This window comes from Nipponia nippon, unplaced genomic scaffold, assembly GCF_047370975.1.
Source record: "Nipponia nippon isolate SJK-2023a ecotype South Korea unplaced genomic scaffold, ASM4737097v1 scaffold_2, whole genome shotgun sequence".
In the NCBI taxonomy this organism is placed as follows: Eukaryota; Metazoa; Chordata; class Aves; order Pelecaniformes; family Threskiornithidae; genus Nipponia; species Nipponia nippon.
The window spans coordinates 32,770,527-33,058,884 of NW_028262336.1; the positions used below are offsets into that span (position 1 = coordinate 32,770,527).

Below are 288,358 nucleotides of genomic sequence, written 5' to 3' on the forward strand. Positions count from 1 at the left end.
ATTGGACTAGCTTGCAGAGATATGTAACTCTTGGAAGCAGTATCCCTGGGAATATGGACACAGAAGAATGATATCCAAGGGCTATCATATTAGCCTTTCTAGTGCTGCAGTGGCTAGGATCAGTTCTGGGAATCTCATCAGATACTAGAGTGGTACCAATGGCAGAGTACAGGCTTTACAGAGGGCAAACATTCACACCTCTTCCTTGCTGTGTTCAGGGTACACGACTTTCCCCAATTCAAATCAGCACTATCTGTGTTTTCTGCATCTAGGAAATCAGAGCAGAAAGGCACTGAAGCAAACCCAGAATAAGTCATCAAAGGGAAAGAGTGTTGTGGCTAAACAGATTGGAAACTTTGGTGGTCAGGGATTTCAGCTGCATCCGTGGCTGCTACAGCTCAGTGTTTTACAACCAGTGTATGAATTTATTTCAGATGAGTTTCAGCCTCCCTCTTGCCAACAGCAAAGGGGTAATCAATAATGTTGACTTTTTATTCTTCTTACTCTTTTCTTAGTGTTATACAACCATTTGTAACCTTATTTATTTAGGCAATAAGGCCTTTAAGGGACTTTGATCAGCCTGGCTAAAGTTTCTTCAAAGATTAACTGACGTTCTTTAAAAGTACATGAGTTTCCTCTTAAGCAGGTATTTACTTAACACCTAACTGGGTGTCGAGTGTTCTGTAGTTATAAAGTTTGCTGGGCTCAGTTGTAGATTCCCTTAAGACATACTGCTGACATCACTGAGTCTCCTCTCAGACTATTTTTTTTCCTCTCTCTCTCTTTCCCCCTCCCTCCCTCTCCTCCCTCTCTCTCTCCAGTTTCTTTATTCAGGTAATTCCAACTCAGACTTATTCCAACTTGTTTTTGACTGACAGTGAGGGAAGGGAGACTCTCTGAGGGTTGTGGGGTTTTTTTGTTTTGTTTTTTTTTAACCGTGCACACATGCTTTATTGAAAAGACATCCAACCTTTTATAAAAAAAGATTGTTTGACTTGTCATGACGATAACATCTAGTAAGGAATCTGAACATTGGTCTTTTACAGGTAAGAGGTATTTGTCAAAAATGCATACATGCTTAACAGTGCTTTGAAAACTGCGCGGAACTGAAAGCTAATGAGTAGGTTCTTTTCCTATTTTTCTCTTATTTTAGTAATTTAAGGATTTAGAAACTGTCTGTAAAAGAAAAATGTTTATAAGATTATGCTTTCTTGTGAACTTTGAGATACAGGTAGTTTAGCGATGATAAAGCAAAAGTTGTCATATTTGGTCTTTCCACTGATGCAAGCTACTGACTGTGAAGTTTGTAATGTATGTGGCTGATATTTTTATATGTTGGGGAGGGGGGCAGATACTGGACCTAGCTTTGTAAATATTTGCCTGCCAGAGACTTTTTCTTATGGAAATACATAGTGCTTTTTAAGCTCTTAGAAGCATATCTTTCAGTCAGCTCTTGCTCTTTTTTCAATGCAGAAATCAGTTTTAGTTGACATAGTGGGAAAACTTGCCTGGAACTTTATACAGTCCCTGTTACCTATCTGTATAAGAAAAGATTATGTAAGTTTTCTGTGGTAGGTATAAAGAATGTAAACATGTCTGAGCTGAAGAACATTATGCATTTTCTTCCAACTTTTGCATGTGTCTCCATATTACTTGTTTACAACAGGTTTGGCTTATCCTCGGTAATCAGAGCCCAAGCCTGTGGTGCAAATTCCCTTCTACTTCAGTGTAGCTCATTTTTGCCTCCCTTTTCATTTTCACATAGTGATCATGGTGTAAAGAGATTTACAGATAAGTTCCTTTTTTCTCCATGACGTGGTGGTTGCAAAAAGAGACAAAGCTGGCTTTCCTTTGTGAACCAGAAGTATCTGCTTTACTTTTTAACTAACCTTGTTTCCTTACTTGCTTTTGGCTGTATTGTATTTAGAGGCATTTTAGGGTCTTTCTGATCATAGTGCCTGTGTACCTATCTGCCAAGCCCATTATCTGTGCTCCCCTGTGATAGTATTACCTGTGATTTCTTCTTTTAAAATTGAAGGGAAAAGGGGGCCATTTGCTATTATAGAAATGTCATCTTTATTTCCTTGGTTGTAAAATGTCACTGTGCTCTCTGCACTCACTAATAATCAGCTTATAGGAGGGGGAAACAAGCCTGGAATGTAACGTAGTGCTGGTTGTACAGTACAAACTGGCATCGCTTCTGTAAAGCAGAGTGTAGACGAGACCAAAAACTTCCCCAAGAATTTCATCCCAGTAAATGAGGCATGGCCTAGAGACAAAAACAGCAGCAGATGACTTGGGCTTTAGTCTTCCAACATACATACAATACTTCTGTCCTGTTACTTTTTATAGAATTTCAAATGAAAACAAATAGTTCTTTTTTATCCTGGCTCCTCATGCAATGAAACAAACAAGCCATCAGCCCACAGCCCTGATTGGAGCTGAAATTTTTGTTTGTCCAGATTTCATTAAAGCAGTCTGGAATATTATTGCCTCCTCCTCTCCTGTTTCTCTCTCCTAAGACACGCAGTTCACATGGACAGGCTGTATTCTTTGGGAACAGGTAGAGACCAAAGCTGTGAAGTACCAGGCAGTACTCTTGCAAGGGGCCAAGAAAAACACAAACTTAACTGTTTTGCATGCTGAACCTCAGAACATTTTGAAATAAATTTTGATTCACTTTGCTTCCAGGAAAAACAAAGCAGATTATGAGATGACTTTTTTTTTTTTTTTTAATGGAGAGAAAAGTCTTTACCTTGTTGGCTATACTGTGCATATGAAAATTAGAAAAAAACATTGGCTGGAGTATCAAACAGTTAAACTTTTCAATCCAAACGAATTCACTAAATATTAAATATTTGAAAGCTACCTTCCTGCTGAGCTGTCCCTCACCCGCTGGAATGAGACAACATTCATGATTTACTTGAATGAGTTACTACAGGCTTGAAGACCGTTTTAGTACTCAGTGTGTTTGTATCATTAATATGGTAAATAGCTTGGCGTTAAGCATGTGCATGCTCTTGGAGTAAACAGGGCACAGCTGAAAAAAGCAGCTCCCTCGTATTGGCTGTGCATTAATTGAAAAGCCTGCTCATTCTATACCAGTCTAGCCTCAATGGTGTGAAATGCACATGGAAAGCAGCCAAAAACAGTAGATACATTACTAATTGGGCTGAAGGAAGGAAGAAAAATGGCAAGTAAGAACCATAGCATCTTTTCCTCCTCCTAAGCGTATGAAATTGTCTTTGTATGACTAGCATACTCTGAGGTTCACAGAAAGTTAGAGGTCATGGTCAGGCAGAAAGGGAGCAAGCAACAACGCAAATGCTCTAAGTATTACCATCCTTTACTGGACAAAATAAATGCTTAGACATAGAGAGGGTAGGCATATGTTTTGGGATAACACATCTGCAGTCATTTTTACCTGCTGGGGAGAAAGGTGTTTGGCAAATTTCACCTTCCAGCAGAGCCCTTTGCAAACCGTGGGCTGCCTTTGGTGAAAGGTTGAAACTGAACTGCTCGGACATAGGTTGGACCCAGCATGGATTTCAGGGAAGTACCGTGGTGTTATGCAGCTTTCCTATGTCTGCAGGACACCCTTGGGGATACTGGGAAGCCTTGCAAGCTTTTAGTCACCAAGGCTTGAGAATCCCTTTGGCCTCCTTGCTGAGGAGGTCTGTCTCGCTTTGCAGGTGTTGGTGGTGAGCATTTGATCTTTGATCATTTTGACCCAGACATTTCATTACTTGCAAAGCCCCTTCCCTCCCTGCACTGTGTCAGCTGGGGTATGAGAGCCAGCTGCCTTTCTGTTGCCTCCCAGGAGGGCTGCTTGATTAAGAAATGTCTGTCTTCCACTTGGTTCAAAGTAGCCCCTGCAATTTGACCTTCAGGGCATGCTGCATTTTAGCTGGCTTTTAAGGTAGAGGGGAAGTCTAAAGCTTGGGAACTGAAGCTTGGTACCATTTAAAATCACACTTGACTTCTTTCTGGTTTGTTTTTCTCATGGAGATTGTCAGCTAGATTTGTCCATGCTTAGAGAGCCTAGGTAAGCCACCTTCCCTTTGTAAATCAAAAGTGATAAAGTAAAATGAGTTTTGACTGGAACAATAGTATGGCCTGATTAGATTAATTTAATCTCCATTGCTTTAACTGAGGTGATTTTAGATTGTAGCTTGCAGGCTATCCCTCTAGTTTTACATTTTGAACTTTTCCTTATCTACAATTAGCACTTTTGAATTGAGGCTATATGATAAAAATGTTTATATCTGTTGCATAAATTACTGTAATCGGTAATGAAGCAATATATGAAACAGTACACCTACTTAGATGACTTAAAAGTTATATTCTTAGCATGAACTGATGAAAAGGGAAAAACACATTATGATCAAAATTTCCCTTTTTACTCGCTAGAATTATACAACCTGACAAAAACATATAATAAATAGATGTTTGCAACATTTTGACCAATAAAAAAAATTGTCCTGCTTAAATGATTTTTATTCAGTTAACATTTTCTAAGGAAAGTGTCAACCAAAAAAATGTTTCTGAATTTTTCTGATCTTGTCTGCAAAGATCCCCCTAAGTGCCCCCTTGTTTTCTGCTCAGCGATGATCCCACTCAAAGCTTCCTACCCTTACTCCTGGTAACTTCCATGCCAGCTGTCCTCTTCTGAACCCCCTCCAGCCTCTCACCCAAGCAAAGAGGCTTCAGTTTCCTGCTGCCTTATCCAGAAATAATGTTTCCTGAATGTTTCCTTCCTCAAACACTTCAACACCAAACCTATCAACAGTCCCCTCTCTCCACAATAAACAGACAAACCACAAGTCTGTGTACTGCAGCAATGGAAAAAAGGACAGAGGGAAGACAAGCAAATATGTGCTTTCTGTGACTTTCACAGCATTTCAGCAAGGCTGGGCTTTATTCACACACCAAAGGTATATCAGGATATGGGAGGAGGTGTCTGAGTGATACAGAGCACTTGCAATTCTGATTTGTTTTCTTAGGCAAATGACAAAACATTCTCACAACAATGCAAAAGCTTAGGATGAAAAAAAGAAAAAAAAAGAAAAACTTTTAAGGCAACATTTTGTTTTATTACCATATTGAGTTTCACTAAGTGGCACACTTGGTGGCTTCTATGATACATGGTATTTGGTCGCTTGACTGTTCCCTTACTGGTTTTAGATCACAACTCCTCTTTCCCTAAGATTAGGCAGATAGTCAATTGTTACAAGGGATTCCGTTTATGAGTTATAAATTAACATAGTGAACGTCAGCTCATGGGTGCTGGCCTTCAATATGTCCGTTACCTGTTGCGAAATGTGCTACGTAAAAGGTGCTGAAAGCTCTTGTCAAGGCACAAAAAAAGAGTCAAACACTGAAATGGCCTGCAGCGTAAAATGCTTCCACAAGACTAGAGGTGAATGAACACAATTCAGGCAGGTGTGGGAAAGCTAACAGTGCCGTTTTTATCTACGTATAATGGACAAATAAAAGGCTTCAGGTCTGGTTCTTGTTCACACTGTGGCACTTTTACACTGCTATGGGAAATGTAGAGGCCAGAAGGGGTTCTTCAGCTGGTGGCATCATACCATGAGCTCCAAGTTGAGGTCTGCCTGGTTTCATTTGTGAGAACAGATTTCAACAAGCAAAATTCAGAAAATCATGCTGTACATCAACTAGCTTTGCAGAGGTCTAAAGGTGTGTCATACTGCCAGGAATTATAATAAGGTATCTTCTTTTTCCTCATACCCTTGTTCTTCTTGAGCTAATTATGCCAAGACACTTAAGGCTACAAGCCTCACGCCCTGTCCTCAGTACAGGTAACAACTTTATTGGTGCTTCGGCCCAAGCCTTGAGGAGCGTGTGGTCCTTGAAGTTCATTCCTACTTTGTTCTATTGTTGCAGTTTAAAAAAAAACCCAACAACTCAAAAAAACAAACCAACAAAAAAAGCCCCCAAAACTATATACGGAACCTTAAATATATATTTTTGGAAGAAACATGTCTAAAATTTAGTGTTGATTTCTTTTCCTGTCAGTGTAAAATGACCAAAGCTGTGACTCAATCACGACCCAGAATAATATTTATTGGTAGTAAATCTCCCTCCCCTATGTAAGGTCTCAGGTGACAGGGGCCATAAAATCTTATTTTAAGACAATTTCTTATTGTTTATGTGCTGAAATCCAAGAAAACATTTCAGTGGAGCAATCGCAGTGGTGTGAGGTTCTGCCTTTGCAGATGTATTTCTGGTTTGTAAGCAGTGAAAATGTAAGAGGGTGGCACCATCCCTTTAAATGCTATATTACTTCTTTAGATCTTATAAATAATGATTACATAATCAAGGAAAAGCTTTTGCTTCTGATTGCTTTATATGATCTTAAGAAATTTGGTAACCACCCAAGCTGTCACATAAAGACTGACAGTGTCACAGAAGTCAATAACCTTTGTGTTCTCACTAGAAACTCTGATTTAAGCATGTTGCTAATAATACATACTATATGAGCTCAAACATTAACACTGAAATCTGCAAAGAAGCTGGGAGAAGGACCAGATCCTCATTCCCCAGCCTCAGAAGAAAACAATGGTCGAAGTTTCAGAATTTACCAAGTTCCTAAAACTTCAGGTTCTATTAACAGAAATTAGTTCTGATCTTCAGCTTTGCTCCACTTAAGACAACACATGCCACTGATAGGCTCTGGTTTAGTCATTTTCTCTTTTGCAACTGATTACTAGTTCCATCTCGCTGAATGGGAGGTTAGGCACGCTGAAAAGCAGGAGTAGATTTGAGCCACATAGTGTAAAACAGATCCTTTGAAAGATGCAGTGGTGAAAAAAATGTAGGATGTAGGTTGTTCGCAGGCAGGCCCAGACGTCATTTTTTGGAGGTGCATAGGTAAAACCATCATGGATGAGGAAGCCCTGCACAGCACAAGCATGATGAATTCATACTTTGGTAATAGATGTGGTAGAGGTGTATATGTTGATAACATAGACAAGCAAGCTGACTTGTGGTAGGGAATATCACAGGCAAGAACCTGTAAAACAGAACAGATATATCCTGTATCTTGTTTTAGATTCCTAGACAGCTTGCTTTTACATGAGAACTTTGTTCATCGGCTTCAGTGTGTAATTTACATTCTTTTACAATAACTAAACTATATGTGTGATGGAAACAGTACATCATGTTGTGTAACCTTCCGTTGGATTCCACACTGCACAGCATCTTCTATGGGATTTAACCTGAAAGGCTTCATCAGTACGAGTCAGACTGACATGTATTTATTTAGGATATTTCAACTTAAAATACCCACATGTACTATGTAATTTACTTGTGTAAGCCTCATGATTTCAGGAAGTGTGGGGGTACCTTCACATGCACTGGAACAGTTGATTTCCATATGAGTAATAAACTTGCCACCTCTCAGAAGCACTGGCCTTGCTATAGAGGTGCAAGTATAAGAAAAATCTCAGCTGTCTAAAAGTTAAAGATCTGGTCTGAGCTCATCAGGCACTGCAAGGAGATGGGCACCTCCAGGCATTAGAGGAAGAAGAGGCAGATTCACTGTTTGGAGGTGTCCAGCTCTCTTCATTGACTGGTGCCTTAGCGGACTAGCTCAGACTAGACAGAAACCTTTTAGAGAATTAGAGTGAACAGAGAGGAATTTCAACCTACAGAATCCAACAATTGGCCTTGCAGTACATGTACCTTTAGAAATGGCTCTGCCTGGTGGATGCTTGGCAGCCAAGTCAGAACTACTGTCTCACAGTGAGGTTTCCAGATGTCTGGTATTCCCAGGAAAATTTTAAGAAAAGCATGTCTCCAAATTTCTTTCAGACAAAACTCACTGTTAGATAAAGAAGCATCATTCAAGGTATCCCAGGTGTGTAGAAGGCAGAGCCGTCCTGGAAAAGAAGTGCACCGAAGAAAAGAAATTACTTGTTATCGGTGCTGATGCTGAACATAGCCTATAATCAGAACACATTATTTCTCACTGTGCTGTAGGTCCTCAACATGCTTTGCAGTCAGATGAACAAAGATAAGGAAAACTTTACATCTGTTCTAAATGATTTCAGATCTAACAGCAAGTGAGGCATGATGCAACCTAAAGGAAGAACTTGCTAGGTGAACAAAATGACTAGCAGATGTTTTTTTAGGTTGCAATGTGTCTCAAAACAGGTGTATTTTCAAGACTTGGTTGGAAGCTGGTGAAGAGGGGAATTTCATGTATGTCAAATGGGAAGTTATTGTGGAATGGCATAAGTGAAGTCTAAAACATGAAGGGAGCAAAAAATCACAAGGAATAGGCATTGATGAGGAAGAAGAATGAGATAGCAACAAAGAGCAAAAGAAGGCAGAGCTATGGGGGCCAGGGCAGTAGCTGTGGAAAGGTTAGGCTGTGAGCTTTATGGGTATGAAGCAATGAAAGAGGTGTTTGCATTAATGAAGAGGAAAATTATGGTCAAACTAGTAGAAAGGAAATAAGATTTTTACCCTAGAAGTCTGAGTGATTTGGCCATGGGACAGAGGAGAAGGACTGTGGACAAGAGGCGCATTGGGAAATGGTTAATTAATGAACTGAAATTCTGGACTTGAAGAAAAGATGGATTTTGGAGATGCTGTGGCATCAAGCTGCCCACAGACAAGATGTCTGAACCACACAGCAAGTGGAGCAGAGGAAGTGCTTTCAGACAGGACATGTCCTTTTGGGAAAGACTGGGTTTGACAGCGTGTCACCAGAGCAGTGAATGAAGGGGTTCTCTGCATTGCCATTAAGCTGTTATCTGCCTGCTGGAGTCACAGTCTCTGGGACTTTCCAGCAATGGCACTATCTTAACCCCATTTGAAATAATGCTGCTGCAATTTGATATATTCATAGTGCTGCTTAGCTATTTTTTGCAGTGACTTATCTTTAGCAATTGTCTACAAAATATGAGTTCTGTTTGATAGCACTCAAATAACATATAAACAGCACTAAAATAACATATAAAGGTCTACTAGGTCTAGTTACACATTTCCCATGAAGTGTGTTTTTCAATGAAAATGGAGGCTTTATTAAATTAAATATTACAGGAAAAGTACAGAGGGTTAGAGATCAAAAAGGTTAATTTTTCCACTGAAAGAATGATCTCTTGTGGGAGATGTAGTTGATTTCCTCATACCCCAGTTACTCTTTATGCCTGGACTCCTCAGCCAGACTACATTTCCATTGATATATCAAGCCTTATAACAAGGCGACAGAAAGTAATTGGGGAATGGTGGTATTTTTTGTTCTCGTAAATCAGGCTGCTTGGAAAACATCAAAGTGACTTCTGAAATTCACAGCATCTGGAAAACTTACAAAAAACAAGGTAGAAGTTGCTGAATATTGTAGAATTTTAAAAATAAGTTTACAGTATTCTGAATGTAGTCGGAAACTATTCTCAGCAGAACATGAACAATGTTCTATTCAGTCTAATTACTTCAGTGATCAAAGCTAGACCTTCCCAAGTTCCCAACTGTAAAAGATCACGGAGCTTTTGAGCTTTTGACATGGGATCATAAAGGAACAGTCATAAAGATAAGGTATGAGTAAATAAACAAGCAAAATAACCTCCTTTGAGTATAAGGAAATGTAGTAACTTTGAAAAACAGCATGAGCTTTTTTTCTTCTTTGGACACGATTGCTGCTTTTTTCAGCAGGTTGCAGTGTAGCACCACAAAGCTTTTATGGAGGTTCCCAAGAAACTATAGGACAAAGAAAAATGACTGGTGAATTACATGGTTATGTCCCCAGATCCCAACAATGGGGACAGGCATTGCTTCTTCTGTGTTCTCTTAAGAAGAACAGTAGTTCATTGCACAAGCTTCACTTGTCACCGAACCAGTCAGGAAACTCATGTGGTCTTTACAGTTACAGAAGGCTGGGATTTTTCAGCCAAAAGTCTTATGAGCTGAAAATGCAGATTTAGGTCAGATGAAAGATATAATGAATTCATGTGAGCAAGATAGAGAAGCTTAGATTGAAAAGGCCTGAAAACAATTTTGCAAAGTCAAAAACTTCATTTTGACTTTGTGGAAGCAAGATGTTGTGATGTGTCACTTCAAGCAATGTTTTGTTCCTCACCTGATTTAAGTTAGACTATACAAACGTTAAAGCAAAATGAAAGGTTTAGTTTTGGTTTGAACAAACAGCATCTTCAGTCCAGAATAACTTGGGTTTTTTTTTTTTATTTTGCCAGAAAAGTTGAACTTTTTTTTTCATTTTTTTGTTTGTTTTGATATTTTTGGTTTGGCGAGAAAATCAAAAAACACTGATGTGCACCAGTACGTTCATGCTATTTCCTCCCTTTCAGAAGCCACAGTCTCTGCAGACTGAGGGGTCTGTGTCATGGAAATTGGCAGGGATCAAGTAATTTGGGAAAGCAATGAGGAAAACAAATATTCTTTTCCCTCTGATTCCTTGGGAGTTTATCTGGAAGACATACAATCCTGGGCTGTGTAACCTCTCAGTCAAGAAACTCAGGAAACAGCTTTTTCTTTACAAAAATCTATATTTTTTTTTATTCCAATTTTTGCAATATAAGAGTGACAATAAGGTGCTGTACAATGATAACATTTTGTTGATGGAAAGGATAAATAATTAACTTAGCATATTTTCATTTCCATCCCCTCACAACGAAGGGATACAAAACAGCCCACGTATTTAAAGCCACAGGCTAATTTCAACTTAACTTGGCAGGTGAACAGAGGCTTCAGAAATTACATTTCAACAAGCTTCATGAAACTAGGTGGCTCTGTAAGTCAGAGACACTTTATTAATACCTTCACTGAGAAGAGGAAATCAAGGGGGACCAGCCTTAACCAGACATCAGAGAATCCCCATGAAGGCAAGTGCAATGGAAAAGGCTTTGCGTGGAGCTTGCATGTTGTTAGAGCCCTGGGGTAAACCCTGGAGATGTAACAGCAGGAGGGAACAGGGCTTTGCTGGCTCTTTCGCCATGGCCTGGTGGCTCCTGCCACCCCGTGAGCTACAGTGGCAGCCCTTGTAGGAGGGAAGGTGTGGGCAGGGGTGGAAAGGTGGTAGTCCTGCAGCCTTCCCTCTGCCAGGCTCCTGCAGGTGAGGAGCCCTTTACTCTCAGTCCACCACTTTTCATGAAGATGCTCGTGGCCTGAAATACCCTATTAAAGGGAGCATAGAATGACACAGCTGAAAACTGCCATTTCCATATAAAACTCTCTAACGTTTCTCACCATTAAGCTTTGATTTTTTTTTCATCCTTCTCATCAAATATCAATGCACTCAAGAGTGTCACTAAAGTACTTCTCATAAACAGAATGGAAACACGTATCACATATATTTTACTTTATAATTATTAATTTTTAAATCTCCTTAGCACTCCACAAATACAGCTGAGAGTCCCAAGCAAGCAGTGGGGCTTGGACCCCATGCACCTCCACCCATGGGCAGAAAGTATTCCCATAGACGACGCTGGGACTCTCTCTGGTTTCTGCTCTGAAATAACAGGTATAGCTAAATTTCTCTGGAGACCTTTCCTCCCTCTCCTCTACATGCTCTCCCCCTCCTTCCCCCAAAATGTGCAGAAGTGGAAAAAAGGGCATTTTTCCATTCAATGCATAGAGAATATGAAAGCTTGGCACACAAGTGAGCTATGTACTGGAATTTGGGTGGGTCTAGGAAAAAGCACAGACTTCAGTGGAAAACGTATATGGGCGTGTGTGTATGTGTGAGAAAAAGCCTTTTAAAGCTTAAATTAACCACATCCATGGATTGATCAGGGGAAAAAAAAGTGAAAGCTGCCCTGAAATAAAACTCCTGGGAAGTACTGAAAATAAGCAACCCTACACCGATATGAAAGTGTCATTGATACTTCTAATTTGACCCTGACCGTTTCAAAAAGGCAGGTGAAAGGCCCCAGTTTATACACCAATGCAGCTTTTTAATGGTTTATAGGACCCCTGTAACCATTTCTGTCCCCTCTGGGAGCTGTGGCCACCCTCCGTGAGGCCAGTGAGGAAGCAATGCTTGGCTGGGTGCAGCAGCAGGACCGGGATGCGAATGGGGCCAAGGATGGGTCTGGGGATGGGGGCAGGGTGCGTGAGCCCCAGAGTAACACCAGTGGCCTCCTGGGGATTGTGTTGTGACCATTTGGGCAGTGCTTTGGCAAAGCTCAAGGGGAGATTTGACTGGGTGAGGACTTTGCTCCAAGGTTGTGGTTACTGGTCATTGTAGATGTGTCTGAGACTTGTCATTTGAGAAATTTTTTTGTGTCAAGATCTAGAGACTTTATTAAGGGAAATAATGGCACAAAGGGAAACAGATGTAAAAGAAGATGCATTCACAACTGACTCTAGATACACCAAAATCTCCCACATCAATACTCTATATTTGCAACTGCTTGTTCTTTACAGAATAGGCAACGTATCATTTATGAAAACACACATACCATGAAGTATTATTTTAAATAGCAGAAATGAACCTATGATTTCTATGTAAGTGCATATATATGTTTGCCTGTGAAATATCATGTGTCCTGATTTTATTGGACACTATTGAATTTTCTTTCCAGCATTTAAAAGTTTTAACGTTTTGTTTTTGTTAAGTAGCTACCAAATATTTGTCTCAGATCAAGTAGAACTTGTTCGCTGTTTATCAGACCTAGACAATCAAGGGAAATGGGTGCTTGGTGCAAGTTAAAATCTTTGTAGTGCAGAGAAAATGGAGTAGGAATGAACATTTTTGAAGTTGTGTCCCTCAAAGACAATACCGGCCACACTTGCTCTGTAACTCACAATAAAGTAACTAATCATCAAAAAATAGGTAAGTAATCTATGTATGCCTCTGTTCTGCCAGTATCATCATCTGTGCTTTGCCTAAGAGAGAAAGACATCCAATTTAAAAATCATTAGGTCTGGGTGAGGGAAGTGGACACTTTGTCTCACAGGCTGCATTTTGCTAGCATGAAAGAAGAGTCACTTTTTGAAAACATTTTCTACAGTATGAACTTGTTCATACAGGTAGGGCAATTCTTCATAACCAAATAACTTCCTGAGAAAATCAGCTTGTAACAAGTTTTAAGATGAAACCATGACAAACCCATCCTTCTTTCTTGGAAATGTGCTTTGTAGTATTGCAGAAATCACAAGGCCAAATTCACTGGTATCTCCTGGCCATGCAAAGAAGCCATAAATCTGGTTTAATTGGCAGGTTACTCTGCATTTATTATTACTCTGTCTAGATGAAGCAGCACAAAGCAGCTACACCATACAGGTAAGAGAGACCCAGAAACTGTCACAGAGGAAAAGCTTTACTACTATAACAGGGTCCATCTTCCTGCTGGGTCAAAGTGTGCTGTTTCCCCAGTTAGATTTGATTCTGTCCACGTTAGACACTAGATGAACAAAAGGTTACCAATATACAGACCTTTAAATAAAATACTTCTCTCTTGCCAGTTTCCTTGCCTTTTGTAGCCCTACCATGATTTTCAATACTGTTGAGGTTTTTACATATTTATAAGACACAGAAATTTTTTTGGTGAAAAATGCTTTTCATAGACTGGTATTTCAGTTTTGAGATTTAGTGACTGTACAGAGATAGAAAATTACAAACATGTTTATTTCGGCAGTGTTTGCAAAAGTGTACATACAGTGGCATGTTTGTGGGGTACTAAGGTCATTCCTCCATCAGTGTAATGTCTCGTGGTATGGGCTAAAGGAGTGCTGTGATTTATGGGAAATGTAGCTTTCATACGGAGAGAGCACATTGAAAAATCTGCCACAACAGAAGCCTGACACCCTGCAGGGAGCCTCACCTCACTGCCACACCTACACTGAGCTATGAGAGCCCCAGTGTGCAATGACTAATTGGAAAAACAAAACCCAACTTGACTGGGATACAGTGCATGCATCATGCAATGAATTGGCATTACAAATGTAATTAAAAAGAGAGCTGCTCAGCCACTGGATGTATTCATACTGTATGGTTGACATACAGGTAGGAGCCGATGCCCCTGCTCATCAGAGTGAGACAAAGCTGGTGCTGGGACCTGATGTCCAATGTTGGGTTTGAGGCTCAGGGTACCCATAGTCCAAGAAAGGAAAGAGAGGCACAAACCACTCTAAATGATTCAAAGTATACCACTGCTGCCTGATAATCAATCTTTCACGTACCAGCCATGGTAGCTGAGAAACAGGGAGAAGTGGCCCTGGGAAAGGCAGACTGCAGATGCTTTAGCCAGCTTTAGTGAATTATCAGCAAAGTGCTAAATTTTCTCCCTGCCTCTCGCATAACCATGACTAGGCACATTACTACTCATTTTCAGCCACCCACTGACAATTTAAATTAAAAATCTACACTAAGTGTTTGGTTTTGGTTTTGTTTGTTTGTTTGTTTTTAAATGAAACCAGATTTTTATTAGACCAAGAAATGAATTTGGAGGAAAAAAAGCAAACACACAAGAAACAAGACAAGCTTTCTGTCCCACTAGCCCTTCTTCAGGTTTGAAACAAAAGCAGCAAATTTCAAACCAACTGCAGATTGGCAAGTCGGTTGCTCTGAGTTTAACTTTATTGTTATTACTATTATTCGGTGGCTGAGAAGAGATCTGCCAGCTTGTGAAGTGATGGGTGAGTACTGAGGAGGTTAAAAACAAGGTGCTGTCCTTTACCTGCTGTGAAAGAAGGGAAAACAAGGACACAACCAACCTACTGTGAGCAGGGAACGACAGTCCCAGCAAACTCCCAGCCCAGTCCGGTATGTTTGCGCTCCACACTGACCTGGAAGGGGACTCCCTTCCCTACGAACTTTGTTGGACTTAACAACCTGAGCAGTAGATGGCTTCAAACTCATTATTTTCTATATCATTATAAAAGCCGCCATCGTGTGACTAAAATACTAGAACGAAACACAGTCATCCCTCGGTTGTGTACAGAAACATAAAACTGTCTTGGCACATGAGCTGGTGCAGTCAGATTATAGCCAGGTGATTTATACCAGGCAGTATATAAATAAGCATAAAGAGAGGTAAAATATGCCTCTGGGCAAACAACTCAACCATCTTGAGCCCCAGCCTTGAAATCTGAGAAAAGAGCAGCGCAGCCTCTCTGGGTGCCTTTTCTTGGCCGGTGCTGCCCTGGGAGCTGTGCTCCAGCTAGGTGGCCTGTCCTTGTGCCGGGACAGGGAAGGCAGCAGGAGCTGCATGAAAGCATGCGTTCACAGCAGCCAGAGCAGCTGGCTGGCGAAGGGCCCATTCTGCAAAAAGGAATTAAGTACTTAAGTAGGACTTAGGTAGGCTTTAGTTGACTAAGTGAAAAACTATTTTGCAGAAAATCCCTGCCCAGCTTCTGGTTTGTGCTGGAAGTGCTCACCGTGTACAGGTGTCTCTATTTCCAGCCCTCATTTTGCTGGGCGCCCAACAGCTCTGCGTTTGGGCATGCCGCAGAGCACCCTGTAAGACACTAAATGGATTAGTTTGTCTCATGTCTAAGTGAGAAGAACCAGAAATGAGGCATTCCTTGGCTTGTCTTCAACCTTCTCCCATCGTACCCCCTTCTCTGCTCTTCCACCTCCTTTCTGCATAGCAAGGCTCCCCAAACTGCATGGCTGCTGCCACTTGTGTTCCCAAATCTGACTATCAAAGGAGGTGGAGGTGAGACTCCTCCATGTGTCTGAGGCAATTTGTTCCCACGTTTCTACCCCAGTGGGGGAGTTCACTGACAAGGAACTAGGGAGGTGGGGAGGGATGACTGCACTTCCTAATGAAGCTGCATCACTGTACGGATGAGGATTTATAAGGCCAGAAAGCAAGAAGGCATCGACATTACTCTATGGCTAAGCTGTTAGGGTGCTCAGGTGGCCATGGAGAGTGTGAGCTTCAGTCTCTGCACCAAGAATTGCTTATGTGTTTACACTCTAACTTCCTGAAGGAAAAGACACTAAAACTGTCTTAACGTGGATGCAGAAACGTCCCAAAACATATTTTCTTGGCTTCGATTTTCAAAATGGCTATTTTGTTTTGACTGACACATTAAGTAAACAAATGAATAAAAAAATGTGATTGCTTGTGGCCAGTCTTAAGGAAAACCTCAGCCCAAAAGTCTGAAGCCTTGCAAAATTTGAAACCATTGAAAACAGAGTCATATAATGGAGAAGTCAGGAATAGGTGCTGTGAACCTATGGTAAGATATTTGCAGAACACAAACCAGCATGCAGTCTTGTGAGAAACAACTCAGCTGCCACAGCTACATGCTTCTCTGGTGGTGGTGTAAGCACAAGTTTGGATCTTTTGATTCATAGAGAGTGGAAAAGAGGAGAGGAATGCGGTATTAAGCAAAATGGGGGGAAACAGGATAATGAGAGATACCCTCGTGGAAAAGAGAAATACCTCAGGGAGAAAGAAGGACAGGATGTGGCTACTGAAAGCCCCCAAAGGCATCCTAGAGGGGAAGAGTGAAGAAATAGCATCAGTGACTGCAAAACAGGACAACAGTAGGCATAAGGCTCTTCGAGGGTCTAGTCTGGGCCTTAGTATTGACTGCTAACGTTGACTGGGATAGGACATCACTCCCGTCCTCTCTTAGCTCAGTTCCTCCTCTGTGGTGTTGCTGATGTGCTTGCCTGTGCCAGAGGCCTACTGTGAGGGGTCACTAACTTTCCTACAGCAGGTTGAAGATGGAAATGAAAGTGGAAGTACAGGGTGTGAGCTTGATAGGCATAATGCAACAATAATGTTCCTTTTAGCTTTGCAGAGTAGTTCTGGCACCCAGCTCCCCAGAAACAGAAAGGACAGGCTCTGGAGAGTCTGTTTAGACTTGCCTGTGTAGAAAGAGCCAGGTAAGGTTTGCACAGCAAGAACGAGGAAAGGGTTAGTGGGTGGGAAAAGCATCACGGCAGAGGCAGGTTTTAAATGTTTAACTGTGCTAATGAAGTGTTTGAAACTGAAAAGAGGTTGAAGCAACAATATGCCAGCAAGGGCAACATTCAAAAGTATTGAATGTTCGACTACAGAAGAAAAGCCATTTGTAAAAATAAAAAAGCAGAACAGGTTTCTGGGGAACCTTTCTTTTTTTTCCAGTAGCATTGTATAAACCATATTACTGAACACAAAAAGGAAGAGTTTCAGAAACTGATCAGTTTACTTCTTTCTGAAAGAAGACTTTGGTGTACGTGAGGGTTCTCAGATGAAGGCTCTGCATGGCGAAGTCCCCTGTTCATCCGCAGAGCCCAGGGCAGAACCTGGAGGGCAGGTTTTTGGAAGGACAGACAGCTCACTTGCAGTGTGTTAGCTGTTCAGATGCTAGCGGTATGTGCTTTTTCTCCACTTGGAGGCCTGATCCAGAGACCTGTGAAATCACTGGGAGCTTCTCCATTAACCTCAATAAACTTTGAGTCATCTTTTGCCTTCTCTCTGCCTGCTTGGTTGTTTTCCTATTTGCTTGCATCAGTGTAGTTTCCAAGGCTCAGCTACGTAAATCAATAGTTACTGCAAAGTCTTACATCCTGCCCTTGGAAAGAACAAGATTCCTGTACAAATCTCCCTCAGAAACAATGCACCATGAGACTTCTCCAGCTTTAATTCATCTTCCATGGCCTGATGTCAGGCAGGCAGCCTAGGAGAGACAAAGATGGATTTGTGTTTTCACTTTCTTCATACTGGTCTGCAAATGGTTGTCCTGGCCCTGCCAGGAGCATTGAAAAACATGCTGCTAGCTCCCCCACCGCACTGCTTCCCCCACCTCCAGCACAGTCAGCTCTGCAGCCCCTGGGCACTACCCTGCCCGCAGGCTTGGCCATGCCTCTGCTTTCACCTGCTCCTGGGTGCCCAAGCCCCGGGAGAGTCACCATTGACAGGGCTGCCCTGCACTGATGGGTTGCTGTGAGGAAGGACGGGGAGATAAAGGCACAGCTTTGGGAACTGACTTTGATTTGAAGGGATATTTACAGTTCTCTTGGCTCAGTCCTTTTGTGAAAGAAAATAAAAAGGTGTTAATTTAGTTTTTAAAGGCAGCATCTTTCACAGTGTGACTGACTGCCAGCCTGCCTATCACCACCCTCAACACTGATCAGTCCTAGCGCTGAAGGACTCTTTTATGAAGTCCAGGGTAGCAGTGTTCAGCTGCATGACTGCATGCTGCAGCTGGTGGCAGAGGTGAAGCATCCTTTTGCAACCACTGCTTCCCTCTGTCTACCTCTGCTCTCTCCTTCTGTACTCCGTAGCTCAGCTACAGAGGAGGATTTTGCTGGTTGACAGTTGTGCAGCATAACCTGGTGCATAGCCCAAAGGGAGGAGGTTGTTCATGCTAGGCAGAGCACTGAGAATTCAGGAGGGACTTTTATAACCTACTGAACCACATCAGACCTAGGAAAGATCTAAAGATTATGTAGTTCTTTTCAATGTTTTCTTTCCTCACCCCTGCTTTTTTTTAATGAAGGCCTGCTAATGGTTTATGGTGGTTGAAAAAACAGTTCAAGTTTTGCCCCTGTATCAGAGTGGCAGTGAAGCGTGTGCGAGGGTTTGCTCAAGTGGCAAAGCATATCTGATTTGAAAAAAAGCAAACAGCTGAGGCCATTCGAACAAGTCATGCTCCTGTACACTTTTAATCAGTTGTGTCTGACAAAAGAGATGTTGCACAAGCAAATCTGGCTTCATGCAACAGGAACATTTTTGTGTGTATGCAAGCTGGCTTCGACTTCTTGATAATGTGGTCTCTGGAAGCAGTGTTACTGTGTTTGTTATATCCCTGGCTGATGGAAGTACCTTAATATCAAGGTATTCATGGTTGGTGGTTTGGTATGTAGCTCTACGTTTTATTGACTTTGTCTGCACTAACCTTCCTTACCAGCATGTGCTCTGATGGGGAGTCTCCTTTGGCTATTCCAAAGGGCTGGTGAAGAAAGGAGATAATTCATAGGGCATTAGAGTGCTAGACAAGTCTGAGAGGATTTCATTTTTTTCCCTCTTGAAGTATCTGTTTCCTTAACTGTACTTCATTTTTATTTGCAGCTACAGTTTGAGTAGGGTTCTTTTACAGTAATAAAAAATACTTTATCAGTGTAAAATCAGTTAGCTAATGGACAGTAGATGCTCTTTTAATTTAAAAATGTATACTACTATTATTATTCAGGCTTGTTTGCTGATATTAACTTACTGTGGTAGCCGTGCTTTCTGATTTAGAGGGAAAGAAATAGAAACCAAACACATCAAAATCTTTCAGCTGAGGTGCTGGGGATGGTTGTCAGGGTGTAGAGTATCTGTGGTGCCTATATAAGGTATAAGATGGGAAATAGTAATGCAGGTGTTATAACATGGGTTTTATACATATGGACATCCATGAATCATTTATTGTGGGATATTGTACTGATCACTTCACTCAGGAAGCAGTGGGGAAGTGGAGGGTAGCGGAAAACCCTCCTCTGAAGCCTGGTTTTGTTCCACTGTTTGTTTCATCAGAGTTTCTTCCCCTAGATGACTGCTGCTGGCTGCTGTCAGTGATAAGGGAGGGGAGCAGAGGCAGTGCTGCTCTGACGCTGCGTGACAGATCCTCTCTTCCCGTATCAGTGTGGCAGAGAAGAAGGGAAGTATTTCTGCAGGGAAAGGAAACTGAGATGAATTTCCCTGGAGACGAAAACAGCACTAGAGGAATTCAGGATTGTACAGGAAAAAGTGATGTAAGAGAAAAAAAAAATAGGAAGCAAATCAACACAAAAAATACCCTACCACCAAAAAAAGCACCAGAAATTGGCTGGGATCCATTTCAGGAAATCACTGTAAAGCTGAGTAACTTTGTCACATACAGAAATACAAATCAAGGGAGGATACAAAAGATGACAGGAGGGCTCTGATGCAGCCTCTTTCATCTATGGCAGACTCCAAAACTAACAGCTCTGCCATACTGACCTCACATGTGGAGATCAACTTTACACATGGGGACAGTAGAGAGACACACTGAGGAACAGCTTTGGTTGTGAGTTGAAATACAGTCTGGAGTGTGCCAGACATTGCCTAGGGCTGCAGCAAAACTTTACTTCTCAGGTTCAGCCTGAAATGGCAAATTTTGCAGCTGTCCCTCTCTCGGCATAGCACAGGGAAGACATTGTGCCTTGCAACTACCTTCCTACCCCCCATCTTGTGGGGGGAACTCTTCTGCTATGGCATTTTGGTACGTCTGTGATGTTAGGTGTTCTCCACCAGGTCTGGAAATGTGGCAGGCTGCAGTGTCAGGATTTTCTCGGTTCAGGGCTTCCAGACAGGGAACAACGTATTTCAGGGCAGAGCAGAGGCAGGGGCAAGAACTCTTACCAGGCCCTTGTGCAGGTTGAAGCCGTCACCTAGCTGGTGCTGCAGGCGAATGGTGCAGTGTATGTGTACCAAGTCTGGCATATGAAGGAAGTATCAGAGCCACGGTGTATGTGGGGCAGAGCTGCTCTGCACAGCATGCCCAGTGCATTCCAAACATGCCAGATTTACTACACATATTGCTGACCACTTGTGCAGAAACCAGTGTTTCTTGGGCATGGTAGAACCATGGTGAGTGTGGTGTGTCGAGTGTCCATGTGCCCCTTGCCTTGGGCCACCCATGACCCTGACCAGGTAAGCCTGCTCTTCGCTGAGCCCACGAGTCCTGTCCCTGCCCCACCAGCTCAAGCCCACCAGCTGGAGCACCGAGGAGGGAAGGTGGAGCTTTGACCGTCTCCATCCTCGTGGCCTCCAGAGGAGGAGGAGCCGGCAGCCCTGGGGAGCTGCTCCCAGGAGCAGGCGTCCAGGTAGGCTGAGCAGGGGGATGGGATGGGGATGTGTCCCTGGCACTGGATTGGAGAGGCCAGCTGTCTCCTGGCCTAGCAATTTGTGGCAGAGAAATTTGTTCTAACAACATAATGTTTGTGCCTGGAAGTAATGGCTAAGGGGAAGTGTGCTTGAGAGGAAGAAGTGTACTTATTTTGGGACAGATTTTTGCACACTTTTTATAACCATGGCTTATCTAGGGTGAGGCCTGGTGTGAGGAATGGAGCCTCTTCACTAAGCGGTATGCATTTTCCTAAAAGGTTTCCCATTAGAGGTTGCATGTATTTACTGCGCACTGACAGTAGCGCTTGATTTTGAGTTTGCCTAAAGAACAGTTGCATGTACGCTCCTTCCCACCCCTACCCCTCCCACCCCCCCCCATTTCCTCCCGTTGTTCTTTTTCAGATCACTTGAAGGTTTTTTCCTGTTTATTATCCGGACATGCTGCGCACTGTGTGTTGATTTGACTGTCACATAAGGAATCTCCTACTGGGATCATTGATGCATTCCTTTCTTTTATATATATATATATATATATATATATATATATATATATGGCAATGGCTCCTACGCTACGGAAGAGAAATGTTGGTGATTAAACCAAAATTGGAATGAGCTACAGGTGTTAACGGGAGTTAAGTTTAATTACCCTTTCCCAGAAAACCTGCAACAGTGTGATGGGTATAGTCATAAACAAAAATTCTCCTTAATTGACATAACAGGAAAGGTACTTCAGTGAGCAATTATGCTGATGTCCTGCACTGGCACATGTGCGTACCACAAATATATCTTGTACTTCCTGCAAAATTCTTTTAAGTAGCTATAAGGAAGACGTTCTTTTTTTTTTTTTTTTTTTCAGTGGTTCACGAAAACGAATCACTTACTTAAGGCTCTTTTTGAGGAAAACAATGGAACAAAACAATGCTTTTTGTATGACCTGCCAAAGCACAAAGGATGCATGGGATGTTTTCTTTCTTTGTTGTTTTTGTCAGCAGGAAGTTTTGTTGTTGGAAACGACTATAACATGCACTGTCCTTGCTCTACGTAATCACTGTCTGGTCCTGCAAGCTGAGTTTTGTTACTTGTCTCATCAAACTGGCACCGTCACCGTTATGCTTCACTCTGTGGGCTTTGTTCAGTCCTGAGTGTTTGCACACTTACTCTCTATCCGGACTGATGCACAGTAAACAAACTTCAGGAGTCGGGTGGTCCAATGATTGCTGGGCTCGCGCAGGTCGGGGCCCACGGCTAGAATGCTGACTTTGTGAATTGCCTCCTTTTTTCCTTAGACAGCTTAAAATCGGAGTGCAAACAGCTTCGAAGTGTTTTCAGGTGTAAATATTCCTTTCCAAGACTCGACTTTGATGTTTTCGGGTCTGCTTTGTTTCCCTCTAGGTTAGTTGTAGGTTTGTGACAAAGAGCCAGATCCGACTGAGTAAATCACTTGTGGAAGTTAATTGTTCACAGTGAAAGCTGGTCTGGCTCATTTTGCCTCCGTCGCAGGAAGAGACAGAGGTGGTGTGCTGGATCTGCGTTCTAAACCAAGCATTGATGCAACTTTAATTTTGATCAGATGTCTCTCTTCAGGGCATTGAAGAAAACCTGCTCAGTAATCAAAAAGAGCCTCTTCTCTAGAGAAACGTAAGAAAAAAAAAATTAATGCATTTTACAGAAATAAAGTACTAATATAAAATTTCAGCTTGGTCAAATTTCTTTTGCAGGCTATCATAAAAGAAACCTACTTCTCCATATTTGGCAGCCACCAGAATCAAAGAATGATTTTTTTTTTTCTTTCCTGGAAAAAAGAATATGAAATTATTTGTAATGTCAGATACTGTATGATGGCAACTTTATATTCCAACTGTTTTTATTCACTGCTGCTCTGTTTAGGTTATGTTTGTTCCTTCTCTCCATCAACATTTTCTAATGCTTTTCAGAATCAGTTATGTTCTTTGATTTCATTAAGTAACAGCCTTCTTTTATTCTCTCCTTAGGACTGAAGCAGTGAGAATGGAAACCACAAAGATCAATATGTCCCGTGTCCCGCTGGTTAATGGAGGCATCGACACTGCCATGCTCAAGGCACACAAACCTCGTGTGATGTCCAAAAGCGGTCACAGCAATGTACGGATAGACAAAGTCGATGGCATTTACCTACTCTACCTTCAAGATTTGTGGACTACAGTTATAGACATGAAGTGGAGGTACAAACTCACCTTATTTGCTGCTACTTTTGTTATGACCTGGTTCCTCTTTGGAGTTATCTACTATGCCATTGCATTCCTTCATGGTGATTTAGAAATAAACACGTTCACCCCAAAGCACGAGCCATGTGTCAAGAATGTAGACTCTCTAACTGGGGCATTCCTCTTCTCCCTGGAGTCACAGACAACCATTGGCTATGGATTTCGTTTCATTACAGAGGAGTGTCCTCATGCCATTTTCTTACTTGTGGCCCAACTGGTCATCACCACCTTGATTGAAATCTTCATCACAGGTACCTTTCTGGCCAAAATTGCAAGACCTAAAAAAAGGGCAGAGACTATTAAATTCAGCCACTGTGCTGTCATTACTAAACACAATGGAGAACTTTGCCTGGTGATCAGAGTAGCAAATATGAGGAAGAGCCTTCTGATACAGTGTCAGCTGTCTGGGAAGCTTCTTCAGACATATGAAACTAAAGAAGGGGAGCGGATCCTGCTGAATCAAGCCAGTGTCAAGTTCAATGTTGACTCCTCTTCAGAAAGTCCATTTCTCATTTTGCCTTTAACCTTCTACCATATTTTGGATGAAAGCAGCCCTTTGAGAGATCTCACACCTCAAAATCTCAAGGAGAAGGACTTCGAGCTTGTGGTGCTCCTGAACGCCACAGTGGAGTCCACCAGTGCTGTCTGCCAAAGCAGGACTTCTTACATCCCCGAGGAGATCCACTGGGGCTACGAGTTCGTGCCTGTGGTTTCTCTCTCTCCAAATGGAAAGTACGTCGCGGATTTCAGTCAGTTTGAGAAGATTAGAAGAAGCACAGATTCCACTTTTTATAGTATGGACTCTGAAAAACAAAAACTAGAGGAGAAATACAGGCAGGAGGATCAAAGAGAGAGGGAACTGAGAACGATGTTGTTACAGCAGAGCAATGTTTGATTGAATGGACAAACTATTCTGATTAATCCTTTTTGCAAACTGAAAAAACATACTCTCTATGCTGTATGTCTGCTATGAAACCAGCAGTGAAGTCCTTTTCAGCAAATAGTTCTGGTGTATAGTAAACCTATCCCTTTGTTTGGCTGAGTTGTTAATCAAAGTATTTTGTAATTAGGCAGGATTTCTTTGTTCATGATCGTGACTTAGCAAAGTTGGATTTGTATTAAGTCTCTGCCTTATACCACCACTAAAAGCAGACACATCACTTTCCGTTTGGAAAGTGAAACTGGACACACTGTGCTGATTCCTTCAAATATTTATTTGACATGGTTTTACTGTGAGCATGCATTCACAGAGACAGCACACAGTACTGCTAGAAGAAAATATGCTCCTTTAAAATATGAATATTTAAAATGTATATTCTCATACCAGGTATTGCCTTCGCGGGGATTCCTGGCACTGAAAGTAACTTGATTGGCGAGACAAATGGTTGGATGTGGGAAGAGCCTGCAGGGAGCTGATAAACTCCTTCTTAAATCTTGAAGGAGGGTGACAGAGTAGTCGTGCTGGGTGGTGAGGAAGGGAGCTCGTTCTCTGTTTCCACTACTCAGAGCTTGTTTTGTAATTGCTTTGTGATCACTCACTTTTTAAACCTTGTTAACGCCTGATTTATATATAAAAGCAAAAAGGGGAGATTAGGGCAAGATACACAGAATCATAACAGTAGTCAACTAAGGTTAAAGCTGGCTTTGAGGCACCTGTTTTTTATCCAATGTAAATAGTTTGCAATAGCAGCATAACAATACATTTCTACAGATTGCTTGCTTTGCTATGGACCGTATTTAATTTTGGTTAAAAGAAATCTGTATAATGTCTGTAGACAATATTTACTTTTTCTGGCAACCATAAAGGACAAGCGTTCCTTTCATCCATTTCATTTTTGGTCTATTAAAACCATTCCATTAATAAAGGAATTTAATTTGAGCAGCTCCTGATCTCTTTGTGGGATGGGGAGAGGGTGTGGTACCTCAGAGATGTTGAAAGAGCCGAGTGCTTGGCATAGGCAGTTGCATCCAGCATACAACCCGGGAACTCAGCAGATCACTAAAGCGGTCAGATTATGGGTAGCAAACCAGGTAGCAGTGGTGTCCACGTAGCATGCCTGTTATATGTAGGTCAGCTTTTTTAATGGGACTTAGAAATTATTTCTGACTCATATCACTTTGGCAGCTTTCTGAGTTCTAGAGATTTCGCTCCTCTAAAGTTTTGGCAAGGAAAAGCTGTATTAAGTATGATTTTTGGGTCTGTGGGCCAGACCTTGGCCTGAGAGCCATCAAGGCCTGCAGTGATGGAAGGACTTTTGGCATCATTACACTTACTGTTACTGTGCTTAGCCTCCTGGCACCGTGTGGCCTGGTGGAATGCAGTCCTGCAGTCTGCCATACAATATTCTACACAATAAATGAATCTAACTTGGTGCCTAAAGAGGCACACAGCAAGTTGAGCACAGAGATGACCATGGCACCAAGAACGGATGTCAAGAAGAAGGGAGCACATACTGGGGGGGCGGTGGGGGGAGGTGGTGGTAAGGGAGGGCATTAGAGGCTTAAAACGGCTCGTTTATGTAAATGGTTAGCTCTCCCGTGAGAGAAGTCAGAGATCCAAGTACTTGTCTGAAGAGAGAGACAACTTAATCCAAGAAGGTTCCCTACCCACTACAATGTGAGCAAGGTTTCTCAAAACATTGTAATTGCAGGGCCCGCCTAGCATTTTTGGAAAGAATTTCCAGGTGGTATTACACTGTGTTGCCATACAGGTTTTCATTTGCAACCACATATAGAGGATGTTAATGTTTAAATTATTGGTTGTCAATTTTCAATTTTCCTTCACTTTGATTGCTTGTTTTATTGCAAGGAAGCACGTGTGCTCCATGAATTCTTGCAGTCACTTTGTAGACTTTGTTCATGTGCTACAACTCAAAGAACACTGCTTTGGGATGCTGAGGTGAAAGTGCGCAGGTGTCTTAACGCTTCTTCTGCCAAACCTTAGCCTCCATGTTTTGATAATCAAATATACACTCCAATTCTTTCTTATCTGGGTAAGTACTCAGATCATTCCTAAAGTCATTGTCTCAGCTGTGTATTGACTGTAAAACAGCTTCGCCAACAGCAAGTGAGCTGGTTCTTCTCCAGAAATACCTGATGATGAACTGGCCCCCTTACTCCTATCCTCTTTCCATCCCTAGAAATAAAGAGAGACATGTCAATTTGTATCTTTCAGGTGAACACTCCACCGATTTCAATAAACTTGTTTGTTACTGCACTTTCTTGCTTGTATCTTAAGAAATCCTAGTGCATTGAGCCCTGTAGGGTACACACGTCCCAAGTCCCAGTGGGCCTACATATTTTTTGAGTGTGAGATCTAGGAAGTCTTGTGGGTACCCAGCTGCAGCAATGTACTTGTGTGGGGACTTTTGTGGCAGCCATTTAGGAGCCTAGAGATCAGACTGCTCCAGGCTATGACAGCTGCTGAGCAGTAATTTTTTAGGATCTTCACTTTCGGAGCTAAGGAAGCACATAGATACTCAAGAAGTCTCTATGTATACCAGTCCCAAGGTTCACTCACTGTGTTCACTAGGCCATTCCAGTCATTAAATTATCCTGAAGAAAAAACATTATAAGCAAAAGCCTTGGAAAGAAAAAAAGCATCACAGAAATTATTTTCTCTGAATTTTCAATCCTATAAATCTTAAAGAAAAGAAAAGAAAAGAAAAGAAAAGAAAAGAAAAGAAAAGAAAAGAAAAGAAAAGAAAAGAAAAGAAAAGAAAAGAAAAGAAAAGAAAAGAAAAGAAAAGAAAAGAAAAGAAAAGAGGAAAGGAAAGGAAAGGAAAGGAAAGGAAAGGAAAGGAAAGGAAAGGAAAGGAAAGGAAAGGAAAGGAAAGGAAAGGAAAGGAAAGGAAAGGAAAGGAAAGGAAAGGAAAGGAAAGGAAAGGAAAGGAAAGGAAAGGAAAGGAAAGGAAAGGAAAGGAAAGGAAAGGAAAGGAAAGGAAAGGAAAGGAAAGGAAAGGAAAGGAAAGGAAAGGAAAGGAAAGGAAAGGAAAGGAAAGGAAAGGAAAGGAAAGGAAAAGGAAAGGAAAGGAAAGGAAAGGAAAGGAAAGGAAAAGGAAAAGGAAAGGAAAGGAAAGGAAAGGAAAGGAAAGGAAAGGAAAGGAAAGGAAAGGAAAGGAAAGGAAAGGAAAGGAAAGGAAAGGAAAGGAAAGGAAAGGAAAGGAAAGGAAAGGAAAGGAAAGGAAAGGAAAGGAAAGGAAAGGAAAGGAAAGGAAAGGAAAGGAAAGGAAAGGAAAGGAAAGGAAAGGAAAGGAAAGGAAAGGAAAGGAAAGGAAAGGAAAGGAAAGGAAAGGAAAGGAAAGGAAAGGAAAGGAAAGGAAAGGAAAGGAAAGGAAAGGAAAGGAAAGGAAAGGAAAGGAAAGGAAAGGAAAGGAAAGGAAAGGAAAGGAAAGGAAAACACTAAAAATCTTTGGCAAAGTCAAAGCAAACCTTCATCAGGTAGTGACAGACTGTACAGTAGTATTATATACATACATTAGTATAATATATAATACACTGCTACTCATTCATTCCAGCTCCAGAACACAGTCTTACTCTCCAACAAGCTGTACTTTTCCTTCCTGCTATCATGCAAGCATAACTTGCATTGCTCTACCTGCAAGTTAAGAAGTGCAGAAGTAGCCTTGGAGCAGCATGCTTAGCTACAGAATACTGAACTGCAGTGGAAAAATGTCATGACATGTGGATCTGTTATGAATCACCAGCAAACCAAAACCTCTCACTGCTTGTGGTAAGCTCTTCTGGTTGTGTAAACACACCTATGGTGATTTACCTCGGCTGAGGACTGACAGGATGGAGAACCAGTAAGCAAAACTTCCATGGCCATCCGAAAGCTGCCTTACCCATGAATAAGGACTGTCCAGTACACATGGTGATTGACGGTGTGAGAGCCTTCTTGTCTGCTGACTGCTTGTCCCAAGGGTGTCAGGGCAGAGCATCCACAGCTCCAGCAGGTCAGCTTGCTACACAGCAGGCAGCAGCCACACCTTCTCACTCCTTTCCCTGCCGCACAAATGGAAGATAATGCTTTGGGAACCACCAAGTTGGATGATCATACTAGTCTCTAAAATGTACTAACTTTATGAATAAATTTAAATTTAATCTGAATCTAAAATTTCAGGGACTAAAGAAAGCGGTGGAGCCCCATGTCCCTTTGTGCAATAAGTGCCTGAGTATATCCGTCAAGTAAATCCTCCATTCTAGTCACTAGATCATTCAGAAGAAAATAGTCATGGTAAATTAAAATTTACTTTTTTAAATTTACTGAGGAATATGGCATATTTATCTTTCTTTTATTCATGAGTTATCAGTGAGCAGAACATTTTTAGAGTAATTTTAATTATTTGGACTTGTACAGCACACAGCTGAGTGGGAGCTTATTTCAGTTCATGGACTGTTTCTGAACTATTTGCTTTGGCTTCGGCTTCAATACTTCATCGTTCTTTTTTTTTTTTTTTTTTTTTCCTTCTCTGTGGAGGTAGATGATTGAAGAAGTATAATTTCACTTCTGTTGCTTCCTTGCAATGACTTAGGATGGGAAGAAATGAACCCCCAGAGACTGCAGGCTGACTGTGCCAGAGTCAGATCCACCATCCTTCACAAATGTTTCACTTCATCTTCCAAACTGATGACAATGTTTGTGGAAAGCCAAGAATTTGACAGAGGAGCATAGTGGTCTCCAGAACAATGTGGTTCTCTAATTTTCTGAGTAGAGGTAGGAGGGCAAATAGCCATTAGGTCTAAAAGATACTGAGGGAAGGGATGCAGAATGGAAAAACAGAGAGAAAAAAAAAAAAGAAAAAACCAACAATCATGCATACTTACACTCATCCATATGACTGAACATTTGCCATTTCCATAGGATGCCAGGTTAAAAAAAAAAAAACTCTCTCAGATTTGGTGAGATGACTCAAAGGACTGGGAAAAGTGAATACAAGTTCTGTATTTGAACAAATGTTCCTGATGATTTCTGAATGTGTTTGCTCAGTGTTAGCCTGATGACAGCCTGATATTGAAAGAGAACAGGTAAGACTCTGTGATGACTTTATCAAATCCATGATGGAGAGAAACTTAAAAAAGCATAGCGTATGCTCTAGCTCTTGCTTATTCATTGCTAATATACCATTTGGCTGCAAAACAGTCATATCCTGGTCACCCTCATGTTGATGGGATTACATGAATAAAGGAATGTTACCCTGACTTGCCTGCTCAGCCTTCAGCAGATACTCTCTGCAAATATTAGATTACCAGAACAGAGCCCTTTTAATGCAATAGGTACTGGTTGAACATCCTGTACCTAAATGGCTTGAAAAAGCTTTTGGAGCATTTCCAGGATGTCATATATTCCCTCAGCAGAGACTGTTCAGAGCTGCCCTGTCCTGTGTTAGCACATAGTACACACAGCAAAACAACATAATTCCACAAGTAACACAACATACATATGCTCTTTGTGTCTCCTCTGAACAATAAATTCCACAATGGTCACTGTTCACCTCACCGTATCGCATGACTGTTAAATTCATTCCTTCTTTACTATCCCCTGTAAATGTTTATCCAGACAAAATATGACATGATGACATTAGTGATACTGAGAGGAGGAAAGTGTTTAAGGACATAGGATTTATGACTCTGACAGACACATTGCCATGAATCTTTCAGAGTGGACAAAGACTGTACTGCTCTACCTGCCTGCTCCTCTCCTTTGCCCAAGATCAGCATCCTCAGGACCAACAGAAGAATAGAGCATTGCCTGGCACTGCTGAGGCTCCAGCTGAGATTCAAATGTGTGGCAGGCTCTGATGAAACCAAAACCAGCTCATGGAGGTAAGTTGGTGCTAAGATCCTGCACTGTGGAGGAGCAAGGTGTGTGTACTGTTCTTGCTGACTTTCATGCAGAGCAAAAGCGTCCGATGGGGGCAGCAACATAAAGCTGTCTTCAGCCATCCTCACTGTATATCTACTCTCTCTTGGGAACATGCTGGCCTCAAACTAAAATGCAGTGAGTCTGAGTTGCTATACATTAAAAAGGGCTGAGGAAAAGACTTAACAGAGGTCAGATGGCTCCAGTACTCATTAATGGCTTTTGCAGCACAAATTGTTCACCTTCCATAGACCTATTTCAACGTCTTTTCCCTTCTACTGCTCATATTAAGCATCTAATTATCTAATGCTTGTTAGGATCATAATTTATTTATTTTTCCTTTGCAGGAAAGATATATACTTGAGTCATAAGCAGAGTAAGATTTCACTTAACAGCTGCGGTTAAACAACAATTTTCAAGTTAGGGAATTGTAATTCATTCTTTACCCAATGCAATTGGTAAAATGGTCTGTGAAATGTAGCCTTTGCTGTGCTCCAAAATAAGAAATATCTCAAAATAAACATCAAAGTCCAAGATCTGGAATGAATTAGGTGATTCATGCTAAATGGCCAATCTTGTTAGTTATCGGAAAAAAACAGATTGTTATTTTCAGAAAAAAGTATTGTAAATGCCACCCTGATGGTAGACAAAGTTTGGAAAGAATAGTATATACCATAGTAACCTATGAAAGATGCTTGTTGTAAGTCAGGATAGTTTTTCATTGTAAAGCTGCAGACATACAACTGCTTTCCTGTGAGAAACAAAGGTCTCGCAATGTTCATTTCCCAAAGCATGTCCAACTGATATTCGTGTGACAGAATCACTCACTTCAGTCTCAGTGCAGTACCATCAGGCATCTGAGGAAGGTCAGAATGGAGGTTAAGAGTAATTCCCAATGAGATCCCCATGTTTCTTCCTCCCTCTCTCCTCTGCTCTCTTCCATGAATTCATTTTGAGAGGATCTGTTCTGTACACCAAGTGCCCTGAAACAGCAGTGAATAAAAAATGCCATCTCTACAAGTTCTGCATGAACATGAAGCATCTCTAAAACTGCAGACTTGGGTGCGTATTATGACAGTTTATGGCTGGGAAAAGATAGGGAAAATGCTTACCAAAAGACACGCAAGAAAAAGAGGAACAGATAAATACCTTCTCTAAGTGTGTAGCACCTCAGAACTGAGACTTGCTTTCCTCTTCAAATAAGTTGCACCTAAGTATAAGGCAAGTTGGGTTTTTTTCATAGAAAATTGCCCTAAAACCATATTTTGACTTATATCTGGGTGAATATGAGAGCTGATCTTTTCTCCTTCAACCAAAGTGCGTGAAAGCTAGAACAGACACTCAAAACCTATGTTTTGAAAACCAGAAATGGTTGAGACTTCCAGCTGATATGTTGAAAAAAGTTTACTCAGCTGTGAAATATCTATTAATGAAACACTGATTGCTTTATCCTGGCAATTTTATTTATACTAACCTCACAAACCTGAGCAAATCTTTAGTTCTGAGAGGAAATAAGCAAGCTGAATTTATTCCCTGATAGACTTCTGCAGTTCCCCAGTTCTACAGAAAAATGAGAGCTTGTCTGCACATGGAGTTTCCAGCACAACCATTTAACAACTCCAAGTAACTCAGTTCGGTGTGATAGTACACGTGGACGCTGTGAGACTGGAATGCGGGTGTCTTTCCCTGCATCAACTTCACTGACTTTCATGACTAATTCCATCAGAAATAAAAAAGAAATAATCACATTGCCACATGACTTACTCCATTTTACCACTCTCCCACTTAAAATTTACAGCTTCTCTTATTCCAGATGCATTTATTCACATGTGCAGACAAGCCCCAGACTGAGAGGAATGGCTCCAGTTTTGCTCATGGAAGTGGTCCTTCCCAGGAATTCTTTCTGGGTGTTAATGTCACTGAAATCCAGAGGCCAAATTCTTGGCTCCGCAGTTCCCCTTTCTGCAGCAGCCTGGCGTTGCAAAGAGGCTGTAAAGCTGATCCAAGAAGCCAGCTGAACCTTTTCTCTGGCGCAGAGAGCAGCATCGTCAAGACCAGGCTATTTCCACTGGAAAAATGAGCCTCATTTTGTTCAAGAAATGAATGTGCTGTAATGAAATTTTACAACCCCCATAATAAGCCCATTATCGAGATTGTGACAAAACATGAAAAAGCTTTAAACTTCCAGTAGTTTCATGCTAACCCAGAAGAATTGTAGCCAGCTCTAATTCTGTTTCGTGATGATCAGTTGATGTCAGATACAGGTTTGTTTAAACATTATATTTTACAACCATAAATTTGGCTTTTTAGCTGGAATTTGCACTTAGACTTCAGTGATAATCCATGGTCAGTGACTGAACTGGTATTTCACAAGTTCGTCTGTGGACTTTCATATTCTGAACGTGTCTATTTTAAACCTGCAATCTGATATCACCATCCCATTACCTGAATACAGCTGCTAACTAATAGTCACCCTGCCTATTTTGCTTTTGCTTCTCTTTAGAGTAGGAGGTTCTTTATTAAAGCAGTCAACATTATTTACTGTCATTCCTCTTCATAGCTGGGAAACTGGCACAGAATAGCAAAACAGCAAGGGTAACCCACCAGGTCAAAGCTGGTGGTGTCAATACCAGGTGTCAAAGCTGGAGACCTGAGTTTTACTTCAGTGAGGTTGCAATTAGGTCACATTAGGCATGTAAACATTTTTAATACATTTGATGCCGCCTGAGAAGTGATATATGTCAGATTTTCTATCTCATCCTCCTATCATCCAGAAAATAGTTAAAATTCACACTGACGTTTGTCCATAGAGATAAACATCACTGTTACTGGCACAATTTTTGTTCTCCTCCTCAGTTCTCTTGGTCAGCCCATGCTGCCATTCCAGCCCGTTAGAACAGCCTCTCTGGTTATTTTTCTATATGTCTGCTCAGTCTCCCTCTCTCCTTGGCCTCCTTCTCTCACAAACATTTCTTGTGCTGATATGGACAAGTAAAAATCCATTTACTCCCTCAGCCTGTCAAAAAGAAAGGTGGATCGCCGCTGCTGAGACCTGTGGCTTGATCTCCAGGCCCAGGATGGACAGGACACAGGTCTGACTGAGAGCGACACAGGTGATGCATCCTGAACCTGTCCAGAGATGCCATCTGAGGCACCCCATCAAGTCATTGGGAAGAAGAGCCTATGAAGAGCTTCGTGTTTCATTGGACTTTCTCCGCATTTCTTTAGTCATGTGATGACTGGAGTCACTGCATTGCTCACATGTACCTTTTCTACCCAGCTTGGACAGTATTTGACAAGAGCAAGCTCTGCAACTAAATGCTACTAGCTGGTGGTTAAAATGCATGATCTTGCTCTCTGTCATCCTTCTCCTACCTAACTTCTGCCAGAGAACTTTCTTGGGAAAATTATGTTCACAGTTAGGTTTAGAGAACAGACAGCTGGTGCAGGGCAAGAATATGTTAGCTTATAACCACATCTTTTCCAAAGAAGCTTCATCTAAAATAGCTTCAATTTTCAGGCAGTTACTGAGCGATTTGAGGGGGTGATGGAATAACACGTTAGAAGGAATTAAACTGCAAACAAACTGAGGGGCTGGGCACTACGTGGAAATATTCTAAATGTGAAGGGATCAGCTCCAAATGCGGGCTTGGGTTACAGAAATAGAGTATTTGCTGCTAGGGATGCATTTCCTGTCCCACTCCCAGGTCAGTACGTGTCATGCCACCGAATATGTATGTACATGGTGATCTGCAGTATCACTAATTCAGTTGCTGGTAAAACACATGGTACACCAGACACGATCCGAAGTCTCTTGAAGTAATGGGCCCTTTCCATTGACTTCAAAGGACTCTGGATCTGCGCTGCAGGGATGGCGAGCCAAGCTCACCGCTGGAACAAATGATGACAATTCCATGGAAGCCAATGTAACGCTGTTTGCTTGTGCCAACAGTGAATCTGGCCTATAAACTTTGTTCTGCAGCGATCAGAGGCTGCATAATTCATACTGTGGCTTGGAAGGTAATTAAATTTTCACGGCCATCAGCATATCGGCCATGTTATGCACCCAGTTACATTTTGACTCTATGAAATAGTTCTTTTCCGCAATCATTTATTTAAATGCTCCCTCTTTGTAGTTGTTGTTGTTGTTGAAGCAGTCACGGTTTGCTCACTCTCCTTATCTAAAATGCTGGTTAATCTTTGAAACCTTCCTTTTCACACAGTGGCAATGTAATAAAATTGATTGTATGATTATGAGTCTGGTTTTCATTTACTAGAGTGTTGATAGAGGAGAAATGAAATCACATGACTTGTAAAAGAGCAGAGCAGAAATAAGTCTGGACGTTACTAGCTCTAGTAAATGTAGCAGTAATTCTGAGCTGGCTCAATACTGGCCATTTTCAGTTCAGGTGTTTGAATTCAGAGGAGACCTTCAAAGCATTGCATTTTGTCTTCTCTTTACTAGAAGGTCTTGGTGATAAATCCCTTGATCAGTGATTCATGCAAGAAAGTAATGTAGACTGTAATGGCAACATTTATGATCACAAGACCACACAGACAAAAATAATAAATAGGAGAGCATTATGGAGGAGGGCCTGGTATTTCTTCCCCTTTCTGTTGTTTTATTTAAGTCCATAGGCTGACTGCTTGTTTTATTGGATTTGTTCATATTAGCAACCTGACAAATGACCATCATCTGTGGATTGTGGCAAATGAAATGCTCCACAGATTTCCATCCCTGTTTGGCTGGCTGAATGAATAGCCTTAATCCAGATAACAGATGTCAAGAGAGGTATAGCTTTTTATGAACACATAAAACATATGAAAAAAATATACATTACATGTTGGCAAGGGGAGGCAGTGAATGTAATCAGGGCCCCAAGAGCACTTACAAGCCTTATGTTAATATCAGTCTGGGCAGGAGGAATTTTGTGGTAGTGCAGAAAAATGGCACTTACTGGAAAGCAAAGGAATATTGCACCATTTCATGCTTGTCTGTTCATTTGTCCTTATAAGCACCACCAGTGACCAAGGAGGAGGAAAAACCCTATTAAAAATGCTTATTGCACCTGCCTCTTCTTCAGGTTTGGAGATTTCTTCCCCTTCAGGCAGACAGCAGCCCCATAAATAGTTAATCTGGCATTTGGCACACCTAAAGGATCTGTGGTGGAGGAAGGAACAACTCAGTGATGGGTGGAAATCTCTGATAACGTCAATAAAAAGGTAGCCCTATTACTTTTCGTAAACATGATCATCAGTAAGCTGGTAACAATTTAAGAGCCATATAAGGAGCTATGCTAGAGTGATTAGGTTTAATTAATACAGAGTCGTTTATCAGAAAGAAATGATTCAGCCTGGCAATTTCTCAGTCATGTCTTCATGAAGGGGAAGGTGCACGCTCCAGCATGGCTTTGCATCGTTTCCTCTGCTTCCCGTTGTTTGCACAGGAGCAAGGCCTCGACTGTATCCTGAGTATTGTACTGCCTGGAACTGAGCTCGCTGGAATGTCAGTGATAAATGCTTATCTTTCAAAAATGAAAATGCTTTCAGCCTATTGCATTTGCAGTAATATCAGTCTATCCTGGAAAGGTTTTAGATCTGAGGGTTTCATAATTCAGGATAAAACCTGTCTCACTTTTCACCTATGCGGTGAACTGTGCTGTCAACATTTCTGTCACCCGTGAGGTAGGCACCTATGTGGACAACGCACCATGAGGTAGGTTTTGTGTGACGGTTGCTTCTTCAGGAGCGCAAAGCACAGGAACAAGTGGGTGGGGATGGTTTGGATATTGTACTGAATGTCAAATGTAATTTAAAGCATGCTACTGAAGGTGGACACCTAGTCTCCCTGAATATAGGTTGGGATAGGAGTAGTGAAATATTCCTGCCTGCAGTCTTCTGCTGGCTGATGTCGCATGGGTGATGTAAGGCCTACAAGCACATTTTGGCCTGTGTGACCTGGTGGCTAGGTGCACATGTGGGCTCTTGCTACTAGCCCCTCCATTTCACCACCCAGTGATAGCATTAAAGAGCCAGCTCGAGCCTTTGCCTCTTCAACCACAACCAGTTCTCCAGTAGTCTTATTATGTTGCTCCAAGGGCAAACATTACATCACACTGGCTTTGACAACAGCACTAATCAGTTTTCAGGCTGAATGTAGCTCTCACAAGCCTTTCTAACAGCAGTTTGATGAGACTAGTGAAGTCTCATCTGCTTAAGAAAAGCCCCTCAAGCACAGAGCAGCATTGGGAAATATTTTTCGTGCCTGTGACAAGTCAGTTGGAATTTCTAATCTGCAGCTTCCCCACAGCTGCAGGCACCCCTCCAAAATGGGTCTGTCTTGAGGTATTTATAACGTGTCTGTCACCAGGGTAGCCAAGCACCACATGGAAACGCAGCACCCAGGTTTGCAGCTGATGCAGCTCGTCATCGTTTTGTCTCTCTCCCAGGTTCCCCACCCTGGCATGCTTCCCACGGAGTTTGCTCCAAAAGAGCTTGTTACAAACATTCACTCCTCCGAAAGCTCCCTCATGGGAACGGTGGGCAAGCCTGGCACCTGCTACCCTGCAGTGCAGCATGCCCTCCACAGAGAAAAGGCTTTTAGACAGGGCTTTAATTTTTCTATTCAAGAGTTTGGTCTAGCATGCAACAGACTTCGGATGCTACAGTGAACAGCCACATTTAGCTGAATAGTATTTATACCTGCTCTTCAGACTCTTTCTGAATTACCTCTCAGTATCTAAATCTACGGAGCTTGCCAGATGAATACATTGCAAGGATCACAAGCCAATGTAGAGTGTTGCACTTGGTCTTACAAAGCCATGAACTATTTTCCCCTCTAATCTCCTTTCTGGCCAATTCTGAAGGTACTTCAACCTGAACTAACTATCTAATAGCCTGATCAGCCATTTCCTTTTCATTTTGTCTGCAGTTTTCATCCCTTCCTTGTGTTCTGCCCAATATTTACTCGTAGGAGAGTAATCTTATCTGAAAGATGAAGTTTCTGCTCTTCAAAGTAAATATGCAGCTTGGACTGCTAGTAAATTATCTGTAAAGTAGCTGATAAAGGAAAATCACTCCCAGGCAGTTCTGGTCTGATCCAGATCTGAAGCCAAGGTAAAGACCTGGGACTCCAGAAAGCAGCCAAGGAATTCGAACATTAGTGCTGTCTAACTGGAATATATGTCTGAAACAGTTGCTAGGCAAACTCACCCAGTGCTTCCCGAACCAACTCCACCACTGAGTTTCGTACACACTTGCATGTGTGAAGTTTGACAGTTTTGCAAAATATGTTTGGGAAAAAACACTCTAAGTGGCATTTAGGTTACAAACAGCTGAGAATTCATGGGGTAACAGGCATTCCTGGCCAGTGAGGCAGCCTTGTGCCCACCCAACCAGTCACTCAGCACACCTAGTAGGGCTCAAGTATGGGGACTTGCTGAGCTTCAGTGGCTGGGTAAGACTTTTGTGTAAGCCCTCTGAACAGGACAGAGTTTTTATCCACTTTGAATAGTTTGCTTCACTTTGGCAGATATTCACACAGCAAATTCTCCTAGAGGCGGACAATCCAAAGGATGGGAATCTCAGACAGAAATTGCTAACTCTCTCTTTCTTTTTTCCTCCCTAAGGTTTCAAACCTGGAGAAAACAGGTCTGCAGTGGGCTACCAGCAGCCCCCCTAGTGCTCTCTGCCTCTCGCACATTTGCTGAACCCTGTAGTTACAGAAGGTTACAGACGCAGAGCCAGATTCTGCCATTGATTTCCCATATTTTCCCTAGAGAGCAGCCTCATTGGCTTCCAAGGTATTACCCACAAAGCAAACAACTGCTTCCACTCATCTGGCCCTCAACAGCCATGTTACGTGCTTGCTTTGCCCACACGCTGCTCCACAGAGACTATCACAAACCATGGAAAATTCCAAAATTTGCCTTTGGAATTCCTGCATGTTTTGAACAGAGGAAGGGGCTGGGGCTGCATCCAGATTAAGTTTAGATTTGGTTTGTGGCTCAAAGCTGACCCAGGACTAGAGTTCATGTTCATAATTGAGGAGTGGAAAACTTGTAGATTCATCTGATGAGGATTCTTACCAAAACAGCTGCTATTGTTGGATTTGAGGCACACATGAAGCAGAGCAGGACACAGAGTATCCCCTCAGCATCCACTGATTGCCATGGTATTACCAGAAGAGCTTGCAGTCAAGTCCTAAAACCAGGCTATGCAAGCCTTATGATTTTCTAATTCTTATGCTGAACAGTATCCACTGAAGCAGGTTTGCCTGTGGGGATCAAAGCCCTGGATATTCAAAAGATATTGTGACTTCTAGCCTCCATGAGATACCTAGACTGTGCCTAGGACTGGACTTTGTCCTAATCTAGCTGGGGGGGAGTGCACTTCCACTGCTATGGCTTATGGAGGTGAGCAGGCTTGCTGCACTGGCCAGGGCACTGGGATTGGGCTAAGGGACTTGTGACAGCTGGAAGATTTGTACCATAAATATGCATTGCTGCTTACTCTTTGAACTTGATTCTGCAGTAGTAGGACTTAATAGAGGATGCTTATCATTAGAGTTTTTAATTCACTTCTGGGAGACCTCCTTCCGCAACATCTTATAACGCTACATCCAACAACACTCTCAAAAAGAATATGAGGTCTTCAAAACAACGGAGGTGGCATCTCTCTTATAGAAGAAACACACCTTTTGGCAGGAACAAGACAACCTGTCTACAGACCAGCAGAGTCAGTGAAATATGCATCAGGTCCTCCTAGCTGATATGCTCCAGCATCAGTAGAAGCAAATCTGTTTGCTCTTTTATCAGTGCAGCACACAGCACCAGTTTTCCATTCATTCCATTGCTGATCCAAAAGGAAAAGAAGCCAAACCTTTCACTTTTCCACTGTTGTTAAAGCACAAGCATTTTATTTGGAGACTCTGAGAACATAATTGTTTAAAGTCTTAAATGAGATTCCTGTGCTGCCAAAGATATCCATTCAGAAACCATGAATCAGGCCACTAGAGATCTTAAGACTGGCATAAACATCATGAGACCTTAAAAAACAAGAAAATATGGGTTCTTTCTTTCCTTCTTTCCTTCATTCTTTCTTTCTTTCTTTTTCTTTCTTTATTTCTTTTTTCTTTCCTTCTTTCTTTCTTTTTCTCTTTTTCTTTTTTCTTTCTTTTTCTTTCTTCCTCTTTCTTTCTTTCTTTCTTTCTTTCCTTCTTTCCTTCTTTCCTTCTTTCCTTCTTTCCTTCTTTCCTTCTTTCTTTCCATTTATCTCTTTCCCTCTTTCTTTCTCTCTTCCTCTCTGTCTCTCTCTCCTTTTCCCCACCTCCTATTTCTCTCTCATTCTCCACCTCTCTCTTTCCTCCAGGATTAATATTTGAAAGCTTTTCTCTGGACCATTAGAAGTAGAGAAACTTGTTTTTCAGTGAAAGCTGAGACTCAACTGTAACCACCTGACTCTAGGACATGAAGTTTTCAGAAAAACTCAATATTGGAAGACTTCTAGTGCCATTACAAGAACCTGCCACATTGACTTGCCATAGGAGCTCCACATAACTGAGAGAACTAGCGAAGTTTGCACTGGCATGGAACCTCAGCTGCATGCCATTTATTTAACTTCTTTTTGGTTCATATCTGGGGACAGCAATTTCATGGCTACTTTTATTAATATCTGTTGTCTATATTAGAGTAACACCTACAGGCGCTGGCCAAACTCGGGATACTCATACATGCTATGAAAAACAGCCATTAACCTCAGAAGCTACAGTCTTAAATGACAAGGTGAACAAAGGGAGGAAGAAATGAGAGATTATCTCTCCCTTCCCCCTTCACAGACAGACACTGTGCGGCACGGCGAGATGGAGTGACTTTCCCACGCTATCTCAGGAAGTCCGTGGCAGAGCTCAAAACTGAACCTAGACGCTGATTTCCAGGCGACTGCCGTATTTGCAAAGCCTTCCTTTCAACCAAAAGCCAAAGAAATGAAAGCAGTAACACTCAAGACAGCAACCCGAGGCGACCCGCCACCAGATGAACTGTCATCAGGCTCTGCTCTGCCTCCCCCCAGCCACTGCCTGTGCGGGGGAGGCACCCAGGGCAGTTGGGGTCCCTGTAGGGGCAAGGGGGGGGGGGGGGAGGGACCCTCATTCGGGTGTCCCCAGGCACCAAAGGGCTTGTTTCTGCAGCACAAACCCTGGCAGGTGAGCTGTGACCTGAGGGTGACTTCAGGACTTGTCCTGACACACAGCACAGGGAGGCACCACTGGTTGCCGATGTGCAGTGTGAACTGCAATGCTTGGTCACCCCCATCCTCCCAAGGGCTCCCTGCACTCTCCAAGGCGATGGCTGGCTGCTGGCTCTCAGGCGGCTCGTTTCGATCCAAAAGGAAAGAAAAACATGAACAGCTTCGCTTACTGTAGCATAACGGGAACAAAGGAACAAAGTACACTATTCTTGAAAGTCAACACATTACGGAGAAATATCTCAGAGCTGACAGGAATATTACTTTGATTAAAAAAAAGTGGGTTTCTGGTAAACTTCCTGTATGTTAAGGAATCCATCTGACCTTATCAGAACACAGGCTGGGGGTGTGGAATCACCTTCCACATACCTGGAAAACTATCTAATGTAAATAATATTTATGACTCTCATCTAGACATTATTAGGTAATAAACTTAATGACTTTATGAAGGTTATTAAGAGAAACCATATAAACTGTATCAGGGTCCAGGAATAGGTATTGTATGTTTTAATTTAAAGGAGTCTGTGGAAAACATAAACAGGGAAGTAATCAGTTTTCTGGAGAAGATGATTTAAGGTTATATCAAAAGATAGTAAGCAGTGCCGTTAGGTTCACAGGTCTTGTCTCCAGTGCATTGAAAATTATATATCAGTGGAGCTTGAGATCAAGAGGTGATTACGGAACTAAAAACCCTTTCTGGTGGAAGGTAAGAAGATGGGTAAGCACAAGCAAGCAACAGGTTTGCTTTTGCAAAGGAAGACGATGGGATGGGCCTCCCCAGGAGCAGGGAACGGTCAAGCTTTAGGAAGGGGCTAGAATCAGGTTTTCTGTTTTTTCTTTTCTGTGAAGTGGATTTGGTTTAAGTAAAAGTCATTTGCTCTGCAGGCTGTGCCTGCTACTGAAGAGCACTATCACTGCCCTGATGGGAGTGAAGTCAGAGCAGCTGACATAAACAAGCCCAGCTGGTCAGAGTGATGTGGGCAACACAGAAAGTGCCTTGAACTGCAGCTGGCAGTGCCTGGGGAACTGGGGGACCTGGGGGGACCTGGGGGATGCCTCCCCCGCCCAGAGAGGGCTTGGGGTCAGGGCATGGGAGAGGGTTTCAGAAAGCGTGTGGATCTCTCTGGGTCAGAGAGGTTGGTTGTTTGCTAACTCTGGCAGCAACGGAGCTGTACTGAAAAATATTCCTCTTTCGGGTGCATCTCATGGGCCAAAGCATGCTCCCTGTTGCCCTGTCCCCTGACACAGACCTGCCCATGCCATGGCAGCTCTGGGGCAGCTCCCTGTCAACAAGGCGGCTACAGCTGGGCCTTGGCAGCCGCATGGCTTCACCCACTGCCCCTCTCCTCACCATCATCCCAGGCATAAGCTGCTGCCATCACTGGTCACACAGCTCTGTGTCTTGAAAGAAGAGAGAAGGTTTGCTGTTTACTTTGGAAGGCATTTACACCCCCTTTTGTTATTGCAGATCACACACAAAGGACAATCTTTGTCATTTTTTCTCTGATCCCTACTCAGATATTTTTCCAAGGCTGATACCAATCTTGCTGGCTGCAAATGTAGGTACCCTTTCCTTCCTGCTTTGCTCTCTCCTTTTCCATGGTTACCCAAGTAAAATAAATTTTTCACAACAGACTTTGTCTTTGCAGCATTGTTCAATTTAGTAAGAGGGCTCCTGTTTAAAGGCCAAATCATGCTGCTCTGTGGACATACTCCCTGGACTTTGATGGGAGGTACAATAATGTAATCTAGTTTTACTGTGGAAATGGGCAGATACTTTAAAAGCCTGTTTTGATTCTCCTAGAAAGGCTCTGTAGGAGTGTGCATAGGCCAGCTGATGGAGGGCAACACGTCTTGCATGCACACATGAAGAAAAAGGTCTCTGATCCAGGGCACCCTGAGACTTGTCTGAAATGCACACAGCTCACAGGTGAGCTGCCCACTGACTGCACCGGGCAGTGGTTCAGCCCCATGCAAGGGTGTAAACACAAAAGTAGTCTGCTTTTGTGGGCTTTTTTTCCTGTGCTGAAGGTGGCACTGCTCAGCTGGGCAAGCCTGGCAGGAATCGCCTGGAGGACCTGGTGCAGATCACACACGATCCCAGACTGAGCTCTGTGGGCATCATTTCTGTGTTGTTTCACGGGTTTCAAAGACTGGGATGGCCCAGGAAAAAAATGAAAAACAAGTGCATCTGCAGCAATTTAATAATGTGTCCTAGGCTTCCAGTATCACAGAGGCTTTGTTATTCTAGTTCCCCATTCAACAGGAGGGTAATTACACCCCATATACTCATCCCCTCCCTTTCTGTCCTCACAGAGCACTGATATTTCCCAGAGGGGCGTTAGGCCAATGAAAGATGCCAGATCACTGTCTGTTTTTTCTTGAACATTTACATTTTATTTAACAGATCTTTGAGTTGTCCCAGTGATGGATAAGCATTGTTGTCCTTCAGACCACATGGACAGGTATAACCATGGAAAAGCACAATTTCTGGGCCAATGCCAAAGTGGAGGGTGAAGGTGGTGCTGTTTGGCCAAGGGCAGCAGCTGGAAGAGTTTGCAGCTCTACTGCAGCTGCTTGGGGCTCAATCTGCAGAACAGCAGCACATTCATTTAGCTCGCATCTTTGGGGAGCTCCCAGGTCCTCCATGTGTGCTAAGTAACGCACGATGGTAACCAATAAACAACATTTTTATTCAACTCCCATTGTCTAAGAACTGCCATTCTTTTCTGACATGGGCATTTGCACTCTCTTGGCTTCCTCACTTATCATGTAGACCATAGCAAAAACACAAAGCCACCAGCCCACGAGAACACTAACTGCAAGAGAAAGCTGTGGCAGCTCTGCTTTGCAATACCAGCTGCCACAGACATGCCACAGGCCTGAGCCCAGCATTTCTGAAAAACTTCCTCAAGCTTTGAGGTGGAGAGTGACTTCACTGCTGCCAATAACTTGTCCCCATAAATTAAATATTCTTCTGTTCAGGAGAAAAGGTTACTTTGGAAGCTGGTCCTGGAGCATGAAATCATCTGCCCATAGAAACTGTGGGCTATCTCAGCCCTTGCCACCCTCTAATACACACACACAGAGGAATAAGGATATTAAAAAAATAGTGCATCCTAAAAACCCTGAAAGCACTATATCAAAACACAACATTGCACAAGTAATTTTTCCTCTGGGAAAGGAAAACCAAACCACATGCACCATATACTAATCATATGATTTAATGTACTCCTGGAATCACATACAGTTCCTGGGAAGATAAAAGCAGTATAATAAAAAAGCCCTCAAACTATGGATAGTAGAACAGCCTGAACAGCACTGTTCACTAAATTCACAGAGCCATTTCCATTAAGCTGAAGTAGAGGATGGGTGAGATGCACAGAGAGACATTTCTGGTGGTTTTTTTCCTCCAGAGTGGAATCAAACCTTCGGTCAACAGGAAAAGATAAGTAAGAGTGCTGCGGAGGGCATGGATGAGAAGCAAGTCTCACACATACACACAGAAAAACACGTGATCTTTGAAGCAGAGGTTAAAATAAAAAATCCTATGGAGCCTGTGACCCCCCCCCCGAGGCTCAGTGTAGCATGGGCACTGGCAGGACAGAGGACTTGGGGATGATAGCTTCCTGCTCCACCAAGGCAACAGGATGAGAGTCCCAGCATGGCCCCCGTGCATGCCCCATGCTCGGATAATGTCACTGCTGCAGCCGCTGAGCCCTCCCATTTCCTTCGGTGAATAAACACCTCTGCTTCCTCTTAATTCTCCCAACAGACATTTGGCGACCGAGCTTCTCAGTTTCCTCATGACAGATGAAGAAAAGTCTAGGTTTTTCCCAGTTGCGCAAATCCCCCCAATTATAACCTTGGCATGCATCAAGAAATTATTTCCTCTTTCATCAGCGAAACCTTTGCACAAGCCTTCCCTGACTCCTGAGCTGGCAGGAAAGACACTGTTGGTTTTACCTTGGCTCAAGAGAGGGCACAGCATGCTACGGGCCAGTGCAGCCTCATCAGCGACTAAATATAAGCAGCAGGAGGACACTTCTTGCTATTTACCCCAGTCATACTCTTGATGGCTCAATGGCAAGTCATTGTGGCCCACCTTCACTCACCTCTGCTCCCTTCTCCAAAATGGTTGGACAGCAGAGACATTGCCAAGGCCTTTGCCATACCAAACGTAGAGCGCTGTAAAGCCATCTGTAGAGCATCAGTAAAGCCACTTGCACAGTGAAGGACAAGTGTGATATTTTTTTCCCCAAAGTTAGACGAGGTATTGGTGGCAATCTGCTCGTAGAAATCACTATAACTCATCAGCAACCTCTCTTCCCTTCAGCTTAGGAGATCTTGCAGTCCTTGTGCAAGGAACTAGTTCAGTGTCTCATTTCCCTCTCTTTCCAGGTGGTGATGGGCGGGTCAGCTCTCTAACCATTGCTCTGTTTTCAGTGTGCTCACCTTTGGTCAATCAGCCTTCAGGAATGTGACTCTGCTACGACAACGGCGTTACTGGGTTAGGCACCTGTGGTTTTCTTTTTGGCCTCTCACCATGTCGCAGAGTGAGAGAAGGACTCCACTTTATGAATAGCAAGGACAGGATGCTGTGCAGTTTTTAGCCTTTTGTGTATTGAATCCATGCTCTGCACAATGACATGTTTCAGAGCTAACAGTCCCTCAGGAGGAAAACACACCGGAGGAAGCATTTCCTGCTGTGGGCAGTTGACAGCTGGTGCTGAAAATGGGCTTCTCGAGTGATGGAGAGGAAGCTATTTTGGGGAAGCTTTGGTAACATTATTTTACTCTTCTTGTCAACAGCATCAATGGTTACCATAACACAAGTACAGTGACAGATCAAAGGGAAAAGATGATGGTAGTTAAGGGCCTCAGGTCAGTATGTGTGTCCCACCATGCAAACACAGGTATCTCCACTCAACTCTTCTTGTCCTTGGATAGGGCCAGCTCTCCCTCACCTGACAATCATGCTTTCTAAGCAAGGATGGAGATGATGAGCACAGGGATACCACAAATCCTCATGTATATAATACCATGCATGGACTATGCCTCTAGAGAGCTGTGATAGCTGGGGGGTGGGTGGGTGGGTGGGGGGGGGTTGCAGTGACAGTGCAGAAGAAAAAGTACAGAGTGAAATCAGGCTATTTCAGTGGCTCAGTCTGGTCTTAACAGAGCAGGGATTTCATGGGCCATATTTTCTGCAGTGAGACAAGGACAAGTGGGAATAAAAGGGTCAAGATTAGGATGATTCTGGTAAAGTTCTGAAAAGACAGGACCATTTCAGCAGGTAGTGGGGGTCTGAGAGGAAGAGACAAAGGAGGGGATTCAAAGAAACTTGTCTGCTGAGCTCTGAGGCCAGCAGAATTGCAACAGCCAGGGTTGCGGGAGCCAGTCAGCTGGGAAATCTGAGAGATGTAAAAATAAATACTAATTTCTGCTAACTGGTAGCAAAACGTTTTATTACACTGAGCAAACCAAAATGGAATGCATCTAGTGCAATTACATATTTCTAGCCAGTCACTACCTCCACGAAACCCATGGCACAGCTTAGCCTTGCTAACATCACTTGTTTTTGGGAGAAGAAATTTGAAATAAAGATGATATAAATATGCAAAAAAAACCAGTTTGGATAACCATGCAGTTTCCATAAATGGAACTGGACAAAACCATTTTTAACAAAAGGGCTTAAATCAGAAAAATATATATTTTAATTGACCAAATATTTCGGTGAATTCCCATCAAATCACAAAGGGGCTGAGAAGACAATGGTTAACCACCCAAATATTTAACTTCAAGATTCTCAAACAGAAATATTTAGTTTTCCGCTTCAAAACTGAGTGTAGCTTTCCAAAATATATCACTGTATAAATATATCTTTAAGATTAAGGCGGGTGGGCAAGTAATTTATTTGCAGTTTGGGGCAGCTTTACTGGAGATGCAGAGCTCCTGCTCAAACTGCCTGGCATGTCACGCACTGCATATTACCGGACAGCTGCACAGTCTTCTTTTGTCTGTCCATCCCCTGGCATCGTGACTGTCATCACTTCTCATAGCTTCAGCTGACACAATGAACTTGACAACACAGATGAGCTTGTCCTTTGTGTTGCTGCTTGGTCCATGACTACTCCAGCATGTTAGACTACTGTTCCCATGTATACCATTTCCCTGTAGCGCTATTGCTGAGGCAAGGTTGGTTGCCTTTTCTCTCTTTCTTTGTAACACTTCCTTTATTATAAAAGGGCTATGCAGCCTTGGGGAAAAAAAAAATCAGCAAGCTGAATGTTTACTTAATTGTTGGTCAAGAGTTGGCTCCTGTGGAAATGTTGGCTGAAGGCAATGCTGTAAAGCGTACTCCCTTCTACGAGAGTGCCAGAAAACCAAGGGGCAGGTGGCAGTTGTTGAACAATAGTCAATTACACTTTTTAGGCAAATATTTGCTCATGTGTCCAGACAATAATGTCTTGTGGAAATGTGTTTGCACAATGTCCTTGACAAAGGCTCGTCTATTAACCTGGACACAATTGGGTACAGCTCTGGAACAGTGTTTAACACATGAGCTTCTCAGTTCAAGCAACAACAAAACATCATGCATCCAACTCTGAACAAAATAATCACCTCAAATTACCTTCATATGGGGAAAAAAAAAAGACCTCTTGAAGAGGATTTACTTTTAACCTATAAAAGCATCCACCGCGAATGCGCGTGCTGGGATCCGTGACTCAGTTCCTACAATTTCAGTGTGCTTCCAGTATAGCCTTGGCCAGGTCACTCAAGAATGAAGTTTCAAAAGCCCCTGTGGGGTGCCTACGTTGTGCCGTGCCATGCTGCCGCAAGCGAGCTTTGTCCGTGCTTCGTGCTGCTGGGGGCCCAGTGGTTGTCTCAACATGACGCTGCCTGCAAACTCACATGCCGAGACCCTGGTAAGTAGCTGGCTTTGCTTGGTACCATGCTGATCATGCACACACGGCTTCCCGCTGCCCCATACCCAGGCATGGGATGAGTCTGCCTGAGAGCTATTGAGGATCATCCTTGTTCCTCCTCCTCCTCAACCTGGATGTGGGTGGAAACTCTGAAGCAGGATCTCCCATCACAACTCAGCAGCATCTTCCCATGGGGAGCCAGTGCCATTGATGTCAGCCCTCTCTTGGAACAGCAGGGACAGCAGAGCCTCATTTTCAGGGCACAAAGGGAGTTTTGTGTGGTATATGGTGTATGACAGTGTACTGTTGTATTGCTAGCACTCATAGTACTAAACAAATAATAGTTTACCCCAATAGTGCCCAAACTTGGAGGGGGGCCTGCTGAGGAGGGGTTGTGGACTAGAGCTAGACAAAGTTCAGCTGAATTTTCTATACTTCTCTCTGGTTTTGGGGTCACACAAAACGAATGGTCTGCCATGGGGATTCCAGCCAGAGGAACTTGGGAATTGTTAGTTTAGTCCTTTGAGTTGTAAATAATCATTCATAAGCTGCTTCTCTTCCCTCCTGTGAGTTCCTTAATGCGCACCAGTATTTTCTGAATGTTTTGGCTGAAAACCTTCCAGCCTCCGCTTTACATACCACATGTTCACCTCATCTTAATGGTGATTCAGTATCCACGAGGTGTGTGAGTCACCTCAGGGATGTGGGATTGTTTCTTACTCCCTGACTGATGGGTGGGCATTTATACAGGGGAGAACATAATATTTGCTATAGACAGTAAACAAATAAAGGAACTAAAGAGCAACAAACAAAGCAGTGCCTGAAAGTTTGGCAGAAATACACGTTTGTGCTAAAACTGATGAAAGTGACAGAATTCTTGTAGTTCTTCCTGGATATTAATGAAAAAATAAGAACCTATTTCCCTGGTGTCAAGTTCATTACAGGGTTAGCTGGATGAAATCATGTGGCTTCTGCTAATGAAGGAGGTCAGGCAAGATAAGCAACTGGTCCCTGCTGACCTCAAAACTGAATCTACGAGTCACAGCAAATTAAACTTACCTTGTTTGTTCATAAAAAATATTCCTGAGATAATTGTTTAGGTTTTGCCCCTTTTGGTGAATGATAAAAAAATCTCAAATTCCTGCTGCAGCATTCCTGACAGTGAAATCATGCTCATAACAATTTCATTGCGATCATTATCTTGTACATCTTTCCCTCCCCAACCTTATTTTTTTCCTGCATCATTTTCATGTCTATTTTTCTATAGGCTTTAAAAGCTTAAACTTTTAGAATTTCTTTCACCTGCTAGAAGAAACTTTACTCTTCTGGGAAGTTAAACTCAGGTTTACATAGTGAGGACCACAGAAAGAGACATTTAAGGAACAACAGTTATGATGGATTGTGCTGAAAGCCTTACTCAGTTATTATAATGCTTCCTATTTCCTTTCTTTTCAGTTCTTCATGAGCTATAAAGCAATGCCGCAACTGGCAGCACCTTTTGCTCTCTCGTGATGCCCCTGTTTTGACCACTAATGCATATAACAGAAGAAGGGTCTAATAAGTAGGTAAGTATCAAACACCAGGCCAGGTTTAAACTGCACTCAGAATATTTCTTGGGGTAGTGGGAGAGTGACCAAAACTGCTGAAGTGGCTCAAGACCACAGAGTTTAGCACAGGTCGGTAGGACTTCATGTGCTTAATCCACAGCGTCACGAAGAAAATCCTCCCAGAAGTTGTCATTCTGACCTCCAGTATGCTGTCGGTACATGTCTTGATGAAAAAAAATCATCTATTCAGAAGAGGAAAAGATCATGCCTTGAACAACCATACTCAATGGCTTCTGACGGAGTAACTAAAAAATATGCTCTCTTAATTATTGCTCTCCAGAAGACATATTTAACAGCATGATTACAAAAATAAGGGCATATACAAAGGCAAAAAATATTCATTCCCCCAGGCCAAAAGCTACTTTCAGTTACACCCAAGAAACCACATTAAAGCCTCCTGCCTGTGAGGTGCCAAGCCATCCTCAAAGCACTGAATCCTATTTGCTGCCATTGACATCAGCGAGCGCGGCAGGCGCCCATGGCTCCCCGTGGCAGCTCAGCACTTGCCAGATGAAGTGCCAGTGCCCTGGTACAGCAAGACACACGCACACGTGCCGACTTCTGCACCCATGGCCGGCCCCACCAGTGTCGGTAAGAGCTGGACTCATGCTTACAGGCTGTGGGGAAACAGTTCGTGCAGCAGAGCTAGACTCAATCCAGTGCCTATTTTGGCACTACAGGTTAGTCCCTGTCCTCTTGGGGATGATTAATTTGGTAATTAGTTTTGCTTTTTCTGTAATTTCTGGGCAACGATGCTGTTAATGAAAGCAAGCGAAGGAGAAGCGGGGCTGGAGCCAGAGCAGACTGGCACAGCTGCAAACAGCTGAGCACCTCTCTGCGTCCTGGCCTAAAACCACACGGCTCCTTCAGATCCTGGTGCCTCTTGAGCGGAGGCTGACAAACATGCATGGTCCTGCCAAACCCCAGGATGGGCCTGAAATGTGCTCTGAACAGGGTCTCCGGCAAAGAGGGGATTGCTCTAACCCACCGCTCCATCTAGTGTCAGGACATTTTAAAACACTCACTTCCCCTATGCCAACGTGTTTTGTTCCAAAGCATCCTAAATATATACTTTTCACACAATACATTTCTACAATCAGGGTCTGCTTTGTAAAGTCTTTGTTGTTGTTGTTGTTGTTTGTTGCTGTTTGGGGTTTTTTTTGTTTGGTTGGTTGGTTTTTGTCCCAGGGTTCTCCTGAGTTTACAAACGGCAGCAAACTGCTGCCCTCCAGAAGGGCTATAGGTGAATCCAGCCCAGAGCAGTCCTCTCCTCTGAGACTGTGTTTCCACTTTACTATTTCATTAGTAGTTGTGCTGTAACGGTGCATGGGAATTTGTAGACCACTGAACAGTTCAGCTTCCTACCCAAAGACATGAGTAGCAAAAGTGTATTGCTAAGCACAACAAATGGAGTGGGCAATGAAATAAGTGGGACATAGAGATCATAGTTCGCGCTGTTAAAGAAGGGTAATGCTCAGGGACAGTCACGTGCTCAGCTGACACCTCCAAGCTCATGTACTTAGAAGAACATTTGCATTGCAAGGACCTCACCTTCTCCAGGTCTATCATGTGGGAAGTACATGGGTAAGTTCAGGAATAAATACAGTCTTCAGACTGCCTTTCACCCTTGTGTTTTCAATCATGCTTTAGTAGCAGTAGCATGCAGAGGAAAAAAGCATCTTTCTGGCTGCTAGCAGTAGGAATGACTGTATGCTAACCTCTCGTCCAAAAAGTTGGAAGCACTTGTGAATCAGATGTCTATCTTTCAGGAGACACCAGCATTTGGAAAACAAAAGATCTTCTCGCAAAAAATGTCCCTGCTGAACTTGTTAATGAATAATATTTTCTTGGGCAATTGTGGGACCCAATAGTCCTTGGAGGCTGCTGAGCCGCCCAGGAAGGAGAGCCGCTTTGACAAAGCGCTCCCTTCATTTTTAAATGTACTGAGACAGCACTTTCAGCCTTGGAGTTTTGCTGTCTTTAGAAACCCTTCATCTGCACGCTTGAACTTCTTTTCATTTATAGAGCTATGATCCTATCATTTTCTTTAATGAAAAGAAAAATCCCAGCTATTCAGGTGATAGCTCTATTAGAAACATTAATGAATACAAAAAGTCCATTATCTTGGAATGAGGATTGTTTTTCAGGCTAAAAACTATTCCTTCACTGACAGATAAAATGCTTTCTTCAATATGTTATAAAAATTGCAAGGAAAAATAATCTCACTAAAAGTTACTTTCATTAGTTTTATTCTTTTAATCATGAAAATATTCCTATAATTGTCATTATGTAGAAACATTTGCATTCAAAAAAACCTTAAAACATGGCCTAAATTACCAGGCAGACTCTATTCATAGGTTTATGGGCTGTGTTGCTCAAATGAAAAAATAATTAACTTCTCAGTAAAAATCCTAATGATGTCAATTTTACTACAGCAGATAATGTCAGCATACAAGAAGATTAATTCCAATATAGTATATTTGTTTTTCTCATTGCCTTAGAAATAAAACACAGGATGTATGTGGGGGGGTATTTTCATCCTACCAAAAGACATCCCCTCCTGCTATGTACTCTCAGCAGGTGGCAAATCGTTTTTCACTCTGTTTTTGTTGCCCGTAACCTAGGGCCCCATCAGGGTCTGCCCTGGGGAGGTGATGGCTGCACGTTACGGAGGGGCCATCCCTCAATTATGGGAGGGCGAGATGTGGGGACCACAGTGGAGGGCCCTGGTGGCATTTTTCACAGACGTAAAAATATTCAGGGTGCCGAGTGGTTCACTTTTGATGAATCCTAGTGCCATCTTTTGGGGGAAATAGGAATATGCCTCAACTGGCAAATATTCCCTGACACATTTGAGGAGAGCTGCTCCGCTTATTCTGCTGCCCACTCCTGGCTCCCAGGGGAGCGGGACATCGATGTGTGTGCAGGGCAAGGTTGGAGGTGCAGGGTCTCCTGGGTCCCTCGGTATTACACCAGCTTGAAGAGACAAACCAGGGCTGGCTTTTGTGAGCAGGACCGCATCCCAGGCCAAGTAGGACAGTGTGGCATTCAGCAATGGCTACGGGGGGCCCCGGCCACCCCCGCAGCAGGGGGTGAGCTCTGGGCTAGGGGCCACTTGTCCCTGGGGCACTCTCACCCACGCCACAGGGACCTGCTGAGGGGATGGGAAACGTGCAGGATCTTGCCAGAAGTAGCAGCAGGATTGCCCCTGTGGTGCGGTACAGCCGCAGTGTAAAATCAGGCGGGGGGAGCAGAGCAGGGACAGCATGGTCTGCAGTACCTTCCCAGTCCATGCTGCCTTCATCTCCCACTCTCACACACCTCCATCTCTCCTTTGGCTGCCCTGGGGCTCAGCAGTGCAGCCTGCTCCAGACTGGGGCGAGGGGCATAGCCCAGACCTTCAAGCAGAAACTTCAGGGAGCATCTGAAATACAGAGGGCATCCAAAAATGTCCTGTGCCTTCAGCTCTCCTTGGCCACCCAGCCCAGAAGGAAACCAATGAGGGGAGAGGGCAAAGAGACTGAACATGACCTGTGTCACAAAATACAGCCCTCAAAAAGCCGGTTATAAACCATTTGGCAAAACCCTGCAAATCACTCAGTACTACAGAGCGCTGGTGTGGGAATGACGAGACCATGAGGAGACTTTACCAGGCAGCATTAGGGGCATGGAAACTACACACACATGTGCGCACATGGACGCACGCGCACACTCATCTGCTGGCATCTCTGACCTGTGCCTGAGGGTGCCCAGCCCTGACCTGTGCCTGAGGGTGCCCAGCCCTCCCTCTGCAGCTGTGGGGAGAAGGGGCACAGGGGCAGGCGGGGGGCACACAGGGCTGCTTGGCAGATCGCTGCCTGCAAAACCCCACAGGTTCATGCCCCAAGACGAACCCTACCATAGAAGGAGCGCAATGACCATGCAGAATGAGAAAGCAGGGGGTTTTGACTTGGCAACCCTCTGCCTCAGAGCCCCTTGGTATAGGTTGTGCTGGCAGCATATGAAGCTTTCCACAGCCCAGAGATGCTGAACGCTAGGGCTACCAGCATGGCCGGTGGGTTTCATCCCAGCCTGCCAGCCCACCTTGTCCACTGCTCTGCAGGAGCACAGGCAGAGGACCCCTGCCCCTGCAGTCCAGCCTGGGCACGCTGCCACCAGTAATGTGGGTTTCAAATTCCCTTACCAGTTCCTGTATTTTTTAAAACAGATTTTTTCTTTTTCTTGCTGAAGAGAAAAATGGCCAGTGCCTTGCACACCCACAGCTCTGTGAGCAGCCTTGCCTCTAGGGACTGATCAGTTGGGGTGTCCAGCTGCCACCGGAGCCATGGTTTCTGGATCTCAAAACCTGAGCTAAGTGACAGGAGGAGTTGCGGGAGCTGACTCAGTCAGTCACTGTGTAACACAAGGGAGGGTCAAAGTGGAGGCATGAAGTATTTGCAGACTAAGCCCAGCACGCACTCCTGTACTTACTTCAACAGTCAAGCAAACCATACCACTCCTAGAAAATGTTCAGGTCACCTTTTTCTATAGGAGGTGCAGGGGACTAAGCCTGAAAGTCTCCAGGAGCCTAATTGTAAGGCTAATTGCATAAACCATGCAAGGCCCAGCAGGTGTGTGGGAGCATTGCTGCTTTCCTGGAGGCCCGCCAATTCTCCAGATGGTTCACCATGAACCACAACCCTGCCCAGATCACCAGATCACAATGCCACAAGCACGCAGACCTTCCTTAGTGTCTCACATTATTGTTCAGGAGACTCGTTAGCACCTTCACAGTCTGTGAGAGTGCTTTTCCCTACAGATGCTTGGTAGCCTTGAAATAGGTGACCGCCCAGACACTTGTTGGCTGTTACTACCCTGAAGGCCCTAGGATGTCCCAGCAGCCCCACAGAATGGGTTAGAGAATGCATGGGCATTTTTTGTTGAGGTCCGAGTGCCATAAGGCTTGTATTTCCATCTGTGTGGGAGAGCTTGCTTGGGGACAGAAGGTCACAATTGCACATCAACATGCAGATGTCAGACCAAGACTGTAGACTTCATAGTCAAGGGTAATCAAACACAATCCCAACTCTACATCGCTGTCCAGCTCTTCTTCTTTTCAAGACCACCCCAAGCTCCACCATGGGGACATAAAGCTATTGATCACAGTTTTGAAAAGTGCTTTGGTGAACTATTTTTTCTTTAACAGTGAACATTCTATATGGTGGCGTTTTACCGCCTGATGGCTGCCTTTGCTGGAGGGTGGGTCACCCCCAGCTTCAAGTGCATTCAGCTTCAAGTTCTTCTGAACTAACATGACTTTGTTAAATGACAAAGCACCAGGAAGGACTTCTGGAACATCTGAGGGACAAAAATCCCATCGCAAGTCTATCAGATTTGAGAGCCTAAGCTACTTTGGGTCTTTTGGAAACCTTATTATCAGTCAACTAACTACATTTTGTCAGGTATTCTGACTAAATAAAGCTGGTCTACCTCTTCCAATTTCTCTACTTTTACATTGTATTGTGCCAAAGTTGAAGAAAAAAGGCATGTTAGACCCCAATGACTCTCTATAACATAATTATGATTACAGTAAAGCCCACCAGACATTTTTGAGAAATAGATGACTGAGCCACAAACCAAACGTCTCAGCTTTTAGCCAAAGTAGGGAAAGGGAAATGCAACAGTAACTAAGAGCTCCTACCATGTCTCAGCTCAAGAGCTGTTCCAGTAGTTACAGTGGAACATCAAAAATGTTGAAGTAGTGAGTGGTTTCCCACCTCATAGACTGCTATGCTAAAACCTGTGATCTGCATCAAGTAGGAAAAGGACAGTGTATTGGGTCTGGCACATAGTGGGAGACACACACTGTATGCATAAAACTCTAGTGTTTTTTGGTATACAATTAAAATAACAAAAGTGAACAAAGCCACTTACAGAGTGCTAAGCCAGCATTTTATACAGCTCATGACAAAACAATAGAGATGTATCATCTGATGCTTTTATACAGTCTGGGATGATTTATTACATACTATACATTTAGCATTGCAATACATTTAATTGTTGAGGTAAGTGGTTAAAGAAATGAAAAATGCTGGTTAGCTCATTTTGCATAACACTCGTCAGTGATTGGAGCTGGATATTACATTCCCAGTGTAAATTACCAGCATTGGCAAGGCTATTTTACAGCTGTTCAGTGTGCAGTACATTGTAATGAAGTCGTGACATGAAATGTTTGTGGAAATTATAATGAAATGTTAGCTGAAAATATACTAAAGTGGTAAGTGTAGAAAGAGAAATGAAGTATAACATTTACAAACTCTGTTGTCCCCTCAGCTCAGGCAGCTTCAGCTCCTATATTAGCCCAGCTGTGCTAACCTGCCTTTTACCGAATCACACGTCACAGTTCCTCTCCAGCATCTCCTTTGGGCTCAGCACTTTGAATTAAACCTGACCTTATCTTCTCTTTAAGCCTTTTTTGGTTCTCTTGAACCTCTAAATTCACTAGGGTCTATGGTCTCCTTTTCTTCCACTTTCACTTCTCTTTCTGTTAACCTTTCGATATCCAGTTTCTGTTTCCTTCTCCACATACCTTAGATCCATCTTTCACTTTCCATACCTAGATAGGAAAATAACCTCTTTGGGTTTCGCCAGGTATTGAGGCCTCCCTGGCATCGCCTGACCACATGCAATTCCTCTTTCCCTAAGGGGGAGGGGAGGTTGAGCTAAGTCAACCTCCTTTATTGCTGCCTTCACATTGTCAGCCCACGTTTTGATCCACTGGTTGACTCTGTTTACTGACGACTCAGATCTATCATGTCAACATCATCACATCAGGTCTAACACTTAGCGCTGAGTAATCCTTGCAAGAATGTCTTACAGGTCCACTTTTACCCCCTTCCATAAATTGCTAATAAAGGGGGCAGTGTCATGACACTTTACTACACCCTCTCACAGCACTTCATATCTCTTTTTCTTCTTCTTTCCCTCTTGATTTTGGCCTCCTTGTCCTATTTTTTCCTTCCCCTTTCCAAGCCCAACTGATAATAGGTCCGTCTGCCATTTCCATGCATCCTTGGTTGTATGCTGCCTTTCCTGCCGCTTCCTTCACTTTAATCTTCCAGGAATAGCCAAGGTTGTTACCTTTATGTTCACACCTGTTTTGAGAATCAAGCCCTGCTATGCCCCAAAGGCTGTGTGCCACTTGCTTTAGTCCTTAGTTTTTCTTGGAAACTTATGGTGGGATGTTTACAACTTGCGTACAACCATACAGAACCACTTCCAACTTTTCCATAGTCATAACCAGCAGTCATTCAGGGAAACAACAGTCACTTCAGTCCCTTGGGGAGCCAGGCTGTGAGCTGTCTATCTGTGTTAGGATACGAGCCCATTGCAATGTCCAAGCACCTTCTACATGTTTCCTGGATTTATCCTCAGAGCATGTTAGGAGAAAAAAAACAATCCCACCCTCCATCCTTGAAGAAAGAGCTGAAATGGAAAATGTTCAGCTAGTCTTGGTAAAAAATACTGCCTCTTCCAGCATTTATTAGTCTTGTGTATTTAAAGATATGAGCACTTCAAAGCAACATCTGTTAGTCATGATCTGTATTTACCATATCCAGCACAATAGGATCCGACTCATGGCTGGGTCATCTGAATGCCATTCTCATCCCAGGAAACTGAAATATATTGATGTACCAGACCAGTGTTTCTGGGAACTAGACAGCATGGGGTGATTTTTCAACCATAAAACAAATTAGTATTTTAACTTTCCCCTTTTTTTTTCTTCCCCTTGTATTTGTCTACAGTAATGCAGGTGAACATACCCCTCCCCAACCCACAAGGGAAAAGGGACATTATTTTAAAAATTCACTGTTTCTGTGGTCAGTGCTGCTGCAGGTGTACTGGAGAGCTTCACAAGCCCTCCAGCTCTTCTCCAGGAGGGTGCAGGAAGGTGGTCTTTGAAGCCCTATATCATTCCTGGCAGTCCTGCGCTCATGTCTCAGGTGGCCAAGGGGTCTACAAGGCTGGTTGCTGATACAAACTGGTAATTAGTTTTGCAAAAATATATGAAAGAATTGAGTGAAAGACATGTCTAAAACTTAAAACTGGTCTTTCATATCCTCTTAGGGCTGCTTTGAAGCCTAAAAGGACCATGTCAATCATTTAGCCCAAGTGCCTGTGCCTGTTTTAAGAACCCTGTATCCATTTTCCACAGAGCAGCTTTCAAGTTTCCAGTGGAGTAGAATGACATCTTCATTATGAAGAAAACTGGAAATGTATAGGCACTTTTTTTTGGCAATGTTACTCGTGATTATCTAGTACTAAGCAGCAACACACTGCTGGGTGCTCTGTGGATGTGCATTTTCTGCCTGAAGCAGCTTTTAGCCTGGTCGGGACACAGACAGAACAGGGCCAAAATAAACACTGCACAGCTGGGCAAGATGAGCTGGTGGAATTAGTGCAGCAAGGTCACAACAACCGTTTGGAAAAACCTTCCTAGTGGTCTGCTGATGGAGAGATTTGAGAAAGGGAGTTTTTTCAGTTCATGAGAAAGAAACTGCTCCAAACAAAGAACATGGAAGTCCATTCATAGCTGAAGGGGTGAAAGGTCTTTTAGCTGCTCAAGGAAGACTTTTCAGCCAGGTGACGCTACAAGCACATTAACTGCTTGACTGGGAAGAGAGGCATAGACTCCAGTAGGAAGGAGGTGGCAGTCAGAGAAGTCATAGATGGAAATGGTTTAGGCAGCAGGAGACATCAGGCCTGCTCATGTGCAGAGACGGGAAAAAAAAAAAAGGGGGCCATTAACAATTATCAGAGAAGAAGAGGGATAGGTTTGCGAAGTGGAATACATCTAAGCTTGGCTAACATCCAGTCAAAGGGAGCGTGATAAACTACAAGTATTTGGAAAGCTGTAAACATTGAGGCAGGCTAGGAACTCTGGAGTGTGATGCATGGGGAGCGTAATCAGAAGAAACTGCAAAATACAAAAACCAAAAAAACCCTCTTTGATAATGAGATGTATTAGCCTCTGCGTTAAGTGAATGAGTGGAAATACCCTGGAGTTGGGACCTTTTCAAATGAGAAGAGGGTTAAGGAAACATCAGTAAGTATACAACAGAAAATAGTTCTGTAATAGTGAGGAGGATGGATGGGGTTTCCCAAGTAGGCTTTCTCACTACTTCTTCTAGGATTGTGCACAGAAAATTATTCTGCCCCTTGTTCTTTTATGAAATATACATGGCCCAAGATTCTGGTACACAACCCAAGAAATTTTCTGAGCCTGTTTTTGAGAAGTCCTCACTCCAGTGATTTCAAAGTACATCTCAGGGCAATTCCTAGCCTAAGCAGCCTGGCTGTTTTATTTAGTGTTCTTGAAAATATGTGCCTTTTTAAACAATGATGGCCATTACATTTTGAAACAGTTTTCTACATTCCAGTTGGCCTAATATTCTCAGCTCATCAAGCGGTCCCCCTTCTTCAAGCAAGGCTCTCACTGGGTCATGCATCTGATGTAGTCTCAGCTGCCAGTGCTCCGAAGGGGCAGTCACAGCGCCCAAGGGGCAGTGGTGGAGCCAAGCCACTTTGGAGGTTGCAGCTGAAGCCCGAAAACAAGCAGGGAGCCAGGACAGCCTTCTGAGCAACCTCATGTGCTTCCTGAAAATGGTGTGGCTTACCCAGACTTCATTTTCCTGTTTTCTCTTGCTGAAATCCTGGTGTGACCCACTCATGTGGTCTGCACAGAGGTGAAGACATAACCAGATGGTCAGAGGCATGAGGGACTGTATAGTTGAGAGCTTCCTGCGTCAACCAGGTGTGTGTGTATGCAGTGCTCATTATGGAGGGAGGGGTATAGTGCTAATCGACCAAGGGGGAGGCTTCATGGATTCCTTAGCCCTTGCCTCCCTCAGTGTAATGCCAAGTGCTGGACAGTGGCCTCCTCTGAACCCTAAGGGCTGTGAGCTCTTAGCCAAGTTCTGATGAGGAAGTGCTCTCTGAACAACCCAACACAGAGAGCGATGTGACAACTCAAGTGAGGGGAAAAAAAGAAGAAATTTCTTTACCAAGAAAGCACAAGGGAGCTCTGTTTTTTTCCACCAGACTTTGCTGTCACATAACTGGGTTACTTGTCACTCATGAAAGGGCTTGTCCTGCTGATGGTCAACAAGGTCCCAGCCAAGCCCAAGGCCTCCATGGTAGCACCTAATCTCCTCAACATAGGTCCCAAAGGCAGGCAGGATCTGCTGTGAAGATACCCGAGGGCTCCCTCCATTGGCTAGATAAGGAACTAAGGACTTGTGTTGCATCAGGATCACTTCAGGAGGCAGTTAAAATTCGGGCATGAGATAACTGAATCCTTTGGATAGATGAGGTACCAGTGATTTAGGTAAGCAGAGAATATCCTCAGGGCCATTCCCCTGATGTGACCAAAACTTGAAAAGATGGCACAGAAAAAGATCATGGAATCATTAAGCATATAATATAAGGGTTTTTTACCTTTCTTCAATGCATCTGTAATTAAAAATTTATTTTAAAATTAGATCTTAGCTGGTGTAAGAAAGAGTCTGAGCAAGAAGAGTTTTCAGAACAAAGTCTAAATCACTGATGATCTCCGTGTTTCTGTGGGCAGTTTAAAAAGCATGTGGTGTTTGAGGTACCCAATGTGGACTCTTCTGAATGTGGAAAGTGTGGGGAATGAAGAAGTTCATTACAGTTGGTGCTGTGCTGTCCTAACCTCTGTCAATCTTTCCTTATGACTCACAGTACAAGTGTTGTAAAGTACATCCTTCAAAGGCATTTTTTATATACTCCCTAAAACCAATTTAATATCAGGGGAAATCTCTTGATCGAGAATGATGAGATGAGAGCTTCCTAGTTTTACTTTTAAAACTTTTCTCACCGTCACTTCCCATGTTACAGTGTAGCTTCTCAGGCAGATGTGTATTACTTGGTGAAAGATAAGCACACATGTATATCTCTAAATTTCAGGAAAAATAAAGCTTCTACTTTCAGAGAAGTCCTCAGAGTGCTGTAATAAGGTATGAATGAGACTTGACTGATAACTGACTTTAAAAGAAGTTCTAATTTAAACAAAGGGCCAAAGTTATCAACATGACCAACTTGTACAAATGTGGACTCATCAGGGCCATATTGTCCATGTATCCAGGTGCTTAAATGGCAAATAGATGACACGTTCAGCCCAGGTCTTGGGGCCTGGCTGAGCCTTGCGTGAATGTCTTTCATGGTATGGACGCAGAGCTGTGCAGCCTCCCTGAGCATTTCAGCTGTACTGGGCCCATCCCTTGTCATGGTCTGAACTGGGAACCAGCCCCTAAAACTCTGGCCTCACTCTGGTCTTGCTGGCTCCCAGCAGCAGGGACAGATTGGGTAGCAGGCAGGGAGCAGCAGAGACACTAGCATGAGTCCCCTGCCTGTTTTGCCTCTGCCAGTGCCCTGGGACACTGGGCTGGTCCTCGCCCTCCAGCAGGAAGACCCCGTGGGGTGGCTGCTGCCCCTGGGGTAGGGAGGCCCTGCAAGCAGCAGAGCCACCCGTCCCAATGCAGCAGCAGTAGGGTCTCTCCATCCTTCACTCTCCTCTTCATCCTCAGGGCTGCAAAATCCAGGTTTTCCAAGGCTCCTTGAAAGCTGTGAGCTGGTCCTGGGGAAAGCTGTAGCTCTGAGATGGGTGTCCTGGACTGGTTCACCAGTGAGCTTACCCATGGCCTACTGTAGGATTTTGTTCTTCATCATAGGGGTCTCCCATCATGCCATCTGCTGTGACTCCATCCCTGTCCCAGGATTTGGACCCTTTCTTTTAATGTCAGGATATTGTTCCCATTGCACATGATAGCAGCCAGGCAACACAATCTGGAAATCCTGCAGGCAGCTCTGTGAGTGCTAGGGATCCTTTGGAGGCCTCCAGGCATGACCTTGCCAATCTAAACAAAGATGGTTGTTTTATCTGGATTTTTAAATGTTTAATTAAAAGGTGGTTCAACAATACACTACTGTTTTTTGAGTTGGAAGTACACATGAAGTAGATAGCAAGCATCTGTAGATGTATTTCCACTGAAAGGCAAACTATTATTCTTATAGTCAGCATGTAGGTGTGCCTGCCATAGCTTTCTAAAACAGTGAATGACTAACCTTTTCCAGGAGTTCAGTTTTTCTAACCTTTCCGTGAGTTTTTATTTTTTAAGAGATAGAGACTTACAGTGCTTATTTCCCAAACGATCACAAGGCTTATGATACCACTGCTCAAGTCTCAAACATTACTAATATAATCCTGTGCTTATAAACTGCCACCAAGACACCCATAACATGGGAGTCTGGCAAGTAGGCTCCCATTGCACAACACTGATTAATGCTCCACAAAATGGATATGCGGAACATTTGCTATAAAACCTAAAACCACACCCATTCTGTCTGAAAAAGAGACAAAAGAACAGCAAAAAAGAAGGATACAGTTGGAGGTCTGAGCTGTCTGGGGTCTCTGCAGTAAACACTGCCTGCTGCAGAGAGCCACTCATAAATGTCAGTGCTGATTTTCCAGACCAGTTCTTCAGCTGGTGTTGCAAAAAAATGGAGTCACGCCATTAGGCACCAGATGTAGTTTTGGGGCCCAGGGTACAGTGTGGGAAGCCTCTAAATCTAGAACAGAAAGAAAACATTCTGCCCTTTGTAAACAGCCAGGACAGACTGCAATGACAAATTAACAAGCTACCATACACTCCATTCTAAAGTGAGGAATAATGGAAGTTATTCATTATTCACTTTATTTACTAATAATGATACAGTATGTATTAATAGCAAGGGAGCATGGTAATTCAACATATGATTCAGTATGAAAATACATCTCAGGCTGAGATTATGCCGCATAATCTGACGGCAACAAAAGATAATTTCTGGGTGTCAGTATTCTTCCTTAGAGGCCTCCTTTAGACTTCATTTTCAATCTTGGCCATGAAGCTGTCAAAGAATGGGGCATGGTTTCAATCTCTGGGCAAAAGAAGCTCAGGACTAGAATGGCAAGGCACTGTTAAAGAAGGGCTGCAGGTATTTTAGCAGAACTGTCTGGAAAAGAAGATACAAAGCACCTGTCCGCTTTGAACTTAGGCTAAACATTGCTATTTGGTTCTACATTTTCATGATTGCCAGATTTCACAAAACAAAATTTTAAAACAAAATGCCTATTATATTTTAACATGGTGAGTAGGAGATCCAATAGGTGTGTCAAGCACTAAAAATGCAAATGCAAATGCAAACTACAGTGTCAATCTGAATTGCCATGCTAGGCCAAGCTTATTTTATTGCATACATTCTGCATTCTAAGTACTAATATGTTCATAATGTAAACATTAAGCATACAGAGTTAAAATTCAAGGCCACAATATTTTTGATTGTCCCTTTTTTGTGTCTTTGGTTGGCCGAGATCAACTCGTAGTGTATAAATGCATAAGTTATATAATAATTATATAAAAAGGAAAAAATAACATTGACTTGTATACTTCATTCTGACAAACGCACAGCGTTCGCGACTCGATAAAGAAAAACTGGCGCCCGCCTAACAAAAATACTTAGATGATTTCTGATTTTGGCAGTCAGGAGTTGTCTCTTGATTTAACCAATAGAAAACAAACTCCCTTAATAATGATGAGGTTCTAACGGGTAACTTTTAAATATCAAACACAATTCCAGTTTTACTTTTTTTTTTTTTTAAAAGAGATGCATATTCTGATTTCTGAATTCTTCTGCTTTTCCCTTTTTCCACTTTTTTTTATTACTATAAAATCAAGTCTGTTCCTCCTGTAATACTGGGAATGGTATGATACTGAGCAATATGGTTCACAAGTCCAAACAAGTGTTTCTTCATAGTCCCAATGCTACTAAGTTTTCAGTCTTTTCAGTCTCTACTGGTAAAGAAGTTTCTTTTCTCCCATTCTCACCACATTTGTCCTCCTCTTTCTCCTTTCTGCTTCCTCTGTCAGGTGCAGGCCTCTGATCTACAATCATACACTTGCCCTTCAGCACATTCTCATTTCCAATGTTTGGCTCAGGGTTCCTGTAATACTGTCAAGGAATCTTAAAGTTTGGGTTGTCTTCACAGTTTGAGTAGCTGATAACACTCTGATGAATGGAATGCATTTGATTTTAACCAAAACAATGCTGTTATATTCCAAATCAGCTTCCACACTAAACCAGTCTCTTTTGTTGATATGTTTTGATTTTTTAAATACAGGTAGGTGTTTGGTTTTTTTTTTTTCTTTCCCTTCTTCCCCCCTCTTTTGTAATGATTCATATATTGTATGTTAGGTCACTATAGACTTATCCTTATATTGCTGTAGTATAGTCCCGGTTTTGCACTAGCAAGACATCAAACTTTACACGTAAGCTTATCAACTTTTTAAGACCACTAGCTTTCATAGGCTTTCCTTATCATTTCATGCTTTTACCTACAATAGTCTATTGTTGTTTGGTCCACAGAGTCGATGCCCATATACATTACACTTTAGTATCTTAATACTTCTTGAATATCTCCTTTAAATCCCTACTACAAAGAGTCTTTTTGACATCTATTTTTAATGTGTTTTTTCCCAGCCAAACCTTCACTTGTCTCTTTAGGCACTTTTAATTTGTGTACTCCAATAGAGTTCATTGCAATTCATCAGGGACTGTATCCCAGCGAGAAGTGTCTGTCTTTGCTTTTTCTGGTGTTTCTTTTTTTCCCCACTTAGTAGTAGGTGCCAAGATGAGAAGGCATATGAGCAGCTGGCAGCCTGGTATTGGGGTAGATACCTCCAGTTGGTGAATTCCAGTATGGATTAGGGGCAGCGAAAAAGCTGGACGATGTTACAGGCAAAGCAGGGGGGTGGGGAGCTACAAAGTTCATCTTCTGAGGGTGCGCATGATAGGAGCTCATGTAGGGGAGGTCTGACGGGTATTTGTACATGGACGACTCTGGGGGGTGAGGCTGAAGAGCCTGAGCGATTCCGTGGAAGTCAAATTTGTAGGCATAGCGCTTGCCATGAACCTTAGTCATAATATTTTTATCATAGTAGTAGCGAAGCGCACGGCTGAGTTTGTCATAGTTCATGTTAGGTTTGCTTTTCCGCTCCCCCCAGCGTCGAGCCACTTCGTCGGGGTCGGTCATCTTGAACTCCCCGTTGGTGCCCTCCCAGGTGATGCAGTTGGAGTTGGAGCTGTCTGAGAGGAGCTCCAGCAGGAACTGCCATAGCTGTATCTGCCCACTCCCTGTGGGGGGAAACGAAATAGAAATGTCAGGACTAGTGACTAATAATGTTAAGACATCAATTCTTCCAGGCACTCGCATAGGACACTATTAGGAAATGTTGCAATGTCGGTTCCTACTTCTTACTCTTAACTAGTCCCCTTTCTCCCAGCCCCGTCTCATGAAATCCTAAAGAGCAGAGATAATTGTAATGTGTCATGTTTTCCCTCATCGAAGTGGCAGAATGCCATTACGTGGAGATTTCATAGTTACCTAATGTCATTCAGTGCAGACAATTGATGGGGAAATAATACAGCGCTCATTTAGGAAACTAATCTCTAAAGTTCAGGACAAACAGCTTTCACTTGCGTAACGTTTTGCTTGTTCTCACAGCATTATGTTGCAACTAAATGTTCTCTGCTATGGAATAAGCCTACACAAAATGGAGAAGTTTAGAGAAAGCTGGGCTCATGCCAAACCATATCATCCATTTGCAGCATTTGGGGAAATGCAGAACGGAAACTTATTAGCTTGCTGTTGCACTGCATACAACCATAGGGCAAAACATTTGCAAGAACGGTGAAAAGGTCCATAAAATACAGTCTTGTCATTGTTCTGTGTCAAATGAGTTTAAATGATTATTGAAGTTAAGACTTAAAATGTTGTTGGTTTTTTCTCCCTCCTCTGCCAATTTCATCTTAAAAAGAAAATAATTAGTCTGCTGTCAGCTTTGCAGAAGTGTGTTGCCCAGAGTTATAGGAACAAAATTTGACCATGTTAGGCAATTGAAAATAGATTTCAAAGGGCCTTGCCACTGATATTCATGTTAAAAGCTTAGCATTTCTTAAGAAAGCAGCACTGAAATGATGCAAAATACAGCTGAAGCAGCTTGCGAGGCAATCTGTTTCACAAGCACAATGTCAGCAGAATTTGCCAACCAGCTTGTATGTGCTAACTTCTAAGTACATCTCTGACCAGGAATCGGTTGGGTTTCTTTTTTTTTTCCAAACCAGATATGGGGGTATAATAAACAAGCTTTTCTTTAGAAAGCTTATAGTAGTGAATTAAAATATCAAGCTAGAGTAGCATCTGAAATCCATTAACAGTTTATACTTCAGTGCAACTGAAACCCATATTCATTTAAATTATATTTATCCAAACTGTCCTTAATGAATTTCTTCTGTTCCATTAACATGCATTAAGCAAACAAACAAACAAAAGAATCCATGGTATGAGCAAGGCATGCAAGTTTTAATACACGAAACATAACAAGAGGATTAGCCTTTGAAAATCAATAAACAGTTCAGCACTGGACAAAACACAAATTTTTGAATAAGCAATCCAACATATGTTCTAACATAAACACTTGCCTTCCAAATGTAATATATAATCCTATGAAAATAAATGGTTGCTGTCAATTTCCTTTTAATGAGAGAGTAATTCCACCAATTTATAAACACACAAAACATGTTAAAGCACAGGAATGATGGTGTGTAGGAATTCCATATCCAAATGTTAAAAAAGTATCCCAATCCAGACCATGTTAGTGTCTTCCACAGTAATGAAGGCTACCAAATGGACACTTGACAAATTGTAAAAGCCGGGGTTTACGAACAAATTAAAGGGAGGTAGGCCTCCACTTCTAGACAAGATCAGTGTCATCTGGAAACCCACCGCCTTAGGCCATTTGGAAAATCCTATTCTTAATACTTAATTGCTTTCCTATGCCATGCAAAACTCTTTAGAAAGTAAGATAATCTAGAACTGTGCTTGATGTCGCTTGGGATAAAGTGGAAGGAAATGGATCAGTATTTTGGCAATTTCATGCCTTGAAAAGCCATACAATGGTTGTAAGAAGAAACATTGTTACTGGGGGTTGAGGAGACCTCAATATGGAACAAGGAACACTGTGCCCTGTGGCTGTTAAAGCAGGGGAAATAGTAAGTGGCACATAAAATGTCTATCCATTGTGGCAGATTATGATGTTGATTATGGCGATGTATGGCCACAGTGTGTCCTGAGGACTCAGAGCAGCAACAGTGAAATCTGCACAGTTCACAATCAGTGTTATTAACTCACCGAGAAGGTTCCTCATCTTTAGCTGAAATATGCTACAAGCCCCTGTCACAATGCGCCTCCAATGAGTATCATGGGAAATAAGACACCTAGCTCATATGTAGACACCTACATTAAGATACATGAGTTTATGTGTCTTAATCTGTGACCTCAGTCCCACCCTTGTGTAATTTAGAAACCTAATCCTGCAACACATTGGGTATCATCAGCTCCCACTGAGTCATACTGAAGAGCGGTAAAATTGGTCACATCACCTTCCAGGTCTGGCCTTAAAGCTGAAGTGGGGACACTAGCAGTGAAGAGAAATCCTCCTAAATCAGCAAAATCCCTTCTCACCTGGATTTGCAAGTCGGCTGCTGGTTGGTCCAAGAATCTGATATGGATCTACAAAATTGTGAAAGAAAGATTTTAAATCATGTAACAATGATGTCAAATATTTCAGGTGTTATTTTTTAACCTTGTAAGGGGCAGTGTATACCACCTGACGGGACAGCAGGTCCAACACTGGGGAAAGCAGTTCCTTTCTCTGCATCACAATATTTGCGTGTTTTCCCTTAAAATTGGGTGTGCAAGTGAACAATTGCAAGGATACACATTTGCCTTTTGTACTGTATTAGTGTGCACAAGCATATGTTCAGGCACACTGTAAATTTTGCTCAGAAGTATTCTGATTCCTACTTAAATGAAGTACACATACATGTGGGCACCCTTTGGTACTATTGACCCTTGCAGCGTGCCAGGGCCCACAGGCACAGACAGGTAATGGGGTGAGAGTCGCCGCCGGCAAAGGACAGTGGCCTCTCTTCTTGTGAGGCCACATTTGTTTTCCCCGTGCCACTGCTAACTTCTTCTGTGCCAAAAGAGCCTCCAGAAGAGGGCTGAGAGTGCATGGCTGAACCCAGGCAATGTGGCTGGGTCTATTCTTCTTTGTCACTGGAGTCCAGTGAGGGATCCTCTGTATTAACCTTGCAACTCGGGTTTTCAGAAGAGCCTGCATCAGCCACACAATGCCTGTAGCATCTCAATGTTTTCCTCAAGGGATTCCCTCTGGACATGAAAACTTATTTAGGCCTGATTGAAGTACAACAGGAAAAAGGGAAGGCTGTGACAGAAGTACAAACGCAAAAGCGATGGGCTGCAAGCACAGTCCCTCGCCCCTTGCTGAATGACCCTGTTGCTGGGCTGCCTCATCTCCAGACAGCTGCTCTCAAATGGACGCCAGCTTTACAGCCAAGAAGATAATCAGGTTACATTTCTTATACATTTAAATAATCTGTGCAGCTCACACACAGCCCTTAAATGGTCCTAAGGACTTATATAAATCATTAGTATATTTCTTGAAAGATTCTCATCGTTGGAAGGCCAGATTAGATAAAATGCTATTTGGGAAAAAAACAGTATAATACTTCCCAGGCAGCATGCATATGAGTTAATGAGATATAGTCACGTGCACAGTCTTATTTAGCTATAACAAAAACCAGAATAATGATTTGAAATCCATGTGATAAAAACAGGCTCAGAGTCTTCTGAGCTAACAATATCCTCCAAATCTCTTTTATTTCCTATTTCTACCCTTTTGCTGTTAACAAAAGCCATAACGGATTCAGAATCTCCGCAGTGCTTTCTAGATACCTGTCCAAAGCACAGTCTAATTCACAATAAGGGATTAGGTCCTACCCCATGGATTAGCTGCTTTGAAAACACAAAATGCACCCATTTTGCAAAACCAGTAGTCTACAGACTCATAAACTTCTGCTTTCTCCTCAGTTTCCCAATAGACTAAGAACCCTCCTAATTTTCCTGTTTAATTTCAGGAGCCCAATTCAAATAGGTTTCTGTATGCTGTAATCCGTTTTCTTTTCTTTGCTCATGCACATTTCAACTGCTGTGGAGTATATGGTCTTTTGACATCCTTACCTTCCACCTTTGTACCTAAACTGTACATAGGTACTTTGTTTAACAGCTTTTTCACTCTGCAAGGTCATCACTGCCATTAAACATTACTAAAAATAATTTTCAATGGCCATGGGAGCCTTCATCTCAGATCCAGATATCGAGCCAACTCATACACATCTGGGGATTTTGTGGTCACCAGCTGGAGGTCTCATTAGTGGTTTGAATCAGATATTGCAATTTGCTTCTGGTTGGTAGGTGAGAGCTGTCCTTCTTATCATATTCAACAAACTCCATCACACCCAGGCATAATTCAAACAAAATGACACCCACCTAACTGAGGACGCTGGTCTTCTGTTTTGGGAACTGTTGAGGATGATGGCTGAGTAGCTGAAAATGAAAAAACCCATGTAGTTATTTTTCCAGTTTGGAAGATGGTCACCAAATCTGTGATAGATCACAGGCCTGGGACTCCTGCTGCTCACCACTCAATGATGGTCACAATAGGATTTAGCTTTATAAGACTACATGGTCATGGACCTGATGAAGCTTGAGTTCAAGGAAGGATGCGGCTGCCCCAATGACTCCACCCAGTATTGCCTATACACAGCTAACAGGCTTTCCAGCCAAGGCACAGGTAAAAGTCTTCCAGAGCTGAATGCTGAGGTAGCTCATATCAGTTCACTTCAGAGTCTACCCAGGTTGCACCAGATGTGCATTAGGCCCACAGGCTAGACATATGCAGATGTTTTTTACCTTTTGACTGAGGACTGGGGTGGGTGTGACTCGTCCATGCTGATCTCCTGGCTTGCTCATAAGGCAAATCTGGAAAGGAAAAATACACGGATTCATGCAGATATGGCATAAAGTGTTTATGTCCATAAGGGGCACATTTCTAGGGGACCCATTGGATTGGAAAAATTACTGAAATAGGAAGGATACTCCTTGTTGAAACCTTTATCGTCTTTATTGTCTTTAAAAATAACAGTATCACATTGCCCTCTGCATTGCTCTTTAGAGGTGCCTGTTCTTGTTAGATGTCTGAACTGCACTGAAATAGGTGGTACAAGCAGGCTACACAGTCCATCATTTCCAAAGGCTCAGAGTACTCCCTTTGGTCTCCTTCCTCAGCCCAGGACACTAAGGAATGAAACGTGCTGCACATCATGGACGATCTATGCTAGAGTCTGGCAGGAAAAGTCCCCAAAGAGGTCAGAGCTCAGATTAAGCATAAACTGTGTACCATTCCCTCCCAATCTCAGCATGTAACAGTATTTTAAGAAGATAGACTTTAGTTGATTTAATGTGCTATTCTTTGTTAGTCTGTTGCTGTCATCCCTTGAGATTGATCAAGCCTTGTAGGTTGAGTTTGAGAGTTCCCTTTTCTGCCACCTGGTCATAGGCAGAGATATGTGAGACAACAAAGTCTTGGTATTGTCTGTTGGAGATTCCTCTAAATCACTGTTGTATGTTTGTGTTTGCACCGGCTCTCATTGCCATCATGCACTTCATTGTGCTCTCCCTGTGATATTACTCCTCATGCTTGCAAGTGCTCTCTTCCTCAGATGCACCATCTGGTCTCACTCTCATCATTCAGAATCCATCCTTTTGGGATAATTGGTGGCTGTACTTTGCCAATCTCACTTGTTTCTCTTCTACTAGTCATTTCAAATTATTATTAATTCTTTTTCCTTCACTTTCCCTTCCACACTCCAGTATCCTCACAGATCTTTAGAAACATAACATGTGGAAACAGTACATAACACGTGGAAACAGTGAACATGCTTAAATATTAAACATATATATGTACACATATTATATTTCTTCCAAAAAGTGGATAGCTTTTTTCCTGCTTCATCTATTTAAATATTCCTTTCTGCTTCTTGGGAAAAGCTCTTTAACTTTATGTATCCAAATTTTCTTTCATTTACTCAGTACTTCTATTTCATTTAAATGCTTTAGCATATAAAAATGAAGAAACTAAAACGTAAAAGCTTTCTTCATAAAGTACATGTAATAAATTAAAATGTTTGGTTTACCCTTTGAAATTTTTTGCAGTTGCCAGTGCTTTTCTACAGCTGGCTTTAAAACATTAGCTAAAATTGCTGCCAAAATCAGAGACTTATGTAGCCTGCCCAGGATCTCAGGAGGGTAGCAGTACCCACCTGGTAGAACTAAGCTGGTGCAGATGATTTGATTCTTAACAGTGCTTATGCTTTATTTTAGAAATGATGTTTGGAAATTAAACCAGTTAGGAAGTAAAGAAACAGTCATAGACTGGCTCTGTGCAAAACAGATGTATCTCTGCCCATTTCCAAGCACTATGATCAGAAGTATCGAATGGAAATAAAGTGTAGTATGAAATTCACAACCAAATTGCCTTTAATTTATTTAGTCTGTTTGGCTTGAGGAGCAGACTGGCACTACCAGCACTGTTGTCTCCCAGAATCTTACACTTCAAAAACTTTGCTTTTGCTGAGATATGCAATTTATCTTTGTATTACATTTTAATAACTAGTGCCTTTTTATCCCTGGTTTCTTGAGAACTATTCCACAGCCTTGTCCTTCAGAAACTCAGAGAAAATAACCTGAATTGCACATGTGCTCATCTCTGAGCAGAATACTGGTGTGCAGGTGAATCATTGTAACATGCAGATGTCCTGACCAGGTTGAGATCAACACTGCAATTAATTGTAGTTAGAGACACCTCATGGCCTGAGGACTTTGTCATCTGGCAAAAAATTCAGAAGGACTCTGGTCATGTTTCCAGGGATTTCCAAGTTCTGTCTGTACAGAGGGGGAAAGGGCCCAGCCTGGGCTGCTTGCCTGTATCTTGTCCAGTCCTGCCTTGCCTGGCCAGATCTCTATGTCCATGGCAGCCTTGCCAGGGAGATTCTGGTGACATAGGAACCTATTTTTTCCCCCAGTTCTTCCATTCCCTGCCTAGAAAGACTACAGACAAATAGGGGAAAAGGTATGTGCTTGTCATTAGGCTGTGCAACTCCTCTCCTCTCCTCTCCTCTCCTCTCCTCTCCTCTCCTCTCCTCTCCTCTCCTCTCCTCTCCTCTCCTCTCCTCTCCTCTCCTCTCCTCTCCTCTCCTCTCCTCTCCTCTCCTCTCCTCTCCTCTCCTCTCCTCTCCTCTCCTCTCCTCTCCTCTCCTCTCCTCTCCTCTCCTCTCCTCTCCTCTCCTCTCCTCTCCTCTCCTCTCCTCTCCTCTCCTCTCCTCTCCCTTTATCTATTTATGGGTCTCCAAATTATTAGGCACCTGTACACTGAGAGGGCTGTGTGATGTTGTGTGCTTGTACTCAGTGGCACTTGCAGCCTTAAAATATATTTGCCACAAATTTAGTACTCTGAGAAAACTGTTTTGCCTTTTAACTCAACACATCATAAGATGGTTTTCTGACTACGCCCTCTCCATTAAAAGAAAAATCCAGTTATCAGCCTTTCTTGAAATAGTGCAAAATTCCAACTTCATTCTTAGTTCAGTATTGTGCCTTGATAAACATGTTGCTATCCTAGATAAGCAGATCTGTTCTTATTCGTGAGATATTAGTACAACATGTCCTTATCTTGGACAGATCTTTGATGGGAATGCTCCTGTTTGATGAGACATGTAGACAAACCCATATTAGGTCTTCCTGAGCTCCTGACAGCTTCATTGTATTACTTTCAGCTTCCTTAAACCTCTGTTTCTGTTTTAAAGGTGACTGAAGAAATACGCCTTTGTCATTGCAGTTCATTACAAGCTCTGCTCATTTCCTATTTTCTATTGTAGTGCCTTAACAATGGCAATGCTTAATTATTTTCTCCAGAATTGCATCCTAGGATTTGGCTAATTCCCATTTAACATTATTTACTCCCCCCCTCCTCATTTTTGACCTTTTTCATGTCATCAAGTGATTGTCCCCAGGGTCTGCTATTGCTCTCACATGAAGGGTGCTTTGTTATGGAAAAGCTGCTTTGCAGTCTAGTTGAAGTGTGACATTTAACTAAAAGGAAAGCTATGGAATAAGCCAATAAAATAGTTTATTGAGAGAAAACTGAATTTCTGCAAAAAAAATCTTTTATTCTTTCTGAATAAAAATTCTGACTTTAAAGATGTTTGTCAACTTTCAACTGTAAAAGATAAAATAAAATAATACTTTCAAAATCACATGATAGTTTGTTGTAGGAAATGTTTAGTTAGGGTACACCAGTTTACACAGAAGAATAGAGACACCCCATATTCAAACTACAACTCCCACAAGGAATTGTGTCAACACAGGAAGATGCTTTTAATGTTGACATAAAGCATTTTGTTTTGTAAGTGTCATTGTAAATGTGATTTGGATAGAAATGCTGAAATGAAGGACTTCACCATGTCTGATATGTGTATTTTAGAACTTTTTACTTCTGAGAAAACTAGTATTTTATTTTTCCATCACAAGTCAGGATGAAACAAATATTGAAATCATAGAATTTCTCATGAGATAAAAAAATATCCAGTTTTTTGTTCAAGTCCAGTGGAAACATACCCATAAAATAGTAGTCTTTCACAGCAGAATCATTCTAGCCTTTGCCTGAAATCCTCTCAATTGGCATGGTTATTTCCTGCAGGACACCCAGGCCCCTGTGGTCTTATGTTACATGTTCATTTTCATTGGAAACTACTGTGAGCTTCAGGCATCCAGTTTTACATTGCATAGTTGGTACCTGTTTCTATAGCTATGCTTTGTCTTCTCATCCATATTCATGTCCAGATTCCTCTGTGCCATTCAAAGCTCCTGGGTGCTACTATAACCCGTGACCATGAGGGCCACAGTCTGCTTTAATGTTTCATGACAATGTCTAACTTTTTTTTGAATATCCTTTCTTCTAATAGTGAGATTAAGCAGGTACTCTGTGACACTCTTTATTTTGATAATTATATCATGTTTCCTCATCCCCATTCCCTGTGTTCAACAATTTCAAACCTTTATATCTTTCAACATGCCCGAAAGATTTTCCATATTCCCATGGCTTACTCTAAGCTCTTTCTAATTCTGCAAATAGCCTTTTTGATAAGGGATGATTCACACAGCTTTCTGTACAAGGCCACACTGCTGATGTATTTAATGGCACAGTCAGATTTCCCATATGATCTTCCACTGTGTTTCTTCATTTGTTTACTTTTTCTTCACTTTGGCCAACAACTAGAGCAGTGGCTTTCATTGTGCCATAAATAAAGATGCCTATGTTAAATTCTTCTTTTATGAGTGAAGAGGGTTAATTTGAAATCGGTAAGATATGCAAATAACTTGTGTCTTATACTGCATTTACCAGCTTGTATTTTCAGCTGTTAAGGTATTGCCAGTTCGTTGATCTCTAATAAAGCTCTGGGCGCCTTTTGAGGAATCTCTGGTTTTAAGTAATAATAAAATCATATGCCATCGCTAAGTTTTATACCAAATTTTATTGTGTCCTTTTTCCAATTATTATTAACTATAGATCATGGCAGAGAATGTTAAAGCACCCATTACTTCAGCAGTCCATTATTTAGTCTTTGTAACGGATTAATTAGCTAGTTCTTCATCTGTTAAAATATTTTGTTTCTTATGATATGCTGATTTAACTTTCATTGTAAATAGTTGTGGGGCACTTTGGTAAATGTCTTATGAAAGCCAAATGCCAAATGTATGCATTGGATCAGTGTTTTCCTTTCTTTTCACTACAGTATTATTATAGACAAACAAATCTTGCTGAAGCGTTTGTTTTCCTAGAAGCTGAGCAGGGTGGATTTGATCATGTAATGGTATGGCAGCTGTTTCCCTATCTATCTTTTTTGATTATTAATTAACAAATCTGCAGACCTGCATAGATACATGTATACAAGTGTATATAAAATAGATACTTGTAGATACTCTCCTGGATTATACCCTAGAGCACTGATAAAAGATAGATAAAATATTTGCTATCCAAAAACCCCTCTGTTTTTAATGAGAGAAGGTATCTTTTCACAAGAGCTCCGTCAATTCAAGCGTACGTCCCTTCAGAACACTTGGATGTATGCCTCTGGCTCAGTAATGGATTTCCTTTAAATTTAGTCTTTTGCTGCAACTCCTCCTGATGTCTCACAGTACTTTGTGCTTATTACTGGAAAAGCAAGTGTCCTGATTAGGAATTTTTCCAGCATCTTTAGCGGTGAAGGGTGATGTAAAGAAAATTTTTAGCTTCATAGTAATGTCCTCATCTTCTTTAATTGTTCCCTTTAGCCTTTTTCAAACCAGCACACCCACAATATTTTCATGGGTTTCAAACTTCTGAGCAGTAAGAACTTTCTTATGTTTTGATTTTACTTATTTAGTTTCTTAAACTCACAATCAGATGTTGTGGGGTTTATTTGCCTCAAACATAAATAAAAAGTAGATATCAGGAGAAACATGTATCCTGCATTTTTAGAGTACTTTTTTCCCAATATACTTCAAATAGCATTATGAAAGAGGATATTCTTGCCTTATTTTACAGACAGAGAGCTGAAGTACATTGAAAAGTGAGTGTGCTGGGACAATGCAACAGAACCAGGGAATACAGCTCTGGTCTTCCGATTCTCTGGTGCTTTAAACACTAGATAGCATTGCTTCAAAGGCAGAGATATGTGGAAGAAACAGACATTAAACTGCTCTATTTAATCATCTCACTCTACACAGTGATATATGCACACACATATATATAAAATATATGTCTATAATATGTGTGTGTATTCAAAATATAGCCTAATATTTATGAAAAGAGAGTTGAAGGAGAAAAAGAACAAGATATTTCAAGAGATGAAATGAGTAAGATCATAGCATACAAAAGGTGGTCATTGTTCATACCTGGCCTGGTTGTAATTCTTTGTGTTGCTTCTGGATAAACTGATGTATTTGGAAAAATAAAAGTGGCACCTCCTAAAGAGAAAGAAGAAGACATAACACCTCAAGATTCATTTTCACAGTCCCTAGGTCCACTGATATTTTCCCTCTTGTAGTGTGTCTGAGTGAAGACTATGAATAACTATTTTCTATCTTAGGACTGTTATATATAAAAGTTAATTCCGATAGCCTTTGCATCTGTGTAAATCCATTCAAATTACTGGATAAAAGCCTGTGCAAAATCTGTGTTAAGAGAGGAGAGAGTCAAGTTCAGGAAATCCCTTCTACCTTCCCCACCATCACCTCCACCTGGGCAGGTGGTTTCATATCTTCTGAAATAAAACTTCTTTGCCTTCTCTTCATTACTGCATGCATTTCCCAAACAGGTTCATATCTTCAACAGAGACTATAGACCTTGGCTGAAGACTATTGTTGTCTGTGGGAATCTTCTCACAGACTTTGGTCAGCTTTGGGTCAGACCCTCAGAAATCTCATTCTCTTCACAGAGTAAAAAAATTAAAAATATTGAGCTTGATATAGAAAATGGTATCTCACTTATCTCAGGCATTGAAATTGCTCTAACTACATCAAGAGACTTATAATGACCATCTCTAGGAACATGAAAGGGGTCATAAGGATTTGTGCAATTACTGCTGACTTCAAGAAGAACTTGTTTCTGACTCTTTTGGGGTCCTTTGAAAATCCCACTCCAAAGTTCTTATGCCACCAGAACAACTAATTTTCCTTATGCTCATGATCAACATATTATTCACAGTCCCAATGACAGAAATGCAGACAATCTCATTTTGGTGAAATGAATTTCAAAATATCATTCTCAGTGCAAATATATAGAAAAAGATAACACATAGAACTACTGAACAACACTTGGATAACTGTATGTGGAAATTGCTTGGCAAATTAGAATCTGGAAAGCCAGAGATGGAAAAGACCATCAAGTCCGTCTATTTTTAAAAAGGGCTTAAGGCTTATTCCAAACTCCATCAAACTCAATGAAAAATTTTTTGTTGCTTTTGGTGGGGTTTGCAGCATGCCTACAGCCCACAGTAGGACTTTATGTCAACTGGCAAACATCTAATCTCAGGGAGAGATCTTCTAATCTAGTTAATTTTGCTAGGAAACTCGCTGCTATTTACCACAGTGAAAAATTAAATGAAATATGAAAAAGGTATCACAATCCAAGGTTTTCTTTTTTTTTTTTCTTTTGCATTATCCTTTGTATTATCTTTTTCATTTCTCATAAAGAATTGTTATTTCTGGTCACCGTAGATAACTAACACCCTCAGGCATGATCATGCAATATTCCAAACATCTTTAATCAGTATGTATACCATACTATATGTACAATTCCATGCCATCCTCTGTTGCACAACTGCTAGAGCAAGATAAAATTTATTCTGAATTATTTTCATAAATATTTTAAGTCACATCCTGAAAGACAGATGCTTTTGAGGCATGTAGTGTATCATTCTCCTACCTACACTCAATACTTTTCTGGGCCAAATTAACAAAGGGGTGAATATTAACTAAAATCGTTTTACATTCAGATCAGACTTAGTGGAAATTACAACATCAAACCTAGTGGAGTTTCCAGCTCAAGTCCCATATAGCTAAAAATGAGATGAGCTAACTGCCTAAATAGTAATTTTATTGAATTATACGATATATATACTGCGTGGGAGGGGAAACAGTTCCCATTCACCAGAGCTCATGGCACTTAGGCAAGCGCTGAAGCACTTTTGAGCTCCACCAACCTTCTAGGGGTCCATGGAATAGATCTGACAGTACAACGAGACAGAATGAGAAAAAAAGTCCTCAGAGACAAAGGCCCCAAGCCTGCAGTTTATCATGTGACAGGGACCCCATTCTCTTGTAGGACACAAGAAGTTACCAGTAAGGAGACCATTTTTGCACCATCTGGCCCTACATTATCTCACCTTTTTTCTGTGTGTCTGTGCATAAAACTCACACACACAGCAAGGAGAACATACACTTCTCTCCCTCCTGATTTACCGTTTCCATTTTTAGCAAGCAACCCGTAAAAAGGAATCCTGTACTTTTAGAAGATGACCTATAGCAATGGGAGCAGTGCCAGCATTACCTGTGTTTCTAGCATGCATTAACCGTGGAGAGTTTTGTAAGGCCTTATCAACATCATCTGAAGTCAAATGTGGAAGAGGAGCTACAAAACAAAACAAAAAGCAACACCAAAATGAAAAAAAAATGTGAATTATCTTTTTAAACCATATTTTCCCCTGACAGGATTGTGTGAATGCGAGTCTACCGACAGTCAGTTTCAGTCTGCAGTTTGGAGAGAGGCATGTGTGCTACAGCTTAAACTAGGGCATTAATTTATTGAACATTATGAATGCATAGTATTTCTGACTGATCATTGACAGTGTGCGTGTGGAGAAGACTGCACCGCACTGGTGTTGCAACGCTTGTTGGTTTTTCTTTAAAAACCATGTTCACTTTAACTTCTTTAAACTGAGGCAAACCTGCAAAATTTCCTCAAGCTTAGATGAAAGCCCTCAAGCCAGGAATACACTAGTCCCTTCTTTCCCTTTGAAATGCTAGCCATGCACTACAAGTAATTTGCATTTGGACTTCAGGGACTGTTCATTTTTTCCAAGAATTTACAGAACTTTTATTCAATTTAGTGAAATTTTCCTGATCATATTCAGAGTAGAGCAAACTGCTGTCAGTCCTTAGAATCATGCCTGGAATTCGCTTTAGGAATCAATATTTGCACTCTCGTTTAGCGTTCTCATCGTTAAAATGGAAAGAAATGAGTATGTGACCAGAAAAAACATTAGCACTGAATCCCACATGATTTTCTTCCTACAGTATGCTGATGAATATGCTGGGTTTCAATTTGATTTTTCTCTGAGATAGACATGTAGAAATATTCCCTAACCCTTTTCTTCAATGAACATGAGTGAAAGCCAACTGAAATTAATGGGAATCTTTCCATCAAACTCAAGAGGCTTTGGATCAGGCTCTTTACTATGTTCTTAGGAACAGCAACATTTGCAACAGACATTTGAAAACCCAGCTGAGTGTATCCACACCATTAAATCTAAGACTGGTATCAACCACAGATTGATTGTAACCACTACCACAATGACAGAAAACTAGCTTACTCTCTCTGAGGTAGTGTAGGTGTGACAGGAGGATATCTGCATTATAGCTTGGGGTGAGTCTCTGGAAGTCATCTTTGGTCATTTTACACAGCTCCTTCCCATCGATGTTCTGGAACAACAAGATGTCCACATCCGGGAGACCGTACTCCTTCACCGCCCATTCCAGCCACTGGCGTACATGGTCTGTGCTCCATAATGTAGGATCTAGTGGTATCACAAAGCATAAAATTAGGCAGAGAGGGGAGAGTGATGATGTGCTGGACCAGTACAAAATAAATGTAGACCACAGTCAAACTGGACAGACCTTAATCCCCTGTTTACCGACTGCTAGAAGTACATGAGGAATTAATTTGGCCTGTTGAGTGCAAAGGAGAATAACTGTCTCTTGAAAACTATTAGGGAAGAGCTGTGAGCTCTGATTATTAACAACAAACCCTCTGCTGTTGAGCTCCTTCTCCCATTTAGTTCCTTTGCCTTGTTATTTTTATGCATTATTATGCACAGATTAACTTAGGCTACTGTCCTCATGCAGAGAATACTCTTCAGAAAAGTATTTAAGAGAGCCCACTAACAGCACTGCGACTTGTATCTGAACAATTTTCAAAGCTCTCTGTTGAATTTGTATCTTTATTCAAGTGAAACTTCCACTCAAGTCAGAAGTACTGTTTCTTGGGCATAGGCTAAGCAAGCACTCACAGATTTGGCTAGTTATTTCATACACTGGAGTGGGTCATATTAAAATATTCTGCACTTCCTTTCCTACACTGCTGTGTTGTACTGGTGTACATTGCTACACCTGCATGGATTTTTACTTACTACCTGAAGTACTGGCAAAACCATCTGGGGAAAAAAACAAGAACTAGTCCAGATCTGTAGCAAAACATAAGGCCAAATACCTTGTATTTTTGAATAAATCCTTGATTTTAACTTAAACTTCTTTTTTGTTTCTAAACTCCTCCTTGTCTATTTCTCTTCCATTCTCTTTTTTCCTATTCTTGAGTTACAGTAAGCACCCATCAACATGAAGGACCCTAACAACCTGCAGTGTACATCCCCATGATGGAAGACAGCTCCTACCATGAAGAATTTATACTTTTTGAAGAGAAAAGAATAAAGCTAAGGGGAAACAAACTCAACAGTTTGTGCCTTCCAACCTAAACAATTCTATGACTCTATGATATCCTGAAGGCTGAGAATGGAGCACGCAGAGGTCAAATGGCTGTACTCTGCCACATAAAATTCTGTGGAAGGACTGGGACTTGAGTGACAGCCTAAATAGCTATTCTGTGGCTTAATTCAGTGCCATCCCCTCTCTTTTCACTTGTTCAGGGTGGTCTGAAAGAGGTGGAGATCTCTTGCCATGGGCTAGGAACTATTCAGAGTCTGTCATGCTGTTGCTCACTCCCAATCCTTCACCCACTAGTGCGTCCCCTTTTCTGATGCTTCTTTTGGCATTTTAAGCCCTTGCAAGTCAGAATTTTTAATCCTCTGGAGCTTCAGAGAGTCCCTCTGTTCTCTGAAGTGCACCAAAAAACAGTTAGAAGAACCCCTCCATCTGGTACGAAATATGTAGCAATCTAGAGAGATGCAAGTCTGGCTGGTAAACCCAGGGTCTGGATGCGATTGCCCACATCTACAGCAGAGAACTCGAACAACTACATTCAGTTTGGTTTGAAGTAAACAACCAAACACCAGGAAGTTTACCAGAACAGTTTGATTATGCCTATAATTTTTAAATGCTTCTTATTTATGATAACTAGAAAGTTACCACACCTGGAAATGTGAATTTTGCTTTTTTTATTCCTAAACATTGCTACATGAGCTGCACACTGCCTATGTGGTAGTCAAACAAAACCAGCTGATTTCTAACCATACATTTCTTCTAGGGACCTCAAAATAGCAAGGCTGTGGCTGTGACCATCTTGTTCTTTGAATGTCACTCAAATCCACCTCAAAACACACCTCCGGGAATACACTGAGAAAAAAAGATCTTGCTGAACTAACCATGCTAAGGGTTACTAAAAGACTGAAAAGAGTGCCAACCACAAAGAAGACAAATGTTTTAGAAGAACATTCAAATGTCATGAATTTCAGTGTGGTCTGCTTCTAGTTAGGCAGGACACTTCATTTATTCAGTGCATCACTCTTCCGTGCTTCAGAATAGAACTGTCAATACCATTGCAGAGGATACTGCAACATTATTTGTCCACATGTATCTTGACAAATAACTGAAATAATCACAGCTTGCAAAATTGGCCACAGTTAGTACTCTTGCATATCTTAGCAACTGAAAAACTGTAACAATATTAAGCAACATAGCAGTAGCAGAAATGTTTCAGATAGGCACATCTCTGCTGGAGGGGAACTAGCAGCAAAACATTCCCTTCTCTTCGCAGGTTGCAGGTGTTGTGTCTATGCTGTGTATATCCAGTGGTTTACGAACACCCACATATGTCATGATGGTCTAATGCTTTGACTTTGGAAATAGGCATGCTAATTATTTTGGAAACTGAGGCAACAAACCTTCCAGAAGAGGTTTGTTTGGAGGACAAGGCACACAGGAGTGAATGCCTTCTTGTTCAATTAACTGTTGAATCCCACAACGAAGCTTGCCAAGACTAACCAAGAATTTCTCAATTGTGCTCTTATATTGCAGTAGAATTGTCAGTTTGCTTACTAAAATGTTTTACACCGCCCAAAGTCAGGGGATAACCTAGATAAATGCTTTTCATGAACTGTTCGATTTCACAGAAGCTATTGTGTTTTAGCATGCTGAGGGCTGGACTGCATTGGGTATTTGCAAGGACATCATGTGGTACAGTGATCCTTTCTCCCTCCCACACACTCTGCACCCAGCTAGTCCATGGTGTTAGGAAATGGAAGTGGCTCTTCATTTTGCCCACTTTAGGGTGAAATACTCCAAAAGGAGCTAAGAACTCAGATAAGATCTGAGTGCCTGTATCAGCAAGTTCTGCTGCTGAAATGGGAAGGCCAGGTTGAGGATGTGGCTTCACTGATATTTCTCAGCCCGTTCTCTTAATAACCCTGGGAAATTACTGCTCTTTTCTTCCTGATCACCTGTATCACATTGCCACTTTTCTCCAAATCTTAAATAATGTTAGTAGACTTATGGGTAATGCATTTTTATGGTTGAAATTTTCATGTAGAGGGTCTAACCTGCTGGCACAATGACTCTCCGTTCATTGGTAGTCATATTTGGGGGTGGAATGTGCTTCTCTTCCATGTAGTTTCCATAGTTCATCCCAACATTGTCTGAGCCGCTAACCATTTTCCCTCCTTTTGCCACGCTGCAGTCATCAGGAGAATTCCTAGACAGAGAAGAGAGGTGTGCTTCTATTATTATTCCAGTCCCTACTAATATCCTCAGCAAAGAATCACGCTGAATGAAATGAAAAAAAATGGGACTCGAGCACCAGGGTAGGGCTGTCACTGGAAAACTTAGTACCTACCACCCAATGACTCTGCTGATTCCTTCAGTTGCCTCAGAAAAAATGACCAGCCTCAATGGACCATACATTTGTTTTTATTTTCAAAGGATCAGACTCTTATATGTCTCCAAACATATAAGCACTAACGATTTATTTCCAGAGACCGGGCTAGAATGGAGGCTTGTTCATGAGCTTGCTGAGCCCGATGGCTCCAAATAGCTGCACTTCTCTCTCCAAACTTCTCACAGATGACTCGGCAAACATAGAGGTGCACTTAATGTAAATTTTCTGAGGGAAAACTATTATTAGTTGTCATTGTCCAAGCCTTGGACAAGGCTTGTCCAAGGCCTGGACAGCTTCCCATCTCCACTGCTGCCATTGTTTCATGTGGGCCATGCTCAGTTGCACTTTATGTCATGCAATGTAGAGACACTTCTACGTATGGCTTACAGAAAAGGAACATTTGCCAAAGTCATGATTCAAAATACCACACGCATGACTGGAAAAACCTTTCAGTTCCTGACTAGCACAGTCTCCATGGTACTGTAGTCAAGAAATGGAAATCTGCAGAGGATCTGCAACCAGACACCTCTTTAATTTTGGCTTTGCTTTCTGAATAGAGTCTTTAGGTTTAACATCCCACAGGGGTTCCCTAATGGCATTTTAATTGCATCACAGTTTTCTTTCTGGCAGACACAGACATATTTGTCCCTTAATTTAATGTCTACAACGTGTTTCATCAGAGAGAGAAAAATTGTTACAAAAATCAAAATAAAGAACAGAGCCACAGGGAATAACTTTAAATGTAAAGAGGCTGTTTGGCAAGGGAAGGAGGGTGTTAGTTGGGTTTTGCTTTCTTTAGTGATACTACATTACTAACAAGCTTTCTTTTAGTCCTGCCATTTAACTGCTGAAACTGTACTATGGTCTTACTAAACAAGCAGCAAGTCAGGTTGCGATGTTTCATTTTGGTTCCTTGCAAACCAACTAATTTGCAGTCCAGAGAACCGAGAGACCCTCCAAGACCCAGACTCCTGGAAGCATGTTTCAGGACCTGCCCCCCAAAATGTGTTTCACCCAGAGCCTCTTGCTCTCCCCAGCTCGAAAATCCCAGCTCTTGCTGCAAGTGTTGGGCAGCAATGTCACTGTAAGCCCACCAGTGGTCAGAATACAGGTGCTTTCCCAGACGAGTTTTGCTATTGTTTGAGGTCAAAAGAGGAAAAATAATACTCAGTTTGGACAACTGTCTGCTCAACATACATCAAAAGGATGTGGCAGATATTTTATCCAATGCCCGAGTGACTCAGTTGAGTTGACTGCTCAGCACTACCATGGGTCAGGAACTAATGCAGTTATAATTCTCATGTGTGTTTTAAAAAATAACTAGCACTTGGAAAGCTGAAAAGATTTAGTATACATCTTAAATACTAAAAGTACATTTTAAGTATAGCAGTTTTTTTCTATGCAGTGTTACTTCTGATTTTACCACGTTGTGTTAATATATATATTAAAAAAAAAAATTAACTGCTGATGGCTTTCAGTTTAAAAATAAAATATATCACAGAAACAATTCAATGGGTACTGTCATCTTCTTTAGGAGAAGGAACAGGGCCTTGAATGTTGCCTGGGAAATGTTGGCTTCACATACCTTTTTCAGGTATAAAGTATCTTGGGTGATGCATAGCATACTATATACTAAATCTGCCTTGTGTAAAGGTCCTACAACTGCTTTGTCAGCCACAGGACTGAATAATAACCACAAGGGAAGATACAGTCAGCACATGGTCTTGCCTGTCATTGAGTGGTGGTGAATTTAGCCTTTCCTCTCAGAACCAGAATACTTGGGCATTATTCTTTCGGGTTTAACTTTTATATCCCACTACATAGCTCTAAATATAATTCTGGGATGCAGCTTATTTCTGTCTAAAGAGAACTAAGCAAAACAAAGTAACTTTTTCTTTCAGGTGTAAACATGTTGAAAAAGAGCTTTTGTGATGATTGCTTGTGACTAAAATGTTGGCTTTTTCTGTTTAACAAATACAAATAGCATATATGCGTAAGTGAGTCTGCATACTAAATCATGTATATTTGGAAACACCACTCAACTCCTGCCCTTATACCTGCGCAGACGCCCACCCTGACTCCCAAGGTTAGTTATGGTCCAAAGACAAAAGAAAGAACCATTTGGCCCATTCAGTGATTTTTTAGGGATGTTTTTGGGAAACAGCCAGCAGCACCCTTTGGCCTAACTGGCACAGTTACTTTATTTTGTTTTTCTGTGAAAAGGAACTTGGAATATAGGGACATCAAAGTCTTGCTGCTGACGTGAAATATCACATCAGTATTAGCCTACACCACTTCTATGGGCAATCATGCATTAAAAACACTCTCGTAAACACTGAACAGTAAATGATGTGAAAGATCCAGTAGTAGCACACAGCTTTTGGCAATCTGACAGGGCTTCTGAGCTGGTTTTCTGATCTGAATATAAACAGACAGGGGTGGGGAAGAAGAGCATAAATAAGTCATAACTTTTCATTAAAATCCAGAAGCAGATGGTCAAGGGTTTCGTCCCATTAGCTTACTGGGTGGACAAGCAAATCCCCAGTTCAGCAAATCTTCTAAGACTATGCCTAACTTCAAGCATGCAAGCAGCTCCATGGGAGCTAACAGGACTACTCAGGTACTTCAAATTGAGCGTGTGCTTATGCATACCACTGAACCAAGGTTTAATTCAAATAGCTGGAATGGACTTCTACAGTATAGAAAGCAAAACTGAAAATGCAAGCAGACACTAGAAAATAGCATTTTTAGTGCTCAGAACAACAAGAGAGTGATTGTCTGCAAAAGCTTTTTTTAGGACTTTCTGTGAGTCTGCTTTATTTCTGAACCACCAGGGGAGCAGAGGCAGTGGAAAAGCAGCTTTCAGAAAGTGTGCCCAGTGTAAAGGGTGCAGCTTTGCAGTGATTCATCCTAAGCTCCAGGTCTGAAATGAAACGCGAGATGTTTTTCTTCACAGCTGCATGTTATTTTTAGCCTTTGTAAATATACTGCGTTACACCTGGAATTTACAAAAAAAAAAAAAAAAAAAAAAAAAGTGAACAACTACAATCATGCTACCCAAGAGCACTTTGTCCAGTCCTGAGCTGATTCAGCTCCAACTGCTCATAACTGTCTATTGAAGAAAGCATTTCTCCATGAGTCCTTGGAACTGGAAGCCTCGTCTTTATTCAGGGTTACTTAGAATCAAGCTGATTTGATGGTTAAATTTAGCACCCACTCCTACTGAAGCCGATTGGAGCTTTGCCAACCATTCACTTTGATGAAAGCAGATGTAAGTTCATAAATAAGTGTATGAAACACAATTTTTCCTCTTCAATATGCTACTGTTTTCCCCATGTGACATAAAACACCTGTGTTGTGTTAAAATGCAAGGTGTCAGAGAAACACAGATTAGGAAACAGCAAAATTTTACATGATCTTTGTGACATTCCCATAATATAAACCCCTCTATTTAAAATTTCTGAATTTCAGAGGGAAATAAATGAGAAAAATTGTATTCTCCAAATATCTATATATCTTTATAAGTTTATTTAATAACCACAGCTTGAATAACTTCCTTACAGAGCCTACTTATAGAAAAGGGGTCTCAGGAGAGTAGAGTGGTGCAAGTACATCTTTGAAGAGTTTTCCATGCATGGTCACCGTCCAGCCTGTCTCTGGTCAGGTCAGAGGACACACTGAGCTACCAGGAATTTTTCTTCTGTGAGGCTCTGGCGAACAAACCATGCCACTGTCCTACAGGATACAGATTCCTCTCCTCACCTCTCCTATCCCATTTCGTAATGCCAGTGATCTGAGAAAGAGGGGAATGGTCCCAGAAGGACTGCAATGACCCCACCCTGTCCTTACGTACAAGAGGGAGCTCCACAAAGCCAGCTCCCTCAGATAATTCAGGCCAACATATGTAAATTTATATTTAGCCAAAATTACATCATTTAAAGGTCAGCTCATACTGAGTGTATTGCAAAGCATGCTCAAGCTTGTCTCCATTCACTGCAACTACTCAAGTTGTAGCGAATTTGATGAGTGCCTACCCTCCCCCAAAACGGTTTGTCATTGAAAAAGTGGCCCATGAAGAAAAAAACAAAACTTCCCTGAGATTTCTTACTTTGAGGTACACTGCTGTTTCTTAAAGCACACCTGACATACTTTATTCCACAATATCAATTCAAAGGGTTACACAGCTGCAGCCCTAAACTCTCTTCCCTGCCCCTCTCTACACCCTCTTCCTCTTCATGAATCAGTGGGATTCACATCTGCTGAGACCTGCCACAGGGGTGACATGCAAAGAGGGGTCCTGTGGATCCCCCTTTGGGTTCCCCTTTGGCAGCCATCACTGGGGACAGCCCGACCCTCCCTGGAGAGAAGAAGCCCGCGCTCCCCAGCCGCCGCAGCAGGAGTGTGGCTGCACCAGCAGCTTTGCAGAGCCCCAGGGGCTGCTTCCCTGGCACCAACGGTGATTACCATGGGTGCTAAGCGAGACTCTGAAAAGCGCCTTCAGTGCTGATATCAAAGGCCTCAGCACTTGCTTTGATAGAGCTCAGTTTCCACCACGCACGCTTATCGCCCAGCACCGCAGCTGGATGCAGCTGCGCGGCTTCTCTGCGCATACAGGAGGCCAAGCCCTGCAAGCGCACCAAGCGCTCTGCTCCTGTGCAGGCACCCGCCCTTAAATCTGATGCATGAACACCACCATGCTTAACCTGCTGAAAGGAAAACAGAGGTTTTATTTTCCCTTCCAAGGCTTCTTGAGAAAGCAGTGCAAAATTCTCTGCAGAGGACTCCAGCATAACAGAGGCATTAGAATGCCAGAAAATGCACGTAGGTCGAAATATTCCTGGGGTGCTCACACAGGCTCTCGCACAACTGCTTAGCGAACTGGGCTGGGGAGCTGCTTCCCCAGCAAGTATGCAAACAAGTAAATAAATGGGTGGGTGGGTAAGTAACTCAGTGCTTAGCTATAACCTGAGTCACTCCCCCACCCACATGGGGCAGCTGTGTGAAGGCGATGCTTGCCCACAGGAAAGGGGACAGCCAGGGTGGGAGCGAGCTGCTGAGGTCTGTGGAAGGGAGGGAAGCCCCTCGGGACACATGCCGCCAGCTAAAGCTGGCTTAAGCTGACGCTGAAGCCATGGTGACAGTCTGTTTATTTTTGCTATAAGGTGACTGTCAAAAGCAGTCCTAAGAAGACAAAAGAAAAGGAAAAAAAGGAAAACTGAAGTCCTCACTGGGCCATGCAGTCATGGAGGTGCACTGCTCCATGCTGGGATATGCAGGGGCAACCAAACCGGTCTTCAACAGCCCCAACAGCCCAGGGCTGCAGTGTGGCTGAGCTTGGGGCAGCCCCACGCTAACATACTCCCTCAGCGTCCAAAACGGGGGCAGCCACCACTGTGTGGGGTGCCCCAAGCTTGGCAGGTGCTCAGGGTTGCATGGGGCCAGCCCAGGCGTCACTCAGAGATGTTGCAGCGTGGCACGTAGAGGTGCCTTCGGCTCCCTCCGCCAGTGAAAGCAAAAAGCAAACATCACATGCCAACGCATGCAACATTGTTGGCTTTCTGTAAGCAAAGCAAAAGATGCTTGTTTATTGAGTTGTATATGCAGCAGCCATTCACTTTCAATCAAACAATAACTTTTGCTAATTGAAACAATCTTTTCTTTTTTTATTTTTTGATTAACTTTCCCCAGCTATCTTGCAGTCCACAGCTGCTTCAAGCCTTAAGGCCATCATGGCAAATGAAGGCAGTCAGCGTCTGGCTCACTAGAGGCCAGTCAAGCAATAAATATTACCGGCCCGGCTCTTTGTGTTCACAGTGTGGGGAAACAGCTGGTTTAAGTTTGACTGCACGTTGTCATTTCTCCATTAGTGCAAACACTTCAATATTTCTTATGTGTGAGGTTGGAGTGAAGAAAGGGAAAGAAGGGAATGGGGTCACTAAAAGCCAAAGCTAAGAAATGATGTTCTGTATATACATAATTTACAATTAGATTGCTGCCTGGGAGAAGGCTGAAGTCTGACGTGGTGATAGCTAGGCCAAAGCCACAATGTCTTCCCAGTTGGCCTATAACTTTCAGGACCTATTTTCTCTTGTTTTCCTTTTATTATTTTTATAGAAATTCTATTATAATGGTAATGGATTACATTTCTCAAATTGTATTTCATTTCAAGAGCTTGTAAGCCTGTTGTATTTGTGGTTTCATAAAATATGAAATACCGGGAGACAGGGCCCTTCCCAAACCACATATGCCTTCTTTTGTGGGCAGGGATTGTATAGAAAGTTAGCAAAGTAGAGCATGCCAGGCATAAACAGAAATGACATCTTGTATGGAAACCATAATCCCCCATGTCTGTGGAATGTCTCCTGATTTTCATGATTAGCACTATCGGGCTGTGAGGCTGACGGGTGTGAAACAGTAAAGTCAATGATTAGCCACTTTTCTTTCTCTTATTCACCTTCTGCTTTGTCTTAAAATGCTATTCCCAAACTTTAAATACTGAACACCCCTACTGACACTACCCTGATCAAAATAAAACACCTACTAAGGAAGGGGGAGAGGAGCAGACTCATCTCCAAATGTGCTGGGTCAGAGAGACCCTGCCTACTGACAGTGCCTGTGCCATGCCAGCCCGGGGGAACACCACAACCACCAGCTCTAAACGCCCTAGACACAGTAAATACTCTACTGGAAATAAAGCAGTAATGATAGCAATAGTCATAAATAATGACAGTGATCATAACTCTTCTGGGGTCCTATGTCATTATTTGAAGACTAATTTTATATTTCACTGCCCATATGAGAGCTTTTGTTTGCTTAGCACTTTGGAAATTCTGGCTATCCTCATCTCCCTCTTAAACTCCTGAAGGTAAGCACACAATTTAAGCATCAGTGGTCAATCCAAAATGTAACCATGCCAATTATGAATGAACACATTATCCCAGAGTAGAAAGCTTCTTAGCTAGCACCTGCCAGCCCAGCACCCCCCAGAAAGCCGCAAAAAAAACAGCTATAGTAGTGGTGAGCTGCGTTTGTTTTTCTCCTTGGCAACACGTTTGCCTCAAGAACAGAGCCAAACCATGCGCGCACACACACATATGCACGCACTAATGTTAAGCTGGTGGATTTTCAGAGCAAAGAGGAACTTCTTCAAGTAGTCACACATAAAGCCCTACATGGAGAAGATCCTGAATTTGCAGTTTTTCCAGTTTGGTAGGAAGCCACTCCACCACAACCACCCCGTCAGTGGGAAAAAAAGATTATCAGTCTGAGATAACTAACACCACATCTTTTTACCCAGGATTGATGTTACTTTATATAGGCAGCTCCATTAAGTGCATTACGAAAGTCATCCTCTTAAGACAGATCTCCCAGCTTTGCTGTGGACTGACATAGGGGCTGACTCAAGCCCTGTTAGAGACAGAGGAGAGAGTCCCATTGACTGCAGTGAGGTTTGGGCCATGCTTGTTGTTTACCCTGAGATGAGGTTTACCAAGAATACCAGGGCTGCATGCCGGTGGTAAGCCACCAGACGTACAAGGGATGGAACTGAGCCTCAGCCACAGGGTTGTGCTCAAGGGATGGAAAAAGCCATGCCCTTGAAAAACAAGTGATGTCAGGGTGATTACTGCAGATCAGCCCTATTTCTCCACGTGTTGGACACACGTAAGGTGTGCAAATGCTCTAACTAGATCCACCAGTATCATACCACAGACTGGAGCATAATGCAGAGGTGCCTCATCTAGCTTAAAGCACGTCAGCCTGGATCCTGGGAGCAGGATGGTTCTGTCATGGTGGCAACACAGAGGTGCATGGATGAATGCACCCTCCTTAGTGGCTGGGCACATCAGCTGGCACACAGCTAGCCTGCGCAAGATACCTCAAGTGCTACCCATTCAAATTTGCTCGTTTGTATAGCACAAAACAGCTACCACTTAGGAGACTTTACATCAAGGGGAAATGAAAAAAAAAAACCAAACAAACACTTGAGGTCACTTTGGACTCTGAAAAGTCCTCCTGTGTGTCAGATGCACTCAACCCAGCTAGTACAGAGGCTCTTTGATGAAAATTTAGAACAGTAACATGCAAAGAAAAATGGTATTTCCCAAAAGAGCCAGCACAAAAGATATATTAAGTGATAATTTCGTTCTCAAATGGTTTTCGAGCAACAATTGGTAGCATTTAAAACAACATTATGCATATGATTAAATCTTAATGATAAATAATTATTTCTGGCATTTCTTTAAAACTTCTGTATCAGCCAAGCTGATGTTGGAAAACTCCTATGCTTTCACTGCTGCTAACTCTCAAAATGCTTTTTCAATGAAATCATCACACTACTCATGGCAAGTGAAATTTATCTGTGGCCTGAATAAGACTCTGTGGCCTCAATAAGACTCTATGTTCCACTTCAGCCTCCCTTAAAAAGACTGATTACCTACCAGTAAATGTAGTTCTTCCCAGCTACCTTTCTGTAGTCCCACCCATGGGCATAGATTTAAATGTTGTTTAAGCAGTACCCAGGGCCTCATGAAAGCATTTCCACAGGAGTGAATTTCACCCTAAATGCATAACATGAATTGCATTCATTCATTGTAATAGAATTGCTCATACTTAATTTGACAAAATATGTAAAGAACAATAAACAGAAAAGTAAGTAACAGTGTGACATAAGCAATCTCCAGATTTATATTATAGTGCTTCACTACAACAGGGTGAATCTTTTAGTCTGACTCAAGAGCACTAAATAGCAGGAAACAATATTATTACATTCAGGTGAAAGAGTGACTATATGGTGGCACAAAAGGTCTCAATAGATTTATGTACCTGGAAGAAATATAACGGCTGTACCAACATAATGGATTTGAAGAAACTCAATTTGATACCACCTGTGACAATCTGCATTATATATGCAACAACTGCAAGGTAAATGCCAGCTTTAATTTAAACTTTCCTTGCTTTATTTAATTTAAGGTAGGCCCTTAGGCTATATTTTCTGGTGCTGTGCAGCAGGGTTTAGCTTTAAAAATACTGTTATTGTTCAAGAAAACTGTCTAGCTAATCCCTCTGCAGCACACTGAAAATAACCCTTTAATTTCATTCTAATGTTATTTCTTCGGTATTCACAGGAATGCCAGTTTTGAGACTGTTATGTTTTGAGATTTAATGTAGGGCAATTACAGCCAAAGTATATCTGGGGAGAGTCCTAGCAGAGTGAGTACATTTCTGCTTTGAGTGGGTACTTAATTGTTGATGTGTAAGAGGTTTAGTACGCTCCTAAAATTTGATACCCCCTTCCAGACGACAGAATATATGGCCAGGAAGCAGCCTAACACAGTGAGAAGGGAGAGTCGGACAGCAAAAAATCAAAAAGCTAACAATTCTCTAGTTACCACTTTGTGGGGTCTGGTATCCTGTTTTGCATCCCCTTTACACTGTATTATTCAGACCCAGGCTCCCCCATAGGAAGACGATTACAGAGGATATTGTGGAGATACTAGAGGTAGCATTTCTGCAGCTCTGCAGTGTGGCTGTGGTATTTAGACTCCTTTGGGATAACCTGGATTTTAAAATGGGTGTAAAGAGAGAAGGTACACTTTTACTAAAATTGAAAAGCAGCTCCAAGCTCTATAGCTACTCCCTGTGTTAATTTTTAACATATAAAGCATTGTTAAGAATGGAGCATTTCATTCAAGGAAAGAAATCTATGGACTGGAAATGAGGAGGGTGGGGAAGGCTTCTGCAGAAAAGAAAATGCAAAGAAGCCTACCGAATGGCAGGGTACCACTAATCTGCATATATAAATTGCAGCCAATATTATGTATGTGACGAACAGCAGATAATCTGTCAGGAAACCAGTGAAACACCAACATACAAATGGCAAAGGCCTAGCAGGACTTCAGGAAAGAAAAAATGTTTTTCAGATTTGTAAGAGATGCAGCCTTCCAGTACCTGAAGGGGGCCTACAAGGAAGCTGATGATGGACTTTTTAGAAGGGCACATAGTGATAGGACAAGGGGTAATGGCTTTAAACTGAAAGAGGGTAGATTTAGATTAGATATAAGGAAGAAATTCTTCACTATGAGGGTGGTGAGGCACTGGAACAGGTTGCCCAGAGAAGCTGTGGATGCCCCATCCCTGGAAGTGTTCACGGCCAGGATGGATGGGGCTTTGAGCAACCTGGTCTAGTGGAAGGTGTCCCTGCCCATGGCAGGGGGGTTGGAACCAGATGATCTTTAAGGTCCCTTCCAACCCAAACCATTCTATGATTCTATGATATATCACACTGACCTGTAGTGACTTCCATACGGACAGTACTAATCAATAGATCAGAATATTTGTTATGACTATTTAGCAATAATATATTACTGATAAGTAATTTTATGCAAGGCTTGAGTGATACACACTTTTTCTACAATTGGCAGGAATATCACAAACTAGGAAGCGTTACAATTCCCAAAGTATTAACACTATATATATAACATGCACACTTGCATATGAGTTTTAGAAATGCCATGACATACTTATATTTGTTACTTGGCAATATTAGTTCTCCATTAAAACTATAATATTAAGATTTATTTTTTCAGGCATGTGTTAGGCCTTATAAAATAATAGCTTTCTGATGAAATAAAAAGTGTATGTTAATTACAATAATATTTTTTTATTTTTGTGTTAAGTATAAGCATACAATATATGCATGAAATTTTTTTTGTACTGTTAATCTATTCTTAGCTTTGGTAGTCTATAAGTGATTTTTCTTTGTTATTTTTCAGCATAATGTCATGTCTTAGGAATTGCAGTGAAGTATGAATTTTCCTCGTTTTCTCCAGTTAGCAACTCTGCATTGCTCTGTCAATAGGGGAGGCTGTCAAATCCAAGATTAATAAATGAAACCCTGCATCCAATGCTGCAGGTTATTTTTAATTCAATATAGAAAGAATTACATTTCTTCCCATTACATTTTCAGCCAGAATGTGCCCTTTAGAAAACCAGTGTTCTGATCAAAAATGTTTTGCAGTTCAAAGCAGTAATTTGTACAGCCTCTTCTGGCAGTGTAGCCTGTGTGCCAGTTCACATGCTGGTTCATACTGGAAAAGAATGGCCACCGCTGAGCTGTTCACTTTCTAATGATGGCCACATTAAGCACCTCTGAGTGATGCTGTCCAGAGAAAAATGAAGAACTATTAGTCTTCATGTGCTGCTCAGCTGATTTGCACTAAACTCCAAGTCCTAATGACGGAGTAGGTAGACCTAATGTTATTTTTTAGAGAGGAGGTACACAAAATTTCTTTCATCTTTTTACTTCTGTAATGGTGGTAAAGGTGGTTAGGATGGTGCAGCAGTGTGTCATGGGGTTCCAGAGGCCTTGGCAACTCCTGGGTGCCACCTCTTTATAACAATTAACAGATCTGTTGGAAAAGTATGAATAAAAATTATGCCTCGTGACTAACCAAAAAAGATTGATTTAAAGACAATTCCCCTGAAGCTCAAATTACATCTCCTTGCAAAAGTAGATGCCTGTTCTGATAGTAACAGTGCAGACCATATGCACAAACATTTTATGCAGCTAGTGCGGAGACCAGGATACCTCTGAAAGACAGACAGATACCTCTCTTTGCAAAGAACAACTTGGGCAGCCTAAATCCTAAATTCCAGTGGCCAGTTCCTGTCTATTGACTGTGCAAGTAGCCTAAGTATCACCCTATGTGATTCAATGCACGCACACACTGACAGAAAATAGCATAAAGGAAGGAGAAATTATAAGCGTTATGAAGATATGTCCAAACAGCGTGTTTAATTCAGGGCTTCTGAATGCTTATCCATCCCTGGAAAGTATTCCGAGTTCACATATACAAGGTGAACAGATCTTAGATTTGGGAGATATAGACAGCGAGCCCCCCCCAACCTGAGTGCATGCCCCCATCCACCCGGCTGTAAAATATGCTGAACACAAGCCTGCTCTGTCCTGCCTGCTGAAGTCGGGCTGCCAGGCAGGCAGCAACACACAAACTGCGCGTTCAGGCAAGAGATGGGGAGCCTAACTCCAGCTCTGCAGCTGGGACGCTCTGCTCTGGTGGCTGTGCTGCGATTCCCCACTCCCTGGGTTACTTCTGTTTTTATCCAACGACAGCACAGCCCCCAGGAGAGAAGCAAAGGCACTGAGCACTGGATCTCTCCCAGCTGCGTTCCCAAACACACATCCATCCACAACGACACTTTCCAGCCTCTCTGGATAGCAAGGCACGGTTCGGCTGCCTCCCCAGGCACCCAGCAATACCAGGGGGGCCTCAGGGTGCCCAGTTCCCTCTGGACCAAGGCAGCCCCTGCAGGAGCCAAGCACTTTAGTGCCTGTAGCTGTCTGTGTTCCCAAATCAGGGATCTTACCAGTCTCTGCTGGTTTGGGGCATGTTGGTGTGTGACAGCACATTTTCTACACTGCGCTCTCACCCACAGGCTATATGGGTTTGCCTGGAGACCCAATTTCGCTGATCTGACTATGGGCACACATTTTGGTTTTGGTTAAGGTACTGACCTCCTAAATTGGAGTGTAATCCTTATGAGGGTTGCTAATAAGGATTTGACAGGACAAGGTTTCAGCTAATAAAAGATGGTATTACTGCCTACAGTTTTGTCCTTAAACCAACACAGCAACAGCCAAATACCTGTGATTCACAAACTGAGCTCTAATATTCAGGCTAATTATGTATTTCAGGAATCCAAGACAGCAACTTCAGGATTCTGGCTTGATTATTTTAAAAATGTGATTGATCATCAATTTCAAATGGATCTGTATCATCTAGACTCTTCCTTAAGATCTGGGAGTATGTCAAAGTAGGAGTCTGTGTATGACTGACTTTAGTTATGTATAACATTACAAATTATTACCACTAATCTCAGTAAAAATTAGCACTAATTATCTACTCTAATGAACTTTATGGAATTTACACTGAGAAAAACTGTGATTAGTTCTCTTACAGAAATGCCAGCACAAATACTTAGGGTAATTTTAGGAAGCAGGTGAAACTGGTTTTGAATCAATACCCCATTTGTGATTGTATCTGTACATTTGCTAAGCACACAAAAAAAAAGAAAAAAAACCCTCACTGAAACTGATTGTGAATAAGTTCTGAATAAGTAGGCTTACAAGAAGACTTACCCTAATTCTTTGTAACTTCAGTTCACCGTTTATTTCTCCATACCTCAAATCTTTGACTATTCACTGGAAATTCTAATTTGACTTCAGCACAATTTCCATCCTTACCAGTGAAAAGCGTAGGTGTGAAAAGCTGTCAAACCACTTTGCCCTGCTTGTGGTGCTCCTCACGTTAGCACAGCAAGTGTGAACAGTAACCACAGTGCCCATAGCTGAGGTTTTTCTAAACAAGTGATGCTGGGAGATGAAATTAGTAGGCAGGTGTTCGCGACAGAAAGATGTGAAGCACGTCTTCACTGGTACATCACCAACAATTGTGAGCAACCGACTCTCTGGACCTCTGCCCTTCAGCAACACCAAAGGAAAACTGTTTTGACAGTCAGGTATTTTAAACAGGAAAGCACTTGTTTGGATAGTTTCCTTGAAAAAAAAAAAAAAAAACCCACAAACTTCATTGTGCTTTTTCACATGGAAGAAATCCCAGAGTGCTCCTACGCTTGGGAGAGCTACCAGCCAATATCTACAAATCCACTGCATTACTCTTTCAGCTTAATCAATACAATTCTACTTCATAGTGATATTCATAAAAAAAGTACTGAGACAACAATTAATGCACTGACAGGCTGTGGCTACTGCCCATTGAGCTGAGTAATTTCTTTTCCTCTTCCTTTCTACTCCCCTGCTTGCCTCCATACACGTGCTGTTTCTTCAGCATGAGCTCTTAAATCCAACTCCACAGTTATGCTTTTTGGCACTATGTTTATGGTAAATATAAAAGCAAAGATCAATAGTTCATTCCCTTTGCCATTACAAGAATTTACTACCTATGCTTCTCTGTTTGGTTATACTTAGAGCAAAGGCAACTGCCCAGATTACTGTATTTTGAGAACTTCCATTGAGCATTAGATCACATATGCCACACCCTTAGATGGATCAGTGATGCTGCCCCAGACTACAGCAAACTCAGATTTTGCTAATATATGCTCTTTCACCTACCATGCAATGCAAGTCCACATCCAAAATTATCCACAGTCAGAGGAAACAGAAGAAGGTATTGCACAAGCTCATGAGAAGACTGTGCCTGTAGCATCATTTGAGACCCTCTATAACACCTGAACAGTGCTGGCAGGTGTGACCCACAATGTACGGGAGACCTGTAGGCTTCTGGGACAGCAGCTGGTGACCAGGTGGGATATCTTGGGGCATCTAAAATGGTGCTAGATTCACAGATTTAGACAACTGAGCTATACCCATCACAAGAAAAAGTGTACTTGAGCCACGGTAACACTGGCCTTATTACCTTGACCCGTTAACCTGGTTTGGGTTACACTCCATCTTGATGGTGACTCTGGCTGGGGGCTGCGATAACCAGTCTTGCTGGGGAACACGTGGACTCATCTTTGACGTCTGCCCATATTCACTGGAGGAGGACGCCGTCATCTCTGTCTTCGCAAGGTGGGGCGATCCGTAGGCACACTCGAACAAGGACTGGTCTTCACTCACCACTGATAACGCTTCCTGCAAACCGGAGAAGAGAAGTCAGCATGACCATGTTTCAGAGCAGACATTACAATATACCCCATGGAAAAAAGGGCTTGTGCATCTCACGAGAAGACAAACAGCCAGTCACTTGCTTAAATGCTCATTTCTTTATAGGCATGCCACTGCTGTCAGTGGAGGTGAGGACTCATGGTGCCAGACAGCATCAGCATTTGGCAGGAGGACAACCTCTCCCCTGGGGAGACACCTCCCACCAGCAGCTGAGAAGATGCACAAACACACGCTACCAAACACTTAGGAATAGTGGCCAAGAGCTGGGAGGGAGGAGAAGGCAGGACAGGCAGTGAAGCTCAGGCCTCTTGTGTCCCAGGTAGGGATGCGGAGGGACAGATCTGCCGGGAGCGTAAGCAAGCTGCCATTGCTGCTTTAAGTGCAAGGAGCGACCGAAAGCCAGGCCTTGCTGACTCACGGGAGCTCCTTTTCCTTCCTCTGGGACTGAGGCCAAGCTCCTTCTGGACAGGGAGTCGAGACAGCTGGGAGCAACCTCCAGTCCAGGGACCCTGCTCTTTCTGCCAGCATCTACTGCCAGCTTTGGTGCAGGTGCCCACCACCAGCCCCAAGAGGACACCATGCCCACCAGTCGCCTCTCTCTCATGGCAACCCTTGCTGGCGGGCCATCTGGCCAGGCATCCTGCTCCAGCACTGTGGGAAGGGCTTCCCTGGCCACCTTCCCTCGCTGTGGCAGCACTGTGGTTATGGCCCTCAAGGGCAGCAGGGTCCACCAGGCCCCTCGGTGGTGGGGTGGCTGCCACTGCAGCTGGCTGGAGACCGGACAGACACCAGAGGGAGTGAAGGCCACCCGCTCTCCCCACTGCCACGCTTTCCTATTGGCACCAGCTCCTTCCCCACGTTATCTGGAGCCCAGTCATGGGAGCGAGGCAGTGCCCGGGCCCGTCTCAGCAGGCAGCATGCCACTGGGCCCATCGGGAAGCTGCAGAAAGGGCTGATGCTGCCGGAGGGACCCGTCCTGCCTGATTTGAGGCTCCCTGGCCACAGGAACTGGTCTGGGCTCCCCACACAGGCTCGGGGTCCACCCCCCTCCAAAAGCAGCCTTTCAAGGAAAGCCCCCCTCTCCAGGGGCTACTTAGGGTGAACACAGGGCGTAAGAGCGTAAATGGACAGTAACTCAAAGCGTGACTCGCTCCCCCCACCCTGGCACCATGGCTCTGCCCTGAGATGACCAAAACAGGGCAGGGGGGCAGCCCAGCACCTCCCTCCCTCCTGCACGGCCCCATCAGTGGCCGGGGAGCAAGCCCCAGCACCGGGCCGGCAGAGCAGGCTTGGCGTGCAGCGCACCAGATGACAGCAGCCGTGGAGGCGGCCAGCTGGCGATGGCGGGAGGCGCGGAGGCCAAGGATGGGGGCGCGGGGCAGGGAGCCCGAGCCAGATTCGGGGCAGGGTGCTCTGCGCGCAACCGCACCCTCGTGAGGCATCGTGTGTGGGCCCTGCTGCCCCGCTGCTGACAGCCGACGGGAGGACAATAAAACCGCATGGCCCTGTCAGCAGAGGAGGACGCGGTGGAGCAGGGAGAGAGAAAAGAGCCAGAGCGATGGGAGTCCTCTGGCTGCGGAAAGCCGGGCAGCTGCCTGCAGGCTCTTCCCCTCCCCAGCTGCTGGAAGAGGGCTTTGCACAAGCTCCAGCAGTCGCATGCTGCCCTAAAAATCAGCAGTTGTATTAGTTCGTTTTAAGGGGGTATATATTTATCATTTTTTTTATTTGCCTGGTTTGTGAGCCCTCGAGGTACACTCTGTTAATATTCATAGCTTTCTCTGCAACCGCAAGGGCTGGAATATCACTTTCTTCTTATTACTTGTCATGGAAATTGAGATCACTCCTTAATCTCTGGACTTGGGGAACAGGTTCTCAAACAGCCCTCCAAATGCCATGAGACTCATGACTGAATCTCTAACACTAACGCTTCCCGCCACAGGCCAGGACGCAAAATTCAGACAGCGATCTGCACCATTTCATTACTGCTATTCAGATGTCATTTGAGTGCAGGCTATCACCATTAATACTAACTCCCTATTTAGCACCCCTGCTTTGCACACTCTTCCCCCAACCAGCGCCCAGCTACCAAACTGCTGCCTCTTGTGTCTCTGGGGGTGCGAAGGCGGTTCTGCGAGACAGAAGGGATGCCAGAATAACACCTTGCCTTTTTGCCATGCCTCTCAGACTCCTGTGGGTCTCTGGCCTGCTAAAAACTGCTGCTGGTGGTGGTCTGAAGTTTTTCTGATGAGCCATTTCTGGGAAAGGCTGCAGACAGCTCCTGCTTTTCAAGCAGGTGTCGGGGGAGATGGCTGCTGGTCCCTTGTTCCCCAAAGATTTCTCCCTGGGTACACTGCACTGACAGACAGCAGTGGGACTTGATATGCTTGGATAGTAAAGTAGCAGGGATCATATCACAAGAACTAAAGAAAGAAAATGTTACACTGGAAGGAAAATAAAAAGTTCTTTCTCAGCAGTCCATAACATTTTTTCATGGAAAAAAAAAAAAAATATATATACACACACACACACACAGCCTGGCCAGACAATCACAATGCATCCCACGCCTGAGACTATTTACTGCACCGTTCCCTCTTTTCTGCCCCAGTGTAGAGCTAATACATGAGCCAAAAAACATGTAATGAAATGTTAATTTTGGAAGAGCTAGCTCCAGTAAATACACGAAATTGTGAATTATACAGGAGAAAGCAGATACAAGATTGCAAACACAATAGGCAGAATATTATTTTACTCTGTAAACCATTTACTAATAGACCTTTTCAAAATATGCATCAAACACTATATAATGGATATATTTCTCATCCTCCCCCACATAAGTGAAACAAAACAAATTTATTCTGATTGCTGTTAAACTTGACTCCACCTAATGTAAGCTAATTTATGACTACTTAGGGTAAGTATAAATGTAAACAAAAAAAACTATGGGTTTTCTATTTCTGCATTACTAATAACAGTAAATATGGCTTGTGCTATGGATGCCTATTATGTTGCACAAAGAGGGAAAGTACATACATTTTAACTTCCTGAAGAGGACAGCAAATGCTGGAAATGTCAGGCCAATTAATAATGGTTGTATGAATATCTAAAAGACTATGGCAAAACCAAGACAAACATAAGTGAACCCAAGAGACAGTCTCAGACTTCACATTTCAGGAAAAAATGTCTAGTTATTCATGGACAAATAAAAGCTCAATTTGCTAGCTAGAGTTTTGTTCTGATTTAATAGCAAACACTCATCTGTACTCCATCCTGCTAGTTATCAGTTAGTGCATGCTGACAGGTCTGTAAAGGCTCTGTAGGAATAACTGAGTTTCTGCCAACTTTGCATGCTGTTGGGTCGGTCCTTATGTGGAAGGCTTATTAATGTGTACTCTATGATAGCAAGTATTTCTGACATTTTACTCCAAGTCCTCAGTGGTCTTTGCAGGCCTGTCCTGAAAGACAGTAGGACATGTATCACGCCTCCCTTGAGCATATTACAAAAGCTGAGCTGGCTATCTAAGCTTTTGCATAATTTTGAGGAGTCAGCATAACTAGGGAACATGGTCTAAACTAGAATTAGCCTTACTTCCTCTTTAACCATCTTTCCTCTCTTCTCGCACATAAGTGATATTGAGGTTTCAGTGTGGGAAACATGGAAACTATGTTTAGCATCTGTTCTGCTACTCCTCCTGTCAGCCAGGACTCAGGCAGTCATACAGACTGTGCTCTCCTTCAAATCCAGTCAGGACCATTGATGTCAATTTACCAGCAACCGCTACAGGTGATGTATGTGGTCCTTGCATATCCTCCCGCACAGGGAAAAGTTTTCTCTAACACATGGATGGGAGTTGTGTGTTGAGGGTTGGCAACTGCTGCCTTTCATCCTCTCGGTGATCTTAAGAAGTGAAGAATTTCTGAATCCACTGACCTTGCGAGACACAGTGATGCTGAACAATCAGAGCTAATAAAACCTGATGTAATCTCATGTGAAACTGATATGGTAGGAAAGCATAGAAATAGATGAAGAAATATGAAGCATTTCTCAGCTATACAAGAATGTCTGATGACTGACATAATGTGGTATCTCCAAAAAGAGACAGAAAACGTCCTTCAGCTGCTCCTTGCATGCATCATTTCATCTTGTCTTTCCTTGATTTCTCTTTACTAATTAAAGCCTTCAAGCCTTAACCCCACGTAAGCTGTGAAAGGAAGGCTCTAACAGCAAACTACTGTACTGAACAGCTGACAGAAAGCAGTACGGGTATTTCTTTCTTAAATACAGGGACTTAAAAATGTGCTTTCTGCTATACTTCTAAATGCAAGCTCCTGGACCAAATGTAATATAAAAATTGTCAGCATTCACCATCATGAAGAATAGCTGCATGGTCTGGCCACATATAAACGTAGACAAAACTATTAATACTGACAATTCTTGGCAAGGGTTTTTTACATATAGGTGCCAGTTCTATTTCTAGTAAATACTTTTCATTACTCATTTACATGTTAGTCTTTTTTCTCATCCATATTAATGCTGTTTCTGGAGCAGTTTGGCAACATCAAACAGTAAGTTGGATAAAGTAAAGCAATATTAATAAATAATATAAAATAGATTCATTATAAGGCTCCTTTCAATCTTGCCAAGTTTTGTACCTTTATGGTAATAATTTTAGTAGTGGATGGGTCATCTTCCTGGATTACACATGACAAGAACATACTCTCATGACACCTCACAAATAAGCCTTTCATTTCTAGTAACCAGTGTCTGGGGTAATGTAATATGAAGAAAGCAACACATACTGCTTACAGTGGCAGGTGGGAAAGGTCTTTCATGCAAGTCTGTGAAGTAGAGCTGTTGGTAATATTATCTGAGGTCAATACTGAACATGGGTTTCCTTTATTTCATATTCCTTTCTCCACATACTTCCTCTCATGGCATCACCAGCAAAACATAAAAATCTGTTCCTTCATTAAGATTTTTTTTTAGTTTCTTTTCGCTTGCACTATGCAAAACCTGGCTTCTCACTTGAACTTTCCGTGCTAATGATAAAAGAACAAAATGTCTTCTCTATTTGGTTTTGACTTACAGTTCACTGATAAGTTAAAAAAAAAAAAACGAATAATAACAGACTGACAAATCTGTAGAACAATAGGTACAGCAACGCCTTTAAAGTAGGCATAAAGTCATTAGGACAAAGGTGTTTACTTAATCAAATGCATGATTACTTGGACTAGAAACATGAAGTTACAGGAAATGTGATTGAAGTAGTTCCCATCGTGAGAAGTATATGCAAGCTGACCTGTCCTTTATATGCAATGTCAGGAACTGAGGACAAAGACTTTTTTCCCTAAAGCTTGATCAAACTTAAGAAATAATTAAAGAAGACAATGAGGTGTGCAGTTGTCTAGCATAATTTGCTTGTGCTGAGGGTTATTGGGGAAAAAATACTGTAGCAGGATTTGAAAAGACTTTGGAGGCCATTCTAACCTGGCCATGCTTTTTCTCAAGTTAATTCTGATGAGGGAACATGCCGGCTTATGCATGGAATACATTGGTGCACTGTCCCTCCATGTCATCCACCCAGCTTCCACTTTAGACATGACACCATGTCCATTCATTTGTACGGCAATCAAATTGAATCATGTCCCCAGGTACATACTCATTGTATGTGTGTGTATATGTGTATATCTCAAAATATTCAGCTCTGTTTCTTTCATTTCTTCAAGTATTTCCATGGTTTATTGCTTAATCCCTGTAACAGAAAAGGTTTAGTAGATCTTTTTTATCTCCATTGGCTATCCAAAAACTATCAAGTGATTTGCTGCCCAAAAAAATGCTTCAAGAACTTTGAAAGTCAAGAACTTACTGGCCAGCACTGTCAAAATCCTAGCAGGCAATAACACACTGGTATGATGAAGAACATTGGCCACAAACCAGTAGGACACTGGGCAAGACCTACATGTAAAGAGGAGGATGCATGAGGAGACACAAATACACCAACAACCCTCTTTGTACATTGAGAGATGCTGCAGACAGTGAAATGCATTTATTGCTTGTGGAGTCATCTTGTGGAGTCAGTGCTCCCACCCTCCAAAATGGACCTGTTACCCTTAACTATGAGGGACCTGCAGTAACACTGCAATCAAGAACTTGTAATTAGCTTTGCCATATGTCATTGCATTTATATAATCTATTTTTTGACACCGGTTTTATGATATTTCTCCTCATCAATGCAAACAACTTTTACTTCTTCTCTAATCTGATTTCATGATAATACATATGCAAGCACAAGCTTAGAGCTCCACACAGCCACAATCCATTCAGACATAGGCTGTTTCCTATCACTTGTTGGATGTCTACAGTTGGTCAGAAACATTAATTCTCCGTTCTATGAAGAATTCTGACACACTGGGACTTATTTTCATTTTAAATTAGACAAAAAGCTGTTATATGAAAACTTTCACCAAAATGTTTATTAAAGGGATGAATTGTAACTCCCTGGCGTGTGTTTTGCAGATGTTAAAACACTCTAATAAACAGTTACATTTGGAGAGGACCTGCATTTTTTGAGGGAAGATTGTTCTGATTAAGACCATGCAATTAGGTCTTTTAAATGTTTCCATGCTTTTTTGCACTCAGTATCCCTTGTGTACTCGGTAACATTTGTTATTGAAATTGTGTGCAATCAAATTACATACAATTGTAACTGAAAGAAAGAACAGGTGAAAGTGTGCAAGAGAGCACACACTATGCACCTTGGTACAGCTGCTCCAGACTTCATCAAATCACTCCTCTTGCTTGCTACTCTTTTATTCTTCCTCAGACTACATCTTCTGATGCTCTAGGAAGCTGTTTATCTGGAGTGAAAGCCTAATTTCAAACAGGCCAGGAACGTCATTTCCACGCTGGAACAGAGAGCACACGCAAGGCTGGACACCAGAACCTTGCAGAGCACTGGGCAGTCTTCCAGTCTGAAACTCCGCTCCACTCACGTCTGCAACAGGCATCACTGCATGATAAAGCAAGCTGTGGTTGAACTGCTTAAAAAGCTTCTAGGCTAAATTTGCAGTCCTCCTTTAAAGCCAAGTCTTTGAGCCTTGGATTCATTGCATCCAGCAATAATCAGTGAAACAAAAGACAAATGATTGATGTTTTAGCCTTGCTATAGCTTATTAATCATGATGCTCTTACAACTCTCTTCTGACCATTTGCAAAAGAGGTGGTTTCGCAAGATATTCTATATAGTGTGTGGAACATACTGGAAAGGTTACTACTTAAAATGCAGTCACCTGAGTCAGGAATTACAGCACACATCTGGAATACGTTTTCCTTCTAAATCTCTGAGTCTTGGATTCGTTAGATCAGACAAAAATCCACATATTATATTCATGAGAGAGTTCAGGAACAACAAAAAGCCTTGGCAAGTACAAGATAGGAAAGACAGATGTTGTCCTCACCTCCACCCATGAGGATCTTATTGCCAGCTCAGCTAACATCCTCCACCTATTTGCAAAGAGCACTTGGACAGTCCGTGTTAATCCAAACACAGGCCCGGTGCTGCCACTTATTTGATATCTTCACCTTTTGCTGAGAAAAATGCAAAGGATGTTTGGAAGCAAAGGAGAGCCACTGCCGCCGTTCCACTTGAAAAAAGGAATTATCAAGCATCCATCAAAATGATGTTATGAAATTTCATTTCTGGGAAACAAGAGCAGATGTTTAAGGACTGATCCTGCAGCCCTCTTTGTGCAAGTCATTCTCTTGGCTTCACTAGGACTTGTAATGTGAACAGAGGCCTCATGGCTAAGCCCTAAGGTTTAACATTTTGTGTCTTAATGAACAAATTCTGAGATGTTATAAATTCAAATGTAGGCTGTGGTGCTTTATCATCATTTCTAATATATAGACTGTCATTCCTGAAATGTCAGCAAACCCTATTTTTGCCAAAGCTATTTTTATCACCTCCTTTCATCATAGGGTAATATTTGTAGCACGAGGCATTCAACTTCTTAAAATAAAAAATCACTGTTCCACTATTGCAGATGGGGAAATTTTGGTAAGAATGACTAAAAATGGGTCACGGCTTAGAAAACATTTCTCTCTCATGCCAAGCCCTGTGCCATATTTGGGACTACCCTGCATCTCACACACTAAAGTTAGCACATCGAGTAGAGCTGATGAACCACTAACTTTCAGAGATCAGGAAGTGTCCATGAGCATCTGATTTAAAGAGCTGCCATTTCACAATCAATTATTTCACCTGCAGTCTTTATCTGACAGTAAAGTGCAAATGAATAATTTAACCTCAAACCAAGAATTAATAAATGGAAATAGGAAACTCTTTCATACATGTCATATGCCCTGACCACCATCAAAGCAACACAGCGGGCTTGTTCAAATGCAATGATGAAAGCCTCTGTCCTGCATCTGTTTCAATGCACATTCAGTGCCCAAATGACTGCAAGAGGGGTATGCCTGGAAGCAGCTCTGCCCATGCACAACCACCAAAAAACTGCACCAGGCTTCTGTATGAAAGCAGACCTCAAAATTCACAAGACACTATCAAAAAGCCTAGGGAACAAAGCAGACAATCTGGTGCTATACAGTGATGAGTACAGTTCCGTTTTTCCTTCTGCATGAGTAGAGTGCTGGTAAACTACTTAAAGGCTGAGGCAACACCAGGTTTTATTTACTGCACCAGTAGCTGAACGAACGGAGTTAGGTGGCTGCTGGGCTGGAGAAGCACAATGGTCGGTTGGGCTCAGACAACGGATTCCTGAATGATTATGTCAACCTGAATTCACCAATGCTAAAAACAATACAATTATATCCTGCAGATTGTATATTGTACATGCATTTTTAAAGAAACTGTAGCTTTGTATGCTTATTTTAGCACTTCCATCCATATAAAGAGGTGTAACACTGAAGTTTGAATAACTATTTTTTCAGTCAATACAATAGACTTTTCTTCCTTTTCATCTTGATACTATTGTCCATTATGAACTTTGAAAGCTTGAAATTTTTTGCTCCTTCATGCTTGGCTGTTAACTTCTAGGGCTTCAATATGCCTAGAAAACTGGGAAAACTTGGATATAAAACTCCTTTTCATTTCTGCCTCAGCCCAGGGCTAGCCTGTTTTTTCTACCCTGCTTTTCTAGTACAGGACTTTATTAATCTGAAGGAGCAGCCAACCTTCTACTTCGTTAAAAAATATAAACATCCGGGGTTTTTTTCAGCAATCTTTCAAGCAAAGATTTGTTTGGCAAAACAGGTGGCAGGTTTGTAAAGTGGCCCGCAGCCCAATCGGAAGTGAACTGAGGCTGCATACCCCACCTGCTATGGAACTTCAGCTAAAATATCAAAATGATATTGAGAAAAGAGTCTTGGGGCCAAAACAGTTGCCCAAAACCTGACACCAATCCCTTTCCAGGCATGCAATCCCATCCTTTCCGTGTTTCCTCTTAACATCTTTGGCATCATGCGTAGCCCCAGCAGTTTGAATGGGATGTCTTCAAGAATTACTGCTTTGCTTGAACATGGTAACTGGCCTGGTACTTTGGGTTTGGTAACTTTATTGAGAAAATTCTTAACATAGAGATACCACATGATTTTTTTTTCTGCCATATTCAAAAGACTTGTCCAGTGTTATCACAAGATGGTAACATTTGCAGCTTTTTCCTACCGTTTAGCCAAAACTACAAGATTATACATTACATTTATACAAAGTTTAATATTTTTTAACTGTGGTTAACTGTTGTTAACACCACATATATATTTGTATATATGGTCTCTACCTGTTCCCGAAAAATATAGCCTGTCCACGTGAACTGCGTGTCTTAGGAGAGAGAAACAGGAGAGGAGGAGGCAATAATATTCCAGATTGCTTTAATGAAATGTGGACAAACAAAAATATATGCCCATTATATATATATATATATATATATATATATACACACATAACTAGACATACACACACACATTTTTAGATAATACCATCCTCAATATCTGAACAAATTTTAAAGTAAAAATAATTCAGGCTTTAAAATACTTTTCTCTAAGGCATACTATGTACCAAAGACAAACTCATCCACAAAGTGATGAGAAATGTATAGGAAGGAATGAAGAGACCTTTACAGCCATTGCACTGATGAAACAATTAAATATTAGGGGTAAAACTGAAAAGAACATCTAAATTAGTTTCCTTTCCAGTGAACCTTTGGTTTTTATGAATGCCTAACAGCATTAGGGAAATAACACTTGGATGATGGCCATGAACTGAACTTCTGGGTGACCCATCACTTCCCTGTAGTGCCTCTCTGTATGGTGTCTGTGCACGTGCACACATGCGTGTGCCATGAACAGGTCACTCACTTTCTGGTTGGAAAGACTGCAGTTATGGGGGATCTTAGCTCCAAATGTAATATTAGCTACCCCAAAGAAATCGTGGGTAAAAAAAAGGGTGTCCACTGGGCGTGTTACCCATTAAATCCAGCTGGTCCCCTCAAACCAGCAGCAAGGTACAGCAATCAGCCAGGAGAGGAGGGGAAACCGTTCTTGGGCATCTGCAGAGCTGCTTCCCTGCAGCTCAGCTTCCTCCTCAGGGACCCCCTGGAGCTGGAGATCCTCTTCCCTGCTGCATCAGGCTGGCAAGGTCTCAGATGCTCCCCTATGTTCACCTTCATGCACATTTAAAACTCTCACCTTCCTATTTAGAGAACACTGATCACATCCAACATTTATTAAAGTAATTTCCTTGCTTGATAGCTTTTGCAAACACTGCTTAAGCCATCTTTATTTGTATGTTACTTCCAAATGTATTTCTCTTGATATCTTTGACTGACTTCTCTACATTAGATAACTGGAAATGCAAATTGCTATTGCTTTTTAAAAATTCACTGCATTAAGAGTGCTCTCCATTTTCGCACAACATTGTAACAGAAAGTCCTTTGTTTACATTAGTTTCCCTTCCTTTTCCTCAGCCACCTTTTATTCTGGATCTTCCATGTAGACGTTGAATATATACATATATAGCATGATATGCTTCTCATGGTACTTCTCATTTTACGAGCATATGGAATATTGCTCAGATGGGTAATCTTTCTAAATTCAGAATGAACTTTCCAAGTATGCCCACTGTGTATGTAAAATATGACTTCCTGTCACGATAACCTTTACAGTGTATAGCCTAACATACTTTCCTATAATTGTTCATAATGAATATCTTGATTCGAACTTCAGCATACGTTATTTTAGTCATTTGCCACAAAACATGACTAATGAAATTAATACGGCGTTGAATGTCACAGTATTAAGTAATTTCTGTGTGTGCAGATTAACACAGGAGAGTGCTTAGCAAAATAGCAACAGTGCGTGCTCATGTTTAAGCATATTTAACCTGCTCTGCTGAACCCGTATAAAGTAAGGATATTGTTTTAGCTCAAACATTAACTATGAGATCAGTCAGAGACTGGTATGGTTTTAGATATATTGCAGTTGGAGAGGTAGCTAAACCAATGGATCAGAAGAAAAATGTTGTTTCATACCTATGACAGACAAAGGTTGGAGGGAATGTTCTTTGTTTGTCCCCAAACAAAACAAAACAGAACAACCACGACAAGAAACCCTCACATACACAAAAAAAATTTGCTTTATGACACTCCAAAAAAACTTAATCCCAGTTACACCTGTGGTTTTACTTTTAAATTGAGTTCTTATTACTTTATTTAAGCAATGTCTTTCTAAACAAAATCACCAATCCAAAATTACAGAATTTAAATTATTATTTTAGAAAATTTTCAACTTTTTTCATTCTTTTTCCCTGTTTTAGGAAAACTGTCTCACAAATTCAACTTTACCTTTACTGTGCAACTTGTGGCTCTGCGACCATGTCTTCTGCTGAATCTAGTATGCAGCAGAAACAGGTTGTGGCCCATTTTTAATTGTAGGTGTGAAGAAGAAAAGGAAAATGGATGTGGAGATCTTTGATGGGGCTACAAGAAAAATCCTGCAGTTCTTCCCTGTAGCAATATCTCTTCTGAACTAGTGATTACCAACATTATCACTCTTACTAAATCCATGCCCTGCAGCTCTGATATTGACTGTATTTTTTAATGACCCCCGAAATGTCTTTACATACTGTATGTTATGCCTTCAAACATACAGGAGAGGTATGCGGGCTCTTTCACTTTTATTGTTTCCCCAAACAAACCCATTTCCTACAAGCTGTTCCCATATCTTTTGTGCCATGTCCAGCTTCCCAGAAAAAGAGCAGGAAAACAAAGTGTGAACTCAAAACAATCCATTTCCACAGAACAATGTGCCAAGGAGAGAGAGAGCTAGAGGGGGGAGGGCTGGGGAGAGGGGAAAGACTGAGACGGAGAGAAGCTGTTTTGATGCTGCCAAGGGACTTAAAGAAAAAAGGAAGGAGGAACTTTTAAAAGTCACAGAGAGGAAGGGTTGTGTAACTGTAAATATGCAACAGGCAAGTTGCCAACTATTTCAAAGGATTTGAGGTTTCAAAATCGTCGAGAAGGCTAACTGATTTGCACTCTGGGTTTTGAGCTTCCAGGAACACCTTTATATGTCTGAGAGCCAGAAACTACCATATCTTTTTATAGACTACTCAAGCCATACTTGGTCATAATTTCAAGTTGAATCAGTAAGGAATGTAAACAGACACCATTTATGCTTCTCTGCAATCTAATAAAATGAAAGCATGGACTAAATAAAGCAAAATGATACATGTTGTTCTGTAAGAAGGGAAAACCAGAAGATCATGTTGATTTAGTTCCTGGCTGACCTGAGCGATCTCCAAAGTTCCCGGTATTCAGTACACCAAGAAACCCCATACACTAAACTCCCATAGGTATAATGCATATCACTCATTGAGACACATAGGATACAAGTCAATGATAAATGTCACCGTGCCATTTTTAAATCCTGTTTCCACATTTGGCTTGTCAAAGATACAAGAACAGAAAGAAGGAATAAAAGTAAATAAGGAACAAATTATTTTAGCCTTGCTGTCAATGACAATTATTCAAGTAAGAAAGAAACGTTAGTAAAATCAACACAACTGGAATGCTTTTCCCCAAATCAAGAATCTGACCAGCTTTGAAATCTTTAGGTAGGGAGACGCTACTTTTGCACTGTAAAAATGTGGTTCCTTTCTTTTTTCTGTTGATAAAAGATGCAAAAACACAGACTTTGCAATCACTTTCAATTAAAACCCACAGTCCAAAACACTACCATGTGTCAGCAAGACCTGGCATTACCATCTCTACCGAGAAGGAGATACGGGGCAACATTCATGGCACGATGTGCTGGCTTCCTACTGTGGACTTCAAAATTGCCATGGTGCTGCAGCAAAAAGGACCTTTCAAAGGCCTCAACCAACAGTATTTACTAACCATGAATCTTATGCAAGGCTAGATGCAAGAAAGAAATGGACTGCTATCTTGGGCATGGAACTAAGGCAAAGCAGTAGACAGACCTTGTCACAAAATGCTTGCAGCTAACACAGAAGGGACACAAGCAGAGGGAAATAGATATAAAGCACAAGTTAAGCGCATAGTGCGACCAGTGTGACTGTCACAGTTGTGCCAGAGGTTATTATTCAATTCAAATGAACTATGCAGAAGATAATAAGAAATGAAAGGCTACTATGCAAGGCAGGCAAGAATTGGAGTGGAGGTGAAGAAAAAAGACTGAGGAAGCAGGAAGGAAGAGCAAAGAGCTATTCAGCACAGTCTGGAGCAAGCCCAGCTAAAACCATACAAACAACTCATCCCTGTCCAGGCTCCTTCTGCAGCTGCTTTCTCTAGCTGTGCTCTAGCTGATCTCCCTCTCTGTGTCAACATCTTGGTGGCAAGGGGGAAACTGGAGGGATCTCTCCACTTTTGGATGCCCTTTGACTGCCCAGGACCATCCCTGGACCTCACAGTAGGGAGAACATGCAGGAGCAAATGCAATGTGTGATACAGACAGTGCCCCATTGCACTCCACCATCAGCCCCGAACCCTCCCTGCTATAGATACCTGTGCAGCGTGGGAGGGAATATGCCTGCAGGTTCCTGCTGGGGCAAATTCCCTAACACAGCATGTCCCAACAAAGGGAAGATATCTCTCACCCCTCGTGTGCAGAATCCTCCTGCCCTATTGCAACGTTGGGGCTTGGCTTTTGATAATGTCAGGAGCTGCCAACAGCTGAGGTAAGCCAAAGGCAACAGTAAGTTGATAAGAGCAATTGACATGAGAGAAGGAAGGTGGGCTTTTTATGTTTTATTTTCCCTCTGAGAGCCTGACAGACTGAAGACTGGAATTCGACCAAGGGAAGTCATAGAGTTTTCTTAATATATCATCCAATTCACCTGGAACACATCCAGTTAATGAGGCTTTTGTAATTGTGGGTGTTCAATACATTTGCAAGTCAAGCAAATAATTACGATGCACACATACATGTAGGTGCCCAGCCTCAGGTATCCATGTTTGAACCAGGCATCTGTTCAAAGCATGAATTTCTCAAGACTGTAATTCTGCAGCCAGACAAATACAAACTGATTGCTGAGGATTTCAAACACTATTTTTACCAAAACAAAATTATTTTAAATTGTTCAATGCAAAGTAATTTCGCTCCATCAGAGTTAACAGAAACACATACTTGGTTTTACTAAGAGAACACTGACTCTTCTGAACGTCTTTTAAATATATAAAAGGTTTCTGAACTCTTTTCTTATAAGATACTTCTAGTAACACTGAAATCGAAAACAGATATTTAGAAACCAGCTCTTTTGTAAGAATATGGAAAACAGATCTAAGGCTTCAGGAAGATTTTTGCTTCCTCATGTTGAGTATTTCATCACTGACCAGGCATGTTTTAAAGCTGTTTAATACCCTCTGAAGCTTCAGACTTCAGTCATGACTGTGGAGAAAACGTTTGCTAGAAACAATTAAAATTCCTGCCCCATCTTCTTGTATTCTACTTTTTCTACAAATAGGCTTTGTATGTTGAGCACACTAAATATTACCTTTGTCACATGCACAAATACTTTTTTAATCAGTTATTTGAATATTCGGTTCCTATTTATGCAGTTTTCAAAGTCCAGAGTTCCTGACTCTGTATTTCTAGTACAATCCCCGAGGATATTTTTCTAACTCTCACAATATTTTTCAGGTGTCAGTGAAATCATCAACTCTTGCAAAGAAAACCACACTACTCATTTTAAAACTTGGTGGCTAAAAATTTTGCATTCCACACTGATCTTTTATATGAGCACTTCTATTGACATAAATAGAACTATTTGTAAATAAGAGCTAACAGCCTTTAATTTATAGATGTTTCTCAAAGCACCAGAAAAACTTCAGCATTAACTGGGCTTTGTGGCAGCCTATGAAATTTTAGCAGCTGAGTGGTATAACGTCCCACTTAATTCCAGATTAAAAGTGCAGAGAGGTTAGTAAAGACACCAATTCTGTGGGAAACAGAAAAGCTCTGAAAATCACAATGAAAGTGTCTCAGGATGAGAACCTGAAAAAAGCAGCTGTTTTTGAAAATACATAGTGCTTTTTTCAAGTCACACTGTGGATTTGTGGATGTAACTGAAAAGCCTCCCATCTAGTCCTCTGCCCGAGTCATTAGCCATCAGATCATGCATGTACAGAACCTGCTCTGACTCACTGGTGCTACATAACTCTCTGTTCCCACCGGGCTTACAACATGGGAATTAAAAAAGGCAAAATGTCCTGTACTTAGCCAGCAACAACAGGAGTAATTAGCAGGCTACTGATTATACAAATAGGAGGGTTTTGGACTTTTTTTTCCTCCTGTATTTTCATTACTTAGAGGGAAATATTTTCCCATACAAGCAAGGTACTGAAATTTGCAGTCAAGTGAACTGTGTTTCTGGTGGAAATGGGTGTAAGATGTTTGTGTGAAGATGCAGGACACAGTGTGAAACCAGCTCTGTCCTTCAGAAACATGTGTTTAGAAGTTGAGGGCAACTGAGGATTAAATAAAGCAGAGAAAAGGCAATCTGGGTGAAAAAGAAAACAGAGGAAGAGATGAAGCAGTCCTAAAGGAGATCAAAGAAATCTAGAGAAGGAAAGAATATGGATGATTAAAAAACAGGCTGAAGTCTTTGAGACTGGAGGATCCTGCTGGTGGCTGGAGCACTGGGAAGGCACTGAGTACAACAAAGTCAACCAGAGAAACTGAGAAAATCAGTGTCAACTGAGGTAATGTTCATGAGGCCTTTGGTGTGCTGAAGATACCCGCAGTGGTTACAATTTATACCAGAGACTATCCACGGCTTAGTGTTGTAAGACTTCAATATAAGGAGACAAATGAGGTGGGTTTTTTGGATCAGTGTACAAAACTAACTTTAAAAAATATTCATTTTAATTTAGAGATATGTTTTGACATTTGATCAGCAAACCCACAGGCTCTATGAAGCTTAGAAAGGAAATCAGAAAGGAATACTAAAAGAGAAAGGGGAAAAAAAAGATATTGAAGGTCAGGGAATTGAACACTTCTATTGCAAGCTTCTGCATTAAACTTCCTGTCACCTAAAAGAAGACGGAAGCAGCATTTGGTATTTAGTGGACATGTTGGGTAACAGGCTGGAATAGAACAGATAGATATTAACACATTCATACTACAGCAAATACAGAAGATGTAGCTTAGAGAAACACAGTGGCTGGTTGAATGCATTTTTTTTGTGCCAGCTCTGATGGGGCTTTTTAGCAGTAGGACAAACTAGGAAATCCCAGTGCAGTTTCTTTCTGAGTCAGCTGGGTTTACAAATAGTCTTACATGAATCTCTGACATGTTATGCTAAGCCTTTTGCTAAATGACCTGCCCCACAAATGATATGTGTGATAAGAAGAATGCATTCACAGGTATGAACTGAGGACTTCTCCTTGTGTATTATTTCCAGAGTTGTGCTGGGACCACCACAGGCATCACATCCCCTAGGACACAGAGATGACTCGCTCTGCCATTTGCTAAGTACAAGGCAGGTAGGGAAGTGCTTGTCTTTGCCCTGACACAACTTGCCTGGAAAGGAAGGCATTTCTTCATTGCAGAGAGCAGCACATCGACTCCTCTAGCAGTGGTGACATCCCAGAGGATGGCAGTGGCCTTTGCACAGCACCTCTGCCAGGCTGTCTGAAAGGCACAGTGGAGCTCACTGCTTGAGCCCAGTCATATTTAATACAAGAAGCTCAGGGTCTTTGCACAAAAAAGAGTCTTCTACAACTGCCCACTGTTCTATAAAAGCAAAGACAAATTTTTAGCCTATACTTTGGGCTTTGGATTCTCTGTGCATTTGCCTAATTCACGGGATAAATCCAGAAACTTTGGTGGTGTTTTGCATAGGACTTCTTTGCTTGCAAAGCTAGACTATTTTGGAAGTTTGGGCCTCTGTTCTCCTTTGCTTGGCCACATTCTCGTTTATTTATAAAAGTCTGGTGATTGTAAATGGTCTCTGAAGTACTGGAGATTACAGTTTATACTCACTGTCATGAAAATTCAGAGTATAATGACTTTCTTTTCTCCTAGTGTCCTCTGTATACTAAGTTGACAGTTTCAAAAAGTCTGTAACTTTGTCCTCCTTAGGATACTTCATGACTCAAAGTACTTCCTTGGCAGATTTTGTTTTCCCACCTTTCACTTTGTTTTTTTCAGCACTGACTGGCACTGATTATTATTGCTTCAGTTGCTTATGCAGTAGTTTGTAAATTATTTTGAAGCAAATTGCATTGTTCCTGCTTCTTCTCAGCATCTCGTTTTAGTGTCATTATCAAACTTAGAAGTTTCATTTTCAGCATCATCCCAATCCTATTTGCTTTATCTTATTTAAGATTCTAAAAGAGTTAATTCTGAGTGTTTATCAAGCTTCCTTTTTAACAACTGCAGTTGCCAGCTTTCATGATCTTATTGAACCTTAGGTTCCTTTGAACCTAAATTCTAGAGTCAGCTGAAAACCTAAGACTATTCATTTTCATTTCAGCTAAAAAATTGTGAACTTCAAGGTTTAAAAGGCAGATAAGAAGAAGAACAATATAACATATTATTTCCTGAAATGCCATGATTTTTAAGCTCATGTCATCATCTCGGGATTTCTATATATTTTTTACTGACAAAAATTATAACATTCCTTATTGTCACCTTAATTTCAATATTGCATCCCACTGCTCTCTACCTCCACCTTGAAACTTTAATATAGAACCTTTTGCAACATTTTCCCTTGTCTTCTTATTCAACCTTCTGAATTTCTCTGAGTCCTTCTCTTTTTGCTAAGAAAAGGAACAGAAGAGAAGCTACGGGGAAAAAAAAAGGAAAACAGTGCCTTGGGGCTCCCAGATACCCCACTTAATGCTGACCTTTCTCAAGCAACCTACCAGCCCCCTTAATTGATCCCCTCCAGTGTCATAAAAGCCTTCAAGCTCCTTAAATTGCAATATTTGGAGAGAAAATTGCTTCTAAAATATATAGAGGTGCATTATCTTTACTTGTGATGTTACAAACCTTGGATATTTTCAGATTTTAAAAAATGAGCTGAAGTTATTGTCAGTTACTATGCAGGAAAATATATTTCTCCAATAGGTTACACTGACAGCTTTATTTCTTTACAGCTTCAGGATTAAGACTTAATATTGGACATATGATGGCAAGAATCCATCTGAATCCCAGCTTAAAAACTAGAAACTTGACCAGAAATGTGTTTGACTCGTTATTTTTATTAATTAAAAAGCGCACCTTAAAATTCCAGATTACTGACTGTTCATCTGCATCAGACCCTTAGACAAGGTATTTGTTTTGTGTGAGGCACATTGTGTGTCCTGCACATAGGATGAGGTCAAGACCTAAGCAGTACTAACATCACATGCAGCCCCTTAAGAAGCAGGTAAGCAATGTCCAGGCAGTGTGCGTAATTCTTCTGCAGGGTCTCTGTCCTGTGATGAGTTCAGCCCTGTTACATGAAGTGTTCAAAGTTTTTAAGTCAGGCCTCAGAAATACAGACTACTTAAAAGCAATGCACTTTGGGTCTGCCTCCTGGCTTTTAAGCCTTTAGGGTAGATTCTTTAGTCCTAGAGAGTCTTTCGACAACGAAAACTGAAAACTTTAAGTGTCGATATAATTTAAGAAACTGTCCTTTAAGAAAACCGCAAAATATCACAAGACTCCTGATAAAAACTGTGAGAGCTGGCAAGAATTGCATCCTCCAAGAAGTAGCTGAGACTGACAGAGATTGAGGCCAAACAAAATCTCTATGAAAGAGGAAAACAGCATTATGAAGGCCCAAACTCAGAAGACAAACATACTTGGAATTGAATTTGGTCTGGTCTGGGTTCTAAAAGGTTAGATTAAGTATGTGATGAAGATGTGGGGAAAAAAATGTGAATCTGAAGACTGCTAAGATTTAACATTCATGCTAATTGGAAAGGATCTGGGCACCATTATGGAGAAAGAATTCATGCAGAATGAGTTAGAAGTCAATAATTTACACATACATTTTATAGATTGTGCTTTACTTCAAAATATTTTTAACATCTATTTAAATGCATTTTTTAAAAAAGGTGTTGTAGTTGGCAAATCTGCAACACACTTGCCCGCCAAGCAGTTTTGCAATTCGTAGTTCATTGTTATCCCAATTTGAATGTTTGGAGCTAAAGCTTCCCATCCTAAGTGAGAAAACAAAATGCAAAAGCATTGCATGAGTAGCAATAGTTGGCAGCAATTTTTTGTCTGAAAGCATGTCATTGATACCCATGCAAACAAAAACCTAACACACCACAGTTTAAATGGGAATGGTTACTACTTTGCAAAACAAACCCAGCCTCTGTTTCTGTATATTAAAGGTGGGAGGGAAAATACAGGAGAAGTTTTGCAAAACTACACTTTCCTAGCATTTCAGCTGGTTAAAACTACAGGTTGGGAGGAAGGTACAAGAAAGAAGAGTACAGCAAAGCCACTTTGCCCAAATTCGTCTCCTGTGTTACTGTCTTTCTTCAATTTTCAATTACATTATTTTACTAAACAAAGACTTTTCCTAGGAAAAAAGATCTAACCACTTTCAGTTTTCCTTACTTTTTCTAGAAAGGTAGTATTGACTAAGTAGGGTTTTCTTCACATCAGTGAAAGCAGGTAAGTGTCATAACAACACTTTCCAATTGTGAGTAAGCACTCCATCTTCAAAAATCCAAAAGTCTCACTGAGCAGAAACAGTGGAAACTCTCAAGTTGATCTGCACCTTGGAAAATCAAGATCCTTATTCAGTGCTCTAAGCGGAGATTTAAGAACCCGAGGGACCCTTTTTTTTTGAAAATTTCAACCTGGTCCATTTCAAGACTTTTTACTAAACTTGCCTCCTTTGGCATAAAGCACCAATGATTTAGTTGGGATTGTAAAGATTTACTATGCACTTTTCCTATCTTATTAGAACCAGTAATGGAATCCACTTACTTGAATTTCTTTGGCTCTGAATGCTGAAGAGTATGACATCCAGAGGTTAAATTCCTGTCTACCTTTCATTTCAGGTTTATAACTGTAGTGAGTACATTTCCTTAAAACCTGTGGATTCTAAATCAAAGGAAATTTATTTTTAATCTCACCAGTATTTAAAAAAACCCTAAGAATTCAGCAGTAATGTTATTAGACTACTCTGATGATTAAGAAAACTATTTTTCAGATAATTTGTTAGTTTTGCTAAATGTTTATAAAACATATATTAAAAATAAACAGTTTCATAAAGACCTTCACTGAAACATTTTTAGGAGAGTAACTGTTTCTTGACCAATATTACTAACAACGCATACAAATTTATTCTTCTCACTATGTAGGACCCCATGCATGGCAACAAGGACACCTTTTTTGCTGTGTATCTATCAGACAATGACAATGATCTGTCTCTCTGTACCCTTTTCCTATATTTTCATTCCAAATCAGAAGAAATAATATTATTTTCTGATGTCTTCCTGGACAGCATGCATCTGTACAGTTTGATGGATCACATCTACACCGATCATTGAATGAATACCATGCTGCCTGCGACCCTCCACAGAGCTTGCTTTTTTGGCTGGGGCAACCCAGCCTGATTCCAAATTCACTGAAGTCAATGGAGAGACTCAGCACCATTGACAGGATTGCGCTGATCCAAAGCCAGGACAGGAAACTCTGAGGAAACATAAGAGCTACACTGTTTGTTGCCTTGAATATTTGTTTAGTGTTTTGGAATTTACTGACTAAAGCTGCATGGAAGAAACTTGGCAGTCAGAGACTTTTGCCAAGTTGTGTTATTTTGGCTGTATCAGAACTCCTGAAATAAACCCAGAACTCCAGTGAGACACTTGTGTTCATGCTGTAACCTCCCTGAACTCACTCCATCCAACCGTTCAGGATCACCCTGGACTGGCAGATCTGCTGCAGTCCCTGCTAGCAAGGTAGTATTATGCTGAGAACATGATGTGCCCAGTTGTCCTCTCACTTTACATCCACCTTACACCTCTGTAGCCCATTGGATATAGTGGATCCAGTTCTGATTTACTCCAGCTTAGAGAAAGAGGAAAAATCAACAGGTTTACTGTAGAGCCCAAGACAAAGCTCCCAAAGTTTGAATTTCTTCAAGTAGCCACCATGCTATATTTCCTCTCGCTGAAACAAACATTAACTGAAGTGGCCATGTCCATCAGTTAATTGACTCGACAGAAGCATTGTCCCGGGTTCCACATCTCACGAGTGGCTATTTTGTTGAATAAAATTTTCAACAAAAATACACCTTTGGAACTAAAAAAATACCACATTTAGAAGAGAACAGACATGAAAAAGGAGCCTACGGATGATTCGGCTGGAGTTTGTATTCATTAAGAGGGTTAATACAAATGTTCCTGATTGTTTCTGTTATTTATGAATCTCGACCTTCAGAACAGCACTGAAATGTGCTGTCTCCTAAAGATGTTCCCTACCGATATGACACACACTTTGTATTGTTTCACTGCACACAAGCATTAATATCCCAGAGGTAACCCACCCTTCTTTTAACGGCTGGTGACAGGTCCAATGGCTGAGCAAAAATCAGTTGAAGGAAAGGGAAGTCTTGTCGGAAACGAGATTAATCTTGTAACGAGTGTTCAGCCCTGATAACCCATCTGTGCAGAGAACTGCTTTAACTGGAGAGCAATTAACCTTCACCTGACAAGCTCTGTCCAACCGTTATAAACAACATTAAAGGCACAGGATCCCCTTTTTTTTTACCCCTTTACGTAGACTAAACAATCAGATTCTGAATTCCATGAAAATGATACATGTAACAGTGCCTTGATGACAAATTGCAGGAAAAATTTTTAAAAGGTAGTGGCTGTATGGAAATAATGTGAAAAATGTCTCTGGCCACCACTTTAGTGAGTTGATCTGATTAGTAAAAAGCAACAATTTTGAGCATTTCCAAGGGAATACCTTACGCATGAGGGAAGCTGATGTGAATATGCCAAAGACTAACAATAATAAAAATGTATGCAAGTAGATAAGAGCTGGCTAACCACGTCCCAGGAACATTGCTTTCAGGATGGGGCATCTATTTCCCCAACACCACTGTGAACCCAAAGCCAAGGGGCAACTTCCTAGAGCTTCTTCACTGGTGGCCTTGTGGAAATTACTTGTCAAAACTAACTTCGACTTGCAGAACCCATCTGTAGTAACTGGGCTTTTGGGTCAGGCCCCCCCAGGACCGGCTCTCCCATCGGACAGCTCCAAGCGATGCAGTTTCTGGAAGGGTCTGTAAATCCAACCTCAGATTCCCAGCCTGTTAGACCACAACGTGAACTTAAACAACTGCCTTTCCCGCAGTAGTCTGAGGAGATAACTGAATGTGGGTGTATTCTTCAAAGATGAAAAGTCATGATATATATGAAGCCACAGTAGCAAAGGACTACTCAACTCTATGGGGACAGGCCAAGATACCAATCTCAGTCACAGTGGCAGAAACCTGGAATGACTCCAGGGGAATCATTGGCAAAACAATGCACAAAATTTGGGCTGAGCTCCTGAATAACTTGGGTGAAAGCCTGGCCCTAGTCAAGCCATTGGCCAAATACTTTTGACTTCATTTTGGCCAATTTCACTTCAGGTTTTGTAAATCCTCATTCATTCTATTCATGTGCCTGAAAGCAATTATCCTGAAGTTACAATTAGCAATGGAGGTTTTCTGTCTTTGTTTGCTTTTCTTTTGCTCTAGGTTTCTCTTTTTCTTAGCAGAAGTTCAAACATGCAGGTTAGTCATGGTTTTATTTCTCTGTACAGTGAGGCAAAATTTCCATTTCAGTCATTTCAGTTGAATATATATGTCACTGTGATTGCAAGAACATGCTATGAACTATTTGTTGGAGAAGTCCACCTCAAGGGCTAGTGAAATGTGTATTTTATTTGGTGATGCATACAAAAAGGATGCAGGCAACAAGGTGCTGGAGGGAGGTTGCTTGCTCTTCATGTGACAGAATGACAATGTATTTTGAAGCATCCTGATTTGCAGTATTGTAAAATGCAGGGCCACTTTTCCTACCACTGCAGAGAAAACTCCTGATATTTCATAGTCCAACGTAACAGCATTGGTCTTAATTTTTTACACAAACAGATGTATTGTACTGTGGCTTAAATGTTGAAATAGTAACAGGCAGAACATTACCTTTATATCAAACAAGAAGGCCTTAGATCTTTTCAGTGAATTAGATATTAACAGATAGGAAGTTCCTATTGAAAGCATTTCCTGTATTGGTAGTCCCTGATTTTGGCGACTTATCTGGGTAGGAAATGAACGCAGGAAATATCTGTCTACAGTCTCTTTATCATCAAGGTAATTGCTGTGGCAGCATTTTACTGTTTATCAGGGTAATAAACATATCGTCTAAAAAAAGATGTTTTTCAACTCTAAAGAATGAGGCTTAAAAAAAATCTTACAGGCTAGCATTGCAGTTATGCAAAATCTTCCATGTAGAATTAATATGCTGCTACTTGTTTCTCTCAGCACAACTGTTTGTCAAACAAAACATTTCCAGTCTCCTGTGGCTTTTTTCCCAGTTATAGCACTGTTTCTCTGTATCTCGCTCTCTCATCTCTCTTAAGTCAGGTAGGTCATTTTAAAGAGTTCTGCCACTTCCCATAAATAGTTACTCACCACCCCTTCCTGCAGGTATTTGCATATACCCAGTCCCTGTAATTTGTTGTTGTATTTCCTTCCCAACTATCAGGCACTGCTTAACCTGGCAACCCATACATTTAACTAAGCAAGTCAGATCTTTTCCTAGTGTGAAAAGATTACGCCAGCCTAGTGACACCATTTCCCATCCATCAGTTGAGATATACACTCAGTACAAATAAATATACATTGCAAATGAAGGGAGACATCATGCTATATGCATTCCTTCCACTCATTATTTTCTAAAGTCCGCCATTCCAAAAGACCATTTGCCTGGTCTACTGCATATGGATGATCAGTTGCGGTGTCTTTCAGCCTAGCCTTAAAAAATTGCTATTACCCATGATTCTTTTTTACCTTTTAATGTTCAATGACATTTTTATGGCAATAATTGTAATTTTATTCATTTTACTTTGAAGTAAATTAGATTTATGACATGATAATTACCAGAAGTGGTAATCACTGGTTTCTACACAGTAGTTATTAAAAAACATTACTAATATTACTTGCTTATTACCAACTAATATCCCTTTCCTGAAAGCAATGTTTAATGTTTTTAGTAGGATGACTGTGCATAGTAAAAATCAGCAACCTGGTGCCTAAGGATGCATGCCAAAGACAGAGTTAACTTCCTTGTGATACAGGTTTGCAACCTGACTCTCACCAGATTTCCTGAAACTTCTCCCTCTGTTCACTGTGATGAGTTGTTTACAGGATTATACAGCCCTTCTTTTATGGGAAGTTGGAGGTGGGGAATAAATTGAGGGACACAGCACTATCCAACCTCAGGCAGGCTTGGTTACAACATTTAAAATAACCCCTTCAACCATAAAGACACATTCATCCTTTAAGGAAAGGATTGATACTTTTTTCATATAAGCGCTTCAAAGCTTCTGTATCGTTGTCAGTGTTTTGAACACAGTCAACATTTCTTCTATAATACACAAATATATATTAAGGACAGCAGGATGACTAGCAGAACACATGCCATTTTGTGAGACCATTGGCTTTTCATTACTGACAATGTAAAAAACTGCTAGTATTTCTTTACTGTATAATTATCTATCAAAAGAAATTAATTTTTAAACAGTTAATGATGAATCTGATTGATAGAAACCACATTGCAGTCAATGAAAAGATTTTTTTTAACTTGACAAGGTTTGGCACTGCATGTGGTATTTTATACTGTATCACTTTTACTTTGTTAAATTTGATAATACAAGTGATACAAACCCAATTTTTCTTTTACTTTTCTCCACTTTGCTGATTTTCAAAATAATTCTGTTGGCTTGATTTAGAGACTTGCATTATGAAGCCTAATTCTTTTTGAGTGAACAGCATTATATATTTTTACTGGATTATAAACTGTCACTTGGAAAACAAATGTCTTCTTTTGGCATTCACATTTCTCAAAACTACTTCTGTATTTATCTTTCAGCAAGTCATTCTCCAAGGGCACTTGATTCTTTTAACATTATTTCTGAAAGGCCTTTTGTAACTCATGGAACTTGCTGAAAAACATTTTGTTAAGAGATAATATAGTTCTTGTTAAGAAAAAACAAACAAACAAACTAACTCAGACAGTCAAACACACACATTTTCCAGCTGTTGTTCCTTGCCTGGGGACTTAATTTGGAAAAGCAAAATCCTTATATTTGACTTCGTTTTGGCATATGTAGCCACAAACCAGATTGAGTTAAATGACTGCTGATTAAAAGAAACATAAAACAACACAAAAATGCCCAAAATATCTTCTGTTCTTACATGACTATTTCTTCCTTGAAATTGTCATTTGTATTTGAGTCAGAAATACAATTTTACCTGGAAATAATTATAGGTCTGATTCTACTGCCTTTAATGGAACAAAATCTTCATGACATTGGTGAAAACTTTGAATTAAGGAGTGCAAGATCAGGCTAAGTGGTTTAAGGCACTCTTTATGTTCTTGCTTCTGATTCAGCAGAGCACTCAGGTGTGTGCTTAGGTTTAAGAGGGTTGTGTCATATCACCAAAGCCAATGGAAGTATTTAGAGGCTTTAAGTTAATATACCATTGGATCATTTGCTGAGATGAGAACAAAAAGAGAATAAACTTCATAATTTTTTTAATGCAAGGAACAGAAGTACAAATTACTGTATTAATTCTGTTGGATTCAGTGCAGATGCAGTCCTCTAAACAAAGACTTAAACATTTCCATATGCCAAGAACATTTTTTAACTGTCTCCAGATTTCCTAGGATTTAGAAATATTTGAGTGAGTACTTATATTTTCTAAAAGTGAGAGAAAAGTAATACTATAGAGAGGAGAAGCACAGACTAAGATTCCTCATTAAAAAAAAAAATCTTGCCAGTATATACTGTTTTGATCAGTATATCCATACTCTTTCAAGCCTTAGAAACCACAAAGATTCTCCTACCCTTTATCAAATACACAGACTTTTTTCTCCCAGAAATCATAGCTTCCATGTGACCAGCACATTAGAAACCAATAATAAAAAGTAGACATGTGCATATTTAGGAGTAAATTAGAGTAAAAGAAATACCCACAAGTGCAATCAATAAGTCATTGTAAAGTCAAGATAACTTACTGAATAGCTTTTCTAAGAATAAGTATAATTGCATTGGCAGGCAGGGACAGAGAGAAATACAACAAGGCTTGCTACATGGCAAGGAAGTAGAATTCTAGTTGTATTTTTCTATTTAATATTCTTTCCTCCATTATGGAATAATGGGAAAAAAAACCAAAATGACCTTCGGGATAAATATTTTTACTTCATCCCAAGGTAACACTTTTAGATAATTTTTGCTCCATTCTATTAAAAAAAAAAAACAGCAAAAAGGACAGATGCCTAACTCAGAAGCCTTTGATATTTTCTAAAATTGTATTTACAGTAACTAGTGGGATGCTTATAATTAGCAGCGATGTGTTGATTTGATAGCCTTCAGCTTCAGCACCCTGCACCGTTGTGCTACTGCACATATCTGTCAGGTACTACTTGTGCCAGAAAGAAACGTGTTACCTTATTGCTGAAATCCTGACTGTTGAAAAAAACTTGAAAAACTTGAAAAAAACCATTTTATTCTTCAAATGCCAAAAAACATAACAGCGAGATTAGCCGTGTGCACACCAGGTATAGGGAAGTGAAGGCATTAGAAATATCAACCCCCTGACTGTGTAGTGAAACCAAAATCCTGGCTGTGGATGCACACACCTTCTCTCACCACTCTCCTCTCTGCAGTTTCTTACGCCGCCCTCCACGGGAGCCGGCACCGCTCCCGGTCAGAGGGAGAGGTCCCTGGCCTGAGCAAGGGCAGCCACTCTTACAGCGTAAAGGTCAGAATTAAAGTAAGCCACCCATGTCATAGCCTAGGAAAAAGGCACTGCTGCATCCTCCTTCTTAAGAGAAATCTTCCATCATGACTTTCTCTGTCACAGGGAGAAGGGGAAGGGGACAGCAGGAGGGCAGGGGACGAGATGAGACGTATCCCCCAGTAAAGCCACTCTCGTGATGTCAACCCCAGTGCCAGAAAACGTACACAAATGCTTGCCTTCATAGATACTGACTAGCCCCAGTTAAGCAAGCCTGATTTCTCATGAGCCCCAAGTGTCCCATGGGTCTGTCTGCAAGTTTGTGACAGGAAAAGGATGAATCGAAGTTTTACTGGAAGGCCACCTTTGCATGTGTGTACATTTAGAGCAATTTCTACCCAGTTATGAACAAATACATAGCCATTCGCAACCCAATTTTGACATGTAATGACTCCACAGCTTCCCTAAAGAAGAGAGTGAATTCCTGGCACAGAGGTACCAAGCTTTCCACCTTCCTTGGCCACAGCCTCTTGTTGCCTACACTGGGATAGCTGGGCTATCCATTTCCAGCAGACAACACAGGCCATTATATTGAAATTGCAAAAAACATTTGCTAAACATAATTGTTTAGCAAAAGCACAAACACCATTTGGCCTTCACATGGAATTTCTTTATTTCAGAAACCTCTCAGTTAAATGACTTCTTTATGGACTCAGTATAGAAGAGGAATTGAATCTCTTTGGACTGGCTTAGCTTCATGTCAGAGTACATTTCCTGCATCTAGAGTACAAAGCACCTGTCATTTCTTTCCAGTCATTTTACATTTTGCACTTATATAAATAAAATCCTTGCTTCAGAATATAAGGCCTTCCCAGACCCTAGCACCAAAATCCTCAATGTTTTGGGGTGCCTATTTCCCCCTGCAAATTTCACATTCCCAGATGAGGAGACAAAAATGTATGTTTTTCTGCTCAGGAGGCTTTGCTGTCTGCATTGCATTAATAGGCTGCATAATACACAGCTCCATACAGTCTCTTTTCACCTCTGTAAGTGTAAGATGGAGGTAAAATAATAACAATGAGATATTGTTTACAATCATTTACCCTATTATAATTCAGCCAACACAAAACATCAAAAAATAAATAATAAGAGCTCCTTAAAATGCATACATCTAATCCCATTGTACCATCATTTTTGAAAAAAAATTTCCCATCAACGTTGATAGTGCATTCTGATTAATAGACACAAAAAACAGTGTTACTATCTCAGCACATAGCCCTTCTTTTAGCGATGCAAAACTTGACTCCCTGAACCTCAATATTTTCATAGAGTGCCTGTCATGTCCTGTGTGCTCTGCAATGCGCGGCAAAACCAAAGGGAATTCAGCTGTTTCACGAGCTACTTAGCATATAATAGACACTGGCCAGCAATGAAGAGGAGATTCAGATCTTTGTCTCCACGGATAACCTCTCAAAAGCATCAGTGATAACAAAAAGAGAAGGTTCATTAGTTTTTTTAATCACATTGTCTTCAGGCAAGACTTTCAGATTTCAAAAACTATAACAAAAAGCATCAAATGATCTTTAAAATGTAAACATCTAAGCAGAAGTTACTGAGAAATCAAACTGCAGCTCTACTTAGCTAATGGCCGGGCACTGCTGCTATTCCATATCTCTTACTAAATCTCTGGCATAATTAGAAAAGTACAGAAATACACAATACCACGAAGAAAACAAATACCTTGATCCCAAATCTGATAATACAACGCCGCAGAGTCCTCACTGTACATGCTGGTGTGCGCTTTACGTAAAATTAGTTTCACTATCACGAAGCGTTTAGTTAGTTATACTTCTGCAATTAATCACAGCTATTGCTATATCTGTAACTGCTATCTATTGCAACATACAGAGAAGCAAAAACTAGATAGATACACGTATAGATTTATTCAAGTTTCTCAGTGACACAACCTGAAAAACTCAAGCAAAGCCATTCTTAAAAAAACAAACCATGCACCGAGATCAATTTATAAGCCAATAAGAGAATTTTATTGTCCAAAAAACTAAAACAAAAAGAACACACCCGTGAGATCTTGCCACCACCATTAAAATAACATTCAGAAAGGTCCCGAGTATCAGGATAAGAGGTTCTAGAAAAGCACATAATTAACACCTGCATGAGAGAGAAACAAGAGCTGGTGCCTGTCACTCCCGCTTGCTAATATTTGTGTCCCCATCAACACGAGAAACATTTAAAAGTATCCAAAAGGTTAGTGCTCTTAGAAACCCCTTCTTTCCTTCCAGTGCACACCCTCTCCCCTTATGGCAGTCCGCAAACACATCCAAGTTGTCAGAATGATACCTACAAGAAATTTCAGAAGCTCTCATAAAAGGGCTTCGCATATGCAATCCACAGCACTGAACAGTGAATTTAAAAAAACCAATTTTTTTTCCGAGTTTGAAGTTTTTAAGCCTTGCGGATGGTTGGAGTAGGAAAAAGGAAATTTACTAGGCAGTACAAAGGAAATCTTGTTGTCCTCTATTGTGGCAGTGGGGGTGTTGCCCAATTCTAACTTATCTAGGTTGATAAAGGAAACCAAAGAACATGCCACTGAAAATAATTCCAACAAAAAAGGTACCCCTTTCTTACCTTAATAGTGCTTGCCATAATGTGATCAAGATTATTGATCGCTAATAATTGCTAATAATAATTATTGCTTCGCTCTGACCAGAAAGAAGTTTTGATGAGGTTGTTTAGAGCGGATGAGATTGTGCTAACTCTGGGAAATGAAGTCAGCCAATGGCAGGAAGAGGTTTCTATTGGTCCTGGCCACTGCAGCTCGAAGAAACAGGATATTTGGGAGTGAAGAGATAAGAGTCCTAAAACAATGTTGTTTTTCTTGATGATATGTGACTAAATTTTTTTTTTTTTTTTTTAACAAAAAAGTCAATTGCCTGTGACTGCCTGGGCAGGTGTGATCTGATGTGCAGTAAGTGTGACGTGCCACTTTGAGGCAGGATGCAGATGTCAGATGAAATGGGCCAAATTCGGCACCAGTTTCATGCAGTCTATTCACTGGGGAATTGCTGATTCAGGGCCAAAGCCAGACTTGGTGTAAGTGGGTGTAACTCCAAATATGTTAATGAAGTCTAGCCCCGTTTACACCACATCTATATTTGTCCATTAACTTCATTTCTGGATTCTTGAGCTGTTGACACTTTCTAGCCTATCTGATCTAGCACTCTTTTTTTTTTTTCTCAGAGAAGAAGCAAGTAGATCGAAGACAATCATTTCTTTTTGATGCCTTTTTCTTACCGAGGAAAGGAAGTCACAAAAAGACATACATTTCAAAAGCAAATGCCTGAATACCATAAACAGTCTTAAATTTTCCACACTCTTCCTTTACTTCACGGCTCTATCCATGCATGAAAATGAGATAGTTTCACTGGCAATTCCCTTCCCGGTCAGAGTGTGATAGTAATTTTTTATTCAGTGTTATATTTTTATTTGTCCTTTTGTAGCATTTGGCAGTCACAGGGCACCCCAAAACTACCAGCTGTGCAAACAAAATACCATCCCTGTCCCAGACCCTTGCTTAGGAGTGCTGAACTGAAAAAAACAAACAAAAAAAAAAAAGGATGGGAATAAGAAAGGCAAGGTGTTTCCATGGTACCAGCCAGCATAAATGTCCATATGTAAAGAATGACTCAGGATCCAGTGCTGGCACAACCCTCTTGCTCTTATGAGTCTTGCAACATTTTGTGTTTTTGTAAAAGACATGGTTCCTGGTGTCAAGAGATTCTGAGCTTTCATCTCGAAGAGAAAAGCTTGAAAATAGGACCCTCAAAAATTAAAGGAAAAGTTAAAAGAAGTCAGAATGTATTAATTTTTTAATAACCTTGTAATTTTTTAGATTTTAAAAATTTTAGAAGCTGGCCCTACCGGTTTATGATTTCTCAATGCTCCTATAACAACATCAAACCATGGACATGCTGCTTGAAAACACTGCAGCACTGGGTAGATAATTCCCACTGTAATAAGGTCCTGCCCTCTGACCAGGGACTCTGGTATGATAAAAAAGAACAAGAAATAGTGATGGCTTGTCATAGCATTATTTAGTGGAGGCAGATGACCTCACCCTCTCCCAATGCCTTCCTCTCCTGCTCCTTAGGAAAAGAAAAGGAAATCGGAGTGTTGTTCCATAACTGGTGATGACTGCTGGCATTTGGTATGCATTTTTTCCAAATGGTACACAATGACAGCGGTAAGTCCCAGTTCACTCTTCCCCTCCTATCCTGACCCGAAGAAGGTGAAACAGCTATGCACTTTTCCAGAGATGCACCCGGAGGACATGACGCGCTGCCTGCGTGGCCCCTGGGCATTCGTCCTACAGGCACTGCTCCATCTCATGCAAGGCAGGGCAGAGAAAAGGCTTGTCCACCCACCCCTGCTAATGAGAATGGCTCTCCCACCCATTAAGTCCTGGGAAATCCTCGTTTCCAGGTGCCCCATGGGGACTGCAGAGCTGGAAATCCCTGAACACAACAGACTGACGCAGGACCAGTACAATTGGGATCTGGCAGAGCTGCCTCTGGGGAGTCAAGCTTAGCGGTGTGTCTCCCAGTTGGGCCTGTATCCCAATTCATCTCCAGCTGCCTCACAAGCCTCAGGGCCTCCTCAGCCAGCCCAAGGGGCTCAGCAAGCCTCCAGCAGACTCCCTATCCCGACAGAGAGACTGGGAAGGGGAGAGCAGACACCCTGCTTTTCCTCCCTCCCTTTGGATCCTCAGGTGCCACAGGATCAACTCCCTGTACAAGTTTAGCTTGAGCTTATAGTTTACTTTAAGGAGCTCTGGTTTCTTCCACTGAAAAGATGACTTCTGGTCACTTCAGAGCAATCCAGAGCCAGCACTGCTGTGCAACAGTTTATATTCTCAATTAGTTGATTCAAATAGAAACCCGGTGCTGAATGCACTGCTGAATGTCTTCTTGCAGTCTACATCCACTGAATTACTGTGCTTCTGCAGAGTAGTTAACTTCTGGTAACTTTCCTATTTTCATTACGAACAGTATGAAAAGAAAGCAATTTACAGTAATTGTATTTCATGGGGATGTTGATTTCCTCCCTTTTCATCTCCAAACAATGAGCAAGACAGCCAAAAGATTAGAACCTTTTTCTTGAAATTTCAAAGCATTGTATAATGTTTCAGTTGGGTGACTTCCACTCCAGTTAAGTCCATGATATTTTGTTTTTTCTCAAATATATTGAGAGGCTTGAAGTATCAGTTCCAGCTTTCCAGTGGATGGGATCTAACAAATTCATTCACAAGGAGGTTTTTAGTAATGATTCTTCTCCAGCCTACCTCCATATAGACAAACCTCCTCTTGATTTATATAGGGCTTTTGGAAGCATAAGGCAGGCAATATCAGACTCTGCTGACCTCTATTATTATTATGTAAGTTTTAGAGAGCCCACAGCCCAGTAAGGATTTTGCCATTTTAAACTGGCACACATTCTGTGCCAAAGAATTCAGTGAAGTTTATTTGACTTTCAAGCTAATATCCACAGGCAGATTTCTGAGTGCTTATGCTTATGTCGATCCAATTGCAAGACAGAGCCTTGGTATTGTAAGGAAAGGAAAATATTGGGTTATCAAATCACCATCATCCAGCTACAAAAGAAAAATAGTACAAACACTTCTACTATTTGTCTCTTTTTCTGCATTTTGTTAAGGTTAAATAGAAGGAAAATAGGTTTTTGTTATGTTAGGCAACTATGTGCTATTGTCTGAAATAACGCTGTGTGAGTTTGAAAAAATGCGGCTTGGTCAACAAACAGAATGAAAACACAAAAAAGTATTAAAAATCCACATAAGTCACCTAACACTCTCTCCCCTCCTTAATTTCTCACTCAAGCTTGTCACCCTAATTTGTCTGGGCTCCTTTCTGTTGCAATTTTCTTCTACATTCAAGCCTGCATCTAGAAACCACAGAGCAACAAAATGCTACCGCATGTGCTTAACATTACACATGTGCTTAAGTTTCTTGATCAAAGCAGGGGTTTTGCACATGCTTTAGAATTACAGCTGTGCTTAAGTTCTTTCCTGAATACAGACAGGCATAAAGTGGCTTCTACCTTTAGGACTAAACAGCTCCCTCTTTAGAGAAAAGCTTTCTAAACTGGAGACAGAGGATCTGATCTGTGCTGACCTAAGCCTACTTAAACTAAGAGGGCCCTGTACAGACCTAAAGATTTGGTCTGACAATGCAAAAGAAGTGATTAAACTACATCCTGAACAAAGAAGATTAATTTCCAAAGAAAAAAGTTGTTTTGCTTGTTGCATCCTTTCTAGGATGTACTAGAAATATGTTCAATATGTGTGTACTCACCTAAACACATGTAAAATATTTCCAAAGAGATCCATTTCTCATGCTATTTGAAACACCACTACTAACTCTAAAACCCAATTCTGTCTTCAGGTTTTTTCATGTCATATCCACTGGAGTGTTAGGATGTAGGAAATATATTGCAATATTCCCTATCTAAACAGATCTGCAATCCATCTTGCTGCCTGGGAGGTAAATGAGGAATGCTGCTGTCAGCCTGGGCTGACCAAGAGACTAGAGGAGCGCTCTGCTATCCTCGTTGGTGCTGCTATGTCTTCTACTTTCACAGTGCCTCTTCAGCAGTCTGCCCGGATAGCTTCTGTCCTTTTTACTTTCAAAATGTTACTAGCACTGCTAATAACATGGCCTTCTTCTCTTTAACTACAGATTTCTTTACATTATAAATAACTCCGGGTAAATAATTGCGCAAGCTGGAGACACATTCCCCTTGGGTGTTATGCTTAGCATGCATACATACAGTGTCTGCAGATGTGGCTATTAAAGAAGAGAACAGAGAAAATAAAAGAAAAAGTAAGCTCTGTTCTTCTTACCAACATTACAGGTAAAAAGGAGGTTCTCCTCTAGGCAGAACCAGGCTATAAATCAAAAAACTTGAGTACAATAAAAGACTTTGCATTGCAGTTTTTGGAAGCAGCTTTTAAGAAATTCAGGCAAATTAATGCTACTTCATGGTACATGAAGATACACCTGTAAAGGTCTTAATCCTCTCAAAAAGATGTAGCATTTTGCTTAAATGTAGCTCCAAACATCAGTTTGGCCATACTGAGCTCGGTGTGTGAGGGCTAAATAGACTCTTTCCAAGTTTTCAGCACACCCTTCAGCGGGACTTCCTCCCTTTAATTCACAGCTTTCAGCTGGCTCTGAAGAAAAAGTCAGTAAATCTGCTCACAGAAGGGGAAATTCTCCCCTTACCAGAAAGAAAGCTCTCACAAACAGGCTTTTAGCAGGGGAACAAACAGGGGTGCTCAGGAGAGGAATGGAGTTCACAGCTGCGCGGCCAGCAGCTCAGGCGCTGATCTCCGGGATGATGGACTCTCGTCACCGTTCCCCAGGACTGTTGGGCCTCCAAGGCTGCTGAATGGATCTCTTCTTTCCACAGCTGAATGGGTCTGATGCAGCACCAGGTCTGAGGGCACAAGACAAACTCTGTCCTGGGAAAAATGGTGTCCAGCACTGGGGTAGGCTTGTGCCCATTGACCCATGGCTGGAAACGTGGAGGTCAGCTCTGGGAGGAAGCGAAGCGGGGCACTTGCTTTTGCCAAACTCCAATTACTACGTCAAAGCAAGCAGCCCATGTAAAGTGGTGTAATTAATAGTAATTATCGCAACCCAGCCACTGGCGCAACACAGCATGCATCCCGCGAAAAGCACCCTTTCCTCCAGCATTGTTCCCAAGCTTTCCTGCTTCTTATTTCCCTTACTTTCAGGTCCCGCACCGCAGCGGAGCGAGGAGGAGCACGTCTTCGTCCCTTCGGCCTTTCCCCAGCTGGCGCCGGGCGCCCGGGGGGCCCCGGGGAGCCGCGGGCAGCTCGGCAGCGGCGGTCACTAGAGGGTGCTCCGTGCCCCTCTAAAGCAGAGCCGCTGGCTCCCCCGGCTGCCTTGTTTCCTCCAACACGACGCGATGAACAGCTCTTTCCGAAGACAGAAATTACTTCTTTTAATAAAAAGAGCACTTTAACAGAAGCCGATAAAAGAGAATTCTCCCTGCTGCGGTGGCACCCACCGTCGGTTTGGCCCTCAGGGCTGGTTACGACTTGACATCTTCCCACTCTCCCGTCTTTGCTTCCTTTCAATCACCCCACACGCTATCTTCAGCTGCTCCAACCCGTTCGGCCAATTAGTCCCTTCATATCTTTTCCCCATCCCCACCCTTCTTCCTCTCATAGCAATGAATTTACTTCACTCAGTGGCAGAGCTGAAACGCTGGGGGAGAGCCTGATCTGGGGGCAACAAGTTGTTGTTTTTTTTTTTAACTTTACTTCAATAGCAATCAAGAATGGATTGTTTTCCAATGGACAAAGTTTTACAGAAATGAAATGCTGGAAGTCTTTAAAGTGAAAGTCAAAGGCACTTCATTTACCAACTCTGAGTCCCTAACTATGACTCAAGCTATTTAAGCTTCTATCAGCCAAAATATTTTTGGTGACTACACCACTGTTTGCCCACCTTTTCTGTTCTGATCATCTCTGGAGACCAGCAATACTCTCTACATAAAAAAAAAATACCACAGAAATGGGAAATGAAATGGGAGCTCTGTTTACGTGAATTACATTGGCACAATCACTATTATATTGACACTGGAGTTATTTGCAATAGTCAACGCCTGTACTTCATAACAGGGAAGTGCTGACACACTCATTTGCAGACAAGTAATTGAATCGCTGTTGCTGAAGTGGGATTCACTTCATCAGGCTTCAATGATTTTAAATGAAGGTGTCCAGACTAAGCTAGTTTTCCAAGACTTCTTCTGTAGTCCCCAATACAACTATCTTCATCACGTTATTCAGTCTCACCTACAACAGCTACCTAAAAGAGGAGAGATGAATCATACCTTTAAAGTACTTCTCTCTCTCTCTCCATTACCTACAAAGGGAACCTGGACGATTACCTGAGACACTCAGCTTTTGGATAACTCCACTTACATGAGATGAATCTCACCCAACTTTCCTTTCATTCTTCCTTAATTTTCCTATCTCCAAAACGTTAGCAGTTGTACCGCCAAATGCCAAAGAAGTGCTGTATGGATTAATAAGTAGTGTGCTGAAACCTTTGGCTGAAAGTTGCCACCAATATGAAAGCTATTTGTTTTATGTTTGATGCTAATTTAAAGCTGGTTAAGTAACAATGATAACACAGGACATTAAAAAAAACAAAACAAAACAAAACAAAAAAAAAACCAACAAAAAACACAAAGGAAAACACTTCAAAAAACAAATTCTCTGCAAGGAAAAAAGAAATAACTGTGAGGGCAAAGGCCAACATTTTTCATCACTTTCTTCAAAATGTTTTAGATCATTTTTACTGAAATACACAATAGTCTCAATGGGTTATTACAGACCGCTGTCCTTCAAGGTCTTACCATTCCTAGATTGATGGGCATTGCATACAGCAAATATGTCTGACATATTGGATTTCTACTCTGTATTAGTGAGGCTGTTTCAAGATTTTCATCAAGAATGGAACCTATTAAACTGTCTCTTACATTCTTCTGGCTTTTATAGCATGCTTTGGAGGACTGCATGCTCTTTTTTCCTCTCCATGACCAGGAAGTCTATAGAAAATGCTTTCAACTGTTTTATTTGACCTTTCACCTCTAGGCTTTTGCCTAATCTGCAAATTTGAATAGGACGTATAGCTGTGCTTTTTTTTCCCCCTGTCTCTAAGTAACTAGCTGAATTCCTTAAAGGACCAGACATGCATCTAAAATTGGGACTTTTTTGGTATTGTACTTCTTTGTTAGTGGCTGTGAACACGAAACAGATGTGAAATATCTGTGTTTGAAACTTAGTGACCCAGAAAGACCAGGGTGTCCTGGTTTCAGCTGGGATAGAGTTAATTTTCTTCTTAGTAGCTGGTATAGTGCTGTGGTTTGGATTTAGGATGAGAATACTGTTGATAACACACTAATGTTTTAGTTGTTGCTGAGTAGTGTTCATACTAGTCAAGGACTTTTCAGCTTCCCATGCTCTGCCAGGTGCACAAGAAGCTGGGAGGGGGCACAGCCAGGACAGCTGGCCCAGACTGGCCAAAGGGCTATTCCACACCATACGGCATCATGCTCAGTATATAAACTGGGGGAAGAAGAAGGAAGGGGGGAAGTTCGGTGTGATGGCGTTTGTCTTCCCAAGTAACCGTTATGCGTGATGAAGCCCTGCTTTCCTGGAGATGGCTAAACACCTGCCCGCCGATGGGAAGTAGTGAATGAATTCTGTGCTTTGCTTTGCTTTGCTTGCTCGTGTGGCTTTTGCTTTACCTATTAAACTGTCTTTATCTCAACCCATGAGTTTTCTCACTTTTACCCTTCTGATTCTCTTCCCCATCCCACAGTGCGGGGAGTGAGCGAGCGGCTGTGTGGTCCTTAGTTGTTGGCTGGGATTAAACCATGACAAAGGGCTAATCCAGATCATTCTTAAAAACTGAAATCTGCCACCCTTTGACCATCTTGAGATACATGCACACACCCAGGAATATTCCCACCCCAGCAGACAGACAGACACAAATGGAAACTCTCAGGACTTTTATACATCTTCATGCTAATTATGAACTCAGATGTAGTTCAAGATTTGAACAATAGCAAAAAAATGGATTCCCCATTGATCTTTTTCCCAGTATCGATCAGCCTCCTTCCATTTAGACAGCTGTCTTCCACCATAGGTGAATTCTTCAGCAGTGGGGAAGAGAAGAAATGTAAAAGAAACAATAGATGTATAAACAAAACTTTGGTCTACTTAGTTTGTCTCAATCCGTGCAAGGTATCTCATGGTATCTTATGTTAAAACTGAAATAATTGTCCTGTCTGCAGTAGGGACCCCTTGCCTCGTGCCACCCTTGGCTGGGCATAGTTAGAGAAGCAATGAGGTGGGGGCTGATGGAGCAATGCACTAATTAGACTCCTTCATGAACACTCTTCTTTTGTCAAAAATATGAAGGAGAAATTCAGGTTGCAGGAGAGGCCATTCCCATCGTTGTTTCCAAACACTAAATGCATGCTGCATACATATACAGTAAAAGCAAACTACTTCCACTACACTGGTAACTTGCTTTTCTGTTATTTTCTTTTCTTGTTTCTGTCTAGGATGGAAGAATACATTTAGCTGGCCTTTTTAAATACTGAAATCATGAAAACAACAACCATTGAACAATTATTTTGCAATAAGATTCAAAAAATAAATAGAAATTAAGCACTTGGAAAATGTGATAGTACATCTTCTAGGAATACTCCTGAGGCTAGGCTGTGTGGTCCAAAAAGGGTAAGAGTCACACATTTCTGTAACTGTCTGATATTTCTGGCTCTCTCTAAGACCCAGTAATACCATATGTCTTGTGAGAAAAAAAAAAAAAATTAAAAATCACTGTTAACTAACAGTGGTCTATCTTGAATCTCAGCTATACAATTAAACTAAAAATATTTATCACCTTTTTGAAGAGCAGAGCAAATATGTTGAGAGGAAATAATAACCAAAAATGCCTGTAGAGACTGCAGTTTTCTTGTGGCTTTCTGAAGAGCAGAGAGGATAGGTCTCAAATCACGGCACAATGATGTGCTACAAATCGCTTATTCATTTCTCTAGCAATGAAATCCCTCATTCCTCTCTCTTCTGCTAGATCCCATCTGTGGGAGCTTTACCCCATATCTGCAGTGGTGGTCATGCAGGATCGTCTGGGTAGGAGAAGGGACTTTTGTTTGGAAACTGGGTGATCCCAGGAACTGCCTGTCGGCAACTCTCTACCTTTGGCATATTATTCAAGCAGTTCATAAAATAAATTTTTACTACCAGAACAAAACGTGACTACGAACTCTTCTAAAGAGTAACAGCATACCGTGGATCTGTAAAGCTTGATGACAAACACCAAGTATTTCCAACACCCAAGAAATGCCATGTTGATAAAGTCCTACCTGATCTGATTTCCATATGACCACATTTCTAAAGCTCAATACATTTAGAGAAAGACATTTCCAACAACATACAAGAAAATTAGATTATTATCTTAAAAGCACTACAGTGAAATCAAAGGACTTGGCAACGATAAACCAAAATATTTTCTCTTGGGGACTAAATACACCCGCAAGAAAGAGAGCAAAGGAGTTCTCAGTTACTTCAATGGATAAAAACTGTGGGCATAAAATGCTTATCACTTTGAAAAAAAGCACTGAATATAATTAATTGCCAAGATAATTCTATCTCAGAGTTTTTACAGACCTGGGATTTGTCATCATCACCATAATCGTTTTACCCATATCTAAAGCACTTTGTAGGTTACACAGTGTTTTAAGAAAAATAAAGACAATGTTCTGCTTCCATCGACATGGATGGCAAAACTCCTTTCACCTCAATGGGACTAAGGTTTCAACCCACTGAGAATTAAACAAAATTACACATTATCACAGTTTCCTGCAAACTGGAAATTCTGAGTTTCAAAGGGCTCTAGGTAAGTCATGTTACAAGACACAAAAAGTACTGTCCAATAACAAAAAATGAGCAGAGGTGGAAACAGGGAGGGAACCAATAATTGATAGGATTTAATGCATGATTTAAGGCCCGGGAAAGAATCCTTAAAGCCTTCTTCTACTACGAAAGGCTTGCCAGACATGTGTGAAAAACTTGCTAAAACATGTGTGTTGAATTACCTTGGTGGCCTGTGACTTTCCCAACAACCATTCGCAATTAGCTGGGATCCAGTAAAACAGAAATGAAGTTTTGTATGCAGCATTAGTCCTGTAGAATGGGGCACTTATTCTAAAAGGATCTGTGTTTTGGGCCTGGCCCTAGAAGATGCCAAACTTTTCCAGTTCATGGCACTCAACTCCATGGGGTGTCTACTTCTTTATCTCTATCTTCTCAAAAGACTGTATCAACTAAAAGATAAATGTTTAAACTATCCCTTCTTCTGTTGGGTTGGATCTGACTTTGAATCACTTGATTTTACTCACTCTAGAATTAGCCCAATATTTCCCACAATGTACTGTGGCTAGTCTACAGAAGAAGTTCCTTGTTAAAACATTTCTATCTAACGTTTTTTCTGCCTTTCCCTTGGTGGGCACAGAACTTCCCATGGTAGGCACACAACCTGTCTCCCTCACCTCCCTGCTGAGTCACACAACCTTATAGAAAGCTGATTATCCTTGAGCTCTCAACCCCTCCGTTGAATGGGTGTAGGTCAGTCAGCTATGAGATTTACCAGTGTAATCAGATATTCAGAGTTTCAGGAGACCTAAACTGCAGGTCAAAAAAAATGCAGGCAATTTTCAGAAAACCTGGACTTTCCTGTCTAATGTGGAAAATAGTCTTCAACAGCCTTTTTTTTTAGACATTATGTGGACAATAGGCTTACCAAAAATATAGAAAAATGCCATTTGAAAAACAGTCCTGTATAGATAGATCGACCTTCCCACCCTGAGCTGCTGATACTACTGTTAGGGCCAGTACTTCATAAGGAGTTACTCACCAAATCAACCTACCTTGCCAGCTAGCCACAGGTATTTGAGATGACCAGGTGGTTTAATACCCTAGCACTCAGGCACAGTGCTTGTTCCCCCCCAAGGCAGTTCCAGTCTTGCAAAGATCCCTCACCATATGCAATGTTTCCATCACAGTTTGGTGAAACCGTATTTATTTATGGGCAATGCAGTTATTTGCCAAAGAATGTGGTTTGGGGACAGCTGAAACCATTTGCTAGCTCAGGACAAACTTGCTGAGTAGTTTTGGCCTGAACAAAAATAACAGCAGGCTTTGAAAACATTGGACATTCCCTTGAAGCATGAAAGCAAAAGAAGGAAAGAGCACTACTCTCAACATTTCCAAGGATGGAAAGCCCCCCCTCCTTTCTCCACGGTAGCCCAGCGTGTGCCCAGGCACAGCACTCAGATCACCTCCATCCCCCACCAGCAGGACTTGCCCCCTGCCAAGACAGCAGCTTCATCATTCAGTCACTCACCCCCCAGCTCAGCCTGTTGCTTGCTCTTTAATTGTCCTGTGCAAAGTGGGACAGAAGGAATTACAAGCAACTGAACTAGGATGTAACACTTGGTCAGATGCTTTCCTGGATCAGGACCTTCAATCATAAACTCCTCCTGGGTCCTGCACAATGGCAGCCCCAGATCTGGGGGTTGGGGAAGCTTTGTTTGCCATTGGAGTACAAATAACACACAAGAATAATGTTATAAAAGAATGCATTTCTCTCAAAGTTACATTTGTGTAGGCTTTTTTCAAGCCAAGCATATGCAGAAGCAAAGCTGTGTATCTGCCAATATCACAAGTATGATCCAAGCAAGTCCATCGAGATATTGCCAGCCACACAGCTCTCTCCATGAGGAAAGAATTTGGAATGTATTATTTGACACAGAACCATAAAACTGCAGCATCAAAAATTATAGTAAATGGTTCTAATCAACTGCCAAGAAGTGGGATATTTTTCTGGCTTGAGTTTCTAATAGAAAAATAAAAAATGCAAAAATTACAGCAAGTCTGATGTTACTAAGCTGTCATTCTAGAAATTGTCCTTTGAAACAAAAATGAAGTGGATAACAAATAAAATGATACATGTTAGTTCAAGTAAGGTTGGAAAATAAGTAGATTGCTTTTGCAAGCTTCTTATACCAAACAACAGAACTTTGTGCACTATGAATAGCCAGATACATGCATGGTAATTTATGTTATTAATTTTAAAGACTGTACAAAAGAAGTCAAAACAGTTGACTCTTCAATTATGATGAAGACTTTAGTGTGTTTCGCTCTTAGCAAAATATTCAGCTGCTATGGGTGAAGTTTCATTTGAAGGATTTTCTCCCTCAGGCTAATTTTCTTGTTGTGGGGTTTTTTTCCTATTTTTTTTTTTTTGAAGTTACCCTGACATTTTGAAGCTGGAACACCAAAGATTAAAATAAATCTCATGCATTAAAGTACCTTATGGAAATTATGTACATAAATTCATGCTCTAACCACCATGCTATTTTGGGCTTCAGTCTCATTCATTACATGGTGATTCCCTGGACAAGACATGGAAAGAACCCCCTTCCCCAAATATTTAGCATGTGCTAAGGAAATGCAAAGGATACCATAGGGTAACAAACACCCGTGGATACAGTAGGGTGACAAACATCCTTCTGCGCTGGATAAATTTGGCTAAGTAAAGCAGATCATTAGGGAGTAGGACTTTACTGGGAGAATGTTTTTTGAGGAGAACTGCAAACATATCATAATAGGAGATATTGTTTCCACATTTTGGGGAGAAGTGAATAATATATCCCTTATAAAATACAATTCTAAGCCAGCTGAAATATTTGCAAATTTGAGTTTAATTCCATGAGTTGCTTTGGATTATTAAAAAAAGTGAGAAAATTAGGAAATTTAGGAAATTACAACATTTCTAAAACAAAATGTTTCTAGGTACTCAGAAAGCCATGTCCCATTTACAACACACCACAAGCAGGAATAATGGTGTGTATCTCTCATATTACATTTATATGGTAGTGTGCTGTGTATTGACACTGTATTTCTTCTCTTTTCAAAGTTTTCAGTGTGTTGCCTGTCCAAGGAAGAAGAGTCATGGGAATGTACGTGCCCCTTGCACTTCTTGCCCTCTCTTTGTTTCGCAGTATTTGTGTTTTATCATCTTGTGCCTATTTCTCAAGTGTTGGAGGTTTTGGTCTTCATCTGACAACTTCCACTTTCAAAATGCTAGTACACAAGCCCAGTCTGTATTCACAAAGAGGGTTTTCTGCACGGAGTTAAGAAATAAAAGTCACACCAGCTTCTTATGTGTGAGCAGCTGAGTAGATCTCTCACCTATACAACAGTAAGAGTATGAAACTTTCCACACAAAAGCTCTTGCAGCACAAGCAGCTGACCAACGATATCAAAGCAGCAGACTGAGGAGGCTGAAAGTGAAGGAAACTTGTGGTTTCTTTATGACTCCGAGATGAATTCTTTCATCAGATTAACCACTTCTGAAAGCATCCGGCATGTCTAACATACTCGAGGGACAGCCAGGATCTATTCTAAGGCAATGCATGCAGGGTCTGACTCAGGAGAACATCCTATTCACGAAGGCCATTTAATTTTAGGTTTCACTTTAAGCACATGCTTAAATCCCATTAAAATTGGTGAAATTTAAGCTTATCCTCAAAGTTAAGCATGTACTTAGGCATTTTCCTGAATCCAAGGTCAGTAGGCAAATGCAGGTAGAAATATAGGTTGCTGCTGGTAAATGCAGAAACTAGTGGAAGAAAGAACAACTCAAATTGGGAGCTAATAGAATGTCAATTATTATTATGAAAGCTTCTAGAAAACTAGGAAGTAAACCTAAGTGAATGGGCCCAGAAGGAAAGTGGTTTCCTACCCAAAGTCACAAACATCATCCCTGTATACAGCACTAAAACAACAGCAGAACAGAGACATACCGTGCTGCCATAACGTGATTCATGGGAAGTATCTGATCACACCCATCAATCAGCTGTTGCTTGTTGCCCCTTTCACCTCTGAGGAGAGATAAAAGGGCCATCATGCTGCAGGCTGAGTCCCAAGCTGTGCTGAGACTGGCATCTCTGAAATCAGGGTGTCTCCTGAGGAACCTGCACCTTCTCAGGTCTGGCTATGGGAGAGTTACAGCTGGGGGCCTTAACAGAAGAAAAATACATCTCTGCTTTATAAAAGTCAGGCTTATAAATGAGAACATTTTGCTGGAAAATGCTCAAATCTGACACAGGCTTGGACATCCCCCAGCACTTAAAGAACAGCAAATCAGGTAATCAAATGCATGTAAGTTGGAAGAAAAACAGCTTTGCTGAACTCCAACTGTACCAGATCTGGTGACCAATGGCAGAGTCAGAAACTCAGAGAAGCATTCAGGTAAGTGGACTAATTCACCAAAAACTACCTGGATACAAAAACAGTCTTTAGACATGCAGTAGGTTACTTTGGCATCATAAAGAAATAAACTTATTTTAGGAGATCACTGTTTGTCTGGTTGTGCTAAAGAAACAATGGTGATCATGCTAAAGCACAGCACTACTTCTTGGGAAGTCCCTGTTTGAAACATTTTTAGCTAAGTGTGACTCTATGTAACTGACTGGGGCCCTGTGCTGCCCATGTGTGAGAGCAGCAAACAGGACTAGTCATGAACGTTGCAGTTTAGTTCTACATTTGGACTTTTCAGTCTACTAAGTTGAAGTGGGTATTTATGTCTTTGTGGGGACTGACCATAATTCTACATTCAATCCCATGGGTTCCAAAACTTGGCTGTAACTAATAGAGCTTGGATTTTTGTCTGGGCACAGGACAAATAAATACGGACAGCAACCTGCCTCCAAGGAGCAATCTCAAGGCAAAGGAAGGAACTGAAACCAAAACAGTGTGAATCCACACTGTTATTCAGCAGTGTGAAAGCATATGCTTGAGGTGGCAGCACATGCTCAGCCTGGCAGTGCTATCCCTACACTCCCTTCATGCCTTGGGGTCACGTGCTACTGTCAGGTGTGGTGCTCCACATGAAAGATTTCCATCCAGGCCTTTCCAAGGAGACAACTGATGCAACCTGGAAACCAAGACAGCTACTGAACTCTCTGGCCAAAACTATTTCCCTGCAGCTCACTGAAGGAGGATGCTGCTCCTTGGTTCTGCCTCACTGATGTGCTCCTGTTAACTGCAGAAGATGATTGTGTGGTGTTTCAGAAAAGGTACCACAGGCTAAGGATGGGAGAAGGGCATGCTTGGCAGAAGGACTGACTAGTACTTTGTGTTTCAGAGCAGCAGAGCTATTGTAATAGAAATAATATTAGTTACTATTTCTGTTAGCAATTTTCATACCTTCTGTGGATAGAGGAAGGGATGTTGTCTTGTAAGAGAGTGAATTGCTGACACCTTACACCTTAAAGAATTTTGTTGTCTCCTGTAAGGGGCTCAGAATTGCCCACCAAGTTTTTAGAAATGCAGGCCAATGTAACGTGTTGCAAAAGGGGTGGGCGAAATGTTATTACAAGGTTGTTTCCTTAACTGACTTTCAGAATTGCTTTAAATCACTGTTATGGCTCCAAAATTATGGAAAGCATGTTGGGGGGAAAAAACAGTGGTGTTGTGGGAATGAAAGACAGTAGACTGTATTTCTAAAAAGTATATAGCAAAGACTTGCTTTCTGTTCTAAAATAAAGTTTGCATTATTAGCATAGAGCTAGGCTGTCAAATCCTGATCAGGTCATTTATGGTGCATCAGACATAAACAGGCAAAAAAAAAAAAAGCCTTCCCTAAAGGGGTCACTGAAGACTTCTTTTGCTGTAGAAGACAATTTGGGTTGCAGAGAATCAGTATCCACCCCAGACAGCACCAGAATAAATCCTAAGGGACCACTTCAATCTCTGTAAGGGCTGTCTGTAAGTTGCCCCACGTGGACCTGAAAATAAGGCCACCCAGGTGAGCAGTAAAGTCATCTCTTTCCTCCACCAGCTCTACACAGTAGTTCTTATTGAGCCTGTGCCTTTTGGTGAAATTTCTGATGGCTTTGTAGCAAGCCTAATCTAATAATAGGCAGCCTAATATCACACAAGCTGTTGGTCTCCTTGTGGGACTCAACTTTCATTAGCATCAACTGCTGGGGAGGATGTTACATGTCATTCTCAGCTTCAGTGGGTTCCCAGAGCTCTGCTTCATGGAATAATAACAAAGTGCAAAGATATTTGCCAGGAAAAGATGACGCCATTTTTTATCAAGTGAAATCAATACAGAAAATAATTTTTAAGAAATGATCGCACTCATTCTTCTCCATGTCACCAGGAAAATGTCTCCAGTTTGCCAAGTGGGAAGAGATGCAATTAGCTGAGGAAAACAAGTATTACTAGGTTTTGAAGAAGCACAATAAAGACCAAGTTTCAAAAAGTAAACAGCACCCAGCAGTATTCTCTGGAAAAGAATGGAAATTGGTGGTTAGCAAGCCATTTGGGGAAGTGCTCATGGAAATGGCTAAAATTTATTTAAAAGGATTTGCTAATGGGAAAGTATATTTCTGTGCTGGCATAAGGATATGAACATTTGCGAAAAAGTTAGGGCAAACTTAATGGAGGAGAGCTTAGAGTAAATATTTTGAATAAGACACTGTTTGGAGGAGGTAGCTTTTTGTATTACAATCTCCATTTCATTCAACCTCCAGGAAAGGTCATTGATTTAATCAAAAGCTTTTTTCCTTTGGTTAGACTCCCAAATGTACATACCATCAAGATCTGGTGCACAGAAATAATTTGAAGCAAATCTTCTAAAAAAGGTTTTGAAGATGCTTGCCAGTAGAACATTGTGCCTCACAGCTATAATATCAGAAAAAGCCATTCAATTTAAATTAATATATTTGGCCAGACAGCTATATTAAAATTCTTGTTGTTTTTTCTGTTATAATGGTAGCCTGTGGTATGACTAGCCCTCTTCAGAAATCTGTATAGTTATTGCCTTTCTCTTGCCTAGGGTGCATCATATGTTTTTGATTTTGATGAGCTGCATTGCACTACCTCATTAAAACAAACACTTATGCAAAACAAAAGACTGTGTATCACAGTGCAGGGTATGTAAGCCAGCTTTGAAGACTGCAGTGTTTCAAAAGCATGTTTCAGAGGAGAACTTCCGTCGACCCAGCTCCACTTGTGTTTAACATTTGTGGATGATGTCAGACACATTCGGTACTTTCTTAGCCCCTGCAAACAAGGAGGCTTCAAAAGTGATACTAGCTGCAGCTGTAAAGCATGCAAGTGCAGTGCTTGCTTGCTGGTGGAAGGGACAGGTAGGACTTTCTCCCCATGTGCATCTCTTCTCTCAGCCAGAGAGAGCAGCGGCTGTACCCCGAAGAGGGCTGGGTGCACTGTGCCGGCGCTGCTGGACAGCTCCACTTCTCCTCCACAGACACCCGCCAGAGGACAACCCGTCCCTCCTCCCAAAGGCCTCCCCACCTTTTGCAGGCGTCTCTTTTTTTTTTTTTTTCAGTGAGATGCTATTCCCAAAGCATCTCTTGGGGGAATCGGGATGATTGTATTCTGTATGTTTTTTTTTTTTTTCTGGTTAATTTTCAGCTACTGCTTTCAGCTGAGATTATTTTTGCCTTTAAAAATGGCTGGTTCCCTCCCACTTGAAGGGAGCGCTCATGGAAAGGGAGATTTGGATAAATAGCTTAAATGCAGACATTACGGATGTCTGAAGTTAGGTGAGATGAAGCCTACCAAAAAAGCTGAGATGTGACTTTTCTGTGTATACAATTTTTTGGTGACTTGTTTAAAAAAACCTCAAGTGCAAAGGTTGATGTTTTTCATCCAAATCTCTCAAGCTGTTTACAAGGCAAATTACATCATCGCTGCTACTAGCTTAACAAAGTTTACATCGGCTAGATTTTGGAAGGTCATCAAGATGTGTTAGAATCTCAGTGATTATTGTGGTTTTGTATAATGTATTCCTCATGCTAATGCTTTTTCATTATCTGTCAAAATACTTAGATTAATGCAGGTATTGATGCAAATATTTGCATACTTTAACAAAATGTTCACTGTCTGGCATTTTTGACATGCCACAAGCTCATTCTTAATCACTTATTCTTGAGTTTCAGTAACCACTGTTTGTAGAAAATCCGACTGAATTTTTACTAATTCCCTTAAAATGTAGCACCATTAGTTACTGTAACTCAATACAGAAAAGGAATTACCAGGCTGCGCGCTACATCATCCTTCTGAAATAACTATTGCTAATCCATATATTCTACAGTTGTAAAAATTTACATATTCTTAGTTTTCCATGTGGCACACTTTGAAGTCATGGACATAAAATTATGACAAGACTGTGGTGTTTTGGAAGCCAAAGATACAGGTGTCTTTCCACCATGTCTTTATTCACGGAAGTTCTGTACTGAAGGTTGACTTTAGTGAAAGAAAAAGATGGTATTTAGAACTTGACTGGTTTGTTAAAAAAAAATATTCAAACACTTTGCTTTATGAAGAACCCTACTCATCAGTTTATCTTGTGATCTCCCTCTGGATGGCTCTACTGTTTCCTGGTTTTAACACCTTAATACAGCCTATTTTTTTTTCAACAGACTACATGTGCTTAAAAGTGAGTATTTAATTTCCTTTTACCAAGCTAGCGGCTTGACTTAAAAAAATACATACTATTATCTGGCATTAAACTGTGCCAAAATAAAATGGCAAAAAGTGATACAGTTCATAACCAATAAATGTATATACATATAGCAGAAAAAGATGGTGAGGGTTAAATCCTGTCTGCATTGAAGCCAGGGGAGATTTGTCACTGTATTCCTTAGAGCCTGCACTCCATCCTAGCTACTCCTAACACTTTTCATACTTGATAGGGAACAATTTAAAGTGATAAATAGAAGCCAAAATGCATGTGTGTGTGAGGAGGGAAGATTTAAAAACAGCCTCAGTGTTGAAAGTAAACTTCTGGCAGTTCTGAAATTTTTGGCCTACCAGACTAAATCTGAGTTTAAGCAGGGGAAACATTTCTGCTTATGCTAGCTATTGGAAAGCTCTAGGCTAGTCAGACCGGCTCCCTCTGAAGACAGTGGAGTCTCTCTGGAGTCATCTTTTAAGATGTTAAGTTCAGGCTGCATAAATTTTAAAAAAGATGAGGGCCACCAACCCACATAACCAACCTTCACTCAGAAAATGAAGTTATTTCTATTTATGTGCCTATATATTGGTTTAAGATCTAGTTTCAGGTAGGAAAAAAAAAAAGCCTCACACTACTCTGAAGAAAAATTTACACCATGAAATATGAAATTTTTTCCTGATTTCCTATTGGTAGAAGCTTTACTGTGAAGTCCTGATCTTGGAGTCGCATCCACAATGGCTGTATCTCTGTCCATGTAGAACTGTCTGCAAAATGTAATCTTTGAGACTCAGTAGTCATTGATTCTGATCATTGCCACGAGATGCACTGAGAATGGTTAAATCCAACCTTCTGGCTCCAGAAACCCTGCACGAGTGGGTGGATCAATCTCACTGGGAGGGAAAGCATTTCCCTTGCCACCCTGCCTTACTCTCCACAACATCCTAAACTTTCCTGTGACCCTGTGGTTTGAACAATGTCCTGGGGAGGGTAAGATATGTGTTTAAATGCCCTCATGTTAAAGAAGGACAAGCGAGTGTTTTCCCCACCCTTAAATGATATGAGAGGAGGAGCTGTTTAAAGTTAGGCAACTTCTCCCAGAAGACACACTTTTGCTTAGACCAGCCTCGGTGCAGGGTCCTCTGCCTGGAGCAGGGCAGCCGCCCGCAACCACCACTTGTTCTCCTGCAACAGGACCGTTACATGCCCAGCTCCACTTCTTCACGTCAGCTCTTTGCGCCCAAGAAGGCAATCTTTGGAGTTAAAAGTGTTCAGCTGGAGGCAGCCTTGGGATGATTCCCCTGGGCTGTGGCCACACAACAGGTCCCGTGCCTCGCTGGTGCTGAGCTCCCCTGAGAGTGCATGGAGGCGATGCTTATGTGGGTCACAACCTGGCCAGCTCCCCTGCTCCTTACCTAGGGCAGGCGCAGGCTTAGCAGCCTCTCCAGGGACCTTTGGGTTTAGTCATTTTGTGGTTGCCTCTTGAAAGTACGAAGATTAGCCTGTGTACATGAATGCAGACTAGAAATATTACAGTAAATGGTATGTGACTGTCTTTTCTTGTGAAATGTCACTATACTTAAATTAAGAATTGTGAAGTTTTTACATCTTTTTTATTTCCTTGATAGGTTTCCAAAGTAATTCTTCTACATTACTTCAATTTTATTCCATTTAGACAGCAGAACTCCTCAAAGCAGGGAAGTATAACATTTTGTATTGCTTTCCTAACAATGTGTTCAGTGATATATAGCTAAAAAATGGCAATATTCATATGCTCAGTCCCTTCTAAATGATTTACCATTTTTTGCTTCTTTAAAAAAAATCAAAAAATATTTCTTGAAGAGTTTTGTTTTCAAATGTTAATATACAGGTTGGATACAGAAACATTTTAATGCTTCAGAGTAATGCAGCCAACAGTCTATTTGAAAATGGAGTGCTGATTTGCTACCTGAAAATGAAAACTATTAAAAATGGAGGTTGGCATAAATCAAAGTTATGTAATTACGGACTCATTTCTTTTAAGCACCTCTCCTTACAAAAGAAAAGTTTCGCATGCTCATGTGAGTGAAATATTTCAGGAAACCCCCTTGCAACTTTTCTCTGGAGGAGGGAGGATGATGTGCAGTAGATTATATCTACACATGTGAAGCTGATCTTTGTCTCCCACATCGAAGTCAATTTTTAGCCAAAATTATTTGCCTGTCACAGAGGAAATAATAGTCTTAAGTTACAGCCACATGCAGAGCAAGACAGATAGAAGAGATGCTACCCCCTGTCAAGCCTGTCAGATTTCTGGCTCTAGAAAGACTTTTCCTGTGCCTGCCATGCCAAAACCAGTAATATTAACAGTCTGCTATTACAACCAGCACTTCCAAAACTGCTTTCTCATTAAAGTCTATCTCATTCAAAACAATATAAATATTCTATATCTAAACCACATGAAAGTATGTAAGAGTGGGGCTAGGTGTTATCTGAATCTCACCCAGCAGAAAGGCAGCCTGGTTTGCTCATCAAGATCATCAGCAGTATCTAGTAAAGCATCTGAAATCACAAGCCCACTGCCCAGTTTCCTGGAAAAAATGCTGTCAGCCACAGGCTCTCTTTCACACAACTCCACCCATAACATTATGGCCCTCATTTTTATCGTATTTTTTTTAGGACATGCTCTCAGAAAAACCCAGGTGATTCTGTGGGAAGTCCTGCATTACCAGATCCCAGGGTTCACATTAACCTGTCTTGGAGAGCCTCTAGTTGAAGGCATATACCTACAAGATCGTGAGAATTTGTACATCTTAAAGACAAAAAGCATTATTTTGGAGCTGCTGTTTCATTTCTTCGGTGTGAGATTTCCCTGTGACGAAAAGCACTACATTTGCAAGGGCAATGCATGCCAGGGCAATGCATGCCAGGCCAGATCCTATGGCTTCAACTCAAGCAAACACCCCACAGATTTTAAGAGGGGCTTTTGATTGCATGAGAAGAGAGTTTCATTTCAAAAACTTTCACAGGGATAATCTCCAATTTTGCCTTAAGTGATGGCAGAAAGCTATGATTTCTAGCTTTAAGCATCTGAGATGGCCTTGTATTGTTTACCTCAGGAATTTTACCTGGTGTTTGTTTTTAACTTATGCATCCACCTTGCAGCTCTTTGCCTGCGTTACTTGATTAATTTACACTCATATCAGATGCATGAAGTGGGAAAATACTGCTGTCTCCTTTGTTGCTGGCAAGATGCTAGCTCCCCACTGCACAGCAAGAGACTGAAGCAGAGGGAGACCTCACGCTATGCTCAGGATTGAGCAGGCAACCGGTAGAGCTGCCAAATCTGTCTGGAGATTAGCAGACAGAGGCCACCTGGGTCGTTACCTCCACCTGGTGTTGGCTGTAAGGATAAGCCAAGGGTAAGGCTGTTTTTTCTTCCCACCGTCCTGAAGTGAGAAGGGTGCAGGGCTCATGGCTCTGGGAAAGGCCTGGGGAGATCAGCGAGCAGCAGGGGCGAGGACCAGGGAGGGGCAGTGCTGGTGTCCACTCTGGACGACACCGGATGCTTCCTCTGACAGCTGCTTCAAGATTTACAAAGTGGGAAATCAGACAAAAGTGGCTTTTGTATAACCAAGGCTTCAGAGAGTGAAAAGTACTCAGACAGGGCCAGTTTTGCCATGGGTAGAAATCACGGCAACTCTGCAGACACCAGCAAAGCCAAAACGTTAATTTATTCATACTGAGGACCTGGCCTCCCATGAGCAACATCATCAAAAATACTGACATTTTGCACAACGGTCCCAGTTTTTCAGAAGTGCTGCAGACTCCAGTTACCACTGAATGGTTGCCATGTTTTACCCCAGCACTGGCTCCATTTCAGTGATGAGTGAAGTGACTCCTATAAAAATAGTTTGAAAAGCACTCGGGGATTCCTTCATGATAAAAGCTGCAATTATTCACCATATGGTGCAAATAGCCGGAATGCTGTGCCTCCTTGTCAGCAAAAGCTAAAATCTGCAAGAAGCACAGCACTCCTAGCTAGGAATGATACCATCAACTCGGGTTATAGGGTTGTACGTTTGAACTCATTTTAAAAGAACCTAATTCTGGAACACGGAAAGAATAAAGATCAGGGTGTATTTAATTTTTAGGCAGAGCTAAGCAGACACAAAGCATTAAAGCAAAATATCTCACCAAATTCCTAAAGAGACAGGATTAAATACACTTTTAAAATTATGTGTAATCCTACAAGTGTTGGTGAAAAGAAAATTAACATACAAAACTTTAAAAAGTCACAGTCCCATGAGGCCGTGAATGACTTTTGCCCCCCTACCCCGCAGAGAAATGATAAAAAATTAATTTAGTAATTTGTAAATCCAAATTGCTAATCCCTGTACTTCTGATATCTTTAACTGAGTACTAAAACTACCCAAGATATCAGTTTGAAACATACTTAGTAGAACTTTTTTTCCCTCTATCCATTGTTAGGAAGTTGGCATGTGATTTTTCTTTTAAAAGTTTAAGGAGACTTTTCAAGCCTGTGAATGCACCTTTCCACTACAGAATCAAGAAGCAGCAATGTATGCAAATCCTTTAGCGAGATTATCTTTACCTTACCTTAGGTGCCCAAAGTTCGACATCTAGGCTGAAAGAGTTCCCTAGGCTTCTTTGAAATCTATCTTAAAACAGGATTAAATACCCTCTGGATATGCTTCTGCTTCCATTAGCTCTGAGGATAGGTTTAGCTTTCAGACAAGTAAAGTTAGGTGAGATGAATCTTGACCCTAGTGACATAAAGTAATGAAGAAATGGCATGTAAGAAGTCAGACGAGGATTTCATAGGCCTTACCTACAGGACATCAGGAAGACAGAAATGGGAGATGGTAAGGCAGAAAACACTTCCTACAAAATGGGTGGCACTGGGCAGCCAGTGCCAGCCACACCAGCTCCCTGATCTGAGGGAACTCAAAGAGCACTGAGATCTCACTGACGTAAGTGAGAACTGGACTTGGCACCCTCTGCATGAACTGATACTAATGGAAACTCTGAAAGAAATATGTGGCAGCTGCTTTATGTAGTTTCCCAAGTGAAGATATATCTGGGAGCATGGGAGAGCCATGGAAACTGTAAATAGGAATTGGGTCATCCACATTACCATTGTAAATCCAGCTCAGCTCAGGAACAACCAGAAGTCGTCACCAGCAGATAGGTGGTTATTTAGTGGTGGTTTTAATCCAGGTCCCAAAAAACAAGACGTTGACCACATCTCAGGTTACACCCACACATGGCTAGTAACTTTGGTGGTCTCCTCTGGAAAGGAGAAGGCTTCCTAGAGGGATGGAGACCAAACTATTCTCTCATCTTGCAAGTGGATGTTCAAGGCTATGCCTGAAGGCACTGACATGACAGGAAGGATGCTCACCCGGCTTCCTCCTGCTCCGTATTGTTCTCCTGGGCAAAAGGAGTTGCCAGTCATCAGGGCCCACAGTCCCTTCCCAGTGCTCAATCCTCATGCAAATGCAGACGTGATGCCCAAGTAGAAACTTCACAGAATAATACAGCGTCTTGCAGGGGCCACAGATAACCTTGAGGCTCACTAAAAGCATTTTTCCAAGGACACCACTTGACAATACAGCCAGGGACCTTTTGCTTTTCAGTATCAGAACAAGTGAGATTTCCTTGGCCGGGGGAGAGTTATAGAGTGGGTTTCTAATATGCCACTGAGCACCAACTTGTCTGTATTTCTTTTTCATATTCCCTTTCTCTATTCCTGAAATTGCTGAACTTCTCTCACTTTTCTTAATACAAGTTGAAAAATGAACATTTTTGCACTGCAAGAGCCAGTAAATGTAAGCCAGCTAAAAATATTTTATACAGGTATCTCAAAAAAAATACAGATACCAAACTCTGTACCAAAACCAAGAGCAGCAGCACTAAGAAAGATTCTGTGGAGAAGCAGTACCAGGACACACATTAATGCTGTATCCACTCCAGCCACCACGCTCAGTCACAAGCAGAGACCCATCACAGCAGCTACGACAGCTGATTATGGTATTAATTACCATCGCTGCCATTTGTCGGCCACTGCACCACGTGGATCACTGGTTGGTCCGAACAGAATAGAAGTGTACCAGAAGCTCAGGACTTTCTGCAGAATAACTTTGAGAAGGTTATCAAACAGGAACAGTTGTCACAGGATGCAGGTTCATATTTCGCCATAAATTAGAAACTGATAAGCAAAGAGTAGGAGACTAGTTTTCAGCAAGGAAGATTAATGCACTGCGTCTCAAAAGCGGTATTCAGTATATTTAATCGCAGTGATAGTTATTCAATGGCACTTTTTTTTCCTACCTACATTACTTTTTCATATGCATTTTCATATTGATTTGTCATAGCACAGTACTTTCTACTCGGCTTGGTAAAGCATTCCATATTTCCTTCAGTTTGTCTTGAATAACCTAAAAACTACATGAACATGCATATCATCTCCAATCTGATTGGGGCCTCACTTCCTGTTTTCCAGCTCATTACTGAATGTATTAAACAATGCCAGATTTAGGATGCAATTTGAGACACCCTACTGCTGATCTTGGGTGTCAGGCTGAAAACTGAATATTTACTATTATTTTCTTATTTTCTCTTGCCTATCCGTTTTTAATGGGTGACTGAATGCCACTTTTTCCCTTGACAAGAAAGCTCCTTGAGCTTTTTTAAAAAAATTAGCCTGTTCTCCCAAATCTGCTTTTTTGTGTGTTCTAAAAATTGTGGTACAACAAAGACTTCCAATGTTCCTTTGGAAAATACATCCCACTTCATCTCTTTCGTATCATTGATGCAGGAGGTGTATTTATAACTTCGCCATTGTATATTATTGCAACTAGTTAGGTGTTATTTTTGCCCTGCAGTAAGGCTTGGAGGTGCTTCCCAGCACCGCTCTCATGTTTGTTTTTAAAAGTAAGTACAAAGACTGTCACTCCCAAGTTCTCCGCTTTCCTTGAGTCCCTACATTTCTGTTGTGAGCAGCTCAGGCACTTCATTCTTCAGGCCTTTCACAACTCCTGGATTAATACTGTCGGGTCTGGGTAACTTGTTGCTATTTAATTTATCAGTTTGTTCCAGCACCTCGTCTGTTGATCCTGGCAATGGAAGCAAAATGCTTTAAGGGCGCCTCTAGAGCAGATATCTAAAGCAAGTCACACACACATCCCTAAAAAAATCCCCACTCCAGCAGCCAGAATTACAGATTACAGCCTGGTTCATGGACACAAGCCACACCAAACCAAACGGGGGATTCAAATCACTCAGGTCTTTCTGCTGCTGAACGTATGGTCCACGTCAAACCTCTTTATAATTAGCACAATCTATAACAGATTTTTTTTTTTTCCCCAAATGGTAAGCATCCATGTGCTTTATTCAGCTAAGGTGGCTGCTGGTCTGCTCCCAGCTCTGTGTGTGTGTGTGCGTGTGCACATGTATTGCAGCGGCTGCCCTGAGGACAATGTGCTACAGCTGAAAGATGAATGCTTGGTGACATGATTACCATCACTATGTGGGTACCATCCCAAAAGTGCCTACCTCAGATAACATGCACATTAATTCAACCACAAAGTGTTGGGCTCAGTGCAGCAATTACTCGACAAGCTCCTGCCACACGAGCAGACCAGCTGGCCACGCATGCCAGCTCCTTGTCCAAAAAATGTGGCAGCAAGAGCAAACTGAGGAACCAGCCGTGCTTGGGAACCTCTCTGTTTACACGAAGACCAAGAGCAGCCTGGAGACAGATAAACTGGGGGCGGAGAGGGGTTGACCTGCCTGCAGCCCCCTTGCCCTTCTCCCCCCGCCCCAGTGTTATTAGGGCTGCAATGGGATCCATGTGTGATCACTGGCCAGCCCACATGTGCGCTGCGCTTCCAGTGCTCCCAGCCCTGCTGGGGCTGAGGTTTTAAAGGAATGACAGCATTATATTTATATATCTGCTGCCAGAGGCCTGCAAATGCTTTGCTAATTCTGGACACCTGCAAGGTCCGTGAAGCGGGCGGCCAGCCGGCACTGGGGCAAGAGGCAGCTCTGGGGAGGAAAAGGGTCGGGAGGAGGGAAGAGCAGTGCCAGCCCCTGGGATGTGAGTGCTGGGAGCAAGGGGAGCTGGCTCTCTTCATTTGCTTTGGAGCAAACCCTGATGTTTTTCAAGACCAGACCCAAACCTCATTAAATTTGGGGTTTGTCTGAGCTAGCCACGGCCGCACAAACAGGTCCTTGCTGTGGGGGGCTGCGGGTCACCCCAGTGAAGGGGCAGAGCCCAGGCACAACCAGTGACCAACCTGCAAGCTACAGAAAAACTCTTTTTTTTGGCTCCTTTCCACCTTGAGCACATTAAACCAAACGCAGCCAAACAAAGGTGGGGGAGGATCAAATCTGTACTGAAGCAAACAAACAGAAACGCTTTCTCCAAAGCCCGCCTGATAGATTTAATATGACTGGTTTTTGGAGGCTATCTATCATTTTCGTTTGGCATTAATATAAATCAAATAATCCCTTGATCCCAAGAAGGCACTGAGGAGACTCGGTCAAGCCTCCAGAAGGGATGTGCTCCTTAACTTGGAAAGTTGGCAGATGATTTAATTTTGTTAGCAAATTTGACAGTGCCATAGGAATTTTCCAAAATCAAAGAGCCCTTTCATAGGCTTCTCTACCCAATACTCAATCCAGTGTCTAAGAATAACATTCAACCCTCATTAATTAATGATATCAGTCCAAATAATGTCAGATTGCCTCAGAGACCTTGCCGGGATGGATGAATCACACCCTGCCGGCTCCAAGGCTCTCACTCTGACAAACTGCAGTGTGCGATGACGGGCTGCTTTGCCTGGAAAGCTTTCGCCCACGGAGCCCCGGCAGCTCTCAGCCCAGCCCCATGAGGCATGCGCTCAATGCCGGGGCAGACTGCAAGGTTAGTGGGTGTCTGAGATAACACTCGGCTCCTCAAGGCCCTGCAGGGCAGGGGTAGGCGGCCATGGACCCCTTCCTCCCCTCTCCCAGGGGAAGAGGGGATGCTGAATCCAAACAGTGCGGCTGCCAAGCAGGGTGAGCTAGCGAGCCGTCAGCATCACGCTAGTGTGCCTCTGCTGTGGGCAGCACCAAAGCTGGCCCATCCTCAGCTAGCTTGGTTATCTCTGCTGGGCACTCAGAGCTATGCCCCGGCTGTATCAGAAAGGAAAATATTTTTTTTTTCACCCCAGTTAGGTGGTGCTGCACCTCCCCATGTACTTTGTGTGACAGATGCAAGAATGAACTGCAGAGGTTCACTAACTTTTGAGATTCACAGCAGAGTCAAGGTGATATCCAGCGGTGAAATGCCATAAAGAAATCTACATCTGTGAGTCTGGCTGTTACCAAAACTACAAACTGAGATTTCTCGCAAGACCTACTCAGCTGATACTATTCCAACATGTGAAAAAATATACTAGTTGTCTCTATAAATTCACAATTTTACTGAACGCATAATTATGTATGAAAACATCCAGATTGCTTCCAAAGTGCACTGTACTAATATTGATATAAAATTGCCTTGTTTCTATTTGCAACATAATCACAAATCCACTCTTCAAGTTTCACATATCCACCTTCTGCTTTCTGCGATAGCTGAAAGCGCAGTGACTCCTTATCAGTCATGAATATGAGGTTTAGTGACATTTCATAGAATCATAGAATCATAGAATCATAGAATCATAGAATCATAGAATCATAGAATCATAGAATGGTTTGGGCTGGAAGGGACCTTAAAGATCATCTGGTTCCAACCCCCCTGCCATGGGCAGGGACACCTTCCACTAGACCAGGTTGCTCAAAGCCCCATCCAACCTGGCCTTGAACACTTCCAGGGATGGGGCATCCACAGCTTCTCTGGGCAACCTGTTTCAGTGCCTCACCACCCTCATAGTGAAGAATTTCTTCCTTATATCTAATCTAAATCTGCCCTCTTTCAGTTTAAAGCCATTACCCCTTGTCCTATCACTATGTGCCCTTCTAAAAAGTCCCTCTCCAGATTTCTTGTGGGCCCCGTTCGGGTACTGGAAGGCTGCTATAAGGTGTCCCCAGAGCCTTCTCGTCTCCAGCATGAACAACCCCAACTCTCTCAGCCTCTCCTTATAGGAGAGGTGCTCCAGCCCTCTGATCATCTTCGTGGCCATCCTCTGGACTCGCTCCAACACGTCTATGTCCTTCTTATGTTGGGGGCCCCAGAGCTGAACGCAGTGCTCCACATGGGGTCTCACAAGAGCGGAGCAGAGGGGGAAAAATCACCTCCTTTGACCTGCTGGTTACACTTCTTTTGATGCAGCCCAGGACACGGTTGGCTTTCTGGGCTGCAAGTGCACATTGCCGGGTCATGTTGAGCTTCTCATCAACTAACACCCCCAAGTCCTTCTCCACAGGGCTGCTTTCAATCCATTTTCCATTTTTCCATCCATCTGTATTTGTGCTTGGGATTGCCCCAACCCATTTGCATATCACCATCTTTTTACGTAAATGTTGCATTCCTGAGGCCTCATGAAAAATTTACAGGCAAGATCAACAACCGCGTTGTTTAACACATTCAAATAAATGTTTATTCACAGATGCTCTCCCCTTGTGATGACCATAGCTGGTCAGGCATGCACATCATCTCCTATCACCATGCCCTGGCTTACCCTCACATGTCCTGATCCTGCCACGAGTGGGCAAGATCAGCACAGGGCTGAGTCGAGCTCAACATAAACATGAGCTCAGCAGAAATACACATGTGGCGTTCGTTGTGGGATCCCGGTCACAAAGGCAAAGTGTCAGAGAGACAAAGCTGGGACTTGTCTTTTTGTGCAGTGTTTGTTTATACGCCACACACGTTATGCCCCGTAACATGAAGCCATCAGTTTCAAGTTACAAATATACCATAAATGCCATAAGTAATTTATTTTTCTGCTGTGCCTGGGAAAGTAAATTTGGGATTTTTTAAAAATCTTATTTGATGCTGATGTATTCTGATTGCCACTGCAAATATATATGTTTTTATTATGCATAAGCATCGTTTTGATGTGATGGCCAAAGCTCTCAAAGGGTTTGATGCTGAGAAGTGGGGCCTTGAGAAAGGCCCATCAGACTTTGGGACCCGCTCCACAAACAATTTTCAGTTCAGTAGGACTGGTCTGAGAACAATTTTAACGTGCTGTTTACTCTAAGGCATCTTGGTTCTAAGAGCAATTTGGCAAGTTTCACACACGTACGCTTGTGTTTGGAAGAGGCGCTGCCAAATAAGCCTGTAAAAAGCATTAAATCTAGAATTTGTTATTTTACTAAAGCATTCTGAAAAATTACACTAGTGATTGCATTTGAAAAATCTGGTAACATTAATTTCACCACTGAAATATGATTTCTTTTAAAAGCCTTTTCCTTCGTGGTCCCTGCCATAGGATCCACCCCAACATCTGGATAACAGAATCCAGGCTGACAGACTAATGCACATGTGGAGGAGTGTGTCTGCTACTTTGCTGCTTCTCAGGACAGACACATTGTCTCCCTCTCCTTCTCCCTGTCCCCTCCTTTTCTTTTCCTTTTTTTTTTTCTTCCTTTAATAAGACTGCACGTGTCTTCCAGCTCTCTGCTGTGAATGTGACCAGTATGTGATATTGCCTTGCATCGACACAGAACGTCTGGCTTAGGTGATACCAAGTGGTTACTGCCCTGGCTTTGAATGCTTGCTAGGTTATTAACCAGCACATCTGGCTCTCTCCCTAGGAGGGTGAGTTCTGCAGTGCCCCAGGAATTTCTTTCATACACGACTTTTATTAGCTTTTCAAAAGAATACGGATTACCACTGGAAAGGAAGACTTAGGTCATTTGCAAGCATATTGGTCCCCAACCTGTTTACCATGTTTAAAAAGCAACAATAGCCGAAACTCATTATTTGATTTTCAGAATTAATCTTTCCTCATTTTAGCACAGTCCTATTGTTCTTGTCTTAAAGGTCTGCTTTACTGAAAAAACAGCTGATGATTTGTGATAGATAGAATTAAAAAAACATTTCAGAAAGCCACAAAGATAACTTAGTTTAGAAATAAAGCTCCCAAAACATTAATTTCTAATCTTACTTTTCCTGCGGACCTCACTCCATCATCACAGGAGGGAAGACAAAAGCGTTTCAGGTTTAATCAAAAGAAAGAAGCGTGTGCGTAGCTCCAGAGAGCAAATTTATCTCCTTTGCCCACACATGGAAGTTACACAGGACATGCAGTTCAAATGCAAGAGTTATATTACTATAATTTCCCATCTGGACATCCCTATTTCAGTAATGTCAGAGTGGCCTTTTCTGGTTTTGTTTATGTCACTTCCGAAGCAGTTTAAGACAACTGGGAAAACTACTTTTGTTTTCTTACTGAAAAAAGATCCACGTGGGGGAGTTACAGAGGTAGCTCTCCAGGACTTTCCTTCTACCTGACTAGTAAAGTTCAACACTCCTGGCCAAAGCTCTCCTGAAGCAAACCTGGGAAAAAGTTGCCTGCCCACACTAGCTACCTGCCTGCCTACCTACCTACCAACTCACCTGGAACTCCACCTTCCCAGGAGGAACCTTCCTCTTGGTGCATCACCTGCAACTGCTGAGCACACTTCGAGTGCAGATAATATTCTCCATGTAGAGCTAAGCAAGTACAGAAAAAAAAACCAGTTTGCTGGACTCACTAATCAACCTCTATCAAAGCCGTGTGAGGCCAGATTTTCGGAAGCTGTCGGCACTCACCAGCTTCCATTGTTCCAAGTGGGAGTAATTTGGCACTCACAGCTTTTGAAGGGACGGTATTTTATGTAGGTGTCTAAATGGGATCTCTGCTCTCCACTAACCTTTTGCAATTGCTGTTGGCGAGACTGAACATCCAGAAATATCACATCGCAAAAAGAAACATGTAAGCACTCACAGAAAGCGTATTTCAAAACTATGCATAAATAGCCCATACTCCTCCAGCCAGGAAAAAGAAACAACATTCTGTGATTTCCCCAACCAAGGGGGACAGCCAGGCAAAAAGTTCACAAACTTCAGTAAATTCATACAATGAAAACAAAAACAAAACAAAAATTTCTAATTATGTAAATGAAAACAGTGAATGTTTTCAAGAATGTCACAATCTTGCTTGGAGATTTCTGCCAAACAGAACAAAAAGTTAAGTCCATCAGATAAAATCCTGATTTCTTTAGATCAATATCAAAACAAAAGGGATGTCTAGTCAAAACTCTAAGCCATAAATTCTAGTCTCAAATAAATTACAGCCAACAGAACATAAAGATCTCCTCACCTCCTCAGGTCTGAATCTTCTGAAAAGCCCACCTTGGCAGCATTAGACTTGGCATTATTCAGTCAGCTCCAGTCTTAAAAATAACCACGACTCATTTGGTCCACTAAAGTTCATGGAAATCCTTACAGGGTTTTTTGTTGCACTTTCTTATTAATTGCATTGTCTTCTTAAGGCTTCCTGTCCTGCAAACAGAGGCACTAGCACAGAGATTCAACTGAGATTGTTTCCCCCCTCTTCTGCTGCTTTTATTTAACACACACACACAAAAAAAAAAAAAAAAAAAGGAGAGAGAGAACTGGTAGAAGTTCCTTACAGGAGTTGGAAGAGGACATCTGCAGGCAATTTAACATGAGGGTTTGTTTCTGTGTCAGCTGGCAACCCCTGGATAACTCTGTCATGTAACTTATATGCTAAAACATGATGTAGGACAACCAGTGAGATGGGTAAATATGGCAGCACATCAGTTTTATTTGATTAAGATTTATACTTTTTCAAAGGGAGCAGCCCTGCCATAAACTATGAAAACAAATACAACCCTGTAGCTGAGAGAACGTCCCGCCCTGCTGCACTTCAACAGCACTGATCTTCATCAAACCCACCTTCTGCTGCAGCCCAGGACAGTCTCTCCCTTCCTTCCAATGCAATTCGAAGAGCAACAGAAAACAGGTTTTTTCAGATGAGGACGGGAATTTCTCCATTCCTTTCATGGGGAGCCATCCCTCACAGTAGCTCTCTCTTGATTAGGTAAGGATCCAGCTTATCCTCCTTTGCAGGCGACAGCAGCAGAATGTGGAAGGGCTCGTGCAAGCACGAGGCCGAGCCTGCCATTTGTGCCTCAGTTCACTGCTTCCTGACGATTTTGAAAGGCTGTTCAGGAACATAGACTGGTATCTAAAGAGAGCTCTTGGAGATAACCCAGCTCACAGAGTTCCCCCACTCCATGTGTTTAACTTCCTCCCAATTAGAGGAATCTGGTCAAGTGAGGAATGCTCATCCATTCTGGTTCCACTTCTGTTCTTGCATCAGATCTTATGTATTTTGACATTTATAGCCACGCATTTGAACTGAGGCACTGATTAGATTCAATTGTTAAAATTACCTTCCTCCCCCTTCCTCTTTGTGTGCATGCTTTGGTTTGAATTATTAGCAATTTAAAAATCAATCTTGCAGTTAAATGTTTAATGATATAATTGCTTCTGTTGCCTAAATTTGTTTAGTTTGCGCTTTATTAGCATGTAATAACTGAAAGTATATTTTCCTCTGTCTGAGTTAATAACATCTCTGCGATGGCTCATGCGCCGTTAGCCAACTGGCTACAGTTCTGGGACAACCCGGAGAGAACTGGAAAGATTTTCTGAAGCTGTAACTAAGGAGTAGGTGGCTCCCTTTAGTTTCTCTAACTAAATGAATGAATTTGAATTCTCAGTTGGCCTCCACTTCAAGTTTTAAACATTTTTTTGTTCATTCTGAGTTCATTTTGAGGGTTGCTTAGTGTAAATATTGGGCAGGGAAGCTCTCCTGTCCCAGACTTGGACATGTGTGCCAGCTGGGCCATGCCACGCAGCACACTGTGCTCTGCAGCCCTTGTTCCCAGACCTTTTCTGTGGACAGGTCCTACAGGAGGGCCCCACCGGTCCCTGCCTGCTCACCTACACAGGTTCCTTTGCATGGAAGCTCGGAAGCTGGGAGGAAGGCGGCTTAGCCTGTCTCCTGCTGACAAGGCAGCAAGGACTGTGCTCCAAGTGTCTTCAGACATCACCTGTGGTTCTGCTGTGCAAATCTCCACCCGGCCCTAACATCCAGACTCAGGTTTGGGACATGGCTGCTCCTACGCAGCCTGCCATCTACTCCCTGCTTTCCAAAGGATTACTACACTTGTGTAAAATGTCATCTTGCTTTTGGATTTGGAGCTAGCTTGTTTGGAAGAGGCTTGGGTGTATCCCTAGTTCTGTGTTACATACTGAGGATACGCCATCTAAGGTGGGATTCACTCCATCTAATGAAGAGCCACCTACAAGTCCCCCTGTGCTTAATGTAACTACTCTAGAGTCTCCATGTAAACGGTGGACAGACAGAGGCGCTTCCCAAGGACAATTCAACCCTTCCTAATATAGATCTGTCCCCATTCTCTAAAGAGGGGACCCAGAAACTGCTTAACCTAAATACCAACCAAAAGCAGTTACAGTTAGGTGAACATCTTGTCCATCACGTCCTCAGGCTCTCCCTGATCATTTGCCATTGTAAAGTTATCCCGTCTTATTCAATTTTTCCTCCCAGGAGGGCACGAAGCGAGTGTTACTGTTTGCAATGTCAGGCCCCATGACAGAGCAGAAAACATAAAACACAGAGGTAAAAAGGGTTACACATTTGGGAACAAAGCTCCTTCTCCTATTCCCAGCTGTTCTCCTAGGGCTGGTGGCAACAACGTTTGGTTCGTGTTCAGATTTCTGCTGCAGTGAGATTACCACTGATGTAAGCCTATATACCGCATTATGCTCCTGCCGACACCTACCCAAGAAGTGCAGGCAGTGCTCAGCCCGCGGGCTGGCCGTGCTGGACACAGGATTTTTCATGTTTGCAGGATTCCTCCCACGTTATTCACAGCCCTGACATCTGCTAGGTTTCTGGGTCCCTGGAAAATCTCAATATATGACCAAGGCAGTATGGACAAATAATCATGTCAGCTCATCCTGGAAGGCTCACAGCACATGGCAGATTTATCTACCTCTTTTCAAGTGCTACTTTGCTGACTTTGAAATAGCAGGTTACTGTGTCCTACCAAACTTTTACTGCTCTGCAAGGAGGTGATAACGACTGCCAGCCAGTTTATCTTTGATCCAAGGTAATCACAGACAATATGAAATACATAATGCACATGCCAAACACTCTTTTCAGGCCTCAGCAGCAGAAGAAATCGATCCCTTTCGTGTCACAAAAAAACCTCTGGAAGCAACAGAAGTACTGGCCTAGGGATGTCGAGGATATAATACAGTAAAACTCACCCACATTAATTGAGTTTAACTGTGTTGTAAATCTGGAGGGTAACATCTGGGTGTTGCAGATTACTAGGCAGAAAAAAGCTGTATTTCTGAGCAGGACCTGGTAGTGAAGGGAGCACGCTGTAGAGCCTGTTGGGTACAGGGCTCACTAGCAAGACAGACACAGGAATTTAGGGGACAGCAGTGGTACTGTCATCCTTTCTGTTCTTCTAGGGCAAAAAGGACAGGATGCACATTTTCAATAAAAAAACCAAAACTGCATGAAGAATACACCTATGGTACAGAATCAGTTTCTCTTTCTAATGAAACATGCCTGCAAAAACCCAAATACTGGCTACTGGCTTGAGCGAAAGAAGAAATATTTTTCACAGCAAGAATTTGAATTGGCTTGAGAAAGAACACTGAGAGTCTCAAAATGTCCTACAGAATAATGGGCAAAGACTTACGGCAAACGATAAAATAGCAAGTTGGTGGAAGGTATCTAATCAAATGCCCATAACTGTTTATGAGGTAACGTCTGTATTAATAATCTAAAGAAGGAGACTAAACAGCACATCAGCAAAAGATATTACCCTAAAGCCAACTTTGGGACACCAACGGGACTGCTGAAGTAGTCCAAAAGAGTCTTGAGGAGATTAGAAAATGGGTAGGAAGTAATGAAGTAAGATTTCAGATTTAGGGAGAATGGTCGTCAGTATGAGTATGCAATATGAGATCAAAATGAAGGGGGGAGGGAAAGAGAGAGAGGGGAGAGAGAGAAGAGATTAACTTTTGAGCATCACGTGCAGAGGAAACGCATCACCAAGCCCAAGGGAAGCATCTTGCCCTGTCTGTGGGCTGCAGGAGCAACAACCCTTGGAGTATGCCTTCCAGCTCTAGGAGGTGTTACCAGAAGGATAACAACGTGGTGATTCATGACCAAGCAACAAGTATAGCTGAAAGCAGGGCTGGATGCAGCTGCAGTGGTGAGAAGGGGAAGGCCGCCTGGCCTGGCCCCCATCACCTGAAATGGACTGTGACCAGAACTAATGCGGACAGGCTGTGGGATGCTTGGCAACCTCCCCTGAGTTCTCCCTATAAATCTCCCTCTTTAAGAAGGCGAGAAGGAGCAAAAGCAGTGTGAAATTAGGGAGTTTGGATCTGTACAGAGCAGATATACAAAGGCTAGTCAAAGAGGGGAGCATGGTGGCTGAATATGAGGAAATGCTTCACAATAATGAGTCATGGGGAATAATCTCTCAAGAAAGGTTAAAGATGGCCCATTGCTTGAGATATTTGTGGCTAGATCAAGGCAAAATGCAAATCCAGTATACATTAAACAGTAATCTCTGACTCAATGGGAGATAAACTCTGCACATCTTTAGCATATGCACCCTATATTTGTGCAAGGATAGTCCTGGGCAGGTGGTTTCCGTAACCACCTGTCAAGGAAGGAGGAGACTGTCGTTACAGCCTTTCGGAGTCCCAAGGCTACCCAAGCACCATGCTGGTTGAGCCCCCCAGGCAGTCTTTATTGCACCCCTTCCCTTCAGTGCTCTCACTGCAGCCACATGCAAAAGGCACGGCCTCAGAGGCATGAAACACAGCACGGACACTTTGGCCAGTGGAGTTGCTGGCCCCATCTCCCAGGATGGCCAGGACTTAAGAAGAAGGAGACACAGTGGCAGTGGGCTTGAGAGAGATTTACAGGCAGCAAAACAAGCCTGCGATTTGGGAGCCCTCTGTCCCACTCCAGGCTCTAGAAGGGAGGAAGAGGAAGGGGAGGAACCTTTTTTCCCAGTGTCCCCAAAACCTTTTTGTCCTTGTCCCAGTCCCCTTCCCAACTTCTTCTTGTAACTTCTCCCCACCCTCATCTTGCCACCCTAGCTCTAGTTTCCATGACTATCCATTTTATGATTTCTACCCATCAGCAGTAGAAATGTCCAGACTTTTAACTGTCTGGCAGACTGCAGAAAGGAGATTTGAACACATCTGACTCCACAAAACAAAGGGTTAGTGTAAAGCATATATATCAGCCAGAGCATTGAAAATGCATTTGGTACTCTTTAGTTTGCTCTTTCCTGCTTATGAAAGAGATAATTTTTGTTTAAAAATGGCCTCATTTAAGGAATTATCCATGCCATTAGTCCCCAGAACAATAGAGATTAAAGTCTCTAGACCATCCCCTATCAAAATAACATACTTTTCTTTGAACATGTCATTAACACTGTTTTCCATCTGGCTGTTGGAAGCAATCTTGAATTTGCTCTGAATTGCTGAAAGTTCATCAATTATAGTACACAGAAGCCATTATCTCTCTTTTCTTTTAGCAAGGAGGTATTTGTTCAGTCAGAGAGAAGAGGTAGAGTTCAAGAGAAAAGAAAAAAAAAGAAAAAAGAATAATTTATTCATGTAAACTCTATGGCTATCATTTGGTTACAATCCAGAATTCTAAACTTCTTCTGAGAAGTAAATCACAATTTCTGCATATAAGGAGATTCTAGCGTTCAAATACAGTAGTGATTCTGGCATTATCACAAGTAACTGATATATGCTGACAGAGGATGGAAATAACTCACCAGATTTTAAGCCCAGCAGTTTGGGGGCTCAGTGAATGAGCGCTGGTGGAGAGGAGTGTCACCCGCATTCACAATAAACTCAGTTCCTTTATTTTATAAGAACCCAGAGTAAACCATGGCTGTTGTTCATACAAGGTTTAGCAACTGTGATCCAGTTAGCACAATTAGTAAGAAGCATAGTGAAATTGAAACAGTGGTGTTATCCTGTCAGTACAAAAGCAGGGGAAGAGCTTTTAAAGTTTTGCCAGAATAATGAATGAAGTACACAGTGAGGGGTAAGCAAAGGGGATGGGACTTACAGCTACTCAGCTTTGGGGACTGCTGATACCGACGCTTTTTCACATCTGTCACTGAGGGACATTTGTAATCCACGAGATGAGTGCCTGCATGCAGCAGTTATCCCAGAGCAGCTGTCAGACAGCAAGTTTGCAGTCCAGATAACCCACAGTAGCTCGTTCACCTCTGTGCGCTGGGACTAAGGGCACTGTCTCACAGCTAGAGGCCATTGCAGGCAATACATCCATGGGGTCATCACTGATTCATACCTGTGGGAGGTTTGGCTCATTAGCCAACAACTATCAGGAGCAGTTATTCCATATTTTCTGGAGGGGATGGCAGTATGTTATCAAATTGACTCCAGTGGTGACATACTGTGACACAGTAGTATTACATACTCCATATGGATCGCTGCTACTCAACCAGGCTGCAATGTGTCTGCCATTAGCTTACTTCACATGTGACTTTGGGCAAAGCTCTTTGTATCTTTGGCTCAGATTTCCATGCTCTCACTCTTAGCTGAGCTGCCCAAATATAATTTTATAAGCAATGAAAGAAGTGCTTTAGCAATGCAAAGAATCCACAAAGACTAGGCTCCTAGCTTAGTCAAGACCCCAAAAAGAGGTAGGAGGAAAAGTCTGGCTTTATCCTCCTTATCCTGAAGGATAATAGTAATTCTGTCCTTCTTCCCTTCTTGTCCCCCTTGCCTATTCAGGCAAAAGACTGCATTGTGCATACAAAACTCCCAGCATAACAAAGTCTCAGATCCTATTTAGAGACTCTACAATTCCAGGAAAAACAACAGATTATATCAGACCCAGAATATGCTCCTTAATGAATAATACCAGTTAAAAAAAATCCAATTTAACTGTAACACAACGGATTAGGTACATCCAGCAGCATCTCCACACTGCCACAATTTGAAACCCAACATATTCTTTGGCCAACAAAGGAGCTCTGGGATCAGGTTTTGTAATACTTCCAATGACAATATGGGATGCTGTGGCTGGAAATGTATATGTGCCACCTAATTCATAGCCCAGGCACATAAGTGTTAAATTCAGGAGTAATTTTCAGAAACAGCTATGGAGTAATTTTTTCATTTCTTCTGAGAAACCAGGTTTTCCTGCATTGTAATATTAGGTAAAGTTTTCAGATTTGGTAACCTCAATTTGATAGATTCAGAGGCAACAACCTCTAGTTACATCCACAGAACAAATGAGGTTGTATTGATACAGACCAGCTGAATTTGGCTCAAAGTTTTTGATGCTCTTTAAGAATTTTTTATAAAAAATGTCCTCTTTTATTAAGCTATCTGGGACATGAAGTGTCCCTGTTTTTCAACTTCTACAAGACAAAAGGCGGCAATCCACAAGCACCTCTGTTCAGCTGCTGCTATTCACCTGTCTCTTCAGTCATCCCAGATCTCAAAATCACCAAGGAACAGAAAAATTGGACCATCTAAATATGCACGGACCAAATCTTCCACCAGCATAAATCAGCCTTGATTCAATGAAAACTATACCCATTTACCCCAGGTTAGACTCCATTCCTGATAAATGCAGTAATTTCTTTACCTACAAGCCATACTCTGGACGATTCCTCTCCCAGTGAGAGACAAAGGAACAGTTGTAAGTTATTTTTTCCTGAGAATTGGTTCCACAAACTCCCCTCACAGTGATGGCACAAGCTAACTAAAGCCAAACAAGCATTTGATCTTTGCAAATGAGGCGCTGAAAGCAGAATTTAACCCTTAAAAAAATAAAAGTTTTATTGAATGGCCGGTATACACAAAGCATACATCATTAAAAACAAAACATGCAAAACTCAGGTAGCATTTGCACAGTGTTTCTGTGACTAGTGTTGTAAGAACAAGAGTTTAATGAATAATAGGGGGAAAAATAATCACATTAAAAAAATGTGTGTAAATGACAACTGCTCTTGTCCATACAAAGACACAACCTAGCCACTGACTTCTTGAAAACACCTCTAACCTTTCTTTTGAGTTTGTTGAGATATAACTCTTGTGGAGATGTTTTATTTAATACCAACTAAGCAGCTAGATCCTTATGTAGCTTCCAAATGATGAACTACCCAAAGCAAACTAGTTCAGACTGACAAGCAAAGGCTCAGCTTCCTGGTGAAAACTGTATTGAGCACTTTCATGCAACACCCCATTTGGAAAGACAGCAAAAATGGTGCATTTTTCTAGAAGTGACCCTTAGTGTACATAGAATAAGAGATCCACCTTTGCTGTGTTTGAAAACTTCTATTGGTGATAAAAGGACCTTGTTCCCCTGAGACCAAAGACAAAAATCTTCCTTAATAGTATGCGTAACATTAAAAAAATTATAGCTCCCAATTAAAATGACAGCCCTTTTCAGTGGCATGGGCAGGGTGAGAGGTGAGGACAGAGCTGGTTGCAGAATCCTGTCTACAAACTCCTCTCCAAAGTGCAGACTTATTAGAGAAAACCTATTCTGGAAGAGTGAGGGAATACACAAACCTTGGTATAAACATCAGCACCTTATACCCAAGCCCTTTCAACTATCAAAAACTGCCCAAATGACTGTCCAAAAACAATGTCTTCATTTTAATTAGGGATACAGGATAGCAAGAAATCATTTGTCTTGCTTTAAATCAAATAAACACTTATTTTCTTAACAGTTTGCCATTAATCAAAACTAATGGTACTATTTTAAGCCTTTAGCAGTAGCAAAGGTTATCAAACTAGGGTGCTGATCCCACAAACCATCGGGGGCATACTCAACTTTATTGATGTGAGTATCCTTACTTATTTCAGCCCTCTCACAGGCACTAAACATGTGTGGAACTGCTTGAAGATCAGCGTCAAAATTCCCCATATTTTGCTGAACTGGAACTAAAAGTTCGAACATACACATCCTTTTTCTTGTCCACATCAAATGTTTCTTTCCTTTATGCTTGGGCAAAACACAAGGCTGTGACTCAGGTGAAACTACACATTTGGGAGCAACAGGAACACAGGTTCACTGTATCAATTATGGATGCTTCATTCAACCTGAAAAATGTAAACCTTAATCTTTAGTAGCTATGGAATGAAGCTGCCCAAACAAAATGAGGACATACACATTAAGACTTTCAAAACATTCCCAAAATTGGACAGGATATGCCTGAGTGCTAGAATCAAGCTCTTACCATTTCTCATTCTGAAATGGAGCACAAGAGCTGCGAGGCTGGTTACTTTTTCTCCTGGTAGTGGCAAAGGCAGATTTTAAAATAGCACACATAAGAACTCACGTAATGCAAATGAAATCACCCTTTCTGCAAAAAAGATGTCTCTGAGTATTCATATTGCCATATTCATTTATCTTTCCCATTAATTTTCTGCACATGTTCAGGCAGAAAACTTAAATCGTAAAATCTGTCAAATCTTAATAGAATCATAGAATCATAGAATCGTCAAGGTTGGAAAAGACCCTTAAGATCATCGAGTCCAACCATTAAGCTAGCACTGCCAAGTCCATCTATACCATGTCCTCGAGCACCACATCTATCCGTTCTTTAAATACCTCCAGGGATGGAGACTCAACCACTTCCCTGGGTAGCCTGTTCCAATGCTTGACCACCCTTTTGGTGAAGAAGTTTTTCCTAATGTCTAACATAAACCTCCCCTGGCGCAGCTTGAGGCCGTTTCCTCTCGTCCTATCACTCGTTACTAGGGAGAAGAGACTGACCCCCACCTCGCTACAACCTCCTTCAGGTAGTTTCAGTAGAGCAATAAGGTCTCCCCTCAGCCTCCTCTTCTCCAGACTAAACAACCCCAGTTCCCTCAGCCGCTCCTCATAAGACTTGTGCTCCAGACCCTTCACCAACTTCGTTGACCTTCTTTGGACACGCTCCAGCACCTCAATGTCCTTCTTGTAGTGAGGGTCCCAAAACTGAACACAGTACTCGAGGTGCGGCCTCACCAAGGCCGAGTACAGGGGCACTATCACCTCCCTGGTCCTGCTGGCCACACTATTCTTGATACAGGCCAGGATGTCATTGGCCCTCTTGGCCACCTGAGCACACTGCTGGCTCATGTTCAGGCAGCTGTCAACCAACACCCCCAGGTCCTTTTCAGCCAGGCAGCTCTCCAGCCACTCCTCCCCCAGCCTGTAGCGTTGCATGGGGTGGTTGTAACCCAAGTGCAGGACCTGGCACTTAGCGTTGTTGAACCTCATACAGTTGGCCCCGGCCCAACGATCCAGCCTGTCCAGGTCCCTCTGCAGGGCCTTCCTACCCTCCAGCAGATCGACACTTCCACCCAACTTGGTGTCATCTGCAAACTTACTGAGGGTGCACTCAATCCGCTCATCCAGATCATCAATGAAGATGTTGAACAGGACCGGCCCCAGTACTGAGCCCTGGGGAACACCACTCGTGACTGGCCACCAACTGGATTTGACTCCATTCACCACCACTCTCTGGGCTCATCCAGCCAGCCAGTTTTTAACCCAGCGTAGAGTGCACTCATCCAAGCCATGAGCAGCCAGCTTCTCCAGGAGAATGCTGTGGGAGACTGTGTAATTCAGACACTCCCTAGAAAGTGATCTTCAAAGCTACAGCTGTAAATGTGCATGAATGAGGCTGTGTCTGCCTATTCAAGAAAATAAAAGAAACAATACCATGTGACCAACTGACGGAGTACAGCTAATTAAACAAAACCATATCAAGGATGACTGTAATGAACCCAACTTGTCCCTTCTACCTCACCACAGCAATGAGAGATATAAAAGCCCATCACACCAAGTAGTCTTTCCCACTTCCCATGCTCTATACTTTCTCATGGCTTATTTTTAAGAATGTAGTTACCTCCACTTTTAAAGTCTAAATGACCAGAGCATCCCTGGCAGCTTTCTGAAGAATGTGTTTAGACCAAAGCAGACCCTAATGACATAAACAAAAATGTGAAGGATTTGATGTCTAGTTGGCTAGCTTTTCTATCCCAAACACAGTATTAAATTGTCTTCCTCACACCCTTTTCCAATGTAACAGCAACTTCTGCATGCTGTTCTGCTGAAAATAGGATCCTACAACTTGCCCTGAACACATTATTACAGAGATTTTTATGCAGCTCTCTTTTACTTGCTGTAATAAGATGCATGCATACCCAGCCTTGCCCTCTCAAACTCTTCTAACTCCCATGGTTAAAAAAAACCTACTTCAGATACCAGTTTTGGCAGAAAGCATGAAACTGAGTTCTTCTTAATGTTATTTCTGGCGCTGCGGACAGTTAGACAGCATGAAGAGGTACTAAATCCTCTTCAATTTTTTGAAGTCTTACTGGTTGAAATCCAGGTGATGAGACATGTTGAGGCGAAACTGCTTATGGGGGAGGTGTTTTTCTGCTCTTTCCATAAAAACATCTGAGGACCAGAAGACTGCGAAAGTGCTGGGTTTTGGAAAACTTGGAAAGAGGGAAGGGACAAGCTCTCACACTACTTCCAGTCATCCTAGTATCTAAACACAATCCAAAAATACTGTAGGGAGGTATATAGAGAGCTTCTTTCATTCACTGCCTTTTTACAGGAAAAGTGAGTTGTTTAAAATAATATTCATTTTTATTCAGCTAAAAATAAGTTGTAAAATGAAGCTTTTCTATAGAGACCCACTGACTCGTAGATAGCAGTTGACTGAGAAGAAACTTCATGGAAGTTGTAGAAAATGTAACTTCAAGGAAAGACAGAAAGACAGACAGAAAGGCAGTCAGAAAGAATAAAAGAAAACTTTTCACTTACAGCCTGCTTAGCATGGCTGATCTATTTATTCAATTACAGCAATCTTATTACACCAGCAGTATTTTCAGATGGCAAAATCCATGTGAATGAGAAGCAAGCAGTTTCACCATATTGTTTGTATATGAGGATCAGATGGCTTTTCCAACCTAAGACACTGCTATACGAGTGTCTTTTTATTTTGCAAAAGATAATTACTGTTCTTCTCTAGAAGCAGTCAGGAAACCATTTCCAAACAAAACCTCTAGATGATGAAATAGTGAGGCAGAAATAGAGTATCCCCCAAACCAGTCAGTTTGTGAAGCTTAGATGCTGCTGTTTATGTGCAATACCCTAAAACGTCTTGTTCTTAGCAACACGTCATCAGTAACTGCTAGGTCTAGCAGGTTCCTAGTCTTCAGTGAAGAAGGATAAGAAAACCACGGTAACAATAGTAATAGTAATAATAATAATAACAATACAGTAAAAACAGTACAACACCTTCCGAAATGTAGCAAAAATATGCTGTTTTTAAGGCAATAGCACAGTTCAGTGTCTACAGTCCTATGCCTTACATTAAACTATGCACTGAATCTTTTCAAAGGGACGCTTCTTTGGCTTTGAATTTTTGCACTATGATCATTTTCCTTCTCCAGCTGAACTTAATGTTTGCCACTGGCTTTCATGCAGCAGAACTGGGGACATATGAATTCAGTATTTTTCAAGTAGGTGCATTTTATCAAGCATACCAAATATTAAAGGACAATCAAGGGGTTTTAATCTTAGAAAAAGTTATCCTCAAAATACCTACATACTTCAGAGCACATCAGTACAGGTGTCAGCAACAAAGACTGCAGGACTGATTCAGACAATAGCACATAAATATTGAGGAATAAAAGAGCCAGCGTTGTGCAGTAGCACAATTTATAAACATGCAAGAAAACCTGCAGTATGTATACATATTCTTTAATTTTATGACTCTCAAAACATCTGAGGACTCACAATAAACAGGAAACTAACCTTGATGTGAGCTGCTGGATCTGGGACAGTCTGAATCATGTCCTTTAACAAGCCAACGTGTTTACCAGGAGCTCAGATCCCAAGGCAGCTGTCTAACCAAAGAAACAAAAGTCATATGATTATATTTTAAAAGTTTATTTTCAGTAGAAATCTCTCATCTTTTTATAGACTGATAAGAATCTTTCCTTCCCCAGACTTCCTCGAGAATGAGTACAGTTGAAGCTCTAAGACATTTCTGTTTCCATACAGTCTGTTTAGGATATATTTCATACAGAAGAAAACAGTGAGCCCTGAAATTCTCATGGAAAATTGGTCTTTATCTGCAATGGACGATTTTCCCGAAATAAGATCTCTGGGATGTGCTCTGCCCTGCACAGCCCCATTATTCACCTGAGATATCAGGGATTTCCATAATCCCTTCTTCCCAATTTACAAACATATAGCAGGATTGGGACAGATCTGGAGCTGATATAAATAAGTTTCATTTCACTGAAGTTGTGCCCATTTACAATAGCTGCAAATCTTGTCCAGCCACTCAATTAACAGCTCTTCAGAGCATGGATCTTCTGGGATCCCTTATCCATGTCCGGTTATAAAGTACAGAGGGGTTGGAGGAAGCCAGGTGCGTTTGTGTGCATGTGCAGCGGGTGGGGGACCATTAAAACAATTTAAAATAATAACAATATATAATGTAAATAATGTAGAGTACTGCTCAGTAACTAGAACATCAAATAACTGATAATAAATTGGTAACGATAAGTCAGGAAACAAGAAAAAATGTGGAAAAATGTAGGAATGTGAACGTCATTCAAAGTAATCTGGCTTTTTCTCCATTCTGCCTAAAAGCCTGGAAATTCCCATTTCTCACCCAAGAGGTTTTCTTTTGCCCATGACCTTGAACTTCTTTCATCTTTTAAAGCAGCAAGGCACTATCAGAAAAAAAAAAATCTTGTTCCTCAGCATCAGCGTTTTTTGTTTCATTATCTGCTCTCACACCTACACTAACTTGCAAATCAAATTGCAGATAGCTTTTACATATTTAATCAGGAGAAATGTTGATAGACTGACTAATACTGAGTTGCAGCTTGCCCCAGAAGCAGTCCTGATGATGTAAAAGGGAGCCATTTATAAACTGTGGTACTACACAGTGCAATTAAAGGTATAACCATTTAGATCTTGGTACATTTCGCCCTTACTACTTAAAGAAGCCAGCTTTGTCTCTCTTCAAATCCATGAAAATGATGTACTTAATTTGATGGGCTATTAGAGAAACCTCAAAACAAGCCAAATTCCCATTTTGTACACTTTCCTCAGCTATCTGTGGATGATCAAATGGGATACCAATGTCATGGGTTTAAACTTAAATATCTTCAAAAGCAACAGACACTTGTTTTGGTAAAAGCAAACTTTCAACAGTGATGTCATTCAGATTTAAGTCATATAGAAACACTAACAGCACTGACATGCCTTTCAGTTCCCTTCCTCCCTTCCCTAGTAAATCCACACCCGCCACGTTATTAACTGGATTTATGGGATTTGTATTTTAAGCTTTTGAAACATCATACACAGGATCTGGAAACTACTAAATTTCATTTAAACAGAACAGAAAAGTATTTTGAACCCAGTGTTAGATCATGCTTTCACAGTTTGCACACTTTCATCACTGTGTTGCCATAACGGTACCTCACCCCCAGCAAAGAAGCCTACCCAGGAAAGAGGAGACTTGTGCTGCACTAGTGTTTATATCTGTCTCTCTAACGTCTTTGCTCAGTGTGTAAGTATGCACTGTGTCTCTCCTCCCTACCCATGTATTTTACTTGGTTAACCCAGGTTTCAGAAGAGAATTGAGTTTAGATACAATTTGGGAAAAAAATTCCAATAACATCTAGACAAAGAGAAGGGGCTCCAACACTCCTTACAGAGCTGGGTACCTGCCCCCCTCTTTGTCCCCCAGAAATGCTGCTTGTTCCCTGCCCTGGAGCCTGTCCCCTGCCCAGGACTGACTGCGTGCCACCTTGCACTGCGGTGGAGGCGGAGCATGCAGGACCCCAGCTCGCCCAGCCTGCTACAGCTCAGAGACCCACTGAGCTGGACAGGCCTGACAGCGCTGCAGGGATTTCTGCCTCTCCTGAGCTCTCACCACCTGGGTGGTTTGCTCAACAAAAGCAGGATTTTGTGCTTAGGAAGCACGTGTTGAGCTCAGAGGTGTCGACTCCATTCCAGAAATGCCCCGTGTCATTCTGGAGTGGAAAACAGACTTTCTTTCAGAGCTTAGAGTTGCTTGAAGCTATTGGGGTTTAGGAGAAGTTGTCTGAACTATGCCAGGCCCTTTCATATCACATCTTTCCCCCAAGAAGATGGATTCTTTATAGAAGAGAAAATGACGGAGAACATTTGCACACCAGTTGCCAACTCTACACCACATGGTATGGGAATCAAAGACAAGCACATTTTAGCCAATATGAGTTGGAAAGATGCATATGCAACTGCTCTGGCCATTTGACTTTTCCCCTGTACTGCTGTGTAGTGATGATCCTAAAAGGGGGAATTCTGCTTTAAACTCAACCTTTGGCAGTTTATTCTTCTTTCTCACCTGGATATTCATTTAGAGCTACTCTAAAGTGGGACATGTCCTAGTTTGCAAAAGGCATGACTTTTGTCTTTTTACTTCTGGAAATCATTGTTTAAAAAGCTGTGACAGTTTTCTTTGCTTTTTCCAAACAGAAATATAATTTTAATTATTTCAGCTCCACCTTTACTGGCTGGAATTGGAAGCTTCCAGACATCTGGTACTAAGTTGCTGAACCAGATGGTATTTATTGGCAGAACCTCCTCCACCCCCACCCCAAATTTCATGCTGGTCATGTTTGTGCTTGACAGTCTGTCACAGGGTCTGCATGTGGCTGTAGATTTTGCCTTGCATCCCCTGGCTAGCATGGCTCTAATGTAAGAGCCACAATTAACTAAAGCCTGGTTTAGGGAGACATCTTTTTTCAGGAAACCAAAACAAGGAAATCATAACACAAACTGAAAGTTAAGTGCCTGCTTAAGTGCCTTCCTGATTTAGGGTTTAACTCTGGAAGGATATGTTCATACCCACGGAACAGGTTTTCTTATAGTTCCCAGCATCCTGGATCAAGACTAGCTTTCGTTAATCCTGCTTTACAGGTACAGGTCCCCGTGGCACCCCACCTCGCAGGGCATCAGAGAGCGGAGAGACGGCAGCAGTCCTGGCAGCACCCAAGGGACAGACCCTGCAGCTTCTGCTGGCACATGGCCAGACGCAAGTCAATCACACGATTGAAATGGAAAAAGGTCCTGTCGCATAACAGGAAGCCTTCCCGCCACATGAAACAAATAATCATTCATCATCAGTGTAACCAGTGGGACTATGCACGTCTGGTTGTCCAACCAGAACTACAGAGCTGCCGTAGGGCTGCAGCGCAGCATGGATGGGAAAGCAATGGCTTCTCAGTGGAGTGCCACCCCACAACCAACGCGGACCCACCAAATGAAAAGGAGCTGTATTTTAGTTATATATGGGGGACAGAGCATGTTCTGAGCATGCCCCAAGGGCCCTGGGAGAGAAGGCACCAGAGGACAGGCAGGAGACTGCTGGGACAACAGACCAGGCTCACATGCCCTGCCCATGTCCCCAAGAAAAGATAGCTGGCATCAGGCTGTGGGCAGCATTAAATACTCACAACAGGGTCTGGCTTTTGGTACTGGTTTCCATCCCCCTGACACATCCAAAGCATTGTAGAAGAAAAAAAGCAATAGTGAAAAGTAGCAATATCGCTCATGAGATGGGAGACGCAAACTCCCCTCTGACATTCAGGACAGATTAAAATATCAAGATAAAACCATGTCATTGTATGAAACCAGCCAGACTTGGGTATGACTGTGCTACCCCATGCAGGAGGAGAGAGAGAAGCTACGGAGTCTGTTGCCTTTCTGTGCACGCGTGCATGCAACCCGCATTTTTGGAGTTATGTAAATACATCAAAGGGTCGCAGAATTATGTACAGCTCTAGAGTTCACCAGATGTGATTACATTGTTTTTCCTTTTTATAGTCATATCAAAAGGATTAGACATTTTAATGTACACATATACTGTCAAAAATACTGAGACTGAATGTCCCCTCTCTATGGGGGGCAGTACACACCCCTCTCTTGTACATTTTCACACTCATGTTACCTTGCAGACAGGAACATAAGTCCATTTTCCATAATTTGGCATGTTATGCTCATCTAAAAAACCAGCACGTTCCTCCCGATGTGGCTGACACCCTGCACTAAAGCACTGTGAGAGAGCATGACCGGGCAGTCAGCAAAACTGACAGAAAAAGACTCTGGGCCAAACTCTCGGCAAAGCGACGTGCACACGGAGCAGAGCTTGGCTGCAGCAAATAAAGAAACATGGTCTGCGCTGCTGTTCTGCTGGGGATGAATGTGGCCCAAAGTACTTATCTGCAAAGGGAATAATATTCAAAATCCAGCCACAGTGCATATCCAATACCGGGTAATGAAGGGCTGCTTAATCAACAACAAACATGATGCCAGGATTGCTGGGCCAGATTCCTGGTGCAGTGAAAGCAAGGATGATATTAAAGGGTTACCCAAGTACAGGCTGCATGGGAGAGAGCAGTGCCAAAGCTCTGCCTGGAGGACAGTGTCTCTCTCCAAAGAGCCCTGTATCACTGCTCCTGAGATGATAAGAGCCTGCATTTTACAACTATGTGAACGTCAGACAACATGAAAAGCTATGAATGGCACACAGCACTGGAGGTTTGCACACACAGACAGTCACAAACTCCGGTACGATGAATAATACAGACTGGCATTGCACCGAATTTCTACCATCATAACTTTGGGATGTTTACCATTACTCACAGGAGGTGAATCCCTGAGCAGTTATGCAGACTATCTCAAGTGGGTGCCAGCAGGACTTTCAGACCCCCTCACACTCATGCAACTGGACTTGTCACGTATTTTATAAGAACTGATGGTTTTCAGCTGTTGGAGAACTTTTGAGTTGTGCAGCTCTACCCATTTCTGGTTTGTTTTTTCAGGAAATCTTCTTCTGTGCATCTGGGTCCTACCAGCACTGGTGAGATAGTGTGTAAAAGAGAGAAAGGTTGGGATATTCAAAAGGCAGGAGGACTATAAACCTGCTCTCAGTGGCGTGTAGAAACAGTGTAAGCTCCTGCTGCTGTAACTTAGAGATGCCCTTCTTTGGTAGATGAATGCCCTACATAGGGTTTTCAGCCTTTCTGTGATTTGTGGACACCTACAATCGTTCCAGTTATGGCCAGAGCACTTGTATAGCAAATTTAAGCCAAATTTAGGCTTGCTGCAGTTTAGAAGTAGTCTACAGATCTGAGGAACTGCAAAGACCACTAACTGAAAACCACCGTGCAATCATTCCGCTAGTGCTGCTGCTGCTATATTCATATCATAGGGCTTTGTTGAAATAAAATTATTAAATCAAGTCCTTTAACAGGACTAAGGAGAGAAGAAGGGAAATCCTCATCCACTGAAATAAACTGGGCTTTCGCCACTGTCTGAGGCAGGCCAGAAATTCACCCACTCCATCTTAGTTGATGTGTGCAAAACTCAGGAGCAGAAGATTGCTACAAGCATGCAATTTGGAAACTGCTAAACTTAGAAACGAAACAGTAAGCTTCTCACACAGCATGGTACCGCAAGCTTATGCCCCCCCCCTTCTTTAATACTTCCAGGTTTAGAAGAAGGTAGTCCAGAGCCAGGTGAGTAGTCGGATTCAGCTCCTGCTTGCTCCCGAGGTTTGCTGAGAACCTGAGGGGAGCCCTCCTGGGGGCTGGGGCAGACCATGGCCCACTCTGCATCACAGAGCTCTATTTCTGGGGGGAAATGGCTCAAAGAGCAAAACCCAGCAGTATCTAGTGAAGAAAGGCCCAGAACTGAAGCCAAAGGAATGTTTACAACTCAGCATTTGTAAACCAGGGCTCCGATGAGCAGACTGTGAAATCCAACTCTTCCAGTCCAGGACCAATATTGACACTAAGCTATTACATAGCAGAAATGCATGACACGGGCTTAAAGCTTTTATGTTTTGCTTGTGGTTGGGTATAACCACTTCAGTTGGTTGTTTTTTTTCCGCTTCTTTTATTGTAACCTCTCTGCATTTTAACAGCCTCAACAATAAAACCTTGAGGAAAGATCCTGCTACACTCAAGAAATGCTACTGCCAAGGCAATTCATCTGCAGTCAGGGCGTATTTGCTGTTAGGGTAAGACTTCATGATTGCAGGTGGATACCATGAATAAAACAACAGTAAAGGACCAGAAAACCAAAATAGGAAAAGATGTGTCAATCAAATTTCTACAACCTTCCATTCTCAATAAAAACTTTTGGTACTCATCCTGCCTTTGCAGGACAGAACACAGTGGATGTGTTGTGCACTGTCTGATGAGCTTAGCTGCAGGAGTGAAGCAATGCTAAGTGGCATTGATTGTCACAGTAGTGAATTAGGATTAATAGATCTGGGCTAGGAAAGGTTCCTAACCTGTGAATCTAGTACACTTCTGTACTTATGAGAACATAAAATAAATGGTAAGTTCTTTGGGAGAAATTTAAATAGAAGAATAACTCATTGATAATTTTCCAATTACATCTCTTTGATAGTTTGTTTTTTTTTAATAATATGGCATTATTTGTTTAAAAAAATAAGTGGGAAAAACAAAAGCTGAGTGGGGCTGTTTGCTTGATGGGTTTCAATTCTGGCAGCTAAAAACTAAAAGATTTTTCACTTTCAAGAAACACCTAAAGATGTTAAAAAAAAAATTTTTTTTCCCTTTTTTTTTTCTGGAAAGACAGAAAACTTACCCACCCAGCCCTTTCCCTGAAAAGCCTCCTGATGGTTTGGTTTTATGACTGGCTCACAAGTTCTCTCCCTCACACAATGTTAACACTATTTCTGTCAATCAGATCAGAGTGCTGGTTCTGACAGTCCCTTTCTGATGGGACTCCCCTTCAGCAGCACCAGTTCCCTGATGCAGCAGGTCGTGGTGCCCCCGGAGTGCCCAGGATAACGCATGGCAGGAGGGGGCATGTACCGGCTCGGGATGGTGGGTAGGTAAGACCTGCCCCTGTTGGCAGCAGACGTGGGCTTGGTGTGGTTTAAGTTGACCGTGAAACCACAACTTGACCGTAAGCAAGTCAGTAACTGAAGAATAAGCCATGTGTCACCACCTGTTTGCGAAGGCACAGATGGCCAGGGATTACAGTTAGCTCTGTACTAACAGCAATACTCCAGGTCCTTAACATCTGTGGGGGCAAATGGATGCATCAATCTGAAGACATGTCTATGCTGTCTATGTCTCTGTCTGTGTCTCCTGGAGTTCATTGAAACTGAAGATGGAAGACACATTTTCTTATGGGATACGAAGCTGATCTGCATACATTTTCAAGGAGGTAGAACATGAATTGTTAGTACAAGGAGTTAAACTCCTAACGGACAAAGAGTGCTCCCCTTCTTGGAGGGGTCAATCCACCTACAGGGAGAAGACAGCAAATGTTCCCCCTCTCCTCCCCTCTGAACGTGGAGCCGGTGGAGAAGGCACATTTCTATGTTACCACCCAAATGTATCTGTGCAGCTACTGCTTATCTCACGTTCCAGCCCATGATCTCAGAGGAGGATACAGCCTTAAATTAGCTCATTTACAGTAGGAACTTTAGACTACGGCCAAAAATATTTGTTTTTATTAGTACTCCCTATATAGTATGCCTCTGACCAATAACTCGTTTTATTTATTTTTTTGATGAATTACCATGTTCTTATTCAAAGCCATAATGAGGATTATATATCAATGTGGAATGCAGAGCAGCTATTCCTGAAAACTCCCAACTGCATATAAAAGAGTTTGGAATTCCCCAAACACTCTCTCTTCAGTCCAGGCCACTTACAAATGCGGTTAACATGAATGAAGTAATATCTTCGGAAAGGAAGGAGACTTTTGAGTCACGTCTGACACATTTAACTACATCAACCACTTTCCATAGCTCTAGGTTTTGACTGTCTATCTTAATACCACGCATGGGTGTTTGATAATGATTACTCCCTGATGCTTATCCTGTTACAGGATACTTATACACATGCATGGGATACCAAGGGGAGAGTAACGAATGAATTTAAGACTTTGTGCTCTCCAAGTGGAAAACCACAGAGGTCACGAGAAAAGTTCCCAAATCAAGTCAAATTCCTACTTGCTGCCTTTCTGTTTCATGCTACAGCTGTCCTGTTGGGTTTCTGTGTTTAACTATTCAAAGTCAACTCCATGCTTAGCTGAAGGTGTCTGCCAGTCAGCTCCACAAGAGCAAGACACGCGACCATGAAGTAACCACCGCGTAATTTCGGTCTGCAGATCATAATTACGGACCTCAGTGCTCTACAGAAATATGACTTTCCGAAGAAAAACAGAGTATTGTACAAAAGCAGGATGACATCAGGAGAGATATATAGTGACAAATTGTAGTATCTAATTTGCATTCATTCCACTGTTAAAGCCCAAGCCTGTTTCAAACATTGTAACCGATGGTCCACTTAAAATTACATCTGTGGAAAGATACACTCACTGTTATCAAAAGAATTAATAAGAAATTATTTTGAGGCTGAAGTCACAAGCTAAGGAAAACTAATATCTCTTGTTGAAAGATAAAAGCAAACGAGAGTGTTTTCGGAAGTGAAACAACAAGATCCAATTCAATAATCACAAATTACATATCAGCCTCCTGTGGTGGGTGTTATCAGCTCCTTCAAGCCTTCCTTGGCTAGTGCCTCTTGGACTTTAAGGCCTTTTGTTTGAGAAAGATTTGTGGATTAGCTGATGCTGGCATTCCGCACTCAGTTCTGGCACCTGAATTTTCCAAGTCAGAGGTAGCTGTGTGAAGCTAAAGGACAGATGATGTACAGGAGATTAGACTAGATGCTCTAGCTGCCCTCTAGCTGTCAGATACCTATGCCTCTATTTTTAATTTTGTTCACAAGAGATCTGTTTCTAATAAGCCCACGGAAAGTACTAGGCAAGAATCAATTTAAGTTTTGCACCACACGCACCATTTGGGTAATACATTCATATTTTCAACCATATTTAAGCATCTAGTACCAACTGATGGCGTATATGTAATAAGCAAAAAACAGTAGTATTTTTTAAAAGTCATAAATAATTGTGTGAACACTTCACAGACTTTTCACGGATGACTACTTGATTAAATTTGCATAATCAGAAATTACATACACCATGCATTTCCAACAATTACTGAGTACACTAGACTAGTACATTATTTACTGCAGATTATCCACACAGTTCTGCCAAACCTAGAAAAGCCCTAAATTGTTACAGTTAAAAACAATATCTAAAATCTGAAGAATCTAGAATTAGATTTATGGGAGAACTGAAAGTGTAATGTCATTAGCTGAGAAATATATGAGCGAGAAATAAAAAATAGTTAACATTCTCTCTGCTTTCAATAAATTTCCTCGTTTGTCGAATTCAAGAAACATATATGCTGTTCAGGAACAGAATGTACTGGCACCGAATCTGTTGCATGCAAGCACTCACTTCAGGGATGCAACAAATGTTTCAGTAATCTGCACTGGAAAGTTGTCCTCCCTTTTCTCCCCCCTGAGGTTTCTGGGGGATGCTTCTTGTTCTAATGAGGAAAACCATTGTTTTAATGAGCAATATCATTTTATTGTTTTTTTCCTGTGTGCATGGACTCACTCTTGTTGGTCCAGGGTGATGCAAACAGGAGAGGCAGCTCTGTGTCCTGAGGAACTGTCTCAGAGCATCACTGGGAGGAAACAGTTGCAATTGCCTAGCCTCTACCTGTACACCCCAGCCACGATCACCTACCAAGCCATTTCTTCTGCTCTGGCACCTCTTGGCAGGGCTCCCTGTGCTGAATTCACTCAGTTGCCTCCTTCATGGGTGGGAGCAGCAGATGCACCTCCCCTGACAAGTCCCCCTGGGGAGTGCTGGGCCTGGAGGGAGAGCAAAGATCGTACTAAGCCCTAAATTGGGCTCAACAAGAACTTTTCTGAAGCAAGTTAAATCAAGAGCAGAGCGCGTGCATGTAAACTACATCCCATAGCCACTCACTGAAGCATACAGACAATCCCTACGTCAGAGAAAGTGCCTACAGAGATTTGGGCACATCCAAGCAACTAAGTTTGCGGACCTAATGTGTTCCAGGGAGTGTGAAAAATGGTTCTTTGCGTGGAAACTTTCCAGAAGGAGGTCTGACCTAGCCGTGGACACTCACTGAAAGTGAAACAACACGTGACCGAATAGTCAGCCGAGGTGTCTGAAGCACATTTCTCCAGCACAGCTTTGTTTTCAAAGACATTCATGGTGTCTGCTCCCCTTCTACAGCCATGTATGGGCATCCCCTGCATCAGCAAAAGACGGGGGGGTCAACTTATGGGTAAGTCCTCCCTGAAGGCACAAGCAAAACACAATACAGAGGGTGATGGAGAAGCGTGGATGACCCTTCACAATCCCCTGCAGGATTTCTGCTGTTTTGAAACTCCACCCTAAGGATGGTAAAGGGGCTTCATGGGGAACAACATTAACCCAACCAACGTGACTGGCAACACCATTTTTTCCTTAAAGTATTCTTAAGACAAAGTGTAAATATATGTGGTGATCCTTCTTCATCATATTAGTAGATTAAGCCAGCTTCCAGTGGAAATGATCATTTGACTACAGAACTAAGCAGAGCCTTTCAAGTTCTTTAGACCAATTTTCTTTTCTGTTACTAAATGCTTTTTACTCCTCTTGTATGTCCTTGGCATAAAATCTTTTATTTCTATTGGTTTAATTTCTCTTTTTACTTGTGGCACTTCCATTTCAGATGTTGGAAAGGAAAAAAAATAACAAAACAAAAAATTGAACAGCTGTATAAACATGAGGTATTTAAGAAATAAAGTGACTTCCATTAAGCCTGGACTTGCACTGCAAAAAGTGCTTCAAAAGTACATACCAGAAAGACTGGCACTTCCATTGCAACTTGAATCTCCCTTTATCAGTAAAAAATGTTAATGCATTATAAAAATAGAAATACAACATATCCTTAGTAAGAAAGTACCTTAGAAGGACGTAAGTCATCTTCAATAATGCTTTGATTTGTGACCTTCACAGCTTTGTTTTCATTTTTATTTCAAATGCATTTGAAGAATGTCTATAAATAGCTAATAGTGACTGAATGTATAATTTTAGGCTCATTTTTTCAGCATCTGGATTTTCCAGTAGTTTACTAGATGAAACACGGACCTGTCACTTGTGAAACTGTAAAGTCTAAAGTTAAGTGGTTGAAAAATAATATTTTGCGGATCTAAATGTATTTCCTAATAGCGAGTGTAAAGCTGCAGCATAAAATTTACAGCGCATTATTGAACCTGTGCTAAGCAAAGATGCAAGTTGACTTAGAAATATGAAGAAACAAATTTCACGTGGAAAAGACACTTGTTAAGCTCAACTGAAAACTCCTAGTATGTTTATTTCTCTACATTGCAAGGGAAATGTTTGTATTCCACCTCATACACTATTTAAAAACAGAGTGAAGAGGAATGCATTCAGCTCACCGAACCTGATTGCACAGTGGGCAAAAAGTGCAGGGTTAAGGCAGGTTTCGCTCACCCCATGTGCTTTTCCAGCAGAACTTTGGAAGGCTCCGGTGTGGCACAGAGTTACAGATGCAATCACCTCTGCACTTACAAAGTAGCTCCCCCAAAGCAAACGGGAATAGCTTTAATGTATGAAGACATGAATAGGCCTTTGCAAGTATAAGGCTGGAATTATCTTCTTGCTTAGCATTAATTCAAAATCAGGACTTAATGGAACAAATATGGCTTATGGTCCTAATGGAACAAATACAGCTTATCATCCAGACTTTCTGTAGAGGTAATAGGAAGTTTGGGAATGGGATACAGGAGGGTTTTCTTAAGCAGTGGGGCCCTTTATATTTAGTTATTCTGTAATTAGTTGTTTTTATTGACATACGGCATACAGATGGGCTTATACATTGCTATAGAAATACGGCCAAAGTTTATTATCTTACTACATTTATTGCTGTGCCTTCCATCATGACAGTTCACAAAAGCACATAACTAGCATAGGGCCCAATCCTATTTACATTAAAGTAAACAGCAAAACTATCACAGATTTCAGCCATGCAGGATCAGACTCCAACCACTACATGGGCATACACATGTGTTTCATCCACTTCTGAAGGGGTTTGTGCCTGGAAGGAAGCAGCAACTCTTCTAATGGAGAATGCTGTTGCAGAAAATAGCTAATTCCCAGAACTGGCAGAAATACATGGCAACTGTAGAGATAGGAATAATTCAGAATGTCTCTCTAGCAAGGGAAGCCCAAATAACGCCTTGTCCCTATGAAACTGGTACGTTCTGGATGGTATTTGAGGGCTGCTGCCTTAGCATTTTGTCACAGGAATTTAACACATATTGCCTGCACCCCAGGCTGGCTGTCCACCCTTTCTTTCGGTTCAGCCATACATAGGATACCTTGTCACAACAGACCTAACCTGAAATTGTGTAGCTCTCAAAAAAAGGTTCTTCCAATATCTTTATAATGAAGTTTTTTTCTTTGTTCTCTCCCTCCAAAGCAACAGATCCCATCTCAAATTCTCCTGCTAAAAAATGATGAGACATAAACACGTAACAATTTTGAGATCTTATGGTGGTTCAAAATCTGATTGGAGAGTTCAATTTTAGAATAAATTTTTATATACCTCTACACATTTGTTTGGATTTCAGCTACTCTTCCCCAAAGATGCAACCTTAAGCAAGACCCATCAGTATGTTTTAAGGCAACAAATAATTCCCCTTCTTTTTTACCCCTGCCCTCACCACCGTGCTGCACATTTCCCCAGCTCCCACTACACCTAGGAACTGCTCACGTTTTTTTGCACTGTTTATGCCTAAAATCTTCTTCATTTCCAGGTCTTGCTCCCATTCCTATGCTCAGCGAGAGCTGACGGATGTTTCATTCACGAATTATTCAACCCTTCCCAACATTTTTTCATCCAAAACGCTGCTGATTCTTCTGTACTGATTCTGACCAATTTCAACCAGAGTCAACAGTACTGATGGTAATTTGAGCATATGGCTTTTGTGTCAACTGCAGAGATGCTGTCAATGGAGGTGGCATGGAGGGACTCCAAACACAACGCTGGCCTGGGGTCTCCTGTATGGTGAACTCCAGGCCCAGCACGGAGATCTAGCAAAGGAGACCCAATCTAGATGGCAGTGGTCTACCAAAACAACTGTGGTGTTGAACTGTGAGCCTTTAAACTGCTTTCTGTTTGACATGAACTTACTTACAATGTAGGTCAACTTTTAGCTCTACTTGTATCTTCTTCATTTGCCCCTCAAGAAACCCTTTCTGCTTCTTACTAATGGAAATTCCCCACAAGATACCACAAATGCACAAGATATCAAACAGCACCAATTCTGTCTCCACCTCCTACAGCACAGAAAGAAATCCCACCTCATGCTAGAGAAGATGCTGTATGCACTTAGCAACACCTCCTGACTACCACATGCTCCCTGCAGCACCTCCATGTTCACGTGGTGTAACACACTTGAGCTCTGGAGCAGAAGAACCACAGAACAATTGCAGTTGGATGGGACCTGTGGGGTCATGTGGCCCGACCTCTGCCCAAAGCAGGACCAATTACAGCAGCTTGCTCAGGACCTTGTCCAGTCAAGCTCAGAGTATCTCCCAGGCCAGAATTACACTACTGCTCTGGCCACCTCCTCCAGTGTGGGCACTCTTACAGCGAATTTTTTTCCTTATTTCTAGTCACAATTCCCACTGTTGCAACTTGCAGCTGTAATCCCTTGGACTTTTGCTGCACACCTCTGAGAAGAGTGTAGCTCTGTCTTGCTACCTTCCCATTAGGCAGCTGAAGACCGCAATAATATTTTTTGTCTATTCTGCAAACTTTGGACCTTTTTTATTAATGATTTTGCTCTCTTGCTCAACGGTACATTGACTTGCTACAACAGTCAGGTACTAATGCAACTCAGTTCAGCTAACAAAGAGAGTTTTAGTGTCCATCTCCATGGGTGCGTCTGTAGCTGCATGTAGTTTTACAAATGAAGGCATTATTTCAAGAGCATATGAACCCTTAAAATAGTGAATCAGGATATGCTTTGTTTATGAGGGCCAAATAGGCATTGTAGGTATCTCATACATCTCATACATGTTAAAACACCTTTTTGGCATCCACCAGTGAAGTAAAAAGAATAGACATGTGGCTGTTGTAGCCTCATCAGTTCTCCAAACCACTGGTTTGCCATGTCACAAATAACACATTATCATAGCTTCAGTAAGTATTCAAAGCCCTGGTGTGGTTCTAAAAGTTCATTTTGTGTTCTCTAAAGTTATTAACCATTAGAAAAATTCATATGTGTCAGTATTAAAGATCTTTTTTAGACATATTAGCATGTAGATTAAGATTTATGTTTACTCTAACATCAGTCTTGCATTTCCTTAAACAAATGTACTCCTAAAACAAAAAAAAGCAAGCTCAAGTTCAAAGAATTTAACTGAGTGATGCAAAATATTTCCTTTAAATGCAGATCCAATTTCTTCCAGTTTTTTATGTGCCAGGTGTGTATAAATGTCAAATACTAGATCCATACAGCAATGACTCTGCTTTTTCAATAGAACTAAAAAAGTAAATCATTATCCTTTCCACCCCAAGCTTTGACCCATCTTTGCGCAACCTGCTAATGAAATATAGTTGGGATGAAAAAGAAACAAATCAGTATTGTCACTTCCACTGTCTTTGATGCTTGCAGTTGCAGTATGCCATGACTTTAAACACAGCAACTTGGAAGTTTACTTCTAGAGTGTTTGCAGGACTGATTGTATATTATCTGTGTGCTTCACTTTCAAGCAGCTCATACTTCGCAGAGGAAGGCCTTCAGCAGCTAACTGACTCGGTCTCAGATATGAACTACAAAGATCGAAGGCCCAGATCCTGTTCAGCTCCCACTCATATCAGTGGGCTTCAGATCTGACCCACACTAATACACAAATACAGCAGTGGAAGAGAGAGCACTCTGAGATGAGGAAACAAAAAAAAAAAAAAAATCAAATTCCTTTGCCTTAGAAGGATGTGCATGGTGGGGAAAGTTAACTAGGATGGTATTAGCAATGGGTATGATGTTCTTCCTTTATGGCATACAGAAGTATGTATTTCATAAGGACTCAGTGGTACACATGAACTTGCTGTAACAAAATGTTTTGAGTGCCAGACGACTTCAAAATGACTCAGGATTTCTCCCAGACAATGTCACAACACCACAGATCCTATAACATTAATCCCATCTTGCCTCAAGTAGCTGGCCCCAACATCCTCCTCCTACTCTCCTTGCAGAAAGGCAGGAGGAGACAAGAACTGGTGTTTTCAGAAGCGCACAAAGTACAACAATTTTAAAATTTTCATCCCACTTCTGAGGTCTGTAGGGCAGCTGGGGACCCACATACTACCATCTCAGGGAGACCATTTTCACCATCAATGGAAAAATAACATGCTCCAAATACCTTCCCTTTTCCACTGGCTACAGATTGGAGTCCTGATGAAGTTTAATGGAGACAAAACAGCTGGGAGTAAGCAGTGCACTGTAGTCAAGCAGTAAGGAACAATTAGGTCTACTTTATATTTGTGAAACAATTAGTCATTAATTAGGCCAGTTTCACATTTGGAAAAGGGGAATAGCTTTAATTAGAGTGGAATTATATCTCTCTAACAGACTTCAGAGGGAACTCTAATGGCAGGATGCAAACTATAAAGTCAGCCAGGCTTTTACAGCATTTAATAGCTTATGGAGCATATTGTAAGTATACAGTCCTTTCAGTATAACAACCATCTGCAACAAAACCCCACATCTCTGCCAGGATCAGAGTTACTAGATGGGGGGAAAAAAGAATTTTAAAACAGTAACCAAATCCCCAGCTTGGCTCAAGCATTTTCATAACTACATTTGGGCAGCTTCTCTCCCTAATCTAGAAATTTTTTTTTCTCTGTGGAATTCTTGCCACAGAATATAAGGAAAACATGAAGTGCCACTTAAGGAGATAAATATTTAATGTCTAGCTACGAAGTATACTTTTTCCTCTCAGTCATACTTTTGTTTAGCTATTAACTAGAAGAAGGGTCTGCACATGAACTTGCATCTAAATAAGTAAAATGAATTTAATTGATGCCTTCTGTTACTCACGCTGGGGCTGGAAATGGGCACTGTTCTCAACATAAAAGTTTCTTGGGAGCTGCAACTGTTCTGCAACTTAGTTTCCATTGACTTAACTGAAACCCCCTTACATGGGGATAAACAGCAAATCTTCCATTGAAAGCTGTGGGATCACTCCTATAGAGTCCTAAAAGAACTGGCTTTAAGGCAGGACAATCCAATGAAAGATATTTACCTAAAAATACAAGCATATTCCCATCCTCCGAAATCAAAATCAAGCAAGATGGAGCCATAAGCAGAGCGTGTTGAAACCCTGCAGAGCAGAGAACAGCACAATGTGGTATTGGTGACAGGAATACTGCTGATATTTTTATTTCTTGATGGGAACTACTCCAAGCAAGACACTTCTTTTTTGAATTTAGTGATGATGACTTCATGGAATTTTTTTCAGTGAAAAAAAAATGCAGCTTTCAGCTACCCCTATTAGAAGATTTGAACAAAGTTTCCAGAACAGTCCTGCTTCCAACAGATATTGTAGGAACTAAGAAAAGCCATGGCTCCTCTCCCCAGCTTTGTGTACCTCCCCCTGCCCCCATGGCACGGTAGCTTCTAACTGTTCTTTTTGGCAATGTTACGTTTTACATAAATAATTAGACATTTGCTGTAGCAGAAACTAGCACGGATGTGCCATACTTCCACGTGTTTCAGCCACAGGGCTATGGTCTTTTTCACTCTATGACTAAATGTTTTACTTAAAAATGGACCCACTCCTACAGAGGGGATGGAGGGAGACCGATCCGACAGCACCCTTTAATGCTATAATATCCTCATATGCCAAACAGGAGAGATCCCGTTTTACATCCGCACTCTACTTAAACCACAGCAGAGATTTGAACTGAGGCCTGGGTGTTCAGAGAGCCCTGGAAAATGCATTTCCATGGACCAGTAAGGGAATCAAATTTGTGAACTTCTAAGGATGAAACAGGAACAGCTCGGGGACAACACTTCCAATGGTCAGATTCACAGCAGTGCTAAATAAGTGTACAGAAGAAAAAAATATTATCCTAAATGTTTTAAAACATAATTGTGAACATCCACCCAATGTTGTAGAAGTCTGTGAAACAAATGAAAGGGATTTAGAAATAATAATTTGGGCTTAGGAACAAGAACTCCTTACAGAGATTTTCCTGCCTGTATAAATGCTCCCTCCTCTCATCGCAACTATGGAAAAATGTGATACTGTGATGTGTAATGTGTAACTGAATCTCAACTCATTTAGGACTACAGATTTAAAACAACACCTTGGGTACCAGTTACAAGCTTGCTGGAAGCTAACACTGATGACGACCCACCCAGCCAGCATGCTCTTCCTGCATGCACTTATACAAATTAACAGGTAAACAGTACACCCACAGTACATAGTTATTTTCCGTAATCACTGGGAAAACTCATTCCAGGAGTAATTTCATAGGTAGATTCCCTGCTCAACTAACATGACCTCAGGATACAGGCTGCCTCTAACACAGTCATCAGGTGAAAGGCAATTAAAGGAGAAGAACATAACATGTATGAAGGAACATAGAAGCAAGTAAGGAGGCAACTTGTTTCTTAAAAGAAAATGTTGCTTTCCACAGGAAAGAAGAAGAAATAATGGCAAAGGAAAAGCAAAATAACACATTGGCCAGTTCTCATTTCAGAAGATAAAGGAAGATAACAAAACATCCTACTTTCTGCCAGTCTCCTCCTTCCTATACCTTTTAGAATAAAGTAACAACAGCAGACGCTGTCTTGAGGAACTTCCCTCTCTCATTAAAATGGGGTGGAAAGCCAACTATGCCCGTGCAGACCTTTTGAAAGAAAAGTCAAAGTTGCCTCAAAGTTGCCTACAGACAGGCATGTATTCAGGTTGTTCTATGATTTTAACCCAAAACAAAATTTTTTTCGAGAATTTTTTTATATTGTCATTGCATTTTGCACTTTAGGTACAATATTCTTCATCTCTATCACCATCACCTGCATGTCTTGATGCATCACCTTCATTTGCTTCTGGAAAATGAAACCATAGTGTATCATTTTGTTGAAAACACTCATATTACTGTCATTCAATTATTCAGAATGTTCTTAATTCTTACATTTTTTCATCATAGTTGAAATAAATTAGATAGATAGGGGCATTCCCTAATCACCTTTAGTTTTCAAGGAAACAATGTCTGCCTGTCATTCCACTTCAGTAGTGGTGAGATAGCAGGAAAAGACAAAGATAACATTAGTACAAATATTTTCTTAGAATGTTGTTTTTTCCCATAGCAGCAAGAAGTACAGGCAACTGTTTTCCAAGCAGGCCAGTTATTTTGTCAGTCCAGTCCAGACAAGAAAGAGGCCAGATTTTCAAAAACTGCTCAGCACCCATCTGCTAAGACTAAAAAAAAGACAACAAGGAACACCCAAACTCATTAATTACTTTGACTAGCTTAATTACACTTCATTAAAGAAAAATTATTCTAACCTACATTATTATGATCTACATAACATTTACACAAACTTGTGTTTGAATGTAGCTGTATTTTTCTTGCACTTGGCATAGAACAAATCATGAAACAAAATCATTCAGCAGCAAAGCGCACAAACTCAGGCTGACACATACACCCTTGAACATGCAGGCTTCCTACCCATAGAGTAAACAACCTGAAGAAGCTGAAAGATTGACAGAACATAGACCATCATCTGGTCCTGATTTCTTTCTCCAATACATGCTGCAGTTCTTCTGGCTAGCACCTTGATATAAAAAGCAGTAAGTTCTCAATGACATCAGTGGACTGGACATTCCTTCTAAGCCCTTTCTTTTTGATGGCTATGCTGCCCCTCAGGTTTCCAGGCTCCCTCTGGCTGTTTGGAGCATGAGATATCCAAAGTCACTGCTGATGGCAATGGAGGAGGAGGATGGGTGGCCAGTGGGCTCCTGCAGCAAAGGCTAATCGTGACAGCAACAAATCTCTGGAAAATACCCATCAAACAGCTGGAAGGTCAAAGGAAAACATCTTGATCTGGGACCACCAAGCCACCTTTGGAGCTACCAGCATGTCTGGTGGGTTGGTAGCAGCAGATACACTCAGAAGTCCACTGAGCTGATGGCATCCCTTTGCTTGATATTTACCAGCATGGAAGAGTCTCCACATGGCATTGGCTGTAGTTGGCTCCCTTGCATACTGAGGTCTTGCATTGCTGAGATCTGTCTGGATGGTTTCTGTATGGTGCGAAAACAAAATGTTGTCATAAAGTCCAGACAAGTTTATGTTGGGAGGGGGAAATGAAGAACACACAATTTCCTCCCTTGAAATTCCTGTTCTCACGTTTCCCTCTGCCTGAGACTTTATCTCTTCTGCTCGTCTTGCGGAAGCCATGGGAATGAAAAAAACAGGAGACTTTGTCAAGAGCAGGACTGGACTGTTAATCAGCAAAATAAACGAACCTATAAAACTCATATAACCTTGCAGTACATAGAATTAAACTGTCACCACCAGGGCAGTTTTACTTTAACTACTCTCTGCCAAAGTTTCATTCTGGGTATGAATACACAGGTTGTCCAAAGGAGTAGCATATGCCCCTTCTTTCCTAATTTTGAGACACTTCTTTCAATGCACATAGTTCAAGATAAATCAGATGTTAAAGGAGATATTTATGATCTCCAGAACTCAATAAACTGCATTTACACTTAGAGTACCTTGGCTCTTTCTGCGCTGAAAAGACTGTAAGACCTCATGTATAGTTGTATAAATAAATGAGTATATGAAATTTAGTAACAGGAGCTCTTGTGACTCATAGGAGTCTTTGGAAAAATCCCCACTAATCTATTAATAATAAAGAATCTGTAATGCTAAAATTACAAACCCCAGCACGTCCCCTCTTCTTAGCATACCAGAGAGACTTTTTTTCTCGTAACAGTAGCATATTCAAGACAGCACAGGCTTGACACAAGCCTAGTTCAAATTCTGAAGCCAGATACCTAGAATTAAGAGCATTCCCATACAAGATATTGGATATTCAGCAAAGTTCTCAGCTCAATGTAAAAAGCTAATATTTTTAAATGAGATAAGTATGAAAGTGCCCTGTACAATCAATCAGTGTAGAATTCCTAGTGTTACTAGACTGGGTATCAAATTGTCTTCATTTCTTGCTGCTCCTAAATTAGAAATTCAGAGTACAAACAACATGCATTGAAGTGCAGAAGATGACAGATAGGAGAGCTGGAACCTCTGGCACAGATGAAGGTGTTGCTGCTAGTTCGATACCAAACATTCAACTAGGACATAATTTACAGTATTGACATTTTACACACCGTGACTAGGTTTCAGAATTATACCCCACGGATAAATCAAGTGCTCTCTGCTTCGAAAGATTTTTTTTTTCCCATGCTGTCCACAGATATACAGATGTGACTGACTCGTTAGAGTCGCTTGGATTACATTTCAAGGTTTCCTTTATAGGTACTGTGTCTAGGGATCTAAAGTTTTGATTATGCAGCACAATTCTGCTACAAGGGATGATTTCTGGAGTCAACTACACATCCAAGAAATTCAGCAGCAGTTCACAGAGCTCTGTACCCCAAAGGGCACTGTCTGTCAGTCTTGCACTTAACTTTGGTACAGGAAACACACAAATTCTTTCCTATTTTCTGTCTGTTCTCCATTTCTGAGCACCAATGTGACCATCCCTTCTCATATTTCCAGGTTCCTAAATTGGACAAATAATACATCTGGAAAAATACATATAATATTTCATCAACCATTAAAGGAACAGTGCTGTGACTGGGAGGCCTAAATTCCTTTCTTCTTTTCTTTGTTAGTCTTTGTGTATGTTTTATTTTTTATACAGTGCTTCAGGCATCACTCAACAGATGATAATCTCCCCACATAGAGTCACAGTACAATAAACAAAGCTGGGTGGAGAAGATCCATTTAGCAAGGAGACCATGGCGGTTCCATTTTTAGCCCAGTTCTTCAAGCAATGAGATTTGAGATATCATGCTGTGTGCATATATGAGTGTTTCTTGACCTTTTCTTCCATCAGCTTAGGAATCATCGCCTGGTTTTCCCCAAATTTAACAGGGGAATACTACATTGCATAAAGAGCAAGGGAAGCAAACAGCTGGGTGAAGCAGGAAAATACTGTTAGCGCCTCCACCGAGGGGAAAGCTAAAAAGGAGCAGCCTTAATTAGACATCAGAGAATACACACAAGACAGCACTGCTGAAGAGGGGTGATTCATTTCACGGCTCATGGACTGCTGGTATCTGCGTGTCGGGATCACTAAAAAAAAATGAATTTGCCCATCTGAACAGAACCACCCCTTTCTGTGCCCGCAGTCCTGCTCGCCGGCAAGGATGGACGCTTCCTAAGTGACAAGTTCATGCCATCATCTGAGCCATACCAGCACGTGCTATGGTTGTCACCAACAGGTTCAGCTGAAGTCTACTTATGCAAGCCAGCTGTTGGATCACCAAAGCTGAATCTTGGGAGGAAAGTCCTGGTCTGGCACATGTGTTATGTTAGCCTGAGACACAGCGTTTGCTCCTTCAACGTGATATCTCCTAGCGGTATTTTTCCCTTTTGCAAATGCCCATAACATTATATGCACCCTGTACCTTGAATTAAACTTCTTGTCACCATACTCTGGAGATGAAAGAGTGCCTTAGTGACTGCCACATATCTTCCTGATTTGACACAGAGCTTTAAAAACATTACCAATTTCTTCAGGCAGGAAATAGAGTCAGAAAGACAGTGCTTTGTGGAGGTACAAGATATACTCAGGTCTCTCTACAGTATCCAAATCTGTGATTCAGATGAGTCAGGAATTTTACCAGGTTAACAACAACAACAAATCTAGCAGAGAGCCAAAGGTGTTAATTTCTCCTAGTATTTTAGGCTCCATTGTTCCTCACAGACAGATTTTTGAATTCTGCTTAAATCCCAGTGACAGAAGTGCTCTGCACTGAATGCAAATATTCTTTTGTTCAATGATCAAGGTACTGATGCACGGATACTTACACTTTATTTGCATGATAAAACCACTTTTTGTGACAATCTTACTTATTACTTGTTCTCAGTAAAGCTTATGAAGAAACATACCAAGCTAGGGATCATTGATACTCGGGATAAAATAGGAATCTTTAGTGAGACTGTATGTGAAATAAATGCTCCTCCAAGAGAATACGGTTAGCAGAAGCTGCCCTCAAGAAAATTAGCAGTGTTTGCAGCTAAATAATATATTTGCATTTCAACAAGAAGGGAAAGAATGCACTTATATTCAGATGACCTGAAACATTTTCAGCTTACACAGAAATGTCTTAGCTCTGTTAATACAGGGCTTTTCTTTTAAACAGGAATTATGTAAAAACTAATTTTAAACTATTACTGTTTTAGTGGTGGCAGGCAGGTTAGCATTCCTCCTGATCCACAAAGTAACAACCTTTTCTCTCACAAAAATTTTTGACAAAAGAATAAATTACAGATGTCTACTTTTCAGCCTTAAAAAAAAAAAAGTCTGAGCAACTAAAAGGTAGAAAATAGCCAGAGAGAATTATGACCAAATGCCACATATTAAAAAGTTCTCCACGTGTAGCATAGAAAGAAACAGTCAATTCATTGCAATTGTCTGCTTAACAGGTTGAGCCTGCATCCAACTGGTAGCAATCAGGCAGGACACTAGAGTGGGCAGGAAATCTAAAATTAGGTTTTACTACCTATAATGGAGGATTTATGGGATAATTTAATTGGCAGTCTTGGGACTGAAACCCAAGGTGGGGGAACAAAAACATCTTTCTGGATATACTCTATGAACCCTTCCTGTAGTGGGCTGAAAAATAAAAGTACTGGGGAAATAACCTAGAGATGTAATACCCCCTTTCTAGTGCTAAGTAGGCAATGCATGAATATGTTTGTAGGTATGTGGGGGGTAGGGGCTAACCAGAAATAGTAGGAAGTCATGCATTGATATAAACTGATTTTGCTTCTTTTTAGGAGAATGTCCTGTGAATTGCTTCTTGTAGAGAAACATGTCTCCAACTACACAAGGGATGATGAACAGTCCCAGAGTAAACAGAAGGCTGTAATTCACTCCAGTGCTCTTCTGACATCGCAGAGCACGAAAGCGCAGCACAAACAGTTTATTGACTGTAGCAGATTGAACCCAGCCTTGTATTCACTCACCCCAGGATGGCCACTGCCACCCTCAATATTTGCTGAGCCACTTGTACATTTGTTTCCCCATGGCACTTCTATGCTTATACAGACCTTTTAAAGTTAAATCTCAGTGAAGTAAGAAACACTTCCTTGCCTTCTCCCTCCTCACCAGGAGAACTTTGAAAGGGTTAACATTTAGTTCTCCACTGGCTGAAAGCGCTGTTCAGCTGAACAGGGGGTAACAGGATCCCCTTCTCCATGCTTGTGTGTTCCACCCATGTCAGCACATGCTATCGATGCATTTTCCATGGCTTACTGCGTTTATTAGATGGGCTTCATACTAGCCTGGGAGATTCAGAGAGAGACAAAGACACTGCCCACTGTCACCTAGCAAGGGGCAATGCACTCGCACGTGCTGCTGGCAGGTGATTCTCCATCACTTGACCATGGCTCCTTGCTGTAAGGTCCTTGGTCAACATGGATGTCCAACTCCATAACTGACTGGGATGCAGGGAACAGACCTACATCAGTATGGGGGAGCAACAGAGCTACTGACCCCTTACAGAACACATCTTCTAACTCTTTTTAATGCCATGACCAAATCTGCTCACAGTTTCACAATCTCCTGCTCAGATTTCTTTTTATTTTTTTTCCTTTTGGCTAATCTAACATTAAAAATGGCAGTCATTCATCTCTACTCCCAACTACCAGAGCCAAGGGCTACCCATTCCAAAGTTCTTCTGTAATGGGATCACCATTGCAGACCTTTATGAAGACATAATAGCATTTGACAAATGCCTTTACCTTTAAAATCCATGCTTAGTATTCTATTCAATTGTGACACGTTTTGAGAAGATGACAGGAGAATATGCTTAGTATTATTACCTCTAGCTTATCACTGGCATTGTCAAAACGAAATGTAAACAATCAAGTTGGTATAACAACACTTGATTATTATTCTTAGAATAGCAATGACATCAAGCTATAAGCCATCATAATTTTAAAAAATGCATTGCGATTTATTTCAGAAAGTAACATGCAGGAATAGGCTGAAAAATCCCAAGGCTGTCTCAAGAATTTCTCTCTCAGTACATTTCAAACTTGATTGGTATGACATGAAAAATTCCCAGAAACAAGGGAAAATTAACAGATTCCAAAAATCAACCTTTGCAAGAGTTCTGCTGTAAATCTAGCCAGTAAATCTACACTAAAATCAGCCCGGCCATTTGGAAACCAGCCCATTGAGAAGGCTACAAAATCTCAAAAAAAGGTGTTTAAGTAGATCAAAGCATGGCAATTTCAAGTATGGGCTGATGTTTTTACCGTTGTGCTTTTTTTCCCCTCTCCTGTTTGTTGAACACCAAAATCAATCATCTTTCATTTCTTGCTCTTTATATTGTTCCTCTAATCCTGTTTCTACTAATGTGAATGAGAAAAATACCAGGTTTTGCAGTTTTTAAGCCACTCATGCTCCTTCACTATGAGGACCCCAACACAGCCTGACACAAATAGACTTACAAGTCACTGTTATAACTAGGATGCCATTGAAAGGTCAAGTCAGTATCATTTCATGATACTGAAAGTTTCCTTTGTGATAGATTAATTTACTTTATATTTCAAATTATATTTGAAGTTTAATTTATATTTGAAATGTTTCTTCCATAAGCTGCCCCTGGCTTACATTTTCTAATCTTTGGAGATAACAATCACATGGAAGTAAAGAAGAAAACCTTTGTCTTCAATACAGCCTCTCCGCTACCTAAACTTAAAATACACGAAAAGTTTATAGACCTTGACAGATTCAGGGTGTGGTGCATCACACTCTCCTTCATGCAAATGCAGCCTACGTCTGCAAGTAAGTTGCCTTTTCATGGAAATACTATTCAGAGAACATTTCCATAAAAATTCACCTTGGCACTGTTCTGTTTCTCTTGTCATTCACCCAGCTGTGTTCCTTCCTTGATTGATTTTCATTTTGAATAAGGCACAACAGTCATTTTCATGGTGGGAGCTGGGGGAACTTTCCGTTTTTATGTTAAGAGCAAACACTGTAGTCAATGTAATATGGCTGCACGAAGCATCAATAAAACCTAGTGTAGTTGTATTTACAATCAGAGAGAGTCCGAGGGAATGCTTCAACCTCCAGCTGCCCTTACTAAAGGCAACGCTAGAATACAGCGCCTCAAGTCCCAAACAGCTTTCCCAGGAGGAAACACCAGGTCTTCTCAAGGGTTTGAGTCAGTCCTGGCTGAGGTCGACAAGAGTACTTCCACTAACCTGAGCAGGAGATAGAGTCCAGCCTAGTTTGCCTGGGGGGAAAAAAGGGTGCAGAAGAAGGGGAAGGGGCCATCCTCAAAGAAAAGAGCAGCTGGCCCAGATGGACAAATTAAACGAAGTCATACCACCGCCACTGATGCTGCTCCTCAGCCACCAAGTCCCAGAGATGCCCTGAGGCACCGAGTGCCTCCCAGACTCAGTACCTTTTATTTCCCCTACCAGCACGCTGAGCTCGGACTGAAATTTAACCATTTTTTAAAAAAACTAACTACTCTTGCAGCAGGCAATGCCAGGGCTGATGCAGAAATGATCCCAGGCTGTCCTGATGTACCTGCCGCGCCCAGCACCGTTGCTGGGGGAAGGCAAGACAGACAGACTTCCCCACCCAGGTGAGGATCCCAAAGGCAGGCTGAGAGGCCGAGGCTGCCCTCACACTGCTCCCAGTGGGAGGAAAAGCCGGCGCCCCACTGCAGCGCCTGGGCAAGGACACTCAGTGCTGGGGTCCCCCGCACCGCACCAGAGCAAGCCGCAGTGCTCCCCCTCAGCTGCAGCCACCAAGCCCCGCATGGCCGTGCTCCCATGTGTTCAAAGGGCATTTTGACCATGTTTCCCAAATACAAACACTGAATTATTATCTTAAACGATGGGTTTTGTATTTTCTGAAGCATTCGCCCTACACTGAGGCTGAAAATGGACAGTCTGTGGTCTCTTTTATGAAGTTGGTTTTATCATTTTGGAACCAAAGTGGTAAACCACTAATGGCATGAGCATTTTTCTCATTATCAGTTACAACTTTAATGATTCTTATTTAAGTAAGAAGTATTTTAAAACCTTTCAAGCTTGCATGTTCAGTTATTAGACCTCAGACTGTTTATTGTGTCTTGTCTTAAGAAAGTTATTTTATGGTGTTAAATGGAAGAGACTGTTTCAAGATGAGGCAGCAATTTGCATTAGTAAACACTTTTAGGAACTTGTTGTTCCAGTGTCTTAGAACTGACTCATTTTCAAAATCCCTTGCCTAAAGGTTCAGTGCACTCCAGCACTCAGGTCTAACTGCAAATAACTAAATGTTCAATTAAAATTGTGGTCTAGCAGCTGAAGCAAAGGCAGATTTCAAGCTCAGTGCTAGTATCAAGCTCTGCTTTGTAGTCTTGTGCAAATCACTCAGCCCACTCTTCGAAAACATTAACTGAAACAAAGTGTTTGAAATTTGTTTGCCCTAACCCTCCAGCCACAACACGGTGTTAAGTCATTTCTCCATCTCCAGGAGTCCAGAGCCACCCAGACACGGACCAGCACAGGCCATAGAGATTATTTTCACAGAAGGAGCATAAGGGACTTCTGTTCGCTTCCCTTTTTCCTCAAGTCCCATCCCAATGCTAGCACTGAGAAAAAGGGAGGCACCGTCACAGCGACTGAATAGCACTAGAGGAGAAGTGTCCAGGGTTGGAAGGGGAATGGGCAAGTTTAGGAAGGGTAGAAAGCCAAGCATAAAGGCTTTGGCATCACAAAAATCAAAGCACATTCGTAAAAAAACAGCCCAACATTTTGAAAAGTATTGAGCACGTATTTCAAAGTGGTTGCCAAAGGGTTGCTGTCATCTCCAGGAAAAGCAAGCATGCCACAGATATTTCCTGTGCACACTGATCCTGGGGGAACAGTAAAAGTTGGTTATTGCACAGACCTACTCTAAATGTTCTCACTTTCATAATACACGTGAGTGTTTTCTCACTGCATCCCTTTTTGCTCAAATCCATTGGTGGGCAGCATACCCAACTCAGCTTTTGTTTAAGTTCTTATGTTCTTCCAAGATAATTGGCCCTACGGGACTTTAATCTAAATGGAGTGTATCTTTGTAGGGACCTCGTAGAGGTATTTCTAATGTTTAATGGTCTCCTGAATTACTACTTTCCTCCCACTGTGAAGGAAATGGCTCACCACCGTCCGTTTCCCCGTAGCATTCATTACTGCTAGCAACGCGGATGTGGAAGCAGCATCCCTTAGCCCATCCCGTGTTTCAAAAACACAAGAAAGAAGAAGCAAAGCATTCATCCTCCTTGATGGAGGAAGACTTGCTCCACATCAATCTGATCAAGCAAAGGCTCCCCTCACGTGCAATTACTCAAGACCCATCCATTTGGGCTCACGCCGGGGGGCTAAGGCAATTATATCCCGGCACAGCTTGCTGACTCAGGGTGACTTGCTGACACGGGCACATACCTGCCAGTGGTGTGGGAATGTGAATCTGTCTATGTGGGGTTATTTCTGCCTTTCTTGTGCAGCCATTTCTCAGACCACTTTCTAATGTCTTCCAGACCACCAGCAGCCCACAGACCATATGTGGAGTAACACGGCCATAGACTAACTGGTTAATGAGTTATTCTCACAGCCTGCAATAAGGCTCCCCTTAGGAGCTGGTAGACATCTCACTGCCTGCCAGCAGGCATAGTCAAGAACTGGCTCTCAACTGCTGTCAATACCTAATTTAAAATGCTTGTAATTATAGCAGTACAACAGTAACATCTTGTTTACCTAAAAGTTAAGTTCCTCATTCACTCCCTCTGCCCCTGGCAAACAACTGCCAGACACACACGCACACACAAAAACATGGGGGTATAATTATAAAAACTGTAGGTAGCCCTTCACTTCAGAGCAGTTAGGAAACACTAGCATACGGCATATCAAACCCCACCGCTAACCCTGGCATGCCACCGGCTGCACCCCTCTAGGCTAAGCTGGGCTCAGAGCAGCGGGACCAGGTACAACCTCCATGCCCAGTCCATGACAGCACGTAAATGAACGTGCTTCATTACATGCTGTGTTTCGCCATGCTGCCTCTTCCTTGGGTGAGTGTGTCTTCTGAACTGTTTCAGTGATGGTAAGAAGAGACACACGGGCTTTCTGAACACAGCAAACTTCTAAACCAGCTCTAACCAAAAAATCGAATTTCAAGTTTCCGCGTGGTTGCCTCAGCTCCCTGCTAGACAACACAAGCAGGGCTGAGAAGGAAAGTCTACCTTCGTGGCCACTCAGTGTCAGGTTAGTGACAACCCTGTGTGCCCCACAAGCCTGCTAGGCTTTTCCTCCCTCTTCTTGCCTGTTGAAACCACATGTCTCACTGCAAGAGAAGGAGCTGATATGTAAAGGTGATGCACTTTGGCTGTAAATGTCATCATATCCAAAACGCCTTTCAAATTTAAAACAGAAAAATTAGGATTCCCCTGCAATAGGAAGCTATTGGGCCCTGTAAGGAATTAAAACAGGAGACCTTGACAGCAAATCTTCACTGACCCCTTGCTGCCGAGGGACTGGGATGAGGCCAGAGATGAAGCAGGAGGGAGTCATAAGACCTGCAGGTGTATGACCCATGTCTCCTCCTCTATGAAAGATGAGCCCACAAAGAGAAAGTGGAAATTCTCCGAGTTCCTACAAGGGAAATTTTATCAAGAGAAAAAGCAGTGCCCGTTTCCTGTGCTAAAAAGACAGTGCCTTTAAATGCTGTAGTAACTGAGGGGAACTAAAGCTTTAGGAAATCACCGCAGTGAAAACACTTCCATGGCTTTCCAGGCCCAGTGGACACATGAGGAAGAAACTTGTAAGCTGAAGAGCCCCCTCAGAAGCCAACTAAGAATCATAGAATCATAGAATCGTTGAGGTTGGAAAGGACCTCTAAGATCAAGTCCAACCTGTTAACCTAACTGCCTGGTCTGCCTCTAAACCATGTCCCTAAGCACTACATCCACATGTTTTTTTTGAACACTTCCAAGGACTGTCATTGCCCTGGGCAGACTGTTCCAATGCCTAACCACTCTCTCTGTGAAGAAATTTTTCCTAATATTTAATCTAAATCTCCCCTGGCACAACTTGAGCCCATTTCCTCTCGTCCTATGACTTGTTACTTGGGAGAAGAGACTGACCCCCACTCACTACAACCTCCTTTCAGGTAGTTGTAGAGAGCAATAAGGTCTACCTTCAGCCTCCTCTTCTCCAAACTAAATAATCCCAACTCCCTCAGCCACTCGTAAGAAGCTTCAGCCACTTCAGCAAGGTCAAGATTTCATCCACTGAACAGAAATTCAGAGTTCTCAAACTCTTTCATGGGTTATTCTGGAATGGAGGAGGAAGAAGAGGAATTTATGGGTTGGTGGTTTTTTCCATGTAAAACCAACTAAAAGTGGTAAATATGTTAAAACGGGCTGCTTGTTTTTCTTTTCGAGAGAGCAATGGTCCATAGGAGAACAACAGGACTGACAAACACCCATAAGCACATGTGGTGGTGCATACCACTGGTTTTGAGTTTCTGTGCACCCGCCAGGCTCTAGCTTCCTACCAAACCATTAAAAATAAAAATGAGACGAGAGTTCAGAAATTCAGTATCACCTACTTAGCTGAGAGTGACTTTTGGGGAAATGATTTGCCTTGCTAATCCTTTACATGTAATGCAGATGAGAGTTGATATGGATGGGGATATGGCTGGGGCAGGTCTGCAGCTGGCGCAGAAGAGCCCAACTCCATCAGCCTCACCGGGAGCTGGACGGGTGCTCAGCCCACTGGTGTGGCAGGTACTCATGTCTCACAGGGGCATCAACATTACCACTTCGTGACTCTGGTTGCCAGTGATCATTTGTTTCCTCACAGGTCCATAAACACTCACGGCTTACGTCAATGTGGTTTCAGGCTCATTTTTAGCTTAGACCACTCACAGTCCAAGAGGAACCCAGAATCAACGGTCAAAAGGAGCCTCGCTGTGCTTCAGACGAGTCTACTGATCTGAACTGCACCTCTGCAGGGACAAGTATGCCAGAAATCGGCGCAGAGAGCTAGCCAGAATTCATCCAACCGTTAACAGGCAGGAACTAGGAATCACACTTTTCCACTACAAATGGTAAAACTATCCAAGCCCAAATCCCCTCCCCACAAAATTCAAATGCCTTCTTTCTATTTTTCCTGGTGTTAAACATATGTTACATATGCCTTACAAAACTCGCACACAATTTGTCCGGTTTCGAAGCAGGGGCTGAAGTGCAGCAAACATCCTTGCTCTCACTCCCATTTCTGCTTTCCAAGAGAAGTGCCAGAGAAAGTATTCTATTTTTGTAAGAGTTTAAAGGGCATGGTCAGAAAAGTGACTATGTAAAAATGGCACCTTTTCATCCAGCAGATCTGTTCCCAGTGAGTATTCTGAGTCATGTCTGCTTACTTTAGTGACTAAAATAGATTTTTTTTTTTTTTACTACTTCTCACTCCTCTTTAGTCCTGTGGAACCAACACAGCAAAGAGGGAGCTACATAAATCCTATGCTGGACCAAAACCTGTCGGGACTCGTTAACTAAGTGCGAGGTGCAGAAGCAAGGGCTGGATGCAGCCCTGTGGGTGGCTGAGGGGGCAGCGCCACTGCCCACCGGTTCCCCTCTCCTATGCCAGGCACGGCACATCTCACATGCTGGTGGTAACTGAGAGGGAGAGGATAACTCGTCTTCCCTTCACCCCAGCTCCTGCGCCCTTCAGCAAACCTGACTCCCGTCCCACGTTACTGCTCTGCAGATCAACCACAGACTGAGCTCCCCAGGCTCATATTTAGTTACAACTGTCCTTCCTGTAAACTGTCATGGAAATCACAAGCAAATAACAAACAGAAAGCTCACTCCTCCCTCCTGCTAGCTCTTGCAGAGCTACTTTGCAAGACCGACTGCAGCTTCAGGGGTAAGCTGCACTCCATCGCAGAGACAACTTTCACGTCAAGACACTGCTCAGGGGCCAAAAACTGTTCCCATGCTGAAAACTGCTCCTGTGCCCAGGGCCAGGCACAAAGCTTACAGCTTCTCCAAAGCAAGCTTTCCACAGTTGTGCCTTGAGAGATTTAAGCAAGGTACAGACCCCAAGTGTATCATCTGTATGGCTGATAAAACCCCTTTGCCCCGGATGAGATACTGGACCATTTAAAAAAAAAAAAAAAAATTTGATATTACCATGTCCTTTGTGAGCAGAACAGAATCTCAATGAAAATACAACAGTATTAATCCGTTCTTTATTTACTCTAATGATAAAAAAAAGATGGCTAATGTTTTCATTTTTCAATTTTTTCAATGAAGTTAAGAGACAGCAGTGCAGAAAGCATAAAAGGGATTTCCGTTGCTATTTCTAATGTTTCTATTGCTGGTGATAATACTGGACAGTAAAAAGGTAGTTTGACAGTAAAAATGAAACTATTATGTACCGAATCAACTTTAAAATGAAAATAATAAATAAGGAATAAGATTCATTCCCAGTCAGAATGCAAAACATTCATCTGGTCTCTCTGCTGTACTTTTACTTACATTTTTCCTTCAGCCTCCCTAATATCAGCTGCTGGGGTCTGGATTGGTCCCTGGATACAGAATTCAGTGCACTCAATGCCAGCCATCTGAAAGCCAAGATACCCGGTCCTGAAATCCCAGTTCCTACCCAAGTTGATGGACAGAGGCTGCATCTTCAGTAACTTTCCCAAACTAATGTAATTGTCTCAGACAGGCAAAATTAACCTATCCTCTGGCTAGGGAGAGAACTTGCACAATTACTGTCAACTAGATGCTTGACTTTTAGATGGCTACAGCTAGGTGAGGTGAATCCTATCCTCCTAAAACCATTTTTCAGTCTCATCACATAGAACTGACTTCTCTGCATAGAAGAACCAAGACGTCAGGTTCAGATTTCTCCGTGCTCTTCAAGAGGGTGATGAATTGCATTGCTGAAATGAAGCCCTGGTTGTGCCTACCAAGAGGTGCTCTTTGTGGTTTCAGGATGTTGACACACATATTGGTGACAGATGATTTGGCTTGTCTCACTTGCAAGAGATAGAGAGCATATTACAGACTGTTTACTATAAATACATAAAAATACCAGAGAACTTATAAATGCAGCAAAGGAACGAAGAGCACTGGCCCAAATTCCCAGCTTCACATTCTGGGCAAATCTAATGAAATTTGGGAAGAGGCACAAGATACCCACCAGCACCAAACTAGATCTTGATTTGATTTTAAATCCTTTATTTTTTTCCTTTTTCAAACCTGCTTTTAATGCCACGGCCACAAACCTGTGCAAAAAACCCCCTCTGTAAGCCTCTGAACAGCCAACTACAACCACAACAATGAATGTAACAGCGGTTCTTTGGAGAAAGGATGGAGAACTTTTACCATATCTGCTTTGCAAGAGTCCTGCAAATCAGCTTCTTTTTCAAGCAGATTTTGCATTTTTGTCTCCGTGCATGTCGTAATGCAATACATTCATGTTACTTTAGTAGTTTACTATAAATCCTTTGTGTATAATTTGTGAACTCTATAGAGAGCAGTCCATTTTATAAACAGAATTTTAAAACACCAGGTTTAAATTTATTGCAGGGTTTATTCAGAACTGACAAAGCCTCCTTAGAAAACTGAATTTTTCTTAGAAGACTTTCCTTCTGCATAACTACTAGACTTCTTTCTTTATAAAGCCCTTTTTAATTACATAGAAAAATATAAACCATGATAGAAATGCAATTTGTCTAAAGTGAATTGTTCGATTGCCATATTTCATTTTTTGTTCTCATTTAATGACAGTAGTTTACAGAAGAAGATACATTGTGCAATTTGCTAAATCCACATGATTTTTACATATAGATTTAACTGCACCAAAACAAATCACACATTAACTACTGAATATCAAAAAATATATGACTTCTTGAAAGAGTCTGCTTCAGCCAAATCAGGTCAAATATACTGTGTACATCCATACTTAATAAACTAAAAATAAAGTAATAAACTCAATGCAAAGCCAGAAGGTATTATGGAAAGCTCAAACTAGTAAGCCTACATGACTTACAAATTAGAAGAAATCAATCAGATTTCACAAAACATTTTGTCATAAGTAGTTTACAGGGCAGCAAGCTGCTACTCCTAAGCCACTGCTCCCAGCACCAGAAAAACAAAAAAGACCTGAACAGTTAATAAATCAAGGCATCTTTACTAACAGCATAATATTAGCACAAAAAAAAAAAAAAAAAAAGACCCTTACCAACCACTGGTAGCAGCCAGTAAAAGGCAGAAGAAAAAGATACTAGTTCAGCAGGCAATATATTTGGGATGAGGGGAGGTTAACAGGGAAGGGAACCTGCTGCTGACCCACTCCCACCTGCAGAGCCTTAATCAGGCCTGCCTCTGCCACGCCACTGCATCCCAGCTAGCAGCCCAGGTGCTGCAGTAATGGCTGTGACCTCCTCTCCTTCTCTCCTCTCATTAGGGACAGAGTTGTGTGTTAGTCATAGGCAGTATTCCCGGACTTAGCAGCAATGGTCTCAAACTCCATTACGCTGCCCCATCCAGTCTGGCACCCCGAATTGCTCTCCTGCAGTGGCTGGCTATTCAGCCAGTGCAAACTCTATCAGGATTTTTCTCCTGTTGCTGTTTCTTTGCGAGGTGAAAAGAAAACAAGCCTGTTTCATTAGAGACCTCCTGGAGAAACTTGAAAACTTGGGTGTCTAAATGGAGCTGATTGAAACCACATTTAAGCTCACATTTGTTTAACTTGCCTGGTGCAGAACTTCGAGCTGCCGGTGCTCATCATTTCCTACAAGCCAACCTTTCTTTTTCAAATCAGCAGCTAATTAGGTGTGTCTAGTTCAAAGCTACAAACCACCTGACAAATTCAGAAGATCTGAAACACAATAGAAGTCAATACTCGTTTGCAGGAGCAGCATCTAAAAGAGGCAGCAGCCTTTTAGTATCCTACCAATGTTACAGAGTGTCTAAGCATCGGGGTAGCTCCTCCTTTCAGCCTGCTAAAAGGACTGGCAGAAACACGGCATCTTTTAGCAGACAGTGAGAAAGCTGATAGTAATGCTACAGACAAGACACTTTAATGAGCACCTGGATATCATAACACTTAGTGTCTGTATTAAAATGAATCAAAACAGAAGAGCTCAATTCAAACCCAAGCCCCCAGCCACTTGTGCACAAGAGCGATCTCCCAGGCACGAGTGGTCACCCGGAGTTCAGCTGAAGAGCTTGCGTGGCTACAAATCGAGGCCCTTAGTTTTAAACCATCCTCTATCAAAGCCTGTTGTATCTCCAGCTAAAATAAAAACACATGTTGATTGTTTTCTCTTTGGGCAGACAATTAATATTTATACGATGCATTATCAAACAAAAATATGTATTGTGTTCCTGGAATAAGTTTTTTTGTATTGGAATGAAGTTGTGCCAAGGAGGGATTTCATCTGATGCAAGAAGCATGCAAGAACAATCCACTTTCAGTGGTAGCTTTCTAAATTAAAAAGCAGCATTTCAGAATGGGCCATAGCAAAGGTAAGTTGATGAAAATGAACCCCGCAGGGCAGCCTCATGCTCCATGCAAGAAAAGGTGCCACCGAAGTCAACAGGAGATACGTGTACCACAGCAGTATGGGAAGCAGGCTCTTTGCTTACTTTAGATCAAATATCATTTTTGCTCTCAAACAACATAAAAAATGTCTGGTTACATTTTTAGTTTTGATACATACACCGATTAACAAGCACGTGCACTATGTCCACAGCAGAATAAACTCTTTGGTTTTCATTGTGAAATTACTGTTTCTTGAATTCAATCAAGCCCTCCAGATTATACACATACCACTAAATATAAATGGAAGAGGTTAAAATGCAGTTTAAATATAACAAATATGTCCGCAACTCCATATTTAGATATACCCTTTAATTTTTTCCTATTGCCTACTTTTTACTTACATTTAAATTTAGCAAAGTAATTTTAGACTGCCAGTTTTCTACCTACACTAGCTAACTATCCTGTGAAGGAAATATATTAGATTTTCTCCACTTATTTCATTACCTTCCAAAATGCCAAAGCAGTACAAATTCTTGTGACTCAAACCTTAAACCCATGCAAAAGACAAAATGATGCTCGACTTTACTGGGAAACCTGTCTGTCGGAAAGTGCGTAGCTAGAACCACACAGGGAAATAAAAAATATTCTAGTGGCTGTGAAAGCGGCCAGTTATGGGTATAATGAAAAACAGTGTGGTGTTATTGCACGAAAGGTAATTCTTTCAACCCAAGACAAACATCATTATAGTTCAGGCTGAAAATATCTTACCAACATGAACTTTTTTTTAACAAAAGCATTCTAAATCAACTGACGTACAAAGAATAAACTAATCCCTGGCCTACCTTCCCAGCTGTACAGCAGAAAAACACCATGTGCAGCATTAGGCACTCAAGGCTCAGCCTGCACCGCTGACCTTAGCTGATATGGATCAGGCCCAAAGGGCCCTTTCTGCCCATACCCCCTGTCAACAACTTCCACCTCGAGTTCAGGACACAGATTTCCATGGAGCTACTTGCATGATTAAAAGAAGTATGGTTTGCCCTTACAGCTGCCTTCACCCCCCCCAAAAAATATATAATCACTTAAAAGAAAATTACAAGCTTCCTAATAGTGAAATAAAAAACCCCAACGCAATAGATATTTCAAGGGAAAGGGTTCATTTCAACTCAAACATTTTAAATGATTTTGTTGTTACCTGCTAATAACTCACGGAGCATTCAGTAATGCAGAGGGAAGGAAAGGAAGGAAACGTAGCATGTAACATTTCAGGGCTACCAGGTGCCATCAGCACTGCAAAAGCTTTTCATGTATTTTTCACCCTCACTGGAGGATATGGGAACCTCAGTAAAGTGGACAAAATGAAGTGCTCTTCAGAGGAAGAACCAATTCCATGAGCCTCACATTTTGATAGCAAAGCGCTGGTGTTTTGACAGAAAGCGCAATGGGAAAGGATTTGCCTCATCAGTAGCCAGGTATTATGCTCATGAGGCGTTATTCAAACCAACTGGATTACAACAGTTGTCCCAGGGTTTTGTATTTGTTTACACAACTCCATGTGCACACAGAAAATAAACTGCCCGCAGAAGAGCAAGTAGCAAAGATGCATCCACATCGCGAAGGTGAAAGCACTGGTCTTAGGCAGAATCATCATTTGAACACTAACAACTGTGGGATCCGACCTGGTATTTCAGGTAGAAAAGGTCTAACCTATTAACATACAAACAATGTACTTGAGGTAAGAGATGCTACTTCCAAGTTTGCAACAATCTGTATTTTAAGCTCATGGTTCGTATCACTGAAACTCCTCAATAGATTCATACACCCAGACGTCTTCAGCGCCTGACGAAGAGCTCAAATTTGGTTAAAAGAAGGAGAGAGAAGCCACACAGCCAGTACTGCTTATAAACCATCAGAAGAAAAATATGCCTAATATAGATCTATTAGAATATATCTTTAAGAACCAAATGCTACATAAATTACAATCAAAATGGAGTAACACCTTAGGAGCAAGAAGTCCAACTAATCACACCTAGGACTTACACTGACAGATCATTTATAAAATTCCTGTAACATGTAACTCTATCCGGTACTATATGATTTGTTTAACTTTGGGACTAAATTGTGGGAGGAGGGGACAGATGCTGTTCAAAGCTCTAAACCCTGAAATGCTTTTCGAGGTAGCGATTTTTTTCTTGCAAAGTTTTTCAAAGAACTGCATGGCAAGTTCATCATTGTTTGCCTACAGATGAGCATGGAAGAGAAAATGTAAACTGTAAAGTAACTGATGTTACTATTCCAACGTACCATGTCTTTGTTTTTATAAATGTTCTTTAAGAAACAGATAAGATAATCAACATAAAAATATAATTGTCCCATCTGAAGTTTATTTTTGCCTTCACTTCACTTATTTCCTTTTAATTAGGAGGTTGTCAAACAATCTGTTTCTCTTCCTTGATCTTCCTATCAGTTCAGGTGTGCTTGAAATCGCATACCTCATACATATACCCTGACGAAAGTTTACATTTCATACCCTAGTGAGAAGCTGTCTTTGTCTACTTCACTAGTTTCAGTGAAACCAGGGCAGTGGTTAAAGGGTTAAACCAAAGGAATGTGACATTTCTCCATGTGCAGTTCATAGACCTATCCTGGTTTTCCTAATGGACTCAAAATTACATGGGTAGAATGTAATTTCCAAACTATAATTTCAGAACTGAAGCACAGTGTTAATTCAGAGAATGACACTTTGAATACAAATAAAAACATTAAGGAAAGAGCAAGCTTACTTGTACTGTGGGTTCTTAGCAAAGGCAGCAATGAATGGAAGTTTATGTTAGCCAGATCTTGCAACTTCAGCTCTTGTAAATATGATTACGTACACTCCAAACTCTACAGCAAAGTCATCTGGTCACCAAAATAGATCTCCGCATATTGTATCGCAGCGCTTACTCTGAAAAGTACCACAACCAACCCTGACTCTCCTCGGACCAACTCAGGTCATTGAAGGTTTTCCTACACTCAAGAGCTAGTCAGCTTTTGAAAAGGCAGTAGAGGTATCAGTTAATTGAATGATGAATTGCTGAAAGAATTACAAAGACATCAACGCTGCTATTATGAACCAGGAAAAAAAAAAAAAAACGATGCGGGGGCAGGATAATATAATTTCAGAGGCTGATGCCAGACAAGACAGCAGCCAGCCCGAAACCAAACAGCGTTAATGCTTTAAAACTAAAGAAAGTCGGAAAGGGCCGGTTTGCGCAACGAGCGCCCGCGGAAGATGCGCGGCCGCGGCCGAGCCCTTGGGGCTGCCCCGCTCCAGCCGCCGACGTCCCGCGCCGAGGGGGCAGCCGGACAGCCGGACAGCCGGACCGCCGCCCCGCCGCCCCCGGGGAGCCGCCTCACCTCGCCCCGGCCCGGCCCGGCCCGGCGGCGCTGCCCGCCGCCGCCCCTCGCCCCGCTCTCCCCGCTGCTGCCGGCCCCGACGGCCGCGCCGCGCCCCCTCCGCCCCGCTCGGCCCCCCCATCGCCCCATCGCAGCACCGGAGGGAAAGGACTTACCAGGCGAGGCCGGGGAAAGGGGCGAGTCCGCGGTCCCGGGGGTGGGGGGAACGGGACGGGACGGGAGGGGACGGGGCCGGGGCGCGGAGGGCGCCGCCGGGGGAAGGCAGCGGCCGCCGGCGGCGGGAGCGAGGGAGGGAGTGAGGGAGCGGGCGAGGGGACGGCGGCGTTGCCGACTGCAGTGAGTCACTTCAGTCGGGACGGGCTCAGCCCATCGCGCTGGCCCCGGGCTCCGTGCGCCTCTGCCTCTCGCCAATCGCCGAGCGGGGCAGCCGCTGCTCCCCGGCGCTCCCCGGCTCCCCCGCCGCCGTCGGGGCGGCCCCGCGCCGCCCGCCGGGCACCGGCGCCCCCCGGGGCGCACCGGACCCCCCGCCCCCTGCCCCCCGGCGTCCTCCCCCGGGCGCCCCCGCTCCGCACGGGGGGGCGGGAGGGGCCGGGCGGAACTGGAGGTGAGCGGGACCTGCGGGGGGAGGACGCGGGGCTACCGGGGGCTCGGCTGGGCTCGGCGGGTCGCCTCTCCTCCCGGCGCGGGGTCAAGGGCGTGTTTTAAGGGGCAGAACAAGCGTGCGGTTGTTGCGAGGACCCGACGTGAAGCCCAAGCCTGGCCTCTAACCGGGCGGCAGCCGGGCTCCCGGAGGGCAGCGAGATAAATAACGGGATGCACGGCAATAAAAGGACAGGGGAGGGACAGGGGAGCCTGGTCCTGCCGGAGCGGGGGGGAAGAGGGGGTGCCTCCCCACCAGCGGCACTCACCTCGCACACGCACTCACACGCACACGCGGGGAAGCCCGGCGGGAGGCGGGCGAGCCGCGCACGCCGGGGAGAAGCGGGCGGTGCGCCCCGTCCCGTCCCCTTCGTCCCGTCCCGTCCCGTCCCTCCCGCCCGCGGGCCCGGGGCTCCTTACCGGGGCGCCGCTTCTGCCCGCCGCCGCCGCGCTGCCCCGGCCTTCCCCGGGCACGCCTCGGCCCCCGCCGCACCGCCGGGCATCGCCTGGCGCTCTCCCCGGCGCTTCTCTGCCAGCGGTCAGCACCGAGAGCCAGCGTACAAAGCAGAAAACCCAGTACTCCCTTAATTAAAAATAATAAAAAAAAAAATTAAAAGCGTCTCAGTTTTTAAAGCAGAACTACATAATGTATTAATTGGTTGCTATTAGCATGCAGTTTTATTGAGCATAGCACACAGAAGTCTGATTGTGAGCGAGGAGTGTTTTCAATGAAAGTGGAGTTATTTTAGCTGCAGACATGTTTACATTTCTGTGGTTTAGTCTATAACTTTCTCTTTTTCTTGCTTCAGAATTCTGCTCCATGAAGCAAAGCCCTTAGCTCCCAGACATTCCAAAAAGTCTGCCAAAATAATAGGGAAAAAAAAAAAAAGGAGAAGAAATAAAAAAAAACACACACAGAGACCCCCAAGTCTGGGTCAGGCTCAGGGCTGGATACGGGCAGAGCGAGTATACCCCCTCCTCACTCTCTCTCCAGTTAAAAAGCCTTCAGGGCTCCATTTCCTGTTTTTAAGGAAAAAATAAAGCGGGTCTAGGACTGATTTTAGAGCTGCCTAGACCAGGGCTGGTGGGTGCCGAGGACCTTTAACTCTCTCAGTGCCAAAGGGTACCGAACAACGCGCCTGTCCAGGCAACCACACGCCTCCCTCCCTCTGAGAACAGCCATAGCAGCGAGATGGCTTTTTACCTCGCTGTACGTTTTCAAGTGACTACGAACAGCAAGCGCAGGACCTGAAGGTCCCAAGCAACAACGTGGTGCACGTCCACCACAAATTAGCAGAGCGAAGAGACAAAATACCCCAAAAGTGGAACCGGACCCAGTACCCTCTGCCACAGTTCTGCCACAGCAGCACCCACCTATGGAGATCTCCCGGCAAGCCCCTGCAGTCCCTTCCCCGCAGGCTGTGGTGCAGAGCTGGGAACGGTCTTGCTGCCCACCCCACCTTTCCCACAGCCGCTGCCTCCCCTGCTATAGATAGGCAGCATCGCTCCTGTGGCCCTCATTGAGTGGGTGTGAAAACAACTTGAGCTTTTGGGCATTAAATCCACAGCTTAGGAAAATCAAAACGGAGCAGTTGGGTTAAAATTAGGAACACGGACTAGTGAATGAAGCAAAAAGTTAGCAGACACCTCCCCACAAAACTATTGACTCAATTTTTCCACTCTGAGGCTTGGTAGTTTATGATATGAATAGAAACAGAGCGATCAGAATAAAGCACCCCTGTAATGAAGGGTTGTGTCTCCAGGGAGCTGGGGAAATGACAAGGAGAGGTGGCAGGAGGGAGGAGGATGCTGCAGCGCTGCGGGAGCAGGCGCAGACCCGGCTGGGGCACCCGGCAGGGCTGGGATCTCATGTCCCAGTCCTGCACCTCTGGCCTGAGCAACCTGCCCCAGCATGGGGGAACCCATGGATCTGCAAGCAGCAATGCAAAGCCTTAAGTGAGGCAGGGGAAGAAAAACCACAACTGGCTTTCTTGGCCAGACAGATGTTCATAGCCCCCCTGCCCCCCAACATTTGCCTCCCAACCTCGTCCCAAGCTTTTTTAGGTCTCCCACTTGCCCCCTCCTTGTTTTTTTCCTCCCTCCTCTCTTTTTATTTTACATGCCAGATGATTCCTGTATATTTGGACCTTTCGCTTTTGAAGAAGCCAGAAAGCATTATGATTTCCTAATGCTTAAAAAAGAAAAGAAAACACCTTTCCCCCAAGATGTTTTATATTAATTTAAGTATTGGTTCCTGGTTCATGTCAGCCCCTTTCGCAATGAAATGTCCTGCGTGGGCTGTCACACCTGCTAAATATAATCCTCTCTTTCTTTTGATATTCAGCAAAGGGCCTTTAAAGGTTCACATCCTCCAGTCTGGAGATTTAATTGCTTCATCTCAGATTTTAAAAAGCCTTGTAAATTTCTGAATTTTGTCGATTTCAAAGCAGAAGGAGGGGGGATGTGTCAGGGATGCGAGGGCGAGAGAGAGGCGATGCTGAGCGCACCGTCTCGATGCCACCGGGCCTTGTAAAAGCTCCGACCCACCATCCCATCCCGCAGCTTCTGCTCTTTGGGGCAGACAACTTGAGCTGCTTTTATGACTTACCAATGAGTTAAATATGAAAATAGTAGCCTATTTCGCTATGGTAAATGCTCACCAGGGAGGAAATCACAGATTCGGTTTTATAGAAGGTAATGGAGTGAGATTACCCACACTAATGTACTTAACCATTCAGAGATCATAAATCTAGCAGGGAGACGGCCCCAAAACCAGTCGCTCCCCGAAACAAACTGCAGCCAGCAGCGGTTTTGTCCTTACCATGTGCCGGTGGCAGCAGGTTTGCCCGGTGGTGCTGCGGTTAGCTACCCCCGGCCGGGAGGTGTGGGGCAGTTAGGTACCCCCACAGGGAGGTGGGGGCTGAGCTGCCCCTCGCCTGGGGCCAGAAAATGCCCAGCAGGATGGAGGCAGACAGGGCAGGCGGGCTGCGGGGAGCCCTGCAGCCCCTATCACGCACCGCTTCGCCACACTGTACATGTAGCGGTTCTCAGTAACACGTGATGGCCACAAAGTGCTCTGTGAAACTGTGCGATGCATAATTCCTATCATCAGCTTGAATAACACAGTGGAGAGGGGGACACTGAGCACGCTGTCAGCTTCTTGCTGCACCCTGGGGGATGTGGATGCAGGAACAGTACCCATGGTGGGGCCCCCAAATCCTGTCTTTTCCTTGAGGAGATGCAGCAAAGCCAGTGGGGGTCACGGCCGGCTATCGGTGTGCCCACGTGGCCACGTTTCTCCTGCATCACCTTCAGATGCAAAGTCCTGTGCAGTCAGTCTCAGGCTGAGGGGCCGGGCAGCCCCACTGCAAACAAGCCACCACCACAGAGGACAGGAGGCAAGCTGGTGCAAGGCTGCTCTGCGTTGTCCTTCAAGCTGCAGTCAGGGACTGAGGTTTAAAGCGCTGCCCAATAAACCAATCTTCTGCTGATCCTTTAAACCCTACGTGTTTAACCTAAAATCTTCATCTGATGTTTCTGCAGAAATTAAGTCATTCCTTCTGCAATGGGACCACAAGGTAGGAAAGGGACGGAGGAAGGGGCCAGCCAGGTGGGAAGCTGGAGCATCACTTGCTGTGCCACCAACCTGCACAGCTAAGGTGGCATTGAGAAGCCCCCTCCTGCAGCCAGCCCCAGCTCGCATTGCCCTGCAGCTGTTTGCTTGCCAGTTGCCTTGTCACAGCGGTTGTCGCCAAAGCTGGCCCTGGTGCCTTGCGCCGGGACAGGATCCTCCCTGCAGACTCGTTCCTGGAGCTTTCTCTCACGAGGAAGGAGGAAACCTGAAGACAGTAGCAGGTGAGGAGGGGGCCTTCGAGTGCTGCCTCTTGTTCAGGCGTGTCATGTGGAAAGAAAAAAACGTTCACATCATTCTCCATCTTGTTAAACACAGTTTTCAAAACACAAGTTTGAAACAGACAATCAAAAATACCAAATTTTCACATCTGGAAAAAGAAAAAAACAAAACCATAACCAGCTCTTTTCCTGTTTTTCTTTCAGAGCAGTGGGCCTATGAAAATACGTTTATCATGTAACATGTAGCACAGCCTTGGATAACTTCAATTTCCTAATGGGAGAATACGCCTTGTCACTGGGGACTGGACCACTCCAGGGGTGCAAAGCTTACCACAGTTTTAGCCTGGTTGTCGCAGGCTCCGGGGAAGGCAATGGGAAGTGCTGTGGGATTTCAAAATTGGATGAGGAATCCACCTAGACCTCATTTTTCACCAACGTGCCTCAGTTTCCATTACTGATGGGCAAATAGTGTGTAGTGCTTTGAGGTTCACAGTAGTTTGAAGTTTCTGTTTTGAAAAAACTGGTGGAATTATCTTTGACCTCCTGTATATGTACCAAAAAAACAGTGCTTTGTCCAGTAGTGATTTCAGTCTGTAACATCTGGGTTGCCTGTACACCAACAGATGAGAGGTGTTTGCTGTGCTTAAAAGCCAGCAGGACGGGTTGTGAGCTGCAGCATAGAAAATGTGAAGCACGGAAACTGTGCTCTAGGCAGATCACAAACTCATGCGGGTTCAGACAAACCAGTTGCCCTCTGTGGGCTACAGTTCTAGCACTTATTTATCTTAGAGGTATTTCAACTCCAATTCATTACATATAACTGAAGAAAGAAGGATATTAGTGAAAAGTTTGTAACATCAGTTATCATAGTTATCAATGCAATAGGATATACGAATGATATTTATTTCTTTTGATATGAAACAAGATGAGTAGAGGGGAGATTATTTTATTCTTTCCACTGTGTAACATTTTTGCCTGGCAAAATGCAATTCCAGCACCTGATTTTCTCAGTAAAATCAGAAAGGAATAACATTATACCTATGAAAATACCATTTCAGATTAACTAGTCTGGCAACAAAAAGGGGACACCTTTATAAATATTACCTCTCACAGGTGTGGATGACATTCACTAATAACGGTTCTCTTATGTAAAAATGACATTTAAACCAAGAGAGATAGGCATTTATATAGACACATCCTATTGCCTAGATATGAACAGGCAACTATTTTTCAAGTACCAGACAGGATGACTTTTTTTACAGCATTCATGGATTTCTTTTAGTCATAGACAGGACACTGATGGCATTTTGGCAGTCTCTGAGACCAGTGGAGTCCCTTCTATGAGAAAATCAGGAGAATGTCTCTCTCATTTGGAGAGACACTGGAATTTACCTGATTAAATATGTGGTTAGATAAGGTATTTGGATGAATGGGTTATTGGTCACCAGGATATTCAACACCAATGGATATTCAGGACTGTTGTATCAATTTAAAACAACTCACACTGTTTCCCAAACAATTAGCTAAAAGGAAAGGGAAATCGGTGGTTTTTTGTTTGGGTTTTTCATTTTTAGGGTTTTTTTTCTGCTTAAACTGATAGCTGAGATTAAAAAACAAACAATATGTTGGCAGTAAAGGTCCAGGGAACACCTGAGACTCCCATGAATTTCAGCAGGGTTTTTATGAGGCCACAAGTAATGATGGAAGAAATTAAAAAATGTCAAAGATCTGATCTGAGTGACGGGAAAGCTGGGACGCTTGGCTGAATCCCTCCTAAACATTCTGACTCTCCAAAATAAGGTGAAACTGTCAGCTCTTTTCCCTGTATTTTGGCAGGTAAGTCCCAAACTAGATAAAGCTGAAGATCAGTTTGCAAGGCAAACCAGAATAACGATGAAATAAACTCTCCCGTGCAAATTTCCATGGCCAGAATTGAACTTCTGACTCATTCTCAGGTTGCGGGCGGAGGGGGGAGAATTTGTGCCTTTTTCTATTTTACCCAAAGCATTTCCCCTCCCCTCTCCAAACAAGCATTTCTCTGCATCACTGCCTAGATTCAAGGAATAATAACTCATCCGGTTAATCAACACAGAGACGCTGAGTAGTGCATCTTTGCAAGAACTGTGAAATTCTTCAACCACATGGCGAAAATTAAAAATAAGAATGCTAAAAGTTGAAGCATTTTCAAAAACAAAAAAACAAAGTTAAGGTAGGTGACAAAATGTCATAATTTCTAAAGTATGCATTTATTTACTGGTGAAGAATTCAGCCAGCATACAGAAATGACTCAGGTCAGAATGAGTGTTTAAATATAAAAGGCTGCAGATAAATAATGCATGAAGACAAGTCCAACCAAAAATAAAATGCTTACACTGTTCAATAGAGAGCAATTAATAAGTTTAAATACCATAAAGTTACTTGCTTATTATTTACTCATGTCCTTACATTTTTGCATTCCCTTTGACTACTTGGTGTAATAGCGATCTCTGAGGAGGCCATAGCTTAATGCAAATGTAACTAAATAGAGAATAAATATCCAGATAAGTAAAATTTTTATAGGATTTAGATTTGTGAACTATCTTAATTGTCTCTCTTCTTTACATTAGTCTGCTCCTCTATTTTCTGCATTTGTCACAGTACCAGGTAAAAAACTAAATTTTGCCTTCAGGTCTATGGAATCGGTCGTATGTTCATATACAAGTGCCTATACAGTAGTACATATGGCTTTGGCTAGCAGACCTGCATACATACACGGCTCTGAGAAACGTGATTTTAGCATACAGACTTAGTTCTGCCTCTATACCTATCTCTTTGCAGCTATCCCCATAAGTAATCACTTCATTTTACCACACCCCTCTTTTATTTAGATAGTTCAGCACAAGTTTTTCACAGCACTTCTTCATTGGCTGTGTCATAAAACAGAGTAACATCTGAAATTATAGTCAGAGGCAGAAAAACAGCGCACCCTGGAACCTGAAGGTACAAAAAGCTCAGTGATATATGAATACTTGATGTTCCACAGCTACAATTATACACACAAATATGCATGCACGGACACACACACATTTCTTTTCACACCTACCTTGTGGTAGTAGTGCAAACAAGTTACATATATACCCTAGAAATGACATATATGTAGGCTGCAGGCAGGTCAGAGCTCACTCTGCTGTATTGCCTGGCACCAACGCAGGTGCCTCAGCAAAGGCTCCCTCTCTGATGGCTGGAGAGGAAGGGAGAGGCCGCTGCAGAAGGTGACTCAGCTCTGGATGTGACACTGAATCACCCTCTGGACGAGCCACAGCCAAGGGAGAGACCCACCCCCTACTTTCAGCTGCTAAAGCTACGCGTCTAAACTGGATGATGGTCACTGCTGGCGTTGCAGCACTTGGTGATGTAGGTGACCCATCTCATCTGTGTGTGGGGAAGGGCATGCCGCGGCAGATGCTTCTCCACCAGCACCTTGACTGAGGTCTCTGTTACTGGCTGGTTGGTGCCCCATGCCCTGTGCGTCCCACCACCACATCTCTCAGTCTTGTTCAGCACGAACAATTTATGTTCCACATGTCTTTCAGATGTGATCTTCTGAAATAGTGGAAAATGAAGAACATGTTTAATTCAGGACAGCCATTTGGACTGGATTAAGTGAAGTCTATTTTTTCTGTCACAGATGAAAAAAATGACACACCAGAGCCCCGTTGTTTTTTGACTTACAGCCTTAGAAAACTTTGGGTTATCCCACAAAGGGACACGCTTTCCTTGATTTTGTATCTGAGCCCTTAAATTAACTGGAGAACACTGAAAGATGCTTGTAGGTCAAGACGGGACCAGGGTCACATGCATTGTTCATTGCAAAAAGTATTCAAAAGTATATCTCACTCCTGAAATATGCTTCTGACACTGCAGTTTTAGAGCAAAATATGAGAATATGTTCTTAAGACTAGGAACTGATTTATTTTGTCAAACTACACACGTAGCATAGGTGTGCTGGACATAATGATCTGTCATAATGTGGCTCCTGAAGGATGACAGTTTCCTAGGGCAACTATGGTTTTGCATGAAGGCTGAAGAAAGCCTTTGCTGCTCACCTTACATATATATATATTTGATGACACTCATGAGCAGAATGAAGATCGGGACCAGGCCCTCCATATTTTTGAAAATACTAAGAGGAACATCCAGAAATGTGCAACAGATGACAACAAGACAGCGACACAAAACAACTGTAAGAAATCCTACAGTCTTTATTACCATTCATCAGAATAGATTATCGTAATTGGTCCCATCTGGCTTTAAGATTTATGAAATTGATACAGTCTAGGATAGACACTCTGTAAAAAAGCTGTTACTGATGTGGAGCTTGCAAAGACTCACCTTAGCCCCGTGTCAAAATTCTGACCTGATTTACAGCTCAGAAAATCCCTATTTTAGTGAAACGAGTCCTTACCATATGAACAGTGGCAAACGTCACACCGCTGCTGTGTTGAAATTAAAAGAAAAAACTGAGAGAAGATTGCTAACAGGGAGCAAGGCAGTCAGATTCAGCAGCAGCAGCGTATAGCTGACTGGGGTGTCTCTGCCGTAGCAGCTGGCTGCGCATGTCAGGCAGTTTCACTGTGCAGCCGTACCGTGGGGATCAAGCGGTACCTATTGGCCTGTCCTGCATCCTTAAGGAAGGGCTGTTCACTGCGGAGCTTCGTTTTTCCCTTTTCCCAAACATGGTTTTATTACTTAGCTTTATTTCTGCAAATAAAACCACTTCCCATGATCATTTTAGATATCAGACATATGAGAAAAAAATATGCATGCATTTCATTTGACTTAAAATGCAATTAAAAAAGTTTAACAATCATCAAATTATTACACTGACTGCTGTCATCATTTGGAATTTCACAGGGAGCTTCATTTTGAACAGGCAGCTTTTTGGGTTAGTTTCCCTTTGCACAAATGAGAAAGTATTTGCACAATTATTTCAAACATTTCAAGCATTTCATGTTTTATTGTAATGAAAAAATGGGCCAATGTATTGAAAAGTTTGCTAAAGTCGGTGGATGGGTTTTTAATGAAAAGAACAGTTGGTTCTCCAGAAGCATGGGAATTTTTAACAAGCATTGCACGCTTCCCCTCAGAAACAAGTGAAAATGTTCCCGTTTTTCCAACCAATCTGCCATTTGTACAAAAAGCAGGCAGAAAGGCATGTTTTCAACGGGACAATAGCCATTTTCTTGAGAGCAAAAGGAAAACTTAAGGAGAGGTGTTGCAACAGTACAGACGAGAAGATAAGCTTTTTAAAAAAAAAAATGAAATTGAAAAAAAAAATGGAAACAAAGTGGGGGAAAAATTGCACAAATCCGTTTCTTGACTAAAACAAGAGCCTTTTCTGCTTTGGATGGAAACAGCCATTGCAGTGTATGCAAACTGCAGTAAATCCCAGGACAAGCCAGTAGAAATGCAAGCCAGAGAAAGCCTAGCTTTTTGCTTATATTGCACAAAAGCATCTTTCTGTGGAAACGATCCCTCTCTGATCTTTTTCATTTTCTTGACGCAGAAATAAAATAACTTAGAGTCAAATAAAAAGCTGGGAACAGAATAAGCAGTCTAAAACTGTATCACACTAGATAAAATTCCCTGGAATTATGTGTGAATTCATTGAAACTGTATTTTATTTTTTGTTCAAGACAATCACTTTGTTCAGGAGGTAATGTATAGATTAAGACAGTACACTTAAACTCCCAAGTCCCCTTGGAGAGTTCTTTCTGGTATAAATCTGCTATCCTTTAACTTGGATTATAAACAATCTACATGATATGCACCTGGTTCTGGCAGGGTCTATATTATTTCACTCCCAAAAGCAGCTTTATAAAGAGAACACACTGCATTTCAACAGCAATATAAATAATGTCGCAGTTTGGGGATCTCTTGCGCCGCTTTCATTTTTCTTTCTTTCCTTTTCATCTGAACTGAACCACACCTCTCTAAAAATACTCACTTTCTTAATGAAAACCATATTTTTGGGCATTTTTTCCCCCCGCGTGTGCATGACCTGTTGAAATGCCTGCACAATCTTTAATGTCAAATTCAGACGACACGTGTCTTATGAAAGTCTGGGACCCAGCTCTCGGCGGGGCCTCCCAGATCTGTCCCACGTCTTTATGAGAAAGAGGGACAAAACCTTCTGGTTTTGGCATTTTATATTGGAGTCTGCTTTAAGCTAGGCGAAAAAAAAAGAAAAAAAAATAGCAACGTAGAGTCTAGACAGAAGAGATTGGGTTGAAATCTGGAAGCTATTCAGTGAGGCTACGGCACATGGCAGCTTGACTGCAGCAAGAGATCACATTACGCTGCCTAATTACACATGAAAAATGTACACATCACTTTTCTTAAATGCTTGGAAAAATAGATGTTCAGATGGCAATTGCAAACTAGTAACTGAGCCAGTCGTACATAGTTGGAACGCTTCACAAATGGCATTTCAAAAGCCTGCATTTTTTTTTACAATGTAATTATTTTTTTTGTGTGTGTGTTCATGAAACAACTTCTAAAAAAGGTATTCTAAATTTAGCAGGCAGTTGCACTGCAGAAGGAGCATGAAAGGTGAAAATCCAGCATGTAAGTAGGAAGAACGAGGGCCTAATCCTGACTCCTTGTGAGGCAAAAGGCAAATTCAACCGGGCTTCCTCAGAAGTGCGGTTTGGTCCACAGGCTCACTTGCTTGGCTTTACTTACATGGCCCCAAACACTTACACGTTTGCTGTAAGCAAATGGTGTGGTTTATATCTTCAGTGGGAACTGCCCATGGGAATAAAGATAAGCAGAGGGCCTAGTGTTTGCAGTACCTATGGCCCTGACATTGTGTGTTTATATTCTTGTGCCTATGAAATGTCTAGAGGAGAAGTTTCCCTCTTCGTGTGGACAAGGAGGGGGAAAAAAAACCCCCTCATTTACTGCATTGTTTGAGCATGAAGCTCTCCTGTCATCGTCATCGCCTCCTCCTGACCTCCTCTCCCCAGGCTCTATTAATGGCTCCTTTTCTGCCCCACTCCTGCGATGGGCTCGTTACTTTCAGTGGCAGGCTAAACCAGTTCAGAGATAAGTTTGATGGAGTTATTCTTTTGTTTCAGTCAGCTTGAAAGACGTGTGCTCTTCTTTTTAGCTTAAACACGAATGTTCAAAGACAACTGCTCCAAGGGAGAAAACAGCTTTCCAAGCTACTTCCAAAGATTTGCTATTTCAATCCTTCAGTGCTAACGAGACATATAAAAGTGGATTTGCAGGGGAAAATGTTGTTGGTATGTCTGCCTGCCTCCCAGACTTTGCTTTTCCTAGAAGACTCCTTGGAGAAAGTTCCTGCAACAGCAAAAGAGCCCAATTCTGCACTCGGGCACAGGGAGGTGCCACTCTGGGTGAGCACAGAGGAAAAAGCGATTCCCCAAGCCCACTCTGGTAACAAGGCTCTCCACTTGACTGCTCCCTCCGAGTGCCTTCGAGTCCTTCACTTCTGGAGCCAGCGGACGGTCAGACCTTGGCTGAACTGTTAATCCTGCCAGACAAAGAGGAAAGAACATCTTGTAAAGTTTTGTTGCTGTTGTTATTATTAAAACGGACTAAGCACGGAGTAACTGGCCAAGCTATCTGGCAAAAATGACCCGCAGAAAAGTCCTTTAGAACAAAAATGATCATTTCTGGATATGGGAGGAAACTTCCCCAGTTTAGGGGGATGAACTGCACCCAACCGGCTACTTTCAGTCAGAATATGGCTCATTGCCCTGATTATTTTACCACCGTACTCTGCAGGACCTTCCTCGGCTTTTCCCTTTTATGGCGTGGCTACAAAAAAAAAGGTGCTTTGCTGTTTGCATAGCCTGTGCCTGTTGGAATCCTGCATGAGAAATATCGGTCACACAAGAATTAAAAAGATGCCCGAATCCTGTGGGCAGAATATGAATTTGAAACCGCTCTGCTCTTGCCAGGGGCAGCTTTCCTGCTTTCCCCAGCGGGAGGGAAGGATACGGGCTCTGCAGGACCCGCCTGGGGCGGGCAGGGCAAGAAACCCTCCCAGGGGAGGATGCCAGGGCTGCCGTGCAGGGGTGGGATGCTGGTGAAAGCGGGAGCCACGACCACATTAAGGCACACGCTGTTCCCCTTTTGAACAGGCAGGAACCATTGCGGGCAAGGGCTTCCTTCCCGGGGTTAGCCTCTGCAGAGGTTTCGAGCAGGCAGACAGACCTGGGCTTGGGCGCTGAGCAAGCGGCTTGGCCCCTGCCTCCTCCGGGTATCTCCCCACTGTATATTTTGCGTGCCACTGTGGTTGGAGGCGACGGCACCAAACTCGGAAAGTCCTTCAGTGAAGTAAGGCCTCATCTTCCAGAAGGGTCAGGCTTGCGTGTAGTTTATGAGAGTTGTGGTAGCCCTGCTACTCTCTCACTGTTTGCGATGAATTTTAAATAAAATGAATATTTTCTCTTCTGCGCACATTCAGAAAAGTCACTGGTAAAGGAGGAGGAATGATCACAGGAAACAAATCACTTCCTTTGGTCATTCCTCTCACCACAGCCACGCTATTTTTAACAAATCTTATTAAAAATTATACAACCCTGTCTTTTCTGGAATCTATTTTACTGAACAAGTACAAAATAAACCAAGACAGGAAAAATGCACCATTTGGAGTAGCTCTTTTTGCTGCAACTGATTTAGCAAAACAAGCCACAGGGGAATGCAAATGGCTTTCTAGAACTGCTTCCTGCGGCCATCTCTCTCTCCATGTGGAAGACAGGAATATTTTAAGTTAACCAGCTGCATCACTTCATACAATAGTAAATTATTCTAAGTGTTCTGGTCATCAAAAAATACACTGTCTCCGAGGCTATTCCCATTATCAGTGTTATTTGTTTAATTTCTTGCTGTAGCCAGCTTTAAATAGCACCTTTTCAAAATGTTGTCAAGCCTGTGGGTGTGTGTGCAGCAGAAAGGGCTAAAACTGACCTGCCAGATTTGGGGATGTTAGGCCCCTTCCTGGTGGGGTCAGCTGGAACAAGAGTTTGACAGAGGGAAATTCTTTGCACAAATATTTTTCATGGTCCCAGATTGCTTGTGTTTACCGCCTTACTTACCATCTAGAAATAATTAATACATTTGGAAATCTTATGACCAAATGTGAAAAATCCCTCTGCTTGAAGCTGTTTCTGTTTAGGTGGCGAGAGGTGAGGCTGATGATTAGATGGTCTTACATGAATGTAAGCTTTCTGTTCACTGAGGTATCTTTCACCATCACTGCATTAGTACCATTCGTTATCAGCCACTACTGCCTGCATTAGGGCCAAGGTATGGCCCTACACATACAAAGACTGAATTTTATACTGAGAGATTTTGTATAAATGGAGAAGACATCAGAGTTGCAAAGAAAGAAACATAAATTTGGGCCCTGACCATTCAAAAGATTTAGGTGTCTAACTCAAAATTATTTCAATGGGGATTAGGTGCCTAAAGACCTTGATGGAACTCTTCTGCATCAGAAATGAAACTACAAGGTAGCATTACAATAGGCAAGTACTAATATTTACCATGAACAGATATCCTTGCCACAAGAAAAAGGATGTCCTTTGGACTGCTGCTCTCCCCATCCACAAAAATTTTGTCTCTATTTACAAAAGTACACTTCAATGAATCTACCTCTCCCAAGACATGCAAGGAAAGCATCTGTGCTGGTTTTGGCTAGGATAGAGTTAAATTTCTTCACTGTACCTAGTATGGGGCTATGTTTTGGATTTGTGCTGAAAACAGCGTTGATAATACAGGGATGTTTTCATTATTGCTGAGCAGTGCTTACACAGAGTCAAGGCCTTTTCTGCTTCTCACACCACCCCACCAGCGAGTGGGCTGGGGGTGCACAAGAGGTTGGGAGGGGACACAGCTGGGACAGCTGACCCCAACTGACCAAAGGGATATTCCATACCATATGATGTCATGCTCAGCGTATAAAGCTGGGTGAAGAAGAAGGAAGGGGGGGACATTTGGAGTGATGGCGTTTGTCTTCCCAAGTCACCATTACATGTGATGGAGCCCTGCTTTCCTGGAGATGGCTGAACACCTGCCTGCCCATGGGAAGTAGTGAATGAATTCCTTGTTTTGCTTTGCTTGTGTGCACAGCTTTTGCTTTACCTATTAAACTGTCTTTATCTCAACCCATGAGTTTTCTCACTTTTACCCTTCTGATTCACTCCCCCATCCCACCGGGCGGGAGCGAGCAAGTGGCTGTGTGGTGCTTAGTTGCTGGCTAGGGTTAAACCACATCATCATCTCTGGAGAATGGACACAAGCACTGCTCCACAGAACAGCAAAAGCCGTTTCAAGACAGGAATTTAGCTTGGAGGAATCTCATGATAGGTTTGGGGGAGGGCAGAGAATTTTACATGTGTCATCTCTTATATGTTATCACTACCAATAATGCCAGCAATGTTCATTATGCTGATGGCTTAAGTACTAAAGGCACTTGTCCTACTCATTTTGTTTAGGCTTCAAAAAATTGTCTGTCGACAAGCTAATCTGTTATTGACCTGGATCAGATATAATTTTAGAAGTAAAGTACTCTCTGTTCCTTGAGATCCACCAGCACAGGTCTTGATGTGCCACACTGTTCCTCCTGTATTATGAATACACATGTGCATTTGTGTAAAAGCATGAGTTTATAATCAAGTATATTTTTAAAAGTCATTGCAATAATTATTACAGAAGATGCCAATCATGGCTCAATATCCTCTGAAGACTGATGAGTGCTCACCTGGGGATGGAGCCGATACCTGGCTCTCAATCCGTCCATGGCAGTTAGCATCTAGTTCTGTGGCCAAAGCAAAACCACTGAAACAAACACCATCAATGAAGATCTTAAAATGGCCAAATCCTGTCTGGCAGCTGACCCTTGTTGTGCTAACTCTACAACCCATACACATATGAATGCCTTAAGACAGATATTTTAAAAGATTTTATGAGATTTTAGAAAAATATCACTGATAATAGAATAATTTCAGAGAGATTATATCTCCTGATAACAAAAACATTTAGACCAACTTACTCTCACATGTCTCTCAAGAGGTACTCCAGAAATCTCACCGTGATACCTGTCCATCTTTCAGCCCTGCATAACGAATGCCAGATAGAAGTGATCCCGTATTTCTCATGGGTCTCGTGGCTTTTACTAGTTATGGCTCATTTCTTCTTTTGTTAGGGATCAGAGGATGGAGACAGCTTAGGTATTTCCAGGATGCTTTTGCATTGCTCCTCTTTTCTACAGACTGCCGTAGATCATTCCAGGAGATCTGTATTTGAATGTGAAACAGTTTCTTCCTCCTCCAGAGCTGTTTGCAATTTACAGTGACTTGAAGAGAAAATGAGACTTGGTTTATTGGGATATTAAGCTTAATCATCATCCTTGTTGCTTTCAGGTCAGGTTCTCAGGGGGTTACCTCTTCCATGAACCAATCTATGTTTGGTCCAAAATTTCTGAGAGTAGCTGAGCAGATAGCTGTCCTGCACCTGGCATCTCAGATGCTGCAGGCATCATTGACACATCTCCATGTTCCCAATGACCACATAACAAGGATGTTTCCCTAGAGGGAAGCACACCTGTGCTGCGGGCTATGGGTGTCAAGCATTAGAGAAAAACCACAGACTTGTGCTGCGATCCAGGTGCACTAGCATGCTCCAGCTTCGTTAACAATTTGTAGCTCTGAGTGTAGTGAAAAAATGACAGTCGCCCTGTTGGCATTGCTTGATAAAGGCTTGGTCCCTCAAAATGTCACTTCACATCCTGGTTTTTTCTTTGATTTGGAAGATCTGTAAACAGGGATCTCACACTGGTCATCAGTGGTTCCCTGAAATGGTGCCTACAGACTGTAAGATCCTGGATCTGAGGTTAGCACTATGGATTAATCCTGAAGGAAATCCTGTAGGTCTTGAAATAAAACAGTCCTGTATGAAGGCTTCCCCAAAATCTGAGATGCATTTAGGCACTTACGGTAAGGGGCCCGACATCTGTAGGGAGAGACCCATCTGAAGAATAAGGAAATACTTGAATCCTGATGATTTCAAGGTCATATTTGGTTCAGAGTTTTATTCCAGTTTTCTCTTTCTAACTTAATAATAGCAATAGAGCTCTCTTTTGAAAGATCAGGAGGTAGCAAGAAGGAATGCCAGGGAGCAGCAAGAGTGGGGCTGCTCCATGCAGAGGAGATGACCCAGGAGCTGAGGGTGACCCCAGCACAGGCTGTGTCCCCACCAGTGGGGCGCTATCCCTTGGTATCTGAACCTGGCAGGCAGAGCCTCATAACAGGGTCCATCAACAGTCCCCAAGAAGGCAAGTGATGAACAAGGTTTGGGGTTCATCCAAGAACTCCAAGCAGGAGATGGGGCTAGAGACCAGGCTATACCTACACAGTAGCTCAGGCAAGAAGCAAGTGCCCAGGCTGAGCTTAAATGGAGCTCCTGGCCAGTGGGCAGAGAGTGGATTGGTGGAGGTACCAGGTGAGGGTGATTTGGGCAATTGAGGCCTCTTTGCTAGCAGGGTCCTGACACTGACCTAACTGCAGACTTAAACAATGAAAAAAACACAGAAAAAATAACACCGTACAGAGCTTGAAGAATGAAGCAAAAGGGAAAGGTCGTGAGGGTTTCAACGGGAAAACTGGTTTAATCTCCAGCTAAGTGTTAGCTAAGAAGAACTGATGATTAAGAAGCGAACACTACCCTTTGCAAAGCACAAAGAGTGACAGCATACATGCATACGGACAGCCCAGACCAAAGAGAGCTGTACTGCACGTGGCACACAGCCCACTGAACCGAGCGTGCAGATCATCAGTCAAAGGAAGAGCAGCAGCAGTTTAAGGACCTAAATCCATTTGGCTGGGAAAGCTGCCTGCTGCTAGTGAAGTCAAAAGAAAGTTCAGTGCATGAGGTGACTGGCGTTTTTAGATGACAGAAAACCCCACTTAAATCTTTGCAAGCTGTTGACGCCAAAACTTAAGAAAAACCCCTTTTCATCGTGCCGTCTCAGTAAGTGCTCTGCAATTTGGGATGAAATTTCCCATCCAGCCCAGAGGAGCAGTCTTTGCACAGTGCCTCGTTGCCCAGGTGGGCAGGGAAGAACCCCTGCTCAAATTCATGTCCCACTATTCTTCCAGCTACGGAATGGGGAAAATCTTTTGAAAAAATTTACTGGAATTTAAAGGCTTTTGCTACCTTTTTCTACTTGGGATATCACAGGAGGGCTCCACACCTCACAGATGGGAGTCCTAACAGGACACAGCAAAGGTAAACAGACAGAAAGTGAGGAATAGATTATTTAGCTGAAATTGAAGAGGGACTGTAGGTCAGGAGGAAAGATCACACAAGTTGGAATACAGCCAGGACACTGAAGACAGACCTTTAAAACTTGCAAAAAAATGCTGTAGGAGCTTTACTGAATACAAACAGGCAGCAGCTATCGACACGCTCAGTCTCCCTGTGGTCCTTACCCCTTCTCCTCTCCTCCTCTTTTCTCCCTGCCCTCCTGGGTACCTCTCTGCACAACCTATGGCACCTCCACAGCAAAGAGAAGAAAGAATGTGTGCTTCCTAGCATACAGGGACGCCTACAGGATTACACGTGCGCATCCACTGTGAGAAGTGGCAGCACTGAGGAGTGAGGCAGGCTGGGGGCTGAACACAAACAGGGTCTTTCTTATGAATCCTTTCCAAAAGCTCCAGATGAATATACCCTGAAGGAACACACAATTTCCCCCTGGCAGTAGCTACTTATGAAAGCCTAATACATTTAATTCTGGAAGGATGTGTCCTTGGGTTCAATTTAAAAAAAACCAACAAAATAAACCACCTCAAAATCATAGTTCTATGATATAAAGAAAACTGTGGAAACCCTGTTAAAAAGTGTCACTGTATTAAGTTGTGCAGTTTGGTTTCCTTCTAATTTCTGTGTTCTTTTGTCACAATTTAAAGTAAGGAAAAGAATGTGTCTCAAACCAATATTATGCTGACATTCAACAATTCAGAGTACATGTCCTCAGAATTTTTATAAAGTGCAATTTTTAAATATTATTTTTCCAAAATACTGCCCAAAGGAACCATTCTGGCTGATCAAACAGCCCTTGTAACTGCTTTAAATGCTCACGCAGCATTTCTCCAAATAAGGCCTTGTATGAAAACGAAACACCACAGGGGCACCGTGAAACACCAGTTAGCACCTTTATAAAACTCTGCTTCTAAGATTAACTATGCTACAACCCTGGCAGATCACAGAATTGTAAGTCTTGTACGAGCACAGAGTGGAATTGTGTTAATTTGTCTCAGAGGATGAAATTGCAATAGTCCTTTCTCGTCTTCAGAGAAATCCAGCTTGGAGCACCGAGACAGCGCACACTAGGAGACATTTTACGGGAACATGCTTTTGCAGGGGGGTGCTCCCTTGTTCACACAGCTTGCCTTATGCCCTTCAAATTGCACCAGTCTGTCTGAAGGGGAAAAGCAAAGGTCTATGTTGAAATTCGCTCTATGGGTCCAAGTGATGTTTCGTCCTTATGTCACATTGGGTCTTTGGCGCTGCGAGATCTCTTTGCATGTTTGGGAAGAGATGAGGCAAACAGAAAAGGGCTAAAAAGCAATCAATGCTGCTTCCTTCCTTTCTTGTGTTTTCTTTTGCCAGCTACACAATATTCTCTCAGAGAAATCTGCAAGCCATCAAGTGCATCAGAGCCCAGGCTGCGTTTGCTAGAAGCTGAGACGAATGTTCAGCGGGAGCCCACCTCCCAGCTGAGAGCGTGACCCCGTTTCAGTATTGCACATGAAGAAAACTCCTGCTCCTCTTGTGCCTCGCAGGGCAGGTTAACACAACGCTTGGACTAATGCAGCAGCTCGGGTCTGTCAAAAGGGGTGATCCTGCTCTGGACCCAGGGCCTCAACACCCTCTTGAGACAGTGTGCTTCTTTTTTCCTCCCTTTTTTTTTCTTTTTAGTCAGGTCAGTTTTTGGCTTTGGTTCTCCAGCCGGCTCATGGCAGAGGCATGTATGGACAGGCAGGAGGGAGGAGCAGGAACATGCTGCTGAAGGAGCCTTGGTCATAGCCTAAGTTCATATGGCCTTGAAAGGCTGGCATCGCAGCCCATGTGACTCTATGTGCCCCCTGTGGACTGGTAAAGGGTAGTACTGAGATCCACTGACAAGGTGTTTTTTTTTCTGAGCCTGTCCCCCTGAATGGGACAGCAAAGGCTCCCTGGCTAACCCCAAAGCATCTGGCATGCCAACATAGTACGGGGACGGGCCAGGCAGCAATACTGCCTTGATCTTAAAAGCAGGACAGAAGCAGGATCTTCATGGTAGCACGTGCGCAGTAATTTGACCATTCAGTGGTGACAGCCTGAAATGGTCACATGGCCTCTGCTCCAGGACCCACTCATTCCCTGTGATCTGTGCATTGGGTCCCCTGGCACAGAGATGGTTGCAGTCCAGCCATGAGGTACCAACAAAGTTCATGAAGGCTGAGGCAAAACAAGGAGCTGACCCCAGTTTTCATAGTCCAAAGAATGTATCTTAACCCCTGGAGCATTTTTCTTCTTGAGGACGAAACTGTTTGCCTCATCTCATCTTCCTCTATTTACCTTTATGGTCCCTCATCTTTGCAGGCTTTTGAAATTTTTAGTTTAAAAAGGAATTACAGAGTAATTCCTGCCATTAGCAAATAACACAAAAGCTGATAAACTGTTAAAAAAACAAGGAGGACTTGCCAAGAGACTTAGATGAGAGATTTGTTTTTGGGAAACCCTCTGCACAGTACAGTCCACGTGCACACTTAATCACGCAGAGAAACATTTACTGTAGGATATATTTTTAGGCAATTTTTCAAGTGGCAAATTTCCACTGGGGTACAGCACTTGTCCTGTCATAATTAACTGTACAGAAAATATTAGTCTAGAGCTGGCCTGCCCAATGGCAGAGGGAACACGTTACGCCCAAGTTCAAGAAAGGAGCAGGGTCTCTCTCTGTGTGGGCTAGTGAAGACTAAGCACATTACACACATATTTGGCCATCACCACCACGAAAGACCACGAGCTTCCCTCGCAGTGCTTGGTCCTGGAGCTGAATAGCTTTCAGCTGCGCAGGATGCTGTTTGGCTGCTCCCAGAGATGAAAAAAAGATGTAGGAGTCAATCACTGGAGAAGGGAGGTTGGATTTAAAAAGGGGATTAATGTGACAGCCAGGGATCTGAAGGGTGGTGGAAAAGCCGGGAGGCCTCGCAGCTCCTGTCGAGTGGGCGCCTGCCAAGTCGCACAGATCTGCAGCGTGACACATGTCTCCCATCTTGGATCTCGTGGCTGCACAAATAACTCATGCGCTCACACAGCTCCGGCCGGCTGCCGCCCCCCTCTCTGCGAAGGGCCAGTGCCACATGCTGCATCTTCCTGCATGGCCTCTGTCTTCTCCTTTTGCTTTAAGTGTTTATGGGTTTTAAGAACAAAACCAAGGGGCAGGACTTGCAGGGGGGTTGCTGAGGTAAATCCTCCAGCATGTAGCCCCCCGTCCCTCCAACCACGCTCTCTCCCCTAGCTTTGTGTGTGTGAGCATGCCAAAAGTGCAGACAGCGTCGATCCCTGGCTCAAATATAGGACAGCTTTAAAAGCTGTCATGCTTTGAGTCAACAGGGATCGATTTAAGCATGTACTGAAGGGCTTTGTTGAGTGAGAGTCTTACAGCACAGAATGGCAAGTCATCCACAGTAAAGTGTTTTGTTATGTTTTTTTTTTTAACAGGGAAATGTTGGCTTGGGAAAATCCTTCTTACACATCTTCGAGACAGGGCACAGTTGGAGTAGGTATTTGACTGGCAAACCAAGTGGAACTCAGCTTTTAAAAGTTGTCATTCCTTGGAGGATTCATGCCATTTTTTTTAGCTCCCTGGCTAGTAAAGGGACAGACGCAGCTTTAGCACCATTCCAGGAGCTTTATTAAATCACTGGTGTGGCACTCACCTGCCCCATGTACCAAACACCGGCATATCTGCTGTCATGCTGCTATGCTACTCAGACACAGGGGCAATACATGTAATGAAACAGGCTGCTCAGAGAAGCTTCCAGGTCATGTCTTGACCAAACTGAGTCCATTTACATGAGAAGTATTTATGGGCGAGAGGATGGTGAGAACTACTGAACCCCCCATCTTGTCCTACCCAGATACGTCCACTTTCTCTGGCTCACTTATCATAGGTCACATAGATTTATACTGGTGCATGTTCATAAGATGTGAGATAGACCAGGAGTGAGAAACTAGTTTGTGAAATGAAAGCTGAGCTTTGACTCCACTTCTCCTGCTCTTTTCAGATCTGTGAGAACCCTCCTGCTAACCATTTGGCAAGGTCTGAAGTCTAAGTGGAACAAGAGTCAATGAAAACCTGTCTATCAAAGTTTATGGTAACCCTTAGTAAATAGGCAGTACTTATTTCACAGGTGAATTCAGACACCCTCTGCTAATCTACAGAAAAGGTAAAATAATGCTGTGAGCAAGCAGATTGGTTTCAGCCGACCCTGGTGGCTGACTGATGGGCTATCTGCACAGCAACGAACTCCACCATTGTGCCCTAACACAGAAAAGTCAATTAGCTCTGGGCTTATTCGACTCCAACACCAAAAGCTACTACCAGAGGACAATGCTGGGGTAAAACTGGCCTGCAGAGCTAACTCAAGTCTTCCTATGTCTCAGTTTTTGATCTTGAAAGGTCCTTTTATTACAGGTTTTTGTGTATTGTGTGTCACACTGCAGTCCTTAGGCTAGCCCATGGTTGGCCACTGGTGTGTATCTGTCCCTACTGCAGCAGTGTAAATCATTGACCCTCCTCCAGGCAGTCCCTTAGAGATCTGTGAGCAGCAACTAATGACATCTGGACTTCTCTTTCTGTCCTCTGCTGCCCGATCAAATGTGTGTCTGGCTGAGGGTTTTTCTATTTTTGGGTCCTTCATAATCTTTCTTTCCCGTGCTGATTCTCTGATGTCTAACATGGAATAAGCCAATACTTAAGCCCTTCCTTCAGCAGCAGCAGCAAGAGAGTTTCCCTTCTCTATCTAGCCACTTATTTTAACAAAACCTGTAACAAACTTTAACAAAACTTTTTTGAGCCTACCTAGTGTCAAATCTCACTGAAAATGTACAGCAACTTCAAAAATTAATGAACACGAGAACTAAAAGGCAAAATGCCAAAGACATATGCAAGTCTGTTGAAGTCTCACAAGCTTTGTTGCCCTTAGAATTCAGATTAGAAGTCCATGCAACTTCTCCTTTTCTAAATCTTTAGCAAGATGTGATAAATTATTCAATCTTCTTTCAATCCATTAGGCAGAACAGGCACATTGTGAAGAATGCTTAATTCACATTTTTTGTAATACATTGCCCTGGTTTAGTTTCTTATATTCCATATATTCTTATATTCTATATAAGAAACTGTATGCATAGTATTTAGCTATTCATGTAAATGGCTTTATCAGACATAAACATTTCTATATTTGATATTTTAGTCATGCTCAAATATAAACACTCATTATCGCTTCTTTTATATTTCTCTTCCTCAGACAAGTATTGCTTGGGATGAAGTATTTTCCTTTCCTATTCTTTATAGTTTTTTTGTTTGTTGATTAATTTTCTTTTTTCTTTTAACTCACTGACTCATTAACACATTTTACAAAGATGTTGTGAAGTATCTGAGAACGATATCATTTACTCCACTGTGCTTCAGTTTCATTATATGCAGTACATGCTTATCAGGTTGACAGTTCCTCAGGTTGAATCTGCCTGTCAAAACCAGCAAATACTCTTTTGATTTTTCATTTCTGAATTGCATTTTCAGTATTTTAAACACATAGTACTATAATGAGACTTTAGAAAAAATAAATTAAAAACAAACCTATCAGCTGTGTGGACTGTCAAGATTTGCATAAACTGAAGATGTTTCTTTAAGTTACAGTGTTCAAATTCATGAAGCTGAACTGAGAATAACTGTTTTAATGGGTCCACAAATGAAAATAAATCCTACACAGACAGCATATGCAGGATTATCTTCTCCAGCTGGTGCTGATGACTCTACTGAGTAGTATGGGTCCTTTACTATACTCCTATATTTTGAGTGCCAAACACTATCCCACTGCAGACTATTCCCATAAAATTACTTGATAGATATTAAAATAAAAATGAAATTCAGTCTGTAACAACCTCATATAGAAAAACATAAAGACAAAATGAAAAGATCAGTATAATTCTTTAATTATAGCCCTTATGAAATAATGCAACATCCACAGTCCTGCATACCAGACCAGCTGCTGTGAGAGTACTCTGTTGCAGAAAATATCCAATACACTGAAGAAACCAAGGAGGGCAAATCTCCAGTTCCTGTTCTGCAGATCTATCAGATCACAAGCTGCCAGAGCAGGGGAGAATGCAACCTAGAATGAACATGCAGAAACTACCTCTTCCCCCTCTGTAGAAAGGATTTTTGCCCTGTTTCTGGCTGTTGGAGAAATGCTGCATAACTCATCACTGCCTGCAGTCCTGCTTCTCAGAAGAACTGCCATTCTAGACGTCTTGGGAATCCCCAAATGATTCTTCCAGAGCTGCTGAGGAGAAGACATAGCCAACAAATTGGGGAGAAATTCATGAAGACTAGCTGTGCTCTTATACAGCATCTGCCCTTTGTGTGCTACTTTACACGGTCACTGTGCAGTCATTTATATAGCCACACTCACTTGGGTTGTGTGACATTTAGTTTACATCTCATCTTGGCTAACTAGAAATCTTGGCAACTGTAGAAGACTTCTAGCACTTCCAAGGTTAGACATCTATCTCATGCTGTTTCTTGTTTCAGTTCATTTTTTTTCTTTACTACTTCTTACACGATTAAACTGCTAAGAAATTCCTTATTCATTGGATTATTTGATCTTCAATCATTTACTGAGCCCTTGCTACAGCATGCAGGACATCAGCACTGAATCTGTGTCTGAAGTGCTCCTTTATCACATTTACAAAGAGATTAAGCACTTTATTGTACGCATTTTTTATTCTGAAGCTATGATTTATTTTGCTTACATTTCTTTCTGATAAATTTTCTTCTCAGTTTACGACTGGGATAGGTAAGCTTTTCTTTTTCCACAGTTGCTCCTATGCTCTCCAGTCCTGTGTCACACCCAATCTAGACTCTACCTGATTTATGTCAGCCTTCAGAAATAACAGGACCTTTTTGGGCTGTGCTGAGATCAGAGCAGCTCTTTTTGGGGAGAATCATGAATACTTAAGTATTAGTTAAAGGCCAAAGCACTGGACTGTTAAGGATAAGCATTCCAAAAACAGTCATGACAAATAAAGTGTCCAAGAATATGTAAGAGGCCTTTTAAAATAACAGCTCTGAGCTGTTTCACTTGAATGACTGTGTTTGAATGCTAAGATATGTCATAAAAAACATGCCTATAATTGCTGAGATATTTTGAAGTATCTAACTGAATCCATGTCTGCAGAGGATTATGAAGAGCAAAGGATTCATGAGTTGGCTTCAAACTTGATCCCACTTGGCTTTTCTTATGTTACGTGTAAGGGTATCACCCAACGCAGCTTGGGTCCAAAAAAGATCACAATGTAAGAAACCAGAAGTCACACATTTTCCCAGTCTCCTCAAATTTCCAAGAAATATCCACAGAAATAGCACGCATGCTGAGCAGCTCTCAGCTGAAAATGAGAGGGAAGAAAGAAAAAAGAGCCAGGTGTATTAAGTTCACAAAAACCAACATTGTGATACAGTTCAGAAATATATAAATTCAAACAGAAGATTCTGCCAGTATAGAGTGAAGTACTAATGCTCCCATGTTTGTATTAAGATCTCACCTTTGGTATTGCAAACATTGCTGTACAACTGTGTCTATAAGAGTAACATCCAAATGAGAGTAGATGTGAAGAATGGCTACTAGGATGGCAAACAGAGAGGCTTTTCACCCAAAGAAGCTTAGAGGAGTTTGGTTTGTTTAGTTCAACAAAGTTAGAGCTAAGGGGGGAAAGTCATAAGTGCCTTCTACAAACAAATTAGGGAGGTATTTGAGCTATTGAAGCAAAGGATAGACTTGACAAAAGAAAAAATAAATATAAGCTGGTCACAAGTAAATTTAAACAGGGAATGAGATTGCTAACCATCAGAAGAGTGAAGTTCTTAAACAGCTTTCGGATAGAAGCAAAGTGGGTAGTTGAGCTGGAAACTGAGCTTCTAGATGGCTCGCAGTCTGTCTAGGAAAGCAAATGCCTGCAACCTCCTGATTCAAGCAGTCCCTTTGGGCCCTATTTCATATAGCTCTAAACCAGGTGAATAGAAGGAGAAAAAAAGTTGCAGGGCAGACTGGAGACCCCAAAACATTTTGAGCAGATATTTTACTGAAGCCAAAACCTAGCATCAAAAAAGCAAGACACTGTGAAGTGGGCTAAGGTGGCAACAGACAAGTGGGATGGGAAGAAAGGCTTCTATTTTCTGCAGTGAAAAGATCTTCTATCCCCAGTAAGTAACTGTGGAAAGGAGACAGGCTCAGGGAACAAGACTGATTAGGACATGGTAACTGTTCAGGCTCTACCTTAATAACAAAGAAGTCTTTAAGAATTCTCCTGCATGAATTAAGATTTCTGCACAAAATATGCCACACGCTTAAACAAACAGTCTCTTATTTTCTACATGTTTTTTTTCTCTACTACACCTTAAAATAAATGGGGGTGGGGGTGGAATCTAATCTGGATTGAATGAGAGTGTTGCATTAGGGAAAATACTGAATGTTCCCATTCTTGAAGACTGCAATCATTAATAGATGGAGGTAATATGAAAAAGGGAATTAGCTGCTTAATGTAGTTGCTCTGAGACTGGCAATTCTGGGCCAGAAAATACCAAGCACACAGAAATGTCCTGTCATTTAGCATATGAGCAAAGGCTGGGATCTCAAGTGGCTGAAGACCAGACTGCAGGGGAAGGGGAGGAGGCAAGGTCACTGAACCCCTAATATATAGAACTGTGGCACCTAAGGTATCACATGAACTAAAGCCTGAGGGAAAGAGTATTAAAAAAACCAGACTACATCTGTGTATGCACTAAGAGTGATGATCCCTGTCAGCCATGGTTTCCTGCAGGTATGTTCATTGTGACAGGTAATAAGGATTGGTGAAGTTTTGCTGGTGAATATTTGCCTGATGTCTGACCAAAGCATATAAAGTGCAGAGCATGTCCCGGCACAGTGCACAGGTTCCCAGCTGCGTGCCAGGAATCTACTTACAAGGACGGAATAAGAAAAGCATGAGTCAAACCCGAAAAGCCCTTCCCCTCTGTTAAGTGGACCTAGTGGAAGAAGAGGAGTTCCTCGCAAAGGTGGATGAAGTAGTCCTGGAGTCTGAGCGAAGGTAACAGTGGTGCATCTACATCCGGAAACCACTTGGGATAATCTCTGTTTTCCATAGGAGTAGGGCAGGGAAAAGAGTGGCCGCCTTGCCCAGCCTCTCTGCTTCCCCTGAAGAAGGAAAAGGTTTCTGTAGTGCAGGGTCACTGCCTGAGTGGAGGCTTCCCACAGTGTGGTTCCCCTCTCACCCATGCAGCCCTCAACAAGACCAAACCAGCCATACTGCATGTTCAGAGAGGATGCTGCATATGTTCATGCTCTGAAATCCTCACAAATTCAACCTGTGACCTCTAGGCACAGTCATCTCTATTAAAAATGTGAAACACAGAACCACAAGACAGCTGAGGTTGGAAGGCATTTCTGGAGGTTGTTCAATCCAAATCTGTGCTCAAAGCAGGGTCAGCCAGAGCAGGTCCAGTCTGATTTTGAGCATCTCCAAGGAAGGAGAGTCCACAATCTCTCTGGGCAACCTGCTTGCAGTATTTTTTTCACCGTAACAGTAAAAAAGGTTTGTCTCATATTTAAGTTAAATTCCCTTTATTTCAGATTGTGCCTACTGCCTCTTGTCCTTTCATTGGGCACCACTGAGAAGAGCTGGACTCCATCCTCTTTACTCACCCTCCACCAGGTATTTATACACATGGATAGGATCCCTCTGCACTTTCCCTTCTCCAGGCTGAACAGTCCCAGCTCTTTCAGCCTCTCCTTGCATGTCAGCTGCTCCAAGCCCCTAACCATACCAGTGGCCCTAAAGAACAGGTTTGTTCACCTATTTAGTGCAACTTTTAAAATGGGATAGTAGGTATAACATTATTTGCCACTTTTAATTTAAATTAGAAGATAGTATGTCTTCTTACCCACTTTCCATTGTGATTATTGTTAGAGATTACAAACAGGTTTTGTACTTTGAAGAGATAACATATATTCATGATTAAATGCTTCCTGAGTGTTAACTTGTCATTGAAGGAATACATGTTCTTATAGACATCTGAGTGATTCCAAACAGAAAGGAACACTATATTCAAACTCTTGTTTTCCAGAGCAAGTTGCCCCTCCATGATCTAGTGCAATTGCCATTTCTTCTAAGAGAAATAGGGTCTACAATTAAGACGTTAATAAATCTCTGCTAAATGTAGTCTATAAAGAAACATTGCTTTCATTCTTTGAAGTTACTTGAACAGGGTTAAGAGCATGTGTGCAGACATCAGAGGGTTTGCAGATAATATGCAATATTTTCAGAAAGAAGTACGCTCACGTGTTTGTGAATAGAATAGATGACGATTTCCGCCATCTGTGAGAATTCACATTAAGGGAGACAAAGATTGCATTCTTCATATTTCCTATGTAGTTTTGCAAATGTATAAGGAATTAGTACACAACAAAGTACAGTGTTTTTGAGAGAGCAAAATGACCAGTTTTTGAGGCATACTAAGCACCTACTGAGAACAACAGCTGATGGATTTCTCATACTCGTGAAGTCTAACCACAGCAATTAAAGGTTAGTTAGTTCAAAAGAAAAAGGTGGGTTGTAAATCATGTTCATTTTGGATAATAAGCCTCAGATGGCATCATTTTAAACATCACCTTGTATTTAGCAAGACTGTAACTTAATAACTTTAAACTTAATTGAGGTGGCTCAAGTCAGTGCTGCTGTGGTAGTATAAATGGAAGCAAAGACTGACTGAGCACCCGGTGTTTCTCTCAAGCCCCTCACAGTCTTTCATGGGTTACGATCCCAGATATGAGAGCTCCAGCATAAAAAATTGAGTCCTAGAAACGAAGACCTTACTTTATATTGACGAGACTATAAAAATAAAGCCCTCTCCTTGTGAGTCAGAGCACAGATTTTGGAGCGCTCAGGAGACAGGAGCTTGTGAGCTTGCGCCTGGTGGGAGGGGAACATGAATGCAGCAGCAGGTCTTGCTCAGTGGTTCCCTGCCAGCTCGGCCCCCTTGCAGGCCCCCTTGCTGGTGCCCATGCCACCAGCAGCCCTCACGGAGGTCCTGGAGGGCTCAGGGGAACCAGCACAGGGGATCCTGGCATTCGGATTCACATTGAGGTCAACAGTGTTAGTGTGGAAGCTTACACATTTCTTCCTGATAGGGGTTTCTGTATGAAAGCATCCCACCTGGCCTTCCTTCCCTCCCTTATCCTACTTGTTTCAGCTTATTTCCACACTCAAGCAACTCCACATGGCGGTTTGAGGTATGTCAATCAGTCTTAGATAAAGCTGAAGCTCTGTCTCAGGAGTGCTTTGCTGCCAAATACCTGTGCTTTAATCAGGAGGTCTGACAATCCCGGTTGGTGATCCCATAATACTATGCCGCACTCTAAGAAAGGTACAGCACGGCTCCATGCAAAGTATTGTATTTCATGTATCTAGCATATAAAGAGCAAAAGAAGGTGCTGTTCTTGTGAATTAAGGATTTCCAACTGTATGACTTTAAGGGAAACTGATTTGAAATCAATGTGGCAACCTAAAAGAGAAACGATTAGGAAATCTGAAAACTCCCTGATTAGTCAGAAGGAGTAACAGCAATTCGTCTTCAGAAGAATTCTGAGCACCTTCTCTCTGTGCTGCAGGGACTCTCTCATCTACCGAGAAATCTGATGAAGCGAAACCAAACAGGGTTATGTTAAAAAGCGGGAAGCCCCTCCTATTCAGAAAGTAGTTTATGAAAAAAGAGAAGCTAAGTTTTTTCTTTCGCTGTATTTTACATGCCTGAAAATCTGATCGATATAATCACCAGCTTATTTCTGAAGAGTAGAAGCACACCTTTACATCTTTCATGAGTAGCAATTGCAGAAATCAGGCAGTTATTATCCCTATAAAATGTACTTGAAAGGTTAGCCATTTTGAACTTATTTATGGTAGCCTAATAGATAGACAGTCTAATTCAGAGTTTTACACAGTGATATCTGAAAGTGAATTTTGATTTAATAAAAAGAAACCAGAAAGATGACTTTGGAAAATTAACTACGGAGCTTCTCTTAAAAACACACACACACACACACTCACACTCACACTCACACACACTCACACTCTCTCTCTCTCTCTCTCTCTCTCTCTTTCTCACTATGACTTTGAAGAATCACATATTTGAGCAAGAGCATAACTTCATATCTGTGTACAGTCAAGCATCATATTCTTCACTAAACTTGCCATTGGATATTTTAAGAAAAGCCAAATAATATTGTACTTCCTGTGAAGAACTGCTGCCTGCTCAGTAGTAGTTAAAACAAGACTGGCATCTTACCACTATTAAGCAGAATACTGGAGTGAGTCAAGCGACCCAAGGTTTTTTTTCCCTTTCTGACACTGAATATATGATCTGCAGTTCACTGTTTTTTTGTGCTGCTGTATTCCCAATTATAAGCTGGCAAAATTGTTTTCTCACATCTCTAAGGGACTTTCTTCACAATAGATGGAAATTGTAACCTGAGGGCTATGCGTTTTTATTTCTCAGTGTATTTCATTCTGCAGTAAGTACCTACTGAACAGTAAGAACTAAGCTATTGCTAATTCTGAAACTGATGTACAAAGACGAAAGCTCAATTTCCAATCCACGGAAATCTTATTAAGTAAATTATAAGGGGTTGCCAAATGACGGTGACTCTGTGGTGAGAAGTTAAACTATCAACAGTTTCGAACCTAGCCTAGCTTGATTTTTACTTCTCCTGTTTACTGCCACTCTGGTAAATTAAAGAGAAGTGGTATATGCTTAATGGTTCTTGCTACTTATCCAGAACAATTGTACCTTGGTGCCTGCATCACTGTACAATTGTATGCCCTGGCAGCCCTCTTAGTTCCGTTTCTTCTTCTGGAGATAAAAGAAATTTGACATTGGCCCAGCAATTACACGATTAATTATAAAGAGATGCCCACAAAACCCCTTATGTCTCAGGCTCCTTTATTCTCTAGTTCCTCTGCCAGGAACCACTGGCAGGAATGTTACAGGACAACAGAAAATATTTTGTCATGAATATGGAGTGGATACAGCCTCTTCCCACGAACACATGTTCTGCCTTTTTGTTGCAGTACCCTCACATTTAATTTATTTAATATTTAGCAAACATACTAATTTTTATTTCCCTTCTCTGCTTTGATCACAGAATGTCTTCAAAGCATATTCCATGTGCACTGTTCACACAAGTGCCTTCATTTAATTGCTCAGGTAATTCACCACATGTGCTCACCAGGCTGGGGGAATACAAGAAGTTTTCTGGCATGAACGCTCTCATGTGAATGGAAAACTGGGAAGTGATGAATGAAGCATTTTCTATTGAGTTTGTACAACCACAGACACCATGGGTACAACCAGGAACAACAACGATGCATGCAGCTTAGAAATCTGATTTCCATGGAATTGTGCCAGTGAAAATCAGTCACTCAAAACTCTCAAAAAAAGCACAAAAAAGGAAAGGTACAAAGAAAGGCAAAATTAATTCATTTGGAAACCACAAAAGAACATGGGAGGTAATTGCTGCCTTCTGTAACACCTATTCCAACATCTATTATTCTATTCAATTATGTCTATTGCTGATGTTAAGTATCGAAATGCCTCCAGGAATCATGGTTTACCATAACACGAACAGAGTTCAGATGATCTTAATATGAGGTTGAAAGGAGCATACTACAATGTATAAGAACAGAGCTGCATTGGAGAGGCAAATGAGAAGACTCCTCTCTCTGCAGCAGCCCAGAACCGTTTCCAGTGTGCCATTGCTATTTAGATAACATTGTGACAGGCACTTTACAAATTACCCGAAATTTATGGGCCAGATTGTGACACCATTACTCATGCTAAAAAACAGCATATAACGGCAGCAGCCCCACTGAAGGCAGCAGACTACCAGACCTGAAGTCACGAGCAAGGGTTTCACAGTCTAGCTCAACTCTGTCCCTGGGCAGATAACCTACAGACCCACAGATGTATAGTCAGGTTTTGCAGCAAAGGTACATAACAAATCTGAAGAAATGTTTTTTAGCAGCAAAGTGGGGAAGGGGAGGAGGGGCAGGGAGCGAAGCTTTAGGCTCCTCATGCTTTGTTAGGCTTCCTGGCTCCAATCTTAAAAAAATAGGCATCTCAAGGGATCCAGGATATTTTTTTTCCCCTCCTTCTTCTTTTCTTAGTGCAAGATCGACTACAGTTTTCTTAAGCAACAAAAAAGATGGCAATGCTAAAGTTAAGAATATTGCCTTATCAGTCAGTTACATACAAGAAATAGAAGAGTTGTCAAGACAATATTAAAGGTTTTAATGATATTCCCAAGCTCCTTTGGGAGGATACAGGCTCTCTAAATCTTTTTTGAATGCGATACCAAGTTACAAATTACCCACATCTCGTTCCTGTGTTCTCCTTTATCTCTTCCTCCACTCTTCCTCTATGATTGCTATAGTTTTTGTATTTTTATTTTCTTTGTGGAGTTAAGCTCTAATCATACTTGATCCTAGCCATATTAGCTTCTTTTTTATGAAAGGGGAAAGAGTTTTATAACCACAGCAACAAATTTCTTTGTGACATGATTTATCTCATTCCTTTTCATGGTGGTGAGGCTTTTTTCCCCTTTAATTACCCAACAGAAGCAAAGTCTCTCATCCTTTCCTCATCTTTATGTACTTTGCTTTCAACCAGTTCCAGATGACAGCATGGAAGAAAGTTTTCCAGCTCAATACAGCCACCTTCTCTTATATATTTGGGCTGACTTGCACTACAGAGAACAGGCTACAGAGTTTGTACTGCCCACCCAGTAAAAGTGTCTTCTGCTGTAATCGTTTCTTGCAGTAATATTCCTTTACCCCCCTATTAAATTGGCTCTTCCTCACAGGCTCGGTGAAGATCCCAGCCCTTCCAGACCTTAGCTGTGGAGTGAGGTCTCATTCTCTCAAATCTCATCTGTTCATCCACTAATTTCCTTGCAGCATTTAACAGCTGATTCCTCCGTCCTTCAGCCCCGCAGCACTCGGGCTTGCTGAGCACTCCCAGCTCCATCCTCTTCCTTTGCCTCCCTTGGTGGGTGTCCTCAAGCACATGCCTTGTAACTCAAACAGCCTGGCAGCATGCCACAGGAATACACTTCGACTGAATAGTCACAAGACAAATTCAGCCATTTCTTTTCCCTCCCTCTTGTGCCCCATTTTCTGATGTTTATCACTGTTTCCATGGGAATTGCCTTCCTCTGTTGAAGACCAAGATTTAATATTCATATTTTGGAGGGGCAAAGGTTTCTTTGGTGAGGAGCAGTTGTGCCAGTGGATGAATACAGTCTCAAAACAACAACAGAAAGGTCTGAGCTGGGTCATCCACAGAGGAACATCTGGGTTTGCCCGAATGCGGAGCAACGACAAAGTTTGCTTTCAAGGATTTGCATGACTTCCAGGCTGTAACCAGCCCAGGGGCTGCCCTGGCACTGGAGAGTAAGCAGTTTGGTATGCTCGACCACTTCTGCTGCTTTCTGTCCACCCTGCAGAAGCTGCTGCCGCTGCTGCTGCGGCATGCTGCCCTGCTGCCCTCTGCACCGCTACCAGCACCAGCACCGCTCCTGCCTGTGGAGGTGCAGTGGAAAGCCTAGGCAGCTGCCCACCTTCTGCCAGGGCATGACCGCTCCCCTCCAGTGAGACTGGCACAATTTTTAAATACTGCCTGGGACAGGACTGTATCTGGAGGGGGAGAGGTCTCGGTCTTGCACTGGAGCTCCGTTTCCCTTTTATTTCCTAAAGAATCATGGCCAGGGAATCCTTGGCACCCCAAAACCTCCTTAAAAGCTGAAAAGGCCATGGCAGATCAACTGTAACCCCTGGTGGCACCAGCTCTGGCAGATTTTGAGTGCTGTGACCAGTGCCTCTCCAGCCCCAACCCTCAGCAGCTCTCGACCGAGGCAGGGGATGCCTGCACAGGCACAGCCAGCTCTGCCAGGGGCCTGGGCAGACCTTGGGAAAATATTACTGTAATGAATAATTGACTGACATTTAGCAATGCAAAGCCTTTTGTGCAGCTAGGGAAATGTCATGATGCATTTTCTTTTCAAGGAAACGTGTGGGTCATGCTTTACAAATGGATGTTTGCAGGGGGGAGAGGGACGCTGGGGAAGGGACCTTCACTTTGTTTGCAGCAAACAGAAGCAAAACTCCGCCTTTTTAGGTGAAGGTAAATATGTCAAACCACTGACATCAGAGGGAAAACTCCCTCCCTCTGTGCCGTATTCACCTAGCTTGCATTGCTTTAGCAAAGCCAGAAGTTGCTAAAAAACACATGGAATGAAAAATAAAATAGCCCATAACTCTGCAACAGTTGGAAGGGAGTTTTAGCTCATTCTTCATCTCTTTCACGTGCTGTGTTGAAATATGAGGCCAAGAAGGAGGCCAAAAGACTTAAAAGGCCTATCATGAGGTAATTCAGCCACAAGCCCTGAGCAGGGGAACACAATGATAGCAGTGTGCTTGCTGTTTGCACAGAACTTGAAATATCAGAGCCCCACAGACCCTAAAATGCACAATTAAAAACGAAACAACTCCTTGGGGCCCAGAGATTACCCACATCTCCCCCTCTGAAAATGTTTCACTCAAGTGTCCTATAAAATTGGTAATTGCTTGTGGCACCTGCACAATGTAGCTGTTAAGAAGAAACCCATAAAAGAACAACCAAGGTTACGTACCTGTGCTTACCATCGTGTCCTCCAGTGACCGTCACGTGTGCCTGTGCTTTATGCAAAGGACAGAAGATTCAAGCAGCAACAAGCAGCATGTAAATGGTCTTCCCAGCTTTGGGAGAGACAGCACGGCACAGCTGACCTGTCTCATACAAGGGCCCGAGTTCTCCAGCAGGACCCTACAAGGGAATCATCCACAGAGGAAAGGGGGTCAAAGAAACAGACTCCATGGGGTCCATCTCTTGAGCAAGCACAGATCTGCTCCTGGGTTTATTTCCTCCTGAAGGCTCACTGATGGTAAAGGCAGAGCCCAAGAAAGCAGAAGGCAGTGGTTTGCCGCTTGGCCACAAGGCAAAGGTGGGCTTATGTCACTTTTGTTCCCCCAGGGTTCCCCTGTTGAGCAACCGCCTCCAGCTGCCAGAGAGGTTTTGGGCAACTTCTGAAGTCTAATGCAGATGGAGGTAATATCAGTTGTCAGCCAGGGAAGAGGCAGTGAAGAAGACCTCAAGTCCGGCACTGAGATTGAAACTCAAGGCCAGCACATTGGAAAGACCATGCTGGCAGCAGGCAGATTGAAATACAGGGCAGCGCAGCAAGCACGGACCCAGTTTTTATCAATTGCTGGGCATCATGCATAGACATATTTGTAGTACCCATGGGATGGCAAACATGCAGAAGAAATATAAGTGGAATTACAAAACAGCTCAGTGTATTAGGACACTTATTTGCCAAGAGGTCTACGTGCCCCACAGGCATTTGTTGCAGGGCTTCTGTGCTTAGCCAGATCCATTTGACTGAAGTGGGGAGGGTGTCACAAATGCCCTACACTTATTTTGCATACTTGATCCCATAGTCATTGCTAATGTGGCATTTACAACTGCAGGATCAGACTGGAGAAAAGCAAAAATGAAAAATCAGCTGTACTAGGTAACCTCAGTGCCCACCTCGACTGAATCAGTGAAGCAAAGAGAAAAATAGACTCTTTTTTAAAGCCTAAATAGATACAGAAAAAATTTATATTAAATAAATATAAAAACACATGCCGAATTTAAATATTTAGAACTCTAGCTTAAATGTTAGCTTTAAAATATTAACATAGATTAATATTCACAGTTTATAAAGTGGATAAATTAAGTTATTCATACCCGATATAGATGATATACATCCCTCTCCAGTGCCAGTCATTTTAGCTTCTGTCTTCAAATTACTCTTCTCAACAACTAAAAAACAAGAGGAAGTGGTGTTAGCAATCTCACAAGACTGGCTTGTATTTTCTTGTAGTAACAGCAAAACGTTCATTTAAAGAGAAAAACTGAACGTGAAGGCAGTAGCTGTCTCAACCAGATGGTGGCACTATAAGCACTTGCTATCATAAGGGCATTCTAAATAGGGAAAAAAAAACCAACAAAAAAAAAACCCCAAAAAACCCCAGAGTAACAACTGCAGTATCACCTTACAGCACTGCATCTTTTAATTTATGAGAGACCTTCAGAGATGGCTAAAGATACATGATTTCCCTTGTCACTGAGCCCAAACCATTAGTGTGACAAACAGAATGCTGAAAAGACATGGAGTGTCTTGTGACATTTTTAAAAATGCTTTCAAAAGAAAAACAAAAACCTTCCTTTCCCCATTCCCCTTCCAGTCCAAGTTTTTCAAACCATTCTCAGATAGCAAGGAGGAATCCCAGTGGCTGCCAAAAGACCTCTCTCACTGCACCACTAACATCAGCGCATGGATATCAAAATATATCAAACACAGAAAGTACAGGGCACTGACTCAAAACTCTTTCTTGAGCAGATTAAGTGTCAGGGTGTATGGGACAACAATCTGGTATTCAATATATCAGCACCAGCAATTTGTGAAACATACAGATCACATTTGCTATGGTGTATAAAGCAGAAATGTAAGGAAGATGATAGAAAATCTGGGAGGAAAGCCTGGCTCCTCTGGTGACAGTGGGACTTTTGCCATTGACTTCTGTGTGCCCAAGATTTCTCCTTAAGGGCCACATCAAAGTATACAGGGCCTGACTTTTTCACAGAAGTGTGCATCCATGTGCATCGGCAGAACCATTCCTGGTTTACAGGAGGAAGAGCAGCAGGAAAATCAACCAGAAAATGTGTCTGAAAGTAAAATGGATGCTCTGCCTATTGGAGGGAAAGAAAGGAAGCATGTAGCGCTCTGGACATCATAGTAACCAAGTTCCCCTGCTAACCACAAAGTTACTTAACATTTTTCTCCTGCTTTAATTGCATTCGTCACTGTTTCTTCAGGGGCTTCTTTGCCTTCTTTCATGTATCACTTTTGTGGGATTATTTCTTTTTAAGAACTATTTATTGCTTTCCTAGGTTAATCTCTCAACTCTTCTATTTTATTATTCGTTCTTGTGGAAAGTGGAAAATACCCATTTTGTTCATCAGTATTCCTTTTCTTCTCTGACATCAATAAATGACACATTCACATATACTGCTTTAAATTAATTGATTTCAAAGCATTTACCAAATGAAGCTTGCAACATCGCTGGTTTACAGATGGGGAAACATGAGAAAACTCAGAATGAGAACAATGTTTTAGATACTGATCCTGAAAACACTTGTTCATATGAATAACTTTACAAGAGCATTTGATGTGGCTACTTAGATACATGAAGTTACTTGTGTGCAAAAGTGTTGGAGGACCAAATCCTTATCCACTAACAGCAGCTGCAACTGTCTTCTCTTCTCCTTCAACTACCTTGAAAAACTGTAATTCTCGAGCAAAACATTGTTTTTAGCAGTAGCTCCTCAGAATGGGAAGGGGGAGGAAGGTAGTAAAATCCAAAGTTGTGATTAAAAAAAAAAATAAATTCGGATTTGCAAAACAGTCCAGAATAAAAATAAATAAAAGATTTTACTTTTTTCCTTTAACCATGAGAAAACATACAGTAAAAATTTCCCTGGTCTTTTTCATGTTGAAAAAAAAAAAATTGTGTTGTGAAAAACTTCTCAAGTTTGGTAGCAACAACAGCATGTTTGAGGTTACACAGGAGGTTTTACCACATGACATTTCAGCTGCTGAGAGATGTGGCTAATATCAGGGATTTGCCTTGATTATATAAAGACACTTTGTTCAGAGCAAACTCACTATTATTCACTGCATTGTAAATGAGAAAAACTATATAACCAAACAACAGAAGGCCAACAGCCATACTCCCAAAGGAACAACCATATTTTACAGATACACAGCACATATAGGGAAAGGCTGAATATCTGGCTTCTTATTCCAATCCTCCTGAAGGAAGATTTTTTTCAACCTATACATTTATGATAGATAGACAAACAACACAGGGAAGTCAACAACTTGTCAAAGCCCGATGAACGCGAAAAACATTGTTTCTCTTTCCTGGGTTTCCTCCAGCCAGGCGTATTGCTCCAGACCTTCTGGGACTCACATCTTCTGTGAACAGCATAGCAAATGACCCTTCCCCTCTACCATGGAAAATAATCAGCACCATCTCAGAAGAGAGATTCCTTAAAACTGAAAACATTACTATGCATACCCACTGGACTAAATCCTGCTTTTATGAGGGATCTTCCATTGTTTTGATCAGCAATCCAGTCTGTCCTACCTTGCCTGATTGTCCCACACTGGGTCAAATAAGAGGTAACAGCAGACGAAACGGAGCTCTGGAGTTCTACAGAAGGAAAATGACTGGAGAACCTGAAGCGTCACGTTCATTTCATTAAACAGGCTGGACAAAGCCATTCTGAAATTAGAGCAAATTTTCTCCATAAAGCTTAAATCAGTTCCAAAGCACGTAACCTTCTACAAAATACATACCTTTTTTTTTCCAGTCCTGGACTAATGAAAACATGGGGAGTTACCTTGCCTTAGATTTTCAAGAGATTAATTATTACTGTGATCAGTTCCATCACTGAAATGAAAATGCTCTGAATCAAGATGAGGGAAGAACAGCTATCAGTCCACAAACTTAAACTATATATATATATATATATATATTGGGGAAGGGGGCGGTGGAAGACACATACAAACACACTTTATTTATTTTTAAAATTTTTCTTCCTAGAATACAAAGAAAGCTAAAGACATGTCTCAGAGTGAATAATGAGACAGACTAAGCATTTCCTTGAGGAAACAGAAAATGAGGAAACATCACCATGATTTGCTTCTTGCTTTGCTCAGAAAAAAATTATCTTTACTTCTGGTTTCCCAGTGAAAAAAACCACACAAAAAAGATATTCTCATGGGGACATGAGCTCACTTCTGCACACTCTGACATGTTAGTCATTCCCACTTGGTTCCTCTTGTTCAACAGCTTACTCTTGCTCAACTTAGGGAAAATAAATTCAATGGGACTTTATCAGGCTTCCAGAGCAGTAGGGAAATAGCTTACATTTCCCTCTGATATTACACCGCTCTACTTGTTGAGGCCAAAGCATTCAACAGAAACTCATCAGCAGTCTTACAGGAGATCCTCAATCACCACACAAGGGGCAAAGTTGTGATGGATTAACATACAGCTCCAAACGCGGACCCAGCGACATCCTACCAGCCAACTCCTGTGAAGGTCTTGGTGCAGAAATGCATCACACAGAATGCTTCTCTGGCAGATCTTTTATCTTTCCTAGCGATGATCAGATGAAAAAGGAAGCCCATAAGGAAGAATCACACAGGGCTCTGTCCCATTTGCTAGTATTGCAATGAGGGTCACTCAGCAGCAAAATTAAACCGTGGTTTGCTCTGAGTGTCTAGCCTGCTCACATGTGCATGCTTTCCTGAGGGCTCACCATGTTCTCACTGCTGGTCAGGAGTAGGACCGCCACTGCTGCAAGAAGAAGCAGGATCCAGCCTGAGGTGAGATCACCGGGTTCACAGTGAGAGGCTGTTTCATAAGGGAGCTCTGCTGGGAAGAGCACCAAATGACTCTTTTAGACCCACTTCACCTGCTAATTTTGGCTTGTCAGTAATACAAAAAAGTAATTTCTTTTCCCGGATTTGGTCATTACCTTCCTCCTTTTACCTCAATTTATAGTTCAGGATAATCCACATACTGTGATATAAAGTAGAACAACAAACTTAACAGAGTTTCTGCTTACAATGCTTCAGTACTGTTTCCTCTGACTTAAATTTTCAGCTCTTGTCAGGCCAAGCTCCCTTCCCATGCAGAGCTCGGACCAGAGTAGATTAAGAAAACACTGGTTATCTGCTTGATGATACATGATCCTGACAAGCAGCAAGCTTGTATAAAGGGGTCCTTCTCCAACATACACTTGCCAGGCAGGGAGCAGCACTCCTTCTGCAGAGAGCACTGGGAAGATGCTGGGAGAGCTCAGGAGGAGAGCAGAGTAACCCTGCCTGGAGCCGAAGCAAGCATGTGAGAGTCATCTGTCTCCTAGAAAACTGTTGTAATGCACAAGCTCCACGGGACCACTTGTAAAATAGCGTGTCTGTAAAGCCTCAGAAAATGCCCAGAGACAGCCCCCAACTCCCTAGCGCTTCATTCCAGAGCAGTGCAGGAGAACACGCCCAGCAGTATACTGCCTCAAAATCAGGCGATCTGGGAGTTCCAGAAACTCACGACGTGAGAAGCTCAAGATATTAATTTCTCCAGGCTTTATTTCAGCACAGCTGTCTAGAGTGCAGTCTTAACACTAAATTATATCACTAAGTAGGGCCAAATTTACCCTTATGGTTCTTCAGAGAAGTACTACAATGTAGAGGGACTCTCAGAAAAACGCTGGTTTGCTCAGCCTGAAACACTGAGTTCATTTAACCTCTTGTTCAAAGTGTTTTCAGCAGCATCATGATTCCTGGCCTGTCCTCCTTGGGGCCAGGAACCCTTCAAATTAGGAGGCTCCCTGGCTACTGGGGAGCAAGGACTCTTTGGTGGTTGATGGCTCCCTGCAGCCCTGGCAATGCCGGGTAGCTTTGCCAAAGTGATATCCTTGTCAAATTGCACCAGGGCTAAGAGCCATGCAACTGCACATGACACCTATTTCACAAGTCTATCAGAGATTTCAGGGAGGGAGAAGAATTGAATCTGCCCACTCTAGATGCAAACCTAACTTTAGACTGATTTTTTTTTTTTTTGTGAATTGGGAAAGACGACTGTTTTTTTGGCTAGCTTTGTACATAAATACAAAAATCTCTCTAAGCAACAGCTCTAAAACAGAACTGGGATAATTCACTGCAATCATCAACACTCAGGAAATCATACACATCTTTTAGTGGCACCTCAGACACAAAAACAGACTCCCTGGTGTCGTAAAACACAGAAACTGAATCTAGATTAAAAATACATGCGGCTATTATGGACTATCATTGCCAGGCTTCAGTAGAACTAAATCATCTTTCTACTAACAGAGAAAGCAACCTCAGCTAAAACCAACTAGAACAACTCAAGCAAAAATCAAAAGTAGTGGTATAGAAGTGACTGCAGAGGGAAGATGAAAGCCACTGACAAGAACAAGCCAGGCTGTAACACAGCCTTTCATAAGCCAGCTGCCTCATTACAGGAAAGCCTGCAAAACCCAGGCAGGCTCTCTGTGTCTATAAATTGGAAGCAAAAATGGAAAGATAAAGCCCACTATGAAGCCAAAAGGGAACAAGTGCATGGCTGCGGTGAGGGAGGAGACACTGCTCAGAAGAGCTGCTTTCTGGATGAATGCTGAAACTACGAAGGAGGCCAAGACAAAATCATTTCTTCAAGATGTCTGGGAAAAAATGACAGACCTTTAATTAAAAAGTTTGTGTATGGGAAAGCTGTATGTGGTCCTAGAAAGCAGGGAAGATGTAGCAGACAAACTTCTTGCTAGATGGGCAACCTCGTGCCAAATTGAGACTCAGGAACTGACAGACATAGAGGATGCAATCCCAGCGTGAATGGATGTGCTTGATACCCTGGTAGCTAAGTCTGGCAGCTACTCAAAGGTCTCTGCCTTTCATACTTTGGCAAGACATGTGGTACCGAACTGAGCCGAGCCCCTTGCAGTGCAGAGTGGGTCCGCGCAGCCTAGGGCTGAATGCTCCCGCCTCCACTGCAGCCCTTGCACTGCACCACAGCTCCCAAGGCTGAAAGGCTCTTTGCTCTTCATGGGAGACTCCCTTTCGTTCCAGATATAGGCCACTAATCTGACAGGAGGGTTGATACGCAAGCCTAGATTTTATAGCCTTGTTCCTACTTGCATCTTCACTCTGATGCTCGTGCTGACAACAGGGACATAGATGAGACACTTCCAAAGCGCCCTGATAGCCATGATGTCTTTCTGGAAGAGGCAAACTGTGCCCCACCATGGGAGAGGGCAGTAAGCACTCACTGCTCTCGCCCTGGTCTTGGAGCTGTGAGGGCAGGTTGGCATGTCACACTAGTAACTGAGGGCATCCCAGGAAAGCCAGGAAAAAAGACTTACTGGAGGCAATCTAGACAGAGGGAGGCAGAGGAAAATTCAAAGATGTTTCCTTTTGAAAAGGTGAAAAGAATGATGACTATTTTTACTGTTCTTCAAAGGAAGCCTACCTCCAGGGATAAAAACCTGGAAGATTAAGAAAGAATAAAACTTGGCTAGGTAGAGTCATAACTGGAACGAGAAGTGATTATTTTATTCTGCACCTTTCTGCCTGACTTTTGAACAGCTATGAAAAAAAATCTTCGTTTCAAAACTTCCTGAGGCAGGAGCCATACATTCCATCACAGATAAACTCTTCCGGGTAATCCCATCAAAGCCAAATCCCACTTAGCTTGTTTGCTATACAGAGACCCACTGATTCCAAACCACCATTTCCCTCTTCAATTCATCACCTTCAGGAAGGAAATATTCTTCTGGAATGCACACAAATCCATTTCCAAGGCATAAAAGCCACCCACCCCACCCCCCCTTTGCCCTACTGGTGCCTATGGCAGTGATTAAAACCTCATTTAATGTAATAGTAACATTGAATATTTGCCGTAAGTATCTGACAGTAGCCAGCAGAAGCTCCAATCAAGATTAGAGGCTGTGGTGTGATTTACTGACTGTCAGCAAGCTCTCAGTAACTGAGAGTGACTGAGTTGGAAAATGCATCATGTACAGGAGGCGAAAGTTAACAGGCAAAGGTCAGAGGTAGCTGGAGTTTGCTTGCCTCCTCCACTGCTCATGTAAAGGGAGAGGAAGGCAGTCAAACAGAGCTGGTGGGAATAGCTCAAAGCCAAGAGAGCTCTCCCGTAAGTATAATTCTCCCTAGGTCCTTTCTAAGCCAAGAGGAATGGTAAGACAGGAGGTAGAGGAGATGGAGATAACATCTGTACATTAAAAGAAAATGTAATAAGAAATATGAAGTGCTAAGATGTTATGGGAATGGGACCATGTAATTACCTCTAAGGGAACCTCTACAAAAAAAGATGTCTGCATCACAACGTTGTGTGTAGCAGTAGGTTGCTGTCACACACACTGTATTGAGCAGTAGAAACCCTGTGTAGAAAGCCAGATTTGATAATAAAGAATGATTAGGCACCATCCAAATGCGCTATTAGGAAAAGTGATGGATATGGTTTCTCTAGAAGATCGCATAGTAAGACATGGGAAGAGCAGAGAATTTACACTTCGAAAATACCATGTCAGAGCTTTGTTTATTTGGTCCTACAAGTGTGTTATACATTTCCTAGATGGCTAGTTTCCAAAACAAAGGCAGGGCTTTCATGTGACCTACCTTTACGTGCCAACAGGTAAGATACCTGCACAGATAGCAAGTCACAGAGGGCTTCTTTCACAGCGAGTGGAGAGCAGCTAGCAGGAGGCAGTTCATCTGACCTGATCCATACGTGCAGTAGAAGGAGATGAATCATGCCCTACAGGTGTCTGAATCTCCCCACTGACTGCAGGTGGAGCCTAGATGACTAACTGACACAGATATTGAGGACACCTACTGTAAGATTAATCTCTTCCTATTCCCCCCCCACCCCACTCCCCACCTTCCAAGCATCCATGTGCCTCAGTACTGAAGGTATGGTTAGTGCTTTAACTGTTTTCGAGAATACAAATCATACTTGCTGCTTCTGGCCCTGTAGTCTGATCCATGGACCCACCTAGAAGGACTTTTGGGGCTCTAAAGACATCGAGGCTTTAATTTGCCTCCTCCTTTACCTCCCAGAGGTTAGTGCTGCCCAGTTGTGTCATGTGGAAAGAGGACATGATTCCATCATGTAGGTCACGTCACCCTCCCTGCTCCTGGCATTGCTGCTCAGTCCCAGCCATGCTCTCTCACATGGAGGAGAGAAGGAGGCTCTGCAGAAAGCTGCCTCTTCAAGGTGAGGGAATGGACATCCAAACCAACCAAGAAATCACACAGGCAAGCTCAGTTTAAAAAAAAAAAAAGCCTGTTGTATCTTACCAATTCAAACTTTTCTAAATTCCAGGCTAATCAATCTTGGAGTCAGGTTCGGCAGAGCAGAGAAGTGCACACTTAGTTTCAAGCAGACATTGGCTAAGGAATGACTTAAAGAAGCAATCTGCTCACACGAGACATCCACAGGGCATCAGAGCCTCTGCACAGAGCTCCAGCTATAAATACCTGGCCCTACTGAAGCCAGCAGCAAAGCTGCCACTTATTCGACTGTGACCAGAACTTCACCTCAGCCATCTCTTTGTTTTTGTGCACAGCCAATGGGCAAATATTACAGTTTGAAGTCAGAGAGTTCATTATCCTGTAAATACCATTTTGATAAGCCATCCCTTTGCCCTTCCCTGTTCTTAGTTGAAAGACTAACTTTCTTTTACTGCGCAGTAAAAATAACCCTCCCGTATCAGGTTCAATTTCTTTCCTACCACTCCATCAGAATGTTTGTTCTTCTTTATCACCGAGATCAATATTTATCCATGTGGGTGGGAACTGTTGTCTCTGCTCACCACGCTATTATCGCGTTAAAGTTTAACGTCACTAAAGAGGTAGTAAATGACAACTAAGCCTACAGAACCAAAAAGGCTTTATTTATTTAATTAAATAACACATTTTCCTGAGAAAGCTGACCATATTGTTCCTAGGCAGGATCCTAAACACATTTTTCACAGTAATGAGCCTCTATTGACTGCCATTCTTTTAATAATATAACTTCATCTTTAGAAGTGTTGGGCACAATCTGGTCTTATACTGGCTTCATACCGCTACGGCACATTACTTCCTAATATTGCCGTTGACATACAAAGATATACAAAAACTGGAATAAGATCTGTCACCAGATTCATCAAATACCTTTTTTTTTCAGCTCCATAGTTTCCCAACAGTTTTTAAAGCAGAGGAGAATTAGTAATTTTTTTTTTCCTTCAAAGGTTTTTCTAGACTGTCTGCTGAGAGGAATGTCTGCTCCAAACTTCTGGGCCAGCACAATTTAAATAAGAGGGTTTGTTTATGTCTTTTTGTGAATTAATACATTGTTGAGATTACTTTCCAATTTTAACAAGCATTCTAGTAATTATTAGCCACTGCTAGGTAAACTCTGAAATGGCTTGGGGTTCGAGTTCAGTTCAGATAAACATACAAAAGTTCAGATGCTTATCCAACTGCTGGCACTTCTTGAATCTGCAGAACAAGTCTAGAAGCCTATCAGGTTCCCCATCTCCCTGCTCCCACATGCCAAGTCATGCCAAGAATGCTCCAGTTGCATTTTTTCATGCTGCTTTTGCATGTCTGTTTTTGGTCCTGTGCAGAACTAAGAAATACAAAGGTTCATGAAAGGGAAGATCATGGGTGAGGCCTTGAAGGAAGTTCTCTTCCTCAGAAAACAGGGTGTTTTCAAGAGCCTGACAAAAGCTGTAGAGTGAACTATCCCATAGCAATGGGCTGGCTTCAAAAAGAATTTAATCCCACCTACAGTTTATGGCTCAATAATACCTTCCCCCACACACACCCCTGCCCCCAGATAGGATACCTGTCCCTCAAATTGGTCTGAACTTTCTGGGTGCTCCCTGCTCCAAGCACTGCCCCTCTCTGGTGCCTTTAGCTTCCACTTGAACTCCACTGGTCTCTAGACACTGAGCTTCAACCTCCAGGAGTGCCCCACCTGCCAGGCATGCTCAGAGCTCACATCAAACAAGCCCAGGTTCCTCACCAAAGGCAGTCAGAAAGATTTGTTCTTAAATAGTGCTATAGCAGGTGGAAGTGCCCAGCTAATTAGCTTTTTTGACCATACCTGGAAAGGAAATGAAAGGGCTGGAAACAACCCGCTACAGCCTGTGAGGAATCAAGCGCACTTTCCAAAAAAGCACATTAATCTCCAGGATGGGCCATCCTGTGTGAGGAACACCATGCTCTCCTGTTAACATTGTGTCCCTGTGAACCCAAGAAGGCACGAGCCATCAGTGTTGAGACATGAGTAAACAACAGTGCAGCACTCGGGGACAGAATAAAAGTGAGACCAGGGTTCACAACACCCTCCGAGGTCTCAGGCCCTCTGATAACCTAGTGATGAGTAAGAAAAAAAATATTCTACCTGCAGTGGTATTGGAGCATTTTCCAAAATGCTCTTGTTTAGGCTTTCTTTACATTGAGTAATACTGAGGCATGTTTTAGTTATTCTTCAAAAAGCAGTTTATCCAGCCTCAGTAGTGACTAGCTTGTTACCAATACAGGCACTGGAAACAGAAAATGGAGGAGGGAAGCAATAGTCTTGTTTGATCAACAAGATCAGCAAGAACATCTTGTTTGATCAGCAAGAGCATCACGCTGCAGTGTGGATGGAGGTTCCTAAACTGGGCACAGCAATGTAAGTAAAATTGGATTACTCAGTCTCAGGGCAGCCCTACATAGTCTCCCCCATGAGCAGGAAAGGCAAAGTAGATAGGATGCAAATTGAATGCTCTCCGTGATGCCCTCACCACTCCACCTGCTGGGAATTACTGCACCACTTTGTCTCAGAAAAGCTCAGGATGGTTTGGGGAGAAGCCATCACAAAGCAGGCCTGGGTGTGCATTAATAGGATTATGTTTCAAAAGGCTAAAGAATAAAAAGGAATTGGTCAAAACTGGTTTGTCTTTATGAGTAGTCTGTACTCAGGTATTAGTAACATTGCTACCAACTTTGTTTTTCACCTTTATGTTTCAAAACTCAGCAGAAGTTCTTGGGGTCATGATATCTGCAGGAGCAGAGAGAGCGAATATTTGAAAAAACATATCGCCCAATAAACCTTGCATATTTTGATGGCAACAGAATTTTCCAGGAGGAGCACATAGATAAATATGAATTGCAAAATCAGAAACTAGGGCTAGACACACCTGTCCTTTCAATTTCTGCAGAAGCAAAGAGAAGATGAACAAAGATTAGTTCGCGGAAGATGCCCACCCACACAAACACCCCTTCTTGCCGTGCACAGAAGAGCACTGCCAACATTTGCAATCACACTGAAGCTATGCCAGTGTTTGCTATCTCCCCCACTCCCCTTCAAACTCCAGTTACAGAAACCAAGAGACCACATGAAGATTCTTATTTTCATATTTTGTTTTGAAGACCTGGGGTTTAGAGCTCTCATGGTTTCAAAGAATAGCTTGAAAAGATAAAGCAAATTCATCTCACAGGCTCTGAAAACAAACTCAACAATGCTTAGCTTAGCTTGCATAAGAAAAAAAAAATCACTATTTTAAGCCCATCTGTACTTCTGTGTAGCTATACACTGTGTTTTCTCTCTTTTTTTAAGATACCACATGGCCATTTTTGTTCTAATGAATTATCACATTCACCTCTTCAATATATGTTGAAATATTTCCAAAAAGCTGCAAAGTGAAATCTGTTCTTTTGTTACAGTGAATTGCTAGCCACAACTCCATATGGAAACAGAGGAAAGTTGCTTTCTTTAAAGACTTGTTCATGTAAGATGGTCCCTACTTTACTCGTGAGATGGAGAGAACAGACTGTACACTTTGATGCAGGTGTCTCTTCTTTCCTTCTCAGAGGCAGGGAAACCAGTGCAAGACAGATCAGTCTGTTTCCAAGTGTGTCCCTTGCATCGCACCGCGTTTGACAGAGTAACTCATGCGCAGCCTTGGGGTTGAATCTGGCTGTGTGCTTTCACTCCAGGCTGGACTACGCACCAGGTGCCACCTGAATGAAGCCATCAGGCTGGAGCCCTGTGCTGGCCACAGCCATCTATGGCCAGGACGTGCCTTGATCCACCGAAATCCATTACAAGGGCATGCTGCTGTGGCTGTGAGGAGCAAAACAATTAAAACCAGGAAAAAAGGAGGTGGAGGGAAATGGGAAGATTAATCCCATTGCATTACAACTTTTCTTATTTAGTGAAAAGGAAATACAATTAGGTGGAACATATTAAACACACCTACACAGATATCTAAACATCTCCCTGGTGCACTCGAATTCCTGCCTGTAGATGAAACAGGCAGGCGCCGCTTCCTTAATCAAATTAGAAAACTAAACTTAAAATTATCCCCCTCCAGAGAGATATTTACACCTCCAAACATGTTCAGCAGAATAGAATATGAAGCTGAAAGGAAATCACTGAATTATTTATTATGGTTTTCTAATGGTCTAGGCTTACAATTTCAGACAGTAAAATGTACAGTAGAAAATGACTGATTACAGTGTACACCGGAAATTTTGCGGAATTAAAAGAAAGCTGCTTTGCATAATAATTGCACACTTCCATTTCTTGTGGAAAATTAAAAAGCCATTGCTCCTCACTAAAGATGACTATAATTGCAAATAAGGGAGTTTGGGGATGGGGGAAGGAAAGAGGAAGGATAGGAGGAGAGAAAGAATGATGGCAAAGATTCACAATGAGTTTACGGAGGTTAACGTACCAAACTAGGTGATTCTCCAAAACACAGCTGAGGGCAGGAGGAACAAAGATCACGCCTCTCCAAAATGTGTCAGACAATGGGCCACTTGCACTCAAGAAAGTGGAAGAGCACTTTGGTAAGCTCACATATGATCAAGTAGCTCCCAGGCAGTGGGTCTTTCTTCTTCCAGGCTCATGGGAGTGCTCAGCACTGCATGGCACAGACCCTGCAAGGCAGAATGCAGACTGAAGATGCTCAAGCAAGTGTGCATCCTGCATGGGGAGCAGAACAAGGTGGCAGCTCTGCTGGCATCCCCATGAAGACTGCCTGACATAGGAATCTCCTGAGGGCATCCCTCGGTCAAAGTGTTGATGAGGGCTAGGGGAGCCGGGCGTTGTGCTTCCACTGCAAGGTACTTGTAGTGTGATGAGGGTGGAAGTTGGGGAGCGAGGAACCGTTAGCGCTACGTGCAGGGGCACAGGGATTTTACATAAGCAAACCGCACTCATGAAGTAAAGAATTTGGGGACCAATTACATGTTCCGCTGCACACACTGAGGACAGTTGCTCTCCCTTCTACAACAGCAGAGTTTAGATGCAATCTAAGCAGACTCAGAAAATCCCTCCTCTGGTCTTCTCACAGACTGTCACATCAGAAGCAGAAATCACTCTTTATTGTTAATAATAGTGCTATGTAGGGATTTCTTTAAGTCTTGCAGATGAATTAAGCATTTTCTGAGTGTAATAATGTCTAATATTTTTATATACCAAATATTTTTATATATAAATATACCTAATGCATTTAGACTTACATGTATAAAAGTATATGCATGTAAGCACATATGTACTTTTATATATTCCTATTGCATTTATACTATTCCTTGCATTTATACTAATGCAAATTTATACATGCTAAACCTTCTATTGTATTTGTCTGTTATATATACTCATTTATTTCATGTTTATGTATAATTAAAGATAATAAGCATCATTAAAATACCTTACTGGCTTCCAAATTCCAGCCAGTAAGAAAATGAGGTTTACATCTTTTTGTTAGGTTAATATACTGGACACACAATCATGCCATTGGTGTGCTGAAATGTGTAACAACACAGTGTAGAACTTGAACCTGAAGGCTTTATCAAAGCCAATATTCCCAAATAGCAGGTAACTACTATGATTTATAGCCTGGGAATAGTCCCATCAAGCCTCTGAAACAATTGGAGAAATTGCTCTCCCAGCCTCTGTCATAATATGTTTTTTTCTTGCAGTTGTGACACAAGTCTTCACTTACACAAATCAAAAGCTTTAAGTGTGTCTGTACAAAAAATGCATAGCACGAGACTTTGGTGGACTTTCAGGGGAGCTCACTGAGTTACTGTTAAGGACAGCTCATGGGGAGGCAGGTGATTCCTAGATCCCATCCCTTGTGAAGAGACTCCAGGAGAAAAGTTGGGTAATCTTTAGAGTGATTTCTGCAGAATGCAGTTTATCCTGCCCATCCCACACACACCCCCCGACACACTCACTGACCCATGGATCGCTTCCAGACATGGTCAGAAGCTCATGGAGATGCTGGCATACAGGCAACTAACTGCCTAGATCAAGACTATGGTTTACAAGGTGTATTCTGGAAAGCTCCTCAAGACTGTCAGGCATGAAGTAAAAATAAAAATTAACAGAAAAAATAAGAAACACTAGTTCATACACAGCAAAGCCAGCACAGTGCTCTGCCCACCTGGAAATCCTCCCAAACAGCCACTGCACACATACAGAACAAGTCTGCGTGTTAGACGTCCCCACATTTTTGAAGCTGTCAACGTAGGCAGGTCTGGGCTAGAGGGAGTTCACCATCCCTAGAGCATTACTTCTTTCTGGTTTTCATGGCAAGAGAGTAGGCTTGTATCAAGGCAGGAGAAGGAACTGTATTTGGCTGGTATCTCAGTGGGGTTTCCAGTCCTACTGCCAAGACAACAAAGCACCAGGAACCTGCAGAGAGACCTGTCTGAGCTGGGAGCCACCTGCCGCCCATGCAACCTTGTCCTACCAAGCTGCCTCTGGCACCCTGTCCCACTCAGGCCCAACGACTGAGGGATGGAAAGCCACTCTCCCCAGAGCAAGGCGGATGCACCATTTGCTCCCCCTAAAATACAGGCAGAGCAGAGAGTGCTGTCATGGGGAGAAGCAGAACAGGTCTCTATGGAGAGCTGGGGAAAGGCATTGGGGGATGTATTTCCAGACACCTTAGAGCTGTGACATTGATGCGTTTTCTCTGAGGAAACCCATATACAAATGAATGACAGTTACATAAAGATAATCTCAATTTAAGGAGTCAGTACAAAACCAAATTACACAGTGGCCATGCAGTAAGTGCCAATGTAATGGGAGGTTTTCATTTTGGGGTCAGCTGGGAAGTTTCAATATTTTTTTTCCCTTTGTTCTACTTCCAGTCATCCAAAAGCATGCCAGCCAGCTTTCTGACCATAGATTATGTAAGTGACTTTCCTTGTTAACTCAACAAAAGCTGTTTCTTAACTGCGGGAAAGGGATAGAAAAGACTTCTTCCCCTCTGGACAAAGCACTTTGCTTCCAGAGCTTTCTTGTCTTGGCTAGCAGAGGAGCTAACTCAGCACATAAAAGATAGACTCCCATCAAGCCTGCCCTGCATTTTTCAAAGCTGTTATTCTGAGATGGTGCTTAAAGGAGCAGAGGCAATTTACATTACCAGGGGAAAATAATAGCATTGGCCAAAGTACAGCACTGCTGAGGAGTAACGACAGGACAGCCATATCAGCTAAGGTAATACAAAACAGGGTATGTTAATATAAACATACCCACATCTTTGATTTTGTAACAACATTAAGGAGAACTAGAGAAGTTCAGCTTCTATGCAAATTGGGTAAAAATAGCTATTAGTAGATGAGAAGTCCTTGGCTTGCACAAGAGACGACACAGCTAGTTCGAGTGAGAGAGCGTGACAGTCTGAGTGGTTGGGAGGAGGCAAACATGGGATGTTCCTTCTTTGTTTCTCACACTGCAAGATGGGGAGAGAAGAGGAAATAGGTTTAAAACACATGCACACAGGCGCGCGCGCATGCACGTGTGCACACACACACACACGCTTTTTCACAAAGCACATAGTTACACTGTGGGATTCATTACCATCAGATGTTATGGAAGCCAAAAATATAATGGGAGAGATTAGTCCAATTCATGGAAGAAAAGTCCACTGTGAGCTATTAAACACAAAAACACAAATACAGGCTCTGGGCCAGGAAGTCCCTGTGCAGCGACTGCCAGGAGTGGGGAGGATGCGCTGGAGGAAACGTGAGCGTGTCCTTGCCCCCTTCTTGCACCCTGCTCTGGGTGTCCACTGTCCAGAAATGGGACACTCAACTGGCTGGCCTTTTGGCCTCTTGCAATATGGCTTTTCTTCTACAAGGGACAAAATGCTTAGGTCAAAACCTTCAGTCACCCGGAAATTTGAGTCATATTCAACACCCATCAGTCCCCTAAATGAAAAAATTCTGTAAGCACTTAGGCAATTTCTTTCCATTTCTATAACTTTTACCAAAAATCTTGGTTTTGCTGCATCTGAGGGTGAAGAAATAAGTGGCAAAAGCTTCCTAAAGCAAGTACAGCTTTCTGGGGAAGGTGGCCAGGCTGGAAGTCTGGCACACCCACCTCCATCCCCTGCCCTGTGAACACATCTGATCATCTGACCGCCTCCAACATTCTGAAATATCCATGTACATCCAGAAATACAGGATCTGTGCATGTTCAGTAGCTGTTTGGGGGGATTTCCAGGTGGATTGCTCCCTAAAGTTACAGTACGGTCAGGTCTGTCTCAGCCTGGGAAAAAAGAATACTATTTGCCCTTCCACTTTTCTTCCTGACTTAATGCTTTCTGTATCTACCTCTTACCATCAAATATTTATAAACATAAATTTTGAAATGTCCAGGAATGTAAATATCTGGAATTACCCAGAAGATTAGGCAACTGAAGCCAATGTTTTACCATCCTACATGTAGTCAATTCCATTCCCGAAGAGGCCATGGGAATTGATTTTGTTAGCAGTTTTTATGAAGTGCTTCAAATATCATTTGTTAAGTGGAAGCAGCCATTGCTTAAAAAGGAAAGAGATATGTGTTTGTTATGTAACTTACTGAATCTCTTTTTCTCTTGTTTTTGCCAAGATCTTCTTGATAACGATGTGAATTGTTTAGGCAAGCTCATGCAGCCTACAGACATATGTACATACAATCTTTAAAAGAACTTTCTGTTCCTTGTTCCCAGGTACACACCATACCATGCTGCATATTTTAAAAACCTGCTATAGCCTGTTAATGGAGTGTGGAAATAACCCTGAAGGATAAGGCACACAGAGTTTATTACATAACTTAAGAAATTTTGGCCAGGAAAAAATGTTGATCCTATTAAATAGGTTTTAATGAAGTCAAGATTTAGGTGATTTTTATGATAATATCTTTATTCCAGTTGCTGTTTCAGCATGCCAAGTTCTGTATCCCATTAGCCCCTTACTAAAGAACAAACTGTTATTGGTGGACTTTATTTTTAATTTTTATTTTTAAAGGACAGGATTGGAGGTTACTGATGTTGGCTTTTTCTTGGTACTATTATTCACCCAAAATCTGATTATAAAGGGAATTCCAGTGAAGCCATTAATAACTGAAACAAAAATAAGTAGTTCGGGAAGAAATACTCAGGGATTGTCTTCACTGCAAAACATATAGCTTGAGTGTTGCCTTTCAGTTGAGGCCTACTCAGATATAAAGATCTTTAATTGCATTTAGTACCTTTTAAACCAATCTTAGCTTCCTTGCAGGAAGCACAGGCTAAAGCTTCAGCTAGCACACAGTTTCAATTGCTAGCAGGACAATATCGGCAACTTTGTTCTTTCTGGGTACAACTAGTCATTAATGACTTCCCCCAGCTACCCTGTGTGTGGAGATAATACCCCTGTAAAAATTCATAAAATGAGTCAAATTCCTGCAGAGACCCCCAGGATAAACCCCTCAGCAACCTTAGCACAATACATGCTTAAGAGCAGGACCAGCACGTACCCAACTGCCCACATTTCGTTTCATGGAAGGGCTGCTTTTATCCACAGTAAAACAACTTGGGAGGGAAAACATCAAACCAAAATAAATGTTAGTTAATTACACTGAATTTAAATCAGCGATGAAGATGTACCCTTTCTTTGACAGCAAACTGGAAAAGCCCTTAAGCCATGTCATCGGGTCGTAGTACAAAAAGGTTGCTTTTTTGTCCTGGAGGGATTTTGTTGCTTCATAGCAGAAGTTCTTGATTATTTTGTGTCTCAGTTTGAAGAAGCACACTGAGCTTTATGTTTTCTGCTGCAACTGACTTTGAAGAAGTGTTAAAATGGAAATGCTAAATGAATTGCATTGAAAGTCTTGATTTTCCATTGAAAATAGTTCACTGTATACCATTGCTGAAAACTCATTATATTACTTCAGTCGTGATGTCTATGCTATTTAGTGAACATTCTTGATTATTACAAAAATGAAACCATTTCTCAAATTCCTGGAGACAAGTGGAGGACATTCCGCTCTTCCTATAAATGCACCTACCCTAAACCATGTACAATGTGGATGGTATTTTTCTATAGGTAGTCTGCTATACATTCCACCCACCTCATGTGAACTAAGGTTTTCCATTTTCCATTCCACAGTAGAGCTGATAAATGAGTACCAAGACAGATCTCCCAGTCCCTCTACCCCATAGTCTCTCATCTGAAGTGAATTTCCATGAGCCACATTAGCATGATCCATGAAGGCTTCTTGAAGTGAGAGGCTGAACTACTGGATGCTTTAAGTTTTTGACTTGTAAATTAACCAGCTGTTAAAAGCATCACTAGAAGAAAAGAAATAGATAAAAACCTATTCAGTCTACTAAGTTCACATAGACAACACAGTCTGCAATTCTTCTTTAATATTTTTCCCCATACTTTTTTTCCCTCTTTGCCCTGGGATGTTCTGATCCTCTCACTTTGTGAGGATCAAAACATAACCCCTAGTGACAGCCCATACAACTAAAGAAAGTATATGGAGGTATATATTGCATAGACCTCCCGAGATGGGCAAATACCACTGTTCAAAAAAAGCCATATTGAATGATATAATACACATATTTGAGACTGGGTAAGATCAATTACATGCTAAACAGTAAAACTAATGCCACAGAAGATTGCAAGAGCTTCAGGTAAATGTCATAGCGCAGGATGCCAAGAGATGTGAGTTTTTAGCTGAAGAAACTCTAAGCTATGTTAGCATCAAGGAAAAAAAGAAGACATTAAAGGAAACAGAAGTACACTATACAAGAGCTGTTACATTACTAATCTGTCTGAAGTACAGTGCAAAGACATATTTTCCTGTTGTTGCAAGTTCCACTTCTGATTTTACTTAAACTGGGAAACAACTCTATCAGGGTCACTGGAATCAGATGTGCAAATTCTGATCTCTCTGAGTCCAAAGTTGTGTAAGATTTGGCTTAATGAGAATCTTTCAAAGGTAGCTTTTAAAACTCATCCTTTCCCGTGACAGTTGAGATTTCACATGTGATGGTTACTTCCAGTTCACAAAGCATTAAGTTCTAGCATGAGACTAGCTATATTCAGAATGAAACTTCCTTCACCCATCATCACAGCAAGTGTATCAGGATATTGCTGCTACAACAACAAAGCCTCATGTGTTTTAATGTATAAAAAGAAACACTTCCTGACCAACAAGCTCTATCCATTGTGTTTTGGGTCTAATTTTTAAGTCAAACCAAGTATGGAAACATGCAGTAGGCACAACTGCATTCAATAAAGGGAACAATGGATAATGACAGACTCTGACAATGGGCTCTGACAAACCTTGCTGCTGCTGGTTTCTTATCACCCCCATCTGGCTGGCCCGCCCTTCTGCTGGAGATGGCCACCCCACAGTGGAGGTGCCAGAAGCCATGCATGAGTATGTCTCAGTAGCTCGCCTGCTCCAGTTCACAGCCTGCAACTGCAAACAGGCTTATTTCCCAGGAAAGTGGGGTTATACGAAGGCTGCGAAGCAGAGCATGGTCTCACAATCCGTTCTGCTGGCACTGTTTTGGGAGCAGTAACCTCCATCAGAGGGGTAGCAGCAAAACAGCTAGAGGAGGCAAGAACTTCTTAAACCACCACAGCTGTTTTCTCAGGGAGCATGCATGTCTTTAATATAGCCTTCATGACTTGTCATTATGCTTTGGTTTCACCCTAGTCCTGCTGAAAATCAGCAAAAACTTTGCAACTGACTCCAGAGGGAGCAGAAGTCGGGTCTTTTCTGTGGACCACAGGAGAAAGGACACTAAAACTATTGACTTCGTGCTGTTTTCCCTGCCTTCTTTCCCACAGCTAAACAGAAGCACCCTTCATGCTTGCTTGTGATCCTAAAATGAGTAGCAGTGACCATAGGAGCTTAAGCAAATGAGCTTAGAAAGGCTTTATGGCCAGCTTTTGAACGTCTGATGAGCACTTACTTCAGCGCGAACAGCAGCCAGCTGGTTCTGGGCTCTCCTAATCTGGTATTTGCAGTGCTCCTCGCTGCCAGATGACATTTTAGGCCTTGGATGGTTTCACTCCGTTTACTTGGTTTGGTTTCAAGTTTACATATAAACAGCCACTACATGAGACGCCAACAAACTTTGACTCAATTCATCATCAGAAAACAATTTGGTACTCCCACACCAATCCCACAAATGCTTCTGACTCTCTAATAAAGCAGCATTAAAAATGTGCTCCCTGTCAAGCGTTAGGGCTAAGATATGGTCAGCACCAGAGGACCCCTTCTGAAATAAGAGGGTACAGAAGGACCTTGAACCACCACTTCTTAAATGAAGTGCCCACTGTTGCTGCTATCTTCTCTTGGGACGTCACCTTTTAGTAACCTCATGGGGCAGGTGAAACCGCAATGACATGCTACTGTGAAACACCTGCCATTCTGCCTTTTCCAACCCCGCAAATTAATTCTTACACTAAAGGACTAGTCAGAGATCTATGAGCATTGCCACATACTTGATTGGTACAAATGTAATTATGGCTGAGGTAGAACTGATCTAAAAATAAAGCCGTGACTTAAAACTACAGGAGATTTCGTACCAGGAAGTAACTGGTCCTGAGCATCAGGGACCAGTTCAGGCAGCTGATCTTTTTCAGACCCTGGGTAGCCATGATAGAGGGCTTGCTGTAGAGGTACTGGAAGGAGGTCCAGGCTCATTTCTCAGCTCCATCAGGCAGACAGACAAGTTGCATAGACTCTTTGCCTCAGTTTCCCATCTAGACACAACACAGTGCTGTCTTCCTCTCACAACTCAACAGTGTTTACATGGCCACATAAAGGCAGAGGTGAGCTTGCTCTGCTGGGGCTCAGTGCTACCTGCAATCTGTACAGTCCTATCACTGTAGCATAGCTGGGGAGCCGTAGCCTTTCTCTGGCTTCATTATTTACAGCTCTGCTGGGCAGGGTCTATTTCTCCTAATATATTTATGTGGCATGTAAGACATGGGAACAAAAATTTCCATTGGGACTCTCCAGGTGACAATACCCCACAAAAACAATGTGTGCCCAAATAGGCCCAACAGGATGACCCTGTAGGGACGTATTGGGAGGCTGAGGCACAGGGATGCCCGGTATGTAAATCCACCCCGCGCAACCAGCAAGGGGCTGGCCGCAGCAGCACTCCCGCACCACGAATGCTGCCTGATGCTGCCTGATGCAGGCAGAAGGCAGGAGGGACCAGCCCTCCTTCACACTGGTGAATTACTTCAGCTGAACAGAAAAAAACAAAATCTGCCTTTCAGAGCTTATCTGCAAGACAACCCTAAGGAAAGTTAAGGCATAGAAGTGTCAGGTCACTGAGCTCAAGACAAAGTGTGTTGAAGCTCCTGGAGAGCAAGGTAGACCTTCCTTGAGGACTACATGAATCCAGTTAGCAAAGACCTGCGTGTGTTGTGCAAGGCAACCTGCTCATTTCGACTAAAACAGGTTTTTGTCCTCCCACCCCTGCCCAAGGAACACATCCACCAGGAGATGCAACTAGGGATAATTTTGGATGGGAAAAGCAGTGATGAGCTCCATTTGGCAGAGCTACAGCCAGGAGAAGGCGTGCATTCATAGCCCAGGCTTCAGCCAGAGATTCAGGATTCTCATTTTCCCCACAGAAATTAAAACTTCTCACATCAGCTTGAGCCAATCTGATTCTGGTAAGTTTATTTTGCTCTGGTTTTGTCTGGCTTTGTCTGAGCAGCATTAGCTCCAGCTCAAGAAAGCCAGTCTCTCCTCCTACCCCTTTGAATTTTCTTGCTGCAAAGAAGCAACCCAGGCAAACCAGCAGCTCGACTGGGAATCGAGGAGTGGGGGACTGGAACTGGCCTCTCCTGTGATGCACAGAAATCATCTGAATGATTTTCATAACCTGCCTGGTTTACCTGGAGGGAAGGGGAACACTGATTTTTCCAAAACCTAGTGCTCACTTCAGCAGCACATATTCCTCCTTGGGAACTGAGTCTGTGATTCTCAGAAATACCAGGAAGATCATTCTTTGCCCCACTCTAGCCCCCAATTCCCTGTCAGCCCAGAGAAATGTCCCAGAGGTTCTCTCTGTCCCTGGAGGGGCAGCACTGAAGCAGAAGTGGGGAGGTGAGGTAGGAGATCAGCTGCTAAGTCTCCTGTATTTCTCCACAAGGAGCAGGGAGATGGAGGCATTCAGAGAATGCCACCGACAACAAACACCAGGAGCTTTCCAGGTTCTCTTTACACATATTGCAGACAAACAAACAAGAAAGGCATTCAGACATTCCCTCCACGTTTTACAGTGCACTTTAACGCCAACACTAATAATTACCAGAGGCTGTCACGGGGGGAAAAAAAGCATGAGTTTTGTCTATGATCTAAACATCAAACTGCAGATCAGACTACATCTGTGCACCTCAATAGCTAAAGTCTTTCCGGACCAGGAAGCTGAAAAGCTCGCACTGTCCAGATGTTTCCACACGACGCTATCAGCCATTCACAGAGAGAGCCCTTTGAGAAGATGTCAAAATACTCAATAAGTTTAGAGGCAGCAGAATCGCATCCCCCTCCACCAGGCAACGTTCCCAGTGCTGGCCTGGGAAGCACTCATACCAGCAGTTTAACACCTTGGGTTAGGAAACAAAGAAGAATAACAGTCTAAATTGAAACCAAAGGAAGCCAGGCAGAAAACAATTATCAAAACTGGAATTTGGCCAGGGCTGCCTGGATGAATAGTCCTACTCTCACGCTCACACATAAAAAATGCCATGAGATAGTTATGAATGATGAGCAGTGAAGATCTCAATTTTCTGTTCCATCCAAAAGGCTTCATAGTCCTATTAGGGCTTTGATGGAACAGAGTTTCTTTAATGGTTGAGAGAAAGAGTGTCAACTGCTTAATCACCAAACTGCTTCCTGCAGCACCCACGGTCTCTGTGATGAAATCTCACCAATTATTGATTAGTCCCAGCCCTGTTGAGCATGCAAGATCAGATAAGGTCACAGCCTGAAGTGATTCATTGGTAACCTGGAAAAAAGGCTTCATACAAGTAGCAACATTCATTAGCTACACTACTTAATGGAAAATATGCATTTTAGAGGGAAAGAAAAAACATTGCCAGGATTACTGTTCTAAATCCAGTTACACATAGCTAAGCATGAATGAGCGCTTACACACAGTTTTAAAATTGTTTCCATTTTGGAAAAAAAAAAAAATAACCTACTAAAATCTCTGTCTCAGCTCGTATGGAAGATCTGAAAGACATGTTCCACTAATACTGTAGCACTAGAAAAGGGTCTCCAAAGACTGCTCAGACTCTTAAATAGTATTTAACAAATTCATTTATCACTAGTATCTGTAGTAACTTTCATCAGATCACCAAGGTGTTTATATAAGAAGTCTTTCTTTCAAAAGCATCAGGTACTACTTACACTGACTCATCCATCTACCCGTCCTTTTTCATTTGTGTGTTGTCTTCTTCCAGATTACAAACAACAAAGAACAGTGACTTTGATTAGAAAATTCCCACTTAAACTTTTATTTTCCCCCAACACAATATTCACCAGCTATCATAATAAAAAAATTGTCTCATTCAAAGTTATTTGGTGACAATCAAAACAAGTGAAACACAACAAAAAGTGTGATGAACTGCATCAGCCAGCAGTAATATAACAGCATTTCAGTACAGTACAGCTTGTATTTATCCCAGAGAAGAGATATGCTAAGAATGTTTACAAATATAGAGATGTGAATGCTCAGGCCAGAGTTTATTAGCATGCAGAGGTATTCTCCAGGGATTACAGTTTTCCCTCAGCAGATGTCCTTCACTGCATCACTGGGAAGATGGAAAGCTGCAAGAAATGTAAAAATCTCTCTCAAAACAGGTAATTTTCTCCATTACCTGTCACTCCCACTCTATGTTGGCCTGTCGTCCCCAGAGCTGCACTGTTAATAATGAAGGGGCATTGAAGCAGCCGTGTTGCTCTGCTGGAGTGGTGGGTTCTTCCTAGTTTAAGCATGATTCCTTCAGATTAAGACAAAGAGTCTGTCTTCTGCCACTGCTGCAGCCCCTTTGTACTTCTTGAAGAAGATAAAGGGTCTATAAAGCTGACTACTTTGCTACCTGGAAATTCTTCTGCCATACAGGGAACCTTTGCACAGTGTTAAACACATGTGGCATATCTGTGCCATTGCTTTTGCTGTCCCAGAATAGCCCTGTTTTCTCAGGAAAGGATGAATGGACAAGGGAACCTGTATCTAGGCAACTTCTCAGAGCCTTCTTGCAGGCCACTATTCCCCAGCTTTCTTCCAGGAGCTGAATTCCCTCTCTGGGCAAGCTACATACACAAGCATATCATCCTTTCAGCATTATCCTTTCTGCTGAGGCTCCATAGAGCTCTGGGGGTGAATGTGAATCTCCTTGACTGAGCAGCCCACATCACCTCCCACTGCATGGAGTCAGAACCTCAAAGCACCCTTTCTGGGGTCAGTGGCAAGAGAAACTGAACTGCTTGTTTTATCCGAGTTTCTTTCCACACTGTGGTGGAGAAATCCACATCCTAAGAACCACCTCCGTGGCATGCTGGCAGTCTGCTGAGTATCATGGTCTCTCCTTGTGCTGGCCTGCAAGCTGTCATACTGAACAGGGAGCATACTATGGACAGCATTATACTTTGCTTGTCTTCTCAGCAGGTTTAACTCATGAAGAGGCAAGAGTTTCAACTGAAAGAATATTAACTCTTTCCTTTCTTTGTGAGTGTAAGTGATATGAAAAAAATCTGAGATAACACTGACCTAAGATACCTTTACCTGAAGAGCTGAGCGTGTCTTGCCCTAGGCCATCAGGACTATTAAAATGGAGAAAAAAAAAATGTATTTTTTTTTAAAAATAATAAAATAATAAAAAAATTTTAGTACCCCCATACCCCCTGAGACCGTATTCCCATTTGCACTGAAATGATTTATTTCCAGAAACTTGGACTTGCTTCCTCCTTTTCTTTCATTTCGAGAAAGGCAGTCTTCTCCCAGCTCAGCTAGTAAGCTCTGGGGTGCACCTGCAAACCCCTGCCCCATCCCAAAGAGAACCTCCTGCTCGCTTGGGAGCCAGCAGAGGAGCAGAGGAGCTCGGCCTGCCTCGCTGGCTCAGCAGATGGCTATTCATGTGTCGATACCATATATGGGAACGCTTCAGCCCCAGCAAGCTGAAGTTTCAGTAGACTCCATGAGGTGACCGCATGCTTCCTGTGAAAAACAATATGCCTTACAGCCCAGACAGAGTTGCAGTCCACCGAACTAGCGAGTGCGGGCACAGTTGCCCAACAGCGCCGTTCTTGTTCCCAGGTCCTACCTCTAATGATGGAGAAAGTTGAGCCCAACTTCATGAAGTGGGTCTTTGCTATGGCAATAATTACTAATGAGTGCCAACTTTTCCTGAAAAATAACAGGGAAGCAGCAGAGAGGCACAAGCAAGCAGCGCTTTGCAAGAAACGCTGTGCAACAGTGAGAGGAGATGGGTTTCGGAGATGCACGGCCCTGTAAAAGTGGAGGAGAGAGACTCTCCCCTCTCCCTGCCTTCCTGCAGCCCCCGCTTCTGCGGGGAGCTGGGCAAAGCCTTGCTGGGGCTGGGGCGAGGGGAAGCCTACCATCACCTTCCCATGCACATTCAGGAGGGGAACCGGGTGGCCACTTTGCAGGGAGCAAGGCCAGGAGGTGAAGGAGATGGAGGGGAGCTGCCCATGGCGGGCAGCAGGCAGGGAGGCATCCCGCTGCCTGCTCTGGGAAGGATGCTTCTGCACACAGCTGGGGCAGCTGTGCAGCCCGAAACACCCTCCCCCTGGGCTGGCCCTGTGCATGTCACAGCCATGGCCGTAAATGGTAAGTGTTACCAGCAAAAGCCGCTTCTGTAAGCCATAAAATGACCACATTAAATAGGAAGGAAGTTAAACAATTATTCCCGTTGCTTAAGGTATGGGCTGACATCAAAAGGACTGATAATTAAAAATACAGTAATGTTTTCCCAAAGTCTCTTCCACTCTTATTTCCTCTTTTGAGCTGCCCAGTTGGTGTGTTATGAAGCATCATTTTATCAGCTTCTAAAAATATCTCCAAACTGGTTAGGAGCCATCCCCCCCACACACACACACAGAGGACACTGAATCGTTCTGTTTGCTTTAAAACCACAAAGCCTACTTTGGCAAAGCCCTGGGGCAGGGAGATGGGTTAGGCGTCCTGTTAAGGTCCCACCAATGCTCCTTTGTGCATATGCCCAACGTTAAGCATGCAAAACTTCCATGCAAGTCACAGTCTTAGAGTGCTTTGTTCAAAAGGGATTTGAGGGGAAAAAAAAAACAGACAGACATAGGAAAAACATAGAAAGCAATTATCCAAGTTCTGGAAAATGCATGTGCATTCCTGAGAGCAAAATTTGGCAATATCCTCTTAACTTTCTTGGGGTATAAACACAAAAGCTAAGCTCTTGCAATAAATTATTTAACTGAGCTTTCAATTAAATAATTGAACTGACCTATGTCATATAATGGTCTCCAGTTTCACAAACACAGCAGGTTTTTACAAAGAAGACAAAAATCTGTGTAAAACCAAGACTGTTTTACAGTGAGCTCACCTGTCACACAGTGCGGCCATTACACATCCTACCCTCTATGCCTGACAATGCAGACAAAAATTCGCCAGTCCCAGTTATCCTATCAGCTCAGCTACAGAGAGAAACAAAAAGCCAGAAGCACAAAAGGCATTAGGCAGCATGTGCTGGGGCAAGCATACTACAGCTACCCATCCTCAGTGAGGACCTCCAGCTCACCCCCAAAGCCCCAGCCCGTGGAGACCCTCTTTGTCCCTGGGCTGGGACTGTGAGAGGAGGGGCTGGTGCCACCACAGCCCTCGGAAGTCCCCAGCCCTTTCTCTGAAGGGTGCCCGATTGATACTGGTTGGTATCATGACACATTTTTTCGGCAACCGAATTGGGAAAGATGCAGATAGTATCACCCATCACCACCTGATGACAGCGTTGAGTAAAACACCCAGCCGCTGCCCTGCGAGGCTGGGGGCAGGCTCTCCTCCGCCGGGGCTGGCTTGCTTGGACACCTTCCCATTTACATCCCGCTCTGAGTCACCCGCGTTTCCCCAGGTAGAGGCAGGGTGCTCACATCAGGCTGGAGGGCTGCCCTATCTAGGCCATCTACCTGGAAGCAACTTGCCAGCAGGCTGGGCTGGGGCTGAGCGAGCCCCTTTCGTCAGCCCTGGCCAAAGTTGGGGAGGCTGGGTCTGGTTTCTCCACGCTAGCTGATCTCCTCCTCTTGATTTCTCCCACACGTGGCGTGCTTGCTCCAGCCGCAGCCTGCGAATGAGCACGCAGTGACGGGGAGGTGAGTTTTTGCCAAGCGTGGGTGTTAGATTCCCTCACGCCTTCCTGAAATAAATAATCAACAGGGAGCTTGCTAAGGGAGGCACGGAGCCCATGGGTAGCCTGCCGTGCTGCAGCTTGTATGCAGCCGTACAGACAAGCACCGGCGGCAGCGTGCGGAAGAGCAGGGTGTGGGAGAAGGACTGTTACTCTCTGAGTGCCACTGTCCCAACCACACAAATTAAGGATTATAAATAAAAATGATGAAAGCCAAGAGAGGGAAATGTTTTAATAGCTTGAGGATTCATGTGGACATCCTAAATTTGCTGTGCCCTGAAATAATCCATTGGGTTGCACATAATTTACCAGTTCGTATGACCTCTGAAAATTTGAAAAAAAATGGATTTCATACTTGCACCACCTCACCTAATACATATTTACAAAATTAAATACCAGGTTGATGTTCTGTCCATCTCTGCCTAGAAGATTAGCAATTATTCCATATTTTCAAGAAGCCGTATTACAAATAGTCAGTTCTAACTAATTGCTTTAATTATTCAACCCCTGATTTAAATGCAAGTTTTTCAGCATACTGCTGGTGACTTAATTAATTGTAATTATGTACAGGTCACGTTCCAGATATATAATCTTTATAAATGATAGACAGATGAGTAAGGATAGGAATCCAGATCACCAAACACAAGTTCAGCCCCCAATTAAAGAACCGTGTGCATCCCAAATTTAAATGCTGCATAATAATTATTTCTATAAATAACAGTATCTAGAGAAGGAGCTGATGACAGAGCTGTATCCCAATAATTAGGAATGACTCCAACTTTGTTTACTATTCCCTAGAGATGCATGGCTATTGATTTGGTTTTTAAATGACCAGTTCATCCAAACACCTCAGAGTATGCTATCAAATATTCAAACTGCCTATTCAAATACCTGCTCTTCAGAAGTACCACCATCTTTCAGAGAAGACATTACCAGAGCTGAAGCAGTATGTTGCCCCAATAAGGGCAACACTAGTCAACAGCACGATACATTAACAACATTTGCCAGAGCTCTTCTCTTAATTATTGGTTCACCAAAAGCCATTTCTGGCATGTTTTTAGCTCAAAAGAGTAAAGTTAAATATGCTATATTTTTAAGTGAAACACACAGTACATAATTCATTAAAGTGCATTGAACTGATATTTAAAAGCTGTTGAGCTAATTTAGATATTTTGCTATTTTTATCATGTTTTTATAAGGAAATAAGTGATCATGGTATGTTCAAGGTGACCGTCTGTTTTTCTTTAATAAATTTTGACCCCTCTGGCCAACTGCAGTTACATTTGGCAGAAGACAGGAGGTCTCAAATGTATTACGTTCCTACCCCTACTGAAAATGAGCGACTGGGTAAAGGAGAGGGACCTTGTCAATGTCTTCACTGAAAGAGAAACCCTGTGAAGCTTGAATTAATCAGGAATCCACCAGGGAGAGACACAGGAAAACAGGCTTCATTTAACTATCGCTAGGCTTTAAACCAGTATCCCACAGACAAGCAACAGAAGACATAATTCTTCAAATGGAGGTTTCTCTTCCCTTTGAATTGTTGCAGTCTTTTCTCCGTCTCTTCCATCTTCAACCCTTCCCCACGCAAGCTGTACTGAAAATGCTGCCACTAAAGTCATCCTCATGGTTTGTCACTTCAACACCTTTTTCCCCAAGGCTTTACATCACATTAGCCACAGGCTTCCAGCCCTTACCAGAGACATGATTCATGAGACTTAGTCCTTCCTACATGCCTGCTTCTGTACCTTCTCACCTGGTCCCACAGCACCCCACTGCACTCCAGATCAGAATGACTTTGCTGTTTCTTCCACCTGAAAAATGCAAAGCAGATGGTTATCCACTGGGTTTCTTCTGGAGGGCAAAGAAAACATGTTTGAAATAATAGACTTAGAGAGCAAGTTGGTATCCTGCACAAATTAATTCACTTCTCCTTCTGTAAACCTTGGCTCGAGACCTGCCATTTATCCATTACAAAGTACAAGCTATTCTTGCACTCCACTGCCTTCTTTAAACTAGATGGCAGGTATTTGGAAAAGGAATGGATTGCTTTGCTTTTACAAAACCTGGCCTAACTAAGAGCCTCACAGAGTCCCTGGGAGCAAAAGCAAGCATGAAAATTGAGACCCAGAGGACAAAAACAAACACAGAGCATAATTGGTAATTTGACCTTTGCAGCTTATAAGGAAGATTAGGGTTAAGAGCTTTACAAAGTTTGTTCTTGAATTTACTGTTTACAAAATATGTCAAAAAGATATCTGGGAAAGATTTATTTTTTGAAACCCAAAGACAAAAGATGTGCAGGTCCCAAGTTGCACACTGCTAACCACACATACTTAAGTCAGTTAAGATCACCACCTGCGTGATTAGTATCCCAAATGCCAGAAAACTGAACATATCTCCTATCCCACCACTGCTGGGTATGGAGACTACTCTCCATAATGAACATATATGATATAGCATCCATACTGAAATACTGGAAACATGAGAAACTGGTAAGATTTAGCTAGGGAGCACTGAAATCCAGAAGACTGCCACAGCAGGGAGAAGAGCACGGAAGGTACTCTGCCACTCTTCCCACTGGGACTTCTAGCATGAGATCCCCATGTTACTTACAGACCTGGCACATTAAGAAAAAAAAAATGAAAAGCAAAAGGAGACATTAATGATCTTCCTGAAATAAAATAAGATATCTGATTCACTCTCTAGGGATGGATAAGTGCCCATTTTCCATGCCTGCTCGCTCATTCCTTGTAAGATTTGGCAAACCTAAGTATCAATAACAGTGGCCATTTGCCAAATAGGTTCCCAAATGAAACTGCCAACTCACTAATTAATAGAGTTTGAATAGCCTTCAGACAATCAGGACTTTCAGTCACTATTGATCTTGTTTGGGCAGGAACAGGTCCATTTGACATCTCCCTGTGAAGCCTGGGAGTCACCCAGCCCCACCACTTGTAGGCTTGGCAGAGAATTTAAGGCTGATCCTAGCAGTTCTGCTCTTCAGGCAATACTGAAACAGCAACACAGGTCTCCTCTCACATCTCACCAAATATCTCCATAAGAGAGCTGGCTCAGACAGAGCCTAAGTAGTGGCAAGAAACCACCAAGCAGAAGTAAATATTACACTTTACCAAAGCAACAAGTCATTTTGTGAGCAGGAGAACAAATGCTGCCTGGGTCCCGTGACATGTGTCTTAGGGTGGCTTATCTCATCTCTAATAAGATACAAACTCTTATCTCAAGCCTAGTCAGATGTGAGCTCTGATCAAAAGTTCTTGTTAATGGCATTTATTTCTTGTGCAATTCTCTGGAAACAAAAACAGTTGAGCCCACTTTTCTGCCTTTATCTCCATGGGGGCACTAGCTCTGGGGTCTTTTATCTACTCTGCTGCCTCTTATTTCTAAGACATGTAAGAACTTTATTTCCCTCAGCTCATGAGATCCTTCCCAGCTTTGGTTAAAGTTGACCAAAGGGTTCAAAAGTTGTTTGGGGGAAACAGGAAGCCAGAAGAAAAAATGGCTGAGTGACTCCGTGACTCTCATTTCCTTAAGCTAAATCCAAGCTAAAACACATCCTTGCAGAGAAAGCATGAACCCATGTAACGAATACTTGATAAACAAACTTCTTCTTTAGGGACATGTTCCTTTCAAGCAAAGAGGAACGTATACATGCAGAGATGGGAGAAGGAAATATCCTAGAAAAACAAAATTCCTTTACCCTTGAAAACAGCAAAAGGAGTGAAGTGTGCTCATTTAGGAGTCTCTTTCTCAGTAACTAAACTCTCCACCGGAGCGTGTAACGACATAGGATACAGAGACCTAAAGAAAGTGAGGGGAGCTTTTATTGTCAAAATATCTGATGTGGAAAGCAGATGAGTTACGATTTAAGGGACATTTTATACACAATCCTCAACCTTTTATTTTTTACAATAGGAGACACTGCTACTACATAAATGCTGGCCCTTGTGGGTGAGAGTCCAGCAAGTCCCTTTTGGGAAGCATCTTCACAGCACTGCCCCAAATGCATTTGGTGTTTGGAAGCTGCCAGCGGCAAGCAGCAAAAGCTCAACCAGCCTGAGACAGGGCTGCAAGCTGCAAAAACACTGGGAAGGGACAGAGGGTCCAAGCGCAGGGAAAGGGTATTTAAAGATGATTGATGGCCTTAAACCCTGGCACACACTGGGTGTGGGTTCCCAGATACACCAAGTTTCTGTGAGAGCACAGAAGGAATTTAAAGAAAGTGAGATCAAAATTCCTATCTTTTAAAATCTGTTCAGTTTGTTTCCTGCATGGCCAAAGCATATGTTCCCCTGAGATAAGAGCTCCACACAACAGTTAGTTTTTCCTGGGTTTACTTAGAAACATTAAAAGCAATACAGGTTCTGCTTAAAGAAACCCGATGGAAATCACCAGAGCTCACCCGAGCGGGACCTGAGAGCGTATTGCTTCCAAAGTTCAGTTTCCATATGTGGGCAGAGTTAAAGCTGTGATGTGGGTAGCAATCACTTGGATGACAACTATAAAAAAGCAGATGAATGATTACCGTAAAGGTCATAGTAGAATATATATGTTCATTTAAAGACTTCTGGGCAAGCATCAGCTTTCTTTATAAATCAGCCACGTTAAGAAAACCAGTTTGTACTGAGACAAAGGAAAGAGACTGCACTACAGAAAAAAAGAAATTATGTAGACAATTTATTTCTCCCCTAATTAAAAGATTTCCAATGCTGGGAAAAGGCACAAGAGCAACAAATTCCTATGGCTGCTTATCTGCCCAAGGCCAGAGGGCAAGGCACTTCACACCTGTGAGCAAGTAGTGACTCCAGAAATTTCGGTGCTGTCAGCAGGACCAACTCCTCAGCTATGGAAACACTCATCTGTATGGGGAGAAAACCACATCTGGCCCACAGAGGAGACTTCATGCTGGTGGGGAAAAAGCTACATGGAGATTTGTGTGGAGAGGAACTGCCTACAGTGCTCTCCCACAAGATGAAGCCTTTGCTTGATGTGTCCAAGAGCTCCACCAAAACCCACTGCTTGTAAAAAAGACAATTTAAAATAAAAACATGTTTAAAAAAAAAAAAACCAGGAGCAAAAAGAATGCAAGGGTTTGATCAACCATGGCTAGTTTTTGCTTTGTTTTTATATATTTTTTTTCCAAAATACAATTTGCAAAGTATTTTTGAGACTGATTTTGTTGTTCCTGTGGGGAAAAAAAACCAATGCCTAAGCTCCAGCAGATTCTCATGGGCTAAGGAAATTATTTCCCCCTTGATTTATGCCAGCCCGGCACAGGCTGTGCCCCTTAGAGGGTTTGCCGGCCAGTGTCGACATAGAGGTGGTGGTTTCAGTACTGTGTGTCATTAAGCGCCTGCAGAGTGCTTGCAGCGTCTGGGCTTCATGCAGGGCCAGACGGCCACAGTCACACAGGACAGGGACATGTGGCCACACGAGTGGCCATGTCACATCCTGCAGGAATGTCTGTTTTGCTGGGGACATTGCTAGCATGGCAAGGGGACCACAGTGCCCTGGGGTTTCTGCCACCAACAAAGCTGAACATGGGGTGAAGCAAGACTTATGGTTTGGCCCCAGTTTGACACTGGTGCAGGATATCAGCTTCCCCGATACCCTATAATCCAGTTCCCCTGAAAAGCTAATTATTTCAAACTCCAAATACAGAGTTTGCTTACTGGGGTCAATCAACACAACTAAGCTCACTTTTTGCTCTGCTGTTCTTACAAACAGTATTGTTTTCAAGATCACTGGTATACGGCATATGTCATGTGTTCTCCACAAATATTAGACATATCTCTGCCCGTCCCTTCCATATTTCTCCCTCATTTGCTGTTATGACAGAGATATTCTTTAATGAATCTTAATGACTCATCTCAAATGTTGTTTTTTTGCATTCTGATAAGCACTAGACGGGATGACTAATAGACTACATGCAACACCTAGACGACGTGAGCAATTCAATGTTTGCTTAAACCATATTAGACACTGATAACAGATACAGACATTGCACCTGCTCCACTGTAAAAAAAAAAAAAAAAAAAAAAAAAAGAAAAGAAAAAAAGAAACCAGGACAGATACAGCAACTGCTGCTTATATTTGTATAAAGCAAATTTATCTTGTCAGTGTTCCAGAGAACGTAAGTTGTGGCTGTTATAAAGCTTTCCTCTCTTGTAAAAATGACTAATTTGACATTATGCCCCTAGGGAAGTAAAAGAAAAAAGACAGCCAACTTGGCTAAGATGGAGCAGTGCTTCACAGAGAAGATGTCTATGAATCAAAGAGGCAGTTTTCCAAGTCTACCAATGTATGCACCAGTGGACACAACAATGTATACATCCATGTACAGCTAAAGCTGGCATTGCCTTTCCTTTTCCTACTTCTGTGAGACTGAGGTTAAATTCCTTGAGATAGGAAGGCCTAAAGAGTCTTCCAACAGAAGAGCAGGTCAATAAAATAGGATATAGGTCTTGCATAGATGTTATTTTAGTCAAGGCCACTCAGTAGATGATTTTTTGCTCCAGACGCTTCAGTCTGAGATCCTCAACACAGAGTGGGATGAATGATCCTGTCTACAGTGGTCTATGCCTGAATTTTTGCTTAGGTCAAGAAAGAGGCCAGCTACTTCTCCCTCACTCTTAGTACTGAAAAATACATGTCTTGTAGGTCCCAACATGTAGCACCTGCCAGGTTCTGAATGAATTTCAAAATATTGTGTAAACAGATATTCTTCTTATTCACTGACCACAATGAGACTCACCGCTGCTCTTTATGTAAGGATGTGTATATGCACTGAACATGCGGTAAGAGGAACACATGGATGAAATCATAGTATTTTCTTGCCAGAAAGAAACAAGCGATTAGATATGACTGCGTTCACTTTCTGTGCCACAGGTTCTGCCACAACCCAGCGCTTGGCTTATGCTGCTTGCTACACAAGCGTAAGTCAATGAGATAAAAAAGCAAACTGGCAATTTGCTCTGGAAGGTAAGGGATGAGAACGAAGTAGGTTGAGAATAATAAAGAAGGTGATGATAGAAAACATAAAAGATGAACAAATTGTATTATGCCAGGGCTTGGGCACTCACACACAGGAGTATATGTCAGTATGAAAAAAATAATCTTAAGTCGTTCCAAAAATATATCCAGTGCTCACACAGAGAGTCCCCACTTACAGAAGTACAAAAGCAGCAGCAACAGGCAAGGCTGCCTAGCAATGGGCTCTCCCATTCTGTGGTGTAAACATCATTATCAATATATCCAGGGCTAATGTAAATTTTTAAATACTTGTGACAACTTACCAAGTGCCAGCATACAAGTTTTACACCCACAGAAGAATGATGCAAAATTCCTATATTTTTTGGTGATGGGAGAGGAGAAGAGGGGAACAGTACCCGTCGCAAGATGAAGTACTGCCCTTACTGGTAAGAGAAGCATGCCACTGCCCACATAGGTGGTAGGGCAAATGTGGTGATGAAGGGCACATTAGAGTGATCATTGAGTTGAACAGGAGAGTCGTAAGTCTGTACACAAGCAAGGTAATTCTTAAATGAAACCAGCAGTACATGAAATGTAGAGAAAAAAAGAAAAAGCTCTGTTGCTAAAGGAAGCTCAAATGTACTTTTTTTGAACACAGTCATCCAAAAGCAATTATTAAACTCTGATGTTTCTGAATACACTTGGCCTTAAAATATTAACATGTGCTTTTTATTTTATGCCTCAGACTGCATGAAATGAATTAAATACACCCAAAATGGTATGAGCAATCTCTTAAGCACTAGCTAGTTTAACGACTAATCTTCTGCTTTAGTATGAAAGGTAAAGGCTTAGGTTTTTCAATCATATGAGACATCACCCTACAGTTCATGTGTTAGGCATCTCTCCTGTCTGCTGGCAATATTATTTGAGAGATGCTTGTAACATTTTCACTTAATTAAAAAATCAGAAGCATAAGGACTTCAAATTTTTATACTTTACGGAGCTGGCAGTTTACTTAATTTCCTTCAGTTTTAAGAAGGTGAAATGTAGCGCTTTATGGGCAAAATGTAGCAATTTCTGTTACTGCTCAAACGTGATGACAGAACTTTAACATAGTATTTTTTTCTCCACAGTAATTATTAATGTTGGTTTGCATGTGCTCAGAATAATGACACACACGTGAATAACTTGCTGTACTTTGTGACTCACTGAGATGCCTTCGCAGAAATGATCTTGGTCACACTTTGTGCACCAAACACTGTGGGGAGAACTTTTTGGTGGGGACGGTCAGCGGTGTTTTATTTTAAGAGCGAAAAATACACATGTGAGTGAAAGGTCATTTGATACACCCCTTTCCCCAAGCCTGTATAAATATTTTGGTTTAGTTGTGTTTGAATGGCGGAGTCAATGAGTTTCATCCTTTGTTTCAATCATAATAGCGTTTTGTTTGAAGTTGCTATTTCAAACCGAGATAGCTGGGCCTTTATTTTTCAAAGACGTTTTTTCCTGAGACCCTTTACGCTGTGATCTTATAGACGGTCGCTACTGGAGCTTCATTGTTAATTGTCTTTTAGGGGCACAAATATACAGCCTTTTCTTTCAAATTCAGGATGACTCTGTTTATTTACATTACTGAATGCAGGTGAACAACAAGGCATCCCTGGTACTGCAGGGATGCGAGGAGGAGCGGGAGGAAGCACAGGCCTACCAGCCATACTGCACCCCTGAGAGCCCACCAGATGCCTGCGGGGCTCCCCTGGCAAGGGCGGCTCCAGCCCAGCATGGCCACACCACTCCCCACGGCGGCGGCGGGAGGAGGGGGAGGAGGGACACGTGCACCCCAAACATACTCAGGCAGAGGAGCTGAGACAACATGCAGATGAGTGCGCAATGCATACTTTGACAGCACGACAGGGTTTTCACTCCTCTGTGTCCTCTCCCGTGGCGCAAGAGGAATTCTGGAGGAGTAAGTCATAGCTGCTCCGGAGCGCTGGCTGCAATGCAGCTCTTCCACATACCTGCTGCCTCGCATTCCCTCTCTATGCTTTAAACCTCTACATTTTTAGGATCTTATTCCCCGTCGTTGTTGGCCCCAGTGACAATATGGTGGGCAGACACTGAGCGAAGCCCTTCCCTGGGATGCCCTGACCATCAGCTGCTGCTCTTCTCCTCCTCCTTTGCCAACGAACTCACAAATCAGCATTGCAGCTGCTCAAATCAGAAATAGGGGGCCAAATTATCCCAGACAGCCATCCATTGCTTTCAGTGCAAAATGTCATGTACTTACATACTTAAAAAAAAATCTAACAAGTTCCTTTACCTTAATTCACTACAAGAAGGTAACTCTCCAGCATATTTCTGAGACACCATGGCAGAGAAAGGCAATTAAAAAAAAAGAAACAACCCCTTAGCACTCACTTGCAGTGTGGGTCTTCTTTCAAACAAGAAATTTATGAGCAAGAAGGACTGAAAAAAAGTCTTATATATCTGGACTACCACAGAATCCCAGTACAATGACTTTGCAGCAATTTGGTCTTTAGTCTTTATCTGTTTTCTTTCCTTTTCCCTTTCTAGCCTCTTCACTCTTGAGTACCACAGCTAGTTCTCCCTCACTCCTGCAAAAAAAGAAAGTACCAGTAGGTCTGCCACAGCAACGAAAAAATCTCAAAAGTCTCCAGCATGGTGCTGATACCATGATTATTCTTAAATTTATATAGAACTCCCCCTTTTGTCTCTACAGCTGACAGTAGGGCAACACACACGCATAAAAGCACAGGTAAGAACTAAAGAAATTGTGAAGAAGATGGACAATTCCTAAAATAGAACAAAACACACAGGTACACTATAGAAGCGAAACAAAACAAAAGCTGCTTTTTCTTTGACTCTCTAGCTTAAAGATGTTACATTTTGAAAATGAACAGTGCAGAGGGATCACAGAATTATAGAGTAACTCGGGCTGGAGAGGGGCGCTCCAGGTCTCTATTCCAACCTTCTGCTGGGGTTGCGCAGGGCTTTGGCCAGTCAAGGTCAGAGGCTCTCCACGGATGAAGCATCCACTTGCACGGGAAACATTTATTTCCAGATATACAGTTGGCATTTCCCCTGCTGCAACTGTGCACCTCTGCAAGAGTCTGTCTCTTTCTTTGCTATAACCTCCCATTAAGTAGTTGAAAATAGCAACGAGATTCCCCATTAGCCTGCTCTTCTCCAAACTAATGAAACCCAGCTTCCTCAGCCCCTCCTCATATATCATGTGCTCCAGCCACTAAGCGTGTACCACTTCTAATGGAGCACTAGTGTGTTTGTATACTAACAATAAGTATTATTTAATGAAATTAAATACTCTTGTGTAAGAAGAATTACTTTAAAAATAAGAAATTTTAATAGAGCAAAATATGGCCAGGTTAATAATTTTGCTCTGGATCCCAGAACATTAATTTAGCATGAATAAATAACTCCCAGCCTTTCATCTTATCTTTCTGACAGATGTTTCCCTATATAAAGGGTGGCATAATTGTTTTTGTCAGTGTTATAATTAAAATTGCTATGCAGCTGACATACAGTTTTTAATGGTTTCCCTTAGGATTATAACAGATGTTACCTTATTAGATCAGGTCTCTCCTGAAGTAAGAAATGTCATTGGCATAATCAAGACACTTCTTTCAGTCTCTTGAAGTAGACTGTCACAATTTGCCCGGTAACATTTGACCCTAAGGAATGAAATACATCCCATATTTCTAAGGAGAAAGTTTTCTGAAGAGTTTGAAAGAAATACTAGAGAATCTTACTTCGGGCTAACAAGTTGTACGGTCCAGCTTTAGCTGCAGCCAGAAATAGCTGGAAAATATAGAAGGAGGGAGCCCTGACGACTGCACCACCGACAGCCAAAGAAACTATGGCTTTTTAATGGTAAAAATAATCACAGCTTAGGCACATGGTAAAGGGTCAGTTGAAATCTGGTGAGGAACTGAGAAGTAGCAGTTATTGGGCTCCTATTACAAGAAAAGTTACAACCGTATGACACAAGCGTTAATTTGAAATGGGAGTTAGTTTAAATAAAGCAAGGTGTAATAGTAAGCTTAAAGAACAGCTTTTTAAGTGCAATTTAGGTCCCTGGTGTTCACCGAAAATCTAGAGAAGTCGAGGGTGGAAGCAACAAGAAACTGTGGCTCCAGCTTGTGTTCTCCTTACAGCTCAGTGATTTACTGCTACCGAGGGCTGCATCTTGTAACCTGTGAGGCGGGTGCTGCGGGACGCAGGCTGCCGTGCAGGTCCCCTGGGCACCCACAGCAGGACAGCTGCCGGACGGGCACACCGTGGCTGCTTCCCGACCGGAGCACGCAGCGTGATAGCCGGCACACAGACAGGTCTCAAACCAAGACACCGTCAGGACACCGCTCCAACAGGCAGCCAGGCTGGGGAGCTGGGAAGCTCCTGCGGATCCCCCCAGCTGGGTGCACCCAAAGTGTTTAACACCACATAAGAGAAGTCAGTGGTAGGTAGTGTGGCAAGAGAGTCAGGAAAGTTAGGTGGCTCCAACGAGGGCTAAGCAGAGTAAGAAAAGCAACCCATGCCTCCTGTCTGCCTGTCCACCGAGTCTCTTCAACCCCTCAGGGCGAACTCACTTTGGTAAAATAAATCTAACAGAAAGTTACTTTATATTTTGGTGGCATAGAGCTTGCCACTTTCCAAGGGCTACCAAACTTTTTCAAGGTCTGAGGAACGCCAACTCTGTTTTAGTGACTGTGGCATTTGGATCTGCAATTGACAAGACGAAACTGTCGGTACAGCTTTCACATTGCATCTGGTTTATATTAAGAACTCCCCAAAATAATTGTAGAAGATTCAACATGACATAACTGCTGAATTTCCACAGTAGCAAGTGTCATAGTTTACTTGTGAAAATAAACTATTTATACAGACACTTGAATTTTGTGGGTTAATTCTCCTAATCTTATCTATCTCGAGGACAGGGATTAATTAAAAATAAGCATGGAAAACGTCCAGCATGAATTATCTCCTGTATAGCCAGGGGAAAGAAAAAAAAAAAATCTGTCTCTCTGATCGAGCTCAAACCATCTTTCCGTCTCCCCGGGCCCAGCAGCACCGGGCAGGGAGGAGGCGTCGGGGCCGGGGAAGGGCCCGGCCGCGGGGCAGCCCCGAGAGAGGCCGGGCCGGTGCCACCGCCTCCAGCAGCGCGGCCGCCGCGGCCGTAGCGACGGCGACGACGACGACGACGACGGCAACAACAACAACCGGGTGCGCGGCGGGCGGAGGGGCCGGGCCTGCGGGGGGGCGGGACCCGCCGCCGCCGCCTCCCCCCGCCCGCTGAAGAGCGCCTGCGAGGGCGGGCGGCGGGGCACAGCACGGCAGAGCACGGCACGGCGGAGCACGGCGCGGCACGGCGGCAGCAGCGGATCGGCCGGCAGCGCCCACGCACCCGCCGCCGGGCGCCCGCCTTCCATCCCGCCCCCCCTTCCTCTTCCTCCTCCTCCGGGACTCTCCGCTGGGATCAACCCGCCGCCGCTGTTGTTGTTGGCCGGCTCCGCCGCATCGAGGATATTTTGGCTCCCGGAGAAGCAGCGGCGCCTTTTCTTTTTTTGGACTCTGTGCGGTGCCGGTGCCGGGGAGGGACGCCGGGGAGCAGGCGAGCGCCGGTCGCGGGGGCCAGGTGAGGCGGGGGCGGCGGCTGCGGCGGGGAGGGGGGCGGCGGCGGGGGAGCCGTCGGACCCCCTGAGCGACCTCCCCCGGGGGCGATGGCGGGAGCCGGGCCCGGGGAGCGGGCAGACCCCGCGGGTGAAGCGGGCGGCGGTGCCTGCCCGGGAGGGGACCCGGCGGGGCTGAGCCCGGGGGCGGCAGGGACGCGCTCGCAGCGGCGGTGGACGGGGGTGGCTTGTGGAGGCGGCTGCGCGCCCGGGAGGAAAGGGTTAATGGGCAGCGCGCACGCTGGATTTGGTTAGTACTTTAAAGGGACTTAAAAAATGTTGGGCTGTATGATCTCCCCATCTAACTTTTATGTGGGCGAGTGTGTCATATGTGTCAAAAGTCATACCAGCCCTCGGCTATCTCTCTCATCAGCACTTGGGGAGCCCAATAGTTGTACGGGGGATCAGCGCTCCTCGGGCAGGCAGTTCTCTCTTAACCTATTGGTACGAAATTTTTTTGTCTGAAAAAATTGCCATTTAAAAGCAAAACAACAACCAGACACTCCCTGCCCTCCCCCCCAAAAAAAACCGAAAAACAACAAAAAAAAAAACCAGTGGAGATACGTTACGAACAGTGGTGTGGTTTAGTTCTCCATGTGGTTGATTCCCAGCTGAATCCAGCTGTGGGTGAGCACCTGGCTATTGCTGAAAAGAAGTTGATCAGAATTCAGGAGTATTAGTTAATAAGTGCCTGATCCTGTTGACCCTGTTCTGGTTCACCCACTCAGCTATGCGGGGGTGTTGAAGAAGGTGTCCTGCCAGTTAAACCAATTATAGCTGGCAAGTAGCAGTCATCAGCATTCGTGGAGGAGTTGGAAGTGAGGCCCAGTCACACCGTCCTGTGCCGTAGTGTCTTTTCTGAACTTAAACAGCAGCTTTCTAAGTCCAGCAGAAAGCCAGCTTTAACCCTTTCTGTCATAAAAAGCCATATTGCCTTTTCAGCTCCGCTTGTCTCTGATACCTCTGTAAGGGTTTCGGATCTCAGGGCTGGAAACTTGTACTGCAGATGGGGAGAAAGCCGAAAGCACAACGAACAAAGGCTATAGTCATAACAACATGAGAGATTTGGTTGCAGGAAGAAAACTGGAGTGTTACAAAACATGCTAAAGACCTTCATATGTTATTAGACCAGAGCTTGATGTCTAGTTTTCCATAAGATGTGTAGCACAAAGGCATGGCCACAGAACAAACAGGCAGCCTAGCGTAGAGAAACAGTGACTTGGGTTAATAAGCAATGCCATGTAATGAAGACTTCGTATAAACCTTTTGTCTTAGGACCCTAAACATTTCTAAAGAAACAACAACAACAAAAAAACACAGGAAGGAGAGAATCCCAGTCCTTTTAGTCAACGGGGAAGTTCCTAACAGGATTCGTGTAGAGGCCAGGATTGCACCTGAAAGTGTCAGAAATCTGATTTGTAGCCCTAACTAGGGATCAGGTCTAAACTTACTGAAAATATGTAAAATGTTTTCACAAATACTTTCTGATTGGTAAGGCTTACAGCTAGTTATCCCTAGCCACCAGAGCAGATTTCAAAGGCAAAACAGAGGGTGTTAGAAATTGCTTTATACTTTTTTAAAAGTCCAGCCGAATGCAAGGATCAACAGTTGTTTAAACCGTGACAAACTTAATGAGAAGATTAGGATGCTTGCTGAGTGAGACGCATGCTGTGTGAAATTCTTTGCTGCTCAATGAGATGTATAATTTAGATCAAATATTTGCACATGCTGTTTGAGGTAAAAACCATCATTCAGTAGATTGCAGTTTTGGGTAACATTAATGAAGTATAAGGCGAATATTCCTTTCATAGTCAGTTGATTTATTTTATTTCAATGATAAGCCCCATACGTCTGAAAACAGTGAAGTTGAAATGGGCCTTTCAGGTTAAGAAGTCTTGATTTTAAGTGGTCAACTATATGAAAGGATGAAAGTTTCCTTGTCTATGGCTGTCAGATGTTTTTATTTTCCTCTTTGCTTACATGGACAGCTTTTGAATGTGTTGTCGTTTTAACAGGCTGGGCTTATTTTGTTAAACTCCTAATTTGCCATCTTTTTCTGAGTTTAAGATTGTATTTTGATTTTGCCTTGTGTTAACATGGCTAACGAGAGAGCTTGCTTCTAATAAGTGATCACAGTTTTGTGGAAATATTAATAGTGTCCTATGTGGCTATTTAAATACAAATGCACGTTTTCAGGCAGTTGCTGTTGGGCAAGAGAATTTAGCCCAATGCTGTGAAAAAGGAGAAGGAAAATTGTTGAGAGACAACTTGCCACAGTGTAGTCTGATAAGGTATCGTTCACAGACACCTGAATTACAGCATCACGGTAAACCTGAACAATGGCCATAAAACTGGCTTCATGCCTTATGTTTGATCTCTCCCATAGGTCAGTGAAAGGATATGAATCTTATAACTCTTTTCCTTAAGTGATATATAGGAGAACAAGTTATACAGGCCTCACACAACCCTGTTCCTGGTAATACAGGCAATATGGTACAGCTTTGACTTCAATAACATGAACATATTGATGGTGGTCCCGCTATCAACTCTTTAAAAAGGGGTATTTTACTGCATAAACCCTTTTCAGTTAAAACTTAGGTCCTCTAAAGCTTTATAAATATACTTCAATGATTATTCCTAAAAGGGTGAAAGGGGTGAATGTTGGTATGTAAAGGTGTACCGCGGTGAGTGGTCTGTCACTTCTCTTCCTTCCTTTGAAAGCTGAAGTCCAAAGTGAATCATGGCATGTGAGCAGAAATACAGTAAGCAAAAATAACTCAGAACTAAATGTTTAAGATAATGGGTGAAAGCTGGAGAATAGATCAAAGCAATAGATACTTGGTGGACAAAGGACTTCTGCAGGCTTTTCAGGCTAACAGAATAAGGTACTAAAAGCCCTCACATTCAGTATCAGAAGCTAACCGTCCTCTTGTTCGCTCATTTCATATAACTTTAACACCAGCGATGCCTGTGAAAGGTCTTCCAGTTAAAAAGCTGCTTAAGCTAGATGACCATTGTGCCCTGTGTGGTCAGGATGTGAGCAATGAGAAGGAAAGCTTTACCTGTATCTCATTCCGAGAGCTGTTCTGTAATCTGTACTGAAGCAGCGAGATATATCTGTTAACATGCTTGCTTCCTCGGTAGCAACATTTTTCATGTGACCCCTCTCATTTTTCAGATGAGTGATTTTGGGATCA

General features: G+C 42.4%; 3 protein-coding genes and 2 long non-coding RNA genes across 21 annotated transcripts in view; 4 read left to right on the forward strand and 1 right to left on the reverse strand.

Moving 5' to 3' along the window:
- The first annotated feature begins 672 nt into the window (after positions 1-672).
- On the forward strand, positions 673-24,905 carry KCNJ15 (potassium inwardly rectifying channel subfamily J member 15). Of its 8 annotated transcripts, XM_087758650.1 has the most exons (5): positions 673-1,046; positions 10,721-10,868; positions 11,376-11,506; positions 22,176-22,421; positions 22,775-24,905. In XM_087758650.1, the coding sequence occupies exons 4-5, from the start codon at positions 22,354-22,356 to the stop codon at positions 23,919-23,921; spliced, it is 1,215 nt and encodes a 404-aa protein (XP_087614776.1). In that variant the 5' UTR covers positions 673-1,046; positions 10,721-10,868; positions 11,376-11,506; positions 22,176-22,353; the 3' UTR covers positions 23,922-24,905. The 8 variants fall into 8 exon arrangements, with proteins under 8 accessions (XP_087614776.1, XP_087614775.1, XP_087614780.1 ...); XM_087758649.1 differs by lacking the exon at positions 10,721-10,868; XM_087758654.1 differs by lacking the exons at positions 10,721-10,868; positions 22,176-22,421.
- A 2,515-nt stretch (positions 24,906-27,420) lies between these two features.
- LOC148055728 (uncharacterized) lies at positions 27,421-34,080 on the forward strand. Of its 2 annotated transcripts, XR_015705002.1 has the most exons (5): positions 27,421-27,758; positions 28,510-28,742; positions 28,890-29,053; positions 29,687-29,851; positions 32,904-34,080. It is a non-coding gene; the product is annotated as an uncharacterized LOC148055728 (long non-coding RNA). The 2 variants fall into 2 exon arrangements; XR_015705001.1 differs by having other exon boundaries at positions 28,510-29,053.
- Positions 34,081-61,924: 27,844 nt separating this feature from the next.
- Positions 61,925-210,314, reverse strand: ERG (ETS transcription factor ERG). 9 transcript variants are annotated; one of them, XM_087758692.1, is made up of 11 exons: positions 210,203-210,221; positions 170,686-170,777; positions 95,843-96,060; positions 81,055-81,206; positions 77,878-78,081; positions 76,836-76,916; positions 74,681-74,752; positions 68,600-68,668; positions 68,177-68,233; positions 66,287-66,334; positions 61,925-63,897 (listed from the first exon to the last, which is right to left on the reverse strand). In XM_087758692.1, exons 2-11 carry the CDS (start codon positions 170,722-170,724, stop codon positions 63,377-63,379), a joined length of 1,461 nt encoding a protein of 486 aa, XP_087614818.1. In that variant the 5' UTR covers positions 170,725-170,777; positions 210,203-210,221; the 3' UTR covers positions 61,925-63,376. The 9 variants fall into 9 exon arrangements, with proteins under 9 accessions (XP_087614818.1, XP_087614824.1, XP_087614819.1 ...); XM_087758698.1 differs by lacking the exon at positions 170,686-170,777 and having other exon boundaries at positions 210,203-210,314; XM_087758693.1 differs by lacking the exon at positions 76,836-76,916 and having other exon boundaries at positions 210,203-210,222.
- On the forward strand, positions 140,248-141,874 carry LOC148055729 (uncharacterized). Its single transcript, XR_015704884.1, has 2 exons — positions 140,248-140,559; positions 140,988-141,874. It is a non-coding gene; the product is annotated as an uncharacterized LOC148055729 (long non-coding RNA).
- Positions 210,315-284,794: 74,480 nt separating the features above from the next.
- The window catches only part of ETS2 (ETS proto-oncogene 2, transcription factor), a 15,250-nt gene continuing 11,686 nt past the window's right edge, over positions 284,795-288,358 (forward strand). Inside the window, exons 1-2 of the mRNA XM_087758488.1 lie at positions 284,795-285,127; positions 288,340-288,358. The exon at positions 288,340-288,358 is cut by the window's right edge and continues 53 nt beyond it. Coding sequence (XP_087614614.1) covers positions 288,340-288,358 — 19 coding nt within the window. The 5' untranslated portion in view covers positions 284,795-285,127. The remainder of the gene's footprint in view (positions 285,128-288,339) is intronic.

Coding starts and splice junctions, on each gene's coding strand:
- KCNJ15 (XM_087758650.1), top strand. CDS start 22,354: ATGTCTCTCTTCAGGGCATTGAAGAAAACCTGCTCAGTAATCAAAAAG. Junction 22,422..22,774: donor AGCCTCTTCTCTAGAGAAAC/GTAAGAAAAAAA, acceptor TTCTCTCCTTAG/GACTGAAGCAGTGAGAATGG.
- ERG (XM_087758692.1), bottom strand. CDS start 170,724: ATGATTCAGACTGTCCCAGATCCAGCAGCTCACATCAAG. Junction 74,753..76,835: donor AATGCATGCTAGAAACACAG/GTAATGCTGGCA, acceptor CTTTCTCTTTAG/GAGGTGCCACTTTTATTTTT. Junction 63,898..66,286: donor CAGCCGACTTGCAAATCCAG/GTGAGAAGGGAT, acceptor TTCCCCCCACAG/GGAGTGGGCAGATACAGCTA.